This window comes from Taudactylus pleione, unplaced genomic scaffold (genome assembly GCF_031769625.1).
Source record: "Taudactylus pleione unplaced genomic scaffold, aTauple2 ptg000017l, whole genome shotgun sequence".
NCBI classification, from domain to species: Eukaryota; Metazoa; Chordata; class Amphibia; order Anura; family Myobatrachidae; genus Taudactylus; species Taudactylus pleione.
Genome location: NW_028284419.1, coordinates 38 through 288,395, shown reverse-complemented (window position 1 = coordinate 288,395; position 288,358 = coordinate 38). Strand labels below are relative to the sequence as shown.

The window sequence follows — 288,358 nt, the reverse complement described above, 5'->3', positions numbered from 1 at the left end:
TAGCTAGATAGAGCCACTTATAAAATCCAGCTCACGATCCAGAGACATTCCTATTAAAAAAGTATAAAAAATACATTTTAAAAAAAATTTAATATTCTGGACACCCCCAATAGTGGGGGTGGCAGTTGAACTACATAATTGTTACCCCCAAATAACAGGGGCCTTAATGGACTCTTGTTCATTTTGGGATAAAATGTTCACTTGTTGTAAATAAAGTTGAAATGGTTACACACATGTAACTTATTTTAGATGCATATAATTGCCTATGTATAGGAGGGGGAGAAATTGAATTCATTGACACAATGGCCTTTTCTTGATTTAATTAAAAAACATTATACTATTCCAGTTTTTATGTAAAAGACCGTTGTGTGAATGAAAACCAATAGCTTAAGGCCATATAGTACACAATTACAAAATTATTTTGGGGTACACTGGGTGGTAAATCACGTTTGCACAGCAACAGGCTTAAAAAACACATTATAACACATCTGTTTTTCCCCATATACATTGGTGGGCATTACAGGTAAACAACCACATTTGAATATTTGCACACAGTACATTTTTCCTGCGGACACTACAGGCCTATAGATATCATTGGTGGGCAGTAGGCATTGCTGGGGAAACATAGGTGGACAGTGGGCATTGCTGGGCAAACAGAGGTGTGCATTGTTGGGCAAACATAGGTGGGGAGTGTGTGCAGGGCCCAAAATAAACCTCCACTCTGCATATAGACATCATTGGTGAGCAGTGGGCTTTGCATGGGGAAACATAAGTGAGCAGTTGGCATTGCTGGGCAAACAGAGGTGGGCATTGCTGGGCAAACAGAGGGCAGTGTGTGCAGGGCCAAAAATAAACCCCCACTCTGCATACAGACATCATTGGTGGGCAGTGGGCATTGCTGGGGAAACATAGGTGGGCAGTGGGCATTGCTGGGCAAACAGAGGTGGGCATTGCTGGGCAAACAGAGGAGGGCAGTGTGTGCAGGGCTCAAAATAAACCCCCACTCTGCATATAGACATCATTGGTGGGCAGTGGGCATTCATTGGTGACCAGTGGGAATTGCAGGGCAGCAAATATACATACCTGCTGTTGAAACCCCACACAATCGTGTTTGCTGCTCCTCTACCTTCACGATGCCCCTGCTGCTCCTCTCCGCTCACGACGCCGCTGTTTGGAGTGGGAGTAGACAGGAAAATGTCACTCAAATGACACCACTCGGACGGTTGGATGCACGATGCATCGCATGTGCAAATACACGGCACGATCGGCATACGATCACAATAGATATGATGGGCTGCGCATCTGATCAAACAATACGTTTTATGAGCTGCGGGAGCGCACATCAGATCGGATTGTACCTTAAAAACTACACGATTTCCACGCGATTCATCATACGACGAGTCGCAAATCGGGTAATCGGTCCGAAATAGCACTAGTGTATGGTCTGCATAACAGTCCAGGTTTTAAGGATATCCATGTTTAACCACAGGTGACTCAATTAGTACTTGTTATTTAACCACTTGTGCTCAACCATGGATATCTCTAAAACCTGAACTGTTGGGGTGCCTTGAGGACCGTGTTTGGGAACCTCTGGTCTAGACACTTCTATTTGCTAAAATACACTTACTGGTTATTATTTATAAAAATTGCACAAATTAACCATTTGACACCAATTAACTGCCTCCAATTATTTTTTGGAAGTTCAGGATGATTTCCCCACTCTTACATTTACATCACATAGGTCGCACACTGCTGATTTAACGTGCAACACCCAACTTGCCTTTTCTAGTTGAATAGCAAGGGAATCGGGAGCGTGCTTCATGATATATATCTCACAAAAAATATATGGAAAATTCTCTATATGTATCAGGCCGGGACGAACTGTGATTACATTGCAGATGCTCACATCAGGACGGTAACCATTTACCAATATTTTGTTTTATTATTCATTTATGAGAATCATTTTTTAAATATATTGATATATTGTTCTTTTATCAGTGCCATTGTACTAACACTGAGGGCCTAATTCAGAGCTGCTCGCAAAAAGCGTGCGATCGCTCTGACTCAGGGCGTGTGCTTTTTTTTTGTTGCAGCCTCTTGGCCGCTCACATAGCTGTGGGTTACCATGATGATGGTTGCGATGGTCAAGACCATCGCGACCATCGGGCTTGCGACGAGACCCTTGCGGTAGGGTCTCGTTGCCGCAAGCCCCAGTGGACTTCCTGCACTATTACAGCAGGAAGTCCACCTACTGACATCACTAGTGATGTCAGTAGGGCCGCCCACAAACGGCATGCGTTCCTGCAGGAACGCCTCCGTTTGCTCAGCCACCCCACCGCCATGCCTACAAAATGGGGCGTGCTGTCAATCAACATCAATAGCCGCCCCTTTTGTGCGCACTGGGCCACCATCGACCCGCTTGCGAGCGCATAGCGCTTGCGAGCGGGTCTGAATCAGGCCCTATGTTCATTGTTCTTCAGATCAATTTTTATTATATTATATGTTTATTTTTACTTATTCAGACTTCATTTGACTCTATTATATAGTAGGTCCATTGGTGAGCTGCTGCTTGTTTGCACACTTACATCATTTGGTGCGCCCCTTATTGTGTTTTTCTTTCACATTCTGGAAGGACCACGATCTTTCTGTTCTTGACACAAAGATTAGTAAGGCCTGGTACTGTAATCTAATAGAGCATATCAGTAGCATTCTCTGTAACCCATCTGGATCCTTTGCCAGAGCCTTGCTCCCATGGGCAGATTACATTAATTTTTTACTTGTTTTTCTTTTAGAATGTTTTTTATACATGCTACTGCTTTCTGATCTTCATGCACTTTACGCCCACCTCTTCTAGACTGAACATTGGGTCAAGTGAGCTCATTCACCATAACCCCTACCCCCTGACTAGCCCACCCAGCAAGAATTATTTTTTTTTTATATACATATTTGTAGTTTAAATTATTATGCTGTCATTGTATTGGTGTTATGTCATGGCCCACATGTACCAATGTCTATTTGATATTGCACCTCAATAACATGGGAAAACAAACATAGGCATATATGAACAAACACCTAATATTCTAATTCTTCTCTCTGGAGCATTTGTATGCAGGGATGTAATGCAACACCCCCAGGATACATAACAAAATATTGGGGAGGGATTGGAAGGGATGGCAATCGGAAACTGATGGTTTGTGACATGGGTGTTTTCATTCCGTTGATGTTTTTTCAAGTAGATTCCGTGTGGATGGTGCCTAGTGATAACCAACGCCCAATTGATTCCGATGGCTGTTTTCCAGTGTTTAGTCACATCACTGTGCATACTGTGTCCATATCAGAACTCCTTTGCTCCTGCACAGACAATATCTATCTAGACCATTACATGTTTAACAAGCGATGGTTACATGCCATCAATAGGCATGCACTGATGGCCAGAGGTGTAGCATGAAGTCATAGTGCACGGAGCATGCTATTGCTAGGAGCCCCCATCCTCTGCTGAATTTTACTAAAGTGGTCATGTGCCATATCTGCCGAAACAGGAGCTCAAACCTACCAATTGTTCTCCAGCTGTCAGGACATGTCATGGATAAAATAAAGGCAGGGAGGAGATGTATGTCTATGCAGTCCAGTGCCAGCAGCAGCAACAGAGGGCACTTGCCCAGAAGTAATGACAGTCTCAGGCGGAAAGGCGGGCAAGAGGACTGGAGGCAGAAGGGGAGGTGGGTGAGGAGGCATGCTAGGAGATGGAAGAGGACCGGAGGTGGGCGAGGGCTAGAGGCAGGTGAGGAGGCAAGTGGGTAGACGGAAGTGGACTGGAGCGGGCAGGTAGGCAGGAGAGGACTGGAGTCAGTGAGGAGGTGTGCGGGTAGGCGAGAGAGGACTGGATGGAGACGGGCAAGGTGGCAGGGAGACAGGCAAGGAAGCGTGCTGGTAGGCAGGAGAGGACTGGAGCAGGCAACTAAGTGGAGAGTTGAGCTTGTGAATGTAAAGTGAAAAAAAAAAAGTAACTGAGTATTAATAATTATTGTAATTATAATAAACTGTTGGCAGCCCTACTTCCCTCTTACTTTCTCTCCCTCTCAATTCTCTTTTCTGTATTCCTCTCCCCCCCTTTTTTCTCCTTTTACTTAGGATGTCAGAGCTGCAGGGACCTCCCTTGCAGCTCACTGCCACTCAATTCCACCAGTAGGCTAACGCCAGTGATATATCTCTCTCCCCCACCCTGCTCGTGGCTGCAGCCTTCCCCGCCCAAAACAATGAACAGAGGTCCAGGCCGTGGGAGGGCCCAGGGCCATGCCTACCTGCCCCCCAGAGCAGTCTGCCTCTGCTGTCAGGATCTAGGGTGGGCGCTTAGGTGTGGCACTGTGCAGGAGCAGAGGAGGTGATCAGGCTGCCAGAACTAAGCAGAAAATATGAGATATGGTAAGAACTTGGTGTGGTAAGAACTTGGTAAGAACTGGCAAAGGTGTCACCGCTAGCTGTGACTCCAGATGCTTACCAGCATCCCCGGATCAGTACCGGCGTTCTGGTACCGGCGGGGTGTAGAGAAGACAGCATGGACGTCAGTAGTGACTGTCCATGCTGTACTTCCAGATGTGCAGCCACAGCTGCCGCGAAGAGAACTTCTCCTTAGCCCCCCTCTAAACAGGTGCTCCGACTCCGAGCCACCAACGAAACTGAGATGCCTTGGCTCGGGGGTGGGGTATAGGAGGGAGAGCCTAGTGCATCCTGGGAGGCTGAAAACTTAACTCTATGGTGCCCGATGCCTGACGTCATCACCTATACCCCAAGGTATCCTGTGGATACCCTATGGACCCTGATGTAGAAAGAAGTGTACCTGGAGCCAGCACCCGGGAGTCTGTATTTGATTAAACTGCCGGAGTTGGACTCCAGCCGCAGCAGCGCCCTCTGATCTGTCCGGCGCCCGCACTCCATTGGAACTGCCCTCCCTACGCCCCTGCCGATGGCAGCAATTTAATCTTGCTCTTGCAATGCCCATCTATAGGACTTGGTGATGCCTGTCCACTCCTCTTGTGGCTATTCTCTTGAATCTGATATGGGGCTCCATGGCAGATGCAGTAGTTCCGCACAAACTAGAAATAGGCTCATGCACAGGCGTAGACCCCAATGGACTCACCTCACCAATGTTCCTGGTTATAAATAATGTATATTCATTTTCCAGGCAGGTATGTGTGCCTTCAATGTCTGTGTCGTAATAACTCTACACTTCCCCACAACTCTCATGCCTAATAGTATTTATAGTAGGATACATTCAATATCCCGGCTTAGAATATCCACGCCGAAATCCGACACCTGTCAGAATCCCGGGTCCGGCATCCCAAAAGTAAGTAAGCAGGGTTGGGTGGAGGGTTAGGCACTAGGCGTTAGGGTTAGACACTATGGGGGGAGGGTTAGGGTGCGGGGGAAGTTAGGCACGGTTACAGCTAGAACCCCTTCCTTAGATGTACCCTGATGTCATCAGTTACTGTCCAGCGCCTTTCCCTACCATCCATGTGGGCATAGAGAGGGAATATAATCTTGTGGCGAGCTAAGTGAGCCCGCAAGGGGACAACTTTCTTCTTTTGGTGGACAGTATGGGCAGGAAACTGCACTTCAGCCCTCAATGACGTCACTTCCAGGTAGAAAATCTGAAGGAGAAATAACCATTTATCCACCGGAAGGAGAGGGTTAAGTAGGGAGAGGGTTAGGATACCTACCGACATGTGTCGGCATCCTAACCCGGCGTCGGTATTTTGACCGCCGTCATCCCGTACCCATCCCATCTACGTGTTCCCAATTACGCAGTGAAAACCACCTTGCCCGATGCCCATTGCCGCCTCATACACGCTGTGTGCGTGTAGTGTACACTGTACACAGACTCAATACTCTACACACAGGTAAAGAACGCGCATAAAATGTGTGACGTCACATTTCCGAGTTCGCCCCGCCCCTCACCGCGCGGCCGGGGGAGAGGGAGGGAGGTGACGCGACGCTCACGTGCGAACGAAAGCAGCCAATGGGCGGGTCGCGCGATGTGACGTGGGGAGGTGGAGCGTGCGCAACATGGCGGCTGAGTGATAGCGGCGGCGGAGGCAGCAGCGGCGGCAGGAGGAGAGAGACAGGTAGGCAGGAAGGAGAGGCCGGGCGGGCAGCACAGAGGGAAAGTCCTGGGGGCGTCACAGCATAGATGAGGGGCAGGAGAGCCACATCCGCTGGTACGTGGTCATGCGGGAGTCAGGTGGCAGAAGTGACAGATGGAGGCAGACGGGGGATCTCTCCGCTCTTCTGTCTCTCTGATCATGTGTCTGTGCCGCTCTGCTCCCACCCTGGTAGCACAGGGGGAAGAGCTTCTCGTTAGCACACAGGAACACTACACTAGTGTCACCACCACAACTCAGTAACATCATCTGTATAGCGTCACCACCACAATAACACTACAACAACTCCGTAATCACATCATCTGACGTCACTGCAACATTGTCTCCACCACAGCCTCATCTCCTACTGTCACTACCACAGTGACACATCAGTAGTAATATAACCTATAGTGTCACTCCAACATTGTCACCGTTACAGCGTCATCTTACTGTCACCACCGCAATAACACACTAACTCTGTAGTAATATAATCTCTAGTGTCACTACAACATTGTCACCGTTACAGCGTCATCTCTTACTGTTACCACCACAATAACACACTAACTAGTAATATAGGCACTCATTCAGAGGCGCTTGCTTCGTTCTGAATGAGGGCGGCTGCTTGTATGTTTAAGTGCGGCCTCCTGGTCGCTAGCTAAGCTGTGGGTTATCACCCACAGCTTTAGCGACCGACCAGGTTGATGGTCAAGACCATCGGGGCTTGCGACGAGACCCTAAGGTTGGGTCTCGGCAACCACAAGCCCCAGGGAGCTTCCTGCTCTGATCGAGCAGGAAGCTCTCCACTGACATCACTGCTGATGTCAGTGCGGCCGCCCACAAAACGGTAGGCGTTCCTTAAGTAACGCCTCAGTTTGTGAAACCACCCCCCCGCCATGCCTACAAAACAGGCCGAGCTGTCGATCAACATCGACAGCCGGCCCTTTTGTAGTGAGTTCCGGAGCGAGAGAGTTTCTCGCTCCGGGGCTTGCGCACACGCAGTGCGGCCGCAAGGCCTAACCATCGACCCGGTTGCGAGTGCTCAGCGCTTGCGACCGGGTCTGAATGAGGGCCATAATCTCTAGTGTCACTCCAACATTGTCACCGTTACAGCGTCATCTCTTTCTGTCACCACCACTATAACACACTAACTCAGTAGTAATATAATCTCTAGTGTCACTACAACATTGTCACCATTAAAGTAACACTGTAGCTCAGAAATAATTTATAGTGGCACTACAATATTATCACTAACTCCGTGATATCTCCTCTAGGGGCATGAGGTCTGGCATGCGCACGTCTACAGGGCATTTACTGTGGAGGTGCGGATCCCTCTTCCCATAGGAAGAAGCAGGACTCCGGGAATCAACACCACCTGAACTGAAGATGGGGTTGATTCCCGCAGACACTCTGAAAACGTCTAGTTTTCAGAGTTTGAATACTAGGCAACCCTTTTGAATCCTAATAATGAATGGGCCTGTTACTTACATGTGGAAACTACCGTTAGTGATTAGGCCCCCTAGTGTCACTACAGCATTGTTATTAATAAAATAATGCTACACCTAATTTTTTCATAGCCAACAACACTATAACTCAGTAATAGTGTCACTTCTAGTCAACAGAGTCAATATACTTAGTAATAACATCATTCTAAAGTTCCAATGATTTACTGCTACACAGTAACAGTACATTTCTGTGAAAGTATCACTTCTATTGTTACAATAGTATTGTCAGCAACATGTAAGTACTGTTTCTAGTAATAATCACTTGTAGTTTCACAGCAACATTTGGACCAGCAACATTACAGCTAAGTAATAGTATCACTTTTTAGGGTCAGATTGAATTGAGCACAATGGCAATTTCGTTCCGGAACACCACATCGCAGCTAGCAACATCACCAGTATTTCCTTGTGCACCATATAGGAGCAGATGAGAACTAGCGATATTCAGTGTACTGTATATGTGCGCAGTTGAATATCCCTCTGAATTGAATCATCCCAACAATGTCATCAACTCTGTAATGCTACGATTCAGTAATGTCACTTGTTTTATAATGTCACCAACACAATAACACTACTACTCGGATATAATATCACTTTTAGCATCGCTACAGCATTGTTTAGTGTTCACTCTAGGTACGGCGTTGGAAATAGAGAAACTGCACGCGCCCGAAAAGGGGCTGCAGCCACGAGAAACGGGGGTATGTCTTAAGACACCCCCTTTTGTTCTCTTGGGGGCCTGCCCAGCACTTACTCACTACACCGCAGTTTTCACCATCCACGGGACACTGCAGCCTGCGGTTTGGGATGGCACCCGCAGGCTGCTTTAGCAGAGTGCATTCTGCCCCTTTGAAATCAGGCAGGGTGCGGCGCCCCATTAAAACAGCCTAGCGGGAATGCTAATTGTTTCCTACACTTTATCGCTGTTTATCAATAATAGAATCTCTGGTGTCACTACAACATTGTCACCAACACAATACTTGCCTATTTTTAACACCTCCCCACTAGGGGCTCCAAGAGGGGAGGTATAAGTGGGAGGTGCTGGGGCCTGGCTTCACAAATTACACCACTGTGGCACCTTCCCTACTGTTTACTTCCACAATTTGCCACATTGGGCAGCATCATCAAGTCCCTGATTGACCACTTCACTATAGAAGTGGGTGGTATCCTGGGGGGTTATCTACTCAGCAATGGTGTCATTGCAACCAACTAAAAACACTACTTCAGAAATAGTGTCACAACATTCTAATACTAAAGATAAAACACAGGGGAACCTTGCGCAAAACCTTCAATTGGTACCAATATGATTAGGGTGGTGATTTATTCATAACCCCCACTTAAATCAATGGGTAGAATCTGAAAAAACGATAGTCAAATGTCAATGTCTTATGATAAGTTCATGCTTATGGATCCTCTTCTTAAATAAAAATGGTTTGCCCAAACGTCACAAATGTCATAGATAAGCTTTCTTCACATACACCGTCGTGTCCTCTTGTTCCTCAAAGATATAAAGGGAGACAAGGAAGGGCCACAATAGTGTAATACAGTTTTATTTCTGACAAAATTTGTTTAAAAACACTGAGGCTGCGTACCAGATTTCAAGGTGTAAACAAACACAAGGGATTTGTAACAACAGGGTACCTCCTGGGTTCAAGAATCCACCCCTTTCTAGCCTTGGTCTGGAACAGCTACTCCTCAGATCACCAACGCGTTTCAGCTGTCATAGAGCCTTTATCAAGGTGTGTCTGGGCTAAACCAAAAATTCGCTTTAAATTCCCCCCCAAATGATATGATTGGTCAACACAAATTTTCTTCATTTCAATGGGGATGTTCCTGTATTCTCATTATGTAAAGCGCTAACTACTTTTAATTTAATCCTGTAAACCCCACCTCTATTTTGTGGTAAATATCAGCCATATATAGAAGAAAATCGATGTGAATAGAAGTGGGTGGTATCCTGGGGGGTTTTCTACTCAGCAATGGTGTCACTGCAACATTGTAACCAACTCAAAACACTACTTCAGAAATAGTGTCACAACATTCTAATACTAAAACTCTGTATTAATATCACTTTTAATGTCACTACAACGTTGTCACCAGTGCAATAACACTACAACTCAGCAATTATATCCCTTCTAGAGGTCAATTCTATTAGGTGCAAGTTGGGTCCTGCTAGCAAACTCGCACGCAAATTACATTTGCAATCCATCTCACATTGCATTATTTAAAGAAATTTGGATTTTTATGTGTGCATCTCCAGAGCCGGTGAAAGTGTAGAGAAAAATCCCCTTGCTTGGGTTTAATTAGTATAATTTGGCCAATAAAGCCATGTCTGTTTTCAAGTGATTTTCTCTAAAAGCTCAGTAATAGTTGCCCAAACCACAGACTTATCGCACATTTCTGGTTGCCATCTCAGGAGGGTGCAAGCAGAAATGCTGACGCCAGCAAGTATCATGCCCGAACGGAGCACTATTGAATTGCTCTGTCGGGTGCCCATTAGTCAGAACAGTTCAGTCGTCCCCTTGGTGTCACTACAATATTGTCACCAACACAGTAACACGACTTCTTAGTAATAATATAATTTGTAGTATCACTACAACATTGTTCAACATTGTCAGTAACACTATAACATGCTCAGTGTATGTATGCTGGAATGTTATATCTGGGCATCTGTTTAGTGTCTATTGCTCATTAAATGCATCCTGATCTTTATATTCATACATTGTCTATCCTGCTATTACTTTGTGTACCCCTCTATCGGTAAATGGATCCTGCTGTCACTTTTGTGTGCCCCTTTATTGGTAAATGGATCTTGCTGTCACTTTTGTATGCCCCTCTATTGGTAAATGGATCTTGCTGTCACTTTTTTGTCTCTCTCTCTGTAATGGGATCCTGCTGTGTTAGGCCCTGATTCAGAGATGGACGCAATGGTTAGTTTTATGCAGATGGAGCGCCGTACTGCCCGCACACAGCGCTTGCATTGCAATCACTCATGCACAGAGGACCCACTCACAAAGTGACGGGTAGTTAGCATTTGGGGGTGGTTATAAAAATGCAGGCGTGTGTAACCATTTAAACACAGTTTCGTGAGCGTGCATAAATTAGTTACTGCGATCTCCTGTGCAGCATGCGCCCCCTCTGTGTCAGGAGAGCTGCAGTGTTTGCCGATGGTCAGACTTGACTTGCATGCTACGTGACTGCCCGATGTACTTTGATGGTACTGATGTTTACGCTGTTGTACGGATATGAGAAGGCAGCAGTGGGGTTACCTATGCTCGGCTGTGCTTTGAAAGGCATTAGCATATTTTAGCAACTGTGATCCATGAGAGTATGAAGTTGTGTTTGCATTACCGTCTGTTTCTAAATCAGGCCCTTAATTAAGCTGGCCACACATCTAAAGATTCTGTCCAACCAGCCAACTAGTTGATTGGTTGGAATGAAAACCTGGTAAGGTATGAAAGCAAATGACAATCAGCAATTTGCTCCCAAACGCCGTAAAATGGACAACAACTGTTGTTCGAACAAATTGTTTAGATTAAATATTTAACAGACTTGTCTGAGACCATTTTCATCTGGATTCTACCAGTCTCAGTACACAGATTCTTCTACTATTCCATTTTCTTCCTTTCTCTCAGAATAGTAATCTTGACTGTATTTATTTTTGTGTAATTGATCTTTTTTTCCATCTGCCGATGTCATTAAATGTTTCCTGTCAGCCCCCCCCCCCCCCCTTCCCTATATTCCTATACTCTACATATATTGAGAGGCAGGATTATGCTGTGCCATCTTTTTGTTTACTTATGTTTACACTTCAGTTTTGCATACATATAATACCATAAGGTACAGAACAGAGTGTAGTTTTACCATGGTAGATGTCAGACATAACATTAAAATGCAGATGTTGGCAAATACTGGATTTGAGATGGTGTACCAGTTTCTTCCTGATCTAGTGACAATAGATACTGAGCAAGATACCCCAGGATCTGTGGGACAAGTAAGCAATACATGGCATTAAGGCACTTCTTAGTTTTGTCTTGTTACCATGATTGTGTCTTAGCATGCCACGTTCCCAACTCTTTATAAATGTATTGTTCATGCTTAGGTCTTAATAATACAATACTATACTTGCATTTGAATACAATTCCCTGTGAGGTTTACACTCTGGATTTAATATGTTGGGGCCAATCATTCTTGTACCATCAGACTTTGTTACATCATTTAAGGTACCTTTGTGGGTGAATGTTGCCAGGACCATAGTGATGTGAAAATGACTCAGGGGAAGAAAAAGAAGAGAGTGAACCGCAGTGTTCTCCTCGCCAAAAAAATTATCATCAAAGACGGCGGCTCGGTAAGTTATATCCTGAATGAGCCTTACTCCAGCTATACAGCGATAGGGTCCATGCTGTGCTTAATTATTTTTGGTATACTGTATCCACTATAATACTTTGTTTTTCTTGCTTTCTCTTTTATTCTCATTTGTATGTTAAGTAAACTTTTTTTTTTGTTTGAACATCATAGTTTGAGTTAAATTAAGAGCTCTCCTTGTCTGATTTGGGCAATTTAATTCCCAGGCAGTACATGACTGCATATACAGTGAGCAGTTTAATTTCCTCCTGCATATAGCTTAGGCCTAGGCAGTGAAGACTGAGTCTACTTTCATTTCCTGTGTAATTTGTTGCACAGCTCACTGTTGTCATTGTTGCTTTGTGAACTGGCTATCTGAGGCATGTGTGAGTTGTGAACTGGCTGTCTGAGGCGGTATACGTTTAATATGCCGGGGGACGGCATCCCGGGCGTCGATATATCGATGCCGGAATCCCGACGCCCGGCATAATGCCGACGACAATATCCAGAAGAGGATTGGGATACCGACGTCTGCATCCTGAAGGTAAGAAGATGGGTAAGTATGATACTAAGCCCAGGGATGGGGGGGTTAGGTTTAGGCACCCCGGGGGGGAGATTATGGCTAGGCATTCCCTGGGAGGGTTAGGCACCATTGGTGGGAGGTTAGGGTTAGACACCCCCCGGGGAGGGTTAGGAGGGTGTGGGAAGGAGGGGTTAGGGTTAGGCACCACCAAGGAAGAGTAAGTCGGGGGAGGGTTTAGGGTACTTACCGCCCCTGTCGGCATCCTGGACGATCGGGCTTCCGGCGTTGGTATTTGAACCTGCGGTTATTCAGCCGCCGGGATATCATATCGATTCCTTCTGAGGCATGTGTGATTTGTGAACTGGCTGTCTGAGGCATGTGTGATTTGTGAACTGGCTGTCTGCGGCATGTGTGATTTGTGAACTGGCTGTCTGCGGCATGTGTGATTTGTGAACTGGCTGTCTGCGGCATGTGTGATTTGTGAACTGGCCGTCTGCGGCATGTGTGATTTGTGAACTGGCCGTCTGCGGCATGTGTGATTTGTGAACTGGCTGTCTGCGGCATGTGTGATTTGTGGCCCTTTTGGCAGGGAGAATTTTAAACATGTTTGTGTATCTAACATATTAATTTAAAGATATGGCACAATTGTCTTGTTTTCTACCTTTTGCCCTTTAACATTCCCTTATTATATATTTTTGTAGATTCTGTTTATTATTCAAGTCTCCAGTGCCTGTTAAATGCCATTTTTTTTTCTTGTTTAGTTTAACTCCATGATGAGTTGTTTCACCTTGGCAGTTTAATTTTAGAGGGTGAATGTAATAGCCTGTGACTGGTAGAACTCTGTGAGTTCTCTGCGAATCAGCCCAAAGTTTTAAAGGGGCAATCATTTAAAGTGCAAAACCAGGTTGGTTTTGTCTTTTAAATGATTGTTCCTTTAAAACATTGGGCAGACTCGCTGGGAACTCACACAAGTCGCAGGTTATTATATTTACCCCTAGGTTTTACACATTGGCAGTTGATACTCTGCTTAATTAAAACTAGTTTATTTTATGACTCCTTTGCCTCTAATATTCACTTTGTGTCTCTCAAGCCTCAGGGGTTTGGTTCTCCCAGCGTCTATCATGCAGTCATCGTGATCTTCCTTGAGTTCTTTGCTTGGGGCTTGCTTACTGCTCCAACCTTGGTGGTAAGTTCATGTGGGGATTATGCCTAAATTATTTCTGTAATTAACATGTGTTTAAGCACTACGCTGTTCAATTAAATCTATCTATCTAATAAAAGTACTGCTTTGGATACTTTATTACCAATATCCTAGTTTTGTGGACTAACAAATAATTGCTTTGACATATAAAAAAATATGACTTCATTTTGAGGAACGCATTATCTTTTAGTCTATGTGCAATAAATTATATGTTTTTAATGCATGTTTTTCTGATCTTGTGTGTTCTGGTTAAAATGCACACCCATTGTGCTTAATTGTTTGCACATATAATATATCTATTTTGATTTGCAGCAATCCAGATTTTCTTATTGGGGAGCAGCATATGTAAAATTTTGGTTGTTTTAGTATATTGTTTGATTTTGTAAGATTTGTTCATAACATATTATATTCAATCCAAAAGAGGTGCGTCTGGTAACAGAGTCACATGCAGTGACTCTCTAGTGTTTTATTTAATAAAAGTACCTGCATGCTGATTTTTTTTCTATCGTTATTTTGTTTATTTTGTAAAGATTTTTATTTGTCTATTTGGTCTTGTGATTTAAGTATGACTTTTTTTATTTTATTTTTTTCACTTGAGCTCACACTTACTATGTTCCTTTTCTTTGTGTGAAAATCTAGCCGGAATAATTCCATCAACTCAGAGAATTAATGGGGGCGGTTTAATAATTTTTTGGACAACGATAATTAATGGGTGACCGACAGGGCAAATCAATTGTTTTGGGTGTCTGTTAACTATCGTGCTTGTCGCACCCAAAAGCATAGGTTTTAGCTGTGTAAAGTGGCTGAACCTGTCTAAAGTACTGGTTGGGGTGCCCAAAACACGAACTTTACACACTTCTGCTCACTACCTCAGGAGGCTGCCAGCACAAATGTCGTCTCCCGCGACACTCGCACCCAATTTACGCAGCAATTGAATTGCGCCGTCGGGCGCCCTTTGCTCAGTAGTGCACAAAAAATACTTGACTTCCACCCAATGACCAATAAAATGAGGGTTTATGTTTAAATAGGAAAAAAAAAAAAGGGAGAGCTACAATAATATTTATACTTATGCCCACCAGGTGTCTTTATGTTCTATGAAAACCAATGCCACTGTGCCCCTGTCTGAACTCGCTGATAATAGATCATTTGCTTGGCTGTATTGTTAATACAACATAATCACAGTTTGGGAATGTTTATATGTTTATTTGTGACTGTTATAGTATTCATTTTTGCAAATTTGATCAATTTGTTTCAAGTGTAGTAGCTATAAAGTGGCTCTAGGACTATTATAGAACAATTAAGTAAGCAATTCAAATGTGATAAAGCTCAACAGAACAGACCACATAAAGTTATATTCTTGAAATAACTGCAGGAAGCATTTTTGAGGTTATGTAAGTGGTTTGATACACCCAATAAAACATCTGCAGCTAGTCATTTGCTTTTATTCCTTTTTTTTTTTTTTTTTTTTAAACAATCATTTTACTTGTTTTATAATAATTGAAAGGGAAGAGGGATATAGGAAACAGGACAAGGAGGATTACATAGCAATCCAAAAACTAAGTTAGCAAGTGCATCCAGAGTCACTCTAGTAAAGCACTTTCAGTAAGTTGCCAGCTAGGCATAAGGTGCATGACTAGAGGAACTATAGTGGTCCCATAAATTTAGGGTTACAGATGTCTGCCAGGTAAGTGAACATCATTATCTGAATTTGTAGTTTATTTTAATTCAGTGTGCGTTCTCACTTCATCCAAATGTGTGTGATGTTTTTTGTTGTTTTAGCTGAGGTACAAGTTGCTCACAATCTACATTATGAGTCACTGTCACCCTTTCCTGTACTGATACATGCGAAGAGTTGTATTCAGATCTGTTTCCTGAGCATTAAAATAACACATGCTGTCCCCATGTTTGTCGTGTCCCACGCAGGTTTTACATGAAACGTTCCCAAAGCACACATTTCTGATGAATGGCCTCATCCAAGGAGTAAAGGTGAGGTGTTTGCTCTTTGTTAAAATCTGAAACCTTTACACTGGACTGGTAGTATGGTATTTAGTGACGCTATCATTTTATTCGCACTTATTTTCAACATGGTCTTCTACATGAAAAAGACTGTGTGTGTTTATGTATGTATGTGTATGTATATATATATATATATATAATATATTTTACACAAAAATAATAGAACTGTGGCGCTTTATATCAATCCAAAAACCTAATGTACACAAATCCTCAGCATCAGAGGGGCAGCTCAGTTTGCAAATCCAAATAAAATAAAAGTCTAATATCTTAATAGAGAAAACAACCAATGTGACATCCAAAAATATAAATGTGTTTGGTGTGGTCCTGTACCTAAAATCAACATAATTAATGCTTATTTGAGCCAATCTTGGCAAAGCTTCTTCCTGTGATTTCTATCAACTCCAAAGCATAGGAATGTGTAAATTCACCATATAAAATGGAATCGGAGAAGATCATAGCGTACCATAAAATACAAAATAATTTATTGAGAGTTATAAAAAATGCACAAACAATATAAAACATGAAAGAAGCGTATCTGATATTGTTGATACAAATTGGCTCACAGGAAGTCCACTCTATTCCCAACACGTTTCATCGTAAGGCATTGGCAGTGTGCCTGCCCTGACTTCACCCGGGGTGTCATATATAACATATATATCTCTCTATATCTCTCTTTTGGATTGGGTACAGGAGATCAACAGTAAAAATGTCTCCATATACTATGTCGACCTCAGTGTGCCGGGATCCCGATATAGTGCAGTGCTAGTTAGAGCATTTAACCCATGTGGGCATACTGAGGTCGACATAGTATCTGGTGACATTTTAACTATTGACCTTGCGACTGCATACCACAGTGTTCATTCTAGGTCTGGCGCTGGACAAGGCACCGGACCTAGAAAGGGGCACTCCTATGGCCATGAGAAAAGGGTGCCCCTTTTAATTACTCTTGGGGGCCTGCCCGGCACTTATGGACATACTGGGCTGCCCCCAAGTTCTCCTGTGTTAGTGAATAGATCCCGGGAGCATGCTCCTGGTATCTATTAAACGGCGGTGACCGCTGCTCAGCTATTTTTCCCACCTGCGGGTGGGGATGGCACCCGGTAGGTTGTTTTAGCTTAAATGACCTAGCGGGAAGCTAATACCATATAGGACTACATCTGGAGATCCACAGTTCATCTTGGGTAGTAGTGTATAGATCACTGTTGGGCATCTGGTGGTTTTTGTGATGGTGACATTTCTAGTTCTAAAGCATATGTATACAGAACGTATATATCCTTGATCTCTTACTACAAGAGTCAGTAGAGCTCTAGAATCCACAGTCTCTACTTATTCTATTATCACTGCAATGCACTTTGTAACTGATTGTAGACAACACACCACAAACATTTGGAGACCTATAATCTTATTTTCTAATCTTAGCTGCTTTTTTTTCCCCCACTGTGACATATCAGCCTGAACAACACAATATTTCACACATTTCTTCAGGTGCATAGTTATTATTATGCCCCTGAAGAAGGGGGGGGGGGGGGAATGCACCCACAACATCATGTTGTTCTAACACGCCAAGGTGGAAATAAAATACATCTGGTAAGTGTATAAAATTATATTTCTGGCTGTCTTTATGGTGTCTTGCTGTCAATCATTTACAAAGTTATTTGTAGTTGCTCAATAGCAGGAGAACCATAGGTTGTATCTGCTATTTGTTGGCTGGTGTTTTTTCTTTTTTTGAGAAGCAATCTCTGCTAAGATGGACTAAGGTCAGTGTCACTGGATGCATCCTTCCCCCACAGCTCACCCCTGTTGCTGATGCTGCAGGGATTCCCTGCCTCCCCCCACTGACAGCTGTGACTGCATACATCCTTCCCTCACAGCTCACCCCTATTGAGCTTTCACTGGATGCATCCTTCCCTCAAATCTCACCCCCATTGCTTATGCTGTAGGGAGGCCCTGCCCCCCCCCCCCCCTTCAACTTACAGCTGTCACTGGACGCATCCTTCCTTCACATCTCACCCCTATTGCTTATGCTGCAGGGAGGCCCCACCCCCTGCCTCCCTCCACTGACAGTTGTCACTGGATGCATTCTTCCATCCCTCACAGCTCACCCCTATGTCTTATGCTGCAGGGAGGCCCCACCCCCTGCCTCCCTCCACTGACAGCTGTCACACTCTGCATCCTTCCCTCACAGCTCACCCCCATGTCATGCTGCAGGGAGGCCTCACCCCCTGCCTCCCTCCACTGGCAGCTGTCCCTGGATGCATCCATCCCACACAGCTCACCCCTATGCCCAATGATGCAGGGAGCCCCTGCCTCCCCCCACTGACAGCTGTCACTGGATGCATCCTTCCCACACAACTCACCCCTATGCCTGATGCTGCAGGGAGCCCCTGTCTCCTGCCTCCCCCCACTGATAGCTGTTACTGGATGCATCGTCCCACACAGCTCACCCCTATGCCGGATGCTGCAGGGAGGCCCCACCCCCTGCCTCCCCCCACTGACGGCTGTCACTGGATGCATCCTTCCCTCACAGCTCACCCCTATGTCTGATGCTGCAGGATGACACATTAACAAACAAAAACAAATCTGTTCTCTTTCAATATAGCCCACCAATGACTGTGCTTTCAAACCACCCATGACCAGTGGTTAGGGATGGGCACATAAAAGTATAATGAACTCACCAGATAATTAATTAAACAGTGGAGGGGATAGAATATAGAAAGCAAACTTTGCTGGTTTGTATAGCGATGGGAGTAGTTTTTACAGGACTGCTCCTATTTTTTTTTTTTTTTCTTTTATAGAATTCAGCTTATTTCTATAAAACATTGCCTGCTGTTGCTTTGTAAACTATACCTAAGCACAGTTCATTCTTATCAACAGCACATATTTTCCACTGGCAGTTCCAACAGCTGTACGTAACAGCATTTTACAGCATGCCCAGAATTCAGAGATGTGGAGGCAGAAATGTGGGTAGGGAGATGACATTATCACTAGTAAAGAACTATTCATGGAAAATATCCGTTTCACAGCTATACCTGGAAAGGGGAAGCATTAGTTAATGTATATCAGGAATAGTGTGCCTTTAGGAAATGTTGGTAAGGAGAGAGCTGAAAAATTCCAACTCACACTTAAAGCGCTTACTTCATAATGGGCAATTGTACTGTATATTAGTTTTATACTTCAGTCCACTGTTCTTCTGTTGATTCTTTTACACCAGCAAATCTTGTCGATGTTCCAGTAACCTTTCCTATGTAGTTTTCAGTGACAGATTTATACGTTCGTAGTTAATTATAAATGTGTTCATTTTGTCATGGGATTACAATACATCTTCAGTAAACTGGTTAAGTCAATATAAAATGAGGTCATGTTTGGTTTGTGCGTGAAGGGACCTGTCTCTGTATTTGCATGAGTAAAGTGTCTAAATGCAGTATAGCAGTTGTCATTGGCATTAATCTCATTAATGCTCCCTCTCCAGGGTTTGCTGTCCTTCCTAAGTGCACCTTTGATAGGGGCACTGTCAGATGTTTGGGGAAGAAAGTCTTTCTTGCTGTTAACAGTATTCTTCACTTGTGCGCCCATACCACTGATGAAGATCAGTCCATGGTATGTAACACTGCTTCATCTATTTTTTTCTGGCATACGGTACACATCAATCTATGTAACATTGTAACACATTGGTTCTTGTTTTTATAGGTGGTACTTTGCCGTTATATCTGTATCAGGTGTGTTTGCCGTCACCTTTTCTGTGGTATTTGCTTATGTGGCAGATATAACACAAGAGCATGAGAGGAGTATGGCGTATGGACTGGTAAGTGCATTACTGAGCCATCAACCGCTGCAAACGCAAAGGTTCTTGTATATGGAAACTATAGGCTAATATCTTATTCCATATTCTTTATCGGGTCCACTAAATCTTACAAGCTATAGGAATTGATGCCTTTTCTATGAATTTCAGTATATGTAACATAGATTTGCTATGCTAGCCCTCTGTATTAGCTAATTTATCATAAGAAGTGTACACTGTGAAAATTAGTGATTGAAGGGTGCTCTTTAATATTCTTCTTATTATTAATAAAATATTATTATTATAATCAAATGAAAGTTTTACGGTGACAGGTCCAGCTTAATTTTGGTGTAACCATGAGCTCAGAATAGCTGAGTCTTCATATTCTAAATAGGAAATTGGTTCACGTTCTTTTCAGGCAACATTTTGTAGCTGGCTTGTTCTGTGAATTTGTACAGTGCAATTCCCTTACGTTTTCAGTGACGTGTAATCACCTTTACATGGAGACGCCCGTTTTGTATATTTTTATGAAAAGCAACAAAGCAAATCCCTGTGTAAACATTTGCTATTTGCTCAGATTCTGTTTCCGTAGACAACTCCTAAGTCACATGAGGTTGTGAGTGAAATATGAACTGCTTAACTATATACATAAATATAGATCATCTTTGTTTGGTGAAGATTTTAGTTTTTATTTTCAACACATCAGTGGTTACCCACTACTCTATATAGCTGGTGAACAGAATAACAACTTTTCCCATATAGAATAAACTGGACATACTTGAGGGAATTGACACACATAGTACACCGAATACCGTATACTCAAAATGATAAACAGGATCTCACTGGTATATATGTTTCATCTGTTTGCATCCAACTTAGTCTAATTTGACAACATATGTGGGTGACTATCTCTCTACGTCACAGTAAAATGAGGCTGGTAGACCTTCTGTGTTGGCAACTAAAATGAAATTGGTTATTTTTAATTTTTTTTTGCTTTCTGTACCTATCTAATAAATTCCAGTAATTATTAAATGTATATATTTTTTTACTTTTTTCTTTGTCCTTTTTAAATATTCCTTTTTGCAGGTTTCTGCCACGTTTGCAGCTAGTCTGGTCACTAGTCCAGCCATTGGAGCTTACCTGAGTCATGTGTATGGTGACTCTCTTGTGGTGTTGCTGGCAACAGCCATTGCACTGCTTGACATCTGTTTCATCTTAGTGGCTGTTCCAGAATCTCTTCCAGAGAAAATGAGACCAGCATCTTGGGGTGCCCCAATTTCATGGGAACAGGCTGACCCATTTGCGGTAAGTGACATCAATTTACTTCTTTCTACCAGTTTTACTAATGCTGGGCATACACTATACAATTATCTGTCAGATATCTGTGCAATCTGGCTGGTTGGAATGAAAACCTGGTAATGTATGGGAGCAAATGACAGTCAATCATATGGTTTTAAACACTGGAAAATGTACAAAAAACAATTGTTCAAATTGGTTAAATTTGTGTGTTTTAACCAGTTTGTCTGAACGATCATTTTTGTCTGTGTTCCAGTGTTTGTGAGCAAATAGTCGATTGTCATTTGCTCCCATACATTACAAGGTTTTCATTCCAACCAGCCAGATTGGACAGATATCTGACAGATAATTGTATAATGTATGCCCAGCATGAGATGTGAGTGTGTGTGTCAGACCGGGGATAGGTAAATCAAATGTACAACAACTTTACCATACAGATGTCATTTGGACCAAAAAGATAAGGTGGCACTTGTCTAGTTAATATATTTATTATTAAAATATATAGTACGTAAATGTACCAATATATACAGTAAATGTTCACAATAACCTTATATAATATAACAACCTAAAATGGCATATTTTTAAAACATTGCTTCAGCAATAGGGCAATGACCCAGGCTATATTTCGTAAACATCAAGCACCTAAAAAAGAAAAATCACACATTCATATAAATTGTAGCGACTCTGAAAAATAGAAAAAAAAAAACCTCTTTAGGCTATTTAATGGTGCATACACACGGTCAGATTTTTCCTTCAGATCTGAACGATAACGATTTAAAAATCGTTCAGTCGTTCATATCTGAAGGAAAATCTGACATATCTGACATGCCTGAACGATGAACGATGCGCGTTCCCGTTTGTCAGATAACGATATCTGACATCTGATGTGTTTGCAGTCAGACTTGGATGATTCCATTCATTTTAATGCAGTCAAAAATCGTTCAAAACTTTGGTAAAATCGTTCAAATCGTTCATCTGACAAATCTGACCGTGTGTATGCTCCATAAGACTTCAACTCTGTGTGCAACTCGATCATCCACTTGAAACTTAGTAGAACAGAAAAAGTGAAATTTCCAAGCAATCATATAAATAATTGCAATCTGTAACTTGGATCTTTTCCTCTACAGTAGATTTCTGTAAAGAGCCACCGACCACATCCATAAAATAAGCACTTTGATATAAATTTGCACTGGTCACAGCGCATGCATAGAGGTTAGTGGCAGTATGAGAATTATCATGCAGTTTTTAGACAATCAGTCCGTAGCTTTAGCCGCAATGATGATAGTTAGCACAGTCCCGGCACATCTACTGTGGTTAGTAATAGGGAGAAGATTTAAGCAGTTTTAAAGCATCATTCTGCACCTCTATCCCACAAAAGTTATTCAGGTTCAAAGCACATGCACTGGTGTTAGTAGCAGTAGAGGGAGAGCGTTAGCCAATAAAACCCCACTTGTTTAGGGCTACCTGTTGTAATGCAGTCCACACCTCAATCCCTCATGTGTCCTCCATCTGCTGGCTGTTTCAATTCAGAAGCCGTTAAATTGCAATATAGATGCTCTCTAATTTACTGTTTGAGAGAGTTTTCACCAAAACCGCAATTTTTGGGGGGTGTTCCAGATCCCCAATTTATGGGGGCAGCTTTCTGTTGATTTGATATATTATAATTACATCTGCATTGTCCATCCAAGAGTTAGCGTTTGTCGTTGTTTTTTCTGTTTGTTCAGATCTCATTTGGTGCTTTTTTCTGTGCCTGTTTCACTATGAATTGTTGTAGTTTATGATTTTTTTTCTTATGGTGTTTAAAGACTGATCTTTGCTGAAATGAGTCTGCAGTCAGGGATGTAACTTATAATGTACTATTTCTAGTCTGTAACAATGCTATATGTGAGTTGACTTTTTATTCTTCACGCAAAAAAGATTTATCTAGTTATTTGGCTTTCTGAGTGATTTCATTGGCTATGTTGTCATGATTGTGTTTCTGTTGTTCAGCAGGCCATGCAGGGGAGGTTCTGTCCAGCCTAGTTCTCCTCTATAAGTGACACGCCTTGCTTTTTACAAAGTTGGGTCTGTTTTATAAAGGATTCATCCAGTCTTCTCCGGCCTGTATTGGTTGTTATGGATGTAAGATCCTTCCTGGCATCGATCTGTACCTGGTCGTCTCGCTTTTAAATAAGAGATCTTTCAGATGCAATCTATTGCCAGTCACATAAAGAACAAACATGAAATGTCATACAGTTTGTGCCCCTTGCTTGAAAATGGCAATATACTGGTAAATGTAAGTTTTTATTTTAGTTGACAACCAAACCAAATTACTATAAGCTATTGCATCCAGCCAATAAAAATCCAAAGTATATTATATACCTAGCTCCCATGAGCGTATTATATGAAGTAGACTGCTCTTCTATTGGTACCTGGATTATTTCTCGTTTTTTTTTCTTCCATTTTCTTTGTCCATACAGCAACTAATTTACCCTATATGGAGGAGGTTGCTGTGGAACTACACATCCCAGTATGCCAGTTTTAGCATGCCCTAATAAAACTGTGGCAGGGCATGCTGGGATGTGTAGTTCCACAGCAGCTGGAAGACCCTGGGGAATGCTCTGTGGTTGTAGAATGTTAAACATGTAAATAGTATTATGCAAAGTTCCCCTGTAGTGTTCTGTGGATGGCTACACATGTCCCTTGTAATATAATTTTAGCACGGATGATGAGATATAATATAATGCATGCTGGTAACGTGAAGAGCTAGCAGCAGCAGACAGTATATAAGCAGGTTCATAAGTGTAATCTATTAAACAATTATACTACTTTGTTCACAGTTTAAAAGGTTTAGATTTATTCAACTTAATTTGCATGCCTAATTTAACAAAGGTAAGCTGCTTCACACATATATATATATATCTATATCTATATCTCCCAATCCATCTGTGTGTCAAAATTAAACCAGCTCTGTTTACTAGTGTGACAACATAAAATTCTCCTTGTGTAGTTTGCTAGCTATGAGACATACAACATTGGGTTCCAGCCTCATTAAAGGAACTCTTATCATCTAAAGCAGGGATGGGGAACCCCGGGGCCGTATAAGGCCCATGGAGTTATTTGGTCTGGCCTTCGGAGCTTTTCCCTGCTAGCCTCATCTGGCTAGCAGGGTGCCTAGAATGGCACCCTGCAGCCAGAATCTATGCAGCAGTGAGTCCTGAGTGTCCTTAGGACGCTTCAGAGGGTCACACCGCTGCCCTTACAGCTCCCTGGAGCATTTACAGGATGCTCCGGGCATTGCTGTAATCACCAGCGATTGTGGCCCCGCCCTATGTGATGGCGCATGGAGGGAGCGTGGCCCGCTGATAAGATTATATGTATCAAAATGGCCCTCGGCAGAAAAAAAGATTCCCCACCCCTGATCTAAAGTGTAAGTGTTTTATGTGGAAACATAGCACACAAAATGGGCAGTTTCAATTAGTTGTGGGTTGTCATGATGTCTGTTCTCCCATAAACAGTTCCCAAAGCTACTCAATTAGAGACCCGTGAGCATCCCTGAGGTAGCTGTAGACACTTAATTCTACTTAGACCTCCAGTCGGCGCGGGCAAAAATGAGCTTTAACTGCTGCATGGGGGGTGCAGGCGGTTGATTGCAGGTCTCTAATTGAACTTTATCTGGGAGAACAAGCCGCGTGAGACAGCCCGTGGCTAACTGAATCTGCAGCAATTTGCTTACTAGCATATTTGCATAGATTGATACGTATGGTATAGCAAACAAAGAAAGTTGTATGTGGATAGGAGCCCTTGCCCCAAAGGCATCCCTATGGAATAATTAGAAATACCCAGAACTAATTTCTCTGTCAGAGTTTTTCTTATGAAGAGGGGGATGGGGATTACCCAGATAGGTGATCTATGTAAAACAGCTGAAGTCTTTCACACATTTACAGATGAAGTGCAGTTCTCCACGTAGCCATTTGAATAGGTATCCTCATGGCTGGCATTGTTTGGAAATAGGGAACCTGCACTCTTAAAATGCCCTTTATTTCAGGATACACTTTTACATTTAACAAGAAACAAAATGATGATAGTATTCCTTTAAAGTTTGGTTTTGCAAAAAAAAAAAAATCTCATTTAACTCTTAAAATGTCCACCAGTGTTTGGCTGTTTCATCCTGTGTGAAACTTGTTAGAGATCTCCACCAAAAACTGGAAAAACAAAATCTTCATTTCACTTTCCCTCGCCACACACTACAGCGACTTTCTTTCATGAAATCCTCCTCACGTGCATAGAATGGATGAGACTGGTAATTAAACCTATATAGCACACACACATTTCAGATGATACTCCTTCACATCAGTCCCTGCCCCAGTGCACCTTACACTCTATATTCCCTACCACATGCACACACACTTTGTTACTTTTTGTCAGAGTCCATTTAACCTACCACTATATTTTAGTAGTGTTCACAATAGCTTCTTGATCGGGGAGGGCACAGATCAGGAAAGAGTGCACGTCTCCATGCCCGCCTTTTCCATCACTCTAGGAGGCATGCAGAGCATTCATGGAGATGAGCTGCCCCCAAGCTCTCCCTGCACTGTGAACAGAGACTGGGGCGCCTCCATAAGGGCAGGATGCATTTTTATATCGGGCAGCGCTTGTACACAAAAGTGTGAAAGTCCGAAGATGCCCTGTGTGGCATGTGGCCGTAACTTACTTATACCGTGAGAAAACTCGCGACTAATGGGACTGACCTTTTAATCCCAAAAAGTGAACCTCACTGGACAATTCGTTAGCATGGTACATAGGTATGCTGGCCATGCACTTTGAAATATCAGTGACCTAATAGTGCCCACAAAATGATTATGGTGATTGATAAATATCTGGTCAAAACAAAAATTGGTAAATGGAGTGAAAAGATGACTTCTATGGCCCATGATTGCTGTAATCTTCCAACCACATTCACAGGCTCCAGATGAGTTCATATTGATAGAGCACTCACCAACATGTGTGGCCAAATTGGATTGAGATTATGTAATAGTCCCTGTTGTAATGTTGACTTAATAAAAATGCTTATTTGTTGTGACCAGTCCAACTGAGAGACCTGTTTATGTGGGGGGAATTCAGTTAGCCGCTGTAAAATCTTGGTTTGCCACGGCTTGACTTAACGTGCATACCACACGGTAATATCGCCTACTAAGCGTTTCCGCTTAACGCGCAATTCATTCGTGAAAGTCTTATCCTGGTGGTTGCGCAGTAATTCTCTATGATGATAATCAAGTTAACTGTGGGTAAAAATGGGGAAATCAGCCTGTACTACAAAAAAGTGCAAACTAATATTGGATAACAGTATTAGATGTCTATTAGTGACCAAAAGCAAAGTATATGGGCCTCTTAAAAGGTGTCAAATTACTTATTTTTGCATTTAAATGAAAAAAAAAGAAAAAATAAAAGAGAGAAAGCAAGTGTTTATCAGGAAAGTATGCTCTAGATGAATTTGGGGTGCAAACCTCTAAGTGCATGACTAACCATTAAAGAGGTGTCCCAGGGGTTCTGAACCAAGTTCAAACATTTTTACCTTGAAATAAAGATTTTCCCCAACTTTTCACCAGTTCAATGGCTACGAACAAAAAGCCGCATTTATGCAATTTAGTGCATGTTACTAATTGAATAGGGTAAAATCATGCCCGGTCGCGTTAATTCTTATATATCCAATTTAATCCACGTAAGCAGGTTAACACTCCTGATCAAATTCGGCCCCTTACGTGGCTAAAACATGAACTGCTTGTACTATAGAAAGTGGCTGATTCTGTACATCTCCGTCTCCTGTGTTTATTGTGATGTAGTATTGTAAATTGGCTGTTAGGAGATTGCATGGTCTCCTGCTCCATGTAACATCTTGCTGTGCTTGTGTCAGTTTTGCACTGGATTTGGTACATTCTGCTATAAGCATGTTGTAGCTGAGTATGCTGTATGAGCAGCTATTAGTAGTCATGCTTTCAATTCATTACCCATTACTTCTGCAGTGAATGGCAGAGAATATTTTGTTTTTCCATTTGCTCTCTGTTCTTGCTTTAATGAAAGTGTCTGAGCTTATTTCTGTGGATAACAATTGTGTTGTATGAGAATGTTTTGGGTTATTAGGATTTAATGTCTTTATTTTTTTTTCTCTCTCAGTCTCTGAAGAAGGTTGGCCAGGATTCTATTGTGTTGCTCATTTGTATCACCGTATTCCTCTCCTACCTCCCTGAGGCTGGACAGTATTCCAGCTTCTTTCTGTACCTCAGACAGGTGAGCAATACTGCGAGGGTAGGAGCCCTTGTTTAGCAAGAATATGACCAGGAAATAAAATCTATCCTTGACATACAGATGTGTCCTCATACACCTAGGGGGTATATTTACTAAAGTGAGAGTTTTTAGAAGTGGAGATGTTGCCCATAGCAACCAATCAGATTCTAGCTATTATCTTCTAGAAGGTGCTAGTTAAATGTGAAGTAGAATCTGATTGGTTGCTATGGGCAACATCTTCACTTCTAAAAACTCTTGATTTAGTAAATATACGCCTTAGCCTCAGTACGCCATGTGGTGTGAGACACCTGGTGCTAGTGAGCAGTCAGGTTCTGTGCGACTCAACTTGTCCCGAGCGTGTGTTTTGTAATTTTCGATCGAAAGTGCGTCTCAGTCACAGTTAAATGAAACAAACCGCTTCACAAGACAGCACTGATTAATTTGATATGTGACACTAGTGTATCTGAGTGTGACTGAGTCTGTTTACGAAGCACAACGGAACATGGCGTGGAAAAGCCGCTGCATAGCAGCACTTCGTATACAGAGTAAGGCTCCGTTGCGCACAGATATACAGTACAAGTGCTGCTCAAACTAATCCGAGCAGTCTTGTGACGCTGTTTGTCGCATCCAATTGCAACTCTGACGCGTTTTCAGGCAAAAACAGATGCAGAGCTGCACTGGACCTGGTGCCCCGAGATGGGCTGTTTGGAGCAACTGCAGCAATAGTGTATGAGGACCCATCTGTATAAATGGTTTCTTTCCATGTACTAACTCTTACACATGTCTCCTATATTCACAGATGTTAAATGTCTAATAACTTTCTTATTAATAGTGTCACTTATTTTTAATATTCATTAGTCCATAAACATCTTTGTGCTGTTTACTGATTCGTTATCTCTTAATTGCCAGATAATGAAATTTTCACCGGAAAGCGTGGCTGCCTTCATAGCAGTATTGGGCATCTTATCCATCATCGCACAGGTTAGTGTGTGTTTCCTGCTCACCTTTTCCAATTAAAGAGCAATCGGGAGCAATCCCTGTCCCCAATTGTAAATCAGTCACATCTGCCCATTCTGGCTGCGTGGTGCGTCATGTGTGTTTCATAATTGGGCGCAGGTATAGTCTTTCTACAATTGAAATGTGCTTAAGAGAAGATTTCTCTTTGATTTAAAGTATCTACATAAAGTTTTTTTATTATTATTATTTTTTATAACTTTTTTGTGTTAAGCACATTATGCCTAATAGTTCTATTTCTGCTCTGTGACCAACAATGTGTTTTTTCTCTGTACAGACCATTGTCTTGAGTCTACTCATGAGGTCTATTGGAAACAAGAACACAATTCTGCTGGGTCTGGGCTTCCAGATATTGCAGCTGGCTTGGTATGGCTTCGGATCAGAACCTTGGTAAGGAAGTTCTTTCATAGAATTGTATCTGTTGTCATTCTCATTGCATGCCTTCCCCGTTCTGCCCCCCTAAGAACACCTTTTCAGTACCATATGCTCCTATCGCTGGTATGCACACTTTTGATGGGGCACACCTTCTAACAAAAGTCCTGATCCACTAAAACCAATGGTTCCCATATTCTGTCCTCAGTATGCCACACAATTCACGTTTTCTCACTGACTCACTGAAAACATGAACTGTTTGGGGTCCTGAGGACAGAGTTTGAGATGCACTAGACAATGTCCTCAAATCAAGACAGTTTGGAGCTATGTTAATGGAATACATAAGATAATGTAATGCTGATATCTTAAAGCTTGTTCTAGCCTTACCACTGATCACTGGAAAAATCTTTCCATACACACCTATGATCTCATAATCTATGCTTATGTCAATAAAGCACATCCTGGAACTATAGATGCCACAAACTTGGTATTCTGCTTAAACTAAACCGGCTCCCTGTACAGTTCTCCAAATAGGGGATTTACTATGCGATTGTTTATCTTTATCAATGGACGTCCGTCGCATCGATGGGTACACACCTCGTTTAGTGTGTCATCCAGCTTTATGCCGGTGCTCTTCATAAGATTTGGGCACCTGGCCTTTATCATTATATTTTTACACCCACCAGAGGGCACGCGATAAAGGAGTGGCTGAGTTCCCAATGTTAGTTTTCTGGCTTTCCATGAAAACAAGGCATGCTTTTGTACAGGTTCTTTGCTGTTTCAGGATTTTGCATCATTGAGCAACTAGTAGTATCCTCGCCCTTACCCTAGCAATTGCAAAGTAACGACTTTCTTATTTGGTATGTGACCTACTAACTTATCCATCAGGTGTTCCTTCCCTCACATGCAGTCTGTAGCCTTCATGAGAGACATAAGGCTCTCTGTGCCCATTGTGCTGATGCAGAGATCAGGATGGTAACATGGAAGACCTATTCTGTGGCCCTGTTCACCTGGGGCAGGCATTTCATTCTGGTATTTTTTAGGCTGTCCTTTCTTTCCTAATCTGCAGCTCTTTGCTTCTACTTCCACTATCAACTAAACTGTGGACCCACCCTTTAAGCTGTTGCGTCACCTGTGTAAAGGGAAGTTATTTGTATTGGTTTCAAGTCTAAAGCTCCCTGATAATTACAAAACAATATAGATTTAGCTAATAGTTAATAAATTAGCATTAGGGCTCGTTCACACATGCTCTAGGACAATGGGTACAAATGCATGAATACTAAAGTTGTTTTTGATGTGTTCACTTTGCATGCACTGTTCATGTGTTGTGCTTTTCTCCATACAGTTTCCTGGACTAGTAGCACGCTTTGACGTATGACAAATTGGGCATGTTGCATTCTAGCTTTAACGTACAATAAACCTTTATAATACAATAGCGGACATGAGAAACAAGGAACCATTTGTTCTGTTTATCTTTTAATGCATGTTTTAGTGGCTAAAAAGTGTGATAGCAATGTATAGGTGTGTATGAGCCCTAAAGTGTGATTCCTGATTTTCGGTTGTATACATACATCCATCTCAGTAATAAGGAACATTTATATTCCAGTTTCTTTCCTTTAAATAAAACAAAATAAGTAATTTCTTGAAGTACTAAATGCAGTAGTAAGTAGCTTCACTTACTGAAGAAGAGGAAAGCAAGTCCGTGTTTACACAATAGTATTCAAAGCTCTGCATTGCAAAAGTAAACTATAACTAGTTAGCAGCCCGTCAAAATGATGGGACATTGTTGCAGCCACGAAAAGCGCTCAAATGGGTCACTTTTTAGTCATTTCTGTCCGCCAGCTCGGGAGGCTGCGAGTAGAAATGTCAGCGCCGGCGGCTGTGCATGCACAAACGGCGCAACAATTTAATTGCTCTGCCGGGCGCCAACTAGTGGCCACTGGTGCGCAACACGCTTGAATTCCCCCCATAGAGGTGAGAAGCAGCGTGAGAGAGAGAAATAAAATTGATTGTGATCATACATTCTCTGTTTCCATCTCTTGTAACTGACAGGATGATGTGGGCTGCTGGAGCTGTTGCTGCCATGTCCAGTATTACATTTCCTGCAGTCAGCGCCCTGGTTTCTCGGACTGCAGATGCTGACCAGCAAGGTGGGTGGAAAGAAATTGACTTGTTGCATACATTGGGCACGATTCTATTCTACGCGATGTGAATAGCACTGGTAGTGAGCTCCCGGGCTATTCAATACACCGCACTGCTAAGCCCGGTTAAGGATTTCTTCTCACACCCCTCCGGGGATGCGAGCAGAAATCCGACAATAGTCCAGGCGCGATGCTGTTTTCTGCCCTTATTGCCGGGAAAACAGCATCACGCCAGGAAGTTTAGTTGGAGAATACCCGTTCTTACGCTTTAACACTCTGTTTAAGGCGCGAGTACGATCCTTCCCTGACCTAACTTCGTGCAGCATTGAATAGCTCCGGGAGCGGATTCCCGACACTATTCACATCGCGTAGAATAGAATCGTGCCCATTATATTCGTAAGGCCAAGATAGTTATGTCTGACATCAGCAACTAGATATAGCAACTGCCATATATTATGAGGCTTGCCATTCTAAAATTCCCCAAATGAGTGAATGTAATGCAAATGTTCTATATAAAGGAATGCTCTCAACCAGTGAATGAGTCCTAAAGCAAATGCTCCTACCACCCAGTAAATATTAATACATGTAAACCAAAAAAATGGAAAGCCACATGTAAAATCTGTATCCTAAGGCAAGCATTAAAAGCTTAGAGGAAGCTTTGCCTCCTTCATCCTCACTCACTGTAGTTCATGCGTCTGGAATACTGGACAGCGCTGCAAGAACTGGCCAAGCAAATTCTTAACCTGATGTGTGCGGCTTTAACCCATGGCTTTGAGGGGAGTCTGACCAGCAAATTGCAAATGTGACTGAACAATTGCCTATCTACCACCAACTGGTAGACAGGCAATAGGTCGACACACAACATGTCAACATGGATGAAGATAGACATGTACAAAAGGTTTACATGGTCAAAAGGTCGACATTGGAATGATCAACACTTTTTTTTTTTTTTTTTTTACTAACCCAAATCAACACCCTAACCCTCCCCTTGGTGCCTAACTCTAACCCTAAAAAAAAAAGTGTCGACCAATGTCAAACTTTTGTACTTGACGCTCTTCATCAATGTCGACCTTTTTATTGTAGATCTATTGATTGGAACTCTCAGTAATAAGTAGGTGTGCCATTATCAATAGCCAGTACTGGTTATGCCTTTTTTTTCCCCCATTAACAAGTCGGCAAAGAACTGAAAAGCCAGTACTATTTATATTATTTCTGTTACACCAAATTAAAACACATTTGTGTGAATTTCAGCTGCTATATTTGTTACTTTTGAAATGCTTTGCTGTACTAGTCCTATCCCTAATTTTACTGCAAACATACTGTACAGCAGAATGTTGTGATTGTCCTGCTCCCAGCTCTGTTTATAGATTATAAATTCAGTGTGCAAAATAGATTGTTTTACTGCAAAAAGAGGACCATACGTGAATTGGACAGAATATTACTATTTATCCTGCAGTGTGTCTAGGTAATCTGACTTTCTTTCAATTAGATGACTTTCATTTAATCAGGCTTTTAAGGGAGGACGAAGCACAAAATTTCTATAAATTTCATATTTTGTTTTCTTTTTTTTTCCCCAGGGGTTGTGCAAGGAATGATCACAGGAATTCGGGGGCTGTGCAATGGGCTTGGACCTGCGCTGTATGGCTTTATATTTTACATCTTTCATGTGGAACTAGATGAAAACCCTATTGGAGAAACAGATCAGAGGGACAAGGTGGCAACATCACATTCACAACAGGTGCTTTAAAATATGGAGTGGAGCATTTTGTTAGGGAATTTAGCCATAATTTATAGCCATAAATTTTTCAAGTTTAGACTTAAATATCTGTTGTTAATATTTTGACACCTTACTGCTTTTAAGACATTCCAGTTCTTTGTATTAGTGCCAGAAGACATTACGTTTCTAACAGTCTGCTCATTGTATAATATGCTATTGGTTGTCACATTACTAAACAAGAGTAATGTAATGTATGAATGGCAGTTACCACTGTACTCTGTGTTTGTTGAGTTTAGTGTTCAGAGGCCTGTAGATTTCACTAGGTAGAGACTTGTATGTCTCTTGAACTACCTATGTAGTATTAGAATTTCCATTAACTATCCTTCTCCCTCTGCAGATTTCGATCATCCCTGGACCTCCCTTTCTGTTTGGAGCCTGCTCAGTGTTGCTGGCTCTGCTTGTAGCTTTGTTTATTCCAGAACACACAAATTTGAACGCTCGCAGCAGCAACTGGAAGAAGCACGGAGTCGGGCACAGCCATCCACACAGTCCCCCAGCACCAGGCGAGGGCAAGGAGCCTCTTCTGCAGGACACAAATGTATGACAGACGTTTTATTGGCTTCTGCTGCTCATGTAGTTGCATTCCAATCAGTAATAAGCTGAGGCACCTGCAGGACCAACTTCTTTCCTCTGAAATGGAAGGGCTGACCAAGAGTCCTCTCCACTGACAGGACCAACCTCTGGCCCTCTCCACCGAAGAGATGCCTGTCCTGTGGCCTCCATTCCAGCAGGGCAAATCTCCAGCCTTTTGTGTCTACAACCTGATTGTGTCTACCAGAATATGTATAAAGTGTAAAACACCTCTCGAGGGCCAGATTTCAGTCTCAACATCTGTGTGGACAGATGTATGTGGTTCAGGTGGAGTCGGAAATGCAGCAGGTTAAACACGCTGGCCTGGCACAAAGAAACATGCTCTGTAAGTTTGTTTGTGTTGCCTCCAGCTGATCTCCTATTTTATTTTTTACTTTTATTTTAACGAAAGCCAAAGTATTTGTACTTTTTATTTTGCTTTATTACATTTGCATGGCTTAGTTTCTTTTTGACACCACCCAGAACATTTTTTCTTCTTCAGTTCCTCCTTAAGGGTTTAGTTACTAGAGCAGATCTGACATGTTTACAATAGATACACCACACAAGGATTATGATAGCTGGTTATACCAGTCTGGGAGCACTATTCGTCCTGGCATGATTTTGCTTTCCTCACTTAAATGCAGTTAAACAACTAGCTTTTATTGTGTAAACCAGTAAGCCTTAATTGATGGGTTGCATGCTAAAGTGAACTTGACAACTGTACATTTTAGGAACAGGGAAAGAAAAACTCTCAAATGTATAGAACACGGTTGGAAACTACAATGTTACATCTTTGTTCAGCAAAGATTATTTTCTAGTCTTTGCTCAGCATACGCTATAAAACAGCTGGAACTTTCTCCATGTATTAAGTGATGACATCAATTAAATGAGTGCGATCAGACAAATGTTTTAGAAGGCTGCGCTTTTCCCAATTTGAACGGGCAGAATTGTGTTAACACTGTTCTAAATGGGCACTTGCAGTTTCAAGACTTAGGCAGCGAAACAGTGCGTTTTTGAAAGTGGAAGAATGCAGCCGCTCAGTCTCCTCTGACATGCTATTTTATACTGGTAATGGCTATCTGGGTAGTTACTGAATAATTCTGTTCTATACATCTGACTGCAAATTGTTTTTCAAGCAAGTTCACTTGTAAACGTTTCAAAAATTGTGGCACGACATGAACACCTCTTGGTTTGTACACTCAAGTGAAGACTAGACTGCTGGACAGGATCACTTTTATTTTGGTGTGGAGTCATTGCTCTCATGTTTTATAACCATTGTGAAAGATTCCAAGCCTTAGCGGTGGATGCATACTACCTGTAGGGTAATCTTCTGCAGTTGATCATGTTGAAAGAATTTCTAGTGTGCACAGCAGTATATATTTATACTGTATTACCACACCTCCACCCCTTTTATTTTATACTGCTGTGCCATCTGTGTGCTGCCAATAAGCGTTTTAAACTGGATTTAAAAAAAAAATCTATTTAATCTTTTTCCCTTTGCCCTCAAACCTTCTTGAAACCTAAACTGAAATGTTACCGAAACATTCAGCATTATATTCAGTACAAACCACTATGTTTAATTTCCAAGACTTGAATATACAGTTAACAAAGGGAATCCATTCACTTTGAGACTGTACATTTATTTGTGGCCTTTTTAAAGAAAAAAAAAAAAAAAAAAATCTTCAACCTCCTGAATGCCAGAAGCCAGCAGCTCAAATGATATGCTGGCACTTGATATGCTTAAAGAATAGACCCTTTCAGTCCTAGATTCTGATGATAAACTCCAGAAAAAGCTTTATAGGAAAAGACTGATGTGAATATATCTTCTAAAATTATATATAATTTGTGTATATTTTTGCTTGGTTATTTAAAGTGTTTCTTTGTACAAAGTGTTGTATAATTTAATAGGATCACTTTTTTTTTTTTTTTTTTTTTTGCTTGGTACTTTGAACATTTCTCATTGGTTAAGGTCTGAATGATGTACGTTTATGAATAAACCTAAATATTTTTATATTGAACCTTGGAAAAATATAATTAATTTTACAGGGAAAAAAATGGTATCCACATAAAGTGTGACTTTTTTTACTTGGTTCTATGGGTCTATTCTCTAAGTCAGGCCTAAACAAATATCAGTTGCCAGAGCGACTAAGATTTTAATCCTGGTGACTAGATTTTACAGATAAGTACTCTCCTGTTTCTATGCATAAGGCTAATTGTGTGTGAAAAAAATAATAAAATACACGCCAGGGATGGGCATATAGCAGAGTCTACTGGCCATTGCAGGAGTGGTCTATACCCATTTTAATATATATTTTGATCAGGGAAAATTGGCTTGCTCCTAAACTTTTAATCTGGTTCCCAGATTTTACAAAAAATTGTCGACCCCTGTTCCAAATTTCAAATGTTAAAATAAATGCTGCGCGTACATTGAATTACACAGATTTGCAGCGCTGTCTAAGCTTTATTCTGGTCTATCTTTACTTTATATTATCTTATTGATATCGGTTTCTGAATTTTGTTAGAGGGGGTTATTTGTAAAGATAATTTGCCCGGCAGCTGATGACACTAATTTAACTATTTTGTCTCTAACCAGCTGGTACACTTGTCACACTGATGATAAGCAGCATCAATTTTATTTGCAAGTTGATAAAGTGACAGCGCTGATTGACGTTTCTCTACACATTATAGCTTTCAAAATTGAATCTGTAACCAGCTGGAGTGCAATCCATGCTACTGCAAATCAGAAGTTTGTCTCATGAGGCACAGCATACACATGGCCGATGTGTAGTCAGCAGCTGTCTAATCACAGTAAAGCTAGGCATTTGACCTATGTTACATTACAAAGTTCATAGGGATTAAAGTGGATTTCTCTAATTGCTGCAGTCCTGTTTGAAAAGGAGTTATGGTAAAACTTACCTTTTTTAACTCCATCTATGAAGTCTATAGGGTCCACAGGGAGACATTGGGGTGTAGGTTGGACCTGGAGGACCGGACAACAAAACAGCAAAGCTTTTCAATCCCAGGATGCCTTGGTCCTTTCCTCTATACCCCACCCACAGCCTGAGGGCACTTCAGTTTTGTTAATATGCCCAAGGCAGGAGCAGGATAGGAGAGAAGGAAGACTGGTACACTGACGAATCACACTCACATAGAGAAGGAAATAAGTGACAGGAGAAGAAAACCCATAGAAGCTAGGAGCTGGACTTCGAAGAAAGAGAGTTAACCAAGGTAAATTTTACCATAACTCTCCTTTTCTTCTTCAGAGTCCATAGGGCTCCACAGGGAGAAATTGGAGATGTCCCAAAGCAGACTCCACACCTGAACTGATAGGATGCTTCCTTTGGGCGCAGGGTTCTCCTGAGAGGCAAATGTATCAAAGTCATAAAACCTAAGAAAGGTGTGGACAGAAGACCAGGTGGCTGCCTTGCATAGCTGTTCAGCTGAGGTGCCATGCCGGGCTGCCCACTAGGGACCCACAGAGCGAGTAGAATGGGTAGAGACTGTATTTGGCACAGGAAGGCCCATCTGCATGTAAGTCTGAGAGATAGTCACGCAAATCCATCTGGCAAGAGTCTGTTAGCTGGCCACCCTTTCTTGTGGAATCCATATAAGACAAAGAGGGTGTCCGATTTCCAGATAGAAGCAGTACAGTCCACGTAGATCTTTTAGAGCAGAGGTCTTCAAACTTGGCCCTCCAGATGCTGTGGAACTACACATCCCAGCATGCACTGCACATAGTTTTAGCATGCTGTTATATCAAAAAGGTAGCAGTGCATGCTGGGATGTGTAGTTCCACAGCAGCTGGAGGGCCAAGTTTGAAGACCCCTGTTTTAGAGCATGGACCACATCCAAAGAGACCTTACCTGCCGAGAGGTCTAGTGAATTACAGGCCAGAACCACAATTTCCTCAGGCAGATGCGAGACACCACCTTGGGAAAGAAGCCTGGGTATGTCCTGATGAAATATCAAAAAGGGGGAGCGACATGAAAGCGCCCCTAAATCCGATACGCTATGGGCAGATGCTATAGCCAGAAGAAGAGTCTTCGCTGTGAGCCATTTTATATCCACTGATTCCAGACGTTCGAATGGAGGTTCCTGAAGTGCTTGGCACCAATGACAAATCCCATGGAGCCACAGGAGGGACAAAGGGAGGTTGTATTCGTAGAACACCCTGCATGAAGGTGAGAACATCCGGTATAGGAGCAATTATGTAGAAACAAACAAACAAAAGATGGTCCCGCACCAACACTATACAGTTTTTCTTAGGTGTCTCTCAACTCCAGAGCGTAAATATTGAAATTATTTTTTATTACCCTAATACTTCATAAATATTTACGATAGGTCAAATGAAGGTGCTACCTGATAATCTTAAGATTAACATGATTTACAGACAAGAAAAAAGAAAAGATAAATGTCTAGTGCACATAGGGTTGTAATATATACTTCCATAATTTCTCTGGTTACATAATAAAATATAACTTATTGGCTTTATTTAAAAGGATTATTCTAGGTCCAAATATTGAGAAGAAAGGCGAAATATTTAAAATAAAGAAATAGAATAAGATGTGTGTAAATATATAAGAAAAAGTGATTTAAAATATCACCTGCCATCGGTCTATCACACGTGTGTTATCACGATACCTGGGATTTCAAAATGAATAAACTCTTTAGTAGATTAGGATATTTATTTGATATATTAAAATCTGGGAATGTGTATTGCCAATATGGGTTCGATGTTTCCAAAATTGTTAATACAGTCACATAATCCTAGGGTTTTGATCACAGATATAAATGTATCATAGTTGTATATTAATTGATTTATCAATTTTCTGTCGCACCAAGCAGCATAGATTACTATGTCCCTTGCGGTATTCTGACAGTATCAATTATCCTTTTACTGTGAGATAAGTGTAGCAATTATCGCATCAGTTGTTGGCATATAGCCACATGAGAACATAATATATCTGATATCACTTATTAACTAAAATCACCACAAAGATGCAAGGCTACAATTAATCTATTATACAGAAAACATGTTTTCGATCGAATGAGAACCCCCTTAATTGTACTAATATCACATACCCTCTCCTTCTTTATAATTTGAATCAATCAATTATAAGGAAATTTGTTAAATATACATGTAGTCTTTACCAGTCATAATTCATACTCTCTATTAATATTGTTCTCTAATAAATAATTATCTCTATAGTGCAATCTATATTAATTTAGAGTATTATGTGTATCATAAATGAAATACTATTATTAAAAGGCAAAAAATACTTTTTATTATATCACATATCCTATCTATATAAGATCATTATTATAATAAAATAGATAATCTAAATCGTGGATGAAGGAGGTGAACCGCGCTCACTAGTATGGTTGTAGGGGTGGAGTGGGGGGGGGGAGGATTGGGGAGGGGAAGAGGTAGGGGGAGAGATGTGCGTTTGTCGAGGGGAGGGGGGTGGTGGGTGTGGAAGTGCTGCGCCTATGGTAGGAGTATCTGTTCCTACCTGGGTTTTAGACTAGTAGAATGAGGGTAAGGCGCGCTCTTCTGAGGGAAGTGGGAGTGTGTGATGTGAGTGGGTATTGACGATATATGTAACAGAGAGACTAAGACGGTGGTGTTGGGTCAAAGGCTTTATTGAGGTAGACACAGTGCTGCTTGAAAACAATTGACCCAGGGGTATAGGGGGTAAAGAAGGATGGTTGCACGGGGGGGAAGGTGGGTGGACCCTTTTAGGGGGCTCCTTACCGTGCAGTTCTGGACCAGCACGTTGTCCCTAGTGAGCGCGGTTCACCTCCTTCATCCACTATCTTGCCAGTACCCTGAACTGCAGCACATGCCCCCACTACAACACCATATTAACACAAACCCAATTTTACCAATACTCACATGGGCATTTTCAACCTCAGAGAGACTAGATTAGATAGGGCCAACCACCTCCTTGCAGAATTAGAACACAGAGTCACTCTACAATCCAATAGCTCATCATTCTGCAAGACATACCTACAACTAGAGAAACTAACAACGAGAGAATCAAAAATCTGGTGGGACTCACACATCCTGCAGTGGTACCTTAAACACAATATCACACCAAAGGGTCTCATTATCCATAAAACAAACACTGACAACCCTGAATTCATGTCCAAATGGAACAAAACTCTACATGACTGCTCCGCACAACTCATACAACTTATCATAGACACACACACAAAAGAACTCCAAACTATAGAAACCCAACTAAATGAACTCGACACTGCCCTAGAACCATATAAACGGGAGGACGAATTCAGAAACCTAGTCACCCTCACGAGACAGAAGCTTCACAAAAGTGAGGAATTGATCATAGAAAAGAAGAAATCCAAAATCATCAGAGACAAATGCAAAAGCCCCAAACCACACAATAAACTCAAACACACAAACCCCCCCTCCAGACCGATCCACAGGTAGCGAACGAAAGAGGCCAGAAAAATCATTCCACGAAACTCACCCGCAAGATCACCGTGAGTCCACCTATCTACACAAAACTCAACCTCACTTACCAACATTACATGACAAAAATCCATAATTCCCATCCCACTGACACACACAAGACACCATTAGAGCCCACAGATCCAGACACAGACTCCGATACTGACATCTCCTTCAGCATACATGAAATAGAGGACCCATCCGACACGGAGAACTACGAAAACCTTGCCAGACATTCATTAGAACAAGGGTGGGTCAACACACACAGAGGATTCACAAACACCATCCCCCTAACAACAGACCGGCAACAGAACAACAAACCCCACACAGAACAGCCCTTAGACACCCCTAACAAACCCAACAACCAGGAAGACGAATGGGCACTCCATTTTTTAGAATTGGAGGCAGGCAGCCGCACCTGCCAAGCCACAACAAGAACCAAAACAACACGACCAAAAAGAAAATTAGACCAACAAGACGAGGGTGTAGAGGAGGACAGATGAACAAACCCACCCCCGTCCCACACAACACCGTCCCAGACACCAAAGGGATCTTCAACCTAAGCAGCCAGACACTAACAGATAGTGACAAAACTCTACTGAACAAAGGCTTAAAATTCGCCCCTCACAATAAACTCAACAAATTCGAAACTTATTTAGACCTCAACAGATTCATCCGTAAATTGACTCTAAATAAATTTTTCGCCAGCAACCCTCCCATACAGGACAATACGACAGACCAGTTCAAACACACCACACTCAGACCACCCTCAAAATTCTTCCCCAGCCACCTCAAGGGACACCTAATACACACCTTCGAACACCTAGTGATGGAAGATATTAACAAGATAAATAGCCCCACCAAACATCGGAACAACAATCTCACCAAATCAGAACTAGCCTCACTAAACAACCTCAAAAACAATCATGATCTCATTATTAAACCCGCAGATAAAGGAGGAGGAATAGTACTACTGGACAAAGCAGACTACATTACAGAGTCCCTCCGCATCCTCAAAGACCCCAACACCTACACAACCTTACTCACAGACCCCACACACAACTTCAACCAAGAGCTCGCTCGCATTCTAACCACAGGCATGAATTCAGGCATCCTCTCGAAACAGGAACATAACTATCTACACAACCCCCACCCAGTCATCCCTGTTTTCTACTATCTCCCCAAAATCCATAAGAACACAACCCACCCTCCCGGAAGACCCATCATCTCAGGCATCAAATCCATCTCTAATCTTTCTGAATACATTGACCACTTCCTGCAATCGTACGTCAAACAACAACGATCACACCTGAAAGACACCACAGACATCCTCAGGATACTAGAAAGGACTTCCTGGGGTGATGACCACTGGCTCGTCACCAGTGACGTCACCTCACTTTACACTATCATAGACCACAAACATTGACTGGACAGTACCGACACTACCTACAACAAGACAACTCCATGGACCCACTACAGACAGCATTCATCCTCCAAGGTATAGAATACAACCTCACACATAATTACTTTTGGTTTAACAATGACTTCTATCTACAACATACAGGGACCGCGATGGGGACCAGTTTCGCCCCCAGTTATGCTAACCTGTTCATGAGCCAGTGGGAGGACTCCCACATATGGACAGGTCATGACTGGCAGGCGAACTTGGTCCTCTGGAGGAGATACATAGATGACATCATCTGCATATGGAAAGGACCTGAATCCACATTGTTAAATTCAATTACATCAACCATAACAACAAAAATCTCAAATTCACCACAGACCACAGCAGAACCTCGGTAAACTTTCTAGACCTACAGATATTCATACACAATGGACAAATGCACACCAAGACCTTCCAGAAACCCGTCGATGTAAACAGCTACATCCTATCTAGCAGTGGTCATCACCCCAACTGGCTTAACAACATTCCCACAGGACAATTCAAAAGACTAAGGAGGAACTGTACCAGACTGACAGACTACTTATCACAGGGAGAGACACTCGAACAACAATTTGCAGAGAAAGCATATCACATACCCACACTACAGGACACATTGGAAAAAGTAGCAGAAGGAGCAAGATCACCACTCCTTGAATACAACAAACCCCATACCACAAAGACACAGGACCACCTAGCCTTTATCACGCAATACAACACCCACGCCACCGACATCAAGAAAATAATAAACAAACATTGGCACCTTCTACAGAAAGACGAAACATTATCAGATATATTACCACCCAAAGCCAAAGTCATTTACAGAAAGGCACCGAACATACACAACAAGTTAGTTGCAAACCACATTCCCCCACCAACACAGATACAGACCACACTAGACAAAGGAACGCTTAAAGGAGGCTTCTACCACTGCGGGACTTGCTCCAATTGCACAAACCTACACTACAGGAGCACAAAACCCACCACATCCTTCACTTCCGCACAGACGGGCACCACCTACAAAATACGTGAACACATCACATGTCACACAAACAATGTCATTTATCTCATACAGTGTCCCTGCCACAAGCAATACGTAGGGAGAACCACCAGACCACTGCACACCAGAATCAAAGAGCATCTCAGAAACATCGTTAATCAATCAGACAGCCATAACATACCATTACATTTCCTCGAACATCACCATAGCAACATCACAGGCCTACAATTCATAGGGATCAGACACATGCAAAAGAACTGGAGAGGGGGGGGACCATACGCGAATACTCAATAAGGAAATGGATCATTACACTGCAAACCCTAGCACCCAATGGTCTGAACATTGACAACGAGATTAAGTCCGTCATTAGCAAATAACCACCACCAACTAGCACACCCTCCAAGACCTACCCCCAACTAGCCCAGCCATCTGCCTGACCAAACCACACCACTCCGAACAACCCCCCGCTCACACCAATGTCACTCACACAGACCTTATATCATTCCCCCAATACACCTATCCGTCCACCACCCCTCTGCACCGATAGCAATTACTCCAGCTACTAACCAGACACACCACAAGCCCACTACACTTACACACCATCATCCATCTCACGCAACACACACAACTCCACCTAGACACAACAAACCACATACATTCACCAGCAGCACCACGGATCCATGCCTTCCCCCATACAGCCACATCCCACGCCGTCATCTGACCCCCCCGGCGTCATCATATTCCATTAGCCCAGTTTCCCCTCCACATCATCCCCACGACACCCACATCACCCACCACCCCTACAGACCCAGCCACCACGTAACCCACGCTGCCGTCTGACCCCCCGGCGTCAACATATTCCATCAGCCCAGTTCCCCCCCCCAACATCCCCATTACACCCACCACCCCTGTATACCCAGCCACCACCTAACACACGTCACAGAACAGGGATCATCCTTAGCTGCACCACCAACTCTGCTCACACACCCGATTGAGCGGGCTGACTCAACACCATCCTTACACATTACAGTTACCAACGATCTACAATCTGCCACTCGGTTCATCCCACACAGATCTGTACTAAGCCAATCCTGATCCGCCCACTCACCTGTCAGTTCACCCTTCAATCCCACACATTTGCTTTTCCACTTTCCAATCCGGCCATTCCCCCACATCAACTCCATTACTGATTGGCCACCTGCCACCGAGCCCCCCTACACGTCCATCACCCTCTGATCATGCCCAACACACACACACTCTGCCCTGATTGGCCATTCCTGGACACACCCATCCCTACACGACTATTAAACACGCTGCAGTCACTTGCCCCAGTAACCTCCATGATTAAGGCACACGCCGAAACGCGTTGGAGAATCACACCAGCCACCGTCAAGGATCCACGTCCTACACCCCACTCTGATCGTCAGAGATCCCCCCAGCCGAATGCAGTGATTGTGCATCACAAGGAGCCGTCAGCACCTCCGGCGAGTGGCACCCCCGCCTTGTGCACACACCACTTCCGGCGCCAGCCCCACTGAACACCCGGTGACCTCATCAACAGGAGCCACGAGGAGCTGCCAGACACCACACTTAAGCGGCATCCAACACCAGATACCCACCCCCGGTCGTCCCGCCGGTCCACGCGGCACGTGCACAAAGGCACAAGCGCGCATCCCGCACCCCGGAGCCACCAGCCCGTCGCAGTCCGCCCACCCAGCCCGGGAGCAGCCACCGCGCTGACACAGACACCTTCAGTCTGCCATCAGAAGCGCTACCACCGACAACAGCAGCACGTGGCACAGCCGCACCAGGAGCCACAGTACACAGAGAGCAGCCAGCTTACCCAGTGCTGCACACCACCAGAGACTGCCGATCACCATCCCCTTATCGCAACGCCTACCCAGGCACCTACCGGTAGGTAAGTTGTACACTGTGCGGGACGCCGCCACATTACTCTCCCCAGGCAGACTTCCACCACCACACTGCCGGGAGTTAAGACTGTTGACCAAAGGTCCAGCAGGGACAACGTGCTGGTCCAGAACTGCACGGTAAGGAACCCTCTAAAAGGGTCCACCCACCTTCCCCCCCGTGCAACCATCCTTCTTTACCCCCTATACCCCTGGGTCAATTGTTTTCAAGCAGCACTGTGTCTACCTCAATAAAGCCTTTGACCAAACCCCACCGTCTTAGTCTCTCTGTTACATATATCGTCAATACCCACTCACATCACACACTCCCACTTCCCTCAGAAGAGCGCGCCTTACCCTCATTGCACTAGATATTCTAAATCAGTAAAAAGAATAGCTATTAAAGTGGAAAAAGTGACTTTTTTCACTTTAGAATATCTATTTTATTATAATAATGATCTTATGTAGATAGGATATCTGACATAATAAAAAGTATTTTTTGCCTTTTAATAATATTTCAATTATGATACACAATACTCTAAATTAATATAGATTGCACTATAGAGATAATTATTTATTAGAGAACAATATTAATAGAGAGTATGAATTATGACTGGTAAAGACTACATGTATATTTAACAAATTTCCTTATAATTGATTGATTCAAATTATAAAGAAGGAGAGGGTATGTGATATTAGTACAAGTAAGGGGGTTCATTCGATCTAAAACATGTTTTCTGTATAATAGATTAATTGTAGCCTTGCATCTTTGCTGTACTCTAGCAAATCATTAATGATTGAAAACTATTAGAAATATCATAATAGAATATGTACAAAACTTAGATTTAAATATTAAAATTAAATGAATCCAACCGGGTAATTGATTAATTGACGGAGGGAGATATAATATATCCCGATTTCATGATCAGTAAGGGAATGTGTAACAATACAACAACGCTACATACTATATATGATACAAATAAACTATTGGTTCTGATAGGATATAGAATTAGCGGAGGGAGTAATTGTTTTTATTGTGAAATTCACTAATGACTAACGGACGTGCTGAACAGAGGACTTATCTATGGAGCCCATAGAAGAACCTATCAGAGAGCTGAACGGAGGGTAAAAATTCAAACCAACATATGATACGCCCTGAGAGGGGATAAAAACGGGGTAGGACGAGCAATCTGGTTGCACTGCCTGGACAAAGCTACTACCGGCAAAACGCGCGTTGGCAATACACGCTGCCGCCGGTCTACAGCACAATCTAATGCAAACACGTTATTAATATTTAAGTGTATACGATACTGGGCTGATGGGAATTGTGTATGTTACTACATATATGATAACAACCAGCGGCGATTACTGCTGAAATGTGACAGTACACATACAGTGTACTCACGCGGCTATACAACAGTGAGCTAATGATAAAAATATTTAGCCACCAACGTGTCCTGTGATAGAGAGAACTATTACTGTTATTAGAGCACCGTCAGAGACACAGTATCTTATATTGCCAGTTGTAATGGAGAACTAACAAGTGAGAGAAAGATATATCTAGAACATACTCGCTATACAGTCTGTCCTAGAACTGTTATATTTAGTTACCATTATAAAAACAATAGGCATTCGCTAAATGAGGAATATACACAGTCACATGTACAATCGTGAGCAGTGGTGATTTTAGTTAATAAGTGATATCAGATATATTCTGTTCTCATGTGGCTATATGCCAACAACTGATGCTTTAATTGCTACACTTATCTCACAGTAAAAGGATAATTGATACTGTCAGAATACCGCAAGGGACATAGTAATCTATGCTTCTTGGTGCGACAGAAAATTGATAAATCAATATACAACTATGATACATTTATATCTGTGATCAAAACCCTAGGATTATGTGACTGTATTAACAATTTTGGGAACATCGAACCCATATTGGCAATATACATTCCCAGATTTGAATATATCAAATAAATATCCTAATCTACTAAAGAGTTTATTCATTTTGAAGTCCCAGGTATCGTGATAACACACGTGTGCTAGACCGACGGCAGGTGATATTTTAAATCACTTTTTCTTAACTTACAATCAAAGTTATATTTTATTATGTAACCAGAGAAATTATTGAAGTATATATTACAACCCTATGTGCACCAGACATTTATCTTTTTCTTTTTTCTTGTCTGTAAATCAGGAGCAATTATGTGCTGAAGCCAGATAGACAAAGCAGAGGCCTGTGCTTTCATTAAAAAAAAAAGGCGGAGGCCTAGATCCAATCCAACTTGAAGAAATGCAAGAATTTTAGAAACCTGAAGGTCATTGTTTCTTGGTGTACTTCATTGGAAATGTGTGCCATATTCTGTGGGAAATCCTGGCTGAGCCTGGTTTATGTGCTATTAGCATGGTCTGGACCAGAGAGCTGGGAAAACCCTTAGCCATTAGGAGGGATGCCTCAAGAGCCAAGCCGTTAAAGACAGACGGGCTAGGTTCGGATGTTGACATGGACCCTGAGTCAACAGGTCTACTTGTAGAGGAAGCTGAAAGTCTATGGAGAGCTTTGAAGATCGGAGTACCAGTGACGTCTGGGCCAGGCCGAAGCGGTTAACATGACTGTGCCTCCTTCCTGTCTGAACTTTTGAAGCAGGGATATTAGAAGAGATATGCTAAGCAGAAGTTCCATTTCACCGACAATGCTTCTTTGAAGGCCGCGTCGGGCTCCATAAATTTAAAGTTTGTTGCATCTGGAGGCCATGAGATCCACCTCTGGAAGACTCCATTTGTCCACTAGAAGCTGAAAGACTTCTGGATATAGAGACTATTCTCCCAAATGCACGTCATGATGGCTGAGGAAATCCGCTTCCCAATTGAGAATCCCCAGGATGAACACTGCGGAGATGACTGGGAGATTGTGTTCGGCCCAGTTGAGAATGCGGGACACTTCTGTCATTGCTGACTGACTTAGAGTGCCCCCTTGGTGATTGAAGTAGGCCACAGCAGTGGCATTGTGAGACTGTACTTGTACTGGCCTGTTTTTCAGAATATTCAGAGCCAGAGTGAGAGCTCTGTAGATGGCTCAAAGTTCCAGGATTTTGATTGGCAACACTGCCTTGACTGGAGACCATCGGCCCTGGAAGGAGTGTTGGGTGGTTACTGCACCCCACCCTCGGAGGCTTGCGTCTGTGGTGAGAGCTCAGTCCGGGATCCAAAAGAGACGACCCAGGTTCAAATGGGAAGTCTGTAACCACCAGACTAGGGACAGGCAAACCTCTGGGGGAGGCTCATCATCTGGGATTTGAGCAGATGGGGTAGCCTGTTCCACCTAGGGAGAGTCCGGTGTTGAGGGGCCTGGCGTGAAACTGGGCGAACACCATGTCGAAGGTTGACCCCATTGATCTCAATGCCTGTATTGCAGAGTGAATCGACACTCTGCGCTTGTGAAGTAGTCTGTGCTGTAGTGTTGAAATCTTGTCCGCCGATGGGAAGATTCTCTGAACTCAAGAGTCCAGGAGAGCTCCCAAACGTACCATCCCTTTGAGAGGGTGTCAGAGAAGACTTTCTTTTTTTTTTTTTTTCCAGTTGATCAGCCATAAATTTGTAGAAAGGCAATGGTTACCTGCAGATAGCTGTGAGGGGTCTCTGGGGAGCTTGCCAACAGCAAGAGATCATCTAAGTACGGGAGCGGTCTGATCCCTTGATGACAGAGAGGCCGCCATAACTGCCCTGATCTTAGTAAAGATCTGGAGGGCTGTTGAAAGACCAAATGGCAGAGCCTGAAATTGGTAATGTTGCTGCAGTATAGCAGACTGGATATATTGTTGATGAGAAGGCGCTATAGGTACATGTAGGTAAGCGTCTTGAATGTCTAGGGATACCATAAAATCTCCAGGCTCCATAGCTAGGATAATAGAACGAAGGGTTTCCATACTAAACATGAGCACCCTGATAAACTTGGCCATAGACTTGAGGTTGAGGATAGGCTGATGAGACCCATTGGGCTTCTGAACTAAGAAAAGTGTAGAAGAATAGCCCTTGCCCCTTTGTGAGGAGGGGACCGGAATTATTACTTCTGATTTTAGCAAGGACTGAAAGGCTTTTTGGAGCAAGAAGGGCCTTGATTGAGTCCGATGGAGGTCCTGTGCAAAAGAACTGTTCTGTGTCACCTCTGGAAGAAGAGGGTGTATATGTGGAAGACAACTTCTCTTACACAGGCATCTGACTTGGTTTGATGCCAAACTTGGGCGAATTGAATAAGTCGGCCTCCCGCCCTGTCAGGCTGCAGGCTTGTCCTCAGACTTGGCAGTGGATGTCTAGCCTTTGATGATGTCTTTTGCGCTGGAAAGGACTGACCCTTGGCTTTGCCTTGAGGGCGAAAGAATTACGTTCGCGGCTTTGAATTATATGCAGAGGCAGGAATGCCATCTTGTTAGTCGCCAAAGTAGTCACAATTTTATCTAATTCTGTCTCTTGCATAAGGCAGATACTCTAGAGCCCGTTTTGATTCTGAATCTGCTTTCCAGCCAAAGAATACGGCTGGCCACTACCGAAGCGGCAGATATTCTGGAGGCCAGGAGAGCCATATACATAGCTGCTTCACCTATGTAGGAGGCTGCATCTCTAATGTGAGATACAGGGTTGCATAAAAATCAGATTTAAAAAAAAAAAAAAATTGTATTTATATGATTTAAATGAGATTTTTTGCATTTAAATAGGATTTTTTATTACATTTTTTTTTAAGTAAACTGTTTAATTTTAATGTTTACACCTTGTTTTAGTAATACATGAACAATTTTTGAAGTGAGAACCGTAACAAAATGAACAAAGTAATAGAATATATAAACACTAAACAGTTGCATCAAAAAGTACAATTAGGCTCTGAATTTCACTCAATCAGTTGTTTGAGTCAAACATGTACATGTCTTTGTTCACATCCTCACGGTTGTCCTCAACAGAAAAGGCTCTGTAGCATGCAAACAGCTTAGCTGCTTTTTCATTTCCCAATCTGTTGCCTGTTTTGGATTGTACAAAACTGTACCTTTAAAAAAATCCTTTCAATTCCTGTACTTGATGAAATTGCGGCGAACATCTGCTTCGGGAGATTTACTACAGAAGTGTCTACCTGACGTTGAGCTGCGTAGGACATTTACCAGGCTAGAGGAGATACTTGGCATAAAGTGCCCACTTCAAACATGTATGGTGCAAATGGTTTCATGTATGCACGAAAGTTGATGATGACCGGCATAATTTGACAATTATTGGCATAAGCAAACTCTATAGCAGTCTCAATTTCAACAGGACTAAGCTTTTTTTCCCCTGTACATAGGATCAAGTAGATTAGCCAGCAAGTGGGCATCTGTGAGTGCAATTTTAGCTCTTGCCTTTGGACACTACAGCAATGTAGTAAAGATGGCAATCTCTTCAAGATCATCTAACAGCTTCTTCCACACTTGTACGACCTCACTGATTGTGCAGTTGCGTCTTTGTGCTCAATCCAGGGCTACAGCTACATCATTTGATTTAAATCGTGCAACCTTGGTGAGATATGTAGAACTGCTGTTCCCTTGAAGCATCAGTGGGAAAAGTCTCTTCTAGGGCCTCTGCCCAACTCTCAATGGCTTTTGTCACCCAGGCTGTAGCCCTAGCAGGATGAGTAATAGCTCCAGTTCCAGTAAGAGAGTATATAAAATTATGACAAGCTTCTATACATCTATCTGTGGTCTCCTCCAAGGAGGTTGCAGTATGAATGGGCAAGGTGGCATTTTTAACCAGACGTTTTACATGAGAATTCACCATAGGGGAAACTTCCCATTTAGTACCTTCAGTAGTTGAAAGCGGGTCAAAGGAACTGAACCATTTTAGAATTTTAAACCTTTTACCGGGCATATTCCAAGCTTCACTCGTGATCAGAATGCTGGTCAGAGTGAGGAAACTTTGGTAAAACAACATTTTGTCGCTTAAAAAGTGTATGTTTTTTTCTTAGGAGTGGGTTCATCTTCTATTTGTAGAGTAGTTTTAACAGCTCTCACAAGAGCAGGTATATTTAGTTTAGAGGGCGGCTCCTCTTTTCAGACGGAGTCAGAGTGAGAGAGATCTGCGTCTTCTGCCTTCCCAGATGATATCTCGGAATCGGATAACTGTGTGGATTGGGAAGATATAATAGTACGTTTAGTAGGTAAAGGTTTATCTTTTTGCAACATTTGCTGAAAAACTGTAGAGGTATTAGCCAAACTCTGTACTAAGGTAGACAGTACATCTATCCATGGGGGGAGGCAAAAGATTTGCAAGGGGGTACCTGCTGTGGCCATCCCATAGGTGGAGCTACGATGGGGACTGCTACTTGATACACAAGTTTTGCCAGCATTTGTGAAAAATTTCAACAAAAATTAGTTCAGACATGCGCAAACTAAGTGCAAAGCTGCCTGTGTAACACAAATAGAGCCTTCACCACACTCAAAAAAATAAACTTGATTACAACAGAGAATAGTGTTCCACACTGGCTCCTAAACACGTGTTCCCCAAAGTTTTGTGCTATTATAGTGTCTTACGGGATGTAGTTAATAGACTGGCAGACGCAATGCCGCCAGTCTAAATTGCGACTGGATCTGCCTGATAGGGGTCGGCGTTTCAACGCCTAAGTCCCTTATCTTAATCCCATCGCCGGAGGACTGACCCCCGCCATCTCGATCGTCCGCTGACTGGTAAGTATAACCCTTAGCCCGGGGATGGGGGGGTGGGGTTAGGTTTAAGGACCCCTGGGGGGACTTAGGGTTAGACACCCCCCCAGGAAAGGTTAGGGTTAAGCAGCCCACCCTGGGAGGGTTAGGCTTAGGGTGCTGGGAGGGAGGGGTTAGGTGTAGGCACCCCTGGGGGGAGGATAGGGTTAGACACCCCTAAAGGAGGGTTAGGGTACTTATCAACGCCCGTTGGGATCTCTCACTGTCGGGATTTGAACCAGTGGCTGTTGCGCTACCGGTATTTCAATCCCATTCCGTTTCTTACACAAATTTTCACTTTGAATTTGTCACTGAGGTTTCTATCACCCCTTACTGCGTCCCCAATTTCAATCCTCAAGTGATTTTATCTCTCAAAAAAGGAACGAAAAAAACAATGTAATACTATCACAGATTAAATGAAATGTTTATTCAAGTATTGCGCTCACATTTAATAATAACAAGCTGGCATATAACACCATAGCCAAGGTATGTCTTTAGATGATGATTCCTCCTGAAGTTCTCTAATTTTTCTCCTAATTCCTGATAAGTAATTTAAATCTCGAATAGAATCTGAATAAGGAACACATAGTGCAATAATGTTTACAGACTAAAGAACATATTTATTTAAACATTGCACTCAATGTCGGGATCTGTGCTCTTCAGCATACTTGTGTCGGGAATTGAATGGCCACGCTCATGTCCGGCGGTCATTCCTACCACACCCTGTGTAACAATTAATACAGAGACCATCCTGAATGAAGTCCTCTGTGGCTAATCCCACAGAGCAGGACTTGCAAGATATCAGAGTAGCATCAGACTGCTTGTTATTCTTTCCTCTGCCAGGCATCATCACAAGAATACCCAGTATGATACAGTGCAATGAACACCTTGCAGTATATGTAATATGGCACAATGTAGTGTGCAACCGCGCTATATAGTATGTGATAGTCCTCACACTTAAATAGCAGATGTGAGATACAATGAACCCCCAATACAGTAGTATGTCAGGGTAAAGTAGAAAAAAAGAGACAGGTATAAACTGACAGTATAGAAAATAGAGATTTGCGCTAGCACAAGTCACATACAGACGCAGAAAAAAAACATTACATGTCTGCAATGGGCACTAAAATCAACTTCACAGACCACAGTGGCTGGATAGAATTAACGCTATATAACCTGGCGCGTGGGAGAGGTATACAGGCAGACTGGACCCAGCATTTCCTGGAGACCTGCTTGCCTAAAAGTGCAGCCGCGCATCTGAGGGGCCGGAGAAGCAGCTCATGGAACACCAAGACCGCGCAGTGGAATGGTGCCCTGAGCTGGGGGAGGGGCTGCAGGGAGAGCACCTTATCCCCTGGCCTTTATAATATGCCTCTGTGCCAGTATCTTTATGCCCTGGTGGTCCAGTGGGCGAGCCAGTGTCCACATCAGTGCCTCCAGTCTGTCCTGAGACTGGAGGCATGACTGCACTAATACACGCGTCCCCCCGAATGGAGTTCCACCCTACCTGTCCCCTGGGGTCCAGGGAGCCTGCTAGCTAGTCCCCCTCGGAGCCCCGCCGGGAGTACCTAGCACAGGCTTGGTGTCACAGTGTCGGGGAGGGGTGATGGGGCGGCAGCACAGATGTCCGGAGAACAGTCTGGTGCTGCTCACCCGTTTTGGTAAAAAATAAAAAAAGTTAATTAAATCATAATAGTAAAGCTTGTGCTTCTTAATGCAGCCCTCTGTTATAATGGTGGTTCAGCTCCTGCCAGACACCAACGAAATTGAAGTGCCCTCATGCTGTGGGCGGGGTATAAGGGGAAGGACCGGAGCATCCCGGGATTGAAAAGTTTTGCTGTTGGTGTCCGGTCCTCCAGGTCCCACCTATACCCCAATGTCTCCCTGTGGAGCCTTATGGACCCTGAAGAAAGAAGGAGCATTTTTAAATGCACTCTACCCCAGGACTAGACTCATGTTTGTTTCTAATTTGCTATAAGATCTGTCTTCTACCAGTATAAAGGTCAGGCACAAAACAGTTTAAACAAAAGTAGGCTGCACAAATATGAAAGGCAGACCAACAGAAACAATAGGGACACATGAAATATACAGAACTGCACAGGTCCTAATACAAGTGCATACAGATTGAGTTTCCCATGTCCAAAATGCTTGGGACCAGGGGTAATTTGGATATGGGAATATTCTGTATTTTGGAATATTTGCATACCATAATGTAATATCTTGGGAATAGGACCCAAATCTAAACACAGAATGCATTTATGTTTTATATATACCTTATACACATAGCCTGCAGGTAATTGTATAGAATATTTTTTATAATTTTGTGCCTTAAGATTGTGTACTTTGAACCATCAAAAAGCAAAGGTTTCACACTCTCTCATGCTATAAAAATTCTGTATTTCGGAATATTCAGATATAGGAGGCTCAACCTGTATCACGTAATCAGACTTGACCCAGATAATGCCAGCAATACAAATCACTGAGTGATTTGCTGTCTCTAGGTAGCTGGTGTTACATGACTGGCTGTTTTTCTTTACATTTTAACCACTTAACTGGCTAAAAAAAAAACAATTCTAAAAACTGCTCAGAGATGTCAGGTTTTTTTTTTTATGAGTGAATTAGGTGAAGAACATCTATTTCAACTTATCCAAATTGATATCATTAAAAAAATGTATTTATTTTCAGTATTTGAAATAAAGTTTTGTCAAACATCGGAACGCCACCATCTGAAACATAGCGACTTTCCGTTTCACAGTGGCTTCAGGTTTAATTTACTTTTTCCCAGCAGCTGCTAATCTCTGCAGCGGCCGGGTGGGGGGTCCTGTTGTGCTGACTGATCAGCTGTCATAGGCAGCACGGCAAACACTGGGGGACGGACAGGGCTGGATTAAGGTCTGTGGGGGCCCCTATCAATAACATTATTAAAGTGATATATTGGCAATGTTATAAAAGAGTTATGTGCCAGGTACACACTAAGCGATATGTTGTCTGATCAGGCGTATCGGAGCAACATATCAGGCACACCGGCCAGTGTGTACCCGCTGATGATGCGTGCTCCGATGCATGCATGTCCAATGGGTGACATTGTTAGCGAAGGGTCAAGCTGCAGAATGCAGCATAGCCCCTGCCGTCGCTGGCGGCATCGGCAAGTGTGTATGTCCCGTCGCTTACAAGGTGTGTGTATGTATATATATATATATATATATATCTCAATGCTTAAGAGGCGGCACTCAAACGACTTCATAAAGAATCCAAACGGAGCCTGTATTGTATCAACGTTTCAGAATTTGTATTTAAGTTCTTTCGTCAGGATCCAGACTAAAGATACAAGATACAATACAGGCTCCGTGTGGATTCTTTATGAAGTCGTCTGAGTGCCGCCTCTTAAGCATTGAGATTGATGTTGGTACCTATTTGGGTAAACGTCAAGGAGGGCACCGGATGCGGTTGTTGTTTGGACACAGACACATATGTATATCAGACATGGGCGGCAAGAAATTAACTACTCAGCACATGCTGACTGTACCAATTTTTATATATATATATATATATATAATATATATATATATAATATATATATATTATACACACAGTATAGGACTAAATAGTTCTCTCTTTATAATATATATATATATATAGAGAGAGAGAGAGATTGATTTATTTGAACTTGAAATTCCAGTTTATTAAATTTTAATCCAATTGTTGTGACAACTGGAATTTAAAGTTCAAATATGTCTATCTACACATATATATAATTATATATACATACAGCCTGATGACAGTATCGGTGGGGTACTGAAACATTGCTATGAATGTGTGACCTGTTGGAATAAAGTTTCTTTATCAAGTGCCACATCAGTTTGGTGAAATAAATATATATATATATACACACACATGCTGTACATATATACACATATATATATACACACACATACTGCACATATATATATATATATATATATATATATATATATATATATATATATATACATACACACATGCTGTACATATATATATATATATATATATATATATATTATATATACATATATGTATATATATATATATATATATATATATATACACACACATACTGTACATACATATATATATATATATATATATATATATATACACACACATGCTGTACATACACACACACATATATATATATATACACACACACTATGTACATATATATATATAAATATATATACACACACAGTATACACATACAGTGTATATGTATATATATATATATATATATATATATATATACATAGTGTGTGTGTGTATATATATATATATATATATATATATAGATATAGATATATAGCTATATATTATGCATGCATGCAACCAACAAACTTGACCTTGATTGCGGAGACAGCTCACAGCCACACCACGGAAGACCGCCGAGGAGCAGAGTAAACAGTCTGCTCACTCAGCCGACAGCCTCTCTCCTACAAGCCGCGGCCACTGCTCTGGCCTCTGCAGTCAAAGTCTCGCGAGACTGTACAACACTGAAGCTCCTTGGGAACAGCTTAGCAGCCGACGAGGAGAAAGGGTACGGAGAGCGCAGACAGCCCTGTGCTCTGTTGTTGTTTTTTTGCTGGATGTGGAGGCCCTCTATGTGTGGGGGCCCCAGGATGACCGCCCCTGTCGCCCCTCCTATAATCCGGCCCTGGGGAGGGAGCAGGCAAGAGAGCAGCAAGCTGCAGGAAGATTCCCACCGACACTGTTTATTTGACTGGTTGCATTATTGTGACCAGATCAGATAACGCACAGCCTGGTGTGGTTGGAAAAATATGACCATGCCAGGCAAGTGGTTTAACAATTTTCTGAACTTGTCTTTTTGTTTCATTTTTAATATTTTATTTGTGGTTCCCATAGATTACCTATTGCAATTGCATCAAATAGAACTTTTGCCCATTTTTTGGCGCCATAGAAACTTGGGCAAATAAGTTTTTAAGTGACAAGTTGTTTCTCTGTTTATTTCTTCTAGTTGTGGGCCCAAAGTCCAGTGTACATACAGTGCATCCAGAAAGTATTCACAACGCTTCACTTTTTCCACATTTTGTTATGTTACAGCCTTATTCCAAAATGGAATACATTCATTTTTGTCCTCAAAATTATACACACAATACACCATAATGACAACGTGTAAAAAGTTTTTTTTGCAATTTTTTAAAATGTAATAAAAAAACAACAACTAAGAAATCACATGTAGATAAGTATTCACAGCCTTTGCTCAATACTTTGTTGATGCACCTTTGGGAGCAATTACAGCCTCAAGTCTTTTTGAGTATGATGCCACAAGCTTGGCACACCTATCTTTAGGCAGTTTCGCCCATTCCTCTTTGCAGCACCTCTCAAGCTCCATCAGGTTGGATGGGAAGCGTCGGTGCACAGTCATTTTCAGATCTCTCCAGAGATGTTCAATCGGATTCAAGTCTGGGCTCTGGCTGGGCCACTCAAGGACATTTACAGAGTTGTCCTGAAGCCATTCCTTTGATATCTTGGCTGTGTGCTTAGGGTCGTTGTCCTGCTGAAAGATGTACCGTCACCCCAGTCTGAGGTCAAGAGCGCTCTGCAGCAGATTTTCATCCAGGATGTCTCTGTACATTGTTGCATTCATATTTCCCTCTATCCTGATTAGTCTCCCAGTTCCTGCCGCTGAAAAACATCCCCACAGCATGATGCTGTCACCACCATGTTTCACTGTAGGGCTGGCATTGGCCTGGTGATGAGCGGTGCCTGGTTTCATCAAAACATAATGCCTGGCATTCAAGCCAAAGAGTTTGCCTCATGAGACCAGAGAATTTTGTTTCTCATGGTCTGAGAGGCCTTCAGGTGCACTTTACTAAGGAGTGGCTTCCGTCTGGCCACTCTACCATACAGGCCTGATTGGTGGATTGCTGCAGAGATGGTTGTACTTCTGGAAAGTTCTCCTCTCTCCACAGAGGAATGCTGTAGCTCTGACAGAGTGACCATCGGGTTCTTGGTCACCTCCCTAACTAGGGCCCTTCTCCCCCGATTGCTCAGCTTAGACGGCCGGCCAACTCTAGGAAGAGTCCTGATGGTTCCGAACTTCCATTTACGGATGATGGAGGCCACTGTGCTCATTGGGACCTTCAAAGCAGATATTTTTCTGTACCCTCCCCCAGATTTGTGCCTTGAGACAATCCTGTCTCGGAGGTCTACAGCCAATTCCTTGGACTTCATGGTTTGTGCTCTGACATGCACTGTCAAGTGTGGGACTTTATATAGACAGGTGTATGCCTTTTAAAATCATGCCCAATCAACTGATTTTACCACAGGTGGACTCCAATTAAGATGTAGGAACATCTCAAGGATGATCAGTGGAAACAGGATGAACCTGACCTCAATTTTGAGCTTCATGGCAAAGGCTGTGAACACTTATGTACATGTGATTTCTTAGTGTTTTTTTGTTTTTGTTTTTGTTTTTAATTAAATTTGCAAAAATCTCAAAAAAACTTTTTACACGTTGTCATTATGGGGTACTGTGTGTAGAATTTTGAGGACAAAAATTAATTTATTCCATTTTGGAATAAGTCTGTAACATAACAAAATGTGGAAAAAGTGAAGTGTTTTGAATACTTTCCATATGCACTGTACATAACAAGTAGGGATCAGCAAAGTTGTACCTGTGATTAACCTTGAAGTGAGCGAATCCACCCTATATTAATTCATCCGTTTTGTACGATTGCTATGAATCAGAGTGTATAATAGATCATTTGGCAATGTTATCCTCTGAGTGGTGTGGTATGATATGTCGACAGTCATAATGTTGACGTTGAGACCATGTTGGGATTCATCATGTAGACCAGGCCTGGCCAATCTGTCCCAGCACACCCTCCCACCGATCACCTGGTAAAGCAGCCTGGGACTTGTAGTTTTACAACAACTGGAGAGCCACAGGTTAGCCAGGGCTGGTGTAGACCGTAATGAAATGTAGAATGTTGAGATATCGCCCAGCGGTGACTTACCTTGCTCCAGAGCTGTCATGTGACTGACTTTCAGGTCAGAGCTGTGATCCTCCGGCATTCCGGTGAGTATTTCTCCTGTCATCCCTACCTTTAGTGTAGACATTCGCAAACACGGTCCTCAAAGCACCCCAACAGATCAGGTTTTAGAGATATCCATGGTTGAACACAGATGGTTAAATCAAATTGACTGAGGTAGGTACTAATTAAGTCACCTGTGGTTAAGCAGGTTACTTAATTAAAACCTGGACTGTTTGGGTGCCTTGAGGACAGAGTTGGGGATCCTCTATTCTAGTGCCTAACCTCCATCTGGCAGCCTAACCCTAATTTTGACCTTTTCACTACATCTCCTTGATCAGAGGTAACAGGTGATTCTCTCTGGGACTTCTGCAAAGAATACCCTTTTCACTTCCCCTACAAATACCATCAAAGACCCATTGCTGGGGCAATACCCTTCCACATTATTTACAAAAAGAAAAAAACAAACTTTTGCTGATTTCAACATATATCATTCATCATATATTTACCATTTTTTGGGGGGCTGCATTTTCATGAGAGATACCGCACAGGATTCCTCAGATTTTTATTCCAAATCATTACTGAGTTGGTTGTCTTTTTCACTATTTAATAAATGTTCTCTTCACATAAGCCAGAGGTTTCCAAATGCAGTCCACAAAGTCCCCCCAACAGTTCAGGTTTTAGAGATATCCATGGTTGAGCACAGATGAATTAATTAGTACCTCAGTCAATTTGATTTAAACACCTGTGCTTGACCATTGGATATCTCTAAAACTTGAACTGTTGGGCTGCCTTGAGGACCGCGTTTCGGAACCTCTGACATAAGCACTAAATAAGCCGAACAGTGCTGACAAATGGAAAGCAACTGCCTTCAAACCAATTGCCAATTTGCATAATCATTTTGGCCTGGCATATTTTGCATTGTATATTGACACTTGTGTTCTTTGGAAATGCGATGAGGTATAATATCCATTCCTGCATTTTCTTACTGCTGGCAGGTCACATTTATGGAGCATACACACGGTCAGATTTGTCAGACTTGTCAGATTTGTCAGATGAACGACTGAACGATTGAACGATTTGAACGATTTTACCAAAGTTTTGAATGATTTGAACGATTTTTGACTGCATTAAAATGAATGGAATCGTCCAAGACTGACTGCAAACCCATCAGATGTCAGATATCGTTATCTGACAAACGGGAACGCGCATCGTTGATCGTCCATCGTTCAGGCATGTCAGATATGAACGATTTTCCTTCAGATATGAACGACTGAACGATTTTTAAATCGTTATCGTTCATATCTGAAGGAAAAATCTGATCGTGTGTATGCACCATTACTTTGCAACAAAGATGCTACTCCTCTTTCAGTAAGGGAACGATTCCATATTTTCATGATGCTAAAATTAGTACAGGACAGACCATTTATCTTCCAGCTAACAAATTCATAGATTGACCGTTTCATTTTTTTTTTTTTTAAATATACGTAGAAATGTAGCAGCAAGAGAACTACATTAGCTGTTCTAATGTGTAATAACAGTTTCAGAAACTGGCAGTACTTAATGTAATTATCAAATAATTAAGATAATAAACACAGGTAGGTAGTCTTTATAGTACTCTGACACTTAAAGTTAATAAATAAAGGTGTCCCTATATACATCAAGTAGACTGATAGTCCCTTATAATTAAGTACCAAACAATTTAAGTATGTGAGTAGTAAGTATGGGCAGGTGAATGGGGAAAATGTTGCTTTGCGTATATTACTATTGTCATTTTAGCACAGATTTTAACGTCTAGTCCACAGGTTCTCAAACTCGGTCCTCAGGACCCCAAACAGTGCATGTTTTCCAGGTCTCCACACTGAATCAAGTGAAATAATTAGCTCCACCTGTGGACCTTTTAAAATGTGTCAGTGAGTAATGATTACACCTGTGCACCTGCTGGGTGACCTGCAAAACGTGCACTGTGTGGGGTCCTGAGGACTGAGTTTGAGAACCACTGGTCTAGTCCATGTGTTTCAAGTTATTCTGATCCACACACTATAGGACAGTGGTCGAAGTGGATATTTTAAAGGGGGGTATGGAAATATCAGGGGGGCTTTACTTAGGCAAGCCTAAATCCTGAGACCCCTGGTATCTCCATAGCCCCACTCCTCCCATCATCTCACACCACGCCCCATGGCACACACTACACCAAGCTGCGCTCTGCTCCCTTCCCCACATTCCTCTGTGGCATTTTGAATTTAGTGCCAGCTGCGATCCAATGACAGCTTGCGGACCAGCAGCCAAATAGAGGTGGCCGCTCCTGATTGGCTCATGGCTGGAGCCAAATTTAAACAAGCAGCAGCCGCTTTTTGAATGGTGCTGGGACAGTGACAGCACCGGCTGGTGAAAATTGATAGTACAATTTTTTCGATTTCTGGTTCCTTTTTTAACTCTATTCGATATCCGTTGTATATCACATCCAATACCCATCTGTCCTGAATACAATGAATCGATTGGAGAACTGTATTAATGTTCCTCCTACTGCTATTACTGCCGAATTCTACCGAAAGTATTGTCTAGTAATTTCTGAAGAAACCTTCAATTGTACCAATGACCGGGTCTGTATGTCCTGGCCTTTCTATACTGCTGTCTTGATGATGTAATCGGGCATCTAATCCGCTTAATTTGAGGTAATCGATATGATTTCTACTGCAGGGTCCATAGGGTCCTGTGGAACCCTATGAACTTCGTAGAAATAGAGATAACAAAGGTAAGTTCTTACCATATCTCTTATTTTACCTCCCATCACTTTATGAATTAGTGAATCTAATTTATTTCCTAATAGAAAGGAACTTTCATAAGGTAGTGTAGCAATTTTTTTTTTTTTTGGAGAACATATAGACCCCACACAGCTAATATGGTCAGGAATTGAAGCCATGACCTCAGGGATGTGAGGTAGTAATGCTAACCACTGCACCAACTGTGGTCACTTTTTAATAAAAATGTTTAGTAAACCCTAGATCTATTTGCTACTATCGTTGTAGCCATAGAACTTGCTGCATACGTCACTGTATCCAAGGACGTTTCCCACAATATATAATCACTTTCTGCATTATCTCTAGGTTTATATTTTTGATATCCTTCAATATCTGTATGCAAATTCGCACTCATTGCCCCCAGAGACTGAGCCATAGGTATACCAGACTTCAGGAATACCACAGTGGAGATATGTACTTTTTTTTTTAAACTAATTTTCCATCCTTATCCATGGTATCTTTAACCGCGGTCCCATCCCACAATGGAATGGTAATTCTTGTCATTAACTCTGCAACTGCAGCATCCACTTAGGTAATGTGCACCAATTAAGCAAATCACCATCCTAAATACGATACATACTTTCAACACGATTAAAAATTACTTTGCCTTTTATTTAGATTCTGCCATTCTTTGGCCCGTATTCAATTTGAGGTGAAAAGTTTTGCCGATTACGTCATTTCGCCAGGCGGAAAAGTATCGCCATATTCAATTTGAAAGACTTTCTGCCTAGGCGGAAAGTCAATGCAATGTAATAGGTGAAAAAGTTTCGCCTATGAATAGCAGGCGGAAAAAAGTGCAGAATTGGGGTTTTGGGGTGCAACATTGCGGGAACCCCTGTGCAGCCTTCAGACAGTCCCCCAAAGGTAAACTGTGTCAAAAAAAACAAAAACACTTACAAACACCCCAAAAAATCACATTGAATTTGGGCGCAAAAAACAAAAATGTTGGGGGACAAAGTTAAAAACTAGCAAACTTGACTCTGGGGGAGTCCCCAAGTATGCCCCAAGTGTTTTTTTTCATTGCAGGGGCTTGCGGCAGGTGGATTTTTCACGATTTTTTCAACTTAACGTTAGCAACTTTAAAATATGCTGACCCCCATTTTCAAGTACCCCAAATTTGCTGGAAAAGTGATTTTCTGTAAAAAAATACTCCAGAATACTATTCTGCAAGACTTATACAAAAACACTATTTAGCAGCTATTGAATACGGGGATACGCGGGCACGCGCGCAATACTTTTCCACCTACAAAACACGCGATGTAGGTGGAAAGTCCAGGAGGCAGAAAAGTCTTGCGTGCCCGCTCAAATTGAATACGGCTTTGTCTTAATTGGAAACCTACACGGGTTAAGAATCAGGCTCTCCACTAACATCATCATTAGTGCACTGAATTACACAGCTCTTACACCCTTATAATTCATGGTTTATACAGTATATGTTTTCAACCAGTACAAAAAAATATTCTCACATCCTCATAAATCTCGCGAGACTCTATTCAGAAGAAACAACATCATGTTAGATCAAGATCTTTCAGACATACAGTATGTATAAACAGAAAGTCTTTTTTAGATACAAAAGATTTTTCATCCAGTCCATTAACACCTGAACTGGTTATAGGCTGCTGGACAATCATAGGTATAGGATTTGTCATTAACACCTGAACTGGTTATAGGCTGCTGGACAATCACAGGTATAGGATTTTTCTGATCACAATCCTCACAGAATACCATCGGTTTAAGAATGGTTATCACAGGCAGCACATAGACATCTTTTTAGCTTTCTTCTTAGGTCCAACAGTCTTCAAGGGCACACTAAACAATACCCTATCACGAACAGGATACTTAGCTGGCATAATCCATATAAATGCCCACTATACCTCGGCTGGACACTATTTGGTTGTGGGGAGGAGGTTCTGCGTCCATTTAATGGCACGCCTGCAACTCTCAATACCAGAAACCTCAAATCGGCTGTAAGACAGATATTATACCTGTCTCCGGTGTGCAGCACCATTATAGCCCTATGACCTAGGAGAGGTCAGGCGCACGCGCTGTGCAGCTCCGCACAGGCTTCTGATCCGGCGCTTCTTTGGTCATGACGCGCCTGTGCACAAACAATGTATGAGCCGCCAACCTCTGGAAACATATATAGGAATACCAGCGCTAGGATAAAGTAAATGTATAAAATTATATATATAAAATATGATGGATGGTTAAAGAATCAATGAATTTAATATTAAAATGAAATAAACATAAATACCATAAAAGACATATCTAGCACATTGCACAATTCAGCAGATCACAGCATGGTATATATGGATATTGAAAAATTATGAATAAAATTCTGTAAAATTACTGTAACAATCCACTTGGAGGCTTGTATAATAGTCAATGGTTGAATGTATGGCTCCTTCCACATAGTCCCAGATGGAAAATAATTAGCAGCAATGCAACTTACCAATGATGGCTGCATTATCTGTCAAGGCATCCTCTGGCATCCAGCAATAGCGATATGGAGGCTGGAGCACAATTCACAAGGGAACAACCGTAGCTGCAGATGATGAAGTACCAAGGGATGGTGGGAGTCCAAATAAACGTCCAGCAAATGAGAGATCCAAGTGGATAATACCATTACTTACTCTCATTATTTTCCCTTACTCAATATGGTACCTACCGCTCACATGACTTATTCTCCTCAATACTAGTGACAGTTCAGTATGATTCAGTGCTGTTCACGTGCTGCTCCATGTGACCAATTACAGGGCCAAACAGGATCTCCCCAGTGTACGGTAGAGACTCTAATGGAGGATGCACATGGTCAGATTTTCTGGAAGATATGAACGATAGCGATTGTAAAAATCGTTACATCGTTCATATCGTTGACATGTTTGGGATGCATCGACGAACGATGCGCGTGCCCGCATTTCAGATAACGATATCTGAATTCAACTGTTTTTGCAGTCAGATTTGGATGATATCATTCACTTAAATACTGTCAGAAATCGTTCATGAAATCGTTAATATCGTTCCCAGTTATTGATGATCTAGCAAATCTGACCGAGTGTATGCATCAAACAAGAAAAGAGAAGAGCCTTTCTTTTTTCTGTGTGTTATCGTGTGTTTGCATCATAAGGCCTTCTTAGCATCAGTATCCGCCTTCCATGAACGAAGCCAAAGACTACGGCAGATTGCCACTGAAGTAGCCGAGGCTTTGGAGGCGAGGAGACTAGTATCCAAAGCGCTTCTCCTAAATAGGAGGCCGCATCCTTGATGTTAGCTATATAGGACATCTGTTCTCGGGAGGCCTCTAAGGAGAATGATTCCTCTAGAGAAGTGGTTCTCAAACTCGGTCCTCAGGACCCCAAACAGTGCATGTTTTCCAGGTCTCGTCACAGAATCACAAGTTGAATAATTAGCTCCACCTGTGGATCTTTTAAAATGTGTCAGCCAGTAATGACCACACCTGTGCACCTGCCATGTGACCGGGAAAAAGTGACCTGTGTGGGGTCCTGAGGACAGAGTTTGAGAACCACTGCTCTAGAGCATCTGCCCAGCCTTCAATGTCCTTAGCCACCCAGGACATGGCCAATGCTGGATGAGCAATAGCCCCAATAAGAGAATACACAGATTTTAGGACAGCCTCAATCTTCCTATCCATTGGGTCCTTCAGTGAGGAAGCTGTAGAGATAGATAAATTGGGCTTTTATACAAATGTGAGACATGGGGATCTACTACAGGGGGAGCTTCCCATTTGGCAGTCAGCTGCCGGGATAGAATAAAAAGAGAACAGGCGCTTTTGGGGCTGAAACTTTTTAGCAGGAGTATTCCAAGCTGCTGTCATGTGTTCCGAAAGCTGATCTGAGTAAGGAAACTCTGCCAAAACCACCTTTTGTTTTTTAAATAGCAGGTGTTTTGGTTTAGGGGCAGGCTCATGTTATCTGGAGTACAGATTTCACCGCACTAAAGCCTATATATTGATTCTAGACTTGAGTTATTCCTCCCCTGAGGGAGACTCAGTATTAGAAAAATCAGCATCGTCTGCCTCTTCATATGGCAGTTCAGAATCTGAGAGTTGCGTAGACTGAAGAGAACACAGGACGCTTAGTAGTTTTACTAGGTAGGGGCTTCTCACCTTGCAACATATTTGGAAAGGCTGTAAAGGTAGCCGCCAGACTCTGTACTGAAGAAGAGAACATATCTACCAAAGGAAGGGGCATAGGAGTATCGAAGCCTGATAATTGGCTGAGGAAGGATCAGTTTCAAATTAAATTTGCACAACGCCATTTTGCGAATGGCAATGAGATGCCATTTTGTGACTGGCAATGAGATGCCATTTTGTGACTGGCTGCCCAGTGTCATTTTAGTGAATCTCCGCCCATTATAAGTACATACAGCTATGCTATTTAGCGTCGTGCGATTCTCACGCAATGGAAAGAAGTTAAAAGTCCTTACCATATAAATAGACAGTCACTAAAACATATAAAATGATTAACCCTGCAAAACACGTACCATGGTGTACTCCACAAACACGTAGTCGCACAACGCTAACTAGCATCTTTTCCCAAAACCCCAATACTTACACACTGCACACTTACATAGAAAGGTTCCCTAGCATTAAAGTGTAATATTCAAGGTTTATTCAGTATTATTAATGTTGTGAAATAAATGTAATTTGATATCTAAGGTTTAGTACATAGTAAGCAGTCCATGTTTGGTGTTGTACTGATCCACTGTGTCTTTGCAGATTTCTGGTACCATCGGTGAGAAGATCGTAACATGTGTCTGCAAACTATGGACTATAGAGAGTTAAACATTAAAATGTACTCTGTAATGTAATCAGCTTAGATTTATTATGCAGCGGGAAAAAGGACACAAAGGGCTGTTGGAGGCTGGATTGTGTCCATTCGAATTGACCTATGAACTATACTGTAACAGAAGAACTAGAAAGAAGGACCAATGGAATCATGCCAAACTGTTCTAGTGTATTGCCTATCTCTGTAAGAGTATATATGTGGGCTCTCTAAACCTGGATAGCAGTCTTCTTGCTTTGCTGTTGACGGAAGTTTCTATTTTGATGCCGGTATCTGGGTCTAGAGCGCGTATGTATGTAACAACTGTACCCTGGGTCTGTATGATTTATTTGCGCTAATTTTATTTAGATCACAGTGTGTAACCATCTGTTTTTTTATATTGAATAATAACTTTTTGTGCTTTGGAACCACACTCAAAGTCTGAAAGCATTTATTTCTTGTGCGACTCATAACGCTAATAGCGACAATTTTAGAAGGTATCGACAGGAAGGAATCGAGAGTTGGGGGCTCGCAGTGAAATCACACTACCAGTCACTTGGTAACACTCGGTGGGCGATCTCTCAGCAAAAGGGTGGAGGCGCCATAGCAGGAGAACGCCTTGTGCCTTTGAAAATCTGCTACCATTATTATTGTGGCTTAAGGAGCGCTGATTAGAATCCAGGGACAAGGGAGGAAAAAGTTTATTTTCCTTCATTGATAGATTTTTTTTATGTTAAAAAGAGGAAGTCGCACAATAGCGTAAAGGTAATAATACGTTTTGTGTAGTAGTCGAATTATTGTGTATGCGACTAGTCGCACAATAGCGTATACGTATTTCCTGTATTGCTGCCACGTGTTTTAAAAGCTGTTGAGAGTGCATGGTGATATTGATAGATAGCATTGTTGTAAATACCTTGATCAGTGTTGCCATAGTCTGGGAAATTGTGTATTTTTCTGCACAGGAAAAGGGTGTGTAACAGTGAATATTTGTTGGTACGGGTAACATGTTTCCTAGTTAAAGGATATAGGACCCTTAAGTGCTAGGCACCTGGTGTCGGCCTAGTGGCTCGGTAGTAGATACCGCAGTCTATACACATAAGCAGGTGTAGTTGTTGTCTTTGTTGTAGTTTCGGCTCTCAGTGTGATTACAGTATTCAGTGATCAGTTAGGGTTATTTGATCATTGTAATTGAACCGCACAGTTGTGGCTAAATTGTGATTGTGAACTGAGTAGAGGGTGGACGCAATCACAGAAAAGGGTAGGTGTTATTGGAATGCCTAAATGCTAGCAGTTGAAAGGTAGTCAAAAAGGGTTTAGGTGTGTGGGCGCATCCTGTTAATATCGTCCACAGGTAAAGTGAAAGTATCTTGACTTTCTTTCACCAGTCTAAATCTCTATTGAAAAGCTTAGGGTTATTTTCCCAGAATGGGAGCCAAGCAAACGGTAGAGATGTTAAATGATGTGCTGCTGTTGGAAGCGATGCTTGGGTCGGCACGGCATATTATGCATACTAAGTACGGTGCTTATGCAACTAGGTACTGTGATGTATGGTTTAAAATGACGATGAAGAGTGTTAGACCTTTCCCCAGAATTGGCAGCTTTGATAAGGAGGTATTGAACAATGTCTGAGATAGCATCTGTATGGTGCGCTCTCGAATGAAAAAGATAAAGTATAATGAGTGTTTAAAGTTGTGGCAGCATGAGGGGGATGCGTGGCCTAATGGTGTGCACGCGATGCAAATTAGCGTCGCGAGCATGTTACAGGAGAGTGCACATGCAGCGCTAAACTGAGGTGCGTGCGCGGTGTGAAATACTGCAAACGTGCAGCAAGGTAGCATTGCGGAAGGTATTGCCAGTGGTTCACGCGCACCACCACCGCCCTATGCAGATGGGGGTGCAGGTACAGTCATTGTAAAAACCCATAAAAATGTATCAAGTAACTTGTACCCTCTCTTGAGTAATCACAAAGAAAATGTTTATGATGCAGATGATGTACCTGTTGTTATGTCTGCCATTTCCCATGCTGTATACATGTTAGATGCTCCATCACAACAAGCACATGTGGTGGCCCCATCTTCATCAGTGATAGTACAGGAAGTGTTAATATCCACTGCACCCGTAGAGGAAGTTATTAACCACATACGTAGCAGTAATAGACTCAATCCCCAGCCAGGTAACAAGGTCAAAAGTAGCAGTGCGGCCGGTCTGCATTCCATCCAGACAATAACTGTTCCGAATGGGAATGCGGATGCGAACGGTGTAGTGCCCACAAGGGAGGTAGCAATGCATTGTCCTTGGACAAGAGCAGAGCTAAATTCCATAATGAATGATTTCCCTGATCCTAAAAAGGAATTAGCCAAATGCCAAAGATTTTTGAAAAGTTTGGGTAGTGCTCACGAGCCAACCAATAAAGATTGGCGAGTGGTGTTAAGGGCTTGTCTTCCACACAATACAGACGTGAAAAAGTTTATCACGGACTGCGTATTGGATGGAGATGGTCCCTTAACAGACGAGAGTAACCAAGGTAACATTACCCGCATAATAACTCAATTGGGTGTATATTTTCAAGTAGTAGTTAGCTGGAGTAAAATTTTCACCATAAAACAAAAAGAGAGTGAATCTGTAGAGGATTATTGTACCCGAGTTCTGCATGCTATCACCCGGTACACTGGGATAGAGGATATTATAGATAGCACTCATCACAGGGGAATGATCATCACGGTACTTATGGATGGTCTAAAAGACAAGCTAAAGACCCGAGTACAGACCTCACTACTTGGCTGGAGAGGAGTTACTGTAGACACACTCATAGAATCTGCTATTGAACATGATAAAAACATCCTCAAAAAGAGAGAGATCCAGAGCGAGAAGCTAATGGCTGTTAGTATTCAAGCTATAGAAGGAATGACTGTAACATCACAGCTACCAGACACACATGCACCTGCACAGCTACACGTCCTCACCAATCCTGCACCACCGCAAACACAACCCTACCCCACTTACCACACACAGCCACAAAACCCATACTATCCACAACCACCATATTACCATGGCCATGTTTATGCCAAAACCTCTTTTATTATTTGCAAAATGCTATTGCAAAATGTATTATATATAATGAGTAATGTTGGAGTTGTGCATCTGTAAATCTTTTTTGTATGTTTGCAACAATAGTCTCCACAGGTAGCACCTCCCATTACATATATTTTCAGGGTGTGCAGTCTAGGGCCCCCCTTTTCCACATATTATATTTAGTGTGTTCTTATGCACACTTGAAGGTATGAGACGCCTTCAATCTAGGCTAGCACCCCTTCCCACCTGTCCCTAATTGGTTTTAAGCAGGGATCTGGCATTTTGACTGCACTTTAACAAGAGGCACAATCTAGGTAAGTCCTAAAAATGTTTATACTGTAGTGCAGCTATGGGTTGATTTTTGGGGCGTGGGTCCCCTGGATTGCTTTGGTTGGGCTGCTTCAGGGCATCACATTATATACACATTTTTCTTTTCTTTCACTTTTAGCACTTCCATTGTTTGTTTAATATATATGTATCATTTTCACATCTTTATTTCTCACCTCCCTACATACATGCAGCAGCAGCTGCTCTTATCTATCCTACACCTTATTGGAGTAATGCCCTGGGGTGGCTCAGCTGGGCTGGTTTGGGGGTGTCCTGCGCTCTGGATTTCAACCCCAGTATATTAGGGACCTACCCTCAGAGGTTACCTGGGCGCGGTGGGTAGGCCCATAACCATGGCCATGATTATGCCAAAACCTCTTTTAATATTTGCAAAATGCTATTGCAAAATGTATTATATATAATGAGTAATGTTGGAGTTGTGCATCTGTAAATCTTTTTTGTATGTTTTCATCAGTGATAGTACAGGAAGTGTTAATATCCACTGCACCCGTAGAGGAAGTTGTTAACCACATACGTAGCAGTAATAGACTCAATCCCCAGCCAGGTAACAAGGTCAAAAGTAGCAGTGCGGCCGGTCTGCATTCCATCCGGACAATAACTGTTCCGAATGGGAATGCGGATGCGAACGGTGTAGTGCCCACAAGGGAGGTAGCAATGCATTGTCCTTGGACAAGAGCGGAACTAAATTCCATAATGAATGATTTCCCTGATCCTAAAAAGGAATTAGCCAAATGCCAAAGATTTTTGAAAAGTTTGGGTAGTGCTCACGAGCCAACCAATAAAGATTGGCGAGTGGTGTTAAGGGCTTGTCTTCCACACAATACAGACGTGAAAAAGTTTATCACGGACTGCGTATTGGATGGAGATGGTCCCTTAACAGACGAGAGTAACCAAGGTAACATTACCCGCATAACAACTCAATTGGGTGTATATTTTCAAGTAGTAGTTAGCTGGAGTAAAATTTTCACCATAAAACAAAAAGAGAGTGAATCTGTAGAGCAGGGGTTCCCAACCACGGTCCTCAAGGCACACTAACAGTCCAGGTTTTAGGGATAGCCATACTTGAGCACAAGCAACTTAATTAGTACCTCAGTTATTTTGATTAAACCATCTGTGCTTTAGCATGGATATCACCAAAACCAGGACTGTTAGTGTGCCTTGAGGACCGAGGTTGGGAATCACTGCTGTAGAGGATTATTGTACCCAAGTTCTGCATGCTATCACCCGGTACACTGGGATAGAGGATATTATAGATAGCACTCATCACAGGGGAATGATCATCACGGTACTTATGGATGGTCTAAAAGACAAGCTAAAGACCCGAGTACAGACCTCACTACCTGGCTGGAGAGGAGTTACTGTAGACACACTCATAGAATCTGCTATTGAACATGATAAAAACATCCTCAAAAAGAGAGAGATCCAGAGCGAGAAGCTAATGGCTGTTAGTATTCAAGCTCTAGAAGGAATGACTGTAACATCACAGCTACCAGACACACATGCACCTGCACAGCTACACGTCCTCACCAATCCTGCACCACCGCAAACACAACCCTACCCCACTTATCACACACAGCCACAAAACCCATACTATCCACAACCACCATATTACCCTCAAAATCCTTATCCACACCCACAACCGTTCCCTACCGCTCAACCCACACAGCAACCCTTTCACCCACCCCACTTATGAAGGTGCTTTAACTGCAACCAAGTGGGACATGTAAGTAGGAACTTTAAGGTGAAGAAGGTAGGACCCCCTAACCAGGGAGAACCTGGATATCCTCATAAGGGATATAAACAGAGTACAGGAAATTTCCAGCAGTCACCAGCTCCAATTGTGGCCTTAAATGCTGTATTGGAGCGTAAGAGTCAACGCTAGGGGTCAGGTCATACCTGTAGTCTACAGATAGTCAGGTTAATGGGAAGTACTAGGGAAGAGCTGGTAATGATGGTTGATGTAGCTGGTACTAATATCCTTTTCTTGTAGACACAGGGGCGACCAGATCAGTGATAAAATTTCCAGCTAATTTACAGGTGACCAGCGAGACAGTACCAGCAATGGGTGTAACGGGTAAAGTGCAACATTATCCTTTAACCAAATCCACAGAGGTCACTATCGGGCCATTGCATACCAGGCATTCTTTCCTCCTGGCAGCAGCGGCTCCTACTAACATACTGGGAAGGGATTTGTTATGTAAGATGGGATGTGTCATATATTGTACCCCTGATGTTATATTTCTATATATCCCAGAGAGAGTTGCGCACGAGGTGAGGGATATGTTGGACACTCCCCAAAGGATAATGTATCACTCTACTGGTTCAGGTAAAAATCCATCTCAGGTAGATCAAATGTTATCCCAATTTCAGATTCACTTTGGACCAAGGATGGACAGGACACTGGATTAATGGCAAATGTAGCTCCTGTAATGGTAAATCTAAAAAGCGGTAGGCAAGCTACAAAAATTCCCCAGTACCCATTAAAACAGGAGGTAGAATTAGGGGTTTATCCCATAATTGAGCGATTATTACAGCAGGGAATTTTAGTCTGTACAGCAAGTGTAGCCAACAGTCCCATCTTTCCTGTGAAAAAGAGTGTTGGGAGGGGTTATAGGCTGGTACAAGACCTTAGAGGGGTTAATAAGTTAGTAGAGAGCCAATTTCCCGTAGTGCCAAATCCAGCTGTCATTCTTATGCAGATCCCACCAAATGCAACCCATTTCACTGTCATTGACCTCTGTTCTGCTTTCTTCTCTGTACCTCTTCATCCTGACTGTCAGTACCTATTCGCTTTTACATACAGGGGTGTACAATACACATGGACACGATTGCCCCAGGGTTTCATAGACAGCCCCAGTATCTTCTCCCAGGCCTTAAACGACTGTTTACAATCTTTTCAACCTGCCAATGGATCTGTTCTAATACAATATGTGGACGATTTATTGTTATGTTCTGATTCATTTATGTCATGTTTAAATGATACTAAACTTTTATTGCTTCATCTCTCGGAAACAGGACACAAGGTTGCTAAGGACAAACTACAGCCATGCCAGTCCAGGGTTAAATACTTGGGACATTGCCTTACACAGGAGTTACAACATCTGACAAATGACAGGGGGCCTGATTCAGAGCCGGACGCTATTTGCGCTCGCTCGTTCAGAAAAAAGGGGTGGCTGTTCAAATGAACCGTTCGCTCTTTGCGGTCTGTTCACGCCTCTAGGTCTGAGCGAGCGAACAAAACTTGCGGTCGTTTTTTGGAAAACTTCGCCCCCTGGCCGCTCACATCCTACGTCATATCCGCTATTTATTAGATTAATCGAGTACATCGACCAGCGTATGAACTGCTCGCTATTCTTGTGGTTGGTTTTTCCTACTACAATCTTGCGAGCAGTTCTGACTAGAAAATAACCCAGTGACGTGGTCAATGACGCTGCTGTATTAATTATGCACACCCATAAAACGCCCGTTTTGACCTTTAAGCACGCCTGCGTTCTGATTTCCACTCCCCGTTTTCAAGCACCTTCCTGTTACCACCCACATACGCCTATTCCTGTCACTCAAAATAGCAGGCATTCGCTATTTAGCGAACAAACGATTTTCGGCCGCACTGACTGGTTCGCGCATGCGTATCACGATCCGTATGCATGCGCAGTTGGGCAAACATCGCTCGGAACGAACGAGCGGCCGCTTACGAGCGTCTCTCAATCAGGCCCAGAATCCAAGCCATACAGAACATGACACTTCCGCAGAATCAACAGCAAATTCGTACCTTCTTGGGAATGTGTGGATACTGCAGAATGTGGAACCCAGGTTTTTATATTTTGGCCTTGCCATTACAGGACTTAGGACCTCATTCAGAGTCGGTCGTTGCGGCCGCACGGTCGTAAGGGAAAAGGGGCCGGATATGCAAATGATGCACTCGCAAGTTGCGTCCTTAAGATTGGATCGTTAGCTGGCCGACTAAGGGGAGGATGTGGCCGTAAGACAAAAAATATGCCCCCTTCTCGTACGCATTACACGTCATCTCCGGCCATATAAGGATTAATCGAGACCATCGGTAACCATCGGAACTGGTCGTAGAGCTTAAGGTTGACCATATCCTCTCTTAAGCACTACGATCAGGTCAGTGTACAAACCACCCATGTCACGTGTGCCATGACACTACTTTGTTAATTATGCACTCCCATAAAACGCCGTTCGCATAATTAGACACGCCTCCACTCCCCCGTTTTCAAGCACCTTCCCCTGTTACCACCCACAAACGCCTCATTCTGTCACTCAAACTACCGACCTGGCTGTGTTCAAGGAGAGAGAAATCTCTGAACGTAGCAGTTAGTTTGCGCACGCGCATTGCAAACTTTACGCATGCGCAGTTTAGCGAACATCGGTGGCGTACGACCGTGCGGCCGCAACTACCGACTCTGAATGAGGTCCTTAGTCTCTTCCTCAAAGCCCGTTCGTGTCATACACACAGAGGAATCAGAGCAGGCTTTCCTTAATCTTAAGGATAGTCTGACAAGAGCACCTGCATTGGGAATACCTGATTATGAAACACCTTTTGATTTGTATTGTACGGAAGCTGATGGTTGTGCAGCAGGTGTCCTCACACAAAAACATGGTGATGCCAGTAGACTCGTAGCATACTATAGTGCACAATTGGACACTGTGGCAAGATCACTCCCAACGTGTTTAAGAAGTGTGGCAGCAACTGCTCTATTGGTCAGTAAGAGTGAGGATGTGGTACTAGGCCATGATATGCTTGTCTATACTCCCCATGCAGTATCTGCTTTGCTAAACTCTGCCCAAAGCAGACATGTCTCCTCAGCTAGATTTACAAAATGGGAACTAGCCTTAATTGCACCTGCAAACATCACCATCAAAAGGTGCAGTACGTTAAATCCAGCTACGTATTTACCATATGTGCAACATGATGTACAAAGTGTGGAGAGAGGTGAGTCGCTGGCGAAAGGTGAGTTCTGCAGGTATATTGATGCACATGATTGTATGGAATATCTGAATCAAACCTTTACTGCAAGACCTGACATACGGGATACACCTTTAGAAAATGTAGATGTGACATTTTACATGGATGGAAGTTGTCATAGACAAACTGACACTGGAGAGTTATGTACAGGTTATGCTGTGGTAAATGACGAGGTTGTTATAGAAGTTGAACCTTTAGGCCCACCACACTCGGCCCAAGTGGAGGAACTGGTGGCACTAAAGAGGGCGTGTGAATTAGCAGAAGGTAAATCTGCCAATATCTACACTGACTCTAGGTACGCCTTTGGGGTAGTACACGATTTTGGCGCTCTATGGCGTCTGAGAAAGTTTATGACAGCAGCAGGCACACCAATTGCACATTCCAGACATATAAAAGGATTATTGACAGCAATCCAATTGCCTAAGACAGTGGCGATAATTAAGTGTAAAGCCCATACATGTGAGGATGATCCGGTGTCACTGGGCAACAACAGGCCAGACGAAGCTGCAAAATAGGCAGCAGGGTTAAAAATTAATGTACCAAATGAACAAATGATGACTTTTCAAACGATTGACATGCTGAAATTAATTGAGATGCAAAATTTGTGTTCCATTCAGGAAAAGGCAGTCTGGAGGTCCAAGGGATGTGGGCAAGAGTCTTCTGGACTCTGGAGAGATGGACAAGGTAAGCCAGGGGCTCCCAAGGCATATTACCCAACCCTGGCTGAGGCAGCGCACGGTCTGACTCACCTGAAAGCAAGATATGTGCAAATTGGTGAGAGCATACTTGTGCGCACTGGGTTTTTCTTCTCAAGCGGAAAAGAAAGCAATGTCCTGTCTGACCTGCTTGAGGAGAAACATTGGGAAAACGATCCCTACGGAACCATCCCACATTCCTCCGACCGACGGATCTTTTCAGGTAATACAAATTGATTTAATCAAATTACAACCCTGCAGGAATCTCAAGTATGTATTAGTGTGCACTCATGTGTTTTTTAATTGGGTTGAGGCATACCCAGCTGCCACTAATACTACTGCGTTTACTGCCAAAAAAAATGTTCAGGAGTTTGTATGCAGATACGGTATCCCTAGAATTATTGAGAGTGATAGGGGTACTCATTTCACAGGTGATGCTTTCCAAAATATGTGTAAACTGATGGGTATTAATAGTAGACTTCACACCCCCTACCGTCCGCAAGCCAGTGCCAAGGTGGAGAGGATGAACGGGACTATTAAAAAACAAATTAAGTAAAATCATGTCGGAAACTGAACTGGGTTGGCCAGAAGCACTATCACTTGTCCTTCATAGTAACTCCTAGACCCCCTCTCAATCTGTCCCCCTTTGAAATACTGTCTGGCAGACAACCTCATTTGATTATAAGTCCGCAGGAAGATTTGAAAGGTAACAACGAGGTAACTATAAGGTATCTTATAACAATGAGTAAACAGTTAAAACAGCAACAGCAGAAACTGAAATTATTGTCACATGATATGCCTGAAACAAACTGTCATGATGTTGAACCTGGTGAGTTTGTTATGATCAGAAATTTCTTGCGTTCAGGTTGTTTGGCTGATCGGTGGGAAGATCCGTATCAGGTGTTGCTGACGAGTACAACTTCATTGAAGGTGGCGGGGAGATACTTGGGTCCATTCCACTCACTGTAAGGTCAACCAACCGGTGGAGAAACAAGGCGGAATCGAGGCAGATAACACAGACCTGTCAATTTTAAGTCTGTCCCGGGAAGGTTAAAGGTTACAGTAGGATACCTGCGCTAAAGAAATTTGTAGATCAGTGTTTACAGCAATGGATTGGTCTGCTGTGGTTGTCTGTGTTTTCTCACAGAGGGCCTGATTCAGAGCCGGACGCTCTGACCAGAGCGCTCGCTCTGAATCAGGGCCCTCCTACCTAAAGTGGGTGACCCCCCCAAAAGCTTATGCGAGCGGCCAAAAAGATGGTTGCGATGGTCAAGACCATCGCGACCATCGGGCTTGCGACGATTCCTTAAGTCCAAACCACCTCATTTTAAATTCCACCAGTACCAAGTAGATAAAACACTTTTATGTTTAAACATCACCAACTCCAATGAACCAGGGAGTTGGGAGGTGACCGGGAATAACCAGACGATGACCTTCTCACTAAGAGCTGATCGTGAGCCTATGAATTATGAACTGTTACGCACAATTAGGTCAGGTGGAAGACACTTCCGGTATAAATATACACTAAGTAACACCAAATAAATGATTGGTAGTGTACCAGAAGGGTATTGTGCCAAGATATTACGAGAAACTTGTATGAGTCAAATGGGAGAACCTGAAATAGGATCACTTGCTAGGGAAATATGTGGGTTACTGATGTTCACTATTCCTTATGTCCTCCCTGATGATATAAATTTTATATGTGGAAGGAAAGCATATAAGTAGCTCTCTCCGAGTTCCGAAGGTTTGTGTTACTTGGGAAGAGTAGTTCCAGAAGTTATGACCCTTACATATGGTGAAATGCTTGGTATTCATAAAAACACACCATCACCATATCTTCACACACAGTATGAACTCAGAGACAAAAGAAATATGATACCTGGTGACGTGCATAAAGCCACACGGTTAATTAGTGAGACAACTGTCTTTCAAGTTTTGGCAGCATTGGAACCCACCAGGATCGCTCGGGGTACACTAAATTTTTGCTATATCCAAGATCTTGCTAAATTAATAGATTATAATCACCGAGATGTATGATGACACATTCAGGTAGGGAGTTGCAAGCTTACAAGAAAGAACTCGTGCAACATAGATTAGTGTTAAATTATTTAACAGCTGTCACTGGAGGGTATTGTGTAACTTTGGCCACCCAATTTGGTGTAAAATGTTGCACTTACATTACAAACGATACAAGTGACCCCAAGGAGGTGATAGACCAGAAGATGGATGAAATTCTGCAGTTAAAATGGGAATTTCGGAAGAACCATAATGCTTCAGTGGCTGAAGTAGAAGAGAAGGTAGAGGAATGGGTTTCTTGGTTGAACCCAGTGAAATGGTTCTCAGGTCTAGGAGAGTGGGTCCAGGAAATGATTGCGAGCATAGGTAAACTCCTGATCCGAATACTGATTGTCATCACAGTAATTGGCTTATGTGTCGGGTGTGTTCCTAATGTGTTGAAATGTGGAAAATGTAAAGATAAGGTAAACCGGAAGAATGAAATCATGATGGTGGTCAGTAGTAACAATATGAATACTGAGGTAAATGTAGGACTGCATACAACCCTGAACTAGAAGGTACCATCAGATGATGTATAGATTTAGACATGCATGAAATGTATTATGAAATGTTATTTTTAAACATCTTAAATTATTTAAGTCCCTATTCCCCCTCAAGACTTCCTTTATAGGATTGGTGCATCCCCACATCTTTCCCATGATCTCCCAAGATCTGCGGTGTGCGTATAAGGGTAGTTTTAGGTCCCCACCTAGAGACATATTATCGATGGTTTAAGAACCACCTTGTGCCATCCCATAATATAACATTAAATAATATGTCATAATGTAAGCCTAAATTAATTTTAAAAATCAGAGTATGATAGCATGTCATTTGGTATCAAAGGGTTGACTGTCGAAGCCGGATAATTGGCTGAGACAGGATCGGTTTAAAATTAAATCTGCACAACTCCATTTTGCGAATGGCAATGAGACGCCATTTTGCGACTGGCCACCCAGTGCCATTTTAGTGAATCTCGCCCATTATAAGTACATACAGCGATGCTATTTAGCGTCGTGCGATTCTCACGCAATGGAAAGAAGTTAAAAGTCCTCACCATATAAATAGACAGTCACTAAAACATATAAAATGATTAACCCTGCAAAACATGTACCATGGTGTACTCCACAAACACTCTGGCACAACGCTAACTAGCATCTTTTCCCAAAACCCCAATACTTACACACTGCACACTTACATAGAAAGGTTCCCTAGCATTAAAGTGTAATATTCAAGGTTTATTCAGTATTATTAATGTTGTGAAATAAATTTAATTTGATATCTAATGTTTAGTAAGCAGACCGTGTTTGGTGTCATACTCATCCACTGTGTCTTTGCAGATTTCCGGTACCATCGGTGAGATCGCAACATGTGTCTGCAAACTATGGACTATAGAGAGTTAAACATTAAAATGTACTCTGTAATGTAACCAGCTTAGATTTATTATGCAGCGGGAAAAAGGACACAAAGGGCTGTTGGAGGGTGGATTGTGTCCATTCAAATTGACCTATGAACTATACTGTAACAGAAGAACCAGGAAGAACCAATGGAATCATGCCAAACTGTTCTGGTGTATTGCCTATCTCTGTAAGAGTATATATGTGGGCTATCTAAACCTGGATGCCAGTCTTCTTGCTTTGCAGTTGAAAGAAGTTTCTATTTTGATGCCGGTATCTGGGTCCAGAGCGCGTGCGTATGTAACAACTGTACCTTGGGTCTGGTATGATTTATTTGCGCTAATTATATTTAGATCACAGCGTGTAACCATCTGTTTTTTTTTATATTAAATAATATGATATATGGTAAGAACTTACCCTTGTTATCTCTATTTCTACGAAGTCCATAGGGTTCCACAGGATACCTTGGGGGTATAGGTGTGACGTCAGTCGCTGGGCACCATAGAGTTAAGCTTTTCAGCCTCCCAGGATGCACTAGGGTCCCCCTCCTATACCCCGCCCCCGAGCCAAGGCACCTCAATTAGTTATCAAGCCATAGGCCGAAGGAGAAGGAAGAGAGAGGAAAAAAGATCTGGACACATACAAGAATCACATTCTCACCAGAGGGAGACGGAAAACCGGTGACCAGAGCATAGCCCATTCTGCAGCACAGGTGCGACAGGGCGGGAGTCCTGTGGAACCCTATGGACTTCGTAGAAATAGAGATAACAAGGGTAAGTTCTTACCATATCTCATATTTTCTACTTCAGGGTCCATAGGGTATCCACAGGATACCTTGGGGATGTCCCAAAGCAGTATCCTTTAAGGGTGGGGACGCTCCTGTGCAGAAAGGAGAATCCGCTGCCCGAAGGAAGCATCCTGAGAGGCGAAGGTGTCAAACCTGTAATACCTCACGAAGGTATGGACAGAGGACCACGTAGCAGCCTTGCAGATCTGAACTGCCGAGGCACCACGTCGAGCTGCCCACGAAGGACCCACAGACCTAGTGGAATGAGCCTTCAGAGAAGGTGGGACCGGTAGGCCTTCATGAAGATAAGCTTCAGAAATAGCCATACGGATCCAGGCTGCCAAAGTTTGCTTTGAAGCAGGCCAACCCTTTTTACGGAAGCCATAGAGGACAAACAAAGCGTCCGACTTCCTAAACGAAGAAGTGCGGTCAACATAAGTCCTTAAGGCCCGCACAACATCCAAAGAGGCCTCACCCACGGAAAGACCCGGTGAGTTTAAGGCTGGAACAACTATTTCCTCGTTAACATGAAACTGGGAAACAACTTTGGGAAGAAACTCGGGCCGAGTGCGGAGCACTGCCCTGTTCCCATGAAAAACCAAGAAAGGGGGTCTACAAGAAAGAGCCCCTAACTCAGAAACACGTCTGGCCGAAGCAATGGCCAGAAGGAAAACAGTCTTAGCTGTTAGCCATTTAAGATCCACTGAGCCCAGTGGTTCAAACGGCGGTCCTTGGAGAGCCCTCAGGACCACAGCCAAATCCCAAGGCGCCACAGGTGGAACAAAGGGCGGCTGAATGCGGAGAACACCCTGCATAAAGGTGCGCACATCCGGGATTGTAGCAATCCTACGGTGAAACCAGACAGATAGGGCCGAAACCTGTACCTTCAAAGAAGCAAGGCGAAGCCCATGATCTAGTCCAACTTGCAGGAAGGCGAGAATCCGAGACAGACGAAACTCCCACGGTGCATAACCTCTCGGTCGACACCACTGGAAGAACGTATGCCACACGCGATGGTATATCCTCGCGGAAGACGGTTTCCGAGCTCGTAACATGGTACGCACCACAGAGCTGGAAAACCCCCGGGACCTCAGCATGGCCGTCTCAACAGCCACGCCGTCAAAGACAGCCGAGTCAGGTCCGGGTGAAGGCAAGGACCCTGAGACAGAAGGTCCGGTCGTAGCGGTAACCGCAGAGGACTGTCCACGGACAGACCCTGAAGGTCTGAGAACCAGTGCCGTCTGGGCCACGCGGGAGCTATCAACAGGAGCGTCCCTCCTTCCTGTTTGAATTTCCGGATTACCCGTGGAAGAAGGGAGACCGGAGGGAACAGGTATGCGAACCGGAACGTCCACCGGACGGACAGAGCATCCACCAGAGACGCCCCTTCGTCTCTTGTGCGAGACCCGTACACCGGCAACTTGTTGTTGTGCCGGGACGCCATGAGGTCGATTTCTGGAAGACCCCACCTGTCCACCAGTAGTTGAAAAACGTCCGGGTGCAGGGACCATTCCCCCGGATGAACGTCTTGGCGACTTAGAAAGTCCGCCTCCCAATTGAGCACTCCCGGGATGAAGACCGCTGATATGGCCGGAAGATTGCACTCCGCCCAAACCAGGATCCGAGAGACCTCTACGAGAGCCGCCCGACTGCGAGTTCCTCCTTGCCTGTTTATGTAGGCCACGGTGGTAGCGTTGTCCGACTGGACCTGCACCGGGCGACCCTGGAGAAACCGCTGTGCCTGCTGGAGAGCATTGAAGACCGCACGGAGTTCCAAGATATTTATTGGAAGCTCCGCTTCTGTCGGCGTCCACCTGCCCTGGAACAAGTGTGGACCCGAAACTGCTCCCCAGCCCCGAAGACTGGCGTCCGTTGTCAACAGGACCCAATTTGGAACCCAGAACGGACGTCCCTTGTTGAGGTGGATCGTCTGTAACCACCACGCAAGGGACAGGCGAACCTCCGGGGTGAGCACAATCGTCTGGGACTTCAGAGACTGAGGCAGCCCGTTCCACTTGGACAGGATCAGGTGCTGCAGAGGTCTGGAGTGAAACTGGGCGTATTCCACCATGTCGAACACCGACACCATGGAGCCCAGTAACCTCATCGCCGAGTGTAAGGACACCCGGCGGCTGTGCAGGCAACTGCGCACCCTTGACTGTAAAGCAGAGATCTTGTCCTCCGTCACGAAGATCCTTTGCTGTCCCGAGTCCAATAAGGCTCCAAGATGCAGAATCCTCCGAGACGGGATTAGAGTGGACTTCTGCCAGTCCAAATACGGCAACATGCGGACTCCCTGCAGCCGCAGAGAAGCCGCCATGACCGCCATCACCTTGGTGAAAACACGTGGTGCTGTTGCCAGGCCAAAAGGTAACGCCCGAAACTGGAAGTGGTCGCTGCGGATTGCAAACCTGAGGAACTGTTGATGGCGCAAAAGAATAGGGACATGCAGGTAAGCGTCCTGTATGTCCAATGACACCATGTAGTCCCCAGGTTCCAGCGCCAGAATGATGGACCGTAGGGTCTCCATCCGAAACTTCGGGACCCGCAAAGACCTGTTGAGCGCTTTGAGGTTGAGAATCGGACGATATGACCCATTGGGTTTCTGTACCAAAAATAGATTTGAATAGAAACCCTGGCCCCTCTGGGAGAATGGAACAGGCACTATAACTCCAGCCTGGAGCATAGTGTGCAATACCTTCCGCAGCTCCGTAGCCTTGTTCCGGTCTGATGGTAGACCCGTGGTGAAGAAGCGAGCCGGGGGTCTGTGCCGGAAGGAGAGGGCGTATCCGTGGGAAACCACCTCCAGAACCCAAGTGTCTGTCGTAGTGGTCGACCAACACTGAGCGAACTGTAGCAGGCGGCCTCCCACCCTGGGATCCCCCAAAGGGAGGCCCGGACCGTCAGGCCGCAGGCTTGTCATCTGGCTTGGGGGCCGGACGTCTGGTTCTCCATGCCTGCTTCCGGGGCTTGACCGATTTCTTAGGGCCAGCCTCTCAAGGAAACGACTGTGGTTTGGGCCTGCCCTGGGCCCTAGATGACCGAAAGGACGATGGTCCAGAACCAGAAGGAGCAGCGGCCGACGGGAGACAAGCAGATTTGGCTGCCGCCAGCGTGGCCACAATCTTATCCAGATCCGGACCGAAGAGAACTTCTCCGGTAAACGGCAACGCTTCCAGACCTTTCTTGGAATCTGCGTCCGCCTTCCAGGATCGCAGCCACAAGGTGCGACGAGCAGCTACCGCTGCTGAAGAAATTCTAGACACCAGAGTACTAATGTCTAGAGCCGCCTCGTTGATGTAGGTGGCCGAATCACGGAGATTGCCAATCAACTCTGCCTGTTCGGCCGGACAGTCGGATTCAAAAGAAGCCTCTAATGAATCCGCCCAGCGCTCCATCGCTCTGGCAACCCAGCAAATGGCCATAGCCGGCCGTGCTGCCCCCCCTGCAAGGGAATAAGCGGACTTCAGGCAGATTTCTACCTTGCGGTCCGTAGCATCCTTAAGGGAGGACATGGATGGCATCGGCAATGTGGCACTACGGACAAGACGGGTCACGTGAGAATCCACCTGTGGAGGGGATTCCCACTTAGCAAAATAATTATCCGCGAACGGATAAGCCACCGCCAGGCGTCTCTGCGGCTGGTATCGCTTGCCAGGCTGTTTCCACGCCTCCTCTAAATGGTCCACCAACTGACCCGAAAGAGGAAAGACTGTGGCATCGCCCTTCACATCTTTGAAAAAGGCATACTTAGATTTAGCCGCTGGGGGAACTTCGTCCTCAATCACCAAGGCTGTGCGGACCGCCCGAATAAGTCCAGGAATATATACTTTGGACTTAGCATCAGCGTCCTTAGTATGGAGAGGTTCCTGATCGTAAGGATCCAGAATCTCCCCATCATCAGACGTCCCTTCGTCATCCTCATAAGGAACGGACAGAGACGCCACCGGCCTTTTATGAGGCCGCATCACAGACTCCCCTTGCAACACATCCGACAAGTGCTGTACAGAACTCGTCAGGGAGTTAACCCACGCTGGCTCCTGAGAACCCGGGAGCGGGGAAATAGGGAGACTGTGGGGTACCACCAATTGTCGTGGGAACCCCTGCATGGGTGACGACACCACAGACTGCTGGGACAAACCCATCGGAGTAAACGCGGGCTGCGGAGCTAACTGGCCCACTAAAGCTGTTAACGCCTGAGCGAAACAAGCCCAGAGCGGCTCCTGTACCGGTGCTGTAACCGTAATAGGCCGCGCCATGGACAAACACTGCCGGCAAAGGCCCTCCGCGCTACCCTCCCCCTCCGCTAACGGTACTTTGCACGTGGTACACTGTAGCCGGAGGGGAAAATCACTTTCAGACATGATGGCACCACGTATGTGACCTCTCTCACCAATTAAGTATTAAATAGGCGAGAGACCACCCTGCAGCACTGCACCGCAAGGGCTTTAGCAGAAAGAACAGGGACAGTAATAAAGCTGACAGTTTAGAGAAGAAAAGTTACAGGCAGCGCTAGCACAGTCACATACAATGCAGAGAAATAACAATTCCTGCACTAACAGCGCTGATCACTCAACTACACAGACACAGGGCCTGGTAGGACACAGCGCTGCATACACAGACCTGAGCCACAGCGGAGGAGAGGTATGCGGGGGGACCCAGACCACGATGCTTCCGTCCAGCGCTTCCAGCAGCGTTCACCATGCGTTCTGGAGAAGATGGCCGCCGAGGAGCAGAGAGGAGGCTGGCCTGGGGGAGGAGCGCTGCCACAGGACCAGTCGGCAGCATGCAGAGAGGGCTGTGTGCAGCGGGGGAGGCGCCGGCTGTGAGACAGGGAAGGCGCGCTCCCCTGGCATACATTTAACCCCTGGGACACCGCAGCGCTACCGCTCTGCTGCGGTCCGCTGTCCCAGGGGGTAGTGGAAAGTGGAGGTTGGTCGCCTGGCTCCACGCTGCAGCCAGTCCCCAGGGAGCCCCCTGCCTGGGGACTTAGGACCATGTGACCAGCGGGGACCCACCGCGGGACCCCGTTGCTTACCTTTGTCCCCCTTGGATCCGGCCATGGTCCGGAACATCTGGGGTCACCGCTAGCTGTGACCCCAGATGCTCACCAGCATCCCCGGATCGGTACCGGCGTTCTGGTACCGGCGGGGGTGTAGGGAAGACAGCATGGACGTCAGGACTGACTGTCCATGCTGTACATCCAGATGTGCAGCCACAGCTGCACTGAAGAAAGCTTCAGGGGCTCTTCTAGCCCCCACTCCGACAGGTGCACCCGACGCCGGCCGGGCACCAAACTAAACTGAGGTGCCTTGGCTCGGGGGCGGGGTATAGGAGGGGGACCCTAGTGCATCCTGGGAGGCTGAAAAGCTTAACTCTATGGTGCCCAGCGACTGACGTCACACCTATACCCCCAAGGTATCCTGTGGATACCCTATGGACCCTGAAGTAGAAAATAACTTTTTGTGCTTTGGAACCACACTCAAAGTCTGAAAGCATTTTTTTCTTGTGCAACTCATAATGCTAATAGCGACAATTTTAGAAGGTATAGACAGGCAGGAGGTACCTGTTGTGGCAGCCCTGTAGGGGGAATTACTACCGGGACTGCCGGTGGCAGCGTGTTTGTTTCTGTCTGTAGTGCAGACTGCACTTCCTACGGGCTGCACTACAGTAACCATCGGCGGGGCATGGGGAATGGCTCTGCGGGCCACGGGTTGAAGACCCCTGCCCTAAGCTATTGGTAGAGAACATGCTGTATTTAGAGCTGTAGAATACCTTTGCAGAGCGGCCCAACATCATGAAGTGTAATTGCCATGCTGGTGTCTTTACAAATGCTGCTATATTTGCAGTGACTGTTTTCGCCTCACATTATTCAGAGTGTGATAAACAAGGTGTTCTTAACAGCCGCAGAGAACACAATGCTCTCAAAATATTTAAGAATCATATGTATATAAATTGTCTTAAACTACTATGAATGTGGCATTTCACTCGTTCTTATGGAGATCTGATGTTTGGTGATCACAGTAAGGTCCTAGTTTTCCTCAGGAAATGTGCATATAAAATAAATATTTGCTCTGGCGTATAGAACAGTTTCTATTGCTAAGGAAGCATATAAAATGCCAGTGACAGGTTTGGCTGGAACAGAAGGCAATGATTGTACTGGATTCATTAACTGCTCTGTTGCCTTGCTACAACCATTGACATTCAGTGCCAGAAACCTATGCTGATCACAGCATTACACAAACCCCACACAGGCCTGTTACAATGTAATCCCCCCCATCCCCCCTCCCCTTCCCTTGGAGAGAAAAGGACAAATGAGCTGTTGCCATGCCACATTTTACAAACATGCCCAAAACTGCAAAGAACATTTAACAGTGTTTTTAATATGTAATCATTATTTCCAGAATGTTATCTGAACAGTTCAACACTCTGATTATAAAACACACTGCAAAACAAAATACTTGTTATACAAAAACAAGAGGTAGTATATGCATTTAAATATTTCTTTGGAGTTAGTAAAACGTTATTTAGATTTAAGTTCATGATGTGCAAAATACAGTATTAACGAACGTCCGTTTCCAAACATGAATTAGGACACTGTACTGAAGAGCTTTTGTTCATGTCTGAGAACAAGTGGGCCAGCCTTTTCCTTAAGCCTCCCTTATTATACATTACATTCAGCTTCTCATGACTGTACATGAAAACAAAGCTCTCCCATCTGTCGTGGATTAATGTTTAAACATTGGAGGACACTAGGCATTGCATCTTGTATTCACGTTAGTCAAATATTCTGACATACACACACACACACACACACACACACACACGTAACTCAAGGTTTTTGAATTCACAAGAAAGATTGACAGCAAAACATGGCTGAAGCGGATATGGAAATGCTCCTGGTCCATACTTGAGTAGTCTTTGGCATATGAGGAATTATTATTATTCAACCACATAAAAAAAAAAAAAAAAAAAAACTCAGCAGCCACGAAACTTCAACCCAGTCTCTCATGACTGAGCCATGAAAGGACTTGCTCCACGCCTCTTCTATAAGACCTTCAGAAACGTTACCCAGTTTATCTTAACCAATCATGACGAAGACACTTGTCCTGGAAAGTAAGCAGACTGAATGAGAGGACGACCTGTCTTTGCTTGTGTTACTATACGCAAGGAGGCTTTCTGGGGCTCTGTAATTCAGAAAGATAAAAGTGGCTCACTAGATTACCCAGGTAAGACAAATAAATAAGACACCCACAGAATTAACAAACATTGTTGACCAGTATGAATTTCCTGTGACACTGTCAGTCTCAGGTTATCTGAGGGAATCATACATTGGGTACACATTAGAACCGTACACTACATGATATAATGAACGACGGAATGATAGCTCAGTCTTTCATTAAACTGCATAGCCGCACATACGATATGTTTGATTGATCGTGCTGCACGGTCAGACAGTCTCGTATGGCGTCCTCGGGAGAGTGCAATTGTGCATACACATTAAATGATGTGCACGATTTGTCATGCTGATATCGTGTGTGTACCCGGGCCTTCCAGTTGTAATTAACCAAAGTTTGCGTACAAAGAAAGTTAAATAGAACTTTTTGATACATTGAGTAAACAACATTAAGCACATTGTTGAAACACTTCAAAAAAAGAAAACAAATAACCCAAGAAAAGATACATGTGGAGTCTCCCATATACAAATATTAATAATATGGATTTTTTTTAGCGCAACTGAGATAGTGACACTTTTGCTTTTTTATTGTTCAATGTACACAAACTTTGTTTAATACACAAAATTATTATAAATAGGCTATGTGTATAAGGCAGTGGTCTCCAACCTGTAGCTTGCAGTTTTAATTTTGGTAGCTCACCTAGCTGCAGTACTGCCAAGTCAACTAGGAGGAAATTACCTCTGATGTGAGCGCCCCGCGGCGTCGACACCATGGGTGGAGCCACAGGGAAGCACATCAGGTGATTTCCGCAGCCTCTACAGCAATCACCTGATGTGCTTCCCTGTGGTTCCACCCACAGCATCTACGCTATGGCAAGGCAAGTGCCAGAAAATCACACAGCAGCCCTGAATTTATCTTTTGCTCCTCTACTACATGTACCTCCTTGGAGCCAGTAATTAACAGTGAAAGGTGCCTGTGCTTACATTTTATTTACAAACTACAACAATAACGCTGTAATAATTAAATGCATTGTTGTTTTCTATTAAACATTTTTTTTCAATTTTCATTAAATGACCTTCAATTATTCGGTTAGTAGCCAATTTTTTTTTCTGCAATTTTAGTAGCTCTTCAGGAGGTTTAATTTTACTAAAGTAGCTCACACCTCAGTTAAGGTGGGCGACCACTGGTATAAGGTATATATAAAACATAAATGCATGCTGTGTTTAGACTTGGGTCCCATTCCCAAGATACCTCATTATGGTATGGATATATTCCAAAATATGGAAACATCCGGTATCCAAAATACTTCTAGTCTCAAGCATTCTGGATATAGAAGACCCGACCTGTAGTCATGTATTTTTATTCAGCTTAAAACCACAAGTTAGGTTGGTTCCCCTGTATTGTTCAGGTAATCCAGCACAAGATGTGTTACTGCCAGGAGAGCCCGGGGGGGGGGGGGGGGGGGGTGTGTGTGTGTGTGTGTGTGTGTGTGTGTGTGTGTGTGTGTGTGTGTGTGTGTGTGTGTGTGTGTGTGTGTGTGTCTTCCCTTCAGCTGCTCCAGTTTCCTTCCACAGTCCAAAAAATGAGGTCGATATATGAAAGTGTGCATAAGTGTCTGTGTACAGGATAATGATAAAGATGACTTATTGTTTTGTCCTGAATTTCCATGTAACATCTGTGATTATTGTATTCTCCTTTAAGGAGTAGACTTTATATTCAACTCTAGTTGTATGGAGAGCAGCTCAGGTGATGGGGGCAACACTTGCACCCTTAAGTTATTGATGAAAACTGATTAAAGCTGTAGCAGCAACAAGTTGATTTTCAGTATACAGATGTTGTGTTTTACATATATGGGTATATTATTGAATAGTCTATTACAGTTGTGCATTTATAGGTGATACCATATAGTGAACATGAAAAAAAAACCATAAGTGATAGTTCAAAGGTGGGTTGGATTTAAAAGAAAAACAAAAAGCACAAATAGTGCAACATGGTTATCCAACCTCTATAGGTTTCCCCAAACATGGAACCAGCAGTGTGTGTGTCCAAGTCTAGGAAATGACCCAGCCTAACAATAAAAGTAATATACAAATTGCTGCTGACAGACATTATATTGTGACTGACAATGACGCACTGGTTTATGACCAAAGACCTAAGGTATCCTACCTGGGGCAGTGTTCTGGCTAACGCCTTGTAGAGGCTGGCCTCCCTCTCGCTTTTTTAGATACTTATGATCCAAGCCTACTTGCTCTCCACTGAAAGAACACAAAATCCATTTATTAGGCTCCTCAGTGTCTTGGAAACAGCGCAAGCAAAAAACAAAGCTGTTTTGTATTTCTGAATGCAGCCTCGGAGAGTAATCTCCTCCGGCAGGATCTCAGCAGGTTAGCTTCCATAAAATATAAGCAGAGAAGGAAGCAAGAAGGCCGCATCACAGGGACTGTGAGGAAGTACTTACTTCTCTTTATTTGCATTTTGAGATGAACCTTGCGGGAGACTTGCTTTAGTTAGTGGATTATTGTACTGAACCTTAAAGAGAGGAGATTAATTTAATGGACAGCTGCTAAAATGTAAAACTATGCGCACACACACACAAAAAGCAGGTCTCAAATGCATGTACAGTCACAACCCTTTCTCCATACAGTTTCCTTACCCGTGGACCTGTGCGTATTACCTCCAGAGAGGACGCAGCAGGTGCAATATAAGGTATAACTGGATACGAGGAGGGGAGTGGGTAGTTTATTCGAGAGCTGTGGAACGGTATCCTGTTTTCTGGCTGTAAAAGAAATAAAGAAAGATGTGGAATGACTGTATATAAAATACATTATTAGACTTAGTAATGGAAGTACACAGTATATGTGACTTAATCGTTCAACAAATTACTTACCATTTGGCTGGATGATACATTTGTTCTGAAGGGGGCACTGGCTGGATTGGAACTCACAGACTGGTTCTCATTAAGTTGCTTATTTAACCAGGAAATAACTGAATAAAGGTAATATGGAAAATTACTTAGGTTTACCTACAAAACAGATGTCACAACAAATTGACTTCAGTATCTACGCCCAACTGGGCCATCTAATCTTTAACAGTCATGTGTGAGACTAAGGGGCCTATATATATCTCAAGCGGTTTTTGTTTTTATTTTACTTAAAATAATGTAGAACTGCAGTTTCTGCATAATTTTATGTATTGTTCTTAAGTATTAATGGCACAATGCAGGAGATTTCACTGGCAGAGTGCTAATTAGCACTTCAGATCGCAGTCCCCATTATTATGAATGGGGACTGCGATCTGACCCAGATTTACTTTACTCCAAAAAGCAAAGCTATTTGGAGTTTAGCCCCAGTAGTTTACACCATCTTCAGATGTAAACTACTGTAGGCCTATGGGGGCTCCAATAGCAGAAGAGATCTTTCGATCTCTCTGGCAGCCCCGGCCCACCACGGAAGCTGACGCTGTGCGCATGCGCAGTGTCAGCTTCCCCCGGAGAAGTCTTTCACTTCTGTGAATGACTTCTACAATTTGCCAGGGCTATAACTCGCAGGGACAGCGGATTATGCAACCGCTGAGCGTGGGAGTTCCCCTTTGTACCTAGCGGAAATATTGTCATTAAAAATTAAAATATCCCTGACGATATGGATAGATGAAGTCAAAATAAAAATAAATACATCAATGTGTTTACAGTCAAACACTGGCATTTTTCTTGCACAGTGGTGCTTCCTGTCACTGGTGCATTCCATGATTGTCTTGTGGTTTAAGCCATCGTACATTTACACCAAACCCTTGTGTGCACTGGCAGCAGTATGGCAAATGCAGAGGAAACAGGATGTACCACGAGGGCACATAAAGCTCATTGGACACAATTGAAGGGCAGATCTGCAGATATAAGAACTAAGAAAAACCCTTATATAATTATTTGTTTTCACCATTCTCATTTGTTTTAAGCAGCTCCTTGCTCTCCTCCAACTTCCCTTCTGTTTGTTGAAGTTGCCGATGCAGTTTTTCTACCTGAAATAAAGAAAAAGATTTTTTTTTTTTTTATGTTATTTCAGAATTTAAAACCTCTCTATATACATTCAATGATTTTATCAAGGACATACATTCATTGGTCAATGTTCCACACACTCGTTTTCCCAATTTACATAGAACTACACCAGCATGTTTACAACAGATAAGGTTTTGCCTAATTCAATGTTAAAACCAGATATAACGTTGTAAATCTCTCATCCCTATTAAAAAGAAGAGTTATGGTATAACATACCTTTGTTAATGCTTTCTTCGAGGTCCAAAGGGTCCACAGGAATTACCTTGGGGGTATGTGGTTGATGTGATCCAGGCACCAAACAGTTACAAGCTTTAGCTCCCAGGATGCACTGGGTCCTCCTCCATATATACCCCACCCCTGGCTACATACAATTTATTAGTTTGTTACCAAGCCCAAGGCAGGAGAAGGCTAGAGGAGAAGGAAGGACAATTGTACATCAGAAACACTCTCTCTAAGAAGAGACAATCATTGAAATACAAAAGAAAAAAAAAAAAAAAAAGATTACCCAATAACACCAGGTGTGTAAGGGTGGGTGCCCTGTGGACCTCGAAGAAAAAGTTAACAAAAGGTATGTGTATACCACAACTCTTATTTTCTTCTTCAGTTCCATAGGGTCCACAGGAATTACCTTGGGGATGTCCCAAAGCAGTTCCCTTAAGGGTGGGGATGCTCCTGTAAGGCAGAAAGGAGAATCCAACGCCCAAAGGAAGCATCCTGAGAGGCAAAAGTATCAAATGCGTAAACTTTGACAAAAGTGTGGATGGAAGACCACGTGGCTGCCTTGCAGAATTGTTCAGCTGAGGCACCACGACGGAACGCCCACAATGGTCCCTCAGATCGAGTAGAATGTGCTGTCACTGTGTTTGGAACAAAGAGATCATGTATACCCTGACGACTTAGGAAGTCTGCTTCCCAGTTGAGGACTCCTGGTATGAATACTGCAGAGATTGCTGGAAGATGACATCTGTCCAGACCAGAATTTTTGTCACTTACGCCATGGCAACCAGACTTTGTGTGCCTCCCTGATGATTGAAGTAGGCTACTGCGGTCGCGTTGTCGGACTGTATCTAGAAAGGCCTGCCCTTCAGTATATCCTGTGCCTGAACGAGTTCTCTGAATACTGCACAAAGTCCCAGGATGTTTATGGATAGGTGACCCTTCCTTGGTCGTCTATCTTCCCTGAAAGGTGTTCCGACCCGTCACTGCGCCCCATCCGCGAAGGCTGGCATCCGTAGTGAGGAGCACCCAATCTGGAATCCAGAAGAGATGACCCCTGTTCAGACAAAACGTCTGCAACTACCATGAGAGGGGAAGCCGAACCTCTGGAGAAAGACTGCTCATTTGTGACTTTATTAACTGGTACTCTCCGCTCCATCGGGAGAGGATCAGCTGTTGCAGTGGTCTGGAGTGGAACTGAGCATATTGCACCATGTCGAAGGTGGACACAATGGACCCCAAAACCTGCATCGCTGAGTGGATAGACACCGTCAGATTGCGGAGAAATCCGTGAACCCGTAATTGAAGGGCCCCAATCTGGTCTCCTGGCAGAAATATCCTTTGTGCCAGGGAATCCAGGAGTGCACCATATGTTATATTGGAGAAAGTGATGATTTTTTCCAATTTATGATCCAGCCGTATCTGTGTAGGCAGGAAATAGTCAGTTTGAGATGATGCTGTAATACCTCTGGAAACTGTGCAAATATCAGGAGGTCTGACTCCCTGACGCCTGAGGAAGGCCGTCAGTACGGCCATTATCTTGGTAAAGACCCACGGAGCTGTTGACAAACCAAAAGGCAGCACCTGAAATTGGAAAATGTTGCTACAGAACCGCAAACCGCAGAAACTTTTGCTTGGAAGGTGTAATTGGCATATGCAGAAACGCATCCTGGATGTCCAAGGACACCATAAAATCTCCCAGTTCCATTGCCAGAACAATTGACCGAAGAGCTTCCATACAGAACTTGGGCAGCCGGATAAATCTGTTGAGACCTTTCAAATTCATAATAGGCCGGTGGGACCCATTGGGCTTCTGGATCAAAAAGAGATTGGAATAATAACTGTGACCGGACGCCTTTCGCCTAGGCCGGCCCTGGTCACGTGGGCGTGTAACGGATGCTGCCACCACCAAACTACCATCGGCGTTTGGAACCGCTTTTTACGTACAATCAGGCTCCTGCCTAGGCACCTGGAACCGCTTCTGCTGCGTATGCGTTTGACTAACTGCGGACACACCTCCTGTTTGGTGTCGGCTATATCCTCCTGATCCCTCGCAATGGACCAGGTCTGCACGGTAGCTTGGCAGAGGGCTTGAACTTGGAGACACGGAGCTCTTACCCAGAACAGCAGGAGAACGCAATAGCGTTTTGCGCAATTCTGTTGGTCGCAGGATTGAGATACAGTTGAATTCAGGCAAGATGTTTATTGCTCAAAGTCTTAAAGAAGACCCTCCCTTCCGCCTGAAGGGGAATATCACACAGAAATCAAACAGCAATTCTTCACAAAGGATTTCCAAAGATGTACCACATACAGGAATCTTAGCAGCTCTTCTCCTCAAAGAAGTTACAGGGTTGTACCACACAGCAGAGGCTCACAGGCCCTTTATATATAGTCAGAAAACACACTACAGCATGGTGACATCCTCCCACAGTTGGTCTTGTAACCATCTATCCCAAAAGTAATTACAACTCACATTCCACAGGAACTGGTTATTTACTCTCATCCTTTGATACATTTATCACACAGTGACAAAATATCTATGTAGTAGAATAACCAGCAATAGTATTCGCTTTGGTCTTCCTGCAATAATCATGAAAAACAAACATTTTTTCCTCAGAAGTGCACACACACAGGAGGTAGTCTCAGGCCATGTCACAGGAAGTTATGGCCATTTGACTGTCTTCACACCTTCATACAGAAAGCTTCCAGCCAGAGTTCACTGACCATAACAGGTCTTTCTTTTCATCAGACCTCCTGATAAGGGAATGGCAATTAGCATCTAGTTTCCTACAACAGAGGCTGCTAATGTCATATACAAAAGTGCATTTAAAACCAGTTTACATTTAAAATCATACATTTTAAAAACATGTCCTTGCTCAGTGCTGCACATACCATCTTGAATACGTTTTTATGTTTAAACACTCGGCACCTAGCACCGGTAATACATTTAAACATGGCGCCAAGCGCCTTTTGTCTCTTTAAATATGATGCCGCAACACAGGGGGTTAACCCTTCCAGCGCCGTGGCAACATTTTAAACATGTGGTCAGCTTCCGGCCACAATAACCCTTTTTCTTTGTTGATGCAACAGAATACCCCTGAATCCAGCAGGGAACGAATGGTCTGTTGGAGTGCTAAGGCCTTTGCAGACTCCGAGGGAGGAGTTGTGCAAAAAAATCCTTTGTGGGGGACTTTTCCAGAAAGTAAGGGCGTACCCTCGAGAGACCACTGCCTGGACCGAGGCATCTGTTGTGGTGTGATGGCAGGTATCCGAAAACTGAAGACGGCCTCCCACCCTGGGATTCCCCAGGGGGAGGCCCGCCCCATCAGGCCGAGGGTTTAACATCTGACTTCAAAGCCGGACGTCTAATTGCCCAAGATCTCTTAGTTTGCAGCCTCTTACGAGAAATGGGTTGTCTAAAGGAAGACTAACCTTTCGCTTTTCTTTGTTGGCGAAAGGCTCGAAATGACGACTGCATAGGTCTAGGGGTAGTCATTGAAGGAAGACCAGCCACTTTGGAAGCTGCCAGAGTAGCTACAATCTTATCCAATTCTGTGCCAAATAGAATACCGCCAGTAAACGGCAGGAATTCCAAAGCCTTTCTGGACCCTGCATCTGCTTTCCAGTCCCTTGACCATAGAGCTCTGTGAGCAATAACGGAGGCAGCTGATGCCTTAGAATCCAGAATACCAGCGTTTAATGCCGCCTCTCCCAGATAGGAGGGCTGCCTCCTTGATATAGGATATAAACGTCAGCTGCTCTCTGGAAGAGTATTTTCCAGTGCCCCTGTCCATTCTTCAATGGCCTTAGATACCCAGGCCGTGGCCATGGCCAGGCGGGCAACAGCTCCTGACAGAGAAAAAAAACGCCTTGAGACAGGCTTCAAGTTTTCTATCTGTGGAATCCTTAAGGGAGGATGCAGATGGTATGGGCAATGTGGCGCTCTTAACCAGATGTGCCACATGAGCATTCATAGTCGGCGGAACTTCCCATCTAGCACATTTGTCAGGTGGGAGGGGGTATAAAGCTGCAACCTTCTTTGTAACATGGAATCATCTATCAGGAGAACTCCATGCTTCCCCCATAAGTTCGAGAGTTGCTCAGATTTAGGAAACTCAGCCTTAACAACCCTCTGGTGCTTGAACACCGGAGCCTTCCAAGGTTCTGGCTCTTCACTATCTGTGTTTGAAATAGTTTTGACCGCCCTAATCAAGGAGGGAATATTCACTATTGCCATGATGGTTGTCCTCTCCTGAGAGAAGCCCTGTACCTCTTCAAATTCATCTAAAGTTGCATCAGAATCTGCAGCCTGGACAGACTGTTAGGAAGCAGTAGACCGCCTTCTGGTTTTAGGAACGACCAGCCTGGGGACGGAGCAATAGTATGGCTTGAGTGGGCATAAACATCCATCCAGGAAGGGTGCATAGGAGGCATAAACATAGTAGGTTGTAGCTGCTGAGGGTACCCCGTAGTAGGGGTCAGCATTGGTGTAGATAAACGGTTCACAACCTGCACCATAATCTGAGAAAAAGGAAGCCCAAGCAGGTTCCTGCCCTGGAGCAGGTAGGCTGGACTGATGTGGTGGCGCCTTATAGCAGCTACCACACAATCCATCCTGTATGAACTCCTGAGGGGACAAGCCAGCCTGACAGGCCATACATGAAACCAGCACAGGGGCTTTAGCCTCATGTTTCTCCTTATCTTTTGACATAATATCATACAATGTTATGCCAAACAATACAATGTGACAGTGTTCCCCCCCAAAACTACCCCCACACCTGTAGCAGAGGGTTATGAGGAGAAATAGCAGTAATAGTTATTGCTGACAGTTATTCAGAAAAAAAGGCAGTATAACTTACAGAAGTCACATACAATACAATGATATATCTGTATATATGCAATAAGCTCTTGGTCAACTACAAAAAGCACAAAAGCTTAGTAGGATATTGAGTTCTGTATAACCTGGTCACCTAAGGAGAGGTATAACAAGAGATATGGTAAGAACTTACCTTTGTTATCTCTGTTTCTACGAAGTCCATAGGGTCCACAGGGTTGACCTTGGGGTATAGCTGGATCTGGATCCACGGGCACCACGCAGTTAAAGCTTTGCTGCTCCCAGGATGCACTTGGGTCCGTCCTCCTCTATACCCCGCCCCCGGCCACAGGCACCTCAGTTGGTAAGCAGCTAAGGCCGGAGGAGGAGACTAAACAGAGAGAAGGAAGACTGGAACACACAAGAAACCATACTCACAGAAATGGGAGACGGAAAACCGGTGACCAGCCACACAGCCCATATGAAGCCAGGTGCGTCAGGGCGGGCGCCCTGTGGACCCTATGGACTTCGTAGAAACAGAGATAACAAAGGTAAGTTCTTACCATATCTCTTGTTTTCTACATCAGGGTCCATAGGGAGTCCACAGGGTTGACCTTGGGGATGTCCCAAAGCAGTTCAACTAAGGGCGGGGACGCTCCTGTGCTGAAAGGAGTACCCAGCGCCCAAAGGATGCATCCTGAGAGGCGAAGGTGTCAAACGCATAGAACCTCAAAAACGTTTGAATGGAAGACCAAGTGGCCGCCTTACACAGCTGAACAGCGGAGGCGCCACGTCTAGCAGCCCAAGAGGGACCCACAGAACGAGTGGAATGAGCCTTAACAGAGGCTGGCACAGGTAAACCCTCCTGTGCATAAGCCTCGGAAATAACAGAACGAAGCCAACGGGCTAACGTTTGCTTGTTGGCAGGCCAACCCCTCTTGTGAAAACCGAAGAGGACAAACAATGAATCCGACTTCCTAACCGGAGCAGTCCGGTCCACATAGATTCTAAGTGCCCGGACTACATCTAAGGAAGCCTCACCAGCTGAAAGATCAGGTGACTGAAAAGCTGGCACAACGAGTTCCTGATTAATGTGGAACTTTGAGACCACTTTGGGCAAAAACTCAGGACGAGTGCGGAGCACCGCTCTGTCCTGATGAAAAATCAGAAAAGGGGGGCGACAGGAAAGCGCCCCCAACTCTGACACCCTCCTGGCAGAAGCAATTGCTAGGAGAAAAACGGTCTTGAACGTCAGCCACTTGAGGTCCACCACCTCAGGAGGCTCAAAAGGAGGACCCTGCAAGACCCGTAGCACCACCGCCAAGTCCCAAGGAGCCACAGGAGGCACGAAGGGAGGCTGTATCCTGAGAACACCCTGGAAAAAGGTGTGAACATCCGGTAGTGTAGCAATCCGTCGCTGAAACCACATGGACAAAGCAGACACATGAACCTTCAGAGAGGCCAGGCGTAAGCCGAGGTCCAAACCTGATTGGAGGAACTCCAAGATTCTGGAAACCCGGAACACCTGAGGATCATAGTTTCTGGATTCACACCACTGAAAGTAAGTGCGCCACACCCTGTGGTAAATCCGTGCGGAGGCAGGCTTGCGTGCCCTAAGCATGGTACCAATGACCGAACTGGAGAAACCCCTAGACCTCAAGACGGCTGTCTCAAGAGCCACGCCGTCAAAGACAGCCGACCCAGATCCGGGTAAAGGCAGGGCCCTTGAGACAACAGGTCCCGACGCTGAGGAAGAAGGTACGGAGCGTCGATGGAGAGACACCTCAGATCGGAGTACCAAGGACGTCTGGGCCACGCCAGAGCAACCAGCACGAGCATGCCGCCGTCCTGCTTGAATTTCCGCAGAACCCGAGGAAGTAAGGATATCGAAGGAAACAGATACGCCAGGTGAAACGTCCATTTCACCGACAGCGCGTCTACCAGACTGGCGCCTGCGTCTCTTGTCCTTGACCCGTAAACGGGCAACTTGTGATTGTGACGGGAGGCCATCAAGTCCAGCTCCGGCAGCCCCCACCTGTCCACGAGTAGCTGAAACACCTCTGGGTGAAGCGACCATTCCCCGGGATGCACGTCGTGACGGCTGAGGAAGTCCGCCTCCCAATTGAGGACTGCGGGAATGAAGACTGCCGAGATCGCTGGAATGTGACACTCCGCCCAAGCAAGGATGCGAGACACCTCCGACATCGCTGCCCGACTTCGAGTTCCTCCTTGGTGGTTGATATACGCCACCGTGGTGGCGTTGTCGGACTGCACCTGAACCGCCTTTCCGTGAAGAGCGGGACCGGACGACTGCAGGGCCCGATAAACCGCCCGCAGTTCCAGAATGTTGATGGGAAGAAGAGCTTCTTCCGCAGACCAACGACCCTGAAGTGACAACGAGCCGGTCACTGCCCCCCAACCCCGAAGACTGGCATCCGTCGTGAGCAGGACCCAGTCCGGGATCCAAAAGGGGCGCCCCTCGACCAGATGAGATGTCTGAAGCCACCAAGCCAAAGACTGCCGAACCTCCGGGGACAACACCAGCAACTGAGAGCGGATCCGGTGAGGTAATCCGTTCCATTCCGATAGAATCAGCCCCTGCAGGGGCCGGGAATGGAACTGGGCAAATTCCACCATGTCGAATGTTGACACCATGGAGCCCAAAACCCTCATAGCCGAATGGACCGACAGGCGGCAACTGCTCAGGCAACTGTGTATTCTCAGCTGCAGGGAGGAGACCTTCTCCGGGGTCAGGAAGATCCTTTGCTGACGAGAATCCAGCAGGGCTCCCAAATGAACCATCCGCTGAGATGGAATCAGGGAGGACTTTTTCCAATTTATCAGCCACCCGTGCGCTTGTAGGCAAGCGACCGTCAAGTGGAGATGATGAAGCAGTACCTCCGGGGAACTCGCCAGCAACAGGAGGTCGTCCAGATACGGTAGTAGCCGTACATTCTGGTTCCAAAGATGTGCGGCCATGACCGCCATAATCTTCGTGAACACCCTCGGTGCCGTGGAGAGACCAAAGGGTAGCTCCCGGAACTGGTAATGGTGTTGAAGGATAGCGAACCTCAGATACCGCTGGTGCGAAGGTGCTATCGGAACATGGAGGTAGGCGTCCTGGATATCCAGGGACACCATGTAATCCCCCGGTTCCATCGCCAGAATGATGGAACGTAACGTTTCCAACCTGAACTTGGGAACTCTGAGGAATTTGTTCAGAGACTTCAAGTTGAGGATAGGGCGATGAGAACCATTGGGTTTCTGCACCAGAAACAGAGAAGAATAGTACCCCGTCCCTCGTTGTAATTGAGGAACGGGAACAATGACCCCTGCTGTCAGCAAGGACTCTATAGCTTCCTGAATCTGTAAAGACTTGATCGTATCCTGAGAAGGACTCGTGCAGAAAAACTGGTGGGGCGGTCTGTGCCGAAAAGACAGGGCGTACCCCTGGGAGACCACTTCTCGAACCCAGGCATCCGTGGTGGTATTGTGCCAGCACTGGGCAAATAGAAGAAGTCGGCCTCCCACTCTGGGGTCCCCCAGAGGGAAGCCCGTCCCATCAGGCAGAAGGTTTATCTTCCTGCTTGGAAGAAGGGCGCCTGGCACTCCAGGGCTGCTTCTTGGGCTTAGAAGCGGCCTTGGTCGTCGACTGCCTCGGGAAGGACTGACCTTTGGCCTTGCCCTGAACCCGAAAGGACCGAAAAGCAGAGCTCCGTACCTTGGTAGGAGCAGAAGCCAAAGGGAGGAAGGCTGATCAATGCTCTCTGGATCTCCGGAGCATCTTCCGGAAAGGTATCCTCTAAAGCATTGGCCCAGCTCTCGATGGCCTTAGCCACCCAAGAGATGGCCATGGACGGACGGGCCACCGCCCCCGAGAGAGTAGATAGACTTCAAACAAGTCTCCACCTTCCTGTCCGTGGGATCTTTCAAAGAGGAGATCGACGGCAAAGGCAGCGTAGAGCTTTTAATTAAGCGGGTAACGTGGGAATCCACCGCTGGAGGAGTTTCCCACTTCCTGCAATGAGCCTCCGGAAACGGATAGTTCGAAGCCAACCGCTTCTGCGGTTGGAACCTCTTGCTGGGCAACTGCCAGGCCCCTGCCATATGATCCGTCAATTGATCGGACAGGGGAAAAACCGTCGAAGCTACCTTGGCTTTTTTAAAATTAGGGTATTTTGACCTGGGGGCGGGCACATCCTCCTCAATGTGAAGGATGGCCCGCACCGCCCTAACCAATGCCGGCACATTAATGGAAGACTTAGCCTCCATCTCCTGGGCCCCGGCATCCGAGTCAGAGTCCTCATGGATCTCCCAGTCATCCGAAGACACGTCCGTGTCCGTGAACTGAGCCGCCAGTGAAGCTGGAACGGAACGCTTGGACGCCCGTGGGGGCAAATCACTGTGCAACATATTTTGAAAAGCCGATGACGAAGCCGCCAGACTCTGAACAGAGCTGGAGAGGACGTCCACCCAAGGCGGGGGCACTGCCTGAGGATACCCCTGAAAAGGTACCATCGACTGCTGCGGCACCGTGGGGGATTGCACGTATACCGGCAAACCCGCATAAGGACCCACAGTCTGAGACCCGGGAGGAGACTGCATCAGACGAGTCACACCCGGGGAACGGGGGATGGTAGGCTGGGCAACGCCCTAGAAGGGGCCGCAGTCGGGACCGCAAGTCGGTCCGTGATTGACGCCAGCACTTGCGTAAACATCGCCCACGGAGGGTCCTGCGCCACCGGGGGATTAGAGGGTCCAGGTACCAACTGGCACCGCCCGCACAGACCGTCCTGAGACAAATCTGCCCCATCAACCCCTGCCGAACAACGTCGGCAGGAAAACAACACAGGAGCCTCGGAGCGCTCATTCCCCTCATCAGACATGACACAAACTTTTTTTGCAATAAAAGTGTCTCACCGAAACGAGGTAAGGCGTATAACACCCACGCACTCCCAAGTATGCAACCCAAACAGCCCACAATATGGTACTGAGGAGCACACCGCAGTATGTGACGGACCTCACAAATACGTAGATTTATATAAGTGAGGTACCCAGAAAGAACACCCCTCCCCCACGCACCTGCGGGCAGTAGAAGGAAAGGGATAGGTAAAAAGCTGACAGTAAGTAGAAAATAAGCACAGACAGCAGCACTAGCAAAAGTCACATACCATGCAGAGAAGTTATACTCACTGCACCTTCCGCTACAATCAACCTCCCAGATTCAGTGTCTGGGAGGGCTATAGCGCTGCGAACACCGTCCTGAACAGGGGAGAGGTACGCAGGGGGACTGGTCCACTGTAAGCCTGCCTGGGAGCTCTGCGATGCTGCCTGAGGAAGATGGCCGCCGGAGAGCTCTGAGGAGGAGTGGCCAGAAGATAACAGCCCAGCGACGCCAGCACACATGAGAGAAGGCGCGCTGGGCTGAGGGGAGGAGCGCTAGTACTAAACCCCCGGGGAAGCCGGTTCCCCGCCGGTACTTACACCCCGGGGGCCGGCGGTCACGCGGGGTATTCCTGAAGAGGGGGAGCCTGCCGCCGCTACTAGCGCCGCCGGTCTGTCCCCAGAGACCGGCGGCATGAAGACTGCATTATCCCCGCGTGCAGCGCTGACAGCGCTGCACGCGGCTTACCTGGCCCCTTCAGTCCGGCAGCAGTCAGTGGGAGCTCCCGGAGCCACGCTAGTACTGACTCCGGGGTCCCGCTGCGATCCCCGGATCAGTACCGGCGTCGCAGCGCCAGCGGGGCAGTTGGAGCGGCAGCGTAGACGTCCAGATGGACAGTCTGATGCTGCCGCTCTGAAGACAGTAAAAATAAAATAATAAAATCTTCGTTTTTTTAAAAAAAAATAAAGCTTAGGGGCTGCTTATGCAGCCCCACTGCGCAGGGTGACCCGACTCCGGCCGGGCACCAACTAAAACTGAGGTGCCTGTGGCCGGGGGCGGGGTATAGAGGAGGACGGACCCAAGTGCATCCTGGGAGCAGCAAAGCTTTAACTGCGTGGTGCCCGTGGATCCAGATCCAGCTATACCCCCAAGGTCAACCCTGTGGACCCCCTATGGACCCTGAAGTAGAAACAGGGAGACTGACCAAACCTCCTGAAATTCGCAGCTACAGAGAGCACCTGAAAGTGGTCTCTGGGCGTCTCATAACAGGGAGGCAGGGAGTAGCAACCCAGACGTGGGAAACTTGGGCGTGGGCTGGGGTAGGGGCCGCCAAGGCTGTATTGATCCACCAAGCGCACTGGCTTCTTACGCTGTCCCTGGCGCCAGAATTTTATGCCCCGGTTGTCTAGTGGGAGAAGCAGTCATCCCTGGTTCCCCACAACAGCGGCCTCCGGCAGGTCTCCACTGCCGGAGGTACGGACTGCCACGTGGTTCCACGCAAGCGGGGAACCACCTTACCTGCATCCCCGATGTCTCCGGCTGCAGTCCCTGCGTCTATGAAACTCTGCTGGCAACCGGCGAAATCACCAGTACCCTCACTGGTGTTGCGGCGCCCGCGGGAGTAGATGGAGCAGCAACACGGGCGTCTATCCGGACGCCTAAGCTGCTTACTCATGTATAAATAAAAAAAAAAAAACTTGCTTGGAACTGCCGAAGCAGTCACCTGTTACAAGGTGCACTGATCATGCGCACCAAACAAAAAAACTAAGTGCCTGTAGCCAGGGACGGGGTATATATGGAGGAGGACCCAGTGCATCCTGGGAGCTAAAGCTTGTAACTGTTTGGTGCCTGGATCACTCCAAGCACATACCCCAAGGTAATTCCTGTGGACCCTATGGAACCCGAAGAAGAAAAGTCACTATAAAATGTTTAACTACTAAAGTATCTTCTAAATCTCCTATAAGCTTTCCTACTGAGTATTCATCAATTCTACAATCCATGTCACAGATCTACCAGTTTCCATCTTCCCTATTAACTATGATCTACCTTATGGTGAAAGACTAGAGTGTACGACACTTTACCTCTTCCTCTTTCAATCTCAGGCTCTGCTGAACATCCTTCATCTTCCTTTGCTCTTCCTGAACCAAAAGTGTATTCTCAGATAGCAGTTTCTCCTGTTGCACAGTCACTGCATTCTTCAGCTTTAACTTGCTCATCAAAGTCTTCAAATCTCCTTGAAGCTTCTTTATTATATCATTGGCCTTCATAACAGGACAACATAGCAAAACATGATACCGTTACATATGGGCAAACTGATTCAGCGCAGCAGATAGCCAGCAATTCATTCAGTGAAAGGTGCAGATAACAGACACCATTCGATTAATTTCTAAAATTCAGTAAAAGCTACTCAGATAGCCTTGAGCAGCTATTCACATACATCTCTGTGGACCTTCATGGAGCCACTACAATCCTGTGTGCTTATTCCTTTGATTACCAACTTTGGTTCTCACCTTCAAGAGTTCGGCAGATAAGGATTTTATTGTTGCCTCCAGCTTCCCGATCTGCACCTGCTTCTTCTCAGCACTGGCTTCTAACCTGGACTGTTACAAAAAAAAATAAAAAATACAGAAACAAACATACATAAAATTATAAAAAGCCATTTGGCTGCAGGGGTGACATACCTGTACAAATGATAAAGTAACGAACCTACCTTCTGCTCCTGGGTGGCTGTGAGAATCTCATTGCTCCGCAGCACTAAGTGATCCTTGTCTTTGAGCTCTTGCTCGAGAACGGCTAGCCGTGTATGCAGACGGTTTATCTCCTTCTCCTTATCATGGCACTCTGCATCTAGTGCCGTGTTCTCTCTGCCAAAGGATGCCAACTTTTGCTGTGATCTCTGTACCTCCTGGAAAACAGGACAAGCCCAGCGATATCAGTCTGCGTTGTGGTCATTAAACTCTTATTCATATGACCAGTCTCAAATGGAAACCAGCTAAAGGAGGACTAAATTATATGCATGATAACTGCAAGTCATAGGTTAGCCTAAAGTATGTAGGGACTGGGTGAACCATTTCATCCTCTAGCCCTTGGTATTAACCTATGATGGGGAGGAGACTAACGGCATTCTTCATGCAGCTCTGGTGAAATTTGTCCCAGCCGATTGGTAGCCAGGCATTTCCCTAGCATGAATCAGAGATCTAACAATAAGCCTCAGACCCTATCTGGTATTAAGATATGTTATTTTTATCTGTGCACATTATTAGCGAAAGCACCAGGAGAGAATTTACGGGGAAATAAAAAAGAAAGTGTCGGGAACAGCACTCAGCACCTCTTCCAGGCCTTGGTACTTTGCTCGGAGCTCTCTGATGGTGGATTCAGCTTTATATCTCCTTTCAAGAAGATCTTTGTTGGATTGTTCAAGCTCATTGAGTCTGTCCTGCATCTGCTGTGTATTCTTCTGAAGGGAGTTCTCCAAATCCTTTCTATGTTGCTCATACTGTTGTAGTAGCTGAGCAGATGCCTGAAAGGAAATTGCATATGTAAGTAAAAGCAAACTATAGATCTACAATAATAAATTGTAAAGTTACTAATTGGTCCGTGGGCCGATAAGATTACTACACATTCCAAAAGCATGAAACATATAAAATACAAGTTTTGTGCAGCCATTACTTAGAATCACTTCTCTAGTGAGTGGTCTACACCAGGCAGCTCTCCAGCTGTTACCATAAAATAGATGATACTACAAAGCAAAGGAAAGAGAGGTACTTCGCACAGACTTGTCCCTGGGTACTATCAATCACCTGTTCACTAGTTTTTAAGAGTACACAGGTGAGAAGCAGATGCAGAGGGATGGTCACTGGACCCGGTATAAAAATCCTCTTTATTCTACCACTACTGTGATACAGTCATTCAATAATATGAGATATGGTAAGAACTTACCCTTGTTATCTCTATTTCTACGAAGTCCATAGGGTTCCACAGGATACCTTGGGGTATAGGTGTGACGTCAGTCGCAGGGCACCAAAGAGTTAAGCTTTCAGCCTCCCAGGATGCACTAGGTCCCCCTCCTATACCCCGCCCCCGGGCCAAGGCACCTCAGTTAGTTACCAAGCCATAGGCCGGAGGAGGAGAAGGAAGAGAGAGAACAAAGATCTGGACACATACAAGAATCACATTCTTACCAGAGGGAGACGGAAAACCGGTGACCAGAGCAAAGCCCATCTGCAGCACAGGTGCGACAGGGCGGGAGTCCTGTGGAACCCTATGGACTTCGTAGAAATAGAGATAACAAGGGTAAGTTCTTACCATATCTCATATTTTCTACTTCAGGGTCCATAGGGTATCCACAGGATACCTTGGGGATGTCCCAAAGCAGTATCCTTTAAGGGTGGGGACGCTCCTGTGCAGAAAGGAGAATCCGCCGCCCGAAGGAAGCATCCTGAGAGGCGAAGGTGTCAAACCTGTAATACCTCACGAAGGTATGGACAGAAGACCACGTAGCAGCCTTGCAGATCTGAACTGCCGAGGCACCACGTCAAGCTGCCCACGAAGGACCCACAGACCTAGTGGAATGAGCCTTCAGAGAAGGAGGGACCGGTAGGCCTTCATGAAGATAAGCTTCAGAAATAGCCATACGGATCCAGGCTGCCAAAGTTTGCTTTGAAGCAGGCCAACCCTTTTTACAGAAGCCATAGAGGACAACAAAGCGTCCGACTTCCTAAACAAAGAAGTGCGGTCCACATAAGTCCTTAAGGCCCGCACAACATCCAAAGAGGCCTCACCCACGGAAAGACCCGGTGAGTTAAAGGCCGGAACAACTATTTCCTCGTTAACCTGAAACTGGGAAACAACTTTGGGGAGAAACTCGGGCCGAGTGCGGAGCACTGCCCTGTTCCCATGAAAAACCAAGAAAGGGGGTCTACAAGAAAGAGCCCCTAACTCAGAAACACGTCTGGCTGAAGCAACGGCCAGAAGGAAAACAGTCTTAGCTGTTAGCCATTTAATATCCACTGAGCCCAGTGGTTCAAACGGCGGTCCTTGGAGAGTCCTCAGGACCACAGCCAAATCCCAAGGCGCCACAGGTGGAACAAAGGGCGGCTGAATACGGAGAACACCTTGCATAAAGGTGCGCACATCCGGGATTGTAGCAATCCTACGGTGAAACCAGACAGATAGGGCCGAAACCTGTACCTTCAAAGAAGCAAGGCGAAGCCCATGATCTAGTCCCGCTTGCAGGAAGGCGAGAATCCGAGACAGACGAAACTCCCGCGGTGCATAACCTCTCGGTCGACACCACTGGAAGAACGTATGCCACACGCGATGGTATATCCTCGCGGAAGACGGTTTCCGAGCTCGTAACATGGTACACACCACAGAGCTGGCAAACCCCCAGGACCTCAGCATGGCCGTCTCAACAGCCACGCCGCCAAAGACAGCCGAGTCAGGTCCGGGTGAAGACAAGGACCCTGAGACAGAAGGTCCGGTCGTAGCGGCAACCACAGAGGACTGTCCACGGACAGACCCTGAAGGTCTGAGAACCAGTGCCGTCTGGGCCACGCGGGAGCTATCAACAGGAGCGTCCCTCCTTCCTGTTTGAATTTCCGGATTACCCGTGGAAGAAGGGAGACCGGAGGGAACAGGTATGCGAACCTGAACGTCCACCGGACGGACAGAGCATCCACCAGAGACGCCCCTTCGTCTCTTGTGCGAGACCCGTACACCGGCAACTTGTTGTTGTGCCGGGACGCCATGAGGTCGATTTCTGGAAGACCCCACCTGTCCACCAGTAGTTGAAAAACGTCCGGGTGCAGGGACCATTCCCCTGGATGAACGTCCTGGCGACTTAGAAAGTCCGCCTCCCAATTTAGCACTCCCGGGATGAAGACCGCTGATATGGCCGGAAGATTGCGCTCCGCCCAAACCAGGATCCGAGAGACCTCTACGAGAGCCGCCCGACTGCGAGTTCCTCCTTGCCTGTTTATGTAGGCCACGGTGGTAGCATTGTCCGACTGGACCTGCACCGGGTGACCCTGGAGAAACCGCTGTGCCTGCAGGAGAGCATTGAAGACCGCACGGAGTTCCAAGATATTTATTGGAAGCTCCGCTTCTGTCGGTGTCCACCTGCCCTGGAACAAGTGTGGACCCGAAACTGCTCCCCAGCCCCGAAGACTGGCGTCCGTTGTCAACAGGACCCAATTTGGAACCCAGAACGGACGTCCCTTGTTGAGGTGGGTCATCTTTAACCACCACGCAAGGGACAGGCGAACCTCCGGGGTGAGCACAATCGTCTGGAACTTCAGAGACTGAGGCAGCCCGTTCCACTTGGACAGGATCAGGTGCTGCAGAGGTCTAGAGTGAAACTGGGCGTATTCCACCATGTCGAACACCGACACCATGGAGCCCAGTAACCTCATCGCCGAGTGTAAGGACACCCGGCGGCTGTGCAGACAACTGCGCACCCTTGACTGTAAAGCAGAGATCTTGTCCTCCGTCACGAAGATCCTTTGCTGTCCCGAGTCCAATAAGGCTCCAAGATGCAGAATCCTCCGAGACGGGATTAGAGTGGACTTCTGCCAGTTAATTAGCCAGCCGTGCCGTTGCAGCAGTGCAATGGTCAGGTCCAAGTGGTGTAACAGGAGCTCTGGAGATCCTGCCACCAATAACAGGTCGTCCAAGTACGGCAACATGCGGACTCCTTGCAGCCGCAGAGAAGCCGCCATGACCGCCATAGCGTCCTGTATGTCCAATGACACCATGTAGTCCCCAGGTTCCAGCGCCAGAATGATGGACCGTAGGGTCTCCATCCGAAACTTCGGGACCCGCAAAGACTTGTTGAGTGCTTTGAGGTTGAGAATCGGACGATATGACCCATTGGGTTTCTGTACCAAAAATAGATTTGAATAGAAACCCTGGCCCCTCTGGGAGAATGGAACAGGCACTATAACTCCAGCCTGGAGCATAGTGTGCAATACCTTCCGCAGCTCCGTAGCCTTGTTCCGGTCTGATGGTAGACCCGTGGTGAAGAATCGAGCCGGGGGTCTGTGCCGGAAGGAGAGGGCGTACCCGTGAGAGACCACCTCCAGAACCCAAGTGTCTGTCGTAGTGAACGACCAACACCGGGAGAACTGCAGCAGGCGGCCTCCCACCCTGGGATCCCCCAAGGGGAGACCCGGACCGTCAGGCCGCAGGCTTGTCATCTGGCTTGGGGGCCGGACGTCTGGTACTCCATGCCTGTTTCCGGGGCTTGACCGATTTCTTAGGGCCAGCCTGTCGAGGGAACGACTGTGGTTTGGGCCTGCCCTGGGCCCTAGATGACCGAAAGGACGATGGTCCAGAACCAGAAGGAGCAGCGGCCGACGGGAGACAAGCAGATTTGGCTGCCGCCAGCGTGGCCACAATCTTATCCAGATCCGGACCGAAGAGAACTTCTCCGGTAAACGGCAACGCTTCCAGACCTTTCTTGGATCTGCGTCCGCCTTCCAGGATCGCAGCCACAAGGTGCGACGAGCAGCTACCGCTGCTGAAGAAATTCTAGACACCAGAGTACTAATGTCTAGAGCCGCCTCGTTGATGTAGGTGGCCGAATCACGGAGATTGCCAATCAACTCCGCTTGTTCGGCCGGACAGTCGGATTCAAAAGAAGCCTCTAATGAATCCGCCCAGCGCTCCATCGCTCTGGCAACCCAGCAAATGGCCATAGCCGGCCGTGCTGCCCCCCCTGCAAGGGAATAAGCGGACTTCAGGCAGATTTCTACCTTGCGGTCCGTAGCATCCTTAAGGGAGGACATGGATGGCATCGGCAATGTGGCACTACGGACAAGACGGGTCACGTGAGAATCCACCTGTGGAGGGGATTCACACTTAGCAAAATAATTATCCGCGAACGGATAAGCCACCGCCAGGCGTCTCTGCGGCTGGTATCTTTTGCCAGGTTGTTTCCACGCCTCCTCTAAATGGTCCACCAACTGACCCGAAAGAGGAAAGACTGTGGCATCGCCCTTCACATCTTTGAAAAAGGCATACTTAGATTTAGCCGCTGGGGGAACTTCGTCCTCAATCACCAAGGCTGTGCGGACCGCCCGAATAAGTCCAGGAATATATACTTTGGACTTAGCATCAGCGTCCTTAGTATGGAAAGGTTCCTGATCGTAAGGATCCAGAATCTCCCCATCATCAGACGTCCCTTCGTCATCCTCATAAGGAGCGGACAGAGACGCCACCGGCCTTTTATGAGGCCGCATCACAGACTCCCCTTGCAATACATCCGACAAGTGCTGTAAAGAACTCGTCAGGGAGTTAACCCACGCTGGCTCCTGAGAACCCGGGAGCGGGGAAATAGGGAGACTGTGGGGTACCACCAATTGTCGTGGGAACCCCTGCATGGGTGACGACACCACAGACTGCTGGGACAAACCCATCGGAGTAAACGCGGGCTGCGGAGCTAACTGGCCCACTAAAGCTGTTAACGCCTGAGCGAAACAAGCCCAGGGCGGCTCCTGTACCGGTGCTGTAACCGTAATAGGCCGCGCCATGGACAACACTGCCGGCAAAGGCCCTCCGCGCTACCCTCCCCCTCCGCTAACGGTACTTTGCACGTGGTACACTGTAGCCGGAGGGGAAAATTACTTTCAGACATGATGGCACCACGTATGTGACCTCTCTCACCAATTAAGTATTAAATAGGCGAGAGACCACCCTGCAGCACCGCACCGCAAGGGCTTTAGCAGAAAGAACAGGGACAGTAATAAAGCTGACAGTTTAGTGAAGAATAGTTACAGGCAGCGCTAGCACAGTCACATACAATGCAGAGAAATAACAATTCCTGCACTAACAGCGCTGATCACTCAACTACACAGACACAGGGCCTGGTAGGACACAGCGCTGCATACACAGACCTGAGCCACAGCGGAGGAGAGGTATGCGGGGGGACCCAGACCACGATGCTTCCTTCCAGACTTCCAGCAGCGTTCACCATGCGTTGCAGAGAAGATGGCCGCCGAGGAGCAGAGAGAAGCTGGCCTGGGGGAGGAGCGCTGACACAGGACCAGTCAGCACAGTGCAGAGAGGGCTGTGTGCAGCGGGGGAGGCGCCGGCTGTGAGACAGGGAAGGCGCGCTCCCCTGGCATGCATTTAACCCCTGGGACGCCGCAGCGCTACCGCTCTGCTGCAGTCCGCTGTCCCAGGGGGTAGTGGAAGCGCAGGTTGGTCGCCTGGCTCCACGCTGCAGCCAGTCCCCAGGGAGCCCCCTGCCTAGGGACTTAGGACCATGTGATCAGCGGGGACCCACCGCGGGACCCCGCTGCTTACCTCTGTCCCCCTTGAATCCGGCCATGGTCCGGAGCATCTGGGGTCACCGCTAGCTGTGACCCCAGACGCCCACCAGCATCCCCGGATCAGTACCGGCGTTCTGGTACCGGCGGGGTGTAGGGAAGACAGCATGGACGTCAGGACTGACTGTCCATGCTGTTCATCCAGATGTGCAGCTACAGCTGCATGAAGAAAAAGCTTCAGGGGCTCTTCTAGCCCCCACTCCAACAGGTGCACCCGACTCCGGCCGGGCACCAAACTAAACTGAGGTGCCTTGGCCCGGGGGCGGGGTATAGGAGGGGGACCTAGTGCATCCTGGGAGGCTGAAAGCTTAACTCTTTGGTGCCCTGCGACTGACGTCACACCTATACCCCAAGGTATCCTGTGGATACCCTATGGACCCTGAAGTAGAAAATACCTTAAGGAAAATTGTAGACACCAGAATACTAGTCAGTGGCAATCTAACACATCACATGGTATTACCAATGAATGTTTTTTGTATATAAAGTTGAATGATCTGATTATGTATATGCATATGATTGTTATGTTTTCTACATATAAGTGGAACGATCTGATTATGTATATGGACATGAAATTAACAACTTATAGCTTTTTACATTTAAGATGAACAATTCTGGTTACGTATATGTATTTTAAATAAGATAACTAATTATAGAAGTGATATGCGGTGACTCACCGTCTCTTATGAGATTGATGTTTTCTAACATGCACATTCAGCTGTATTGATTGATGTTATTATTAGTTTTGTGAGATTTATGTCCCTATTATACATAATGGAGATGATTGTTTGGTATGCTGTCATAATTTAATTTATAGACATATTGAAACACACCACAATCTCTGGAAGAACTTACTTACATACACGGTCGTTTATTTGTACCAGGAGTGGACAATTTTAAGAGATATAAACTGAACACAATTATGACCATTTAGCAGTCAAAATAAAAAGGTATATTAATAGGTTCTTAAACTGCCTGTAATATTTTCGCCCCTTTCCCAACATTTATACATTTATTAAGACTCTCCCAATTCCAGGGATTTACATGTGAAAATGAACGCATAAAGCTACCACGGCTACACATTCTACTGAGAAGGGAAGAGCCTGATAACCAAAGTATTTGTTTTTTTAAATTCTCATATAGGATTCACTGTAAAGAATGAGCATCAGAGAGATATATTTTAAATAAATAAGGATAAAAGCTATGTTTTATCATACACAATAAATTTAAATAAGAGTGCCCCAGAAAGAGAGTATGTTTTCTCTCTCCTCATACATAAAATAGATCTTTGGATACAAGTTTTCTGTTATGCCGCATACACACTGGCCGATATTGTGAACGATTGAACGATAACAATATCGTTATCGTGCAATCGTTTACATTATCGGCAAGTGTGTATGCAAGATATCGTTAACGATGCACACTCCTGCAGCTCGTTAACAATATATTTTATCGCCTTAACATGCAGGCCGACCCGACGATATCGTCAGGTTGTGCATGTTCAGGGATGCTGCCGGTGACGTCACTGAATGATATCGTTAACGACATTGAGCCCGGCAAACACTTAACAATATCGCTCATGGAGCGAAACGTTAAGTATGTATGCACCTTTAGAATGAGAAAGTCACGTGTAATTTCCGACATCTTACCTGCTGAGCCTTCTCTTTTTCACTTGTAACCTCTGTCGTGTGCTGGCTTGTTAGGGCTGTAATCTTGTAAGAAGTGTCACTTTTTAACTTCTCCAACTCAAGACTTTTCTCAGACAGAGCCTGAAGGTGACAAAGAGATGCTTGCACATGATAAAACTATTAATGCTATAATATCAGTGTAGACTGTCTGTGGTTGTCAGCAACCCAACATTGGACTGTTGTATGACATGTTTCTATGGTGACTGAACTATAAACCAACCCGCAAGGCATCCTGGTCTGGCTGTGTCCCAGGTCCACTCCAGCTTGCGGCTATGTACTGTACTAGCTCACCGCTGTCGGCTTGGTTTTTTGGACTGTTACTGGCTCCAGTTCTCTGCTGACTGGGTTTCAGGAGCTCACCAGTAGGCCTACTGGCTGCAGCAGTGCCAACAACGCTTTCCAGCATCCTGTAACTGCCACGCACACAGCCTTTAAACATTTTGGAAGTGATACCCCCAGGGTGCCAACCCTGCCACAGACTACGGCTCCAGGAGGCACATCGCTGGGCTTACCTCATATTGTAAGTCCTATGGATCAAAAAAGAACAAACTTCCTTACACTAGTCTTTCTAGGAGACAGAAAAAAAAGACAAGGGGAAGAGGAGGAGTTGGGGGAGGTCCCTTTAAAAAAATTCCTGTTTAAACCTAGGAGGAGGGATCACTAACCCAAGATTACGGCTGCCACGGAGGAACGAAGAAGACATTAAATAATTTATTCAAACCCAGGGTATCGATTCACAAGGAACCAGTCATCACTGAGGAATAAACCTACAAAGACTCAAAGGTGCCAAACAAGCATATATTCCATTGCTGTGACAAATATCTAATGTGTACATAGGATGATTCTATATTGCCAGTTAATAACAATACACTGTAAAAAGTATAATTGGTCAACAGTCATCTAGCATCTAATTCGACTTACACAACTAAACATCGGTGTTGTCTGTTAACATTAAAGGATATGCCGACGTCAGTTTTCCTCACCTGCTGTGCACACATTAGCTGCCGACTCAGATCTTCTTCTGTTTTTTTCAATGTCTGCTGCAGCCCCATTTTTTCCTCCTGCACAATAAGAAACAAATACATTGTTACACATATCTAATCCAAAGTAAGGTAACAAATGATCTCTACACACTGCATAGAGAGACTGCTACCTTAATACTTCTTAGACATGTGGCCAGGTAAGTCTTTATTTCCATGTCGTTTGCTGGTAGGAGTCGCAGAGAGAGGTGCGTGAGGTGCTTAAATGGATTAGTCTCAACTACATCTAACTGGGCAGGCGAGCTACCCAACTGAGCATTGGAAGACAACTGTAGAAGGAATCTGTAGACAAAGATCAGTAGAAGTCAATTTATAGCCCGCGTTTTAATCACCAACAAATAGTAAAACACGTTAAACAATATTCATCAAGCTTACAAGAGTAACTCCAGCTATAACTTTCCCAATAACCCTTCTCTAAACCATGGTGATTGTTCAATCACATCTACTGGCAACTAATCACGGCCTTTGGTCAATCAAATGTCAGCATGGGAGAAGAGACTGTTGCAGACAGAAGCATGTGCACCCATCTCCTGATCCGTGCAGGTCCCAAGCATGGAACCTCTGCGCTTCTATGTGGATGGTGGGGTTATTGGAAAAATGTAGCTCTAAAATAGGGATGTGCAGGCTCGGATAGGTTTGAGTTTGCACGTTGAGTTCGGATGTTTCCCTCCAAAAAAACGGAACTCAGAAAGAGGCTAAACGTCATCTTACATAGACGAACATCATCATTCCTGGACAAAAGTCCAGGAATGATGATGTTCGTCCATGTAAGATGACGTTTAGCCTCTTTCTGAGTTCCGTTTTTTTGGAGGGAAACATCCGAACTCAACGTGCAAACTCAAACCTATCCGAGCCTGCACATCCCTACTCTAAAGTTAATTCACCTCTAGTAACCATCTAGGGAAACTAAAACTTATTGCATGCATGTACAAAGGCCAAATTATATATACAAGTAATTATTTACATGCCAATACTGGAATCGGTATGTAATGCCAGAGGTCGGGATGCCTCCTGTCAAAATACCGACAGCGGCATCCCAATGGTTGGTATCCCGACAGGGGGCGGGTAAGTATGCTTCCCCTAACCCTCCCTTCTTGTAGCCTATCCCTAACCCTCCCCACCCCCTAACCCTCCCTGTTAGTTCCTAAACCTATCCTTCCTCCCTAACAACTTCCCCCCCTCCAGTGGTGCCTAAGCCTACCCTCCCCCCCATACCTAACCCCGCTACCTAAACCTAACACTCCCCCGTAGCTAATGTTAAGGGCGCCCTGGATTTACCTTGTTCAGGCTAGCGTCCTTCTCGATTCTGGCGTCGGGATTAAGATAGGCGTCGGGATTTTGACGCCTATCTTAAATCCCATGTCGGACTTTCAGTGTCAGGATTCAGAACGGCTGCATGCTATCCGCCGGTCTGATAACTACATCCCGATAATAACAAGTGATCAGAATGTGCTAACCATGCAGTACTTTAGGATGGAAGCTGCATGTACCCAGATTTGTGATATATCTATCAATACCCTAGAAAATGCACCATGAAAAACATATACTAAAATCTCTCTTATCCTTCCAAGTGGGCGATTCAATTCAGCGGGAATTCCCGGAGGTATTCAATTTAGCGCATGCTTAGTCCGACTAAAGTGCCGGCCGCGAGAATGCTCGTTCTTGTGACTAAACAACCAGGATAATTCGCGAGAACCGGCATTCTCCGTCCTTAACTGCTTCCCGTCGGAGTAAACATTGCAGTGAGTTGAAAAGCTCCGGGAGCTCCCTTCTGGTGCTATTCAATGCCTGCTGAATTGAATCGCCCCCTTAATGTTCACACAATAAATGTAAAAAAAAAAAGCAAAAAAAAAAAAAATTGATTTCTTCCTCAGAATGCCTATAAAAACTTACATTTTTTTTTAAACAATTTAAAAACCTAGTCTAGAGCAAATCCTCACCTAGGCACGTCTTTGTTTTCTTCATTGATGCACTGATAAAGCAGATCAATAAACTTCTGGGGAAATGCAGAGAAATCCACTAAGAGGCCCTGCTGTAGTTTCAGGCTCTGGAAATCCTCTTCAGATATCACAAGGTTGTAGAGGAAAAAAAGATCAGTGTCATCGGTCATACGAACCACCAGGTCCTGCACAGAAGGGAGTAATTCTTTTATACAAGACCAAATACAATACAAGTTGAAAAAATATAATTAAGCATCTAGTTACATTTGCATCCATCCCTGGCATACACATTTGTATAAATTGTTATTTAAAAAAGCAAACAGTAACTAGGAAATTACATTCGACACAAGAAAAGTTGTACTCTACAGTTGTGCAGATACACAGAATAAGAACAGATGAGTGATGCATACTGTACACCAGACAGTGACAGGTTTCACTTCATCAGATCTAAAACATTATATATATATATATATATATATATATATATATATATATATATATATATATATATATATATATCTTCAGTGTTCTCCATCCAGTCTTCATGTGTGTCTGTGTAAAGCAACTGCATGTGCATATATTTGACAGGTGACTAAGCTTGTTGACCATCTTAAAAAAAAAACATCCATGGTAAACACGTTTGAACAAAGTCTCACATCACCACCGAGACCCCCTAACTGCCTGCTACAAGGACCGCATATCCCGATAGACACAAGTATGGACAGACAGTAGCAGAGAGTGTTTGCCACATGGGTTGGAGGACAAAGCAGAGTCAAGTAATGTCAGTGTAATGAACAAGTACTGCCCATCTTTCCAGAATAAGGGAGCGATCAGCCATACTCAGATGACCAGATAATAAAGTCACATACATATACACACCTTCTTATGGACAGGCATTGAAGATGTGCGCAGCTCAATGCAGATTCGGACAGTCTGTCGTCTGGAACAGATTAGGACATGGAAACATTTTATAGCAGAGAAAAAAAGCAAAGAAATCACATCAAAATGTAAGGTGCAGAAAAAGTTTAGGTAGGAAAAAATCAGCAAGGAGAAAGCAATTATATTACGTATTTCAATAGCAATAATTGATCTATTAGTGTGGGATGCTTTCTGTGTATACACTTTTCATAGGTCATAAAATAAAAAATCTATAATGATATCTTGGAATGCATCCTTTACCAGACATGGCAAAAATGTTACATATCTTCCAATAAGTGGCTGCTGTTGGACTTGTATTATGATCCAAAGACATGCTGGTATGTAAACTGGCTTCTTACTAAGATACCCCTACTGTGTGGCTGTATGACTGTTCCACTGTGTGCCAGGGGTGCTGTGTGACTGGGGCGCTGTATGACTGTTCCACTGTGTGCCAGGGGTGCTGTGTGACTGGGGCGCTGTATGACTGTTCCACTGTGTGCCAGGGGTGCTGTGTGACTGGGGCGCTGTATGGGTGGGACAGTAGCTGATGTGTAGGTTATCTGATTATTGCAGAGTTGTTGAACATGTTGGCACTGATTGAATGAAGAAACAGGAAACATACTGATGGCATTTCACTCCAGGGCACCAGTTATGGGCAGATTACCTGTCCTTGCAGTCTTGGTTCCGAAGCAGAACCTTTATCTCCTGGCTCAGTAGCTCCTGAACCCGAGACATCCTGCAGGCCTGCCCTGTCCTTAGGGCCTGTTCGATGGGAAGACAGATCAGTCGCTGAGCACGTACTGTATACTATGTCCCCTTCCGCTGTCACCCGTATACGGGCTGCCTGCGACTCTCCCTCTGCCCCTCTGCCCCTCTGTCCTCACTTAGCCCAGGCTGCCTAATACCCCCCTCTCCATGCAGCCGCCCCCACCAGTACCAGCCTCTGTGTTGTCGTGTCGCGGTATAATTTCCAAATCAACCGCCTGCTGCGTCCAGTGCGGCGTGACGTCACGGCGCCACAGACCCAGCGCCGCCATGTTGAGTGTGGTAGAGTTGTTTTCCGAGTACGTAAGTGCGCTGTATACGCTGTCGCTCCCTGCTCGGACATCTTTGTTACGGGCAGAATAGAGGGAAAGCTGACTGAACTGAAGGAGATTCTCCTTAGGAGAAGTGAACGTTCAACGTAGTAAAAGAAAGAAGCACAGTGGCTATTAGGCTATGGTCAGATGCACTAAATCAGGAACTGATGGAGTTTCAAGAGTTCCAGTTAAATTCTATAGCAGAAGAGAAGCGAGATCCTCCATGTACAGACCCCAACCCACCTGGAGGTCCTATGCCGGGAAGGTGCAGTCACTTCGTGCAGAGAAAGAGACGATACTGTAAGATGATCGTATCAGAGGGGAAGAAGTTCTGCGGGGAGCATGCAGGGAATGTGCAGGTAATGTATGAATGAGTAGACATGGCAGCATGATGTGTGAGCTGGCATGCATAGGGCACTGGTGGGAGAGATAGGAGAGTACTAGCACTAAGATGTACATGGAGGAGACACAGGGCTTGATACAGAGATGGATGCTAATGCGATCGCAGCTGTGAAAATATGCTAATGTGTGCAAAGATCACCGGAGCATATGCTGCCTTCTTACCTGCGTGCGACGACGCATACCTGCGTAAATATCGGTAACACGATTTACATCAAGAGGCCGTCTTGCCCTTGCAGTAGATCTGACCAGCCGCAGACTCCGCAGCTCTCCTTGCACACAGGGCTCTGATGCTGCGTATGCAATCGCAGTGGCTAATTTATGCACACACATATAACAGCGGTCTAACGTACAGACATGCCTGCGTTTTTCTGACCACCCCCCTGTTACCACCCCCAAATAGACTTTGCGATGGATTCTTATGTGCGTCCGTAATCCCAATGCGATTGCAGGAGAGGAGAGAAGGGTAGTGACATGTAGGGTACAGGAGAGGAGAGAAGGGTAGTGACATATGTAGGGTACAGGAGAGGAGAGAAGGGTAGTGACATATGTAGGGTACAGGAGAGGATAGAAGGGTAGTGACATGTATGGTACAGGAGAGGAGAGAAGGGTAGTGACATATGTAGGGTACAGGAGAGGAGAGAAGGGTAGTGACATATGCAGGGTACAGGAGAGGAGAGAAGTGTAGTGACATATGTAGGGTACAGGAGAGGAGAGAAGGGTAGTGACATATGTAGGGTACAGGAGAGGAGAGAAGGGTAGTGACATATGTAGGGTACAGGAGAGAAGGGTAGTGACATATGTAGGGTACAGGAGAGAAGGGTAGTGACATGTAGGGTACAGGAGAGGAGAGAAGGGTAGTGACATATGTAGGGTGCAGGAGAGGAGAGAAGGGTAATGACATATGTAGAGTGCAGGAGAGATTAGGATAGTGCCATATGTAGGGTACAGGAGAGGAGATTAGGGTAGTGACATATGTAGGGTACAGGAGAGGAGAGAAGGGTAGTAACATATGTAGGGTGTAGGATGGAGGTAGAGAAGAAAGTTGGCATACCAGTAGGCTCAGACCTAGCACCTCTTCTCTAGGTACACCAATTATCTTGGAAAAAGAATAAGCTTTTTCGGATTTTAGTGTCATCTGCAAGCAGATGTTAACAAAATTCATCCTCTCCAGATCTTCTACCAGCTGTGTTGGCCCATGTTACTGACTGTCTTTCTGCCATTTCATCTTGAATGTCCTCTTGCCACTTCAAACTCAATCTTTTAATATTAAAACTAATTATATTCTTGCCAGCATCAGAAGCTACCTACCTGACATCTTTATTTCTGTTTACAACACAAAATGAAACCCTACCACTCAAGCTAGGCATTATCCTTGATTCAGAGTTAGAATGTATGGGTGTGTATGCATCTTAACATTGCGACAACTCATCCCCGGGAATTGAATATGGAGCTTTATCTCTCATAAGGACTATTGCAATTGAAAGTGTTCCCCTAACCAGACTTTCACTCCAACAATCTATTTTGAAAGGGGTGACTGGACTGATTTTGCTCACAGAAACATTCTTCTACTGCTTTTCCATTCTGTGGGTCCCTACATTGGTTGTTGGTATTTTACCGAATTCAATATAAAATACTTTTACTAACACTAATCTTTCAACAAAACTACACCAACATGCATCTCTTCACTTGTCCTAAAATCTCTCCCAACTCAATCTCTCTGTTTTGTGAAAGATCTGCTTCCCTCATTCATAATATTGGGGTCCCCCTCTCCAGGGTACCCCAGGCCATATTGGGGGGTCCCCAGGGAACCCTGGCCTGGGCTGACTAGCTTGGGGTGATAAATGCTTTGGCTGGGGAAGCCGGTGAAAGTGTCCCACGGCTGCAGCATTACACCCCCGCTAGAAAGAGTCTGGTATTGATTGTGGATAATATGGGGGAGCCCTACTAATTTTTCCCCCATATTTCCACAACCAGGACTGGCTCACTGAGCCTGGTGTCGGTTGATGAAAGTATGGGGGAACCCTACGTCTCCATCCTCCCCCCCTCATATTATCACAACCAGGACCGGCTCTGAAAAGCTGTGTTTTAATACAGACACATGCACGGATCTCGGGGATCTGTGCATGTTTCTGTGTAACGCGCATCTGCTCAGGCTATACTCGATAGTCTGATGCAGGTCTATAATTTTGTGAGTTTTAGGTCAGTAATAGTGTGCGAGTTAAAAATTTGCACTCTATTATATTAGCCGAGTTGTGTCCTCACAATGGCAAAACATCTGGATGCAAGTTGTGAGGGTGTGAGAAACATGCAAGTTTGCTTGTTACCACACCCTTTTACATAGGGTGAGTTCTAAAAATTTGTGAGTATAGCTCTATACTCGCATATTTTCAAAACTCGGACCCTATTACATTTAGCCCTGCAGATTTCTGTCTAGTTATTACCTGCCTAGAAGAAAAAGGTGCAAGCAGAAATAAGTGTTAACTGCTGCCACAAACTTGCTTACGGGGTGATCATGGGTCTCTAATTGAATAGCTCCAGGCACTTAACCTGAGAGAAGCAACAGCGACACAACCCTCAGCTAATTGAATTTGCCCCAAACAATGAAAGCCACAGTCAAAATAATGAGTAATATATGGAACCGAATCCAGGACCTCAGGTAGTAACCACTGGAGCAGAAACTATCAATGGCAGGGAGACTAATCCCTCCTTGCTTTTTAAACTTTAGGACCCAATGAAAACATACCTTCACAGAAGTGTTCAGGTGAACAATAGACCATGTGGTCATGTGACCACTGCAGTATATAAACTAGGGTCCCAGTTGCTATTTGACAGGCTTCCAAGATGTGGGAGTGGATGGTGGCAGCTCCCTTCTCATGTGCCACTGTGTTCTAACACCATCATGTTCGTTCCGAGAGTAAACAACTTAGAAACAGATCTTCATCTTGAGGAATGCTTCCTTCATCCGGAAATTTTTCTTAGGCTAGTAGAATGGTTGGTTCCATCAGATGCCGATAACGTCTCAGTTGTACAACAAGGTGCAAAGGCTCTTTGCTAGAACCTGGGATGTGATGAAGCTGTTTCTGGTAGATGCAAGTGGCTTGATACAGTTGTGGACAGCAACTGGGAGTGTTGGACAGAAATCAGGTACACCTGTTCCCGCATTGCATGCAAATAAATAAATGCATCTATTTGTCTGTATGTAGAGTAGAACTCCTCTTTGCAGTGCACCCACTTCCTATCCATACAATTGGTTTGCTACTTTTCATCATCTGTGCATACTTGCATCAGCCTATATTTGGTGCAGATGATTCCTTTAGAAACAGGCATATTTACACTTCTGTCATCTACTACTTGGCTATATATTTACACTTCTGTACAACTCTGCATAGCCTGTAGTTGCATCTCCATGCTCTCTGAATGTTGCCTAAGTGAAAACACCTCATTACAGCCCAGTTTCACCTCTTCAGTAATAATTTAAAATGTGCTTTCATATGCTTGATTCTGTAGCATTTGCAGCATAAGCAGGCATACGTTAAACTCTTCATCAACCTCCATGTCAGTGTCTTGGAGCTTTTGTTTAGTTCCTTTCAGTGGAGATGCTCCCGAGGGTGCTGAAGAAAGTAAAAACAGGAGGCGCTTCAGTCATCTTGGTTGCTTCGGATTGGCCATGCATGGTTCATGGACACTCTTTCTAGTCGTGGGCACATCTTGGCGGCCTCTGCCAAAGCCAGACATTTTAAGCCTCTGCCCCCTCCGTTTACAACATCTGAGCCATGATCCATAGACCGAAGGATTTGTCTGAGAATGTGATTTAGATCATACTTAAGGCCAGGATCCATTTTTAGCCGGAAAGTACCAAAAAGACATACATCTCTTGGTGTGGAAGCCAGGGGTTTCCTGCACTGTCTTTTAGATTGTCTAGGCTGCTACAGGAATAAAATAATTGGACAAGACCCCTCTGCGCTTTTAAATGAAATAAAAAATAACCCTTATCTTAATGTTGCAATGTCTTGATCTGTACAGACCAAACTACTTTGCAAATATATTTAGCAAAAATACAAACACAAGTGCAGACAATTCAGAACTAGGGATGTGCAGGCTCGGATTGGTTAGAATTTTTCCGCCAAGTTTGGATTTTTCCCGCCAAAAACGGGTCTCTGAAAGACTTTTGTCCAGGAATGAATACCTGATTTTCATTCATACATGGATTTTGCAACTTGGATCGTGTTTATTAAAAATATTATTTTATTTGGAACTCCTTTCCCTTTTATTGTAACAGAAGTTACAACATTTCTTATCTTTGAAAGTTCCAATTTTAATTAAAGAGATACACATGGTTGTGAAACTGAGCTGATCATATGCTTGATCTGTCTGGTTGAGCTTATTTCCCCTTCATGCTAGAGACCTGGAAGCGACGTGAGTGAGGGCGGAAGTGCAGTTCCATGCCCATTAAGGCTAACTAACGAAAAAAGTTGTCCCCTCGTGGGCTTGCTGCGCACGCCACACTTCAGGCTCGCCACAAGGTTATATTCCCCCTCTATGCCCACTTGGATGGTAGGGAATGACATTGGACAGTAACTGATGATGTCCGGGTCCTCTCCATGAAGGGGATTTAGGCATTACCGTAATGAGACACTGGTTCTGAATTGTCTGCACTAGATCTCTTGTGTTTGTATCTTTACATGCTTTTGATCACTGGAACACACACCTCATTTTGTTGCAAAATATCTTTGCGAAGAAGTTTGGTCTGTACAGATCAAGACATTGCAACATTAAGATAAGTGTTATTTTTTTATTTCTTTTAAAAGTGCAGAGGGGTGTTGTCCAATTGTTTTATTCATGTATGTTTTTCTTGGTGAGGATAACACCAGGGGGATATACACCCCTTTATAGCGGCTTTTAAGCGCAAAATTGTCAGATACCAACCTTATGCTTTGTTATTCAGGCTGCTACAGGGTCTGGATGGAGGGGGTTGATGTTTTATTCCCTGGGGGGTTAAGTTTCAGCTCTTTCAGTTGTTTTCAAAGAAAGCTGGCCTCATTAACCTACATCCATATGTTTTTACATGGTGTACTGTGTAGCCTTCTATAGCTCAGTGGGATTTAAATCTGGTGTTGAATTAGTTGCAGCAGCCACTCTTTGGGCATTTAGATTCAGTGGAGTTAAAGTTCCTCCATAGGAAGAATGTTTGTTTTCCTATTCGCTATTTGCTCAGCTAGCAAAGTTTCAGAACTGGGAATTCGGTCGACATTTCTCATTTTCCTTGAGGATCGGGCTGATCTTCAGACCAAGGATTCTTTTCAGCCAAAAGTGGTTGGTTTGATGGTTGTGAAATACATTGTTCCACTCAATCCTTTCTGTTGCTTCTTTTTTAAACCTAACCAAAGTTCTCCCAGCAAACATTGGGTATGGGGGTGGAACTATAGACAACATAGGCAAATGCAGGGGGGGTTTCCGTCTGCCTGGAAACCCCCCTCCCCAGCACACAACATGACCACAATAGAAATAGTAATATAATAGAATGTTACTAGTGCTGCATGTTCTTCTCAGTATCACAAATGAAATGATTAGCACCACCTGTGGATCTTTTAAAATGTGTCAGCTAGTAATAAATATACCTGTGCACCAACTAGGACATGTGGAAAACATGCACTGTTAGGGGTGCACTGATATAGACCATCAATAGGGTTAATTATTAATACTGTATAATAATACACTATCTAGTACATAAGACCGATATATACATATATGTCCAGGCAGTGCTAGGTTCTTCTGCCGCTCCCCCAGACTCCCAGGCTTGCTCCAATGCTCTGGAATGATGCCCACATCTGAAGAAAAACATTCTGCTTAGACAGGATGGACCTACTGCCGCATCTACAATATACTTTGTATGTAACATATTAAACCTGGATAAGTACTAATTCTGCCCTCTTCATGGACTGGCCACACTCGCTCTAAAATCAAGCATTTGGAAACCCCCCTCTAGAAATCCTGCGTTTGCCACTGGACAATAATTTAGAATTTTAAGTGGTGTCTGCACCCCTCCTGCACCCACTGTACCACAAAGTGTTCCAAGTGTTTCCCAATGTACTTAAAGTAAAGGATTTAATGTAAGCACAAAAAATTATATTACCTTACTTAAGGATCAGTTATCTCTATTTAAAGTTCTATTATAAATCTGAATGAAGAGAGCGAAGCTCAGGTAAATTAATTGTTGTCTCTGCTCTCTAACCAAAATCTCCAGCAGTTTTACCAATTCCATTACGACAGAGAAATAAAATACAGTATACTTAAAAGATGGACTGAAAACTATGACTGAAGTGTATTTTTTTTTCCCTAGGAGGAGAGCGGCAGAAATCGGATCCCTTGTCCTCTAGACCCGAAACAGTGAGTTTCCATGATGTGATCCTGTCTATTTACTGTAATCTGCAAACATTTCCCAGCATAAATCCACATATAGCTGTACACTGTATGTCTTTCTATATTCCCTTCAGCACAGTGTATGAGGACCAGCTCCAAAAACACCTAAGGAAGTGCAATTCAAGAGAAAAACCTAAGCCAGTACGTAAATAAGAGTGTTTATTACACCTATGCACATTAGTCTTTAAAAGAAGGGCTGTCCACTTTTGGGCAACTTTTTTAATTTACTCACCAACCCAAAAACCGTCCCTGACAGCTAAAGTCAAAAGCCATTTTGTCTGTCAGCACTTTGTACTACAGAAGACTGTTTATAGTCACACATAGAGCTCCTTTATAAGGTTATGGACAACATGCTATGCAATCCTTTTCAATCCAGTCTTCGCTTCAGGTAATGGGGAGGGTTACCTGGTTTCCTATTTTCTATATATAGTGGAAGGTATCATTAAAAAGAGAATTCACAAAAGTGGATACTATAAAATAATTATGTAAGAAATAATAAACTCCATACTGTGTTTCAGCTGACAGAGGCAACCGTCCCGCCCCACTGCGTCCCCTTTCCTTTAAAGAGAAGATCCATTCTGCACATGCGCAGAACGGATCTCCTCTGACTTCCCAGCCCCCAAGCTGTGATACAGCGAATCATGGCTGCCAACATCACTGCCGGAATCGCACCCCAGGATGCCATGCGCACTCATGCGCAAGGGGCAAAAGTTTTCTATTTGCCTGATCTCTGCAAAAGAAAGTAATATGATGCTGGAGAGGAGAGGGGTAACCTATATTTAAAAAAACAGGCATTTTACATGGTGATAGTTGGGTGATAAAACAGTGTCTCTTTTACTACTAAGGGGATGTGGGTGGTTGTTCTTAGGATCTATGTCCACTGGCGGGGTCTATTTCTAATGGGGTGGGGGGGTGGGAGGCAAGTTTAGGAAAACAAACTAGGATGTGTAGCTCCCGGAGGGGTGCATGGCGAGGAGAGCAGTGGCACAGGTGTGATAATATTTATTAGGACAATCCATATTATGTCAGACGTAATATCCGTTTGTCAGTACTATGATGCATACCTGAGGAATTAAGCACAGAGGAAGTAGGGATTTTGTAAGCACAGTGTACAAACAACTAAAAAGTATATTATGGACATTGTTATTCTATTACATCACTAAGAACCAAAAAAAAGGGATGTTACCAAAGATAAGGATATATTAGCAGTTTCTACAAGTATTTTCTCATCCATGTATTATATGAACTTAAATTAGAAAGAGTCACTGTGGACATAGGCACAGCTTTCTCTCTGTGGTTTTAGTGTGTTGAATCCTGTATATTGCAAGTGAGACGTAATCTAGAAAATGAAAGATTGTAAAAAGTAGACCCATTTGCCAGTAGTTCAGACAAAAGCAATAGCAGGTATTAACCAGTGATGTGCGGTCAGGTGAGGCAGAGCCTTTCCTGTCATACTTAGGCATACTCCACAGTTTTTACTATAAAAATTATAAAATAAATTTGAAGAAAATATTATAAATATCTTCTTTGTATTATTCTAATAATTTTTATAGTACAAACTCTGGAGAAAAAGTGTATGGCAGGTGAGGCACTGCCTCCCCTGTCTACCTTTCCACACATCTTTGACCAAAACTCACTAAATTTCCAGCACTATATACTGCTGCACTTTTGTGTAATGCCCACATAAGCCCTCAGGTTTATATAACAGTATGTGTATGTAAATATGGCTCTGATACTAGCCAGTGCCTCCTCAGCCATTTACCTCACCGCACGTCACTGGTATTAACACGTTATTAGCAAAATGGATCAAACCTAAAGAGTTGAGAAGTTGCAGATAGCAACTAATCAGCTTTAACTAGCATTTATCAAGTACATGCTATAAAATGATAGGTAGAAGCTGATTGGTTGCTATGGGTAACTATGATTTGATACATTTCCCCCTATATATGTGCAGCGTAAAAGATCCTATTATGAGACTCCACTCTAAAACTGCCATAACTTAAATGTTCTCCTAGTAGACTGTATTACTGCACTCCAGGGTCGCACTGACATACACTGAGTGTCCTCCTGTATAAGGCTGCACTAGTGGGAGGATTACAGAGGCAATATGCTATTGTGCAGAGGTTGGGGAGATACAGCAGAAGCAATCAGATGTTTCCAGGCAGAGGTCTGATGCACATAGAAAAGTTAGTGAGCAATTGTGTTTGGTTTTTCAGGTCTTTTATGTGCAAAACATCAATTCTGGAGCTGTGGATATAGATACCTACAAGGGACAGGTACAGTATGACATGGAAAATGACACAGTAAATATACATTACACTACAAAAAACATACTTTGATAGCACATGCTATGTTTTTCCTAATGCAGTCATCAAAGCAAATCTTTTGAAATTCATTAGCAGACCTCCGCTATAATATACAGTGTATGTGTATGTGTGTACAGCCATGGCCAAAAGTTTTGAGGATAACAGAAGTATTGGTTTTCACAAAGTTTGCTGCTTCAGTGTTGTTAGACCTGTTTGTCAGATGTTACTATGGTACCGAAGTAAAAGTACAAGCATGTCATAAGTGTCAAAGGCTTTTATTGACAATTACATTAAGTTTATGCAAAGATTCAATATTTGCAGTGTTGACCCTTCTTTTTCAAGACCTCTGCAATTCGCCCTGGCATGCTGTCTATCAACTTCTGGGCCTCATACTGACTGATGGTGTCATGCCAACAGTAAAGCGTCCTGAGACCATTCATGTGTGGGGTTGCATCTCAGCCAAGGGAGTGGGCTCACTCACAATTTTGCTTAAGAACACAGCCATGAATAAAGAATGGAAACAAAACATCCTCCAAGAGAAACTTCTCCCAACCAAGAACATTTTGGTGATGAACAATGCCTTTTCCAGCATGATGGAGCACCTTGCCATAAAGCAAAAGTGATTACTAAGTGGCTCGGGGAACAAACCATCAAAATTTTGGGTCCATGGCCAGGAAACTCCCCAGATCTTAATCCCATTGAGAACTTGTGGTCAATCCTCAAGAGGTGGGTGGACAAACAAAAACCCACAAAGTCTGACAAACTCCAAGCATTGATTAGGCAAGAATAGATGGCCATCAGTCAGTATGAGGCCCAGAAGTTGATTGACAGCATGCCAGGGGGAATTGCAGAGGTCTTGAAAAAGAAGGGTCAACACTGCAAATATTGACTCTTTGCATAAACTTAATTTAATTGTCAATAAAAGCCTTTGACATTTAGGAAATGCTTGTAATTTTACTTCAGTATACCACAGTAACATCTCACAAAAAGGTCTAAAAACACTGAAGCAGCAAACTTTGTGAAAACCAATACTTGTGTCATCCTCAAAACTTTTGGCCATGGCTGTAATATGGTACGGCAGAAAGGCACTCAACGTTCTTGTAATCAGAGAAATAAAAACAGGAGGCACCAGTATTTTTTTGGTATATAGTAGATTCTGAAGTAGCTGTCGAATGGATTTTAATTTTTACAGCAATTTATACTAATTTTAAAGGCATTGAGCATAGATCACATTACATATGTATGGTACTTTCAGGTGTGCCTTAGTTCCCTGTCCAGAGAAGAGCTGCAGAAGCTGACAGACACATTGGTGCAGGTCACTAGTGGTAAGTGAACAGTTACTGTTCAGTGACTTTGATTTAAAATTGTTGTTATTGATGCATTCATTTCAAATGTACACTTCTGTTTCCTTAGTCCTACAGAATAATAATTGATACAGGGGGTCATTCAGACCCGCTAGCGAGCGCAGGACGCTCTCAAGCGGGGCGATGTTGCCCCACTGCGCATGCGCACGACGGAGGGAGCTCCGTCCTGCGCATGCGCGAGACCCGGATAGCGACGGGCTCTCCGTCGCTCTGGGTCTCGCACCAAAGGGGGCGTGCTGTCGATGTTGATTGACAGCACGCCCCCTTTGGTGGGCGTGCCGGGGCGTGGCTGCCAGATGGGAACGCCTACCTTCTGAAGCCGGCCCCACTGACATCACTAGTGATGTCAGTGGGAGTGATTTTGGCTCTGATAGAGCCAAAATCACTCCAGGGCTTGCGGCAGCGAGACCCTACCGCAGGGTCTCCGTCGCAAGCCCGATGACCTTGACCATCGCGACCTTCATCATGGACACTCACATAAGCTGTGGGTGGTCACCCACAGCTATGCGAGCGTCCAGGAGGACGCTCCATTTTCATGGAGGAGGGCCCTGATTCAGAGCGAGCGCTCTGGTCAGAGCATTCGGCTCTGAATCAGGCCCACAGTCCTGATGCTTTATCATGCACACTAGGAACGTGATCCTTTCCTGGCTCAAAACATTATAGATTTTTACCATTAATTCTCTAGTGCCGTAACTTTTGTCTTGTAGTAACTGCTGCATGTGGGTTAGTGGAGTCCAAGTCCCACCCCCTTCCCATCACTCTCTGTGCTTGTTTCCTCTCATTCATACTATCAGCTACATATTCTGTTAATTAAGTAGGTGGGTGGGTGATTTGAGGTTGCATTTATAAAGTACATACTATAAAATGATAGGTAGAAGTGAATTGGTTGCTATGGGCAACTTCTCTACTTACCATGTAGTTTGCACATCACACCCCAGTTACGGCGTTCTTATGTTGGCTACATGGACTGAGGGCTTTTCAGTGGCTTGTAGAAGTATCTGTGGGCAGTGTGTGTACACAGAGGTGCATCTAAATTCAAATGCATCTCTCGTACCAAGGACAGGGCTGGTCCTAGCGGGTGCTGATGATGATGATGCCTATGTAACCAAGTGTATGGATACGGTGTGGTCACAAAGATAACTAGAACAATTAGTTCTATGCATGCAATGTGATGCAATTGCAGCCAGCTCTGAATTGCCCCTCTATGTACAAATATCATTTACTTGTGTAATCTCTATGCAGGCCTAGAACCCCCACTGCCAGACAAGCGATTGCTGCATCCAGCATTACAAGAAGCTTTGAATGAGCCAGCGAATGGAGACACTGCCTCCAAGCACCTCAAGCAGCAGGTATAGCATTCGTCTTCTCCTGTAGGAGGCATATTTTTTAATAAATAAAACAGAACTTTGTCTTATAGAACATGGTAAAACTACTTATAATTAATAATGTATTTTGTTCTTACTACAGGTTGAGTCTCCCATATCCAAAATGCTTGGGACCAGGGGTATTTTGGATATCGGATTATTCCGTATTTTGGAATAATTGCATACCATAATGAAATATCTTGGGAATGGGACCCAAATCTAAACACAGAATGCATTTATGCTTCATATACACCTTATACACACAGCCTGCAGGTCATTTTATACAATATTTTTAATAATTTTGAGCATCAAAAAAAGTTTGTGTACATATATGAAATTTATTTGTTTCATATACACCTTATACACACAGCCAGAAGGTTATTTTATACTGTATTTTAATAATTTTGTGCTTTAAAAAAAGTTTGTGTACATTGAACCATCAGAAAGCAAAGGTTTCACTTTCTCAGTCATGCTAAAAATATTCCGTATTTCGGAATATTCCGTATTTCGGAATATTTGGATATGGGAGACTCAACCTGTAGTATAACATTGACTTGTTTCCCCAAGGGTACATTTCCATGTTGTCCTACTGTTCCGTGTGCAGAGTTTTGTTGAAGAGCCTTCTGATGTCTAAGCTTTGATAACATAGGGGGGATTCAATTAGCCAACATAAGCTATTTTTCCGCAAAAAAAAAAAGTTTATCATGCGAGTTTGTAGTTATCGTGCAATCCTATTAGCCGCTACTTTTTCATACCATTTGCCGCAGAAACTTTGCACCAAATCCTTAATGGGGGAAAAGTTGTGCAAAACCCCTATTTTTGCCTCAAAATGTTGGGACTTGGATCAGAGCCACTGGGACACCCTCCATAATGACTAATTAGGCAATAATCATTTTTTTAATAAGCTTCATTTGGCCAATAATGATATGTCATGTTTGGGGTGAAAAAATGCAGGAAAATTGGTTAATTGATGTGGGACAGGAATATGGGGGTAGTGTATGAGTGGGACAGGACTATGGGGGTGCTGTATGAGTGGGACAGGACTATGGGGGTGCTGTATGAGTGGGACAGGAATATGGGGGTGCTGTATGAGTGGGACAGGAATATGGGGGTGCTGTATGAGTGGGACAGGAATATGGGGGCGCTGTATGAGTGGGACAGGAATATGGGGGCGCTGTATGAGTGGGACAGGAATATGGGGTGCTGTATGAGTGGGACAGGAATATGGGGGTTCTGTATGAATGGGATAGGAATATGAGGGTGCTGTATGAGTGGGACAGGAATATGAGGGTGCTGTATGAGTGGGACAGGAATATGAGGGTGCTGTATGAGTGGGACAGGAATATGAGGGTGCTGTATGAGTGGGACAGGAATATGGGGGTGCTGTATGAGTGGGACAGGAATATGGGGGTGCTGTATGAGTGGGACAGGAATATGGGGGCGCTGTATGAGTGGGACAGGAATATGGGGGTGCTGTATGAGTGGGACAGGAATATGGGGGTGCTGTATGAGTGGGACAGGAATATGGGGGTGCTGTATGAGTGGGACAGGAATATGGGGGCGCTGTATGAGTGGGACAGGAATATGGGGGTGCTGTATGAGTGGGACAGGAATATGGGGGTGCTGTATGAGTGGGACAGGTGTTTTTAAGATTGCAGGTGGGTTTTAGAGGTGTATTTTTGAAGGTTCTCTTAAAGTGTCTTTAAATGACACAAATATATAATTATATGCATTTTAATGCACCCCCAATTTAAGCAGAACATTTATTTTGCCAAAAAAAACAATCTTTCTATCATTATTTCACTGTTTTAGAGACATGCATATAACAGCCATTTGACACATTTAAGAACCCCAAATATTTTTATTATAGCCACTAATACACTTTTATATTGTTATCCCATATCATTTGGCTTTTTTGGGGGTACAGGCAGATTTCCCCATTTTTACACGAAAACTTATCATGCGAATGGCGCTTCACAACTTTTGTAATCGGATTGTGTGAAAAACGCGGATGCACATAGCCGTGCTAATCGGTAAAAACCTGCGAAGGGGGCGATAACTTAAAGTGCATTAAGTTATCGCATTATGGCGGCTAATTGAATTCTATTGTTCCAATATGACAAAAAGTATATTTTGGTGAAACAATCTTGCAATTTACTGTTAGGATGTCGCACATAAAACACCCAATTCTCCCTTGGCGAGCTTTAGCTCTAATCTAATGTAGTTCACCTCTCTATTAAATCTGCCAGCTTGTCCAGCATCGATCACCCCACACACAGGAAAACAGCGCCTTTATAAACCCTAAGCTTCACCCTAGCTCTATGCTAATTGGATGGTGTTAAACCCATGTCTTCCTCTCCCCAAGTCTGACAGCTCCCTCTTGTCCTGTATAGAGCTGACAAGTCCAGGTGGTCTGTATGACCTGTGTGAGTGAGAGCAGAAGAGTCACCCCATACTTCCTTTTACAACCCAGATAAAGTAAAAATGTTATTTGGAGCATGTTTTCCTCTTGTCCTATTAATTTTGGTCCATCTGAAGATTAAACGATGACAAAATAAGTATTGTGTGTTATGGGTGGAGAAAAAATGTAGGGTGTCCTGGGAATTCCCAAACACAAGAGAACCCCACACTAACCATATATATTAGGACTAAGTGTGTGGTAATGGTTAAACATGGCATGACATGCTATGGGTCAGCATCAAGTATAGTAGGGAGTTATATGGTTAGTTAGATTGAGTGTTCTCTTATCCACAGGGCTCTATTTTGGGTCACTTGGAGAGATTGGGTCTGCTGGGCGATTCTCACTGTTACGTTGAGTTTGGAGCAGGACGAGGGAAGCTGTCCCACTGGGTGAACATTGCTACTGAAGATGCTGACTGTGTCCACTTCTTTCTGGTGGAAAGAGCCACCACAAGATTTAAGGTGGGAGGCTGTACGCTGACTTCCCAAGAAAACACACTGTGTTAATGGCAGTGAGTATTTCTGCGTTCACCAAACCCTAAGATGCTTTACTACATATGAGCGATATGCACTATACATTATGTTTCCGCCAAATTTCTGTTTCATACTAATGTGCTAAAATTATTTAATATAGGCCCCATTTTCTCATATCCGTAACTTGTGTTTACACTGTAATTCTAACAAAGAGGTAATAGATCTCATTCACATGAAAGTACTTGATAGAATGGCCAACTTCTTTCATTTTAGAGTAGGGTACTTTTCCACTGTGTTGTATTGTAATGTATTTGTACATTCTACCCATCTATCTTTGGGGTCTGTGTACTAAGCCTCGGAGAGAGATAAAGTTGACGGAGATAAAGTACAAACCAATGAGCTCCTAACTGTCACTTTACAGGCTGTCTGCTGTATTCAATTTGCGGCGAAAACGGATGTTTCTTTCACCATTGTCAAAAATACCCATTTTTCGCGAAAAAACTGCAACATTTTCGCAAACAAAACAGGCAAAAATGGCATAGGCGAAAAAAAACTGGAGAAAAGTTTTCTCCATTCCAGACCAGGAGAAAAAAAAAAGCAAAATCCTTATTTTTGGCTATAAATGTGGGGATTTCTTTCAGAACCCTTTGGACACCCCCCTAATGATAAATTACCGGAAACAAAATCGTAAGTTGTGTACTTTGGCGAAAAAGGACCGCGCAAATTTTGGGCGGAAAAAAATAAATCGTTGATAAAAAGCTAATTTTTTCCCAGAAAATTTCTGTTCCATGTAAATTGGGGGTACGTTAAAATGGATGCAAGTGTATTTTCATGTCGTATAACACAATTTTAAAAACCGTTAAAAAAATGCCTGCTGCGACTGCGTGCAATGTTTATAACACTTCGCACATCCATACCGCCCCCCGAAAAGACCCAATACATTAAAAGCATTTTCAACTATTTTATTTTTTCCCAAAATTTGCACACCCGTTTTTCACCAAAGTACACAACTTATAAAAAAAAGTTTCCAGTAATTTATCATTAGAGGGGTGTCCAAAGGGTACTGAAAGAAATCCCCACATTTTTAGCCAAAAATAGGGATTTTGCTTTTTTTTTTTTTTTTTTCCTGGTCTGGGATGGGGAAAACTTTTCTCCAGTTATTTTTTTTCGCCTGTTTTGGATGAAAATTTCACCTTTTTTTGTCGAAAACTGGCGTTTTCGCCAATGGTGAAAAAAAACAAACATACGTTTTCGCCGCTAATTGAATATGGCCCTGTGTTTGAAAAATTACAGGAGCTGATTGGTTGGTTGGTACTTTATCTTCATCAACTTTATCTCTCTCCAAGGCTTAGTACATAGACCCCCTTATCTGTAAAGCTAAAAATAAGCATACATTATTCAATAACCCAGAAATATGTTTGCATTTTTTCTATTTTAGGAATATGTATTCAACACCATTATCCCAATACTTGCTGAAATTCATACTAAAAGTATTGATTTCAATGGAAAGTTGTCGTCTTGTGTGAGTTTTTCCCTGTCATCCTATGTCTGTGAATGACAGATAATCTGTTTTTGGCAACAGGTGGATGGGAAGCAGAAGAAATCAAACTTTGAGAGGCTCCATATTGACATCCAGCACCTGTGTTTAGGTCAGTGGGGTGACTAGTAGGGGAGTAGGGCAAATGATAGAGCATAAAACAAGTACGGTGTCTTCTTTTCAGATCGCGTCCCCAGTCTTGTGCAGAAGCAGCTTCCAGTCGTTGGAATTGGAAAACACCTCTGTGGTGCAGGAACAGGTCAGTGATCTCTACAATGAATCAAGCGTTTTTCTTCATTGAATTTCTCTCTGTAATTGGAATGAGTTGTTATAGCAATGTATTATATGTTCTTCTTTACAAATTTATAAATAGTGATTAGCTAATCGAGCAATTGTTTCTGTGGAAGCCAGTGATACACCAGTGCAGGAGAGAGTTGGATAAATGAGAAGGACCAGCAATATTGTACCTCAACTCTCAGACATATACACCCAAACACACACACAATCACTGTAAATAGCTTATACAGATGTGTCCTCATACATCTAGCTTCAATACGCCACACAGCGCGACTTGCCTGGTCTGCGAAGTCCCGTGCTACTCTGCTAGCGTCGGGCGTCTTTTTTGTTGATAACGTATCTAAGTTGCTATGTGACTAGGGCGCACCAGCAGACTGTGCTGATTAATGTGATATGTGACTCTTGTATATCTGTTTACATCTGAGTCTGTATATGAAGCACAAGGGAACTTGGAATGAAAAAAGCTGTGACCGCTACATTATAGCACTTTGTATATATATTCAGGGACTCAGTCACACACAGATATACAAGGGTCATATATTAAATTAATCGGCACAGTCTGCTGGTTCGCCCTAGTCACATCACATGCGACTTAGACACATTTTTGCAAAAAAGATGCCCGGCGCTAGCAGAGCTAAGAGGGGCGACTGCAGCAAAGATGTATAAGGACACATCTGTATGTGGCCACAGTAAGGGCCATATTAGTTATATTGTCTACACATCTTCTCTATTGGAAGAAATGCTGCATCTCCTTAGGGGACAGTAATCACTTATTTAAATTTTTAATGCATACATTTGTAACATTATTTCAGTTATCTGCATTTAAATTCAGTAAAACCACAGAAAACATTGTACGTTACTGGCCCAACTGTTAAATATTGTAATGTAGAATATATCAATAACAGGAGGGAAAATGCTAAACATCCAAATCTAGTGAGAGCAGCTGAAATGACACATAGCAAAGAACATTAGCGTGTGCCAACCTACATGCAGATAGGGGTATATTTACTAAAGTGAGGGTTTTTAGAAGTGGAGTTGTTGCCCATAGTAACCAATAAGATTCTAGCTATTATCTGCTAAAAGGTACTAGATAAATGATAAGTTAAATCTGATGGTTGCTATGGGCAATATCACCACTTCTAAAAACTCGCACTTTAGTAAATATACCCCTTGTACTCTAGTTGCATCAGATAGCTACAACATTTATTTATTTTTTTTATATGCGTTTTAAACTTCAACTTTATACCAATTTCTTTGCTACAAAAATACTAATACTAAGTACTATGGGGCAGATTTATTAAGTCTTGGAGAAAAATAAGGCTGGTTGTTGGAAGTTGGTCATAAACACCATCAGCTTCTGTCATTTTTGTAGCACGGCCTGTTAAATGATAGTTAGAAGCTAGTTGGTTGATACTTTATCCCTCTCCGAGATTTGCTGAATCTCCCCCTGAGTACAGTATAAATAAATTATGACTCATAATTCAGGATAAAGTATACAATCTGCGTAAAAAGCAGAGGTTGATACGAGTGAGCTGCGCCATGCCTCACACAACGCATGGTTATGCTTAATCTGTCATTTTATACCAATTCCTTTGCGACAAAAATACTAATCCTAAGGAGCTAGTACAATATAAGCACATTTATATGCAACTAAGACGCAAAAATTCAGGAAAAACCACGCAGTCATGGAATCACTACCCCTGGCGGAGCGTCTGAGTCGCACCAGACATCTCGCATCATATGGCGCAAACAGGATGGGTGTTTTGAGGACACAACTGTAGTTTTAAGGTATACAATGTCAAACATTAAGTTCTGCCTTGGTATAAAATAAATAGGCACATGCTCTTGCTGCAAGCGGCCCTTTCATACTACATACCGTAAACGTTTATTTCAGGTTTAACAGTCTTGTAATGTGTGGCCATTGCTGGCACTTGAGAACTAGAATTTATTCTAAAACTAAAAATGACAAACTCAGAGTAGACATATTATAGTGTTACGTTAAGCTTAGCTGTACATCATGTACATCATGCATTATGCTATTAACTATGAAAGGTACGTGAATTTTTTATTTTCCATTATATACTCTATTTTCTCTGCACATCAGCCGTTCTCTTTAAATTTGCAGACTTGGCACTTCGCTGTCTTGTACAGAATGACTCTAATCCAGCAGGAGAACCTCAGTCTAAACGCCCCAGAGCAGAACCAACAAACAACAAGGAAACTGAACCAGCTAAAAGGTTCCATGTAGAAGGGATCATCATTGCTCTTTGTTGTCACCACCGTTGTGATTGGCACCACTATGTGGGCAGAGATTTCTTCCAGATGCTAGGACTTGGGCAGAAGGAGTTTGGTTTATTCCAGCGCATGTCCAGCTGGGCTACCTGTGGTACCAGGAGACCAAGCCAAGTAGACATCTCTGGTGACAAAAAAGAGCCTGATGATGAAGAAGAGCATGACCTTGACCAGAAGAGCACGGACTGTAATCTAGAGGCTGTCCAAGGGTGAGGAATGTCTTGGTTGTTCGAGAGTCTTTATATTGTAGTGTAGAATACAATTTCCATACGTGACGTGCAGGCCTCTCTTTATTCACATTGTAAAGGTAATTGTCTCTTTATCTTCCAGGCTGCTTCTTACCGTTGAGGAGCGAGAGAACTTAGGACGTCTCTGCAAGCTGCTGATCGACTATGGACGTGTAGACTATTTGAGAAAGATGGGGTATAAAGCAACCCTAGAGTATTACACAGATCCTGAGGTGTCATTAGAGAATGTTTTGTTGGCAGCAGTACCTCAGTTACATAGCACAAAATCCTAACTTTTCTACAGGGATACCATCTTATTTCAGACATCCGTTACCGTGCTGTGCAACAAACGTCTACACATGTCATAAGGTTGACTATGGCAGACATTTCTGGCTCTGGTGAAGGTTTCTCATGCAACCAGCCTTTGGAAGCCATGTTTTTTTTCTCCACTGCCTGAGTGAAGTCCATTGTAGGAGATAGAGTCAGATTCATACAGCTGTGGGAGGAAAGATATAATAGAAAGTTATTAGACGATCTGTGGCTGTTCTTCTCAATAGAGATGTTTCCATCCAACCACTCAACAGATTTGTCATTGTTCTTCATATTCTTAATTAAGGCAGCACCTCTGTACCTGAAATATAACACAATTATTGCATGATGCAGAAAATCAGACTCATATTCCATTCTGGCGGCTGCTCGCAGCTCATTGAATCAGCCCCACAGACTGTACAGTAGGGACATGCATCTTCTCCATATATACTCTCTATATAACATATTAGTTATGTCAGTGTGTTAATGCATTTGCCTGGAGCTCATGTATACTATTATGACTACAGATGTTTTATTATTATTAATGTTGTTTTTTATTTTAAAGAATACCTCGGAGGCATAACCTGACAGAGTGGTGCGAGTGCAGTATATAGATATATGAATAACACGGTGCCATTATTATGACTGTACCTGAGTTACTGGACTTTAGGGTCTCCTGGATGTAGGCATGCATGAACTGTAGCCCAAACAGCTCTCTCTCCTCCTCCTCTTCTCCATCACTTGGGGGCAGTGTAACCTCAAGCTCCAATGGGTTATCCCTGAAGTTTACGAACCTGGCAGAAGAGAGGGTTTTACTTTAAAAAACATTACTATGTGTGGGTCTTTCTTTCATTTCTTTGAGTCTGATTCACTCTGAAATACATACATGAAAATACATGTTATATTATGATCAATTTAAATAACTCAGAAATGGACGCACTAGCAAGGTGTTTCTGGCTGAAATCCTGAGGTAAATCCCCTCAGGGAAGTGTCTTCACTAATTGCCTATCTTTTTGTTGATGGATAAGGAAATTTTAAATAAAAAACTTTGATGTAAACAGGAATTTGTATTCGGTAAACTTGTGGAGTGAACATTCACCTTAGTATGGCAGCACACTGAGAGCAACTTTAGAATGATTTTCAGCATTTATTGCTGGTCTAACAAGGAAAGATCAATATATAATAAAACTCTCCCCTACATACTAAACAATTTTTTTATAGTTGTTTCCACAGTTTAAAAGCAGGACAGAAAATCTTCTTGTGATTACATATTCTTGTGTTATTACCGTAGATTTTGCAAGCTCTGCAGACAAGGTGGGATTTGTCTCATCCGGTTATTGCTCAGGACCAATGTGTTGAGATTCTGTAGGCAGCTGATAGAGTCTGGGAGCTGGGAGATCTCATTGCGCTGCAGCCACAAGGTGTGTAGTGTTTGCATACTAGATAGAGACAATCACAGTGAGTAGTCCTGTCACATGTAATGGTATAGAAGCAGATGATTGGACACACTCACGTGTCTATGTTTTGAGGCAGCTCCTTCAATCTATTGCTACCCATGTCCAGCCATTCCAGGGCAGGGAGCTCCAAAATTGCCTTCGGGATGGTTAAGAACTGATTCATACTGAGGTCCACATGGGAGAGCTGCGTCAATTTACTCAGCTGTGGTAGAGACAAGATGAATGTAGGATCTACTGTAGTCATAGCTTTGTCATCTGATAATGTTAAAGGGAATCTACTAATAATGTTTTTTTTTTTTGCTAAACCATAAATGAGATGATTAATCTTTAATATCAGCTGTAGTTTAACATACACAATATTAAAGTAGGTTGTTCATCTACCTGAGCTGGGAGCTCTGATATGTCATTGTTCACAGCAAGTTCCAACCTTTCCAGGCTCTCGCAGCCACTCAGTTCCTCGGGGATCTTTGTAATCCGGTTATAGCTGAGCAGAAGTTCACGCAGCTTATTGAGCCTCCCTGGAAGTGTTAAAATAAATAGTGATTTACTGTAGTACCAGAACAGATTACAGGTAAAGGTGACTTCAATTAAATCCTTCGGACCTGCTTCCTAGTTGTCTCACTATAGATCACCAGATGGGTAATAAAATAGTTACTAGTCATACAATAAGGGCATGTTATAGCACCTCATGAGGTATTCAGAGTTCAGGAAGCTACAGCTATCCTAGCAGCAAAATCGGAGAAAAAATTGTGGGGTTCCTCAAACAATATAGCCTTAGGACTTGTCTTGTTTTTTTCTAAGGATCAAAAATTCTGCATGGAATGAAGATGACGCTCCTCTTGTGAAAATAGGCTAGGAACAATTGGGAAAACGAGAGAACGTCAGGAAGAGTTTTTATATAAAAAAATATATATATATTCAAAGGTGTGTCCCAATGGGCTCTTGGTAACAGGGCATGCTGATACTTGTAGTTGTCCAAGTGTCATCATGTCCTAGCAGCCATTAAATGTGATGGGTTCCCTTACTATAGTGCCACCAGCCCTGGCTGGTAAAGCGTAGTGCTGGCAGTGGCATTTTCGGATGACTCCATGCTTTTTCTTTACTCAAACTTTTTGCCACTAGTAATACTAGTGCTGGCTGTACTTTGAATGGGGGGCATGAAGAGTTTTTTTTTTTAAATTAAAAAAAATAATTTTATATATATATAGTACTGCTGCGAGTAATCACAAATACAACACGCACCACAAAAGGAAATGCATTTTGCCATCTATGCAAAGTTGGTTGCATCTCTGCATAGGTAGCAAAGTGGGGCGGAGGTATGGGACACCTTTTTCATTTAGTGACTATACAAAGCTTGCATCTAGCTCTGCCTGAGTCCCTGTATGTGTCATCTGCTATTAGCATAATTTAAAACATTATCATCCGTATATAATTTTTACCTACACTTGGCCACCCTTGTCAACCTCTCAAGGGATATGGGGAAGAAAGTCATTATGCAAAAATCTATATGCGCATTTTTGATGCGCAATACGAGAATTAGGGGTCTATTTATCAAGCAGTGAAAAGTGTGGAGAAGTGAACTACTGGAGAAGTTGCCCGTAGCAACCAATCAGCTTTGAAGTAGCATTTAGCAAGTCCAGTCTATAAAATAATAGGTAGGAGCTGTTTTTTTAGCTATGGGCAACTTCTCCACTGGTTCACTTCTCCATGCTTTTCACTGCTTGATAAATAGACCCCTTAATCTTTAATTGCATACATCATATTAAAGTTTACAGTATAATGACGTTTTTCTTTTAGCTTACCATATGGTTATTAATGCCTTGAGTTGTAAATCTCCCAATCAGTTGATTGTGCAGTGATGTTTGCAATTATATAAAATTGTCAGTCAATTATCACTCACTGATATATAAACCATGCTATAGGTTAGTAGTGCTTGTGAGAAGAGTCCATGTAAGAACCTCTGTATGTACACAAATCCATATATACAAAAGCGTAACACGGAACTAGGAAATGGCATTAATAGTACATACAGTCAGGTCCATAAATATTGGGACATTGACAGAATTTTCAGATTTTGGCCTCTATTCACCACCACAATGGTTTTGAAATGAAACAAACAAGATGTGCTTTAACTGCAGACTTTCAGATTTAATTTGAGGGTAATTACATCCAAATCGGGTGAACGGTGTAGGAATTACAACAGTTTCAATATGTGCCTCCCACTTTTAAAGGGACCAAAAGTAATGGGACTATCAACTCAAAAGCTATTTCATGGACAGGTGTGGGCTATTCCCTTGTTATTTCATTATCAATTAAGCAGGTAAAAGGTTTGGAGTTGATTCTAGGTGTGACATTTGCATTTGGAATCAGTTGCTGTCAACTCTCAATATGAGATCCAAAGAGCTGTCACTATCAGTGAAGCAAGCCATCATTAGGCTGAAAAATCAAAACAAACCCATCAGAGAGATAGCAAAAACATTAGGTGTGGCCAAATCAACTGTTTGGAACATTCTTAAAAAGAAAGAACGCACCAGAGAGCTCAGCAACACCAAAAGACCCGGAAGACCACGGAAAACAACTGTGGTGGAAGACAAAAGAATTATTTCCCTGGTGAAGAAAAACCCCTTCACAACAGTTGGCCAAATCAAGAACACTCTCCAGGAGGTAGCTGTATATGTGTCAAAGTCAACAATTAAGAGAAGACTTCACAAGAGTGAATATAGAGGGTTCACCACAAGATGCAAACCATTGGTGAGCCACAAAAACAGGAAGACCAGATTAGAGTTTGCTAAACAACATCTAAAAAAGCCATTACAGTTCTGGAACAACATCCTATGGACAGATGAGACAAAGATCAACTTGTACCAGAGTGATGGGAAGAGAAGGAAAGGAACTGCTCATGATCCAAAACATACCACCTCATCAGTGAAGCATGGTGGTGGTAGTGTCATGGCGTGGGTATGTATGGCTGCCAATGGAACTGGTTCCCTTGTATTTATTGATGATGTGACTGCTGACAAAAGCAGCAGAATGAATTCTGAAGTGTTTCGGGCAATATTATATGCTCATATTCAGTCAAATGCTTCAGAACTCATTGGACAGAGCTTCACAGGCAGATGGACAATGACCCGAAGCATACTGCCAAAGCAACCAGAGTTTTTTAAGGCTAAAAAGTGGAATGTTATGCAATGGCCAAGTCAATCCCCTGACCTGAATCCGATCGAGCATGCATTTCACTTGATGAAGACAAAACTGAAGGGAAAATGCCCCAAGAACAAGCAGGAACTGAAGACATTTGCAGTAGAGGCCTGGCAGAGCATCACCAGGGATGAAACCCAGCGTCTGGTGATGCGTTCCAGACTTCAGGCTGTAATAGCCTGCAAAGGATTTGCAACAAAGTATTAAAAAGTGAAAGTTAGATTAAGGATTGTTTAGTTTGTCCCATTACTTTTGGCCCCTTAAAAAGTGGGAGGCACATATAGAAACCGTTGTAATTCCTACACCGTTCACCTGATTTTGATGTAATTACCCTCAAATTAAATCTGAAAGTCCGCAGTTAAATCACATCTTGTTTGTTTCATTTCAAAGCCATTGTGGTGGTGAATAGAGGCCAAAATATGAAAATTCTGTCAATGTCCCAATATTTATGGACCTGACTGTACAAGAAAAGTATTGTTTTTTAACTCACCGATCTCCCGAGGAATTTTAGTAATACCATTTCGTGTTAAGTCCAGGACCAAAAGGTTGTTAAAGTTTGCTATGAATGTGGGTATTGTGGTCAGGCCTGTGCGGTGCAGTTGCCACTCTTGAAGTTGCGGTAACTTCACCAAGCATGCCGGCAGTGTCTGCAGCAAAAGATCCATAGACAAGAGTTATTCTTCAGAGTGAAAGTAATAGAGTATATGGTCAGTCTGAGTAGGGTATGGGCAAAATAACAGGTTGCTAAAATTCCCCCTCTAAAACATTGGTCCTGCTACATAAAAGGGTGTGAGTTCTAGTTTTCTTGTTAGTGAAAGAAAAAACATTATTGAAAGGAAGAAAGTTTTAAAACAAAGGAGTTGAAGTGCAGAAAATATTCCTGATTAATTACTGCGCCTTTGATACGGTGGAGTATCAGCCTCTTAATTGTAAGTACTGCATTGCTAAATTTTATTAAAGGCCATACACACAGAACGATAAAAGTGAACGATATGAACGATATATATCGTTCATATCGTCCAGTGTGTATGCCCTGAACAATCGATGATGCGCGCTCTCGTGGGTCGTTAAAAATATCCGTAGTCGGCTGTACATGCAGCCAAATTTGGTGATATCGTTAACGATGCCATGCTGCCGAATGCAGCATGGCCCCGCTCCCCCTCCCCCCCGCCGTTATTCGTCGTGGTCGACATCGGCAAGTGTGCAGACACTTACCGCCGGACCTGCCGCTGCCAATATTGGCTTATACACACATCGTCTAGTGTGTATGAGCCTTTAGTAAAAAATATCAACAGCAACTTAATAAAGATTTACAGGTAGCATCAGAAAATGAGAAGCCCATTTAAAAGACCTATGGGACAGCCTTCAAAATAAAATAAAAGATCATTTGTTTTTGGTCGCTAAACAAAAGTGATGGTAAATGTATAATGTTAGTGACAGATTACATCTAGCACAGTATTCTTATGAAATATCCTGCAGCGTTTAGTCATCTAAGCTGCGAAATAAAGTAACCCGTCTGTCATAGTGACTAAGGGGGATTATTTACTAAGGAACGAGTTCTAAACCCAGCGCCTCCAATCATGTTTATGCCCAAAATTTAAAAGGGCAGTAATTTAACTAGCTAAACACGGCTAGTACAAGCATGGTCCTTTTACATTTTGAACATAGGCGCGATTTAGAACCCGACCCTTAGTGAATAAACCCCTATGTGGTCTCTGTGACAGGCCCAGATTTGTGGTTCTGGGAGCAGAATTGCAAAAGTAAACTGTCGTCAGTGCTGTACTAGTCTTAGAGGGCTTTAAAATGTGAGATAGGTGTTGCGCTCTGTGTGTGTTACACATATGATGACACGCCTACTGGCAATCCTGGCATTTGCTGAAAGAACTGGTATACTTGAGTGGCGGCTCCAGAGCTCGGGCTGCAGCGCAGTCCAAAATTCAAATAGGAGAGAAACAACAACTGACACTGAGACCCAGCCAGAGATGTTTGGCAGGGTTTGGAGGGGCAGTTGGTGTGGCTCCTGTATTTGAATTTTGGACTGCGCTGCAGCCACCATTGCTTGAGAGCATTAGGGCCTGATTCAGAGCTGCGCGCAGTACCAATGTTCACATAGTTGAGCGATTTTTTGCAACTGCACATGCGCAAAAATTTCTGAAAACTCCTACGGTGCATGTATTACACAAGGCGCTGCTGCGATCGAGACGCACTGTATAAAAATGTGGAAACGTGCTGGGCGTTCCTGGGCGCAGTGACTGGGAGGTGGCTAGTAGTGGATGCAAAATGGTCCATTCAGTGGGCGTATTATGGGAGTGTTGCAGGAGTGTCAGTGCAAGTGGGTACTTTGCTAGATGCACAGCCATAGGAGGCCAGAAAAAGAAACTGCATCTGCCATAGGGTTGGTGACAAGGGGGGTCATTCAGACCCGCTCGCGAGCGCAGGACGCTCGCAAGCGGGTCGATGTTCCCCCACTACGCATGCGCACGACGAAGGGAGCTCCGTCGTGCGCATACGCGAGACCCGGCGAGCGACGGGCTCACCATCGCTCCGGGTCTCGCACCAAAGGGGGCGTGCTGTTGATGTTGATTGACAGCACACCCCCTTTGGTGGGCATGCCGGGGGCGTGCCTGCCAGACGGAGGCGTTCCCATGGGAACGCCTACCGTCTGAAGCCGGCCCCACTGACATCACTAGTGATGTCAGTGGAAGTGATTTTGGCTCTGATAGAGCCAAAATCACTCCAGGGCTTGCGGCAGCGAGACCCTACCGCAGGGTCTCCGTCGCAAGCCCGATGGTCGTGATGGTCTTGACCATCGCGACCATCATCATGGACGCTCGCATATGCTGTGGGTGGTCACCCACAGCTATGCGAGCGGCCAGGAGGCTGCTCCATTTTCATGGAGGAGGGCACTGATTCAGAGCGAGCGCTCTGGTCAGAGCGTTCGGCTCTGAATCAGGCCCAAGGTTCGATGGTGGCATCTAAGGACACACTAATCGTTATTAGTGCTTGTACAAACGCTGAAAGTGGGTGTCTCCGTCCGTGCTGTACATTCGGCTGCATGGATGTATACAAGGGAAAGGGTTTGTAGAGTCATTTGCATATAGTTGCATATGGGAGACCACCAATAGACGCCGCTTCGTGCGCTTCTGCATCAGACTTAAAATAAGGCCCTTAGTGATTTGTTCTCCCAACGTTTTGTTAAATCGTCAGCTCAACGTCCTACATTCGTTTTTAATCAAACAATCACTGATCACAGCTGGTGTATGCTTTAAACTCGGCCTGGAGTAATGTACTTAGGGGCTGATTCACTACTGTACGCACGCAGTTCAACTGCGATAGTATGCTAATCCATTGCGATCGCTATTCCCTCACAGCGTAACATAAGGACGCCCACTTAACTTACCACACATCCGTAAAGTTTAGCAAGACTGCAAAACCATCAGTACAATCGAGAACCATCACAGCCTCACCCACACTTGTACAAGCCCTGACCTTACTCAGAAATTGCTAACTTTCACGCACGCAATCAGGCCTCAGACTGCGTAGGCCATCGCAGTGGCTAATTTACGCACGCCACTGCAACGGCGTTGAAACGTGTTGGAACGCCTGCATTTGCAAGACCACCCCCCCATCACAACCCACAAATGACACTTCCTGTCAATCACTCTGTGATGAGTCTGCATAGTAACTGCGATCGCAGTCCCGATCGCAATAGCTAGTTTGCGCACTACAATGCATACGCATGCGCAGGATGCAACAAATGTCCGATTGCGCGTGTATTCTCAGTTACATACAGTAGGGAATCCACCCCTTAGTCAGTGGTAATGCCAATAAACGGACAAATGTAAGAGATGCTCTGGAAATTATTAGGTGATGTCATTAGCCCAAGCAAAATGTTTTATACTTTGCCACATGGATGAATATGGGCATGTCTGCTTTTTATGCCAGAGCTGAGTCCATCCCAGTGAGTGACTGGTGGCTTTGGTGCTCCTAAAGGGACAAACGGCTCTACATTAAAAAAAAAATAAAAAAAAATTGTATTGATCCATTTACGATAGTCTGCTTTTGGTTGGCAATGTGTTACTGATATTGTTGTACTGTTCATCATGAAGTGCAATCACTGCTCAGTGACAAAGTAAGAACAAAATAATTTCATCATTTGATTTGAGAAGAATAAACATTTTGAGAACATCATGTACCACAGTGACGGGCAACAGGCTTCTGTGACCCTCAGCTGCCTGCTGCCAGTCTGACTTATTTTCTGCTTTGTTATGTGGTGATGTAGTGTTCATTCTAGCACCCTGCACCTGTCACAACTTCTGCAGTTCCTCTTTCCTGTCTGGGGTGTCGTCCTCTGCTCAGGTGCTTCTAGCACACCCAGCTGATGCAACAAACTGCTCAGATACACACCAGTGTAAGCTAGAAGCACCAGAGCAGAGAGCGACACCCCAGGGAGGAAAGAGGAACTGCAATAGGTGCAGGGTGCTAGAATGAACACTAGTGATGTCTAAGCAGAGTGTGGAGAAAATTGCAGGGAATGTGGTAGAGTTTTGAAGTGCATGTGAAGGTCTGAGTACATTAGGGTGCATTTATGTAGCATGTTGGGGTCTGAAGGCATGTGGGTATATTTAACATGTTGGGATATGAAGGCATGTGGGTGTATTTATGTAGCATGTTGGGATCTAAAGGCATGTGGGTGCATTTATGTAGCATGTTGGGGTCTGAAGGCATGTGGGTGCATTTAGCATGGTGGGAGCTGAAGGCATGAGGGTGCATTTATGTAGCATGTTGGGGTCTGAAGGCATGTGGGTGCATTTATGTAGCATGTTGGGGTCTGGAGGCATAAGGGTGCCTTTATGTAGCATGTTGGGGTCTAAAGGCATGTGGTGCTATCTTGAAGTAAATTATGAACCTGTAGGGGCATTTTGGGATGAGTTATGTAGCAACTGTAGGAGGTAGGTTACCTTCCACTCCTCCTTTTCAATCCTTAGGATCAATCTTCCATCCTCATTGTAAACCTTCTCTCTCAGCTTGGATAACTGGATGCGGCTTTCCCAGAGATGAGAGATTCTGTGACAACAGAGTGTTATCACATATGAGCACATGTTTTCTGAGACAGGAGAGCACAAATATACAATGGATCACACATATAGCCATAGGTATGTTACATTTGTAATACCAATGTTCTCTAAAATCAGAATAATGTCACAACTCAAAGGACACAGGCCCTGATTCAGAGCCGCTCGCTCTGAATCAGGGCCCTCCTCCATTAAAATGGAGTGTCCTCCTGGACGCTCGTATAGCTGTGGGTGACCACCCACAGCATATACGAGCGTCCAAAAAGATGGTCGCGATGGTCTTGACCATCGCGACCATCGGACTTGCGACGGAAACCCTGCGGTAGGGTTTCCCAGCCACAAGCCCTGGAGTGATTTTGGCTCTATCAGAGCCAAAATCACTCACACTGACATCACTAGTGATGTCAGTGGGGCCGGCTTCAGACGGTAGGCGTTCCCATGGGAGCGCCTCCGTCTGGCCGGCACGCCCACCAAAGGGGGCGTGCTGTCAGTCACCATCGACAGCACGCCCCCTTTGGTGCGAGACCCGGAGCGACAGCTTGGCTGTCGCAGTCCGGGTCTCGCGCATGCGCACGACGGAGCTCCCTCCGTCGTGCGCATGCGCAGTGGGGACCATCGACCCACTTGCGAGCGTACTGCCGCTTACGAGTGGGTCTGAATGACCCCCACAATTAGGTGCCTACATTTGCTGATACTACTTTTTTTTTCCAGCACATTTACTGGCAGCGTTGACAAATCACTGAAGATCTCAATGAGTACATTCAGATTGGAGAAATGCCACACTCCTCAGCACTATACACTATGTAGACAAAAGTGATTGGACACTGTCAGCAAATAGATCAACAAGATTTTATTGACGTCAGTACTTTGTAGGTCCACCACGTGTCATGATTACTGCAGACACCCTACTTGGCAAACTGTCCACAAGTTCCTGGACAACAGCAGGCGGTATGTTTTGCCATTCCGGCTTATGTACAGTGACCAACTATGACATTGAAGAAGGTTGAGTCGGCCTAGAATGCACCCGTTGCTCCAATTGTCCCAGAGGTTCTCAATGGGGTTAAGATCTGGACTCTGAGCTGACCAGTCCATCCGGGTTACCGAATTTTCTGTATACCAGTCCAGCGTCTCCCTGGAAACATGACAGGTAGAATTGTCATCCTTATAAAAACATTCATTGTTTTCATAGAACTGCAAATGCAGGGGCCTCCCTACGAAGTGTTCTTGTCAAAAACGCCATATTAGTGGGCATTTGGAACTTGTGTGCAATGGTATGCATATTGCTTGTGCGGGGGTGTCCAATCACTTTTGTCTACATAGTGTACACAGTACGTGGACTGATAAATAGGTTTCTACATGGGGAAGCTTCACAGGAGGCATCCAGTGAAGGCTACCTACCACCTATGATGTCTGGTGACAGTCATTACAAGGAGGGGGACTTTAATAAATAGGCAGAAGCCCTAATCAAAGCCCTTACCAAAGACATATAAACCCTATACCTTCCGAAAACAAGAGTTTTCGCATGACATAGGGCTCATACACATGTCTTTCATACTGAGGCACCAAATAGCCCCTCTTTGTGTTATGTTTTTGGATTGTGACACTTGTACATCTCTGCGACTGAGCCTGAAACTGTGTAAATAGAGATCCAATGTGAGCAGCCGCAGCTTTTCTCAAGCTCTGTTCTGTTTCATCTGTGAGTAGTTTGTACATGTGTAAAACCAATTCCTGTGCGGTTAAAGTCGCAGCCTAACATCTCTGATAAACTGTGTGACTTTTTGCTGCATCTGAGATGAAACTAAAGCCGTGTACACACTAAACGATATGTTATCCTATCCCGCGGATTGGGCTGACATATCTGCATGTCGTCTTGTGTGTATCCACTACGCGCACATCTGCTGGCCAACATCGGGGTCATTCCGTTGTCCGTGCATGAGCACCGGCAAGGCCAATGGTGCCAGTGAACAACTTATCGGACACATCTGTATGTCTGATAAATACACAAAGGGACAAATGTAATAGGGTGAGAGTTTAGAAATTGTGAGAGTGAACCCTCACACATTTTAAACTCAGTCAATGTAATAGCGTCGGAGAACATGCAAACTCTCATGTTTTTCAGACTCAAAAAACTCACGATTTAAGCTCTCATCCAGATGTTTCCTATTTTGAAAAAAACAACTGGATCCATGTAACAGTGTGAGAATTTACTGCTAAACTCTCACATTTTCTAAACGCTCACCCTATTACATTTAGCCCTAAGTTACATTTTAGCTTGTTAATATTTTCTACACTTAATTCTTCATGAACTAATTAATGTGTTTGAATACAAATGACATCTGCCTACTAGATTTCAGGCTGCTTGTTGATATTTCTATACTGTATGAAGCAACATATAACTTGAGGCAGCTATGATATACATTTCCCATATTTTCATAGGTATACATGTATACATTTGTCCTAATTTACTTGTTTTTTTTATGTTAGGCCTACCTAGTTCATTATGTTAGCACCAGTCTAGTAAATGTGTAAATATATTGCATATCCATGCATTCCAGTTGTTTCAATATTTTTTATATTTCCATGTAACAGACTGCCACCCTTGATAGTCACGTCACACACACACTGTACTGTATGTATAATTGTATATACTATATTTTTTAATAATTGACGGCAACAAATATTTAAATTCTTTCATTTAAAGGGATTTCTGTTTGCATGAGAAAATAAACATAGATAGTTGGTAACTATCGCCCATTAATGGGCATTCTTAGTGCTAGTGATTGTTTACTGTGCTCCTTAGGTATCTAGGAAGTAAATGAATACTGCGCTGGTGTGTCCCTGTCAGAAACAATAATCAATTGCATCAATAATAGAGACCACCGTGAGTAAATCCCCTGAACGGGGGCTCCATCCACTAATCCTAAATGGGTTCAATCAATCTGAGCAGGTGTCATTGGATTTGTCCAACTGTCCTTTCTCCTCCTATTACACTTGCGGGCTATGACTGTTCTAAATATATGTTTTTAAACATTTGAATACTATATATTGTTTACCTATAATTTCTTTCCTTATGACGGCTATCAATTCGTGATTAACATTCATTTGTACATGGCACATTGGTATCTAAAGCCTCCATCGGATACCATTGTAGTTTATATATCTATCATTCCATAAGATAATACTGTGTCATTATTAATAGCCATTTATTACACAATTAGGTATTTTGAGGTTTAGCCTCATTGTTATCGTCTAGTGTTTTTATGTGTGTATTTGTATTTATGACAATTTTTATTAAATATATGTGATATTTATTATGATGCAATTGATTATTGTTTCTGACAGGGACACACCAGCGCAGTATTCATTTACTTCCTTGTGTTTTTTGAGGCTGGCATACCTCTTCACACTGCTGCAGGGTGCCTCGCCTTAGGTATCTGCTGATCATTGCTCTCCAGAAAGACTTGCAATGTACCTATGCTGGCTTTGCTTCCCGGCTGCTCTCTTTGGCTGTTTCTTAGATGGACTGCATGCATTATGTACCAGACTTTGCTCAGTTCTAGATCACGCTTCTGCATGACCCTTGGCTAATACTTATACACATAGTGTACCAGACCTCTCCTATGGCTGTGGCTACTAGTACTGACCATGTTTCTGCGTGAGCCTTTTGTGATTGCATTGCCTGCATTATATATCAGATCCATGGAACTGTTCTTGTCCACACTTTAAGCCTGACCGTTGGCTAATGCCTCTATTGCCTATATGTGCACCGTAACTCTACATTATGCTCATTGTCTGTTCCTTACTATACTACCTGGCTGTGTTTCCTGCACCATTATTATGAACATTAAAACACCCTTGCACCTCTATTGTCCGGGTTGCTTCCTTTATCCCGCAATACCAGCTCCTAGCTCCTGCCATTATGGTTCTCCTCTGAACCAACTTGGTAGCATTTCTACCCTAATCACAATACAGGACTGACTCAGCCTTGCTACTGAACTTTCCAGGTACGTGCAGTCAGGGTAGCCTCCTCTGTCATACGTCTGAGATTTGATATAAAAATGATTAGAATAATACAAAGAAGATATTTATAGCTTATAAACATCTTCTTTGTTTTTTTATAATCATTTTGATAGTTACGACTCAACAGCTTTGTGGAGTTCCCTGGTATTGCAGGCAGACGAGAGATGAGGCAGCAACAGCTCAGCCTTCCCTTTTGTAGTCAGACACTGCTTGCAGAGCTGGGGGCGGGGCCACACCACGGGCAGTAAGCTGCACAACAAAAGAGCTAATAGAGGCATGCCTCTGAGTATGGGAGCGTGCCTTGAGCTTGAGCACTGATGCACACCTTGGATGTGTCATGTGACCAGCAAGAGAAAACACAGTGATACATGTAGGAGAATCAATGGACACTGAAGCTTAGTGTAGTGAGGAGAGTGTTACAGTTCGTAGGGGGTGAGACAGGCTCCCAGCACTCAGACCCATCTCCATGTGTGCCTCCTCAGCCATTGACCTCACCGCATGTCACTGGAACTTTCAGTATGATCCATCATGTGAGATGTTTTCCCTAATATACCGGTGAGTTCACACAGATATGCCCATGTATATTTCATTGTAACTACATTTCTCTTCAGAACTTTTTCTTGGATTACAATATACTTAGAGGTGAAGTAATAAGGGTATATTTGGTAGAACAGTCCCAAGTAGATTTTGGGACCGGAGGTCCCTCCAAGGATCTTAGTCCACAATGTATTTATATTCCCAAAATCGAGAGGCAGAGATGGGCTGACCAAGTCCTATTCTCCTGATCCCGGCGGCATTGGTTATATAAACCAATACCGCCGGGAACAATAAGTTAGCTGCAGTGGGCTGATGTCTGTGATAAACACATTTGAAAGAATCTCTATATGTATATTGCTTTTATTTATGGATAACTATTTGTGGCAAAAGCATATTATTGCAGAAAAATCACTTTTATATTGTGCTTGTTTTTTTTTTAATATGTTTTTTATGTTCAATATTCATGTGTATTTATATGCTTTATTAAACTGTCAATAATAAACAGAATAATTATGTATTGTCTATTAGCGCTACCATCAACCATTTTTGCTCTGTCTTTTTTAGTGAGCTGCAGTCTCCACTTTGTAAACTGCTCTCTAGACAATATTTTAAATCCCAGTGCAAAGACCAGCGCACCCGTTTCTTTTGGGTTGGGTACGGGATGCCACTTCTCGGGATCCAGGGGTCAGAATCCTGATGCCGGCATCCCAACAGAGTTAGGATACTAACCCTCTCCCTACCCTAACCCTCCGTCCCCGGTGCCTGAACCTAACCTCCTCCCCAGTGCTTAAAACTAACCTCCCCCTAGTACTGAACCCTAACACTAACCCTCCCCATAACCCCGCTACTTACATTCTGGATGTCAGCGGTCGAGATGCAGGTGTCGGGATTTTGACAGGTGTTGGGATTCTGGCGCCAGCATTCTGAGTGCCGGAATCCTCGCTGTCGGGATTATAACCGCATCCCGTTTCTGTTCATTTTAACCATGAATAATGCATATGATTAACTCTACCAAGAACTGCTTATACTATCTGCAACCATTAACAGAAAAGTGTATATGGACTACCTGGGAAAATAATGGAAGACATGGCATAGATTTTGTAAAAACTTAAATACAGCTGTTATGCTTCGTAGTTTTCTCTCGGCACTAGTTCCATTATAACTGGTATATGAGCCAACATTACAGTTTGTTAATGTAGTAAAATAATTTTTAACACAGAAGGTATTCCCATGCTCTCTTCTACAAACATTGCATTATTTCATAAAATATATAATAGACATTGACAACAGATTCTGAGATGCAGATGCAACATTATGCTAATGCCACTGCAAAGCCCAAAGGCCTGAAAAGCTCACTGCCAGTGCCCGTGTCTTGGCGCTTCTTTAGATACCACCATCGGTAGCACCATCGAAACTTGCACCAAACCCATGGCAGGTGCAGTTTCTCTGTCAGAGTATGTCCTATGTGAGTGGTTGAGCTTCTGTGTACACAACCGCTTTTAAGCGACACGCACCGCGACACTCCCATAAGATGCTACATTTCCATGCGTAGCTATAGCCACCTCCCTGTTACCTCCCAGTCCCGTCCGGGAGTGCTGCATTGCCTACAAATATGTACTGCTACTCTGTACGTACAAAATCAGGACCTATGCACAGGCAAATAAACATCGGCCATCTGCTTGACCATCGGAATAGCATCTGATTCGGAGTCAGGTCCTAAATCTCAATAAAAAGATTGTTTGTCAAGATATGCAAATTTCCATTGTATATTTCCCTTTGGTTACCTATCCATGTGGTGTACATTACTGATCACTAAGTATATAATAAGGGTGAAGCGGAGTCAGGTTACTCACTCTCCCAAAGCCGCCTTTCCTCTGCGTAGTTTCTGGGTCCTCAACTCTTCCTCTTGTCTCTGGATTCTGCCCTCCCATAGGGCTCTGATACCAGAGATAGACCCCAAGCAGAACACAGCTGTCATGTTTCCATTTCGGGCCTCAAAATCATTGGCACATCTGTGGAAGACATTGGTATTTAATATACATTATATAACATAATTGTTTTTTTTTTGCTAATTGCTTAGTCTTTGGCATAAAGATGAATTGCTTCCCCTTACCAAGTTAAAATAAAAAAGGTGTACTGTTCGTGGGTAGACCATAGTCAAACAAAAATACTCTTGCAATAGTTGAAGTCTTTCAGCACTCCCATCCTCTGTGTTCAATATGCACTATGATGTGCCAAAATATGGGAGAGAGAGGTTCTGATTGCAGTCCTCAGCCTACCTACTGCATGGCTTGGACAATTCTTACAGTTGTGTGTGTAAAGGAAGGATGTCATCTTATTTTCAAAGTGCACCTTGCTGTGCTAATTTCTATACAGAGAGGAAAAACTCAACTGGAATGTTGTTAGGACTCTGGGCCTCATTCAGACACGCTCGCTAGATGCGTTCACTCGCTCGATGCGTATGCAAATTTCGGAAGGCGATCACATGGCAAGGCCTTAGCATGCCCACTATGTCTTGGCGTGCAATTGCATTGTGTATGCAGATGCCAACCAGTCTTAAGACGCCCACTTGCGCATGTCATCTCCAGGAAGTGTATGCAAACATTGGTACATCGGGTACCATCGAATGCGATTGCAGCGCTTGTGGTTGACCATACCCTACCGCAAGCACCAGGGGCATCTTAAGAGAGGAGGGGGCCCATGTGCGCTCCTCATGCGGGGCCCCCTCCTCTCTCCCCGGTGGCCGGCAGCTGCTTGACGCGGCTAGCCAGCCACCGGAGCCTTAGTAGACTCCGGGCACTAGAGTGTGCCCGGAGTCTACTGCGAACACGCAGAACAATGGAAAATGACCGTGGCGGCCATTTTCTGGTGTTCTGAGCAGTGCAGACACCCGACGTGGGACCACGGACAGGTAAGTCTAAAATAATATGGGTGCGAGCACTTTAGTGTAAAATCCAGCCAGGAGACGTGTACTATGACGCTGCCTCTTTAATTATGCATGCCTCTGAAATGGCGTTGAGAAACGCCTGCGTTTTTACCTCCACTCCCCCGTTTTTAATAGCCACCCCCTGTCATCACCCACAAACGGCTTCTCCTGTCACTCACTCTGCTGGGCAGGCTATGCGCTCGAGCGAACGCATCCAGATCTCTCGCAGTTGTTCGTGCACTGTGATGCATCCGCATGCGCACAATGCAAATCATTGCCAGCTACGAGCAAACGCATCTTAGCGAGCGGGTCTGAATCAGGTCCTCTTCTGTCTAGCTTGTGTAGTACTCGTGTTCCCCAGTTGCTGCTTAGAATCAGCTCCTTCTGTGGTGGACTAATGCTCTGTAAGGAGATAAGCTGGGTATTATTATTATTATCAGTTATTAATATAGCGCACACATATTCTGCCCGCTTTACAGAGAATATTTTACCACTCACATCTGTCCCTGCCCCAGTGGAGCTTACAGTCTATATTCCCTACCAGATGCTCACACACATACAGAAAAAGATATATGCGATCAGAGCTCGCAAAGTAGGTGAGAAGGTAGAAATGAAAAGATGCCACTAGCAGCTGCCTCAGGGAGTGTCCCGACTCCCTCAGGAATATCAAACCAAAGTAGATTAAAGTAGTTAATCTTAGAGGAAGCGCTCTGTGGTATCTAACTATATCTAAAATATATGTCAGTCCCACTGAATGTGTACAATAAGGGGAAGTGGGGAATATTAATGCTGCCAAATAGGCTTATAGGTTCTAAAGTATTGTTCTGTTTCTATGTATATCCACCAGGGGAAAATAGTTCAGGTAATGGTGGGCATACACGGCAAGATAAAATGTCTGTCAGACCGACAGACATTTTATCTGGCCGGCTGCCAGCCGCAGATGTCCGCGGCATACACTGTGAGAGAAATCTCACAGTGTATAGCCCGACATCTGCGATCCGCCCCCGGGGGAGGAGACACTTCCCTGTTCCTTCCGTAGGAAGGAACACAGGAAATGTCTGTCTGTCGGCCGCGCTGGGCATACACTGCCCGATGCGGCCGACAGTTACCGGGTGAATATCGCATCGGACGGGCATGCTGGACAATCCAGCATGCCCGACCGAGCAATATTTAACCCTCGGTCGCCCCCCCCCACGCTACAATTATCGCGGCGATCCGCCGATATTGGGCGGATCGTCCCGATAATTGCAGCGTGTATGGCCAGCATAAGCAATAACTTGAGGCTGAATCTTGTAATTATTACTCTAATGTATCAAAAGACCAATAATAAACATTGTTTATATCAGTAAACAGTTCAGGTGAGCAAAAACTTGAGGCTGAGTCTTGATCAGTAGTGTTAAAACCACAATTTCTGCATTAAAGTTAATGGATAATCGCCAATAGATACAGTATATTAATCCCAACGGAGTGGGGGAATAGATCCCATGTAACCACGTATCAGCTTGGCAAAAACTTGTGGCAACCAGCTATCTAATAGCTGGTTGCAAACTACAAAGAGCACAGTCACATCTATTCCGCATTGGAAATAGCACATAAAAAATGGCTGCCGCCATTAGTAGAGACACTTTCTAGTTTGCAACCAGTTATTAGATAGTGCACGTGATGGGCGTTTTAGATTACGACATACGGAGATCCCCGTTCCCGCAATGACCTGCCGATGGAGAGCTTAGTCTCCATGACATCCAGCCACAACAACTTAGCCGCACTGAATCTCCGACGGAAGGCTCCGTCTCCATTACAGCGCACCATAATAAACTATTGCGCATGCGCTACAGACGGCAACCCGGAAGTGCGGCTGTTTTGTCGCGCGAAGGGGGGTTATTTAAAGATATTTTAGGAGCTAGTCACCACCATTTGCCCTTGATAAAGTCCCCTATAGGGATGAAACGCGATGGGTCTTAACACTTATTTGCACAGACTTGATCCCCGATATTTGTCTATTTTTTTTTTTTTTTATTTGTATTTGTTTTGTCATACCATATTATACCACAACATTCTATTGTGGAATAAATAAATTGGTACATTAATCATCAGAGTCTCATTGAGAAATCCTCACAATATTCTCCCGACACTGGGCCCTGTGCCCAGACCCACACAGCAGAGAGGACGTAAGGAGGAACTGGACCAGCAGTTTTTACATCTAGGGTAAGTGTGTTTCCTACTTACCTAAACACTGCTAAATCATGTCTATAAGTTCTCCTGATACTGCGTTCCCTGTTTCTGAGGTCACGAGGAGCTGAGACGGAGGTAATTATTCCATCCCTCATGAAGGAAAGATTGCAGTATAACTAAACAACACTCTGCCAAAAGTTTTTGCCGAGCTGATACGTGGTTACATGGGATCTATCCCCCCACTCCGTTGGGATAAATATACTTTATCTTTTGGTGATTATCCATTAACTTTACTGCAGAAATTGTGTTTTTTTTTAACACTACTGATCAAGACTTGCCCACCTGAACTGTTTACTGATATAAACAATGTTTATTATTGGTCTATTGATACATTAGAGTAATAATTACAAGATCCAGCCTCAAGTTATTGCTTACCTGAACTATTTTCCCCTGGTGGATATACATAGAAACAGAACAATACTTTAGAACCTATAAGCTTATTTGGCAGCATTAATATTCCCCACTTTCCCTTAATGTACACATTCAGTGGGACTGACATATATTTTAGATATAGTTAGATACCACAGAGCGCTTCCTCTAAGATTAACTACTTTAATTAATCTACTTTGGTTTCACACACATACACACTAGGGTCAATTTTGTGGGGAGCCAATTAACCAACCAGTATATTTTTGGAGTGTGGGAGGAAACCGGAGTACCCGGAGGAAACCCACGCAAGCAAAGGGAGAATATACAAACTCCACACAGTTAGGGCAAATAGACGATGTGTGTGCCCAGCAACGCATGATGCGACCAAACGATATATCGGGCAGTCCGTACACACTACACGATCTGGTGTACGACCAGGTGTATGACGATATGTCGTTCCCCCACCGCTTCCACAAGCATGGCGTCCGTCCTCGAATCTTCAGATTGGCCTGCATTGCAGGCCAATCTGAAGATGCAACAAAAGGCGCGCAATAGAGTGTACACATTGGACGATTTGACGCTCCGATTCATCCGAAATTGGCAAATCGTCCAATACATCGTCTGATGTGTACCCAGCTTTAATCTGCCTGATCAGCTGCACATATGATGCAGGTACTTATTGCACCTGTTTGAGACAGTGGGCCTGATTCAAAGCTGCTCGCAAAAAGCAAGCGCTCGCTCTGAATCAGGGCGTGTGCTTTTGTTTTGTTGCGGCCTCTTGGCCACTCGCATAGCTGTGGGTTACCACCCACGGCTTATGCGAGCGGCCATGATGATGGTCGCGATGGTCTAAGGCTTGCGACGAGACCCTTGCGGTAGGGTCTCATTGCCGCAAGCCCCAGTGGACTTCCTGCACTATTAGAGCAGGAAGTCCACCTACTGACATCACTAGTGATGTCAGTAGGGCCACCGCAAACAGCAGGCGTTCGCATGGGAATGCCTCCGTTTGTGAAGCCACCCCACCGCCACGCCTAAAAAATGGGGCGAGCTGTCGATCAACATCGACAGCCACCCCTTTTGTAGTGAGTCCCAGAGCGAGTGCTTTTTGCGCACTGGGCCTCCATTGACACGCTTGCGAGCGCATAGCGCTTGCGAGCGGGTCTAAATCAGGCCCAGTGTTTTACTGGTTATTGGGCCTGATTCAGACCCACTCGCGAGCGGCTGTCCGCTCGCAAGTGGGTCGATGTTCTGGACTGAGCATGCGCACGACGGAGGGAGCTCCGTCGTACGCATGCGCCAGACGCGACGAGCGAAGGAAAGTCCTTCGCTCGTTGTGTCTGATCAAAGGGGGCGTGCTGTCGATGTTGATTGACAGCACGCCCCCTTTGGTAGGCGTGCCGGGGGCGTGCCTCCCTGACAGGGGCGTTCCCACGGGAACGCCTCCCGTCAAAAGCCGGCCCACTGACATCACTAGTGATGTCAGTGGGAGTGATTTTGGCTCTGATAGAGCCAAAATCACTCCGGAGCTTGCGGTTGAAAATCTCAACCGCAGGCTCCGGCTCGCAGTTGCGATGGTCACGACCATCGCGGCCATCAAAATGCACGCTCGTATAGCCTGTGGGTGGTGACCCACAGCTATACGAGCGTCCAGGAGGACGCTCCATTTTCATGGAGACCGGCCCTCATTCAGAGCGTGCGCTCTGCTCAGAGCGTACGGCTCTGAATGAGGGCCATTGTTCTTATCTGCCTGTGTTCTGCCATGTCTGTGATCTGCTTCTGTAATTCCTGGAATTACCCGTCTCCAGCTTGCTCGTGATACTCGTTGTAATTTGGGAGTTCGATCACCTGCCTGCCACTGCTAATGTTAGAACTAGTGAAGCAGTACTACACAGGCTAGACAGAACAGATTTCTAACATATGTGCTGGTCAAGGTGGGAAAAGGATTGATAAATTGTTCACAAGGGGACCATTTATTAACCTGATCAGCAAAAGGCCGATTTATAATAGCAAGAAAAAACATTTTCCTGGTTAAAAATTGTGTTTTTGCTGGAAATAGGGCCTCCCCCCTTGTACCAAGACCCCCCCCCCTCACCCCCACAACCACTGTCACTGATATTTATTTCAAGTTTAATTATCTATCATTGACTGGCATTGTATGAAAATAATACAGTTAATTTAGAAATACACTGTAATATATATTATTACTGTCAGTTACTCAGCACACCACAGCATTCCTTGCTTACTGTGGGCTGGCACTGACAGGGCAGCTCTTCTCCTCCTTTTCGCACCAGGGAGGAGTTATATCTTGTTCCTCAGCAACAGTAGAGGAAGGGGAAGGCACCCGGCCGGCACCCCCTTCCCCAACTTCATCTCTGCTACTCACGCGGCGAGTCGCCAGCACGGCTGTCAGAAGTAGAATACTAATGAGACTCGATAGCGATAGTATATTACTGCTGTCAGCTGTGCCAGCAACTTGCGGCGATTAAGGAATCTGCAGCCAGGCAGTCATGGACTCACAGTGACTCCATTGCATGTTTGCCGACATTCTGGCTGCCCCTTCCTGGAGAGAGCAGACAGATCAGCATAGCAGGGGGCGTGGTCGTCATAGAGGTCATGGCCTGACAGCTTACCCAGCATTTGGGGGCAGAGCGGGGGCATGGCCACGCGATCGTGTAATCCCGAAATTACCGGCATTGTGAAGCAGGAGGCGCAATTCAATGTGAATTGCGTTATCGGCCACCCTGCTGCAGAGGTTTCTCTTGTAAACGCGGGGGTGGCCGGAGGGGTCCCCGGCTGACGGGAGGCTTGCCTGCCTTTCTGGGGGGCTGAGAGCGGCACCTGATTTTTGGGAGGCTCTCCGCCGAATAGGGAGGGTAGGCAAGTATGCTCCATGGCCATCCAGCTGAAGTCCTCTACATCACCACGGTGCTGTGCTCCAGCTATGCTGCTGGAAGTTTCGCCCCTGCTTCAAACATACAAGAGAGGTAACAACCAATCAGCTCCTAATTGTCATTTGTCAAACACAGGGGTATATGTGCTAAACTAAGCCTTGAAGAAAGATAAACTGGATGGACACAAACACAATAGTACCAACTAATAAGCTCCTAACTGCCATGTCACAGGCTGTGTTTACAAAATGACAGGAGCTGATTTGTTGATACTTTATCTCTATCCACTTTATCTCTCTCCAAGGCTTAGTGTGATACCCCTAAAGTGTTTATGACCCAAGATCATATATGTACACAGTAAATAAATGATATAAGATGCATTGCCCTTTAAGGTCAAGTTAATTAATGTATTTACATAGTAAGGAAGTTGGAAAGCTGCCAATATATAAATAGTTAAATAATACCTCATATATATACACTGAATTAAAATATAACAAATGCATGTTATTTTAATGTTCTGCTAGTGGATGTATGAAAAATGATAAACGGGAGCTACTCGTTTTATCTATGTGTTAATCCCCCCTCCCCGGGGAACAGTGGAGCAGGCCCAGTGGCGTAACTTCATCCCAGGTGCCCGGAGGCAAGATAAATGTTGGTGCCCCCCCCAAACTAAAATGTACCACCCCCCAGCACCTATGCCAGCCCCAGCTGCCGCCGCCCCCCTTATGCAGTTCCTTTTATATAATGCCCCCAGTAGTGGTCCGCCTATGTAGTGCTCCCCAGTAATGGTCCCCCTATGCAGTAGTGAGCCCCCGGTAGTTGCCCCCAGTAGTGAGCCCCGGTAGTTGCCCCCAGTAGTGAGGCCCCTGTAGTTGCCCCCAGTAGTTGCCCCAGCAGTGAGGCCCCTGTAGTTACCCCCAGTAGTGAGCACCCTGTAGTTGTCCCCAGTAGTGAGGCCCCCTGTAGTTGCCCCCAGTAGTGAGGCCCCTGTAGTTGCCCCCAGTAGTGAGGCCCCTGTAGTTGCCCCATTAGTAAGCACCCTGTAGTTGCCTCCAGTAGTGAGCCCCTGTAGTTGCCCCCAGTAGTGAGTCCCCTGTAGTTACCCCCAGTAGTGAGGCCTCTGTAGTTACCCCCAGTAGTGAGGCCCCAGTAGTTGCCCCAGTAGTAGGCCCCTGTAGTTGCCCCCAGTAGTAGGACCCTGTAGTTGCCCCCAGTAGTAGGACCCTGTAGTTGCCCCCAGTAGTGATGGCCCCCACTGTGCGCGCACACACCAAAAAAATAAACACTTACCTTTATCCCCGCTCCAGTGCTGCTGCCGTCCATCCCTGGTGACTGCTCCTCGGCACTATGGGAGTGACGTCATTACGTCACTCCCATAGTGCACTGCGGGACCCGGAAGACGGAGCTCACTCCTGAGCTCCGTCCCTGGCGTCCGCTCCTCGGCACTATGGGAGTGACGTTATGACATCACTCCCATAGTACACTGCTACCGCCAGGAGGATAGGAGCCGGGCGCCCACTGGTAACACACTCAGCGGGCGCCCGGCAAATGGAAGGTGCAGGGGTGCGACCGCGCCCCTTGCACCCTCCGTAGTTACACCAATGGAAGTGGAGCGCCGATCAGCGGCGCTCCTTCTCCATTTAGCTCCCGTGGACAATGGAGCCAGGTGCCCCCTTCAGGGCTGACGCCCGGCGGCAAATGACTCCATTGTCTCCGGGAGTTCCGCCACTGAGCGGGCCCCTGTACAGGAAAAGTTCAACTAAGGGGCACGTGGACAGCTACAGGACATTCCAGCCGCTACAGAACTATATAAGTGGCCTGTAAATAGAGCGGCGTGTGCGGTCAGCGGGAAAGAGCCCCGCACGCGACTACTAGTATATAAGAGACACCCGCATGGACTGCCGGGTAGTCAGTGCCTGAGGTAAGCCAGTGTGAGAAGCAAACGCTGCGCTTACCGGAGAGGAGGGGGCCGTGTGGTGTGAGCTGAACTCACCAGACAAGCTGTGGAGTCTCCCTGCAGTCGGCAGGGGAGAGACGGAGCTGCAGACAACTGCAGGAGCCAGGAGAGTCCAGCCGGAGGAGGTCGCGGCAGTCGGGCGCCGCCTCTAAGCCTGCCTGCACAGTGAGTGACAGCCATGGAGCTGAGTGGCTGCTGCGGGGTCAGTGATAGAAGGATGCGGCCTCAGTAGTGGAACCGCCCAGCTTCCTCCCCCATTTACAGTGACTGACAGCCAGGGGCTGGAAAGGAGGAGGGAGAGCTATCCCTGTTGTGGAGTGAAGCAAACGGAACAGGTCTGTGAGATATTTACATATTGGCACTTCTACACTATCTGAACTGCTTAGTATATGCACCATAGTGAAGTGCCAGCTAAACTTTAGTTAGACCTTGCCCTGTTCTCTCAGGAGAGAGTTAGATTCAAAAGATACTTATTTCTTGTGACACTTAAGCAGGCTATACTCTAAACCTTGCAGTATCAGCTATTATAACCTGAACTATAGACTCCCACTCAGTGGAAGGCAGTGCTCCCTGCAGTGACAGCTCTTTTACCTCAGAATAACCTAAGTACAGTGGAAGGCAGTGCTCCCTGCAGTGACAGCCCTTTTACCTCAGAATAACCTAAGTACAGTGGAAGGCAGTGCTCTCTGCAGTGACAGCCCTTTTACCTCAGAATAACCTAAGTACAGTGGAAGGCAGTGCTCCCTGCAGTGACAGCCCTTTTACCTCAGAATAACCTAAGTACAGTGGAAGGCAGTGCTCCCTGCAGTGACAGCCCTTTTACTTCAGAATAGCCTAAGTACAGTGGAAGGCAGTGCTTCCTGCAGTAACAGCTCTTTTACCTCAGAATAACCTAAGTACAGTGGAAGGCAGTGCTCCCTGCAGTGACAGCCCTTTTACTTCAGAATAACCTAAGTACAGCGGAAGGCAGTGCTCTCTGCAGTGACAGCCCTTTTACCTCAGAATAACCTAAGTACAGCGGAAGGTAGTGCTCCCTGCAGTGACAGCCCTTTTACCTCAGAATAACCTAAGTACAGTGGAAGGCAGTGCTCCCTGCAGTAACAGCTCTTTTACCTCAGAATAACCTAAGTACAGTGGAAGGCAGTGCTCCCTGCAGTGACAGCCCTTTTACGCAGAATAACCTAAGTACAGTGGAAGGCAGTGCTCCCTGCAGTGACAGACCTTTTACTTCAGAATAACCTAAGTACAGTGGAAGGTAGTGGTCCCTGCAGTGACAGCCCTTTTACCTCAGAATAACCTAAGTACAGTGGAAGGCAGTGCTCCCTGCAGTAACAGCTCTTTTACCTCAGAATAACCTAAGTACAGTGGAAGGCAGTGCTCCCTGCAGTGACAGCCCTTTTACCTCAGAATAACCTAAGTACAGCGGAAGGCAGTGCTCCCTGCAGTGACAGCCCTTTTACCTCAGAATAACCTAAGTACAGCGGAAGGCAGTGCTTCCTGCAGTGACAGCCCTTTTACCTCAGAATAACCTAAGTACAGCGGAAGGCAGTGCTCCCTGCAGTGATAGGTTATTCTGAGGTAAAAGGGCTGTCACTGCAGGAAGCACTGCCTTCCGCTGTACTTAGGTTATTCTGAGGTAAAAGGGCTAAGTACAGCGGAAGGCAGTGCTTCCTGCAGTGACAGCCCTTTTACCTCAGAATAACCTAAGTACAGTGGAAGGCAGTGCTCTCTGCAGTGACAGCCCTTTTACCTCAGAATAACCTAAGTACAGCGGAAGGCAGTGCTTCCTGCAGTGACAGCCCTTTTACCTCAGAATAACCTAAGTACAGTGGAAGGCAGTGCTCCCTGCAGTAACAGCTCTTTTACCTCAGAATAACCTAAGTACAGTGGAAGGCAGTGCTCCCTGCAGTGACAGCCCTTTTACCTCAGAATAACCTAAGTGCTGTCGAAGCTGGATAATTGGCTGAGACAAGACCAGCTTAAAATTAGATCGTAAAGACGCCATCTTGCGACTGGCCGCAAGACGCCATTTTAGAAAATGAGATCGCAAGACGCCATTTTTCGAATGGCCGCCCAAGCGCCATTTTAGGTAAACTCACACTTAAGTACATATGGCAATATTAGTATTAGCATCATGCGATTTCATCTTTCACCATTTCTCATACACACATAAATACGCACAATTGCGCTGTTAACTAGTCGCATATTAGCGAATGCATAAGATCCTGTATGAATACGCTGTTTGTTAGCTTCATGCGCACGCATCTGCCCCAAGTTAACTAGCATCTTTATATCAAACCCCAAATACTTACACAGTACATATTCACATAAAAGGTCTCATAAGCTTTTAAGTATAAGATTCAAGTTTGTTCATTTATTATAATTGCTGTGAAATAAAGGTTATTTGGTAGCTAAGGTTTAATACATGATAAGTAAGTCATGTTTGATATTATACTGATCTGCACTCTTTCAACAGCATTCTGGTATCATCAGTGTGAAGATCGCAACATGCATTCTCAACTTATGGACCGCAGAGACTTAAAGCACCGAAATGTACATTATATGACCAACTGTTAGGATGTGCATGAGGCAGGAAACCAGAGACAACCAGTTGTTAGAGGCTGGACTGTGTCTATTTGAATCAACCTGTTAAATGCTCTGCAACAGATGCATCCTCCTGGGAAACAATGGCATCAGCGACAAGCCCCTCTATTGTGTTGTCTGTTTCGTTAGAGTATAAACGTGTGTGTTGTGACCCAAGTCTGAGTCTTCTTGCTGAATGCTGATAGACGGGGGTTTCTTGCTGATGCCTACATCTGGTCCAGAGCGCTGCGTATGTATAACTGTACTTGGGTCTGTATAATTCTTTGCGCTAAATTGTACTTAGATCATAGCGTGTAACTGACTGTACTTTTACTTGAAATATCACTTTGTGCTTTGGAACCACAGCTTCAAGGTCTGGAGTCTTTATTTACTATATGACTGCGTACGCAAAATAGCGTCATCCTTAGAGGTTTATAGGCAGGATATTAGAAGGTATAGGCAGGATATTAGAAGGTATAGGCAGGAGTGTATAGAGGTTCTAATTCAATATCCTTAGTACAGTGGAAGGCAGTGCTCCCTGCAGTGACAGCCCTTTTACCTCAGAATAAACTAAGGCCCTCATTCAGAGCCGTACGCTCTGAGCAGAGCGCACGCTCTGCATGAGGGCCGGGCTCCATTTTCATGGAGCGTCCTCCTGGACGCTCGTATAGCTGTGGGTCACCACCCACAGGCTATACGAGCGTGCATTTTGATGGCCGCGATGGTCGTGACCATCGCGACCATCGAAATTGCGAGCCGGAGCCTGCGGTTGAGGTTTTCAACCGCAAGCTCCGGAGTGATTTTGGCTCTATCAGAGCCAAAATCACTCCCACTGACATCACTAGTGATGTCAGTGGGCCGGCTTCTGACGGGAGGCGTTCCCGTGGGAACGCCCCCGTCAGGGAGGCACGCCCCCGGCACGCCCACCAAAGGGGGCGTGCTGTCAATCAACATTGACAGCACGCCCCCTTTGATCGGACACAACGAGCGAAGGAAAGTCCTTCGCTCGTCGTGTCTGGCGCATGCGCACGACGGAGCTCCCTCCGTCGTGCGCATGCTCAGTGCAGACCATCGACCCACTTGCGAGCGGACAGCCGCTCGCGAGTGGGTCTGAATCAGGCCCTAAGTTCAGTAGAATTGCCAATTTTTAGCTAAACAGCTCCCTCTTCTAAAAAGGGCATACCGTTTGCAGTACTAATTTGGCAGCTGAGAGGAATTGTGAAGGGCGGAGTGAGTAAAAAGAACCACCATATCATCCACCAGGATACAGAGAGAGTAGTCAGGAGTGATTGCTGCAATTACTCTTCAGTGACTTTCATCAATTGACCCCCAGCTGTTTCTGAAAGGGAAAGTGTTATACTACAAATACGGTAGCCAGACAGCTATCTAATTGTTCTTACCTAAAAAGCTGTGCAGGACTTTGTATTGCACCAGGACTACTTAATCCCTGTCTTTAACGAACTATTCACCAACTCGGGCAACGTTGATCTAACACTAGGGACCAATTATCTCTTGCATGCAGAGAGGGGACTAGAGACTAGTGTATTACCTTATTCGGGTGCAGCTGAAAATAGTTGGTAATGTTGCTAGGGTTAAACCATTGCACAGGAATGTGATATTGTATGCCCATCTGTGTTTAATCCATTGCTCCCATAGGTGGGTCGAGTATCCTGCATTCCTGATTAATAAAATAACTCGGACCAGAGTGTATTTCATTCTCAAAAAAAGTGTCCATTATATTGTTTTTAAAATGTATTAATGTATTTTATTGTATCTTACTGTTGCTATCAACTGTTCCATTGTATTCAATTGCCTTGTTTGAAGATTTGAGAATAAATTTACTTTGATACTTAAAAGTAAGTCAATATCTTGAGAATCAGAGCTTTACTGCAATCGAACAGAACTGCCAAACAAATTGGTAAGCAAATTGACTGAAATAAACCTCATCACACTACGCAACTTCAGTCCTAACCTCTTAAGTGTATATTACATTAGTACAATAGGGTAGATGTATTATAGTGGCACGGATCGTGCCACTGTAACTCTTCCTGCTTTGACACTTTACCGAGACTAAGCTGGAAGCGGTACCAACGAGATGTGTTATCATCTTGTCTGCTGGAGTGGGGGATTGAAAACTCAGTCGATCCCTGCCAAACCTTACAGTGCATCAGCCTAGTGCTGATGGCACTATCTCACCTCCCGGCCGGCTCCATTGGGCATGTGCAAGACTTCACAAGCATCGCAAAATCTCCCGTGCACAGCCCAGAGCCCAGCAGCCGCCGCAATCAGAGACAGTGCTGTGCATGCAGCAACAACAGCTGCAGCTGTCAAATTCGATTGCTACAGCTGTCGGAACAGTGACACTGACCGTTCATACAATAACTTACACATTGGCGCACTATCTTGTAGATAGGAGCTCCGAAAATGACAGCAGCATATAGGGCCCTGGTCATTTTAAACATATCTCCACATTAATACATGGGGGAGAAGCTGTATCTGTGCACTTATACCACTAAGGCCTGTATTCAATTTCAGGCGAAAACCCATTATCGGCAATAATTTATTGCCGATGATGTAATTTTCGCCTATTGTAATTATCTCCATATTCAATTACAAAGACTTTTCGCCGGTGCGAAAGTCTTTGTAAAAAAAACGCGGAAAAGTTTTTTCCAGCCTTTAGCTGGTGAAAAAAAGTGCAGAATTTTGGTTTAGGGGTGCACGCTTTAAAGAAATAGCATGCACCCCTGGGAATGTCCCCTAAAAATGATCTGTGTCAAAAATGGCAAAAAACAAAAAATCGGGACACCTAAAAAATTAAGTTTAATTTTGGGGTGAAAAAAAAAAGGGGGACAAACTTCTAAAGTACTGGAATTAATTCCAGAGGGGTTCCCAAGTATGCGGCAGGTGTTTTCTTAATTGCAGGTAGTAGTGGCAGGTGCATTTTTAAAGATTTCTTAAAAATAGTGTTAGGGACTTAAAAATATGCCTGCACCCATTTTCATGTACCTGAAATGTGATGGCCATAGTTATTTTCCCCTCCAAAAAATTCTAAATGCTCTTCTTCATCACCTCCTTCAAGCCGCATTTATGCACCTGCCGCGGCTATTTAAAAAACCCGACTTCTTTCAGCAGGCAAAAACGGGGTTACCCATTGTGATCCCCCATGTCAGGACATCTTTAGGGGGGCCAAGGATGTTTTCCCGAAAATTCCCATGTTTTTTTGCCGCTTCCTGTTTCGCCAGGTCCTGTTTTCTCATCCTTTGAAATTGAATACTGGGATAAGCAGGCACGCACGCGATACTTTTCCGCCTGGAAAACAGGCAAAGGAGGCGAAAAGTCCAGCAGGCGAAAAGTCTTGGCTTTTCACCACAAATTGAATACAGGCCTAAACCCTATAACACCAAATAATACAACTCCCCCTATAGTCTGTAAAATGGCAATTTGTTACTGATTAGTTGATACTTTTTCTCTCTCCAAGGCTTAGTTATTCTACCCCACAATCTGAAATAATAACATTATGCTGAGATTCTCGATTGACATGGGGGAAAATATATCATTATACCCAATACATTTTCTTCTGTATTTAGCAAATACTCACTTCTCTTTATAAAATGCAATGACAGCTGTTAGTGTATTTGGATGCTATAAGCCGGGATACCTATTTCTAGTAGATGGAAAAGCCGGGGACTGTTTTAAATATATTGGAATGTTTTATGTATAGAGCCACTTGTTGTATTTTGTTTATTTCAATAATGATAATAGATTACAGGACATAAATTTATCCTGTATCCCAGATATGTATGCACAGCGGGTAAAATAAGTATTGAACACATCAACATTTTTCTCAGTAAATATATTTGTAATGGGGCTATTGTAATGAAATTTTCACCAAATATCAGCAACAACCCATGCAATCCACATATTCAAAGAAATCAAACCATAGATGTCCAAAAATTAAGTTATGTGTAATAATGTGAAATGATACAGGAAAAGTATTGAACACATGCAGAAAGAGAGGTGCATAAAGGCATGGAAAGCCAAGACACCAGTTGAAATCTATCAGTAATTAGAATGCAATCCTGCCCCTTGTCAGTGCAAATTAATATAAACTGGTTCAGAACCAACTGATGGCCTATAAAAGGATGTCTCATTAGCAAGGTTCCATACAAAAAACATCTCATGATGGGTAGAAGCAAAGAGATCTTTCTAGACCTTTGCAACCTTATTGTTGCAAAACATACTAATGGTATTGGTTACAGAAGGATTTCTAAATTTCTTAATGTTCCTGTGAGCACTGTTGGGGCCATAAACCGGAAGTGGAAAGATCTTAATTTCATCATAAACCGGCCACGACCAGGTGGTCCTGACAAGATTTCTGACAGAGGAGTGAAAAGAATTATCAGAAGAGTTGTCCAAGAGCCTAGGACCACTTGTGGAGAGCTACAGAAAGACCTGACATTAGCAGGTACAATTGTTTCAAATAAAACAATAAGTAATGCCCTCAACTGGCATGGCCTGTATGCACGCTCACCACGCAAGACTCCATTGCTGAAGAAAAAGCATGTTGAAGCTTGGAAAGTTTGCTACACAACATTTGGACAAGCCTGTAAAATACTGGGAGAATATAGTCTAGTCAGATGAGACCAAAATCGAACTTTTTGGATGCCATAATACACACCATGTTTGGAGGAGAAATGGCCCTGTACATCATCCCAAAAACACCAACAGTGAACTTTGGAGGTGGTAACATCATGGTGTGGGGCTGTTTCTCAGCACATGGTACTGGCATACTTCATATAATTGACGGAAGGATGAATGGAAAAATGTACCGAGATAAAAATCTACTGCCATCTACCAGGATGCTGAAGATGAAACGAGGGTAGACATTTCAGACAATGATCCCAAACACACAGCCAAGGAAACTCTCAACTGGTGTCAGAGAAAAAAAATAAAGCTGCTAGAATGGCCCAGCCTATCACCTGACTTGAATCCAATTGAAAATCTATGGAAAGAACTAATGATCAGTGGGCCTTATTCAGAGCCGGACGCTATGACAGAGCGCTCGCTCTGAATCAGGGCCGGCCCTCTGGTTTTTCAGAACGGCCTCATGGCCGCTTGCATAGCTGTAGGTGACCGCCCACAGCTATAGCGAGCGGCCATGATGATGGTTGCGATGGTCAAGACCATCGCGACCATCGGGCTTGCGATGAGACCCTTGTGGTAGGGTCTCGTTGCCGCAAGCCCAAGAGTGCTTTCGGCTCTAACAGAGCCGAAAGCACTCCCACTGACATCACTTGTGATGTCAGTGGGGCCGGTCCCAGATGGTAGGTGTTCCCATGGGAACGCCTCAGTCTGGGCAGCCATGCCCCCGGTCTACCCACCAAAGGGGGCGTGCTGTCACTCAACATCGACAGCACGCCCCCTTTGGTACGAGACCTGGAGCGACGGTTTGCCCATCTCTATCCGGGTATTGCGCATGCACACTGGGCCACCATCGACCCGCTTGCGAGCGCATAGATTTCAGTAAGCGTGTTCAATACTTTTTCCCTGTGTCATTTCACTTTATAACATATAATTTATGGACATCTATGGTTTGATTTCTTTGCATGTGTGGATTGCATGGATTGTTGCTGACATTTGGTGAACGTTTCATTACAACAGCCCAGTGGTTCACAAACTTTTTTGAATCACGGCCCCCTAGAGTATCAGCATTGTTTTCACGGGACCCCTAAGCCAAATGTTTGTTATTGCAAAATTCAGAAAAGAAATCTGGTAAAATAGTAAAGTGAAGTAAACTGTGCTTACCAGTCATCCTTAGGTTCAGTTATGTGGTAGAGGAGTGGGCAGGTTTGCACTTCTGTTTGTTCACATATTTACATTACATTGACCATAAATAATTTGATTTGGTGCTGGACCACCAACTTGAGGCACCCCAGGGTGCCACGGCTCTCTCTCTCTCTCCTCCCCTCCCCCTCCATAGGAGGCTAGAGTGAAAGAGTGAAGCCTGTGCAGTTTGCAGCAGCAAGGGAAATTTGGGACTCTGGGTTTTCACAGTTGCACAGGCCCAGCTGCAGCTCAACACTGAGAGACAGGAAGGGTTTAAAACTCTCATACACCCAGTGCATTGGGCGCTGACGCCGGCTAGTGGCCAGTTTAGTAGGCCAAAGTTTTGTAAGTGCCAGGCATGATGAGATTAGCTGTGCTAGAAGAGCATGGCAGATTGTGGCTGCAGGCCATTGCATCAGCCTGACCATTAAGCACTGGGAGTGCTTGGACGTTTACCTTCATTTGTTTATTTATGTTATGTGCTTGTTTGTCCAGGCCTAAGCCTATGTATGCTAAAGTGCAGTGTCTACGGTCATTAACGACACTGCCTTGCAGAGTACCTGCCTGTTGTGATCCCTTATTTCTACACCCCGTGTTACATTTGGTGGCCCATACGGGGAACTGCACTGCTGTGTCGCAGCACAAATGCCAGATGCCTCCAGAGTGGCAAAGGAATTGATAAGGCAAAATGTTTGGTATACATGAGTACGGTTGGTGAACCTGAAGAAACGCAGTTATATTAAGGACACTGTGTAACTTGTGTGTGTACTGAGAGAAAAAAAAAAGTTACTTTCCTTTTTTTTCTACTGAGGTGCTTAAGATATGTCAAATGCTATTAGTACATTCTTCATGCGTTGATTGCATGCTGTGTAATTAAAGTTCACCTGCTGTTTGAACAGAGCCAGGCTCACATATTGAGTTCTATTTAACCACTGCATTGCTGGGAAAAAGAGAAAAAAAATCCTAGTGATACTTTTTCTGTGTTAAACTTAGATAACTGTTGCATTGCTGAAAGAAAGAGATATATTTATTTTTGCAAAATAATGGCTTCTTATTTAAAAGCACTTGTGTATAGACCTCTATCAGATAAAATCGAGGAAGTTTTTCACACTATAGATATTTGAGAGGGTGGAACAGCGTTCAAAGTGGCCAGCAGATACTTGGGCTGATAGGGGGCAAGTCTATCTCACTGGTAAGGATCAGAAAGCCTATGCGGATCTGTCCCCTACTGATGAAAAAAGTACGATAGTACGAAAAAAGAATATAAAATTAATTTTATACTGACATGTGCATCTACACACATTATGTATTTAATTACATGTCCATGTGGTTTGGCGTATGTGGGCAAGTCTATCCGCACAGCGAGAGAAAGGATGGCTCTCCACAGATCAGCCATAAGAGCTGCACTCAAAAGAAATCAATCGGACCAACCAGTGGCAAGACACTTTTCGGAGAAAGGACATAAATTAAGTGATCTCAAGCACCAGTTGATTGACTATGTCCCAAAAAACTTGAGAGGGGGGGATCGTGACTGAAAGTTGCTACAAAAGGAGGTACAGTGGATTTTTAATTTAAATACCATTAGTCCAGGAGGACTGAATGAGAAGATGCAATGGAGTGTTTTTAAATAATTGATACCTGTACAATTAGCGTTTTTTGCATAGGCACTTTTCTCTATAACTTTTTTCACATTTTTAACATTTGGTCTTAGCATATTTTTTTTCATTCTTTTTATTTTTCACACAGTATCCACATTATTGGTATCTTCCTATACCTATCATGACACACTTAATTTAGATTAGTTTTTGTATTTCACATACAGTACATCCAGTCATACACTCTTATTCATGTGCACATTATAGTCACAACCCTACACATATATTTTTTTAACACACATTTTTTACACACACAAATACTTGTTTTTTGACAACTTGTTCTAAAAAAATGTTATTGAAAATAATTTATGCCATTGATCATCTTCTATTGTGATCCTATACATCTCCGGTGCTTTTTCCGTGTCTTCTCCTGATCGCAGTTTTATAGATTTTATCTATTTCCTAAATTGGATCTAATGCTTTTCTTGGGTTGCCACTGTCCTGTCTATAGGTTCATTATGAGGCGTTATGTTGACTCTGTTCATGTGCAGTATGTGATATGTAGTACACATTCATCTTATCAGGTGGAGGTTCTTGTATGAAACACTCTTTTTTTCCTTCAAGGCTGCCGTCTAGCGTCTGGCGTTTCCATGGACACAGAGCTCAGATGGCGCCTTGACGTCACTAATCGGGGACACAGTGGTGAGCGGTATCACCAGCACACAGGGTGCGTTCCACAGATGGCGGGTTAATTTTCTCTATTTAAGGTTAGTAAATTCATTGTTTGTTTACCTTGACAAAGGGACACCATGGTCCCGAAATGTTGGTGTCACATTATGAACATGTTTGTTTAAACATGTTTAAATACACGATTTTTAAGTTTTTCAATCCAGTCTCTGAGTGCTGCCGCTTGTATGTATAGCTAGAGTATATATATATATATATATATATATATATATATACACACACAGTTAGGTGCATAAATATTGGGACATTGACAGAATTTTCATATTTTGGCCTCTATTCACCACCACAATGGCTTTGAAATGAAACAAACAATATGTGATTTAACTGCAGACTTTCAGATTTAATTTGAGGGTAATTACATCCAAATCAGGTGAATGGTGTAGGAATTACAATGGCTTCTATATGTGCCTCCCACTTTTTAAGGGGCCAAAAGTAATGGGACAAACTAAACAATCCTAAATCTAAACTTTCACTTTTTAATACTTTGTTGCAAATCCTTTGCAGGCAATTTCAGCCTGAAGTCTGGAACGCATAGACATCACAAGACGCTGGGTTTCATCCCTGGTGATGCTCTGCCAGGCCTCTACTGCAAATGTCTTCAGTTCCTGCTTGTTCTTGGGGCATTTTCCCTTCAGTTTTGTCTTCATCAAGTGAAATGCATGCTCAATCGGATTCAGGTCAGGGGATTGACTTGGCCATTGCATAACATTCCACTTTTTAGCCTTAAAAACTCTTTGGTTGCTTTTGCAGTATGCTTCGGGTCATTGTCCATCTGCACTGTGAAGCGCCGTCCAATGAGTTCTGAAGCATTTGACTGAATATGAGCATATAATATTGCCCAAAACACTTCAGAATTCATTCTGCTGCTTTGTCAGCAGTCACATCATCAATAAATACAAGGGAACAAGTTCCATTGGCAGCCATACATGCCCACGCCATGACACTACCACCACCATGCTTCAATGATGAGGTGGTATGTTTTGGATCATGAGCAGTTCCTTTCCTTCTCCATACTCTTCTCTTCCCATCACTCTGGTACAAGTTGATCTTTGTCTCATCTGTCCATAGGATGTTGTTCCAGAACTGTAATGGCTTTTTTAGATGTTGTTTGGCAAACTCTAATCTGGTCTTCCTGTTTTTGTGGCTCACCAATGGTTTGCATCTTGTGGTGAACCCTCTATATTCACTCTTGTGAAGTCTTCTCTTGATTGTTGACTTTGACACATATACACCTACCTCCTGGAGAGTGTTCTTGATTTGGCCAACTGTTGTGAAGGGGTTTTTCTTCACTAGGGAAATAATTCTTTTGTCTTCCACCACAGTTGTTTTCCGTGGTCTTCCGGGTCTTTTGGTGTTGCTGAGCTCTCCGATGGGTTCTTTCTTTTTAAGAATGTTCCAAACAGTTGATTTGGCCACACCTAATGTCTTTGCTATCTCTCTGATGTGTTTATTTTGATTTACCAGCCTAATGTTGGCTTACTTCACTGATAGTGACAGCTCTTTGGATCTCATATTGAGAGTCGACAGCAACTGATTCCAAATGCAAATGTCTCACCTAGAATCAACTCCAGACCTTTTACCTGCTTAATTGATAATGAAATAACGAGGGAATAGCCCACACATGTCCATGAAATAGCTTTTGAGTTGATAGTCCCATTACTTTTGGCCCCTTAAAAAGTGGGAGACACATATTGAAACCGTTGTAATTCCTACACCGTTCACCCGATTTGGATGTAATTACCCTCAAATTAAATCTGAAAGTCTGCAGTTAAAGCACATCTTGTTTGTTTCATTTCAAAACCATTGTGGTGGTGAATAGAGGCCAAATTCTGTCAATGTCCCAATATTTATGGACCTGACTGTATATATATATATATATATATATATAGCGACAAAAGCACTTGTAAGATTATACACGGTAGACATATTTGTACCAGGTTTCTGACTTGTATGTATTAAAAACCCCAGGAAAATGTCTGTTATTGCAAAACAGAGTTCGTAATGTTTGGGCTTTAGTAAAAGCTGTATAAGGAGTTCCTGGGGTTATGGATGGAGAGTGAGGCCAGGCTACATCCATTAGGCCCATTTTGGGTCTTCAGGTCTTCAACCTGAGAACAGGCTACTTATCACTTGCACCTGTAAGAGGCTGATAAAAGTGTGTTAGGGGTTTTACTCAGTGTCTCACTATCTGGTGAAAGACAGGAGGCCTGTTAAGAGACATTGTGATTTATGTTTGTATGGGTCATAAGCCTAGTTCACGCATGCGCATTAGCACTGCCGAATCAGACTCTGCAGTGAAGGGGATAGCAGAGACAGTTGATTTTCGGATCAGCTGTTTCCACACACTGGCTCACTCATGTCTTCTCTTTGTCTCCCCCCTCCCTTTATACTGTAAGATTCATGAGCAAGGCCTTCCCCATACCTGTTCTCCTAACCTAATTCTCTTGCACACCACGTACACTCCATGCCTCCTCTTTGGGCTCTTTGGACTCCACGCCTCCATTATTTTTGTTTCTTCAGATGACCTAGACCCGTTATCTGTGCCCACGCTAATAGGTACAGGTTTCAGCTTACAATAAATATTTGCATTGCGCCCCTTGCATCAGTGGCTGTGTTGAGATTTGTAGTGCTATTTGTTACTTGTCTACTGTATTGTACTGTTTTGCGCTGTACTGTCTTATAGTTTTGCCCTCTGTACGGTGCTGCAGACCACTTGTGGCACCCTTTAAATAAAGTTTATTATTAATAATAATAATAATTATAATAGCTTTGGATGTATTGCGCTACTAAGCTATCAATGGAGTTTGTACGGGCCAAGCTACTGCAGTTTTAAAAATACTTTTCTGTTGAGACCAATGCTGAGAAATCCATTCTTCTATCAAAGGGCGTAATACCCAAAAAGCCAGCCCAAGAACAGGTGCTTCAGATGTCGCAAGATGGGATATAAGACAAGTGAGCCAACTGGTACTTCATCATTCAAGCATGAGAAAGACATTAATCTAACCAAGAGTTACCGCAAGGATTACTGGTATAAAGACTCAAGAGTCATGAGGCTTTTCAGCTGTAATTACAGTTCGTTCAAGTTACAAAAGTCCTATAAATTTCAAGGGAATAGGAGATACAAGCCTAAATGCCATGAAAGTTAGGACAATTACTCTGCGCTTGAGGATCAAGGGCGAAACAGTTGTCACATACATAGAAGATGTACTATTTGTGCCAGATCTAGGAACCAGTCGGATTGCCATCAGTGTACTGGAGAAGAAACAATACATGGTCCAATTCACAGAGGGACAGTGTGTTGTGTAAAATAAAAGAGGAACTTTAAATTGCAACAGCAACCCAGTGCCAACAACTGTACATCCTAGTCACTGAGGGGTGTTGTGCAATGGTGGCTTCAGATTTCAAACAGTCTATGAAGCTATGACATAGGAGACTGGGTCACCTTTGGTGACAATGTACAGAAACCTCTAGATGGCATGGTGACAGGGATGTCAGTGAACAACCTGGATAGATCAGAATGTGAAAGTAGCATGAAGGGTAAGCAAACACATTGCTCTTTACCACAGTCAGTGGCTAGAGCAAAGGCACCATTATAACTAGTACACACTGACATGTGTGGACCAATAGTAGTGGAGTCAGTGAACGGTAACTGCTACTTCATGATGTTCATAGATGATGCTACAGGATGATGCATGTAGACTGTACTTTCTGAAAGCTAAAGTGATGTAACCAGTAAAATCGCAGAATACAGGAATCTAGCAGAAACTCAGACAGGCCTATAAATAAAAGTGTTGAGGTCTCACAACAGTGAAGAATATGAGAACAGAGATCTAGCTATCTTTTTGAAGAGGAATGGCATTTAACACCAACTAACTTGCCTACACACCTGAGCAACATGGCAAACAGAACAATAGTTGAAAGAGCACAGACTAAGCTAAGTAATGCAGGTCTGGATAAGATATTCTGGGCAGAATGAGCCCTAACTGCAGTATATCTCAAGACTCGAGCACCTACAGTGGCAGTTAAATCTAAAACACCATTGGAGGTGTGGCCCAGTAAAAAGTCAAGTGTCAATCATTTCCGTGTCTTTGGGTGTAAAACATATGCCCATATCCCTAAAGAAAGAGACACAAGTTGAATTTGAAGTCCATCTCATGTATCATGCTTGGATATTGTCAAGAAAACAAGGATACAGATTGTGGGACATTGACAGTCAAACGCTTATAAAGTCAAGAGACAGATTGTTTCATGAAACAGCTTCAACCAAAGACAAGCTAGATACTATAATACAACAAAAACTTGTGATGCCAGACATGCCAACAACTGGAAGTGTGCCAGAAATTGAAACAAAAAATGACCAATCACAGAGCAGGAGCTCTCTGAGGAGCAACAAAGGTAAAACTCCTAGAAGATACAGTGAAGAATTTGCTATCTTTGTCTGCTGCTAATCTCAATCTATACAATAACCAAAGTCAAGCAGCAACTGGGACAAATGGAAATCACCAATTGATTCAGAGCTTTCAGCTTTAAACAACAATGACACATGGACTATTGTGGACAGTCTGAAGAACTGCATAACAGTAAAAAAAATAAGTTGATTTTCTGCAAAAAGCTAAACAAAGTCTTGCTCACTACAAAGTCCCACTTTTTGCCAAGGGTTTCACCTAGAAATTAAGCTTTGACCAAGGGGACGTCACACATGCAGACAGTCATGTTAGCCAATATGCAGTCATTCCTGGAAGGGAGCATATGACTGCTGTAAAACTTATTCATATACCCCTTTCAGATAGAAATTTCCCTCAAACTCGGCTTCACCGGGTCATTTTGTTGGTCCCAGTTGCCGTGTGCCGGGTCATTTGCTGGTTGCTGAGTCATTTTGCCATTCCCAGCCTGACCCCTCTTTCAGACAGAGAAGCAAATTACCACAATCTAAGTCCCGGGAATTTTGACCCGGGTTTACCCTTTCACACAGATAAAGGACCCATGTTATTCAGCGAATTACTGGGTAGAAATCCTTGACCCGGTAATTTGCTTTACTGTGGGAAAGGAGTAGAAGATATCTTAAGGGTACAAGCTCCTTAAAAGTTAATTTTCAAAAGATTGAAATTTGGAGATGCAGGCCTTCTGTGATGCCGATTGGGGATCAGATGAGGACAATAGGCATTCCTACAATGGATACCTGTTTGCATTGTCAAGCACACTTGTCAGCTGGTCTAGCAGGAAACAGCCTATTGTTGCCTTCTCTATCACTGAAGCTGAGTACATGGCAGTCACAGAAGCAGCCAAAGAAGCGTTGTGGCTGAAGGAGACTTTGTATGAACTGGGTATTCGTAGGCCAAATGACATTGTCAGCATTGCATGTGACAACAAATGTGCAAATGACTTATCTTCCAGCACCAAACACTTTGTATGGTTGGTCTAAGCAAATTGCCATAAGACACCATTTCATAAGAGAGCTGGTAGATAGCATTTTAGTAAGAGTGAACTATGTGACTAGTGAGGAAAACCTTGCTGATAAGTGAACAAAGGGTCTAACATCACGTGCTAAATGCATTACAGGTTGAGTTTCCCATATCCAAATATTCCGAAATACGGAATATTCCGAAATACGGAATTTTTTTGGCATGACTGAGATATTGAAACCTTTGATTTTTGATGGTTCAATGTACACAAACTTTGTCTAAGGCACAAATTATTAAAAATATTGTATAAAATTACCGTCAGGCTGTGTGTATAGGGTGCATATGAAACATAACTGAATTTTATGTATGTACACAAACTTTGTTTGAGCCACAAAATTATTGAAAATATTGTATAAAATTACCTGCAGGCTGTGTGTATAAGGGGTATATAACACATAAATGCATTCTGTGCTAAGAATAGGGTCCCATTCCCAATATATTAGATTATGATATGCAAATATTCCAAAATAAGGAATATTCCGTTATCCAAAATACCCCTGGTCCCAAGCATTTTGGATATGGGAGACTCAACCTGTACTATGAAAATGTGGACTGGAATATTGATGTGTCATGTTATGTTTATTTGTGTATCCTCCAGTGTTTTTTAGTTACAAGAAAGCATTTGAAATTAGAATGTCTCATATTGTCATGTAACCAGAGACAGCCTTGAGCGAGGAGGGTGATGAGGATCGCTCTGTGCTCACTCCATGGGCTCGATTCAATAGACAGCGATGTAAATAGCACCGGGAGATAGCTCCCGGAGCTATTCAATTGTGCGCGGTGTTTAGTTGGAGAATGTCCGTTCTCATGACTAAACACCCTGTTTAAGGCGCGAGAACGGGCATTCCCCGACCTAATTTCCCGCTAAGGGCAAAAAACAGCGCCGGGACTTTTGTCGGTTTTCTGCTCGCATCCCCGGAGTGGTGTGAGAAGAAATCGTTAGTGGGAGTTAGCAGCGAGGTGTTTTGAATAGCTCCGGGAGCTGATACCCGGAGCTATTCACATCGTGCAGAATAGAATCGAGCCCCATGTTGTTACTGTTGCTGCCGGCAGGGTCCCCATATGTGACCTCCTACCTAATGCGCATGTGCTGCTTTACTGCGCATCTTCCTCCCTGTCCTCCATAGGACATGCCCCTGATTGTTTCTTGAGAGAGACTGTGGCTTCACACAAAACAGTGCCTGTACGTACCACTGTGTCACCACCGCTGGGTGCTACGTACATTCCCATGCCACCAGTAAGTGTATGTGCAGGCGTGTGCTCCATGTACTGCACACCACCTGTGTTAACCTGCTCCTAGCTGGACATGTTATACTATATGACACCACTAAGTGGCTCGGGGAACAAAACATCAAAATGTTGGGTCCATGGCCAGGAAACTCCCCAGACCTTAATCCCATTGAGAACTTGTGGTCAATCCTAAAGAGGCACGTGGACAAACAAAAACCCACAAATTCTGACAAACTCCAAGCATTGATTAGGTAAGAAGGGTCAACACTGCAAATATTGACTCTTTGCATAAACTTAATGTAATTGTTAATAAAAGTCTTTGAAACTTATGAAAAGCTTCTAATTTTACTTCAGTATACCATAGTAACATCTGACAAAAAGGTCTAAAAACACTGAAGTAGCAAACATTGTGAAAACCAATACATGTGTCATTCTCAAAACTTTTGGCCATGGCTGTATATATAACAGCTACATAATGGGGGTAAGGTGCAATCAGGGAGACTGCTGGACCCTTCAGGGAGTCAGGGAGATTGCTGCTATATCAGGGAGTCTCCCTGACAATGAGGGAGAGTTGGCAAGTATGCTATATTGTAATCTGGCCAACTGATCATTACCTCACATATTTGGAAAAAATCATTAGAATGGTCCTTGGCCACAATCAATTTATCATGGTATATGTATTAAAAAATATGGACTATGGATATATGCTACCAGGAGTGCTCGGTCTTTCTTACGGGTTGGGTATGAGATCCCAGTAGTTGGGATTCTGACGGTTGGAATACCGACAGCGGCATCCTGACAATCAAAATCCCAACAGGATTAGGTAAGTATCCTAACCCTGACGGGATTCCGTCACCAGTATTCTGACAGCTGACATCCCAACTGCCAACTACATCCCTTTCTTACTAAGTACTGGCAACAGGCTGAATGTGAACATACAATTTACTTGAGGCTGTTATGTCATTTGAGAACTAATAATATACACGTGCTGCAATATTAGAGCCAATATTGACCAACTGGTGCAATTTTGTTACATGCATAGGCTGAAATCAACTGTGATCCCCAATAATATTCTTGACACTGAAAGGATTATTATTATCAGGCATGGTGAGATAATGATCGCTGTTACCCTGAGTTTCACCAGTGTAAGAGTTCTGCAATATCTCTGCTCTTGATCGGTTTGGGACTATTATCTCTTCTTGGTATGTTTTGTATATTTACATCATGCTGCTTACATTCCTTATCACCGCAACATACACAAGGCATTCATCACCTGCACTGTGTATACTACAAGCTATATCTTACTTGTGCTAATACAAGGCCTTTGTGTACAATGTAATTCAGACTTAAAATAGTTTGATGCCATTATCTCCATTTAATTTGAACCTTTAAGTTAGGGGTGGGCAATAAGCGGAACTCCAGCTGTTGTAGAACTACACATCACAGCATGCCCTTCTACAGTTTTGTTATTTGGCCATGCTAAAACTGTTGCAAGGTATGTTGTGATTTGTAGTTCAGCAGCAGCTGGAGGGCCGCTTATTGCCCACCCCTGCTTTAAGTCATCTGCACATTTACGTATTTTCATGTTGCAACTTACCCAGATTTGCATAATGACTGTATCCTGCTCAGTGTGATGCCTCAGGATCCATGTGAATAGTGATCAATGTGCTGCTCAATAGATCACAAGACTTGAGACTTTTTCAGCAAAGCATCATCATGACAGGCTCTGGTGGTGCATCCAGTGTAATATAACAGATTGTCTACATTTTCATTTATATGCCCTTTATAGAAAAACAGAATCAACAGAAGTCTCTGCTGCAGTCGTGTGCTCAGTCCTTGGATGAAGGAATGTCACCCGTCATGGGAATGTGACACGTGACCAGCTGAAAATAACCATCACGGCACTAGGCCTGATACTGTGACAGGTGGGATGTCACATCTATACAGTACAGTGACCTCATACATCCCAATATCTTCAGATACAGTGGTTTATAAGTGATCATTTTCTATTTACATTATTGAGGTATAGGAAATGCCGCAGGTAATATCATTTTCAAGATGATGGTTATTATTATTATCTAAGCCAATCCAATTTAACCAGAAACAAGATACTCGAATTTGAGAGAACCACCAGTCTGGAGGCTTCACCTCAGTTTCTGTGCACATTCAGATGATGGGGCACTTTCTTTAGTTGCTCAAAAATTCCTGTGTGACCAATGTCAGGGCATGTGTCAGAGAAATAAAGATGTAATATACCAAACATGCATATGAAGAACACTACTTATATGTTAGAGATTCTATACCCCAAACTCAAATGCACTTAGAATATGTAGAACCACTAGGCTTCTTTTCTAGGACTTAGCTGAGCAGGGGTTGGTTGTGTATATTGGTCTCAAGGATATTCCCTTTGCTGCATATCAGTCTCTGGGGTGCGCTCTGTATTTTATATATGTCTCAGTGTATTGTTTATTGGTTTCTGTGATGCTGTCTGTATTGTATATCAGCAACATTAATGCCCCCCCAGTGTTGGATATAATTCTTTGGAATGCTGTCTGTATTGTATGTCGGTTTCCTGGATGTTCCCTGTATTGTATGTCAGTAACTATAATGAACCCTGTGTTGTAGATATCAGTGTCTGGGATGCTCTCTCTATTGCACATTAGTTCCTGGATTGCTCCTTATTGCTTTTTGGACCGAGGTTTAAAAAGTAGGCAAGTATCCATTAAAGTAGATAAGAAGAGTACATGATATGGAAACTTCTATTTACATTATGTCCTGAATGTTACAAAATAAATAATATGAAAAGCAAATTGTATTTTAGGATTAGTGGATAAAAGAAGGAAGAGAGAGAGATATGAAAAAGAAAACTGACAAATCTGTGTAGTTTTCATATAAGGACATAATTAACAATCATCTTGTCCTAATCAAGTTCTAAAATGTGATTAATCTAATCTCATCGCATAAAAAAAAACTCGACAGATTTTACTTTATTTTTTATTCAACATAAAATAAGCCAGCATGAAGAGGCTGTGTGTGAGACAGAACAGATTCATTAGCCATAGCACCATATTTAGCAGCAATAACTTCAACTCATACAGAAAATGATTATATTATCAGTCCTTACAACGGGTTGGGTACCGGTGCGTTTAGAATCCCGACTGGTTACCTGTAGGTAAGTACTCTAATCTACCCCTAAACCTAACCCTAATACTTTCCATCGGGATGTCAGTGGTCAGGATTCTGACTGCTGTAGGGATTCCGGCACTGGCATCCTGACCGTCAGGATGCTAACTACATCCCCTTACAATACTACCACAACATCTCAATGAGATGATGTCTGGACTTTTACTTGGCCATTCCAAAACCCTGACTATTTTGCAGCCATTCACTTTTGAATTTACTGTACTTAGGATCATTTCTCTGTTGCATGACACAATCCAGCAAGCCTTAGTTGTCAGGCAGAGGGTGCTACATTTTCCTGTTGAATACTGTAATATAAGAAGGAGTTTATGGCGAACTCAATGACAGTTGGTGAGGTGCACAGGTCATGTGGCTGCAAAGCAACCCATCCACCACCATGTGTGACAGTTGGGATGAGGTTCTTGTGGTGATATATTCTGCATGTTTCTCACCAAACACAGTTTTGTGCAATAAGACCAAACAATCCTACTTCTTTTCCTGCTCAAAAGACATTGTTCCAGTATCCTTGTGTTTCATGCAGATGCAACTTTGCTAATCTAAGCAGTACTGATTTCCAATTGGATTTTTTTGGGAGGAGATTTCCATGCCAGAGAAAATAGTATAACATGACTCTTTAGAGATTTTCTTCTTTTTTTTTTTAATATAGGTTTGATGAATACTATGATGTAATAATATAGGTTGTCAGGAGTTTGCATAATCATTATACTGCTTTTTCATCCCCTACACAATCTAACAGACACTTAAATACAAGTAGTGCACTAGAATTATCAACATCTTAATAATTATTAAATCAGAAAAAAGATATGGACTACACTTGCTAAAACACCTTGTGTTGGGAGCAAAGCAAAAAAAAAAAAAAAGCACGTAAATTTGCTCCTTGGCAGGGATGGATAGAGGCTTCTCTGGGGGCCCCTACCTGGGTTGGACAGTGCTGGCAGAGAACCAGGTAAATCCCCGGTGGGCCCCCCCTGCTTGGGAGCTTCGCCCTTTACCATTGCGGGCAGAGTCAGGCTAGTCCCTACAGGACTGCCATAGAAGGTCTTATATAACGGTGGTGCTATCCCCCTCTCCATTTGGTTGATGCTAGATCCGAGTGGGTAGAAGGACCTATGATGTCAGGGGTAGGGGCAAGGCCAGTGAGCTTGAAGTTTTACTATCCACGTGGACATAGAATGGGAATAGTAACCTGTGGTGAGAAATGCGAGCCACGTGCCCAAAGTGTGGCAAGTGAAGCGAGCCTGTGAGGGTACACTTTGGGTCCCAATCTAAACCTTCCTCCTCCGGCTAATGTTGCAGGTCACATGGCTGTGACCTCAGAGGTCCCTAAGCCCAGTTCACTTCAGACCTAACCCTCTGCATTTACTGCATCTGCTGCCTGTATCACTGAGGGGAATCATTATGAAATACCAACAGACGGGATCCAGGCGGTCAGAATCCCGATGCCTCGATCTTGACAGGGTTAACATATCGACACTTGGTGGTCGGTATGCTAAGCCTCTCCTTCTCCCTACCTTAACCTCCCCCCTAGTGCCTAACCCCTAAACCTAAAAGCTGTCAGGATGCCGGTGCCGGGATTCTGGCCGGCGTTGATATTCTGGCGCCCGTAAGGTAAGCATCGGCATCCAGACTGACGGGATGCCGAACACATACCCACTGGGGAGCTTCCTGATCTGGTGCACGAACTCGCCCGCAGTGTCTGCTAGGCTATGAATGGCTGAGTAACACATTACATACAGTTACTTAGCCAATCAGTGTGTTGAGTGTATTAGACAAGCATTACCTATGAATTTGTAAATATCAAAATGTGATATTTATCATAATCTAGCTGTAATCAACAAAGGTTTTACACAAAGGGCTGAAAAAGTATTCTCCAATACAGTACATTACTTTATGTAGTAATTGAAGCTTTCCATGTGGAATGAATTCACTCACCTGCACTGCTCCGGAGAAGCTACGGAGAAGATGCTGCAATGCCAGAGTACAAGCTACAAGATAGGTGACTCAGCCAGTAACACTCTACCTTTATCAGCCCCTTTGGCTCTACATTTTTGTGGAACTACAAAACACAGCATGTCCTAGTGGAGGGCAAGCTGGAATTTGTAGTTCCAAAATAGCTAGAGAGCCATAGGTGTACTGGTATACAGCCATCCATAGTATACACTTAAAGTGTATACTGTGGATAGCTGTAGACCAGTACAGAGTTTTAATGTACACGTTACTTAAAACCACTTTACAAGATCGGCCACTATGGTGTGCTTTCCCCCCAGCCATCCTCTTGGCCCATGTGTGATACTCTACTAACTCAGGGTACCATTAACCTGGTTGCCGGCAGCTATGGTAGCTATATTGATGGAGGCCCGCATGGTACTAGACTACATTTCCCAGAAGGCACGGGAAAGAGAGGCCAGTACATGAGACAAAAAGCTGAGAAGCGCCCAAAAGCAACAGTTAAGTGTACAGAGAGGAACAGTGAGGACATGATTATAGGCCTGAAACTAAGTAACTGGGTGTGGGAATGGATGGGGAGGAGCAACCGGTGAATGAGCTTGAGAGCCGGGCCCCTGCCATTGCATTTTATCTGGTTAGCCTATAAACCCCAGTCTGACAATGACCCCTACCAATAAAATTGTCAATATGATATGCTGTCATTGTTATTAAAAGTATAATGTGTAAATTAGGGATGTGCAGGCTCGGTTCACAACCAACACCACAAATGTGTTAATATGAACTGGTGGCACTGCATTGTGTTTTTATGTCACACAGATACCCCAGTTCACATGTCACATTGCCCCTATAGTGACAATATGGCTATGTGGGAGGGCCCCTGGTTGGTCGCTCTGTTCGCCCTGTTGTTAATCCAGTTCTGTACCTTGGTAAAACCATGTTGGGGTAGGTTTAAAATGTGCAAAGAGATTTAGATTTGTGAGGGGTGTGCTCAAACAATCTATATTGCAGTGTAAAAAAAGTGGTTCAGTATTTGTTAGCTACATGCAAATGCAGAGAGTATTTACCCCACATGCAAAAATAATAAAAAGTACGTTCACGGCTTGCATTGCAACATGGTTTGTTCCAAATACAAAAGTTACTTGTTTTTTTTGCTTTGCTCTCAGCTCAGAATCAGCCTTTATATGCACATGCCTGGCAGTTGTGTCACTCATAGTACCCAGCATATACAATACACAGTGCAAAGAGAGATTGATTCTGAAACAGATATTCTGCATATGTGTCAGAGTTTGGGCTCCATACGCTCCGGCTACAGCAGCATATGGTCCCCTGTGATACTGGGCCTAGCACTACATAGCAGACAAGCTTGTACCTCTCATAACCAAGCTCTCTAACTGCCACCTTAACTAACTCTGCAAGCTCCAATGCTCTCCTCTGGCTCTCTCTTGCATCGTAACCACAGTCCTGCAGCTCTCCATCTAAGACAGACTTGATGACCCTTGATGCTTCTTCTGCTGAAAAAGGTCGACAAGGCTGTGGATGTAGGTCCTGATCTGGATCAATAGGTTTGCATTCCACAGTATCATGTCTTGAATAACAAATAGCTTTAGAATTATCCTGGGTAGCAGCCTTCCTTCTGCCTCCTGGCTCTTGGACACGCTGGGAGCTGGTTAACATGGGTGTCACTGCCAAGGATGTCATGGTCTCAGTTTCACTCTTCTTCTGAAGTTGTTTTGGCTTAGGACAAATCCACCTTCTAAACTCTGTTTCTTGTGTGGCCTTCATCTCTCAGCTGAAGGTTAAAAGTTAAGATAACACACAATTAACTAAACGAGAGCACTGAAATAGTTTTCATTGAGTGCACATAATAGCTAAGCTGCCCACACATGCAGCAACCTAGGACAACTGCTGAAGAAACAGATCAGAGCATTGTGGTCAGTGTCACATAGGTTGTAATCTGGATGATCAGGAATCACACTAAACAAACAAGTCTCTGGCTGAGAATCTCTGCCTGGCCCCAAATGCACTGTACAATTGAACAGTGGCACTGTATGTAATGCCGGCTGTCAGGATGCCTCCTGTCACAATACAGACAGCGGCATCCCGATGGTTGGAATTTCGACAGGGGGTGGGTAATGATACTTACCCTCCCCTCTTCTTCCCCTAACCATCCCTTCTTGTAGCCTAACCCTAACCCCTCCCACCCCCTAACCCTCCCATTAGTGCCTAAACCTAAACCACCCCAACCTTCGTGCCTAACCCTAACCCCTCCCAGTGGTGCCCAACCCTTCCCCCCTAGTGGTGCCTAACCTGCCCCCCAAAAAAAACCTAACGCTAATCTATGTGACCTAAACCTAACCCTCTCCCACCCTTCCCCCGCGGCTAACACTAAGGACGCCCTGGACTTACCTCGTTCGGGCAGCTGTCCTTTTGTGTTTTCCGGCGTCTGGATTAAGATAGGCGTCGGTATTTCAACGCCTATCTTGAGTCCCTTGTCGGGCTTCAGCCGTCTGCTAACTACATCCCGCATAAAACACCTCTGTGTTTGTATTTCTTCAATATATTTTGCCGGTCAGAACATTTCAGTTGTTTTGATCATTATTTTCATTACATACAGAGAGGAGGGCGGAGGTGATATTGGTCCCCTCCAGTATAAGTTGTAGTATTAGCAGTAATAGCAATCACATTTCTTGGGACAAAATGAATTTCTAACCCAGTGCAGAACTGCATGTAAATGGTGACTCCAGTCTTTACTATTGGTTCTAATTTTCCATTCTGTGAAGCTTGTTCCTGTTGGTGCCAATGATGTGTAATTGGTGGTTACCAATTATATTGGTAATGGTAAAATCATAAAGAAACTCAGCGATATACAGATATTGCTGAATATGCTGTAATAAACTTGGCACTTTCCAGTGACTGACTAATGAATTCTGAGAGAACAACTATACCCTCGCTGCCCTAAACTGTAATAGTACACTATTAACGCTTCCTTGTTTCTGTCTTAGAAGATGGACAGATAAAAACATTAATTGGGGAGTCAGAAAGAGAAGTATGTAGAGGTCTCTGAAAGAACGACACTCCAGTAGATTTAAGTGGTTATGTGATCCTATAGCTTCTACTCTATGCTTAAATAACCATTATGGTGTTTTCATCACACCAAGATTGGAATAGAATGGACTTTACACAAAAAAAATAGACAACAATAATCTCAATGTGGGCGTGATTCAGAGTTGTACGCTATACATCTCACTGCGTGTGCGTCATGGTCCATTACTGTAGTCACTGGCAGCAAGTATTTATTTGCAGTGTGATTGACAGTCAGGGAGTGTCGGCTCAAAATGCCGACGTTTTGAGACCTTTTCGGGGGCGTGTCACATCCTGCATCTGCGATCCTGCAGTAAACATGGCTCTGGCGTCTCATTTCCCATAGCCATACAGTTACTCAGGACTGCTAACATCGAATGATCTGCGGAAAATACTGCATTGTATGCAGATGCTTGAATTTGCAAAGATGCCGGTGGGCATCTCAATACACATACCGGCAGCTGCAACATTCAGATATGTTCGCACAGCAGCAGCAGCAGCGTATAAGATCACAGCTTCAGTGACAGTAACGTACAACTCTGAATCAGGCCCTCTAGTCAGATGTTTTGAAATTTACTCTGTCATTAGGGATTCCCAAAAGAGCAGCTTCTCTCATCTCCTATACCTTCTAGATAATCTACAGATGAACGGTGCTGTTATGTAAGAACTCACAGCAGTGACTGAGGCAGAGGCTCATACCATAGGTCACAGGCAGGGTCCTCTCTCTGTACCCTAGATTTCCACATCAGTATTTGCTTTGTCTAGCTCGAATGCCCCTGTTTTATCTATGCACTGTGGCACCATTCAAATAATCAAACATACTATTATATGTTCCTGAGGTAACTGTGCTTTGGAAAGATATCCATTTATCATAAAATCAGCAGTCAAATGTCTCAATTTAATTTAATAGTAATGTGTATATCTTTGTGTGTTTTCTGTATAATTTGGAATATATCATTTCCTATATCCTCCAATACAAAAATCCTAATCTCTGCACAGCATTCAACCTGAGGGCCTGATTCAGAGCCGCTCGTAAGCGGCCGCTCGTTCGCTCCGACCGATGTTTGCTCAACTGCGCATGCGTACAGATCATAATACGCATGCGCGAACCAGTCAGTGCAGCCGAAAATCGTTTGTTCGCTAAATAGCGAATGCCTGCTAATATGAGTGACAGGATGAGGCGTATGTGGGTGGTAACAGGGGAAGGTGCTTGAAAACGGGGAGTGGAGATCAGAATGCAGGCATGCTTAAAGGTCAAAACGGGCGTTTTATGGGTGTGCATAATTAATACAGCAGCGTCACTGACACTGTCACGTGACTGACACTGGGTTATTTTATAGCCAGAACTGCTCGCAAATTTGTGGTAGCAAAAACCAACCACAAGAATAGCGAGCAGTTCATACGCTGGTCGATGTACTCGATTAATCTAATAAATAGCGGACATGACGTAGGATGCGAGCGGCCAGGGGCGTATTTTTCAAATAAAAGACCGCAAGTTTGGTTCGCTCGTTCAGACATAGAGGCGTGAACAGACCGCAAAGAGCGAACGGTTCATTTGAATACAAACAAAAATCCGGAGAATACCACTCTGCGCTCACCCAAGATATAGAATTTACTTATCTTCAATATGAAGTCCTGATCTTGGGACCTCAAATCCTTTTTATAATGGACACTTTATATGATAGGTGTGGGATGTATGTTCCAATGTTGATGAATATGTGGGAACATAAAACATAGAAAACAATCTAGTGCAGACGTATAAGAATTCACTTGAGTACACAATAATTCACATATAGGGGTGTATATGATCTACCCCAAATTAATACATATATAGTCCATTCAGGTATATGCTCTCCATATGTCCATATTAAAATGGAAAAAAAGGCACATTTAAAAACCAAAGAGACAAAATTTCCAAAAAAATAAAAGTGTTTTAATTGGATATATCCAAATGAAGGAGTTCCAAATAACTTTAAAAATACAACAATGCTTCACAGCTGAAATATCCACAAAAGGTGAAGATGGCTTCCTACCAGAATACAGTGGTTTTTTGTGCGTATAAGAGTGATCTCACTGCCCGCAGTAATGCACCCAAATCTTCGATGGAAATGGCACCGTCCTCCTCTGGTCTGGTCAGGATAGCTGTTCAACACCAATACCGCCAACGCGTTTCGATCAGTACTCTGATCTTCCTCAAGGCTTGGATGTTTGCCACTCTTCCCATGGGTATTTATACCCAGTGGGATAAAATGCACCTAATTGCTGGGAGGAGCCATCCTCACTTACAAAATACACATGTTTACAAATATTGCATAAAAAAACTCTCTAACATAAAAAATATCTTCCTGAACAAATGACCATGCCATTGTTTCTTTAATAACATAAAAAACATAGATTTTATAGTCTTTATTTGTAAATAAAGTTATATACATAAATTTCCGGCTATTACTTCCGGTTCGGCCAATAAATATGTCCCCACAAAACTTAACCATAATGGTTCCTCCTGCCATTAATCTGATCCTATACCTCCGTGTAGCCTGCGTTGCCCCAAGGGCATCACCATCCGGTCCCGCATCTGCATCCGGTTCGGACACAAAATGCGTCCCCGCGATGCTTCTACACCAGAGTTCCCCCCTGGCACTGCCTCAATGGGGGACTTCGGCTGCACATCCGTAACGTGACGGACATCATCTTCCGGTCCCGCATCTGGGCGGGCCGAGAAAGATGTCCCCGCGATGTTTCCATACCAGGGTTCCCCTTCCATAGATTTATTAATAGGGGACAAAAAATAGTGTTGTGCATTGAACTCTAACCCGGATGTTATTCCGGTACTATTCCCGTTACATGCACTTCACAGTTACCTACCCAATTATTTTAAAAACCTTAGATGAACAATACAACAATTATTGCTTTTTGAAATGACCAGATATCTCTCTTTCTTAAAATTTGGCAAATCGATATGTTGACATTTGGCCTATATAAAAGAATCTTCAGTGGCCATTTTAGATCCTGGCATATCTGTTTTTTTCACCAAATATTCAATTTGACAACCTATGTGTTGAATAATTAAATGTTATTCACAAAATTAACCATATTTGACATATTTAGTGATATACAGTTAAACAAATAAAAAACATCATTTTTTTTTTTTTTTTTTAAAACAGACATCATTTTTTTGGTGATCCGTTATTTTTCAAAGTTATCCTTGGTGTTCTCCATATGTTAGCCCTTTAAGATAGAGGAAAAATATCATATAAGAATTACATATTCAAAAACCAGAAACATTATTACTCCAAAAACCACTTCACTTCAAAATCCTTATTTAACCCATATGGCATCAAGGTTTTAAATGAGTATATGTGTTCCATCTCAGTTTTGGCTAAAACTTTCGCAACGTTATTGCATCTCCAACTCCCTTTTACTAATTTACATGCCCCAAAGGCTGTAATTTCTTTCCGATCTCCCTGATGGTATTCCTTAAAATGTAAGGAGAGTGCATGGGTTTCCAACCCATTTTTTATATTACGTAAGTGTTCCCCGAACCTTATTTTGAGGTTCCTGGAGGTTCTCCCCACATAATATTTCTCACAACTACATTTTATGAAATAAATAACATTTTTTGAGGCACAAGTTATAAATTCCCTTATTTTTTTGGTGTGGCCATTTATTGTTATTTCTTCACATTTATTCATCCCCATAGTGTTTTTACACATACAACACGTGCCACACCTAAAAAAACCTTTCGACAAAATAGTGGTGCCCGTTTTCTGTGGAGACAATGCACTCTTAACTAAATTATCTTTTATGTTTTTAGCCTTTCTGTATATGAATTTGGGTTTATCAGAGATAACATTTTTTAAAAGAGGGTCCTCTACTAAAATGGGCCAATGTGTTTTGAAGATTTTTTCTACCTGTTTGAACTGGGTGGTATAACCCGAGATAAATGCTATGGACAAGTCTCTCTTTAATGTATCACCTTTGTCTCCCTTACCCTCTATATTTGCCTTTGGAACTAATAGGAACTTTCTATCTATCTCCCCACATTTTTTTCTAGCTTTCTCCAAATTTTCAGGTATATAACCACTATTTCTGAATTTATTGATCAACTCTTCCGCCTGATTTTTATAAACTTGATCATCCGTGCAATCTTTGTAGTTGGCTTTCTGGAATGGAATCTAACCAATTACTATGGTGACAACTTGAAGTATGGATATATGATCCTGAGTCTGTAGGTTTAACAAAATTACGAGTTTTTAATATACCATCCTCAACATAAATGTTGAGATCCAGGAAATTCACACCAATCTTGCTACTATCAAATGTCAACACTATATTATAACTATTATTATTAAGATGACTGCAAAAAGAGGTTAAGGATTCTGCATCACCCTTCCATATAAAAAGGATGTCATCTATGTATCGTGACCAGGATACCAGGCTCGCCCCAAACTGATGGTTCTGCCAAACATATTCCGACTCCCACATTCCCATGAACATATTGGCATAGCTTGGGGCGAACCTGGTACCCATTGCAGTCCCCATTTTTTGTAACATTTTAAAAAATGTTATCTCTGATAAACCCAAATTCATATACAGAAAGGCTAAAAACATAAAAGATAATTTAGTTAAGAGTGCATTGTCTCCACAGAAAACGGGCACCACTATTTTGTCGAAAGGTTTTTTTAGGTGTGGCACGTGTTGTATGTGTAAAAACACTATGGGGATGAATAAATGTGAAGAAATAACAATAAATGGCCACACCAAAAAAATAAGGGAATTTATAACTTGTGCCTCAAAAAATGTTATTTATTTCATAAAATGTAGTTGTGAGAAATATTATGTGGGGAGAACCTCCAGGAACCTCAAAATAAGGTTCGGGGAACACTTACGTAATATAAAAAATGGGTTGGAAACCCATGCACTCTCCTTACATTTTAAGGAATACCATCAGGGAGATCGGAAAGAAATTACAGCCTTTGGGGCATGTAAATTAGTAAAAGGGAGTTGGAGATGCAATAACGTTGCGAAAGTTTTAGCCAAAACTGAGATGGAACACATATACTCATTTAAAACCTTGATGCCATATGGGTTAAATAAGGATTTTGAAGTGAAGTGGTTTTTGGAGTAATAATGTTTCTGGTTTTTGAATATGTAATTCTTATGATATTTTTCCTCTATCTTAAAGGGCTAACATATGGAGAACACCAAGGATAACTTTGAAAAATAACGGATCACCAAAAAAATGATGTCTGTTTTAAAAAAAAAAAAAAAAAAAAAAAAAATGATGTTTTTTATTTGTTTAACTGTATATCACTAAATATGTCAAATATGGTTAATTTTGTGAATAACATTTAATTATTCAACACATAGGTTGTCAAATTGAATATTTGGTGAAAAAAACAGATATGCCAGGATCTAAAATGGCCACTGAAGATTCTTTTATATAGGCCAAATGTCAACATATCGATTTGCCAAATTTTAAGAAAGAGAGATATCTGGTCATTTCAAAAAGCAATAATTGTTGTATTGTTCATCTAAGGTTTTTAAAATAATTGGGTAGGTAACTGTGAAGTGCATGTAACGGGAATAGTACCGGAATAACATCCGGGTTAGAGTTCAATGCACAACACTATTTTTTGTCCCCTATTAATAAATCTATGGAAGGGGAACCCTGGTATGGAAACATCGCGGGGACATCTTTCTCGGCCCGCCCAGATGCGGGACCGGAAGATGATGTCCGTCACGTTACGGATGTGCAGCCGAAGTCCCCCATTGAGGCAGTGCCAGGGGGGAACTCTGGTGTAGAAGCATCGCGGGGACGCATTTTGTGTCCGAACCGGATGCAGATGCGGGACCGGATGGTGATGCCCTTGGGGCAACGCAGGCTACACGGTGGTATAGGATCAGATTAATGGCAGGAGGAACCATTATGGTTAAGTTTTGTGGGGACATATTTATTGGCCGAACCGGAAGTAATAGCCGGAAATTTATGTATATAACTTTATTTACAAATAAAGACTATAAAATCTATGTTTTTTATGTTATTAAAGAAACGATGGCATGGTCATTTGTTCAGGAAGATATTTTTTATGTTAGAGAGTTTTTTTATGCAATATTTGTAAACATGTGTATTTTGTAAGTGAGGATGGCTCCTCCCAGCAATTAGGTGCATTTTATCCCACTGGGTATAAATACCCATGGGAAGAGTGGCAAACATCCAAGCCTTGAGGAAGATCAGAGTACTGATTGAAACGCGTTGGCGGTATTGGTGTTGAACAGCTATCCTGACCAGACCAGAGGAGGACGGTGCCATTTCCATCGAAGATTTGGGTGCATTACTGCGGGCAGTGAGATCACTCTTATACGCACAAAAAACCACTGTATTCTGGTAGGAAGCCATCTTCACCTTTTGTGGATATTTCAGCTGTGAAGCATTGTTGTATTTTTAAAGTTATTTGGAACTCCTTCATTTGGATATATCCAATTAAAACACTTTTATTTTTTTGGAAATTTTGTCTCTTTGGTTTTTAAATGTGCCTTTTTTTCCATTTTAATATGGACATATGGAGAGCATATACCTGAATGGACTATATATGTATTAATTTGGGGTAGATCATATACACCCCTATATGTGAATTATTGTGTACTCAAGTGAATTCTTATACGTCTGCACTAGATTGTTTTCTATGTTTTATGTTCCCACATATTCATCAACATTGGAACATACATCCCACACCTATCATATAAAGTGTCCATTATAAAAAGGATTTGAGGTCCCAAGATCAGGACTTCATATTGAAGATAAGTAAATTCTATATCTTGGGTGAGCGCAGAGTGGTATTCTCCGGATTTTTGTTTGTGTTAATGTAATTTTGGTGAGGATAACACCAAGGAGATTTACCCTTTAGCAGCCTTTGTAGCGCAATTGTTGGCAGATATCACCCTCTAGGTTCATTTGAATAGTCACCCCTATTTTCTGGACGAGCGAGCGCTAATTGCGTCCGGCTCTGAATCAGGCCCTGAATTAGTAAGTGTTGGACATTATTAGAAGTCCTCTATAGTTCTGCCATCACTGTCTACACAATTCTCATAACCTTGTGTAAACTATACACCCTCTCCAATTCCATAGGTCTTGTATAAGTTACTTTTCCTTCCTTTTATATACAGTTCCCAAAGTCCTATAAACTACTATCTCACAAATATTCATCAAAGTCCTGTACCATTCTACACTTCATTTTATTTAGTTTATTAAAACCATATAAAAATCCTATATTTCCCCTTTATACATTTTATCAAGCCCTATAGTTCTCTACACCCCAATGTATACTTTTCAGAAAACATTTGAGTATGTATATGTTACTATTTTAAAACATATTCTTTTATTTATACCCTAACTGTACCTACAGGTTACTCTTTACTGTAACCCTAAACTATATTCACATTAAATAGCCTGATATTCCTCTTGAATATAGTGAGATAGACCATAGCCGACACATACTGAATGCTTGGGTTGACAAATCCTAGTCTGGGTCTGAATCTCCTAATATGTGTGATATACCAGTATGTGTCCATACATGTACTACCTGGCATATATAAGTAAATTACATTGTTAATGGGCCTTTAAACACAAAAAGTTTATTCAATAACCTGTGACTGACAAATGTCTATACACTCCCTGAGTGGCTATATAATCAGTGGCATTGTATGCTTGTTATCTACTGTACTCTAATCAAGGAGATTATTATCGGTGTTCTCCATAATATACACATTACACATACAATAATTTGCTCAGTAACATTACAGGGATTAATACCTCTTTCTGGCTCCACATACCAGTGGTACAAGATACTGTAGTCTTCTCTTCCAGGACACAAAGGTTTCTTCTTTGGATACTGTAAAGTTACTTCCTGGTTATTTTGCACTTTGTTTGGAAGGTATTTCAGTCACTTTTTCTGTAGCATTTTGGAATTTGACTCTTTGAAACGCTGCCATGTAACACTCAGTGACTCCCAGTCTCCCTGCACTTCTTTGTTGTCAGGGTCACTTGTTCTCTTCAGTCTGCATGTCTTTCTCAGTTCTCTATATAAACTGTCAGCATCCGTTTTCTTGCTTTGTCAATCCGTTGTCTCTCCCTGTATCCTTCAGTCGCTTAGTGCTGTGTTATGTTGATTCCAGACTGTTCCTTTAGCAAGAAATAAATAAACCTGCCCACTCCCATAATTGCATGTTATCCCAGCACTGTGATGTTGCCATGAAACACAGAGCCCTCCTCCCCTGCTCTCACCCCCTTCCCATTTTATGTGGAACCCTTTATTAACTTTCCCAGATTAATAGGCTGGAGGGCTCTTTACAGGCAGCCTTTGAGCCACTTATCACAAAGAGCCAGGTCCTGAGATAGGTGCACATGTTCACTTTCCATCATCCCATCTCCCTGGTAATACAGTAATAGTGTGGACTACTTAGGTCCTGGAACATACAGTTCCTCATTTGCTAGCTGGTTTCCAAGATATTTCCTGCAGCAGGACATTGTATGACTGGTACCATTTGGTTTACATCAGTAATACTTTTATATGGTCAGTTTACGCAGACACTGGAATTAACTAGTTGTGAGAACAGACAGCCTAAGAACCCATTTAGAGATCATAGTCACCAGAACAGCTAAAGATGGCCTGCCTCAGCTGTCATAGTGATCAATCAGCAGTGCAAAGGGGTAACAAAGTAAAGTTACTTTTCTATAGGGTCCATAAACTAGTATTACATATTTGGCACTTTTAGAGCTTTCTTCAGGTTTGATGACAGTATGTTATAATTTTAGACCATAGAGAGCTGCCCTGTCTTAAATACCCATTGCCCCCTGAAGTTTCAATCCAGCTCTGTCCATACTGCAAATAAGAGAAGAAGCTGGGTAGGTGAAGAGATAGAATGCTGGTTCTCGGGGCCAGGGAAATTGGCAGTTTCATTGTTGAAAATGCACTGACTTCTGAGGACGGGGTCTCTCCCCCACCATATACCATATAGGGCTGCTTCCAGAAATTTTCCCAGGCTAGTTTTCCATCACAATTTCCCCGTTTATATTTATATACGAGAGTTGTCCAAAAAGTAATGCCTAAATGCTCATAACTCTGAAATAATATTAAACATTTATTTGAAACTTTGTCAGTTTGTAGTTTAATATGCCTGCTAGCTATATATGTATTTTTGTTTAGGTAGTCCAAGAAATACCATGGAATCCAAGATAAAAGAAAAAGAGCCATCATTGAATTTCTGGAAAAAGAAGGCTGCAGTGCTACAGAAATCCACAGAAGACTGAAAAAAAGTGTATGGTGAGCGTACAAATGACTATAGCAATGTCAGAAGGTGGATGAGCATTTTCAATTGGGAGAATCGTCCGTATTCGACAAACCTCGTGATGGCAGACCATCAACTGCAGTGACAGCAGAGAACCATGATTCAGAAAGATCCTCGTGTGACCATCAGAGATATCAGTGATGAACTTGCATGTAGCCATGGCACTGTAGAAACATTAATCAATGATTTCGGATATCATAAAGTGTGTGCTAAATGGGTCCCAAAGCAATTAACCAGGGATCATAAGGCCCAGAGGGTGGAAATGTTCAATGACCTTTTGACCAACTTTGAAGCCAACCCTGAGCCGTTTTTGGAAAATGTCATTACAGGAGATGAGACCTGAGTATTCATTTATGACCCAGAAACAAAGGCCCAATCAAAGCAATGGAAACCCCCAAGTTCACCTAGGCCAAAAAAGTTTAAATCACAACAATCCGTAAACAAAGTCATGGCCACATTCTTCTGGGATTGCCAAGGTGTTATTCTCATTGATTACTTGGAACCAAACCAATCAATCAACAGTGATCAAAACATTATTACACTTAAGAAGCTGAAAGAAGCAATCCGCAAAAAAAGGTCAACAATTCCACTGTCAAATGTCATCTTACACCACAACAATGCCAGACCTCACACTTCGATGGCAACATCTGCGGCCATTGACAAAATGGGGTGGGCAATAATGCCACATCCACCATACAGTCCTGATTTGGCCCCTTCTGACTTTCATCTGTTTGGCCCTCTCAAATACTGTCTCCAGGGTCAACATTTTGAAGACATAGACGTTGTTAAAATCGCCATACGTTCCTGGGTCAAACACCAACCACCGGAATTTTTCCAAAGTGGATTCACAGCTTGGGTTGAGAGGTGGAGAAAATGTTTGAGGGCAGATGGTGAATTTTTCGAGTAGAGTCATTCTGTTACTAAGACTTCAAAATATTTTACTGCAAATTTTCAAATCTGTATCTATAATAAAATTTGAGTTGTGAGCATTTAGGCATTACTTTTTGAACAACCCTCGTACATACAAAGATAATTTCAGAAAGGAGTAGGTCATCTTAGAACGTTGCTGCCGACTCTACTTCTTGAATAAATCTTAAATCCTGAGTGTATTATTTAGCGGTGTATGAATATAGAATATATTTATTAATTATTACGCACACATTTTGCACCAAGAATCCTATTTCTCTGTATATCTGCATTTATTAAAATGTCAGGGAGCCTACAGGCTGTTTGCTTAAGCACCCACTTTTAAAGCATTTAAAGCAAATGTGACTTCTAAAGACACAGACAAGACAGCAATGGACATTACTCTACTATAGGGGGTCTTAATCTATGGGTCTTCATCCAAATGTAGAGGCAGAGGTGTAGCCAGGGGAGGTAGATGGAGCAATTGATCCCCTAATATAAACCATGGTCACCTTGTCGCTATCTCAATTAATTGACATTGAGCACTTTCAGTGTGGAGGACAACAGCTTCCGGCTTACCTGGGTCCTGGACAGGGGTGTAGGTGGAGCAATTTATCCCCTAATATAAACCATGGACACCTTGTCGCTATCTCAATGAACTGACATGGAGCACTTTCAGTGCGGAGGACAACAGCTTCCGGCTTACCTGGGTCCTGGACAGTAGTGCTTCTCATTGTGACCTCAGAAGCTGCTCCTGTCTACACTAATCTTTGAAAGCTGGGGTATCCTGCCATTAGCTGTCATCCTGCTCATAACTACTAGAATCTAAGCCCCACAATCTCTGACTGGCTCCCCAGTGGACTTTGCCCACATCACACTACGCAGTGTTGCTGTAGATGTATGGTTACATGTAATAGTCTTTTGCCATTCAGTAGCATTTATTGCTATATAGTTGGTGCGTATTTTGATCGTTTGCTTCCCCGCACTTTAAAACCTGGCTACTCCACTGTGTAGAAGGTCTACTACTACCAACTATTATACTATTTATGTGTTTATATTATTATTTTGTTTAAGTCTCCAATTTCCTATTTATTATATGTATAACGATAATGCATGGGGCACAGTAAGCAGCAAAACCACTAGAGACTGCTGGAAAACAGAGACGGTGAAGTGTCTCTGTGGAATGCTGTGATTACAGGACGCCTTACATTATTCCACGACTTATACTGATTAATGTATGCAGTATGTAACACGTGCATGAACTCATCGCTTCTTATGTAAATTCCATATAAACTCTAGCTAATTATTTCTCGTTGGCAATACTTGTAACTGTCGCATACACAATTTATAGAACAACAAATCAACAGAATATAATTGAATTCCAAGGACAAGCAGACACATCCTCAGACAGTACCATGGAAACAGATCCACATGATCACCAGTAGAACCAGAGTTAAAGAACACATCCAGAAAACTAAAGAAGTTGCTAAATTACAAAACAAGGAAAAAAATTAGAAAGTTAGTGATATGGAGAATTAAATTATAGACCCCGGAACATGGATTTGACAACTTAATATATTTATGAAATAAATTAACTGGGACTGAATTAAATGAAGGGGTTTAAAGCAAACGTTTAAGGTTTACTTAATTCAGTGCAGATAACTGAACTGGAAAGGAAGTGGTAAGGACCAGACTAGTGCATTTTGCTCCAGGGAAAACGGGTCTAGATGTAAGATATGTGCAACTGAGGTTTACATGTGATCTTTTCTTCTGTAATATCGATTGCCATGTCCTTAGATACCACTATGGAAGCTTACACAATGCTATTCTAATAGCAAAGAAATAGATCCCAAACGTACACAATATTACAGAGTCCTGTTACAGCACAATGCTATTCTAATAGCAAAGAAATAGATCCCAAACGTACACATTACAGAGTCCTGTTACAGCACAATGCTACTCTAATAGCAAAGAAATAGATCCCAAACGTACACAATATTACAGAGTCCTGTTACAGCACAATGCTACTCTAATAGCAAAGAAATAGATCCCAAACGTACACATTACAGAGTCCTGTTACAGCACAATGCTACTCTAATAGCAAAGAAATAGATCCCAAACGTACACAATATTACAGAGTCCTGTTACAGCACAATGCTACTCTAATAGCAAAGAAATAGATCCCAAACGTACACATTACAGAGTCCTGTTACAGCACAATGCTACTCTAATAGCAAAGAAAAAGATCCCAAATGTACACAATATTACAGAGTCCTGTTACAGCACAATGCTACTCTAATAGCAAAGAAAAAGATCCCAAACGTACACAATATTACAGAGTCCTGTTACAGCACAATGCTACTCTAATAGCAAAGAAAAAGATCCCAAACGTACACAATATTACAGAGTCCTGTTACAGCACAATGCTACTCTAATAGCAAAGAAAAAGATCCCAAACGTACACAATATTACAGAGTCCTGTTACAGCACAATGCTACTCTAATAGCAAAGAAAAAGATCCCAAATGTACACAATATTACAGAGTCCTGTTACAGCACAATGCTACTCTAATAGCAAAGAAAAAGATCCCAAACGTACACATTACAGAGTCCTGTTACAGCACAATGCTACTCTAATAGCAAAGAAAAAGATCCCAAACGTACACATTATTAGAGTCCTGTTACAGCACAATGCTACTCTAATAGCAAAGAAATAGATCCCAAACGTACACATTACAGAGTCCTGTTACAGCACAATGCTACTCTAATAGCAAAGAAAAAGATCCCAAATGTACACAATATTACAGAGTCCTGTTACAGCACAATGCTACTCTAATAGCAAAGAAAAAGATCCCAAATGTACACAATATTACAGAGTCCTGTTACAGCACAATGCTACTCTAATAACAAAGAAAAAGATCCCAAACGTACACAATATTACAGAGTCCTGTTACAGCACAATGCTACTCTAATAACAAAGAAAAAGATCCCAAACGTACACAATATTACAGAGTCCTGTTACAGCACAATGCTACTCTAATAGCAAAGAAAAAGATCCCAAACGTACACAATATTACAGAGTCCTGTTACAGCACAATGCTACTCTAATAGCAAAGAAAAAGATCCCAAACATACACAATATTACAGAGTCCTGTTACAGCACAATGCTACTCTAATAGCAAAGAAATAGATCCCAAACGTACACAATATTACAGAGTCCTGTTACAGCACAATGCTACTCTAATAGCAAAGAAAAAGATCCCAAACGTACACATTACAGAGTCCTGTTACAGCACAATGCTACTCTAATAGCAAAGAAAAAGATCCCAAACGTACACAATATTACAGAGTCCTGTTACAGCACAATGCTACTCTAATAGCAAAGAAAAAGATCCCAAATGTACACAATATTACAGAGTCCTGTTACAGCACAATGCTACTCTAATAGCAAAGAAAAAGATCCCAAACGTACACATTACAGAGTCCTGTTACAGCACAATGCTACTCTAATAGCAAAGAAAAAGATCCCAAACGTACACATTATTAGAGTCCTGTTACAGCACAATGCTACTCTAATAGCAAAGAAATAGATCCCAAACGTACACATTACAGAGTCCTGTTACAGCACAATGCTACTCTAATAGCAAAGAAAAAGATCCCAAATGTACACAATATTACAGAGTCCTGTTACAGCACAATGCTACTCTAATAGCAAAGAAAAAGATCCCAAACGTACACAATATTACAGAGTCCTGTTACAGCACAATGCTACTCTAATAGCAAAGAAAAAGATCCCAAACGTACACAATATTACAGAGTCCTGTTACAGCACAATGCTACTCTAATAGCAAAGAAAAAGATCCCAAACGTACACAATATTACAGAGTCCTGTTACAGCACAATGCTACTCTAATAGCAAAGAAAAAGATCCCAAACGTACACAATATTACAGAGTCCTGTTACAGCACAATGCTACTCTAATAGCAAAGAAAAAGATCCCAAACATACACAATATTACAGAGTCCTGTTACAGCACAATGCTACTCTAATAGCAAAGAAATAGATCCCAAACGTACACAATATTACAGAGTCCTGTTACAGCACAATGCTACTCTAATAGCAAAGAAAAAGATCCCAAACGTACACATTACAGAGTCCTGTTACAGCACAATGCTACTCTAATAGCAAAGAAAAAGATCCCAAACGTACACAATATTACAGAGTCCTGTTACAGCACAGTGCTACTCTAATAGCAAAGAAATAGATCCCAAACGTACACAATATTACAGAGTCCTGTTACAGCACAATGCTACTCTAATAGGAAAGGAAAAAATTCCAAACAGTATTGTAGCAATCCCAATTTTATTTCTATGCAACAGCAGCACCGAGAAGTATGTGTACATGGAGTGCGAATCTGTACATATAATAATTTACATTCTCCAATTTATAACAAACAAAGTACTAATAAGCACATTCATTCTATGTTTGGATTGATCTAAATGTAGTGTAACAGTCTGGGATGAAGTCTCCTTTTAATTACCTATAATCCCAATACAGATAAACATTATTCTGATTGTAACATACAGCAACACTATGTATCGTATTCCCTCTCCCTGGGGAAGATGTTCTAAGATGTGGAGAGAGATATAAAGTGGAGAGAGAGAGATATAAAGTGGAGAGAGAGAGAGATATAAAGTGGAGATAGAGAAAGAGATAAAGTGGAGAGAGAGAGAGAGAGATAAAGTGGAGAGAGAGAGAGAGATAAAGTGGAGAGAGATATAAAGTGGAGAGAGATAAAGTGGAGAGAGAGAGATAAAGTGGAGAGAGATATAAAGTGGAGAGAGAGAGAGATATAAAGTGGAGAGAGAGAGAGATATAAAGTGGAGAGAGAGAGAGATATAAAGTGGAGAGAGAGAGCGAGATAAAGTGGAGAGAGAGAGCGAGATAAAGTGGAGAGAGAGACAGAGAGATAAAGTGGAGAGAGAGACAGAGAGATAAAGTGGAGAGACAGAGAGATAAAGTGGAGAGACAGACAAAGAGACAAAGTGGAGAGAGAGAGAGAGAGATGAAGTAGAGAGATGTACTAAGCCTTGGAGAGAGAGATAAAATTGTGAGAAATTGGAGAGTAATAAACCACCAGCCACTCAGCTCTTGTCATGTAAAAGGATGTGTTTGAAAAATGACAGTTAGGAGCTGATTGCTTGGTACTTTATCTCCATCCACTTTCTCTCTCTCCAAGGCTTAGTACATAGACCCCAAAGTACCAACCAATCAGCTTCTGATATTTTCTAGGCAGTGTTTGAAAAAGTACAGTTAGAAGCGTAATGGTTGGTATTTTATCTCTCTCGCAGGCTTATTACATATTCCCCATCGCTCCCCATCAGTTTTCTCAAATAATCACACATGAAATGCAGAAATTGGCTCAAAGTCTTTGTAGATAAAATGTTTCCTCCGGGGAAAGCCTGACATCACATCACACACATGGACAAACGGATTTCCATCTTGGAAGACATCACAAAGCGTCTGTTCTTGGTCTCAGCAGCTTACTCTGCATCGTACAGTTGATCTTTCTTATTTTGCCAGGGCCCCGGATGTCCATTTAAGTCCTTTTGCTGCTGAATGGACCAGCAAAGCTCTGTAGAGTACTTGCACACATTAGTTGTAGCACTTCCGCACTTATATTTGTAGAGTTATAAGTACTACAGAGTCATATATTTACCTTTGCACTGTCTGGCTGACTTTATATTGTTCTGTCTCATACACATTTGTCCATAGGACAGGGAGAAGGCCGTTAGGCTGAGGCGTCTCCCACTGAGGAGGAAAGTAGATTGACGTTTTTTATATTGTTTTGTATACCTGGTCTCTGTTGGTGAAGGGGATAAAAAGGGAAAATGTGCCCGCTTCTCACTTTATATCCTTTTCATTTCAGTTCTAGAAGCATGGAGGATGGATTCTCCAGGTAGGATTTCCATAGGTTAGAGAACCGGCACATGGTTGCTCCGTCAATAATCCTGTGGTCTGCGGACCAGCTGATATTGATAATATGGGCTTTCACAACCTGTCCCCTAGAGTCAAACCTTGGAACCACCTACGTATTAGGAGAGATTAGTTAGTCTGTGAATATAATGTTCAATGATAAATTTACTAACGATTGGCAACAGCAATACAAACATGGTGTCCTTTAGGAATAATCTATATGATATTTGTCATTATGATTAAGAAGTGAGACTAAAATCTCAGGAGGGAAGAGAAAATCAGGCAAGAAAGGTATAAGGGCGTCAATGTAAATCAGAGTTCAGTAATTAGGTAGCTAACATGCAATTTGAATTAATTACACAGTATTCAAAAGAATGAATCTACCAGTCAGCTGTACAGAACTTCTGAAGCTATTTTGCAGCCTTACTACATACCCAGCAAGACAATCCAACACGAAACAAGAACAGGTGTGTGTCCTTTCATGACACTGTCTGACCAAGAGAGTATGATTAATGTACGGTCTCTCCAGGAGCTATGCTGGCTCCCTGATGGCTTAAGGAGATCGAATTGCAGGGGAGGTACAAGGTCTAGAAGAAACTGGCCAAGAAGAAAGCACAGTGTATGCTGGAAACCTGACTTCATCTCCACGTTGAGCTCACAGACTGACACTATAGGTTATATGTACTAAGCCTTGGAGAAATAAAGTACCAACCCATCAGCTCCTAACTGCCATTTTTCAACCAAATCCTGTAAAGTCACAGGAGCTGATAGGTTGATACCTTATCTCTCCAAGGCTTAGTACATCACCCCCTGTGTTATATGCGCTCCCCCGGCCAAAAAGGAACATGGGAAAACGAGCACTTAAAAGTGAAACTTCCCTGAGAACTTTGTTTTTCACTAGCACACAGAGGTGTAACATAGGACCCATATGATTCAAATAGAGCTATTGATAGTGATAGATATGGTGCATATACACATAATCTGACGGCCACAAGAATTCTTGTGTATATATTTCAGCACATGTTTATAAGGGATATAGACTTTCCAACAGTGAGGGGATAATGGATGTTAGATTAGCCAAGGAAAGCACTGCAGGACGTCCTCTTTATTAAAATAAAGTAACTGAACAACAGTGCGTAAATCAGGATTACATTATACTTGTAATGGCCAGCCTGTATGACTAGCTAATTTAATATATAATATAATGTAGGTCGGGTTCCTCAGTGGTACTTGTTTGCCCGGGGAATCTCAAATAGAAAGATTATTTATTTATTTACAGTTTCTTATATAGCGCAACAAATTCCGTCGCACTTTACAATTTGAATTAACATTATACTGGGTTGTAAAAGACATACATACATACATAAAAGACATACATAAGGGTAAGAGAGCCCTGCTCGGAAGCTTACAATCTATAGGGAAATAGGTGTTGATACACAAGGATAGGTGCTACATATTGCAAATTGGTCCAGCCCGATTGCAGATGTTCTTGGTGGGCTGTATAATCCAATCACACTGGAAAGTTGGCCTAGGGTTAGGAGGATGTTAAATTGAAGACTGAGAAGATGTGATAGGTGTTTACTATAAGAAGAGAGTTAGATAGGGAGCTATAAAAGGTTAGGTGGGTGGTCCTGGAATCTGATAAGCTTGTCTGAAGAGGTGAGTTTTCAGAGAACGCTTGAATGTTTGGAAACTAGTGGACAGTCTTATTGTGCGTGGGAGGGCCTTCCACAGGGTGGGTGCAGCCCGAAAAAAGTTCTGTAACCGTGCATGGGAAGTAATGTGTGGGGATGAGAGACGCAGATCTTGTGCAGAGCGGAGATATCGGGTTGGAAGATATTTTGAGATAAGTGAAGAGATATATGTTGGTGTGGTTTGGTTAATAGCGTTATGTGTGAGTGTAAGTATTTTAAATTGAATATGGTAGAAGACCGGCAGCCAATGGAGGGACTGACAAAGTGGATCAACAGACACTGAACGTTTGGTGAGGAAGATCAATCTCGCAGCTGCCTTCAACATGGATTGTAGTGGGGAGATCCTGTTTTGGGGAAGACCAATAAGGAGACAATTGCAATAGTCAATGCGGGAAATTATGAGTGCGTGTATTAGAGTTTTGCAGTGTCCTGCATAAGATATGGTCGAAGTTTGGCTACGTTTTTTAGATGTATATAACAGGATTAAGAGACAGATTGAATGTGGGGAACAAAAGACAGTTCAGAGTCAAGGATGACACCTAGGCAGCGAGCTTGTGAGGTGGGGTTGATTGTCGAGTTGTCAACAGTATGACATTCAGTGACACGGACCAGCATAGATGGTGACAAATCTGGGGAGGATAGGTAGATTTGAGTATCATCCGCATACAGATGATATTGAAAACCAAAAGAGCCGATTAGTTTTCCAAGAGAGGTGGTATCTATTGAGAAAAGCAGAGGACCTAATACTGAACCTTGTGGTACTCCAACTGATAGAGGTAAGGAAGTGGAGGTAGAATCAGAAAAGTGAACAGTGAAAGAGCGATTAGATAGGTAGGATGAGAACCAATAAAGGGCTGTGTCTTGAAGGCCTAGGGATTGTAGTGTTTGTATGAGAAGAGAGTGGTCAACAGTGTCAAAGGCAGCAGAGAGATCTAGAAGAATTAGAAGTGAATAATGGCCTTTAGCCTTGACAGTGACCAGATCATTTACTACCTTAGTCAGTGCTGTCTCAGTGGAGTGTTGGGAATGAAAGCCTGACTGAAGTGGATCCAATAAGTTGTGGGTGTTAAGAAAGTGTGTGAGGCGAGTGTAAGCAAGTCTCTCCAGTAGCTTGGAAGGGCAAGGTAGCTGGGAGATAGGACGGTAATTTGAGAGAGAGTTAGGGTCAGAATTTTGATTTTTCAAAATGGGAGTGATCACTGCATGCTTGAACAGTGATGGAAAGATACCAGTAGAGAAAGAGAGATTACAGATTTTAGTTAAGTGTGGAATGAGCACAGGAGATAGAGCTTTACTGATTTGTGAAGGTATAGGATCAAGAGGAGAGGTAGTAGAGTAGGAGGATGAGAAGAGTGTAGCTACTTCATCTTCATTAGTGGGGTAAAATGATGAGAATGTGCCACTGCGTTCAGGTAGGGAATTGAACAAGACCCTGGCTGAGGAAGTGCATACCATTTAATTTCGGATATTATCAATCTTGTTCTTGAAATAGGAGGCCAGATATTGTGCACTGATAGTAGCAGGTGGGTTGGATGACGGAGGGGTAAGAAGTGATTTAAATGTATTAAATAAGTCGCTTGGGGTTAGAGGCTTGGGCAGAGATAACAGATTGGAAATATGTCTGTTTGGCATTATCCAGTGCATTACGATAAGAGTGGTAGATCGTCTTATATGTGAGGAAGTCACTTGGAGTATGAGACTTTTGCCACTGACGTTCCACTTTACGTGAGAGTTTTTGTAGGTGTCTTGTGAATTTGGAATGCCACAGTTGACGTCTAAGTATACGCGGAATGTGATGGGTAGCTGGAGCTACTATATCAAGGGCTAGTTCTAGGGTCTGGTTCAGGTGTGATACAGCAGTCTCAGGAGAAGTGAAATTAGAAATAGGCAAGAGTGATTGTTGCAGAGAGATGGATAGTTGTTCAAAATTAATAGCATTAATATCTCTGCGGGTTTGAGGAGGTTTGGTTGATTTGCTTGGCATTGAAGTTGAAGTAATGGAGGAGAGTGTGCAGGTGATAAAGTTATGATCTGAGAGAGGGAAAGGAGAATTAGTGAAATCAGAGACTGAGCATAGTCTGGTAAATACAAGATCAAGTCAGTGGCCATCTTGATCAGTAGAGGAGTCAGTCCATTGGGAGAGGCCAAGAGAGGATGTTAAAGAGAGAAGTTTGGAGGCATGAGGGGATTGTGGACTGCCAATGGGGATTATTATGTTTTGTTTATATTAACTGAAAATAAGAGTTTACTCGGTTAGTAAAGAACAAGATGTGTACATATAAGGGGACGCAGAGGTTTACCTGACATCAATTTACTACATTAGATTTTACATTGTTGCACCAGCTTTTAAGTAACAAATGCCTCCAAATATCTGTAAATGTGCATCATGTACCCACTGATGTCTATAAATGTACAGAACATATTTGCTATGTCAGACTCCAATTGACCACATGCTCATTACTCCTGCTTTTCCAATTTACTTAGCTCCTCCTCCGGATTTGCTCTGCTTAGCTATGTCTATCACTGTCTTATCCTGACATAGGCAGAACAGCTGTACTCCGGCATGCATCCCTCCCTCGCCTCTCATTCTTTTCCCATCCCCTTATCTTATGCCTTGATATATTTTATCTTTTGCTTCTATCACCTTAATGTATTTTGATTACTCTAACAGGCAGACTGTTATTGTACATACGTATATATACATATATGTTCTTTTCTCCTTACCTAGACTACAACTTTTTAAATTAAAATGTCATTATACTATCATGTCTTATTGCCTTCTTACAGTGAGGTGCATAAATATTGGGACATTGACAGAATTTTCATATTTTGGCCTCTAATCACCCCCACAATGGCTTTGAAATGAAACAAACAAGATGTGCTTTAACTTTCAGATTTAATTTGAGGGTAATTACATCCAAATCAGGTGAACGGTGTAGGAATTACAACGGTTCCTATATGTGCCTCCCACTTTTTAAGGGGCCAAAAGTAATGGGACAAACTAAACAATCCTAAATCTAACTTTCACTTTTTAATACTTTGTTGCAAATCCTTTGCAGGCAATTACAGCCTGAAGTCTGGAACGCATAGACATCACCAGACGCTGGGTTTCATCCCTGGTGATGCTCTGCCAGGCCTCTACTGCAAATGTCTTCAGTTCCTGCTTGTTCTTAGGGCATTTTCCCTTCATATTTGTCTTCATCAAGTGAAATGCATGCTCAATCGGATTCAGGTCAGGAGATTGACTTGGCCATTGCATAATATTCCACTTTTTAGCCTTAAAAAACTCTTTGGTTGCTTTTGCAGTATGCTTCGGGTCATTGTCCATCTGCACTGTGAAGCGCCGTCCAATGAGTTCTGAAGCATTTGACTGATTATGAGCATATAATATTGCCCGAAACACTGCTTTTGTCAGCAGTCACATCATCAATAAATACAAGGGAACCTGTTCCATTGGCAGCCATACATGCCCACGCCATGACACTACCACTGATGAGGTGGTATGTTTTGGATCATGAGCAGTTCCTTTCCTTCTCCATACTCTTCTCTTCCCATCACTCTGGTACAAGATGATCTTTGTCTCATCTGTCCATAGGATGTTGTTCCAGAACTGTAAAGGCTTTTTTAGATGTTATTTGGCAAACTCTAATCTGGCCTTCCCGTTTTTGTGGCTCACCAATGGTTTACGGGCCTGATTCAGACCCACTCGCGAGCGGCTGTCCGCTCGCAAGTGGGTCGATGTTCTGGACTGAGCATGCGCACGACGGAGGGAGCTCCGTCGTGCGCATGCGCCAGATGCGACGAGCGAAGGAAAGTCCTTCGCTCGTTGTGTCCGATCAAAGGGGGCGTGCTGTCAATGTTGATTGACAGCACGCCCCCTTTGGTAGGCGTGCCGGGGGCGTGCCTCCCTGACGGGGGCGTTCCCACGGGAACGCCTCCCGTCAAAAGCCGTCCCACTGACATCACTGACATCTGATAGAGCCAAAATCACTCCGGAGCTTGCGGTTGAAAACCTCATCCGCAGGCTCCGGCTCGCAATTTCGATGGTCGCGATGGTCTCGATCATCGCGGCCATCAAAATGCACGCTCGTATAGCTGTGGGTGGTGACCCACAGCTATACGAGCGTCCAGAAGGACGCTCCATTTTCATGGAGGCCGGCCCTCATTCAGAGCGTGCGCTCTGCTCAGAGCGTACGGCTCTGAATGAGGGCCTACATCTTGTCATCCACCACAGTAGTTTTCCGTGGTCTTCCGAGTCTTTTGGTGTTGCTGAGCTCTCCGGTGCGTTCTTTCTTCTTAAGAATGTTCCAAACAGTTGATTTGGCCACACCTAATGTTTTTGCTTTCTCTCTGATGGGATTATATTGATTTTTCAGCCTAATGATGGTTTGCTTCACTGATAGTGACAGCTCTTTGGATCTCATATTGAGAGTCGACAGCAACTGATTCCAAATGCAAATGTCACATCTAGGATCAACTCCAGACCTTTTACCTGCTTAATTGATAATGAAATAACGAGGGAATAGCCCACACCTGTCCATGAAATAGCTTTTGAGTTGATAGTCCCATTACTTTTGGCCCCTTAAAAAGTGGGAGGCACATATAGAAACCGTTGTAATTCCTACACCGTTAACTTGATTTGGATGTAATTATCCTCAAATAAAATCTGAAAGTCTGCAGTTAAAGCACATCTTGTTTGTTTCATTTCAAAGCCATTGTGGTGGTGAATAGAGGCCAAAATATGAAAATTCTGTCAATGTCCCAATATTTATCTACCTGACTGTATGTATGATCTTTCTATTGCATATTGACAAGGAGATTAATGTTGTGCTTTAGTTTAAGACTTTTCTCTTTTTATACATTTTGCTCTTGTTTGTGTGTAATTTCTATTTTCTCTTTCTTTGTTACTTTCACAATAAAAAGATGTTTGATAACATATTTGGTATAAATTTACAGTCAGTATTACAGTGAGATATGTGATCCTTTTAATCTGTATTAAGAGAGCATTTAGGAAGCAGATATGTGTCAATAACAATTGACTGACCTGTAGTTTTCCAATAGCTCCGATTGCCACTTCTGGAGGCAGAATAACAGGTTTTGCATATGTACCTCCGATCTAGGAAGGTAACATAAGAAGTCAATGCACCCTGCAGACATATCACATGGATTACATTTTTCGTTATGTGAAGTATGTACTGCGATTATCTTACCGAACCAATGTTGGAAAGGGTAAATGTGCCCCCGGTAAGATCTGTGGCCCCCAGCTGCCCTGTGGCTCCCAAACTTTGCAAGCGGTTCAGCTCAGCAGCAATCTCAAATATACTACGGACTTGTATATTCTTCACATTAGGGACGATCAGACCCTGGTGTGTGTCCATAGCAATCCCAATGTTGTGAGCTGCCTAAAAAATAAGCAAAAGTTTGTAAATCAAGGGTCACATGTAGGTTTACAATTTTCAGGAATCGCTTTTAAAAAAAGTGTCTGTAAAATGCATCTCACTTTCCCTTTCATATCTTCTACAGAAGATCCCTCAGAGTTTTGCAGTCATAGCGTTTTCACTCACCTTATAGGTGATATTTCTACAGTTTTCATCCAGTGAGGCGTTAAGAATTGGAAACTGCAGAAGACCCAGACTGGCTGCCTGCGGAGAAGAAGAATGACAATAAATATCTAAGGTACAAGGTGAGAGTCATGTAACTGGCCAAACAAGCTGCCGTTTTTCATCAGATGCAGTCATCATAACAGCGAATCTGACAATAGTCGCACTGTCTATGTGTAAGCAGCGACCAAAAGAAAAAGATTAAATTTAAGGAGATCAAATCTTCAAGATCAAAATATTCTAAACAGTTAGAAACAATCTATGGAGCTAATAAAAACAATAATTGTGTGTCTTTATTCTCCTAGTACAGTGCTCCTTAAAATGATGGACTCTTTATCAATACCGAATAATGGCAATAATTATACACAAATGACTACTACATTAATGGTACTCAGATGTTGACCTGCAAAAATATTTGTAAATGTTTTTCTATTTTCTAATTTAAATTTAAAAAAAAAAAGTGTATAATGAAATTTTAATGCACAATGTGATGTTCCCAAAAACAGAAAGACAATGGATTATTCATAGAACAAAATATATACAGTGCATCCGGAAAGTATTCACATTGTTATGTTACAGTCTTATTCCAAAATGGAATAAATTCATTTTTGTCCTCAAAATTCTACACACAATACACAATAATGACAACGTGTAAAAAGATTTTTTTGAGATTTTTGCTAATTTAATTAAAAAAAAACAACTAAGAAATCACATGTACATAAGTATTCACAGCCTTTGATCAATACTTTGTTGCTGCACCTTTGGCAGCAATTACAGCCTCAAGTCTTTTTGAATATGATGGCACACCTATCTTTGGGCCCATTCCTCATTGCAGCACCTCTCAAGCTCCATCAGCTTGGATGGGAAGCGTCGGTGCACAGCCATTTTCAGATCTCTCCAGAGATGTTCCATCGGATTCAAGTCTGGGCTCTGGCTGGGCCACTCAAGGACATTCACAGAGTTGTTCTGAAGCCACTCCTTTGATATCCTGGCTGTGTGCTTAGGGTCGTTGTCCTGCTGAAAGATGAACCGTCGCCCCAGTCTGAGGTCAAGAGCGCTCTGGAGCAGGTTTTCATCCAGGATGTCTCTGTACATTGCTGCATTCATCTTTCCCTCTATCTTGTCCCAGCATCATATAAAACAAATGGTGCATCGGCAAGCAGTGTCACACTATACAGCTTACTTGGGCAATACTATAATGGAATTTATGTGAACACTTCCACTGCACATTAGCAGAGACATTGTTGCACATTCTCAGAAAAGTATTCATAATATATAATTCTCTCTCTTTGCAACAAATTTGGAACTTTGTATCAACAATTCCATACTAGAGGATTTACTTTTGGATTATTCATTTATGCTATTGGGACTTTCAGCATTTTTTAAAAAATTTTCTCCCTCCTTAGGAAGGGTTGTCATTTTACAATTGTGTTTGCTATGACTATAAGCTTAAGCTCATATGTCTTAAATGTTTTATATGATGCTGGGGCCCATGCATTAATGTCAGTATTACATCTTTACTATAAACATATATGTGTATATTGAATACCCTATTGTGATTGATATAGCGCACATATATATATATAGGCAGCAGTGGCAGCTGCCTATTTTGTTATTATTTGCGGAGGGCACCCATTAATAGATGAGAGGAGGAGTGCTAAGCTTTCGTTGCATGTTTTATATATATAACAAGAGATATGGTAAGAACTTACCTTTGTTATCTCTGTTTCTACGAAGTCCATAGGGTCCACAGGGTTGACCTTGGGGTATAGGTTGGGAACCAAATCCGGGCACCACGCAGTTAAAGCTTTTAGCTCCCAGGATGCACTTGGGTCCACTCTCCCTATAACCCCACCCCCAAGCCAGAGGCACCTCAGTTTGTAAGTAGCCAAAGGCCGGAGGAGGAGAGAAAAAGAGAGAGAAAACTGGAACACTCGATAACCATACTCACAGAAATGGGAGACGGAAAACCGGTGACCAGCCACACAGCCCATTTGAAGCCAGGTGCGTCAGGGCGGGCGCCCTGTGGACCCTATGGACTTCGTAGAAACAGAGATCACAAAGGTAATTTTACCATATCTCTTGTTTTCTACATCAGGGTGCATAGGGCGTCCACAGGGTTGACCTTGGGGATGTCCCAAAGCAGTTCAACCAAGGTAGGGGACGCTCCTGTGCTGAGAGGAGAATCCTCCGCCAAAAAGGAAGCATCCTGTGAGGCAAAGGAAACCAATGCCTAGAACCTTAAAAAGGTGTGGACAGAAGACCACGTGGCCACCTAGCAAGGCAAAACAGCCAAGGCACCACAGCGAGCCACCCACGAGGGTTACATGGCCCGAGAAAAAACAAGCATCAACAGAAAGGCCTACCCATGGGTAGGCCCCTGGAGAAAACATACAAGGCCGTCCAGCCAACATTTGGCCATAGGCCTGCCATCCTTTCCTGTTAAAACCAGAAATCTCAGACCACCAATAAGGAGTCCGATTTCCGTCAGGAACTTGAATGGATCACATAAATCCACAGAGGCCGGACCACAGTCAATGAGGCCACACCAGCCGAGAGGACTGGGGACTGAATGGCCGCACCATAAGTTCCAGAATAATATGGAACCTAAAAATCACTAAGAAGAAACACAGGGTGAGAGCAACTCACACCCTGACAAGATGCCCTCCAGAAGAGGGAGCCACATGAGAACGCTCCCAATTCCGACACTCACCTGGTTGATATAAACTCCCTGAGAGAAAGAGAGAAAGCCAAAGCAATAGACCATGTAATGGCTATCACAACCAGCGGTTCCATTAACTTTCCCCGGAGTTAACGAAGAACCACTACTAACTCCCAAGGAGTCCCTAGGGAGGACAAATGGAGGCATAATCCAGAAAACACTCCAAAGGATGAACTGGATACCAGAGCGGAGCAATTCCATATCTTAATCATACTGACAGTGTAGAGATCCGCACTGTCAGGAAGGCCAGGCCGAGGGTGAAACCCAAGCCAGCCGGAAGGAATGCCAGAATATCTGGAAATCCTGGACACCAGAGGATCGTATCGACAGGTATAATACCATAAGAATTATGGCTGCCACAGTTTGTGGTAGGTCCCAGCAAAAGCTGATCCATGTGCTCTAATCATTCCAACGATGACCAAGCCAGGGAAGCCGTAAGACCACTGTAGGGACGCAGTCAAAGACAAACGACCCAGGTCCAAGGCAAACCCCAGGACCCTGAGACAACAGATCTGGGCAGTGAAGCATCAGGAATGGAGTATCGATGGAGAGACTCCGAAAAACCAAGTACCCCTGACATCTGGGGCAATCAGGAGCCACCAGCAGGAAAGCATCTCCGTCTCGATTGAAACACTTCCCTCGAGGAAGAATGGAGACCGGAGAACACAGGTACGCAAATTGGAAGAACCACTTCACCGACAAAGAGTCACTGAAGGTTGCTTCAAAATCCCCAGAGTTGGACTGTAACACCATAGTGTGATAGAGTCAGAAGGCCATGAGGGTCACCTCAGGAGGGCCCCCCCCTGCTCACCAGGAGATGAAACCTCTCTTGGGGAAGAGACTAGTCCCCGGGATGCACGTCATGACGGCTGAGGACTCCCGCTTCCCAATGGAGAGCACCTGAAATGAACACTGTCGAGATGGTCAGGAGGAGACCCTCAGACAATGTCCGAATGTATGACATACCTGACATTGCCACCCAACGAACAGTATTGCTAAAAAGGAAGCCACTGTTCTGACCCTGTCGGACTGAACTTTTTCAGGTTCACCGGGAAACAAGGGCTATGCCAGAGTGAAGGCCCAAGACAGGCTAAAGTTCCAACAAGTTAATTGACAGGGTGGAATCGACAGACATCCAACTGCACTGAAATGGATGCGAACCAGACACTGTCCTTAGCAAAGAATACCCTGGACGAGATGGCCATAGTCACCCGAAAAGGGACCGACTTGCCTCCGGGGAGAGCATCATCGTTTGAACAGTGATCAGACAGAAAAAACTTGTTCCATCTGGAGATCAGCCAATTATGGAAAGGCCTGGAATGGAACTAAGCCCATTCCACCCTTCCAAAGGCAGACACTGAATAGTGGACCATGCATCCCAGAGTGTAAAGACATATGTCGACTGCGCAGACATCCATGTACTCCTAATGGAAGAGTGGAGATGCCGTCTTACGCCAGAAGAATTCTCAGATTCTGAGAATCCAGCAGGGCTCCTAGGTGAAGAATACCCAGAGAGGGATGCAGGGAGAACTTTTTCCCCATTGATTAAACGTCTGCACCCTGAAAAAGCCACAGTCAACCTGACCCGGCTGTAAAGTACATCTGTGATCCTGCTAAGAGCAGGAGGCCATCCAGGTACATGAGCATTGGGATATACTGAACAGAAGAACTGTCAGAAAATCCAAAACGCTGGTAAACCCCTGTGGGGCTGAGAACAGTCCCAACAGGCAGAGCCCGAAAAATCGTAAGTGCTGTGATACAGCAAACCTCAGTCCATGCTGAGGCAAGGTCTCTGTAAGTACCCGTAGGCACGCGTCCTGTATATCCAGTGATACCATAAAGTCCCCAGGTTCCAAACAATATCAGATATGGTAAGAACTTACCCTTGTTATCTCTATTTCTACGAAGTCCATAGGGTTCCACAGGATACCTTGGGGGTATAGGTGTGACGTCAGTCGCTGGGCACCATAGAGTTAAGCTTTTCAGCCTCCCAGGATGCACTAGGGTTCCCCTCCTATACCCCGCCCCCGAGCCAAGGCACCTCAGTTAGTTATCAAGCCATAGGCCGGAGGAGGAGAAGGAAGAGAGAGAAAAAAGATCTGGACACATACAAGAATCACATTCTCACCAGAGGGAGACGGAAAACCGGTGACCAGAGCAAAGCCCATCTGCAGCACAGGTGCGACAGGGCGGGAGTCCTGTGGAACCCTATGGACTTCGTAGAAATAGAGATAACAAGGGTAAGTTCTTACCATATCTCATATTTTCTACTTCAGGGTCCATAGGGTATCCACAGGATACCTTGGGGATGTCCCAAAGCAGTATCCTTTAAGGGCGGGGACGCTCCTGTGCAGAAAGGAGAATCCGCCGCCCGAAGGAAGCATCCTGAGAGGCGAAGGTGTCAAACCTGTAATACCTCACGAAGGTATGGACAGAGGACCACGTAGCAGCCTTGCAGATCTGAACTGCCGAGGCACCACGTCGAGCTGCCCACGAAGGACCCACAGACCTAGTGGAATGAGCCTTCAGAGAAGGAGGGACCGGTAGGCCTTCATGAAGATAAGCTTCAGAAATAGCCATACGGATCCAGGCTGCCAAAGTTTGCTTTGAAGCAGGCCAACCCTTTTTACGGAAGCCATAGAGGACAAACAAAGCGTCCGACTTCCTAAACGAAGAAGTGCGGTCAACATAAGTCCTTAAGGCCCGCACAACATCCAAAGAGGCCTCACCCACGGAAAGACCCGGTGAGTTAAAGGCCGGAACAACTATTTCCTCGTTAACATGAAACTGGGAAACAACTTTGGGAAGAAACTCGGGCCGAGTGCGGAGCACTGCCCTGTTCCCATGAAAAACCAAGAAAGAGCCCCTAACTCAGAAACACGTCTGGCCGAAGCAATGGCCAGAAGGAAAACAGTCTTAGCTGTTAGCCATTTAAGATCCACTGAGCCCAGTGGTTCAAACGGCAGTCCTTGGAGAGCCCTCAGGACCACAGCCAAATCCCAAGGCGCCACAGGTGGAACAAAGGGCGGCTGAATGCGGAGAACACCCTGCATAAAGGTGCGCACATCCGGGATTGTAGCAATCCTACGGTGAAACCAGACAGATAGGGCCGAAACCTGTACCTTCAAAGAAGCAAGGCGAAGCCCATGATCTAGTCCCGCTTGCAGGAAGGCGAGAATCCGAGACAGACGAAACTCCCGCGGTGCATAACCTCTCGGTCGACACCACTGGAAGAACGTATGCCACACGCGATGGTATATCCTCGCGGAAGACTGTTTCCGAGCTCGTAACATGGTACGCACCACAGAGCTGGAAAACCCCCGGGACCTCAGCATGGCCGTCTCAACAGCCACGCCGTCAAAGACAGCCGAGTCAGGTCCGGGTGAAGGCAAGGACCCTGAGACAGAAGGTCCGGTCGTAGCGGCAACCGCAGAGGACTGTCCACGGACAGACCCCGAAGGTCTGAGAACCAGTGTCGTCTGGGCTACGCGGGAGCTATCAACAGGAGCGTCCCTCCTTCCTGTTTGAATTTCCGGATTACCCGTGGAAGAAGGGAGACCGGAGGGAACAGGTATGCGAACCGGAACGTCCACCGGACGGACAGAGCATCCACCAGAGACGCCCCTTCGTCTCTTGTGCGAGACCCGTACACCGGCAACTTGTTGTTGTGCCGGGACGCCATGAGGTCGATTTCTGGAAGACCCCACCTGTCCACCAGTAGTTGAAAAACGTCCGGGTGCAGGGACCATTCTTTATGTAGGCCACGGTGGTAGCGTTGTCCGACTGGACCTGCACCGGGCGACCCTGGAGAAACCGCTGTGCCTGCTGGAGAGCATTGAAGACCGCACGGAGTTCCAAGATATTTATTGGAAGCTCCGCTTTTGTCGGCGTCCACCTGCCCTGGAACAAGTGTGGACCCGAAACTGCTCCCCAGCCCCGAAGACTGGCGTCCGTTGTCAACAGGACCCAATTTGGAACCCAGAACGGACGTCCCTTGTTGAGGTGGGTCGTCTGTAACCACCACGCAAGGGACAGGCGAACCTCCGGGGTGAACACAATCGTCTGGGACTTCAGAGACTGAGGCAGCCCGTTCCACTTGGACAGGATCAGGTGCTGCAGAGGTCTGGAGTGAAACTGGGCGTATTCCACCATGTCGAACACCGACACCATGGAGCCCAGTAACCTCATCGCCGAGTGTAAGGACACCCGGCGGCTGTGCAGGCAACTGCGCACCCTTGACTGTAAAGCAGAGATCTTGTCCTCCGTCACGAAGATCCTTTGCTGTCCCGAGTCCAATAAGGCTCCAAGATGCAGAATCCTCCGAGACGGGATTAGAGTGGACTTCTGCCAGTTGATTAGCCAGCCGTGCCGTTGCAGCAGTGCAATGGTCAGGTCCAAGTGGCGTAACAGGAGCTCTGGAGATCCTGCCACCAATAACAGGTCGTCCAAATACGGCAACATGCGGACTCCCTGCAGCCGCAGAGAAGCCGCCATGACCGCCATCACCTTGGTGAAAACACGTGGTGCTGTTGCCAGGCCAAAAGGTAACGCCCGAAACTGGAAGTGGTCGCTGCGGATTGCAAACCTGAGGAACTGTTGATGGCGCAAAAGAATAGGGACATGCAGGTAAGCGTCCTGTATGTCGAATGACACCATGTAGTCCCCAGGTTCCAGCGCCAGAATGATGGACCGTAGGGTCTCCATCCGAAACTTCGGGACCCGCAAAGACTTGTTGAGTGCTTTGAGGTTGAGAATCGGACGATATGACCCATTGGGTTTCTGTACCAAAAATAGATTTGAATAGAAACCCTGGCCCCTCTGGGAGAATGGAACAGGCACTATAACTCCAGCCTGGAGCATAGTGTGCAATACCTTCCGCAGCTCCGTAGCCTTGTTCCGGTCTGATGGTAGACCCGTGGTGAAGAAGCGAGCCGGGGGTCTGTGCCGGAAGGAGAGGGCGTATCCGTGGGAAACCACCTCCAGAACCCAAGTGTCTGTCGTAGTGGTTGACCAAAACTGGGCGAACTGTAGCAGGCGGCCTCCCACCCTGGGATCCCCCAAAGGGAGGCCCGGACTGGAGATGCCAGCGTGGCCACAATCTTATCCAGATCCGGACCCAAGAGAACTTCTCCAGTAAACGGCAACGCTTCCAGACCTTTCTTGGAATCTGCGTCCGCCTTCCAGGATCGCAGCCACAAGGTGCGACGAGCAGCTACCGCTGCTGAAGAAATTCTAGACACCAGAGTACTAATGTCTAGAGCCGCCTCGTTGATGTAGGTGGCCGAATCACGGAGATTGCCAATCAACTCCGCCTGTTCGGCCGGACAGTCGGATTCAAAAGAAGCCTCTAATGAATCCGCCCAGCGCTCCATCGCTCTGGCAACCCAGCAAATGGCCATAGCCGGCCGTGCTGCCCCCCCTGCAAGGGAATAAGCGGACTTCAGGCAGATTTCTACCTTGCGGTCCGTAGCATCCTTAAGGGAGGACATGGATGGCATCGGCAATGTGGCACTACGGACAAGACGGGTCACGTGAGAATCCACCTGTGGAGGGGATTCCCACTTAGCAAAATAATTATCCGCGAACGGATAAGCCACCGCCAGGCGTCTCTGCGGCTGGTATCTTTTGCCAGGTTGTTTCCACGCCTCCTCTAAATGGTCCACCAACTGACCCGAAAGAGGAAAGACTGTGGCATCGCCCTTAACATCTATGAAAAAGGCATACTTAGATTTAGCCGCTGGGGGAACTTCGTCCTCAATCACCAAGGCTGTGCGGACCGCCCGAATAAGTCCAGGAATATATACTTTGGACTTAGCATCAGCGTCCTTAGTATGAAGAGGTTCCTGATCGTAAGGATCCAGAATCTCCCCATCATCAGACGTCCCTTCATCATCCTCATAAGGAGCGGACAGAGACGCCACCGGCCTTTTATGAGGCCGCATCACAGACTCCCCTTGCAACACATCCGACAAGTGCTGTACAGAACTCGTCAGGGAGTTAACCCACGCTGGCTCCTGAGAACCCGGGAGCGGGGAAATAGGGAGACTGTGGGGTACCACCAATTGTCGTGGGAACCCCTGCATGGGTGACGACACCACAGACTGCTGGGACAAACCCATCGGAGTAAACGCGGGCTGCGGAGCTAACTGGCCCACTAAAGCTGTTAACGCCTGAGCGAAACAAGCCCAGGGCGGCTCCTGTACCGGTGCTGTAACCGTAATAGGCCGCGCCATGGACAAACACTGCCGGCAAAGGCCCTCCGCGCTACCCTCCCCCTCCGCTAACGGTACTTTGCACATGGTACACTGTAGCCGGAGGGGAAAATCACTTTCAGACATGATGGCACCACGTATGTGACCTCTCTCACCAATTAAGTATTAAATAGGCGAGAGACCACCCTGCAGCACCGCACCGCAAGGGCTTTAGCAGAAAGAACAGGGACAGTAATAAAGCTGACAGTTTAGAGAAGAAAAGTTACAGGCAGCGCTAGCACAGTCACATACAAAGCAGAGAAATAACAATTCCTGCACTAACAGCGCTGATCACTCAACTACACAGACACAGGGCCTGGTAGGACACAGCGCTGCATACACAGACCTGAGCCACAGCGGAGGAGAGGTATGCGGGGGGACCCAGACCACGATGCTTCCGTCCAGCGCTTCCAGCAGCGTTCACCATGCGTTCTGGAGAAGATGACCGCCGAGGAGCAGAGAGGAGGCTGGCCTGGGGGAGGAGCGCTGCCACAGGACCAGTCGGCAGCATGCAGAGAGGGCTGTGTGCAGCGGGGGAGGCGCTGGCTGTGAGACAGGGAAGGCGCGCTCCCCTGGCATGCATTTAACCCCTGGGACGCCGCAGAGCTGCCGCTCTGCTGCGGTCCGCTGTCCCAGGGGGTAGTGGAAAGCGCAGGTTGGTCGCCTGGCTCCACGCTGCAGCCAGTCCCCAGGGAGCCCCCTGCCTGGGGACTTAGGACCATGTGACCAGCGGGGACCCACCGCGGGACCCCGCTGCTTACCTTTGTCCCCCTTGGATCCGGCCATGGTCCGGAACATCTGGGGTCACCGCTAGCTGTGACCCCAGATGCTCACCAGCATCCCCGGATCGGTACCGGCGTTCTGGTACCGGCGGGAGTGTAGGGAAGACAGCATGGACGTCAGGACTGACTGTCCATGCTGTACATCCAGATGTGCAGCCACAGCTGCACTGAAGAAAGCTTCAGGGGCTCTTCTAGCCCCCACTCCGACAGGTGCACCCGACGCCGGCCGGGCACCAAACTAAACTGAGGTGCCTTGGCTCGGGGGCGGGGTATAGGAGGGGGACCCTAGTGCATCCTGGGAGGCTGAAAAGCTTAACTCTATGGTGCCCAGCGACTGACGTCACACCTATACCCCCAAGGTATCCTGTGGATACCCTATGGACCCTGAAGTAAAAATAGTATGATGGAGCATAGGGCTTGCCTCCTGAGCCCAGGTAGCTTTAAGAACTGGTTCAGGGAATTGAGACAGAGAATAGGCCAAAGAGGACCATTCAGCCACCGCACCATAAAGAAAGCAGAACAACCAGTCCCTCGCTGAGAAAGTGGGGATGGCCCAATTAGCTCCGCTTACCGCAACAACTGTATAGCTTTCTGGATTTGTAAGGCCCTTTTCGGGTCCGAATAAGGACCTGCGTACCATCACATGAAAATAGGCCGCCTGAGCAAAGAGAGGGCGTACCCTCCTACCCACGGAGCCGCGGCAACTAGACACTAGTACCGGGCGAACTGAGAAAATCGCCATCTCCCAGTGGTAGGCCTGTCTCGTCAGGCTGACGATATATCCGTAGGTTCAGAAGCAGGATCGGCTGGCAGTCCAGGCCTGCTCGGTACTGGATATGTCGGCCCCTGTAAAGGCCGACAGCCTATGAAGAAACAGACCTTTAGGCTGACCACGAGGACAAAAAGACTTAATAGACTTAGTCTGAGGCCCTGTAGTGGGCATAGCTGAAGGCGGGAAATTTGTACTGCCACTGTCAAGGTCAGGACCCAACAAGATCTACCCTATAGATGGTATCTGCACCTCTGCATTCCCAGAGCGCAGCCATAGGGTATTACGGAGGATACCGTCGCAGCCGGAACTCTGAAAGTTAGGAGACTGGTATCCAATATAGGCATGTCCACCTATGACAACTGCATATATTACGTGAGCCACCAAATACATTTGAACCCCAGACGTGTTGGAGGGGAAATAACATTACAAATGCATCAGCTCAGTATGCAATAGTATTAACCAACCATGCTATAGCCATGGTAGGATGGGTAACAACTGATTTCAGGCAGAGTTACCACCTACGGATCAGAAGAATCTGACCATGCAGGAATGGGATGCGTAGTAACGTCTGTAATCCGACGAGTAACACGCCCATCCACCCCAGGAGGGGCTCGTGATGACCCTCAGGGAATTTGGGACAGGAGGCCAAACACCGTTGTAATACCTCATATCTGGCAACAGCCAGAGTCCCGCCATGCGATCCACTCGCTAGTCAGCAACAGGGAACCAGAAGGCACGTAATACTGAGGGTGTATGATACAGCACAGATGGTGTAATGGTTAGCGTTACTGCCTCACAGCACTGAGGTCGTTGGTTCGATACCCACTACGGCCCTAACTGTGTGGAGTTTGTATATTCTCCCTGTGCTTGCGTGGGTTTCCTCCGGGTACTCCGGTTTCCTCCCACACTCCAAAAAATATACTAGTTAGGTTAATTGGCTCCTAACAAAATAACCCCTTAGTGTGTATGTGTGTGATAGGGAATATAGAGTGTAAGCTCCACTGGGGCAGGGACTGATGTGAATGGCCAAATATTCTCTGTAAAGCGCTGCGGGAAATGTGTGCGCTATATAAATAACTGGTAATAATAATAATAATACAGGTGCAGGTCAACATTCACTCTAACCAGAATGGACCTGCCACCAGCCCTAAAGCAGGGATAATAATAGGCTTCCCCCCGTGTAAGAGGGAAAGAGCCCAAAACAGTATCCAGTTCACGGCAGAGCCAACTGGGAAGTAACCACAGGGCGTCAACCACGCCAATTTGCGTTTCGTAGAAAAACGACATCCACCCAGGGTGGCTGTTGTGGTAATCCCTGCAAGGGGCATGACAGACTATTGTGACACCAGGGAGAATTCATATACTCGAAAAACCACTGCAGGGAAGAGTGCAAAAACTGCGAGATACCCTGAGATGAAAAAGGGCAGTATGGTAAAGTAACCCCAAGTGAGGTACAACAATGGGGCCCGCCCGGCGATCCGCAATTAAGAGGATCCTGAGAAAACAAACCGCCCAAGGGGGTCGTGAAAGGGGCCAGCACCCGATGACGCCACATACAGAACCCTTTAAGAGTTAAATCCTCCGCACTAACACCTGCAGCACATGGCTTGCAGGATAGTAAAAATGGGTGCAGTATAACGCTCTATCTCCTGGTCAGACCTATCCGACCAAGCCTTGCGATCAAGCAGCGCTATGCTGGTCCTGACTGATACTAAAAATCAGCTGCAGGGACCCATTTTCAGCGTATGCAACACACAGTTCCACTCAAAATATGGCAACGTGCAGTACGCAACAGTATGTGACAAACCTCACAAATATTAACAAGTATATAAATGTGATGTCTCAGAACCACCCCAAGTACAGCTGTATTAGGGCAGATAAGGAAAAGGGATAGATATACACTGACAGGTGAGATAATAAAGTACAGTCAGCACTAGCATAAGTCACATACAATGCAGATATACACATATATACATAAACATGTCATATAATATACTGCACTATTACACTGCATGCAACTTACCCAGATTCAGTGTCTGGGAAGGCTACAGCGCTGTGTACACTGACCTGATGGTGAGGTACGCAGGGGGACTGGACCAACTGCCATCTCCGGAGATTTCTGCTGCACCACAAAGAAATGGTCGCTGGAGACCTCAGAAGAAGCGTGGCCTGCGGAGGAAGCAGCTCAGCGACGCCAGGCTATAGATACTGAAAGGCGCGCTGAGGGGAGGAGCCGCTGTAACAGGGACGGCTGCCTCCCCTGGCCGGCTATTAACCCCCGGGACGCCGGCTCCCTGCGCCGATCGTTAAGTCCCTGGTGGTCTAGTGGACACACGGGGTATGGGGGGCCCGCCGCCACTGCCGGCGCCTCCGGTCTGTACCCAGAGACCGGAGGCAAAGGACTGCATTTCAAACGCGCGGATCACCGCAAGCGGTGACCCGCGCCTTACCTGCTCCCCGTGGATCCGGCAGCAGTCCTGGGCGCCCGCAGAGTCCGGCTAGTACAGATTCTGGGGTCCCGCTGAGATCCCCAGATCTGTACTGGTGTCTCAGCGCCAGCGGGGTGACGGAGCGACAGCTTAGACGTCCTATGGACAGTCTGACACTGCCGCTCTGAAGAATCCAAAGTAAAAATAAAAAACTTTGTCCTTTAGAAAAAATAAAGCTTAGGGGCTGCTAATCAGCTCCCCACTGCACTAAACGGTGACCCGACTCTGGCCGGGCACCAACTTAAACTGAGGTGACTCTGGCTTGGGGGTGGGGTTATAGGGAGAGTGGACCCAAGTGCATCCTGGGAGCTAAAAGCTTTAACTGCGTGGTGCCCGGATTTGGTTCCCAACCTATACCCCAAGGTCAACCCTGTGGACCCCCTATGGACCCTGAAGTAGAAATATATATATATATATATATATATATATATTTTTTTTTTTTTTTTTTTTTTTTCTTGGTCACTATTTTTTGTTGAAGAACTACAGAGCTCTTTCTGGAACAGCTGCTGAATCGCTCCCAATATATCAAGTTCAGCTCTATTTTTGATAATTAGCACCGACTGGTTTTATCTACATGTACAGGTCTGGACTAAAACCATAGCAACCAATCAGTAATTGTTTTTTTTTTACCTGAATTGTGCAAGTTATACAATGAAAGCTTTTGTCTGATTGGTTGCCATGGGCTTCACGCAGATGTAAACCTTTGAGGAATGCCAGGAAATAACTCTTGGGGTGATGGTTTTATTGCTCTCTTTCCAAACAAAAAAAAAAGTTGCTATGTTACTCTCCACACGTTTTGTAAACCGTAAAACAAAGTCATTCTAGCCCAATGGACAAAAGACAATAAAAAACAAAGCACTGGCACAGATCTCTCTAAAAATATAAATATGTAAAAAGAAGGATGGAGAATGCACAAGGTAAGTAATATTTAACCCTGCGTCAGGCGCACCTCTGGGACTCCCAGGTTCAGGTGCAGTGCACCTGACAGGCGCCTGTTATAAAATCATCATTAGCACCTAATTAGTTCAATTCTAACACTCTTAAAGTGATCAGTGACCTTCATTAGGATGTACAAAGAGAGAATATATGGAAATCTGATTCAAAAACCACATTTATTGACCTTAAAGCAAGTAAAACAAAACATACTAAATTTTAAGAGGCGCAGCGTGCCTAAGAGGCCACCCTGGACAAACCTACGTATTTCCGCAAAATACCCACAACCTTTGTAATTTTCATTCATAAAATTTTGAGAAAATAAAAAGAAATACGTACCTTCAAAAGTTGGACGAGTTCGGGCAAAATAACCCTGAGAGGCCAGGAAGGTCACTACTGCACTCCACACAGGCGGCGGGAAAACTCACTAGGGGGGTTTCAAACAGCACCTAGAGATAGGAAGGTACTAGGAGGGGCAGGCCCCTGTGCCCCCTTGCGGTGGACAGGTGAGCGAGAACAGCTTTGTGGCGCCTGTCTTCCTCCACTCAATTATAAACTTTTGTCATTGCACAGACACATTTGCTTCCACTGTACTTTTACTTGCTTCTCAGCTTATCTCCTGCACTCTCTCTCACATTCATACTTTATGCCTACATCTAGATTTCCTCCCCAAACTCAACCCAGCCACATCATGACCATGTTTTCTTCCACTTCCCCTTCCACTCAGTGTCTACCTAATCCTCTGCTTTGCCCCCTTCTTCCACCTTCATCATTTCCCCCTTGTCTCCTCCACTTCCTCCTTCCTTTATCTCCCCTCCTCTGTCTGCCTTCCTCCCTCTCCTCTCCCATTACTCCACATTTGTTCTCTTCTATCCCACCTGGGTCCTACTACCCCACGGCTAATCCTTCCTCCTAGCCTCCTCTCCATGCCTCGCCACCCCACCTCCATCCACATCTCATTACTTCCCTCTCTGCGTTCTGCTCTTATTGATTGATCTTTGTTTTTCAAAACACTTCTTACTGGATCGGCTCTGTACATTGTAAATTTTGCCTTCATACAACAGAAAATTTTGTTTGCATTGCCTTTTCCCATTGCATCACATCTATCCACTTTAATCATTCTTTTAATAAATAATTCCTTCACCCACTACTCACATTCCTCTCTTTATATTTTACTTTTGGAGCTACACTCATACATTAGCAGCACTGTTCTTTTACCTGTATTTTTGAACATTTAACAACTTTTACCCACACTGTCTCTACATCACACAGCCTCCACTCCAGTTTTCATCTCACTTATTACCTCGTCCACAGCATGAACACCCTTTCTTCAAACATCCCCCATATTCAGTGTCCACATAATCTTCTACTTTATCCATCCCTATCCTCCCCCTCTTGTCACCTCCTTTTTTCTCTCATCAATCTGCTTTCCAACCCTCTGCTTCTTTCCCCCGCCTTTCCTGTTCCTCCACTCTCAACCACCTTCCTCCCTCCATGGCCTTACTACCCCACCACTAAGCCCCATTCCCTCCTGATTCTGCCTGTCATCTCCAGGGCTGCCAAGAGAAATTCTGGGCCCGGATACAGCAACATCCTGTGGGACTACAGCATGTTGGGCATGGCTGCACCCATTTGTGGGTGGGTCTAGCATGTGAGATGCACTCACAGGAGCATGGCATTGCACCCAGCAGCTGGGACTAAAGTATTCACTACTCTATTAGGATGGCATAAGCTGCATTTTTAGCAGGATGTATTTAGATGCTAAAATGTAACACACAAAAATGAAAGTGCTACAACTTTATTCTGTACATCTCTCAATAACACAAACAAAATCTATTTTCTGTCATAGAGATAGATGAAGGACTTAATTTTGACATAACATCAGGTCATCTTAAACACACATTCCGCAGCACATATCCTAACCCACTGCTCCATGATCCTTCCTTCCTATCTACCCCATCTGTGTCGCCGCTGTCTGTCTGCCTCTCCCCTTTAGAATGTTAGCTCTCACGAGCAGGGCCCTCGTCCCTCACATGCTTCTCCTCTCCCTACTTATAGTATAATTTACTCCTAACTCCCCAATTGGCACCTAACATTTGGTTGCTGAGGCCCTGCTGCTTGTGTTATGTAGCTATGTTTATAAACCTTGTCCTGCATTTTTTTTGTATTACTATTAACTGTTTTTCTTGTGTGCTCATTTATGTACTGTGTAAGGCACTGTGGAACCTTTGTGGCGCCATATAAAAGTTAATAATATTTAAACTCCCTCCCTGCCCACCACCTTCTGGTTGCCAGCACTGGTGCCCACGCAATCTCTCCACTACATTCATCTCGGTCACCCAAATTAATCTCACGTTCTCGTTACAGCAACCCTGATAATCTCATTCACATCTCTCCCATAAACACTGTCCCTCTATCTTGTGCCCTCTGGAATGCCAGATCAGTCTGTACTTGTTCCCACCCATGACCTTTTCATTTCCAAAAACTTACATCTCCTAGCAATTACTGAAACCTGAATTTCACCCTCTGATACCACTTCCCCTGCAGCTCTCTCCTCTGGGGGCCTCATCTTCTCTCACACCACTCGGCCTGGGGGTCACCATGGTGTTGGTTGTCCTTCTATCCCCAGGTTACTCCTACCAACTCCGACCCTCTGAACCATCCCTTACATTCTCTACATTTGGGATTCAGGCTATACGTCTCTTCCAACCAGTACCCCTGCGAGTAGCTGTCATTTACCGTCCCCCTGGCCCTCCCTCTAAGTTCCTTGACAACTTTGCTTCCTGGCTTCCTCACTTTCTCTCCTCTGCCTCCAAACTCCTTACCCTCACATCTTCATTTGGTCTCTCCCAATGGACCTCCTCACCCTAGCATGTGAGTGGGCATTCGCTTGATCTAGTCTTCACTCACCGTTATATTTCTAATTATTCCAACTCCCCATCTCCCCTCTCTGACCATCACCTTCTCTCTTTTAACCTATCCCTCTCTCCTTCCTCTCCTCTACCTCCTAAGGCCACCATCTCTAAGCGTAACATTGATGCCATCAACGCCGTTTCTTTTTCTTGCCTGCTTGACTCCCTTCTCTCCCCTATACTCTCTCTCTCCTGCCCTGAACAAGCTGCTTCCCTATACAATGCCTCCCTTACTTCTGCTCTGGACTCTGGGCCTGATTCAGAGCCGGACGCTCTGACCAGAGCGCTCGCTCTGAATCAGGGCCCTCCTACATGAAAATGGAGCGTCCTCCTGGAAGCTCGCATAGCTGTGGGTGACCACCCACAGCTTATGCGAGCATCCATGATGATGGTCGCGATGGTCAAGACCATCGCGACCATCGTGTTTGCGACGGAGACCCTGCGGTAGGGTCTCGCTGCCGCAAGCCCTGGAGTGATTATGGCTCTATCAAAGCCAAAATCACTCCCACTGATGTCACTAGTGATGTCAGTGGGGCCGGCTTCAGACGGTAGGCGTTCCCATGGGAACGCCTCCGTCTGGCAGCCACACCCACCAAAGGGGGCATGCTGTCAATCAACATCGACAGCAAGCCCCTTTTGGTGCGAGACCCGGAGCGAAGGCTACCCCGTCGCTAGCCGGGTCTCGCGCATGCGCACGACGGAGCTCCCTCTGTCGTGCGCATGCGCAGTGGGGTAACATCGACCCGCTTGCGAGCGTCCTGCGCTAGCGAGTGGGTCTGAATGACCCCCTCTGTTTGCTCCGGCAATCACTACTCACCCTCGCAGATCCACACCACAACCCTGGCATTCCAAATGCACCAGAAATCTGCAGAAGTGTTCAAGAACCACCGAGCGACAGTGGAGAAGATCACACTCTAAGGCAGATTTTCTACACTTCAAATTTATGCTCTCATCCTACAGTGCTGCCCTTTCCCTCTCTAAACAGTCCTATTTCAAGAACCTCATCTCCTCCCAGTCCTCAAAGCCCCAGCGTCTCTTCACCACCTTCAACTCTCTCCTCTGTCCACCCCCTCCTCGCCTCCCCACTCACTGCCCTTGACTTTGCTACCTACTTTACATCTAAAATTGATTCCATATGTCAGGACATCAGTCCCCCAAGCTCTACACCTCCTCCTTTCCCGGATCACCCATCCCCATCCATTTTACAGACTCTGACATCATTCTCCCCTGTATCTGGAGAAGTCGTCATGGCCCTCATCTGGTCCTCCCCCCTTTCACATCCCCCCTTGACCCTATTCCCTTCACATCTCCTCCACTACCTCTCTCATTGTGCCTGTTCCCATCTTGCCCACCTCCTCAATGTCTCCCTCTCATCTGGCATTGTCCCTTCTGCATTCAAACATGCCCTTGTCTCCCCCATTCTTAAAAAACCCACCCTTGATCCTAACCCTCTCTCCCAACTACCGTCCCATCTCTCTCCTCCCTTTTGCCTCCAAGCTCCTTGAGCGTATTGTCTACAACCGCCTTACCAGCTTTCTTTCCTCCCACTCCCTCCTTGACCTTTTTCAGTCTGGCTTCAGTTCTCTCCACTCCACTGAAACTGCCCTCACAAAAGTCAGCAATGACCTTCTTGCTGCCAAATCCTAGGGCCACTACTCTCTTTTCGCTCTCCTTGACCTCTCTGCTGCCTTCGACACTGTGGACCACCCTCTCCTGCTGCAAATCCTTCACTCCCTTGGTCCAAGTGACACTGCCCTCTCCTGGCTTTCCTCCTACCTTTCTGACCAGTCCTTCTGTCTCCTCTCATGACTCCTCTTCACCGCCTCTTACAGTAGGTGTTCCCCAAGGTTCTGTTATTGAACCTCTACTATTCTCCCTCTATATGTCCTCTCTAGGTGAACTCATCAGCTCTTTTGACCTTCATTATCATCTCTATGCTGATGATACTCAGATCTACCTTTCCTCCCATGACCTCTACCCATCTCTCCTCATTCTTATCTCCAACTGTCTCTCTGCTATCTCTTCCTGGATGTCCCAGCAATTTCTTAAACTTAATATGTCTAAGGGCGGAATTCAATTGATTACGCGGTCCGGTTCTCCCGTCTAAAGTGACAGGAGATCGCGGCCGCCATTCAATTGCTGCCGTTCTTCGCCGTGATCGCGCCCATAGAGGTCAGGTTTAGCCGCGTAAAGCAGCTAAACCCGACCAAAATGCTGGACGCGATCGCGAAAAGTGATGTTTGGGCGCCCAAACATGTCACTTTTCGTACATTTCAGCTCTCATCCCCCAGGGGCTGCGAGCTGAAATGTAGCGCTTGGCAGCTGATCGCGCCCGACAGGAGCAAGAATAGAATAGCTCCGTCGGGCGTGATAGGGGATAAAAACAATTGAATTCCGCCCTATGACTGAGCTGAACATTTTCCCACCCTCCAACATAACCTCACTTCCCACTATTTCTTTAATAATTGATGGCACAACTATCTGCTTTAGCCCAAAAGTGCGCTGTCTTGGAGTTATCCTTGACTGCTCACTCTCCTTCAAACCACATATCCAGAGCCTCTCACAGTACTGTCATTTCCATCTCAAAAATATTTCCAAGATTAGACCCTTTCTCACCCAGGATGCTACTAAAACCCTCATACACTCACTGGTCATCTCCAGATTGGATTACTGTAACCTCCTCCAATCTGGTCTCCCCAACTCCCATCAGTCTGTCCTCAATGCTGCTGCTCAACTTATCTTCCTATCCAAATGCTCTACATCTGCCTCCCCTCTCCTACAAGCCCTGCACTGGCTCCCCTTCTCTTTTAGAACCCAATTCAAGGTTCTCACACTCGCTTACAAAGCCCTCACCCATTCCTCTCCCATTTACATCTCTGACCTCATCTCTCTCCACTCTCCTGTCTGCCCTCTTCGCTCAACAAATGCACTCCACCTCTCATGCCAACTGATTACTTCCTCCCACTCCCGCCTCCAAGATTTTGCCCGTGCTGCTCCCAAGCTTTGGAACTCTTTTCCTCTTCCCATCAGACTCTCCACCTCTTTACAATCCTTCAAACAGGCTCTCAAGACCCACTACTTCATCAAAGCCTTCCAGCTCCCATTCTAACTTGCTACTACATGATCCTTCCTCCCCGTCTGAGCATCTGTGTCACACATGTTTGTCTGCCCTTTAGAATGTAAGCTCTTACGAGCAGTATTATTGATAGCAGCTCTACCCTGTTGTGCTTCTCCTTACTTTACTTTCATCTACTTCTTACCCCCCACCAGGGCACCAACACTTGGTTGCTTACGCCTTGTTGCATATCTAGGTGTTATGGTCACTAATGTAGCAATGTTTATTATCCATGTCCTTGTCCTATATTGTTTTGTACTGTAAGTTGCTTGTCAAATTATTTATGTACTTTGTAAGGCACTGCGGAACACTTGTGGCACCATATAAATAAAAATAATAATAATTATAATATCCAGAGCCAAAATGGGGTCAAAATTAAAAACAGAATTCGTTTTTTTTAATCTTTTTATTTTAGCGATACTATTTTAGACACCGCTTCATTTTTTGCAAGCAATGTATTACACTGATTTGTTATGACTATCAGAGAGCCCTGTGACTGTGTTGTGAGACTTACCTTCAGGAAGAAAGGCATAAATGACAGACGGACCCCTTTAGATTCAGCAATAGGCTTTAGCTCCTCTCTGAGTTGAGCAAGCCTGGTCATATCCACCTCGTCACAGTAACCAAAGTGGGGAATTAGTAATGCTGCTGACATAGTCTTCACCATGGCTTTGTGGAACCCTTAAAAAATAAATGGCAAAATACAAAAGAAAACACAATCTTTCAGATGGAATATGATAAATTACAATTGAAAATTTGTGAATAATACCGCTTTTCCACCAAAGTCCAGGTCTGACCCAGGATTTGGGGCACGATTCCAAACCAGGCCATTCCCGGACCAGTGACACACACACACACACACACACACACACACACACACACACACACACACACACACACACACACACACACACACACACACACACACTTACTTCATGTGCTGGAAAAGGGACCCGGATTACCCGTTTACTCTTCAGCTCACCCAGGTCCTACTGGTGTAAAACCCTGATAGGTACCCGGGAAGGATCCCCGGGTAACTGGACCCGGGTGGAGCGGTTTCCACTGACAAAAATCCCGGGTTGTTGCGTGTCCAAAATGAAATAACTCAGGATTTTCAAGTCATTGGGAAAGGAGGGGGTATATAGATATATGATTTTAACAGTAAAGTTTCACAAGTGTCTCAGGAATGTTTTTTGTTAGTTTGTACCAGCAATACTGTTTGCCCTTGGCTCCGTCATTACATTATTCTTAAAATAAAGGATATTGCCAACGCTAAGTGATAAAATGTTTTATTGATTTATGGTTGAACACTAAATAACAACATCTACCTGTAACAGCTTCTCTGCTTTACTAAGACAGAATCATTCTCTGGGGTCAAGCAAAATATAAATGCTTTCTACCTTCAATTATTATATTTAGTATAATCAGTGTATAAAATGGTCTATTTGTAGTATACAATCAGGGCCTGATTCAGCAAGGAACGCATGGGTGCAGACGCATGCACCTGTCCGCTGCGAGAATATGCTAATCAATGCATACGCACGATGACCGCAGCACAAGATGCAGACGCCCAGCTCCAGACTATGCCGCCCATCTCCCTTTACTCACAGCCTGATCATCACGAAAGACAGCGTAAATATCGGTAACATCGAGACCCATCTAACCCATTAGCATAATAGTGGTTGACCTGACCTGTCACTGGATTTTGGCTGCTTCTTGTGTACAGCTTACGGTGTTGCTGCATATGCCAGCGCACTGCCTTAATTATGCACGCCCCTATAACAGCGTTATAACGCCTGCGTTCGCCTGACCACCCCCCGTCACCACCAACAAACGGCACTACCTGTCAATCAATATCGGAGGGGTCTGCGTACACACTGCGTGTAGTCTGCGTACTCTAATGCACTGACTAGTTTGTACACATGCAGTGCGATGCATGCGCAGTGCAAAAACATCGGTCAAGTGTGTGCGTTCTCTCCTGTGCGATCCTTGCTGAATGAGGCCCTCAGTGCTTCGTGCAAAGTTAGGAATAAATTTAGTGTATTATGTGCAAAGAAGTGCGCACAGAAAAAATAGGTATTTTCGCAACATCTGCTTTTTGGTCAACATCTTCATTGTGCACTTTTACCTGCCTTATATTAGGTGTAAAACATACTGTATGCTTCCAAACCAGCGGATTTTCACTTACTTCCAGCTCTGCATGGGACTCATCTGCGTGAACAGGTCCTCATTGAATTTTGCCTACAACGCCTTATTACAACCCAGTTCCGCCTCTTCAGTCGCAAATGTAGATGCATTGTTTCCTGACTCCAGTCCTCAGGGACCGCTAACAGTACATGTTTTACAGATCTCAAGTGAAATAATTAGAACCATCTGTAGATCTTTTAAGATGTGTCAGCCAGTAATGACTACACCCGTGCACTAACTAGTCGGCTGGTTGGAACGAAGATCTTATAATGTATGGGAGCAAATGATAATCGGCCATTTGCTCCCAAATGCCAGTAAATGGACAAATACAGTCGTTCAGACAAATTGGTGAAATCAAACTGATTTAACCAACTTGTCCGAATGAGCATTTTCGTTCATTTTCTGGTATTTTTTTTATAAGCAAATGGCTGATTGTCAATTGCTCCCATACATTACCATACTTTTATTCCAACCAGCCAACTAGTTGGCTGGTTGGAAGATAATCTTTAGGTGTATGGCCAGTTTAAGAGGTCCCTGAGGACCGGAGTTATAATACACTATATAAGAGCTTACTGCATAAAGTGTGCCCCTCTCTTTTTTCTCCTAGGCCTCATTTGTTTTGCAGGCCCCTTTCCTTAGGGCACTTTGTTCTCAAACTCGGTCCTCAGGACAATAAACAATGCATGTTTTCCAGGTCTCCTCACAGAATCACAAGTCAAATAATTAACACCACCTGTGGATTTTTTTAAATGTGTCAGTGAGTAGTGAGTAGACCTGTGCACCTGCTAGGTTACCTGGAAAATGTGAACTGTGTGGGGTCCTGAGGACAGAGATTGAGAACCACCACTGCCTTAGGGAATTCAGCCCCATGCTGAACGGTTAGAGCAGGTGGGTATTATTGGCAGGGGAATACCACACGGTGGTTTTAATTGCTATAGTGTCCACCACACATCTAATCATCATCAACATAGCTCTACACAAACTAATGAATTTACCCCAATACGCAGAGCCACACATACAGAAGCATATACATCTTTCTGGAGTGACATATGTTACCTTTACCCACAACTCTGCATAAATCTCTATACTTTAAAATCTATGGTGCCAATCCAATTAGGTGCAAGCTGGGCCCTGCGAGCCATTCTCACGGCAAAATCACACCACGAATTTCAGTTGCAATCCAATTCACGTTTGTGCGCACCCCGAGCATGTGAAAAGGTAGGGAAATCTTTATTTTTAAAGGTAAAAATTTTGAGACACAGGGAAGAACCTATAGGCCCCCATACATCAGCAATTGATTGCAGCAATCGTGCAATTTTCAATCGATTGTGTAGAAAAATCTTTCCCTTTTTCAATCGATTGTGGCAATTCTGCAATCTGCCAGCCACACCATTATGAACAGTACACTGGCGTGTAGGGCGCCATGCTCCATGCAGGGAGCAGCACATAAATCTCCACCCACCCACCTTGCCTACAGTGGAGTTAGGGGAGAGGGTGGGGAAAGGGAGGGGAGAGAGGGGAAGCTTACAGTACATGATGTAATCAAGTCTGTCCATCCCTGCCCCTCCCTATGAATAATTATGCACTCTGAGGGGTTTAAATAGCATAATTTGGCCAATAAAGACATGTCAGTTCTCAGGTGATTTTCTCTTAATAAAAGGTTAAACGATGCGGGACAGGTGTGTGGAGGGTTAAACAATGCGGGACAGGTGTGTGGAGGGGTAAACGATGCGGGACAGGTGTGTGGAGGGGTAAACGATGCGGGACAGGTGTGTAGAGGGGTAAACGATGCGGAACAGGTGTGTGGAGGGGTAAACGATGCGGGACAGGTATGTAGAGGGGTAAACAATGCGGGACAGGTGTGTGGAGGGGTAAACGATGCGGGACAGGTATGTAGAGGGGTAAACAATGCGGGACAGGTGTGTGGAGGGGTAAACGATGCGGGACAGGTATGTAGAGGGGTAAACAATGCGGGACAGGTGTGTGGAGGGGTAAACAATGCGGGACAGGTGTGTGGAGGGGTAAACAATGCGGGACAGGTGTGTGGAGGGGTAAACAATGCGGGACAGGTGTGTGGAGGGGTAAACAATGCGGGACAGGTGTGTGGAGGGGTAAACCATGCGGGACAGGTGTGTGGAGGGGTAAACCATGCGGGACAGGTGTGTGGAGGGGTAAACCATGCGGGACAGGTGTGTGGAGGGGTAAACCATGCGGGACAGGTGTGTGGAGGGGTAAACCATGCGGGACAGGTGTGTGGAGGGGTAAACCATGCGGGACAGGTGTGTGGAGGGGTAAACCATGCGGGACAGGTGTGTGGAGGGGTAAACCATGCGGGACAGGTGTGTGGAGGGGTAAACCATGCGGGACAGGTGTGTGGAGGGGTAAACCATGCGGGACAGGTGTGTGGAGGGGTAAACCATGCGGGACAGGTGTGTGGAGGGGTAAACCATGCGGGACAGGTGTGTGGAGGGGTAAACCATGCGGGACAGGTGTGTGGAGGGGTAAACCATGCGGGACAGGTGTGTGGAGGGGTAAACCATGCGGGACAGGTGTGTGGAGGGGTAAACCATGCGGGACAGGTGTGTGGGAGGTGTAAATGATGCGGTACAGGTGTGTGGGAGGTGTAAATGATGCGGGACAGGTATGTGGAGGTGTAAATGATGTAGAACAGGTATGTGGAGGTTTAAATGATGTAGAACAGGTATGTGGAGGTGTAAATAATGTGGGACAAGTATGTGGAACAGAGGTGTGGAGGTGTAAATTATGCGGGATAGGTATGTGGAGGTGTAAATGATGTAGAACAGGTATCTCAGTTGCCAATTTTTGGGGGCCCAGGATGGTTTCTTTTTCATGCTCTTCTCCCAGTTTGCTTTTTCTACAAACTTTGCGCAACCTTATCATGAGTAGCGCGTATTGGCATTTCTAATTGGAACTCGCACCTAATTGGATTGAGTCCTATGTTCTGTTATGCATACCGGCATTGCTATTCAGGAGGCCTGGTGCCTTATAACCTGTGTTAAGGGCTTGCTAGGAATAGCAGTGTGTAGAAGAGGGAAAAGATGTTGGTTCAAAACGGTTCCAAGCTGTTCCACAGACTGCTGAAAGATCTACTGGGGGTGGGGGCACAACGGGGGCGCTACTACTGGGGGCATCATTACTGGGGGGGCTACTACTGGGGGCACTTAATCGGGAGGGGGAACCTCTACTGAGAACTACTACTGGGGGCATTATAAAAGGGGCCTACTACTAGGGGCACTGCACTGGAGGGACCACTACTGGGGGCAGTAATAGGAAGGACCACTAAAGGGGGCATTGGATAGGGGGGGGTCACTACTGGAGCTGCATAAGGGGGACCACTACTGGGGGCACTGCATGGGGGGGGGGGGGGACTACTGCTGGGGGCACTATATAAGGGGCTTACTGCTAGGGGCACTGCACTGGGGGGATCACTACAGGGGGCACTAGATAGGGGGGATCACTACTGGGTGCCTGCATAAGGGGGACCCACGGCGCCCAGGGCACGCACCCCGCTCGCCCTGCCCTAGTTACGCCACTGAAACATAGTACTAAACTTTACTGCCATGGTGTCATGGAACGGATTCTGGCCAAGGGTCTGTGTGGATTTTCTATGTTCTCACTATGCTTGTGTTGGTTTCCTATGGCTCCATTCTACTCTCCAGAGAACAACTGGAAGGTTAAATGGAAATATAGATTGTAATCTCCACTGCAGGCAGTGAATGAATAAATGTGCTCAGTAAATGCTACATAATATGTAGGCACTATACATATAGATAAAAGTAACCAAATAAAGTGATTTGCATGGCTGCATCCAAATTTCACATAAAACAAGAAATTATATAAATTATATAATTTTCTGTTTCGATACGATAATCTACTGATATATGTCAATCACTGTGGCATAATCTACTGAACCACCAAACGTCAATCATTGCAGCAAACACTATCTAAGGACTACAAAGGTCCCAATCCAGTCCCTGTCTCCACTATCGGCATTCAAAAACATACAAACACTGCCTATACAATCAATCCTCCTGCAACTGTTACTGCATTGCATGGGCGAACACATTCCTGAGGTCTGCTGGTGTAGGTCATCACCACCCAAGCTGCTACAGTCTCCTCCACTTTTGTCATTCTGCAAGCAGTGGATGCATTGATTCTTTCCCTATAGACTGGTAATCCTCTAACCACTGATTAGCTTTAACTTCTGCTCTATAATTTGTCTCCTACCTATACATCGCTATAACCTTTCTACACTGTTACTTTAGTCTTGCCTCTGCACTGTTTTAATTGCAATTGTCTTACCTCCTGTCTTCACAACCCACTCCCCCTCACCTCCACTCAGAGGGGTAAATTTACTACGAATCGAGTCTGGTCGAGTTTTCTTTTTTAAACTCGATTATCATCGCCGAAACTCGGGTGATTTGAAGCTCCTGAAACTCGCAAATTTACTAAGAAGTGTGTTTAGCTGAGAGAGAGGTGGCCGATGGTGAAGCAGATTGAGATTTCTCCCACGAGTAACAAGTTTGGAAGGAGATTACTCACCCGAGTATCTATCTAAGGTGTGTGCGTTATGTCTTTATTTAACTATTTATTTTACAGTGGAGGTACGGGTGCCAGCCGCCTGCTGGCACTTGTAATTCCACAAGTGTCAAAGGGCAGCCATGCTGGCACCTGTAGTTCCACTGTAAAATACAATAGTTTACTTTGATTTTACACCTAACTACCCCCGTACCCACAGCCCAGGGGTGCGGGGAAGAGCCCTGGGCTTCAGACCAAGCCTAGGGTTCGGGAGAGGGTGGAGCACTTCTTGTGGCTTGGCCTGACCGGCTTGGGGTCAGAATGCTTTGGCCCTGGAGACCCGGTAATAGGGTCTCCGGGCTCTGGAATTATACACCGGTCGGTTTGGGGCTGGTGCTGGTTTTAATTATAGGGGGACCCCCTTTGCATTTTTTTCCCCCTTATAATTAAAACCAGGACTGGTCCTGCAGCCTGGTGCTGGTTCCTAAATTACGGTGGAACCCGACTCGTTTTGTTGTCCGTAATTTTTGGAACCAGGACTGGCTGACAAGTCCGGGGCTGGTTATGCTTTTGGGGTAGGGGGACCCTACGTCATTTAAAAAAAAATTAACCCTTTTTTTTCTATTTACAGGCAGAAACAAACATGGATCACACTGCTCTGTGTAGGTTTCTGCCAAACTCAGGTGAATTGATTTCACACATTTTTACAGGAGTGTTGTCCGTTCTCATGAGAGTTTAGAAACTCTCATCTTGGTAAATTCCCGAATCCTATCTTCACTAGTGAAAAGGTTCTCGAGTTTAGCCGAAGAGAGTTGCTAACTCTCCAGTATTTTCCCGTAGCAAAGGAGATCTCTCTCCCGAGTTTTACATTAGTAAATTTGCAAGTGGAAAAAAATGCCCAAACTCTTCAGAGATTGCTAACTCGACCAGACTCGATTCTTAGTAAATTTACCCCAGAATCTCATTTATCCCGCCTTCCTTTTTTTTTTCTACTAAATTTGTCTCACTAATATCCTATAATCTTGGACTGTCCAGCTTCTCGGCATTACCTATATCCCTTCTCCATATCCACAGTATTTATGACATACAGTATCTTACTACGAATCCTCCCTGTTCCACACCTTCCTCTATGCGCTCCCTCTTACCCCTCTCTCCTAACCAACTTTGGGCCTGATTCAGAGCCGTTCGCTATTTGTGGTCGTTCGTTCAAAAACAAGGGGTGGCTATTCAAATGATCCGTTCGCAAATTGCAGTCTGTTCCCACCTCTAAGTCTGAACGAGCGAGCAAAACATACGCTCGTTTTTTTGATAAAAACGCCCCCTGGCCGCACGCACCATACGTCATGTCCGCTATTTATTAGATTAATCGAGTACATCGTACAGCGTATGAACTGCTCGCTATTCTTGTGGTTGGTGTTTTCAACCGCTATTTTGCGAGCAGTTCTGAGTTAAAAAAAACCAAGTGACGTGGTCAATGACGCTGCTGTATTAATTATGCACTCCCTTAAAACGCCCGTTTTGACCTTTAAGCACGCCTGCGTTCGGATCTCCACTCCCCGTTTTCAAGCACCTTCCCCTGTTACCACCCACATATGCCTCATTCTGTCACTCAAAATAGCAGGCCCTCGCTATATTGCGTACCAACGATTTTCGGCCGCACTGACTGGTTCGCGCATGCGTACTAAAAACCGTACGCATGCGCAGATGTGCGAACATCGCTCGGAAACGAGCGTACTGCCGCTAGCGAGTGGCTCTGAATGAGGGCCTTTGTGTCTTACTCTTCCTACAACTTATCGCTCTTTAGTATCTCAGTCCTACCCCTTCTAATTTATTTGCCTGCTTTCAACTTCAAATACTCTAGACCAAGCACACACATAAGTCGGTGCGTAACCAAACTACAGTCATTCTACCCCAGCACCTGTTCTCATTCCACTCCTGACTGCCTGCGATGCTCACGCTTCTGAATTCAACACAAAACTTCCCAACATCTTGTTCCTCGCCCTACCAACCTCCCTTTCTCCTGTGCACTCTGGAATAAGAGATTTGTCTGCAAAAAAACTCATATCCATTCACTACCTCTTCCCCATCCATTCGCTCCCTCGCCACTGCACCACTCTGCAAATCCTTTCACTGGTTTCACAATGCCTTCAGAACTAAATTAAAGTTGAGCTGTTCATCCTCACATACTAAGTCCTCACAAATGCATTGACTTTATACTTTTGATCTCATCATGAATACATCCCAAGTGGCTCTGATCTATGCCTTTCCTCCCCTCTAATAACCACATCTCACTCCTGCCTCCAAAACTTCTCCCGTGCTTCTCTCCACTTAAGGAACTTCCTACCTCATGCCTGAGCAGACTCTGCCACAATCTCCAAACCAACCTCTTAATTTTAGCCTTTTCCACCCCCTCCCAGACCACTACTTACCCACTCAATTTATTTGTTGCATCTGCCACATCTCTGCTTGTCCCCCTTCCTCTCTTAAGAACAGTGGTTCTCAACTCCAGTATCCTCAACAGCTCATGTTTTCAAGATTTAAGTCTCTGGAACCAAGTTGGATAATTACTGTCCCTGCAATATAAATTAACTCACCTGTGCATGAATAAAGAAATCCACAAATCATGACCTGTTGGAGGTATGCGCGGATTGGAGTTGAGAACTACTGCACTAAACTGTAGGCTCTCACAAGCAGGGACCTCCCTACCCCATGTCTAATATATCTATATTCTTTGTCTACCTTCAATGTTTAACTTTTATTTGTGTGAGCGTTACCCTGATAATTAACTTGTACTTACGGAATCTATGCTATTTTTATTCTCATTTGTAGGAATTGAACCTGTATTCATACTTTTGTTTTGTTGTTACATTTAATTAGTATTCATGTGATTTGTACTCTAAAGCTGGGTACACACTGGTCGATATATATTGGCCAATAAATTGATTGGCCAATATATCTGCTGGCTGTCGGCCAGTGTGTACAGACGATATGTCTGTGAACCGTGTCATTTATAGACATATCGCATTGGCTGTGCTGCACAGCCGATGGACAGATATGTCTGCAGACATATCTGTCCATCGGCAAGTGTGTACGAGCAGTCTGCAGACCGCCCGTACACACATAGCGGCAGCCACGGGGAGGTTAAATGATGGCCATTCAGTGTCTATCAACAACCATCATCTAAAGATATATCTGCAGATCACTTTATCCGCAAATATATCTTTCAGGTGTGTACCCACTTGACTGGAGCAGCAGAATTTGTAGCGTATTAAAAATAAATGTTAATGATGAGAATAATTAAGGTGATAAATACTAACTAGATCCTTGTGAATAACTTATTTTTTGTTAAAGATGGCTTTAACTGTGTTTTCAGTGAACAGTGTTTATATTCCATATATCCCACTTTAGAGATCCGGTCTATAGATAGACAGTAAAAAAGTTGGTAAGTTCTAGATGGACACCAGATGTTAGATAGTCAATGTTGACAGGGACAAAAGGTCGACATATAAGAAGGTTGACATGTACGAATTGTCAACAGGGTCAAAGGTCAACACAAAAATGGTCGACATATGCTTTTTTTTAATTTATGGTTAGGTTCAGGATTAAGGTTAAGCACTTACCGGAGGGTTAGGCTCACGAGCCGAAATGCGTTGGAGACCGCACTAATACAGACCCCATCTCCTCCCTCAACCTTGGGCACGTCCACACCGGTATCCTGAACCGGCGCTGTGACCCCCTAACCAGCGCACATCACCGCTCACGAAGAACCACCCAACCTGTAGCTACTGCTCCATCAACACCCATTGCGACACAGGGCACTCACCGGTCCAGGCAGCTGTGAGCAACCTCAACGATCGGCAGCCTGTCCTGGACTGGATCGAGCACACCCCAGTTTACCACATCCAGCCACAAACCCCAATGCGCTCAGCATAGACGGAGAGTGCAGGCACTCACAGAGAGGAAGGGCACCCACCACCGCAGGCCAGCCGACAGCACCATCAGCTAACGGCACCCTCATCTGGGCCTGGGTGGATGGATACTTCCACCTTACCACACAGTCGTCGCCACCAAGCGGTTGCTCATAGAACTCCACAGGCTCGTGGGGTTCACCAACGCACCGGTGAGGCCCGCCCCCCCACTGAGAAACATACTGCACCACCCGAGTTCCAACAGAACCAGCAGTCCACGCCAGGAGGAGGGAAGTCTTACCTCATTAAGAAACACTTCGGCCGCATCAGTATACCTCACAAGCACCTATCGGTAAGTAAGAACTTTTCTACACCACCGTGCAGGACGCCACCAAACACTAGAACTTATTACCAACTTTACTGGCACCATACATATCCAGACTGCTCACAAGACTGTCCACCAAAGGTCCAGCAGGGAAGAGGTGAAAGGGTCAACCCCACCTTCCCATGCTGAGCTAGTCAAGTACACTGCCCGTAATCCAATACAGCCCCTCCTCTTCCACTTCCCACCGACCTCACATCCCCTCTCCCCTGGACCACTCTGAAGCAGCATTGTGCCTACTCAATAAACTGTTTGGCCCCCCAATTTTGTTGTCTGTCTTTTATTCAACATAACGTGGTTCAGTACACGAATCACAACACCTTGCCCTACACCAGCAGGAAGAGCGCACCCGACCCCCATAACCCCCATAATCATATCTAGTTCCAAACAGGACCATTGACTCCTGCAGATGGTGCAGAACTCCTCTGTCCACCCCGCCCCCACATTTACACACACAAACACATCTTTCACTCTCCATCCCCATCATCTCCTACCCTCTCCCTCCATCCGCTCCAACATCTCCCCCCTCCCCAACACCCCCCCTTTCCCCCACATCACCACATTTTGGATGAGCGCTGTTCACCACATTATCTTCTTAGGGTTAGGAACTTACCCCGACGGTTAGGGTTAGGCACCAGGAGGGAGGGTTAGGGTGATGATTAGGGTTAGAAAACAAAAAAGAAAATGTCAACCATTTTTTGTGTCGACCTTATTTCATGTCAACCTTTAGCGTGTCGACCTTTTGTCCCTATCAAACTATTGACTTTCTAACATCTGGTGTCTATCTAGACACGGTCAACCTTTTTACTGTCTATCCACACTCCAACTGTAACCTTGGTGGATACTCTTCAAGCCCTACACGATCGTGCAGGAAGCATTTATTGAAGGAGTATAGTGTGCTTGCAGGCTCCATGTTACCTTTTAAGGGCTCTGTGACATCCTTCCCTGAGAATTCGATGGGTTTGGTAATGGAAACCGGAATGCTGGAAGTTACTTCTTTCTTAAATGGTTTAGAAATCTCTGCTTTTGGAGGAGGTGTTATGATTTCCATTTGAGGAGAAGGTGGCAATATGGCACCCGTTTGCTTGGCCAAAAAGCTAAGAATGTCTTCTTTTAGTATACGTCCATCCCGTCCACTGCCCACTACTTCACTAAGTTTTATCTGAAGAAATCAGAATAGAAAAACATAAAAGATTATAACAAAACTCTTTAAGTACACCCGTCAATAATATATATATCATTTTATCTAGAGGCCGTACCCGACACTTATACCAGAAGAGTTTACTTATTTGATAATTACAATTTATCACCAATGTTATGCTAATACCTTGGAAATTTGTATAAAGATGACAGGGAGAATAGGACTTTATTGGGACAGTCTTAATTGTATAGGATGCTTTTGTGTCTGAAGATACATTTTACTTTGGACAATGTTAGCCCAACAATGTGCAAAATACACCCCATTAAAGCGTGAAGGATGAGACCCGATCTCTGTCAGCTCAGCAGACAGGAAATTAAAATCCTTTTATGGAGTAAATATTGCTGCTCCTCCAGAAACGCCACCATCTTCCTCCACAAGCCTATGTTCTATAGAGGGAATTTAGGTGCACTTGTGTAACCGGAGGCGAGAGGGAACACAATAGAGAGTTAGCACTGGGCAATTTTTAGCTTTTTGAAAATAAAGCCCACAATTAGCAGCATTCTACTAGCATTAAATAGCGCCTACTGTTTTACTTGAGGAAGATTATTAAAAAAAATTGTAAAAAAATAATATAATAAAGAAAACTAAAAGAAGTTAACAAAAGTAAATATGGTTTTGGACTCAGCCGCTTAAACGCGTACATTGGAAGCCCTACTCTGATGTAGATTCTAGACCTAGCATGGGGCTGGTACAAGCCCTAATGCTTCAGATGGTTGCGACTACAGGCACTCAAGGTGGGCATCACACCCCTTGTGCATTCAGATGCATGGTTGTACACCAGTAGAAGGGTTTATCCTAGCCTCAGCATAAAGTTGCAGACACAAAAGACTCTAAAGGCCCCCATACACGGCACGATATGCGTGCCGATCCGACGGATCGGCACGATATAGGTACTATATCGTGCCATGTATGGGCACGATATCGTACCTGATATCGTGCTACGTGGTCGTACGTCGCATCCCCAGGTCTTCCTGCAAAACCATCTGACCTGGGATGCGATGTACGATCCTATTCAGATGATGAAGGGTCAAGCCGGCATATCATGCAGTCTGCGGGGACCGCACGATTACCGGCGGTGACAGCACGATCCGTATGCTGACTGATCGGCAGTCGCCCTACACGGACCATGTATGGCCACCTTAAGGCAGTCGCAGCTATGTCAAAATCAGAATTTGGCCCTATACGGTTTTACAATATAATTTATTTTTTTTTTAAAAGGAGAAGATATCTATACACTCCAACAAGTAGTATTATCCCAAATTACCAGAGAATGAAGAGTTAAGCCTTATTTACTAGGAATCACAGATGGAAATATGTAAGCTGCAGACAGAAAGTAAAATCTACCATCACATAAATCAACATAATATAACCTCCTGTGTCTATACTAATCAGTACATTTAATTTAGTTTGTATAGCCCAGACATTATGTGGCAGAGTCACTAAGCAATGAGGCTCCGACTGGTTATCCGGGCAGGAAACCCTTGCTTGATTTTCCTCGAGTCCTAATGATGTGCGAGCAAAATGCAAGAGATTTTATCCTCCTGTAATTACCCAATATGTGTGCAGCTGATCCTCATGCTTAATTTACTCTGCACCTAAATGTATATTACCATTCATGTGTATCAGGGAATGTAGGATACAAAGTAAGGAGACTTACATTGTTCTCCATAGCAAGGCGTCTCACGGCTGGCGTGGCTAGTGTCTTGTGTCCCTTTATTTCTTGGTGTGTATGCTCTTGAGACACTGCAGGTGTTTCTACAACATCCTCCTCAGAGGCCACATCTAGAGAGCGTAAAATGATTAGCAATTACAAAGATGTAACAGGGAATACAAGCTCTGCAACTGGTTGATTTTTTTCCATGAGCTTACTCTCCAGACAATAAAGTCACTGTATAAAATGTATGAGCTGGTGAAGTTTAAAATAAAAAATGCCAAGTTTGGTATTATGAGGTTTGTTCAAGCAGTAAAACGGAACATACGTGTAACATGTTTTGATAGGTACCCGGTCAATATCCCAGGAAAGGGAATGCTGGCGCTTAGAATACCGGTGCCGGAACCTCGACACTTGTCAGAATCCCAGTGCCGGCATCCCAAAGGTAAGTAGCGGGGTTGGGGTTAGGAACTAGAGGGAGGGTTAGGCATAGGGAGCAGGGAGGTTAGGATTAGGCACGGGGGGAGGGTTAGGCTTAGGGTGCGGGGTGGGGGAGGTTAGGATTAGGCACTGGGGGGAGGTTAGGTTTAGGCACCGGAGAGGGAGGGTTAGGAGTAGGGTTAGCATACCTACCATCTGGATACTGACCGCGGTAATCCCGAGTGCCTTCATCCCGTACCAAACCCGTTTTGATACATCTATCAAATTCATTAATCACAATCAATGTGTACTTGCACAAAGCATACTTGGTATCATTGCTAAATCTTCCCAAAATATTTTGCACAGACAAACATAGTGTAATGATTATTGAGGAAAAGTGCAATATTTTAAATTCTTTCAATTATATGGTTTAAACAAATGTGGTAAAGGCAAAATTACATTGTGTGAGCAGCTTCACTGTCATTCTATTACTATTACTGCCCATGTATAGTTGTTTAGACTATTTAATAGCATACCTCGTACAGAACATACTACAATTGCAATGTGTGTCATGGGTCATGTGTATTTTTGTGTACATATTACATGCATTCTAAGTATGAAGGCTGTTATGCAACGTCCTATTTTGGACACTACATAATGGTGAATGTATCCCGGATGAAGCAAAACTCTACAATGGATATTCCTTGAGGTCCAAGTCAATCAGCAGCCTGACTCACAGGACCTCCTTGTAAACACTTGGAGCAAGCTCACTTACCTTTCAAAGCATCTGTGTCAATATCCACCAATGGCTTCCCAACTAGCGCCGTGTCCTCGACATTGTAATACAGCTTCCTGATTACCCCATCATAGCGGCTGGTGATGGTGACCGAGGCTTTGTCACTTTGTACCTCACAGATACTATCAAACTGGGAGACTGTGTCACCTTCTTTCACATACCTGAGTACAGACATTATATGGTGTGATATAGAAACATCTCACAGAAGCAAATGCACTGATAAAGAAATACACTGCACCTATATCAAAGGTTTGTGATTTTTGCATCTTTTGATTGATTTAACAAAGTTCTTTTATAGCACTCATATCACAATAGTTATGTATACATAGACACTAGTCAGTTTCAACAGATTATATCTATGTATGCTTCATTGTGCCAGAATATGATTAGTGTATTGGAGAGGGGGACAGGTAGGATAAACAGGGGAGGGACGGTTATCCTGATGTTCTCAGAAACTGCCATAGATAGAGCCCCCCCCCCCCCCCCCAGATAGATCTGGGTACTGGGGCAATAGCCAATTTCTGTGACCTCTTTTCTCCTTGCAATTTAAAACCCTAATACTGCACAAACTGACATGTCCTCGTTCACATAATAGGTGGAACAAGATATGCAGCCATTTAAGTCAGCTGCAAGCCATGCTCGCTTTTTAAGCCCTGACTAATGTTTTTCATATAATCTGTGCAAAGCTCAATATAATTTATCTTTCACTACTTATTCAATTTAAAGAAAAACAAATGATATAATAATATTGAACACATCAGTTTAGTGGTCATATAATGCACCTACCAGTCTTTCACTATGACCTCTGTGATTCCTTCTCCGATGTCTGACAACTTGAATTGTACAATCTGACCATTTAAAGCTGGAAATATAGACAGAGAATATTGGTTGCAGTGTGGATACAATTAAACCCATCTGGTAGGCAAATGTAAAGGACGTGGGATTACAGTGGATTGCAGATAAATATTTGCATTTTAAACAGGGGATCCATTAAGAAGGAAGCCTGCCACAGAGTAAAGAGCAGTAGGACCCAAGCCTAATGGAGAGTGACAAATACACAGTGTGTTAATGGTAATACTAATGAAGTAAGTTGGAGTATATATGATACAGCAACACTGCGCCCATTAGCGGAGAACAAAGTTATTAATTTGATGTAGATAAAGACTGTAGCTCTTTATTACTTCAACACCAACAACGACATGTATATGAAGGATAATAGGGCAGCACAGACGGTGTAATGATAGCATTGCTGCTTCACAGTACACTACAGTCCTAACTGTGTTGAGTTTGTATATTCTCCCTGTGCTTGCGTGGGTTTCCTCCAGGTGCTCCGGTTTCCTCCCACACTCCAAACATATACTGGTAGTTTAATTAGCTCCCAACAAAATTAACCCTCATGTGTAAGTATGTGCATGTACATGTGGTAGAGAATATAGATTGTGAGCTCCACTGGGGCAGGGACTGATGTGAATGGACAAATATTCTCTGTAAAGTGCTATATAAATAACTGGTAATAAATAATAGAATACCATGAACAATGTATACACTGGATAATATTAAACAAAGTTAAGCCCTCACACTATAACCACATCAGATTTAACAGTAAGGTCATTGTCATGAGGGGATCGGGTACTTGTGGAAATGAACCCAGGGTGGATCCAGGAGAGGTTATGAGGGCAGACGTCTGCAACTGAAAGGACGGTGGTCTGAGAGGGGTGTTGCTCATGGGTGACCCACTGGCGAGGAAATTATTCTGACGGAGGTGTATACTCAAATGGACTGTGGGTACACACAACAGGCAACTGGATAGTCAGGGAGGATCACCGTCTGTCAGATTTGTTGAAGCAAGGCTCCCTCTGGGGGTGGTAGCAGGGAGTAGCGCTGCCGATTCACAGGGTGTCTTAAGAGGCTGGAACCTGGAGCAATGGATATGTGAGACTACAGCAGGATCAGAAAAATAGCAAGGAGCTCAGAGAACTAACACCCAGCTAGGCTGGGAATAACATTGCACTGGCAATGGAGGACTACAATACAGCCCTTAAATACTTGGAGGAAGTGAAAACGGTTGCCAGGGCTCCCAAGAATGCTCAGAGTGGATTGGCCGAAAAGAGTCACCTGACCTCATCCAAGATGACGGCGCCCATGTTGCGCTGCCAGAGTGTGCTATACTCACACTAGCAACCAGGACACTATGCCTCCAGACCCCTGTGGCATACAGCGCAGCTCTCCATATGCCCACACCCCCAACAGAGGGACCCCGCCAGAGCGTCCGTACAGGTAAGTTACACTGACCCCGACCCCTCTGTCGAAATCAAATAATTGGTTATGATCATCGTGCAAATTATTATCTGATGATTTGGTCGTGGATGGTCTGTTGAAGAGCGAGTTAGACGATGCTCTGCTTCAGCTCAGTCTGATTGCAGCACAAATGTGTATTTGTGTCTGTAACAAATTAATTAAAATGTACACAGAGACTAGTATGCCAAAAGGAAGTGGTCTAAATGTAAAGTTACGAATTACTGTCATGGACCTGCAAGTCATTGGCAGTTGTGTGCCTATTGTTCGGTGCTGTTTTGGTTCATAGGAACTGACATCTACATCCTAATTAAGTGAAGAATAGCCTGTCCCAGGCTACGAGACTATGTGACACCAGCAAGCAGCTGTGGGTCTCTCTCCCCCCCTGTTTAGAAATAAACTTCCATTTACACCTTAGAATTGGTCCAGGCAATGCTTGGATGTTAAAATATGTTAGAAATGGATAATATATATATATTAATCCATCACAAATACCCGAAATTACATAACACACACATAGACTTACATGCATACATACTTTAAATAAAACATATAAATATACAAGATGCACAGTTGCGATGTTTATCAAAGCACAAAACACATAAACGCACAACACATTTTAGCGAAACTACGCAATATTCTCACACTTACACATACCAAAACTTATAAAAAGGTTCCTACACATTAAAAAGTTAATATTAGAGGTTTTATACGTTATCAAGTCTATTGTGAAATACATATATTTGGTATCTAAGGTTTAGTACATGATAAGCAGACCATGTTTGGTGCCATTCTAAACCACTGTTTATTTGCAGATTTTCGGTTCTATCGGCAAGGAGATCGCAGCAGGCATTCGCAAGATATGAATTTGAGGTTAGAATGTATCTCTGTATGTAGTGTTTCTTTATTAGTTCTCCGAAGGGAAACCTACACAAAGAAGCAGTTGGAAAGCTGATGACACCATATGAACTAACCAATGAACAGAGTGACCTGAAGCCAGAACCAATAAGCATCTGTTATTCTGTGCCTTTGTTGTCTCTGAAACCTGTACCGAATATAGGCTTGTGAGCTGAGGCAGTAGGCAGTCATTTCCTCCATATCCTTGGGTGACGGTGACCGCAGAATTCAGGATTGAAATACTGCATACTGGGCCAGTGCGCATGCGTAAGTATGTTTTTTTTTTGTACCTTGTTAATGTATAATCTTTTGTGCTAATTATATTTAGATTACAGCGTGTAACTAAAAGCTTTTTATGTGAATAATAACTTTTGTGCTTTGGAACCACACTTAAAGTCTGGAAAGCGATTATTTCATATGCGTACGCTACGCTAAACAGTGACATTTTGGGTATAAAGGTTATTAGGAATTGATACCTCACTGCCCTGGTCGTGACAGTCATACTGTGAGCATCTGTTTTTAGTATTCAAGTTAATCTGTCTGTTGTCGTCTCCATGAGTCATATCTTTTAGTTCAGATAATGAGCCTTCCAAAATATTTCTTCTTATGCAGTTGGATCTCACTATAGGCAAAGTTATATAAAATTGTGGGCAACACGATGCATTGTGGGGCACATGGGTGCATGTAACAAAATAAAATAAAAATGTATGTGATGGCTGATATTGCAACTATTTTAGATTGATCACATAAAATACACATGCAGAAACTTAATTCTATCAGATTCACGCTCAAGTATGTATGTTTTACATATCTGTAAAACAATGTCAATGTTTCATGTATGGCCCTTTTAAATGACTGACCTGGCCATCGTAATACACTAATAATGTGACTGAACTGAATTATGCGTTTTTAAAAATGGAATAGCTTGTTCTTACCAGAGGCACTTCTGAAATATCGGAGCTGAAAAGGCTGCAGGGTCACAGAGTGAGGCTGTTGGATGCATGATGTTACTAGTAAAAACCGGTTGCGTGAGGTCAGCTGTCTAAAACTAGTCTGAAAAAAAAACAAATTAGAGAATACAGATGTCAAAACACAGCAACACTACAGATTATAGCCAAATGCATACTGACCACACACACACACACACACACACACACACACACACACACACACACACACACACACACACACACACAACGTAACAGTCTCTTTATAGCAAAGTAGGATTCATATCAAGGGTCGGACTCTGAATATGCTATTGATATTAAATAATATTTTCTTTTCTAATAAAGCCTACCATGTTAGGCAGAGCTGTACATTAATGGGCTCATGATGCAAACAGATGGCATAAACAGAAGGTACTGCCCAATGGAATTTACAGTCTGAGAGGTGTGGGGAACACCAGTTATTGTACATAAGGCAGAAAATTACAATTGTAGATGTTGGTTGACACCTTATCCATGTTATGGAGGCAGTGTGCTAGTCCCTGGCTTAGGCAGACACCTGTCATGTACACAGTGACAGAGAAAGGAACAGCCCAAGTCACTGAGTAACAGGCATGTATAAAGCAACATAACCTGCAGCTGATCTTACCAGACGACCTAATGATCGGCTGCAGCTCCTCAGTGCTCTCACAGCCGCCATCTTACCCGGAAGAGGTCGCACTACCAATCATTCCAGTGAGGTTCTGCTAGTGGCCAATCAGGGGCCAGCAACAGGAACAATGTGTCAGTCCAAGGAGAAGGGGGAGGGAGGGGGGTGTGCGAGGTTGGCAGCCAATCACCGCCGGAATAATTCACTGCTTGGGCTTCAATGTAATGGATGGAGTGTAACACAATGGGGCGCAGCCTGATATAACACACATCCTTGTGATTAGAATCTGAAACGCATGTTTATACTTTTTGACACTGGTGATGTTCCATAGCTAGGAAGTACCGTGCGTTCCATATATGTGTGTGCGTTCCAGCTGCACTGACCACTAGGAGGAAGTTTGTGAACTAATGAGGCCGGCAGCAGCAGCTTTATTCATCAGTGGTGGTGGCTCACTACAGGGCACTACAGGAGTGGGTGCCTGCTGCTAAACTGCGAGTGCATGCTCATATTCACAGCCAGGCTCAGCTTACCACGAGGTATGATGCTATTAGTATGTGCGGTTTATTTATATCTCCGGATTTGTCTGTGGGTCTTTTGCATCATGCTATGGCCACATACTGTATATGGGCCATGATTAGCTTCACCAACATAAAGGCAGCAGTACAGGGTTATTTTTATGATTCGTTAGCATTACTGTGGTGTTTATTTTTAACTTTAGGGCACACTATATTTATACGTTTTATTGTATAGATCAGATATTGTGTTTATAGAGATAATACCTTTTGTATGTTTTCAATACTGTATTTTCATTGTTCTTTAGCTTAGACAAATTATCTTAGTATATTTTTTGTCATATATGTGTGTGTGTGTGTGTGTGTTTTTTTTTTTTTACACTATAAATGTTTCCCCGATGTGCACTCTGCAGTGCAGACGTCTATTCAGTTTATCACAGGCCCCACAGCTGTACTTACAGTGCTATGCATACTGTTCCGGAAGCACTTGTGTTATCACATTTGCTGAGCTCCTACAATCGGGACTACATTGTGTCAATATTCAAAATACCGACATGGTCATTATGTTGGCATTGTGAATCTTGACAGTCACAATGTTGACAGCACATGTTAAGGCGTAAATACTGTATAAACTGTTTGCCGACTGCCTGCATGATGACCATGTCGACCTAGGGCCGGTTTCAATTAGCCAGCAATTTAGCATGTGAGGAAAAGGGTGGTAGCCTCAGGTTTTTACTCCTGAGACTATTCAATGACAACCCCTCTTTCTTGTGAGGTAAAATTGTGGCTAACACACGTTAACCCATAGACATATAAATCCTGCAATAAGGACACTTAGTGTTCCTGCTAGGCTATTTTAGCGGAGTGCTGCACCCTGCCAGATTTTAAAGGGGCGAATAGTGCCCTGTCCTTTTAGCAGTGCCCCACTAAAACAGGCTGACCTGTGCCTTCCCCACCCACAGACCGCAGTGTCCAGTGGGTGGGAAAAATTGTGGTGACTGATCTCTGCCGGGTGAATAGATGCCGTGCGTATGAGCATAGCATCTACTCACCATGAGGGGAGAGCTTGGGGGAAGCCCAGCACCTCCGTAAGTGCTGGGCATGCCCCCAAGTGTGACAAATTGGGGGCATGTCACAAGGACACCCCACCTCCCCAGTCAGCCTCGCCCCCTTCTCAGGAGCGCTGCGGCTTCAGAATGCACAGAGATTCACGCACTGCACTCTCAGCTCCCTGCCCTGCCCGCAGTCTAGCGGGAACACTTCTTCCCGCTGATTTCTGTTTGAGCCTCCCCCAGAAATCCGCGTTAATTGAATAGCCCCGACTGAACAATTAGCCTGCAGTTAATTACAATGGCTAATTGAATCCGGCCCATAAAGGCCATGCCGACAGACTGTTTTGGACATTCTGAATTACACTTGCTGCGGCTTGTAGTTCTACAATAAATGGACCGGATGGAGGGTTAGAGGAATACTCTTTGGGAATATAAATATCAACAAGGGTAAGTATTTAAATAGTTTTCTTATTAAAAAGTTGAAGGGACTGTCATGAGAGAGGCATTTTGGCAGAGACAATTGGGGGAAGGTGGACCCAAACAGTATCTTGCATGGGACCCCAATCTGTCTTCGATACCTATTGATGTCTGTTAATAGGACGTTGATAATGGGTAGAGCCACCACTTACTCTAGAAACCTATTATGGGAACAAATTGCAGCAACTGCACACGTGGCTTGACTTTTTAACCAATAAATAGAGCTGGGTATACATGTGAGAGCCTGAGACTGCATTGTGTGATCAGATTATGTTTGTTGCAAATCAATCCCTGCAGAGTGACATCTCCTTTTTATGGTTTGCAGATACCACACCTGAAGCACAAGTGAGAAAGCCATAAAAATGGCAGAAGAAGAGGGACCCATAGATCTTGATGGTAGCATCATGGAGGGGGTGAATGACCAACCAATATTTATGTTACTGTCACTTTACTGTTTTATGCAAGAGTGGGGGCAAAGTGTGCAACCATTTTTGGTGGCTTAAATTAAGTTGGCAGGTTGTGGGGCAGTATTTGATGGGTAACATGGAACTAAATAATGTTAGTTTATCGGTGAATGATTTGATTGTTATTCTGTATGTATCTATTTGGTTTTGAGCAAAAACATAAATAAGTTTACATGGAAACGTAAAAACATTGTTTTGATACATGTGGATAGAATAGTGAGCTGATTTCGAATACAAGACAGTATTTTTTAACTTTTATTTATATAATGGACACACACTCTCGCACTCTCAAGTTTAGTTTTCATCGGGAGCCAATACATTACCATCATGGGTTTTTTTTTTTTTTGTTTTTATTTTAACTGTCGGAAGAAACCGGGGCTTCCTAAGAGGAAGCACAGGGAGAACATACAAACTCTACACAGTGTGCTGCGTGGCAGAAAATTTAACCACTGTGCCAGGAACAACTGGTTTCTTTTGATATTCATTATTTATTTAACATCATTGTGTTGCATATAGGGTGGCCAGATCCTGCGAATCTGCACTGCTCTGAGCTGTCTACTGGGGCTAAGGGTGCGTGTGCTGAAGATCCGAGCAGGCCGAAGTACACCAGGGCTGAGGTAATTGTATTCTTTACTATATAACATATTGTAGGTGTTAGGCTCATGATGATTTTGATCTTTCTATTTATCTAGTATTTTTAATTTATTGCTTCTGTATACTATACATATAAAAGTAAAAAAACTGTTGAGAAAAGAACTATTTAATAAAAACTACCATAGGCTGGGGAGGCCACCCTACTCCAAATGTGCATCACTGCCCATGATCACCATCATATTTTGTAATATTTGCAGTAGCAGTCCGCTATAGAGATCATATTTTTTTTTTTATTCTTTTTTTTTTTTTTTTTTTTTAGAGATCACTGAAACCCGATTGCCCTGGTAGAATGCTATACAGGCCCACGTGCTGTACTGTGCAATAAATAACAAGAACATTTCCCCTAGTTAAGTTCATTAGAATACGTTGAAGGTATCGAAACATAGGGAATAAAATAAAAAATAAGTGTATAATGTTAAAATTTTAATTTGATTAGTATTAATTAAAAAGAATAGCAAGAAAAAAAACTATATACATTTTTGTGAAAAAAAATCAGAACGTGAGATCTGCCCAGTAGCTACGCTACTATATAAATATACAAGTAGACTTCTGGAAGTTATAAGGCAGGAAGTGAGATATTGTAGATATCATGCTATAAAATGCTCTTTGTAAAAATGTATACCTAATTATGGGAAGAATTTACCATCTTCCAGCATTATGTGTGATTACACTAGTATCATTCCCTCTTTATTGCTATTGGCAGTTATGACACATATGATGTTATACTAATATACTCATCATAGAGGCCACATCTATAGTTTAACACACTAATCTGACTAAATTATATAGACATGCATGTGTAGACTCTAGATGAGGCCAGCAAATGTTTAATTCCTCGTGTAATTAGCTACACATTTTACAAATAGCATTTTATGACATCTCCAATATTTTTTGCATATGTTTGTGAAAGAGATTAGTATCTCTCTTTTATATAAGTTTATTTTAGGTTTGTGGCCCTTTAGCAGGCTGTTCTTACTTCAGGATGGCATCACAAGGTTTACCAGTATTCCACAGTGGAATGTGTAGTAGAACCCATTAAAGCAGATCATACACATGAGAAATGTATTGCCCTGGCTGGAAATGTTTACCCATTGACACCTTGTCTTCAGGCCACAACACCTCTCAGGACTGGAGACTGTTCGGGATCTGTGTGGTGGGCAGTTGGAAAAGGCTGAGATAGGGTCCACTGAGATAAACTTTACACCTAGGAAGATAAAGGGAGGAGCACTGATAGCTGATACAAAGACTGCTGGGTTAGTATGTACTTGGAAATGTTACTTACAAACACTGCATACCTAAAACCTGTTTATTGTATTGAATTGATCTTATTTTCTATGCTTTAATTGGACACTATACTATGTTCTGCCAGATGGACTCTAAGAAATGTAATTCCTAATTCTGAATGCTGCCTGCCTCTCTAAATATCCTCCATTTACTGTACCCCACCTCACATCGCTGCTTGTCTCTGCAGGAGTGTGTGCTTGCTGCTGCAGGTTTCCCTTCCATGTGTTCTCTTTGCTGAAACCCCATCTGAGCTAGTCTTCAAAGGAGGCACAAATGCAGAGATGGCCCCACAGATTGACTACACGGCAATGGTATGTAATATCTAATTATTTCACTATCTCAGGGAAACTCCTAAAGTCTGATCATTGTCCGGTTGTGTGAATTTGTTTTTATATATAGCTATCTAGACCAGTGGTTCCCTAGAGGCTCTCATACAATTTATGTATATCCAAACTTTAACATCAGAATTAAAATTACTAAATGTCTGAGGCACTGATTTAATTCACCTGTATTCCAGTACATAGTTACTTAAACTTGCATTGTTAGATAGTCTTGAGGACCATTGAGAAGAAACACTGCTCTAGCCTATTAATGCTACATTAGTGATCATCTGATCTTCCCCTTAATAGGATTTAATAAAACCAGCACTAATCCATTCACCCCATTATTAGCCTGACACTGTACTACACTGACACTACAGTTGCTCTTATACTGTACAAGGGGATACTTCTATTATGGCTACCATCCTAGAGCAATTCACAGTACAAATATTATAGCTCCAAAGATACTTAGAACCTATGCCCCATAATCAGAAGTACTAGGGAGAGTAGCAGGAAACTTGCCATGAAATGACTCTCCGCTGAAATATATATTCCCAGATTTTAAGCATCATCTTTTAGTCAGTGCCCAGATTTGAAGTACATTATTGTGAGCTGTTTACTGTCCCGTACTGGAAAAGCAGGCACATTTACAAGAGATATCAGGATTTGGGACCTGTCTTTACAGTGTAAATAAAGATATAAACAACATCCCACATTTTGCCTTTCTCTCTCTTTTCTTATTGTGTTGACTTAGGGTCTTATTCAGCTGAACGCAGTTTCCTGATGGTCGGGAATCTGCGCAGGTGCCGGACCCGGACTGTGCATGTGCAGTACGGGTCTTGCGTGTTCGCATGCAGTCTGGCAGCAGACTAGCAGCGATTGACAGTTTGCTGCCGTTCGTGGACAGAAGGGGGCGGCGACGGCTCCTGTTTTACGAAACGAAGGCGTGCCGCTGCCTTTGGTGGGGAGGCAAGAGGCCAGGACCTCCATCAGCTAACATAATTGCAAGGACGGAATTGCAAAGCTGCTTGCGTGCAGTTTTGCATTTCTGTCCACTGCTGAATCCGGCCCTTAGAGTGCTGTATATAATTCTAACAGGACATAATTGAAGGCTTGTATGAATCTTTACTACTAAACAATAAACAACCTGTAACAAACACATCTGCAGTCCTCATTTCCGAAGGCATTTCATATGTCAGAAACAGGAGCTAATTTAGGATTTGGAGAACTTATTTTACACTGTCCTGGAGACTTACATATTTATAAGGGACGGAGCATCTAATTCTATATTAATCTTTAATACCTATCAATACTTAAAGCTTCTTTTTTCTGTGGTGTTTTTCCCCCACCCCCTCAGGTCTTCAAGCCAATTGCAGAACGTTTCTCCTTTAAGTTGGATTGTGACATCAGGAGAAGGTGACCAGCAATGCAGACTAGCTTTGTGCTGCTTAGACACACTAATATGTCTGTTACATGTCAATAATCATCTATAATTGATCTAAAAGTCCTGCATCAATTGCAGTGCTCTAGAAGTATCTGGGGCCGTACAGTAGCTGCAAATGCAGTGATATAGTTTATTAACTCCTTTAGGCAAAATGTTTGTAAAAGTCACACGTGTTGGAGCCACAGTGCATGTTGAAATTTTTAAACATACAGATATGTCCTTCCTCATCTACCCTCCCTGCGAGTCACGTTACACAGGGCACGTGAGAGCCGCTAGCTCTTGTGCGACTCGGCTGCGTTGTGCATCTTTTCTGCCACAAATGGGGCATATTCAATTAGCTGTGATAAGCTGTTATCATCGAAAAAGTTTTGCCGGTGATTTCATTTTGCCAAGCACAAAAACTTATCCCCGTATTCAATTCCAAAGACTTTTCGCCAGTGCAGAGAGTCAATGCATTGGAATAGGCGAAAAAGATTTGCCTATGAAACTGGCGGAAAAAAGTGCAGAATTGGGGTTTTAGGGTGCAAACTTGCGGGAACCCCCCTGCTCCCTTGGGACAGTCCCCCAAAGCTAAACTATGTCAAAAATACTTAAGAACACCCCAAAAAATGACTTTGAAAAAGGGGTTGAAAGGAAACAAAGTTGGGGCACAAACTTAAAAAGTAGCGGAATAGACTCCTGGGGGGTCCCCAAGTATGCCCCAGGTGTTTTTGGGATTGCAGGTGCTTGCGGCAGGTGGATTTTTTTACGTTTTTTAAAACTTCCCATTAGCAAATTCAAAATATGCTACCCCCCATTTTCATGTACCCCAAATTTGCTGGAACTAGTTATTTTGAAGAAAAAATATTGCTTAATGCCATTCTTCACCACTTATGCAAAGACGGTAATGGCAAGCAATTGAGAAAACGTAAGAACCCAGATTAGCTTTATTAGGGGTACTAGTACATCCCAATAGTTATTCCCTACGTTAGTGCAGCTTTTCGGGGGGTACAAGCTGTTTTCCCCAATTTGACAGTACTTTTCGCTTGCTCCGAATTCGCCGGGTGCCGTTTTCGCTGATTTCTAATTGAATACGGGGATAAGCGGGACGCGCATGATACTTTTCTGCATGGAAAACCAGCGATGACGGCGAAAACCTCGCCAGGCGAAAAGTTTTCACACCTAATAGGGGCATATTCAATGTGTCTTATTCGCAATGCGATGCGTATAAGACGCACAAGCAGATTTTGCTGATGAAAGTGATATGCAGCTTGTGTATGTTGTGTAAAATCATCAAAGCAGAACGTGGTGTGGCAAACAGCCACTGACACTGTAATGCAGCATTTCCTATACAGCTGCAGTCACACACAGAACATGCTGCATATCATTTTAATCAGCAAAGTCTGTTTGTGCATCTTATTCGCATCACGCATTTGCGTTAAGACTCGCAAAAAGACGCTCGGCATGAGTAATCTCACACTGGACTAGTCTCGACTAGAAGGGCTGTTTAAGGCGACTGCAGCAACAACAACAACGGTGAACACATCTGTAATGGAGATGAGGTAATTACAGTGATTACAGTTCTGTATATGTCCCTCACCCGTCAATATAATTTATATTTATTTTTTATTTGTACTATGTGTGAGTAGGAGGAAATTCCAATCATCTCACTAGGTATTTCCATCAGGTTAACAGGCCTTGGCTTTTATTTGGGAAAGCTGAATCTGATATCCCATGCACGTCCTAACCATTAGACCCATGCTGACATGGATAGAATTGTAGTTGCTATTATTGTTTTGAGTGCTGGACAAATACAGTTTAGGTAAATTTTATGGTATTTCTGTGAATATTTAGTAGTAACCATGGAAATTAATATATTTTTGGTATTTATTTCTTTGTTTCTTTCTAGCTTAAATGATAAAAATCTATTTCAATATAGTACCAGAGGAAACCCCTATACGTCATCCAAAAATGTCTAAAGTTTTGTTTAGGTACAATGAGAAATTAACATGAATTCACCATAAAACTGCAGGGTAAAACCATGTTCTTAAAAGTGTAAATTGCATCCAAACTTGTATTTTTTTATATTGTTTTTGGTCAAGTCTGAGTAAATTGAGGATAGTATGGGGGGGGTTATGTGGTAAATATAAATGGTTGTTTGCAGTGGGCAGGTAACTAGTATGTTGACCAGTGCGCCGTGGCAGAAATTGGGAAATAACCTAATAAATCTGAGTGGGTGGTTGGTGTTTTATTATTAGTAGGTTGGCTTTGTTAAACATCAATGTAGATTCTGTTTGTCACAGGGAAATTATCTCTTGTAATTTTCTATGTTCCTAGACGAAATGAAAAAAGGGATACAAGTGTAGAATGAGCCATTTTATCTCTTTGTGGAGAAAATACTCTGGATGGCAGTACTTATATTGCTATCGGGGGGGAGCGAGTTTGCAAATGGCGATAAACTCGCACACTTTGCCTTATAATTCGCACACTGTACCTTCATGCGCGCACCCAAGAAACGCACAATTCAATTAGAAATGCCAATTCGCACTACTCGCAGTGAGAGTGTGCAAATATTGTCCATGATGCGCACAAGAAAAACAGCATGAAAAAGTGGGGAGTGGATCCCAAAAAAAGTGAAACCTATGGGGGCAATTCAAGTTAACGCAAATTGAATAGTGCAGGAGCGCTATTCAATTCAGTGCGCTGTGTGGTTGGAGAATGCCGGTTCTCGCGCCTTAACAAGGGTGTTAAGATACGGTAACCAACATTCTCTGACCAAAGTGCCGGGCGTGCAGCTAATAGCGCCGCGCTATGGAGAAAAACAGCTGCGCGGCCGGCATTTTGGTCGGATTTCTCCTCGCATCCCCAGGGGGGTGCGAGAAGAAATCCTTAGCGCGCCCAAACAGCGCGGTGAATTGAATAGCTGCGGGAGCTCCCTCCCGCGGCTATTCAACATCGTATTGAATTGAGCTCCTCCCTTTGTTAGCAGAATCACGTAGAAGACTGTTATTGGCCATAAGGAAGGTACTGTATGCTTTTAAAAGGTGTCAAATTGCCTTTTTTTGTGCATTTCTTTTTAAAAAAGTAAAATGTAAAAAGCTGTAGAATTTAACTACAAAGTAATTAAATGGAAAATGCAAAAAAAAAAAGTAGAAAAGAAGATTCTTTTGGAGTAATTTGAGGCAACTAAAAAATTTAAATGATTAAAAAGTAATTATTTTTCGTAGAAATAAATTCTTTCATTACATTTGGGGTGCATTATTTAGCTAATCTTATTTTGGAGGAATTTGAGGCCATTTATTTTTTTCACCTCCAAAAATTACATGTAATTTTTGGCCCAATTATGCTATTTGAAAAATGCCTAATTAGTAATTAGGGGGGTGTCCAAGGGGTTCTGAAGCAAGTCCCAACATTTTTACCTTGAAATAAAGATTTTCTCTACCTTTTTCACCTGTTCAGGGGGTGCGAACAAAAACAGGAAGTTTCTCTGAAAATGAAATGCGAGTTTGGAGGTGAATTGCAAATGTAATTCGCAATACGAATTTGCCATGTATTTGCCCTCGTGGGACCAAACTCTCACCTAATTGATCCCCCCCCCCCTGCCCTTAGTCTCGATACACACTGTAGACTTTTTAGCATACTATGCAATAAATTGCTAAGAAAAACTTGTAATGATCTATTTCTCAGCATGTATTTTCTTTCAAGAATATTACGTGTTTGAAATGCATAACAAGAGCAAGGTCACTACATATACAAAAGGTGACATTACCTTTTATTTCTACGTAAACACATTTATTTTTCATTTTCTTACCTAGGGGTTACTACCCTCGAGGTGGAGGGGAGATACTAGTCCGAGTTTCCCCAGTCAAGTATTTAACACCTATAAACCTGATTGATCGGGGTTCAGTCACAAAGATCTATGGCCGAGCTTTTGTGGCTGGAGTTCTTCCATATAAGGTCAGTATGGGCATCCTGCATTTTATATATGAAACTGTGTACAGACTTTTGGCCAGGGAGATGCGCAGTTGCCAGCTTTGCCATACAGAATACAAACTCACGGATGACAGTAATGCTGTGTCAGAAATCCTATTTATTAAAAACACATATCCAATGTCATTAAACCATAAACACATACAGTGGAATGTTGGCAGCTGATCATCAATAGTTCTAAATCACAATGCGCTGCAATAATGTACTAGGATCACAATATCTAAAAACAATCTGTTGTACAGTATATTCCATATTCTACAGACAAACTGAATGCTGGTTTTTAGTACAATAGGAAAACTTTCTGTATCTATATAAAGGCAAATCGCAACAGAGGCAGTTATATGATATACTTCTACACAGCAAAACTATTAATATGTATGGACGTGATCCACAGATCGCTCAAATAAATCAGTCCATTATAATTCTGCTGCGGCCTATATTGCAAACAGTATATCAGACTGTATCCTAGGAGCTTGATACATACTGTAGTATCCTTTAGGCTGTCGTGGAGAAAATTATACTATAAATACAGTCCTGTATCAAGACCATTCTTGCAAATAATTCTCAAGTATCATAAAGTTGTAATAATGCACAATCTCTCAAAAAACTCCAATGTAGGGCAATAGGGTTGGAACGGGATGCCGACAGCGGGATGCCAAAAGTCACAATCCCAAATCCTGAACATAAGTAGCCTAACCCTCCACCTAATTCCCAACACTCCCCCTAACCCTATCACTCACCGTCAGGATGCCGGTACATCCCTGGCAATGTACTGCAATCGTGAAGCACACGCTAGTAATCCAGCTCTCCTTGGTATTCAAAACATTCCAAGGATAGGACACTATTTGGCACTATGAGTGTATGAGCTGCTCCCTCTGCATCTGGCACAGTTGGAAATCCTGGTCAATACAGGTTACGCAAAGAAGCCTAGCTTTCTGCAGCAGACAATTACTGTGAATGTTGAAAATTGTTCACTGTCTCAAAGTCTTAACGCATTTCATTGATCAGCAAATTTATTGAGAGGGGCATAGTGAAATCCAAAATATCCTCTATATCAAGCCACCTAATCGGTTATCTATCACCACAGCTCAACTTTCGGGTTTAAGGCAGGGGGATTTCTGGTACCAGAATCACCAGTACGTAGGAGAAAATTTCAATTAACAAGGAGTAGATCATTGGAGAGCCTCCTTTTAATGTTTAGTAGATCCTCTACTAGAGACCTGCTTTTAAAGCTGCATTTCGTCAGCCTCCTTTTACAATAACCAACAATATTGTGATGACCTCCTATGGATGTAGTTGGGATCCAGTCGGTCGGGATGCCGACTATCACAATCCCGATACCAGAATCATGACAGCAGTCGGGATCCTGGCTCCACAATACCGACCACCTTCATCCCAACGGTAAGTATTAGGCTTGGGGTTAGGGTAGGGGTTAGAGTTAGGTACTAAGGGGAGGGTTAGGCCCTGGGGAGAGAGGCTAGGGGGGTTAAGGTTAGTTAGGGTTAGGCAGCAGGAAAGGTGGGTTAGGGGGAGGGTTAGGGTAGGGGTACTTACCTGTAGCCATCAAAATTCTGACTTTTGAGATGCCGCTGTTGGTATTGTGACCGCCGGGATCTAATACCCAACCCCTCTATGGAATTACATGTGTTCATATGCTTGAAGCCCATAAATACTTTTCCATAACAAAATATTTAACGTTTATATTTCATGCAAAAGCCATTGGTAATTGATTGCCCGGTGATGCTATGATTATTAACTTATCTCGATTACAAGCAGAAAAAAAAGCCCATAAAAAATATACCCTACACAATGGACAGTGGGCCTGATTCAGCTTTTGGAATAGTGTGAGATATAGCAAGTAACTGATTATCTAGGTTAAACCATGCTGCACTGCAGGTATTTCAGATGTAAAATGTGCAGAGAGATATAGATTTGGAAGGAGTGTGTTCACATGTAAATCGCAGTGTAAGAATAAAGTTGTGCAGTATTTGTGGGCTACATGCAAAAGCAGTCAGTATTTACCACCAATGCAAAATAAAATGTATGTATTTGCACCCCTTGCATTGCAACATGGTTTGTCCAGGTTCACAGTTACTTGCTATATCTTACTCTATTCCCAAAGCAGAATAAGGCCTAGTGTCTGTACATCACAGATCACCCTTTCACTGCCACCATATACATTTTCTGTCAAATCTGTTATACACTTGGGGCTGGATTCAGAGTTACACACAAGTCTGTTTTGCAGGCGGATCTCACAATATTTAACAACTGCGTCAGAGCCGGGTGCATGCATCTATGATTGATTCAGAGCCGTATATATCTCAGTCACACTAGATGGGCGTAACAGGGCGATAACTGAATTCACACGTAGGCTACATTGAGTGAGGGTGTGTCATGGGCGTATAGGTTATGCAGAGATGTGCATACACAGAGATCCATCTGATTTGTGAGTGATCTACTGCCCCAAATATAGGCTGGCACAAGTCCACACTGAAAGTAATGATGGCTACTTCCATAAGTAAGTTTGAAAGGGGCAGTGCAGCCGCATACATACATGCAATTCTGAATACAGGTATATATACTTTATTTTGGTGACCACAATGCGGCACACTTCTGCGCAACTCTGAATTTGGCCCTTAGACTCTATGGGGGGAGGGGGGTAGAGATATAGGAGAGAGAGAGAGAAAGTACCAACCAATCAGCTTCTTGCCGCCATTTTACAGACTGTATTTGATAAATGACAGAAGCTGATTGGTTGGTACATTTCCCCCTATGCCAGTTGCAATCTATATCGCATGGCAATTGTTCTAAGCTGCCGTTAAGAATTTTGGTGAGCCAGGAAAAACCTTTTGTCAAATGCCCGTAGCGATTGGGTGTTCTCCTGTACTACTTGTATATGGGTCTTGCTCTGCCACAGCTTGCCCTTTGGTAAAACGTGTATGTACATGCTTTAACTAGACCTTCATGTTTGTGCATGATAAAAGATTGGCTTTGCCCCCTACAATGTATGGGACTGATTGCATGTTTGGCAGATTTAGTGCTTCACTTTCTCTGTAAAATATTGGCAATGGAGTATTCAAGGGAAAACTGTTTATCAAGCAGCACATTAATTGTCTTATTCCTTTGCCAGATGGTGAAGGACATGATTTCAGCTGCGGTACGTTGCATACGACGAGAACTGAGGGAGCTATATGTGAATATCCAAGGTGTACAAGAGCCGGCAGACAAAGCCGTGGGAAATGGGAGTGGGATTATGTAAGTTGTTTCCGAGCATGTGTGCGGACAGTGAGCCAGTGTGCTGTAATAGTATGGTAACATAGAACAGCACTACTAGAATATTTAGCCGCACACTCATTTTCTGGCTAGAATGGATTGCTGCTGGAGAATACGATGATGAGTAAACCTATCTGCATTAATTAATGGTATGTCTCCAATTTCCTTCTTGTTTTCTAGTATTATTGCAGAGACTTCCACTGGTTGTATGTTTGCAGGGTCATCACTGGGAAAAAGAGGTAAATTCACCATCCAGATATTTTATTTTCCAAAGTTGTTTTAGTAAGATGTTCGCATAATGCAGGTGAAATCATTTGCCACCCAACCAAGGGGTATATTTCAAAGTGTGGGTTTTTAGAAGTGGAGTTGTTGCCCATAGGAACCAATCAGATTTTATCTAGTATCTTCTAGAAGGTGCTAGATAAATGATAAGTAGAATCTGATTGGTTGCTATGGGCAACAACTCCACTTCTAAAAAACCGCACTTAAGTAAATATACCCCCAAGTCTGCAGTGCATTGTTTTGGTATAAATGGTTCCGGTTTATCCAGGTCTAGCAGATAACACTCCTGAACACACAAAAGGGTTTAAAGCATTATAATAGTGTACATGGTGTCACAACTACCCTAAGCAATATAATAGAGTTTACATGGTGCCTCATTCAGACCCGCTCGCAAGCGGGTCGATGGTGGGGCACTGCGCACACGCCGCGCAAGCCCCGCAGCGAGTGAGAAATTCACACGCTCCGGGGCTCGCTACAAACGGGGCAGCTGTCGATGTTGATTGGCAGCTTGTCCCGTTTTGTAGTTCCTGAAGGAACGCCTGCTGTTTGTGGGTGGCCCTACTGACATCACTCGTGATGTCAGTATTGAGCTTCCTGCTGTATTAGAGCAGGAAGCTCACTGGGGCTTGCGACAGACGAGACCCTACAAAAGGGTCTCGTTGCAAGCCCGATGGTCGTGACCATCACCTGGCCGCTAGCAAAAGCTGTGGGTGGTCACCCACAGCTTACCGAGTGGCCAGGAGGCCGGCTACAAAAAAAGCGGCTGCCCTCATTCAGAGCGAGTGCTCGCTTTTTGCGAGCAGCTCTGAATGAGGTCCATGGTGTCACAACTGCCCTGTTAATAAACTCCTGTGGGGTTTCTTACTTGATCAGCCTATATTAGACTCCTGCATTTCTGAGAGTCCACCTATCACTTGTCACCCAGTGACAGAGCTGTAACACTGCTCACTATGCAGCTTTAGTCAAGTCTCAAATAACCATTTAAATAAAAATTCACATACAAAGCAATGCCTTTTATTTGACATAAACAATATGTTGCATCGGCAAAGCCTGCGCTATCAAGGAAAAGGAGGACCCATTAAAATACTACTTCTTTTTTTTTTTATTTTTCTTTAAATCACCCATGTCCTGCCTTATTGCTTTTTCTAGAGCTCCTTTACTATCCACAAAACATGCATCCACTTGCACATCAATGGGTGCAAAGATAGTAGATATTGAACCAGAAAAAGCGCTAATAGTGACATAAAATTTGCAAAGGATCACCAAAGTGTGTAACACATCTAGTGGGGACACAGGATAAATCACCTAAAAGGAAGTCCATATACTAATCCTTCAGTCTGGAGGATACAGAAACCATATATGGCTAGTGTAGACACACAGGATATGTGACGGACAACCTCTTCATTCCTCCTTTTAAATCCCAATGTTGGATTTCTGTATAAGAAATGCCTTCCAGCTCCTGATCACTCAATGCAGTAGGTCAGCCAGGGCATAGGAGGGCACATAGAAGATAGAACAATAATAGTGCAGATTCCTTTAAAATGTCCCAATTTTAATCACAGATAACACTTACAAGATAAAAAAAACAATGAAAGCATGTATAAATCTCCTCTGGTCAGAATCAGCAAATAGGTCCCAGCAGATGTCGGCACCAAGTCCCAGGTGAAATGAAGGATAGTGGTACCTGGTTCCGGATACCAGGCTCCAACTAGGGGGATGACAACACTGACACAGCCGACACTGAAGACACTGGGAGTCCAAGCAGTAGTGAGCCACGCTTAACGCGTTTCAGACCTGTAGTCCTTCGTCAGAAGCGTGTATGGCTCAAATCAGTCCCTCCTTAAATAACCCATTGATACTCCCACCTGTTCCCATTTGCAATCAACAGCGCTCGCTGACTGCAGATCCAGCAATATTTCCGGGTGCGTCAACCGGAAGTCACGTGTTTGCGTTCCAGCGGGGTCCGATCATGTGACATATACGCAACAGTATATGGAAGCAGGATAAATAGATTAAATAATATAATTTCTTTCCTCCAAACGGGAGTCCAAAAATGAATGTCCACATATAGTCATTAATTCAAGCCCCAAAAAAGAAATAGTTAAAAAGAAACAATTAAAAATATATAAATGTCATAGCAGCAGTCATGAATATGCATACAGACAATATCTGATTGGTGCAAATCCCATGCAAGAAAGGTGCAGAAAGAGAAAATTTATAAGAAAAAATATTAATATCATAAATACTGAGACCAATAAAATTATTAAAATCAGTAAACCAAACAACCCTCTACTTAGGTAAGAAAACATTTCAACTCGAATTCACCATTTAACCCCTTGGGAACAAGGGTCCTCAATTGGTGTATCCATCTCATCTCATTTTGAGAGAGACGTTTTTCAATATCACGTGTTCTCCACTTAGGGAGGATTTGTTGGATACCTATAAACCTTTTAATAAATTTTTCTTACCCTTCATGACATTTTTTAAAATGTGAGGAGACTGTGTGTGTATTTCCGGGCCCTTACGAATATTATAAATATGTTCCGCTAATCTTACTTTTAGGTTGCGGCTTGTCTTACCGACATAAATGAGCCCACATATACATTCAAGAATGTAGATCACATTCCTGGATGAACAAGTTATAAATTCCCTAATTGGGTATTTAATTCCTTTCACCTCGAAATCTACTATTTTACGATTAGTAGATTTCACGGTTTTGCACATCAAACAATCCCCACACCGATAAAACCCCTTCGATCTTACACTTTGTCGGATTTCAAGATCTTACCTGCTTTTCACCAATTGATTTTTAAGTGCTGGTGCCCTTCTATAAATAAATAAAGGTCTTTCAGGTAAAACTTTCCCTATAATGGAATCCTGTTTTAGTAGTTTCCAGTTACTCCTAAATACTTTCTCAATCTCTTTGAAGGAGGTATTATACTGAGTGATAAATGCCCATTGAGTATTATCATTGGGTGCCTTCTTAGTTTTAATTTAAGCAACTCAGTCCGCTCTGATTAACCCTTTCTTTGGCTTTTTGTACCACATGGTTAGAATAACCCTTCGCATGGAGTCTGTCCACTACTTCATTAATCTGTTGTTCACAGATATCCTTTTCTGTGCAGTTTCTCTTTATCCGTACAAACTGGCTAAATGGGATCCCATCCAGGCAGTTTGCATGGTGATGACTCTCCCTGTCTATGAAACTATTTGCATCAGTTTCTTTCCTATAGGTTTTAGTATTTACCTGTCCATCTTTAATATAAATGCTGAGATCTAGGAAGGACACTTCTTCTTTATTACAGTTGAAGGTTAATTTGATAGAGCAGGTGTTAATATTTAATGCAGTACAAAAATTTAAGAGGTCGTCTTCACTTCCCCTCCAAATAAAAAATATATCCTCTATGAAGCGCTGCCAGGACACTAGGTTCGCCACTAGACCGCCACCTTGCCAAATGTGGCGGTCTTCCCAGTATGCCATAAATAAATTGGAATAGCTGGGGGCGAACCTAGTGCCCATGGCAGTGCCCACCCGCTGTAAATAAAATGACCCATCAAAGTAAAAATAATTATTAAGTAAGATAAATTGAATACTTTGAAGAATAAATGTTTTAAGTGAATCCTCAGTTACACTTAAATCAAGAAAGTCTGAAACTGCTTCTATACCCTTTTCTAGTTGGATTATTGTATACAGCGTACTGACATCTGCTGTACATAACACATCACCCTCATGCCAGTTGTATTCTAAAATCTTCCGTAGGACGTCTCCTGTATCTTTAAGATACGCTTTAGTGGTTTGCACAATCAGTTGGAGATGGAAATCAATCATAGCTAAAAGATTGCTAGTCAAGCTATTACACCCCGATATAATGGGGCGACCTGGAGGGTGGAGGGGGTCCTTATGGATTTTTGGGGAGAATATATAGCGTAGGAATAGATGGATTCTTTATATTAAGAAATTCACACTCCCTTTTGGAGATAACCCCCTTTGTGAGCGCCTGAGTGGTTAGTTCAGATAAAGCCTGACTAATCTTTACCGTTGGATCACTTTTTTCAATTTCTTGTAAATATATCCATCATTTAATTGTTTATAAATCTCATCCATGTATTCCTTCTTCTGCATAAGGACCACACCTCCACGCTTATCAGCAGGTTTGATTATTATTTCCGTATGATGATATAGAATTAATTGACGAGGATTTAAGTTCTGTTTTTAAGAAATTAGAAACAGTAATGATCAAGGAAAATAAAATTTGGTGGGAGGTGGTGACGCTTGAACATTACCAAGCTGCGGAAATAATTTCCAAAGGTTTACAAGTTATTAAACCTGCCACTTTTGAATCATCAGATATGATTTTTAGAAAAGAGTGGGATTTAATTCTGAAAACCTGTTCATTTTCCTTGATCAATTTAATTAATAATATTATTATGTGGGCTCATTTACGTCGGTAAGACAAGCCGCAACCTAAAAGTAAGATTAGCGGAACATATTTATAATATTCGTAAGGGCCTGGAAACACACACAGTCTCCTCACATTTTAAAAAATGTCATGAAGGGTAAGAAAAATTTATTAAAAGGTTTATAGGTATCAAACAAATCCTCCCTAAGTGGAGAAAACGTGATATTGAAAAACGACTCTCTCAAAATGAGATGAGATGGATACACCAATTGAGGACCCTTGTTCCCAAGGGGTTAAATGGTGAATTCGAGTTGAAATGTTTTCTTACCTAAGTAGAGGGTTGTTTGGTTTACTGATTTTAATAATTTTATTGGTTTCAGTATTTGATATTAATATTTTTTCTTATAAATTTTCTTTCTGCACCTTTCTTGCATGGGATTTGCACCAATCAGATATTGTCTGTATGCATATTCATGACTGCTGCTATGACACTTATATATTTTTAATTGTTTCTTTTTAACTATTTATTTTTTTCTTTTTTGGGGCTTGAATTAATGACTATATGTGGGCATTCATTTTTGGACTCCCGTTTGGAGGAAAGAAATTATATTATTTAATCTACTTATCCTACTTCCATATACTGTTGCGTATATCTCACATGATCAGACCCCGCTGGAACGCAAACACGTGACTTCCGGGTACGCGTGGAACGCAAACACGTGACTTCCGGTTGACGCACACGGAAATATTGCTGAATCTACAGTCAGCGAGCGCTGTTGATTGCAAATGGGAACAGGTGGGAGTATCAATGGGGTATTTAAGGAGGGACTGATTTGAGCCATACACGCTTCTGACGAAGGACTACAGGTCTGAAACGCGTTAAGCGTGGCTCACTACTGCTTGGACTCCCAGTGTCTTCAGTGTCAGCTGTGTCAGTGTTGTCATCCCCCTAGTTGGAACCTGGTATCCGGAACCAGGTACCACTATCCTTCATTTCACCTGGGACTTGGTGCTGACATCTGCTGGGACCTATTTGCTGATTCTGACCAGAGGAGATTTATACATGCTTTCATTGGTTTTTTTATCTTGTAAGTGTTATCTGTGATTAAAATTGGGACATTTTAAAGGAATCTGCACTATTATTGTTCTATCTTCTATGTGCCCTCCTATGCCCTGGCTGACCTACTGCATTGAGTGATCAGGAGCTGGAAGGCATTTCTTATACAGAAATCCAACATTGGGATTTAAAAGGAGGAATGAAGAGGTTGTCCGTCACATATCCTGTGTGTCTACACTAGCCATATATGGTTTCTGTATCCTCCAGACTGAAGGATTAGTATATGGACTTCCTTTTAGGTGATTTATCCTGTGTCCCCACTAGATGTGTTACACACTTTGGTGATCCTTTGCAAATTTTATGTCACTCTACTAGCGCTTTTTCTGGTTCAATACCTACTATCTTTGTATTCATTTTAAAGTATCTGGGTGTGTACTTTGCTTGTACTAGAATATAGCTGCTTTTGAGTCTTATTGCGCACTCTTTCAAGCTATACCCTTTGTTTTACATCAATGGGTGATAAAAATGTGCGAGCACATGAACAGTGAAAGCAATTGCTTCATTAAATAGTCCTACCTAGTATCACTTTAGGGCTGCCACCATAATAACTTATTTTACATTATCCTCCGAAAATGCTGCTTATGTCTCAAGTCTTGAAAGTAAAGAGACCTATGTTCATTTCTTGTCACATTTGTAGGTTGTTTCTTTTGCTTACATTGCATTGATAGAATTACCCCTGTAGCTGCACTGTCCTACATAACTGTGCACCTGGTTGATGCAAAAGGCATGAGTTTTTTTGTTGAAAGTATAGGACAACATTTGGTTACTGGCTTCTCCAAAGAAGTGTTAAAATGAGGTGGCTTTGAGTTATCTAAGTGAGGAACAGGCAGCCAACGTTCGAAATGCTGACCGCCAAAATCACGACAATGAAAGGCGTCTGAATATCGACGCCTAGCATTATCCCCGCGCCGAAATCCCGACGCCTGGCATACCCGAACATAGGTAAGCTCTTAGCCGCGGGGGCGGGGGAAGGGTTAGCTTTAGGGACTCCCGGGGGGGAATTGGGGTTAGGCACCCTCCCGGGAGGGTTAGACTTAGGCTAGGGGAAGGGGGGTTAGGGTTAGGCACCACTGACGGCGGGTTAGGCACCCCCCCCTCTCCTGGAGGATTGGGGTGCAGGGAGGGGGGTTTTGGTTTATGCACCCCTGGGGGGAGGTTAGGGTTAGGCACCACTAAAGGAGGGTAAGGGTACTTACTTACCCTAATCGGGATCTTCATCTGCCGGTCTTCCGGCGTCAGGATTTCCTTCGCCGGGCTTAGATCCGGTGGTGTTGCATAACGATTCCCTCCAAATATCCACCCACTAATCCTAATATATATGTTATCCAGAAACATAAAATCGAGTTTTTGTATTAGGTAATGCGTCTTGTACTGCACTCTATTTCAGACATGCTGAGAAGTTGTTGACATGCCCCTCCTGTGAATGTCTATTCATTTAAACAAGACCAGGAGCAGTAAAAAAAACAAAAGTAGTGTTTTACGATTGGTCAGAATAGGCCGAACTCCAAAAGTATATAGACATCCTCCTTGGACGTCAACTCTTCAAAATGCATAATAATATTTTCCGTCAGTCTGAAATAATAATCACAATTTACAAAAGGAAAGCACAGATGCATATGCAGGTCAGCTCGCACAACTACACGGTTTATCTAACTCTATTATTGTGCTGTCCACGTGTTTTATTTCATAGGAGTATCTGCAGATCGCGTCGGGGCAGAGGCTGCGGAGATCCTTCTCCGGAACCTGCGTCATGGAGGTTGTGTTGACGAATACCTTCAGGACCAGGTATGTGTAAGAGATTTAGAAGTGTAAAAACTACACATACTCACAAATATACATAAATTCTTAAATGGCACAAACATATACTATAGTATTAAAGATGCTCTGTTCCAAAGGTATTGGATCTCATTGTGAAGAAATGAGTCAACCATTGGGTAGCACTGTTACTATCTGTGATCCATTTATACTGGTGGTTGGGCACCAACTTGCTTGGTTAGTGGAGCCACTCATGTCCCCTAAGTGTGGGTGCTTCCTGTATAGTGACATTTGTGAGGAAAACTGGAAAAACACAGTAATGTTAGTAAATCCTGTATACAGCACCACTGTTGATGGATGTTTTGGAATGTATTGTTCAGCAGAAAATTATCCTACTAGTGACTATTTCTGGCAAATCAATATGATTTACAAGCAAGAATATCTTCTACACTGATACATTGCTATATCTGGCATTATAGTTTATCTATATAATAGAAAGTGTGCCTGTCTGTCTGTCCTTTTATGCACGGCCAGAAGTTTTGTACCTAGCTCTAACAAATTTGGCATGGTGGTGTAGTTTTACCAGGATTAGGTTTTTGCCTAGGTTTGAACCTTGTCAGGGCCACACACTGTCACACAATCCCATAAAACAGGGACACACTCTGAAATTACACAGGTTCTAGGGTTGAGATCCTAGCTTCATACACACACTGTCTCACTCTCATCTCTTCCAAACTGCTATATCACTTTCCCAATGCCTCATACAGAGTAAGTCAGCCCTCTGTGTTTGCATGATAAACTTATTGAAATGAAGTGTGCATTATTAGCATTTCACTCGCTGTCTCATCTGAAAGCAGCCTCTCCGGGGGTCTTAACAGTTTGCCTGGCGGGCACAATCTATGATCCTGGCACATTTTTGCATACAGAGACTACAAACAGCAGGGGAGACTGATGGCAGCCACAAAGTGCCACTGCGGGCGGGCCCCCTTCTGTCTGGGAATGGGAATCCCTGCTTTTCCTCCCTGATGGCAGCCCTTCTAGACACGGTCTTCAATGTTGGTCTGCAGAGTGATTTCAGGGGTTGATTCAGTGACAGGGCTCATGTAACGCATTTACAGTATGGGTCTGCAGTCCGGCAGCAGACTGTCAGTGATTGACAGTCTGCAGCCATTTTTGGATGGGGAGGGGGTGGTGTCCCTGCCTTTAGGAGGGGGGGGGGGGGGGGGGGAAGAGGAGAGACCAGGATCTCCTTTGGCTGACCGAGATTTCCTGGCCTCTTTTACTCATCTCGAGCAGCCGGCTTGTGTGACCCCATGGTTACTCAGTCAGCCGTAGGGATCGCAGATGATCCAATGCTACGTCCTTGGACTCAGCTTGGATCAGTAATTAATGCAGGGGGGCTGATGCCTCCTGCTGCCGTATCATATTACAGCTGTCACAGCTGGATCACCCCTTTGTTCTACAGTGATTTCTGAATTTCAAGTGATTATTTCTGTTTTGTAAGTCAGTCTGCTCCTGATGTACCGCATTTCAAATGATATGAGATTACGCCTGCCTGCACTGTCATTTACTACTAATCAGCATAGTTATCCAGGTTATAGGCGAGCACAATGTATAAAAATGAAGACCGCAGGTGTATTTCTGGGTCCAGTCTTCAACCAGGCAACGCCGGGTATCCCAGCTAGAGTATTCCATATGGTATAGTCCTAGCTTGGAACAAAATGTTCTGCCTTGTTGTCTAACTTATAATATGTGTTGTAAATGATCTGCTGCTCTATTCTGATTAGATTTATTTATATTTTGATATTTTCCATTTGCAGTTGATTATTTTTATGGCTCTGGCAGATGGGGTCTCCCAGCTGAGGACGGGACCTGTGACCCTGCACACACAGACTGCCATACATTTCACAGAGCAGCTCACCAAGGTAAAAATAGTTTGTCAGATCGTCTTGTTCAAGTTATAACTGCAAGAAAGAAGTTTGTTTACCACACAGCTGTTCATAAATATAGATGCAATAAAAGAAGAGAGTCATCAGCACTTTCCTAACTACGCAGTACTGTGGGTTTTTTTTATTTATTTTATTTTACTTTTTTTCATTTGTCAGTTGACCATTAATAAAAGTGCCTTGCCAACAAATGGTGTGTATAAATATTAATGTGAAACTGGACTTTACTTTTTTTAATGTATATAATTACTGTTTCTTCTTCAGGGTCCATAGGGATCGACAGGGATACCATGGGGATAATGTGGTTGGAGTGATCCAGGCACCAAACAGTTAAGCTTTCAGCTCCCAGGATGCCCCAGGTCTTCCTCCAATAAACCCCGCCCCTGGCCACAGGCATTCAGTTTTGAGTTGGTGCGGCAGGATTCAAACTCACCTTTTTAACAGGGGGACTCAGGCAGTCCCAAGCTTTACTTTTATGTTTTATTTTATATCTATGTTCTAGAGTTAGCAGTACTGAGTGTAATAAAACGCCTGCACTGCGACTCCGTCTACCTCTTCCGGGCCGCAACACCAGCCTCTGGAGATTTCGGCGGGTCACGGCAGAACTCGCTAGCAGTGACGCCGGGGCCCGGACTGCAACAGGACGCACGGAGATGTCAGGTAAGGCGATTACTTTCTTATGGGAATCGCGCGTGGCCGTAATTGCTACCGCCGCTGGAGTCGCACCGGAAGACACTGCAGTGAGGGCCCGGGGCCGTCCGCTCCCTTACTAGACAATAACGGGGCCTTATTGTCTGATACCAGCGATCGGCATCAGACGTTTCTGCTGCCATGAGGCCAGCGTACCAGGCCGAATGACGCAGCTTAGGGGGACGTAGGTTCTCTCCCTGCAGCTCCGCCCCCCGACCTAGACGCAGATCCATCAAAGCTTTTCCCGCGTCTGGGTCGCTCTTCCTACCCTCCTCGTGCATATGAGACACTCAGAGCCCACTATCAGTGCTCTGCTGAAGTGGTTTGGTCTCTGAAGGTTTTGGGTCAGTCTCCCTGTATACCTTTCCCCTGGGTCAGGTATATAGTGCTCTATATCCTACCAAGATTTGAGTAGTTGATTCAGGGCCCATTGCGACTAAATTACATATGCATTGTATGTGACTTTTTGCTAGCTGCTGTGTTGATACTGCCTTTTAGTTCTGACTGTGAGAACTATCACTGTTTTTTTTCTCCTCACCCCTCTTTTACAGGTGGGTGGGTTTTGTTCTTTGTACTTCACATTTATTAGTTATTTGTGAAGGCTATCACTTTACATTGCATTGTTACCTTTATAATTGATATGTCAAAAGGTAAAGGGAAACAGGAGGTTGAGGCCCCTGTGCTGGTTTCATGTAAATCCTGTTAGCAGGCTTGTCCTCTCATGACTTTATACAGGATGTTTTGTGTGCTGTCTGTTATAAAGAACCATCTCACCAGTCCAGTCTACCAGTCCCTGTACAGGAGCCATCTTGGGTGTTCTCCTTGTCTCAGGTGATGACTCAGTTAGTGGATCATTTGGTTACTCCAAAGTTGCCCCCTTCAATAGGATACCCACAACAGTAACCAGTATAGCATGCTATATTAGCCCATCCTATACATCCTTACCGGATGGATGTTTATGCCCATTCAATTCAGAGTATGGCTCAGTCGGCTTTTGTGGTAGTCACTAAGGCGCATAAGCGGACTTTATCCTTTTATCAGTCTGCTCGGCATGTAGATTCAGACGCATGATCATAGGAATCAGATGATGCGTCAGGTTCTTCTCCAGTGTCTGTCTCTGGAGAGGAGGACCATCTTTCTACAGTGGATGTCCCTTCTTTCGTGAGGTTGGTCAAATCAATCCTAAATATACAGGATGATGAGCCGGCTCCTAGACCCCATAACTGGTAAAAGCAGCTCGCTGAACTTTATGGAAGATGCATGGAGTTACCCGGATATACGGTTCCATGTTACAAAAAGAATAGCATCTTTGTATCCTTTCCCACCTACTGAATGTACGAAGTGGGAAATCCCTCTTACTATGGATGCTCATGTGACACATTTAGGGCCTGATTCAGACCCGCTTGCGGTCGATGGTGGGCCATTGCGCACGCGCGGTGTGCGCGAGCCCCGGAGCGAGTGGGAAATCGCTCGCTCCGGGGCTCGCTACAAGACGGGGCGGCTGTCGATGTTGTTCAACCGCTTGCCCCGTTTTGTAGGCGGGGAGTGGGGGTGGCTGCACAAACTGAGGCTTCCTGAAGGAACGCCTGCCGTTTGTGGGCGGTCCTACTGACATCACTATTAGAGCAGGAAGTCCACTCGGGCTTGCGAGACCTGAGACCCTACCACACGGTCTCCTCGCAAGCCCAATGGTCACGGTAATCGCGACCATCACCAGGCCGCACGCACACGCTGTGGGTGGTCGCCCACAGCTGTGCAAGCGGCCTGGAGGCTGGTCCAAAAAATAAATAGGGATGACCTGATTCAGAGCGAAACAGGCCCTTAGTCAGGAGTGCTATGTTGCTTATTCCTTTTTCATCCTCTCTTAAAGATTTTACAGATAGAAAAATGGAAACATGTCTTGAAACAGTATTGTCTGGAGCTGTTACTCGACCAGCTATGGCCAGGGCTTGGGTATCCAAAACTGTTGAAGAATGGACAGGGGCAATGGAAGATACTCTACCAAATGTTACCAGAGAACAGTTGACCTAAATCTCCCACATACGGGAATCGCCCTCCTATTTGTGAGAAGCTGCTGTAGATGCTGGGTTCCTAGCTTCTAAAGCATCGGCAGCCTTGGTTGTGGCTCATAGATCCCTTTTGGTTAAGGTCCTGGAAAGCCAATACGGGTTCAAAGAAGGCTCTGGAATCCTTACCTTTTTATGGAAACATACTATTTGGAGCAGAATTAGATAAGATGATGGCAACTCTGCCTAGACCTGTACCTGCAGATTTTGAAGCTGCCAGTCTTCATTTCGGTCCTTACGTCCTCAGGAATGAGCAAAAGGACCATTTTCCTCCAGACCATCTAGTTCTTGCAGGACCATCAAGCAGCAAACAGAGAGGTCCTGGCCGGCCAGACGTCCAGCTTCTAAGCCGGATGACAAACCCTCTGCCAGATGGGGATGGGGAACCCAGGGTGGTAGGCTGACTTCTTCAATTTGTGGACTACTGGCATCTAGGGTCTGAAAAATGGTCTCTCAAGAGTATGCTCTCACTTTCTGGCGGCATCCTCCCCAGAAATTTTTTTTTTTGTACAACTCCAAAATTGGAGCCTATCAAGGCCTTGGCCCTACAGGAGGCCATTTACTCCCTACTGCAGGTAGAGGTGATAATCCTGGTTCCTGTGGTTCAACAAGGAAAGGGTTATTATTCCAATCTATTTTTGGTTCAGAGACCAAATGGGTCTCATCACCCTATTCTAAATCTGAAAACCCTCAACAAGTTTAACCCAAGTTCCGTATGCAGACTCAGATCAATTGTTTTGGAGACGGAACCTGGGGATTTTTATGGTTTCCCTGAACATTCAGGATGCGTACCTGTATGTGCCTATTACGCCAGCCCACCAACATTTTCTACAGTTTGCTGTCCTGCAACATTACAAATTTCAGGCACTGCCTTTTGGTCTATCTACAGCCCCTCAGGTCTTCACCAAAATAATGGCAGTGAAGACGGCCTACCTCAGGCGTCAAGGAATCCGAATACTGCCATACCTGGACGACCTTCTGATATTGGCACAATCTTCGGCTGTTCTACAACACCAGTGGTGTCAACCTCGAGCCATCCAGCTGCAGTGGAACTACACATCCCAGCATGCCCTGCCACAGTTTTAGCATACCCTAAGAGCAAAACTGTGGCAGTGCATGCTGGAATGTGTAGTTCCACTACAGCTGGATGGCCCGAGTTTGACACCACTGTACAACATCATCTCCAGCTGACCATTTCCTTTTTACAGACGCAAGACTGGATAATCAGTTGGAGGAAATCTTCTTTGTCTGCAATACAGCGGATTGTACATCTGGGGACACTTCTGGATTCTCAGGCACAAAGGGTGTTTTCTGCCAGAGGACAAGATTGCGGCCCTATCATTGTGAGTATGCAAATTGCTACGCAATCGAAGAGTATGCATTCTATCAGCGAGGCAGGTCTTGGGGTCACTGGTATCCACCTTCAACATGGTGGAATATGCTCCATTCAGCAATGGATTATCTCCAGTTGGAACGTACAGTATCATCTAATGCGGTCCCAGAGCGTCCTTCTCACTCCGGAGGTTCAGCTCCTTCTCTTGTGATGGCTACAAAAAGATCATCTGGACAAGAGTCGCCCATTCTGGATTCCAAATTGGGTGCTCCTCACTACGGACGCCAGTCTTTGCGGAGGGTGCGGTGACAGGTCGTCGCACCTTTCAGGGAAGATGGACAAATCAAGGAAAATCATCTGCCCATAAACATTCTGCAGCCTCTAGCAGTATACAAAGCACTTATCAGGGCACAGGGCCTGCTCCTGGGCAGGCCGATCCTGATCCAGTTTCACAATGCGACCACAGTAGCCTATCTCAATCATCAAGGAGGCACGCAAAGTTATGCAGCCATGAGGGAAGTGACAAACGTTCTGATCTTGGGCAGAACGTCATCTTCCGGCTATCTCTGCAATATTATTCACGGAAGTCCTCAACAGGAAAGCGGACTTCCTAAGTCGTCAGGACATACACGCCGGAGAGTGTGCTATCCACCCAGGGTTATTTCAACTCCTGGTGAAGAAGTGGGACCTATCAGACGTAGGCATCATGGCCTCTCGTCACAATAACAAGGTCACCAGGTACGAGTCCAGAACCAAAGACCCCTCAGCCGCATTTGTGGATGCACTGGCGTATCTCTTTCCTCTGATTTCCCTCCTCCCAAGGGTCCTCAGGAAATTCAAGCAGGAAGGCGGAACATTGATACTAGTAGCTCCTGCTTGGCCCAGACACCATTGGTTCACCAACATACGGAATCTATCCATAGACACTCAGTTTCCTCTTCCTCTAGGGCCGGATCTGTTAACGTAGGGTCCCTGCCTGCATCCGAACTTACCCCATCTGTCTTTGACGGCATGGCTCTTGAGTCTTCCATCTTAAGAGCCAAAGGTTTCTCCAGCTCTGTGATTCAAACGATGCTTAGGGCACGAAGGCCTTCCTCTGCCCTCATCTATTACAGAGTTTGGTATTCTTTTGGGCAATGGTTTTTCCACAGAAAGTATGACCCTAAGGTCTTGGTGTTTTCCAGGTACTTGCTTTTCTCCAGGCTGGGTTAGACCTCAGTCTCCGCCTGGCCACCGTGAGAGTATAGGTTTCTGCGTTGTCAGTTTGGTTCCAGCGAAGAATTGTTTAGTTGCCGGATGTTAGAATTTTTTTACAGGGTGTTCACTGGTGGCACTGTGGGATTTGTCCTTGGTTCTCAAGGGGCTGCAAGTTCCCCCATTTGAACCTCTGGACTCAGTATATTTTAAATTGTTGACAGTGAAGACCCTTTTTCTCCTCACTTTCTCTTCTGCACGCAGAGTCTCTGATTGGGCAGCGCTCTCTTGTCGCTCCCTTTTTTTGAAACAAAATTTTCACCAGGATAGAGCTGTTCTCCGTACACGGGTGGGTTACCTTCCTAAGGTAGTATCCCGTTTTCATGTGAATGAAGAGATTGTGGTTCCAGCTTTTCAGTCTTCAGACCTTTTCTGTAGGTGAAGCCTCCCTGGATGTGGTTTGTGCTCTCTGTATCTATGGAGATCGTACAAACCCTTTTAGAAAATCAGACTCTCTTTTTTTTGTGTTTATATGGTTTTCACAAACGAGGCAGGCCAGCTAACAAACAAACTCTGGCTCGATGGCTTTACATGACTTTCTCTCAAGCTTACGCGCTGGCTGATCTCCCGGTTCCAAACATGGCGACAGCACATTCTGGCTGGTCTGTGGGACCATCGTGGGTGTTCAGTCATGGTGCCTCTGCTTAACAATTGTGCAAGGCAGCCACGTGGTCTTCTGTCAACACTTTTTTGTTAGGTACTACGCCTTTGATACCTTTGCCTCTCAGGATGTTTGCTTTGGGTGATGAGTTCTACTTTCTGCTCAGGAGTGTCCCCACCCTTAGGGGAACTGCTTTAGGACATCCCCATGGTATCCTTATGGATCCTGAAGAAAAAACTAAGGAGTTATGGTAGACTTACCTTTTGTTAACACTTTTTTTTTTTTTTTCTTCGAGGTCCACAGGGCACCCACCCTGATGCACCTGGCTGCATTGGGTAATTTTTTTTTCTGTCACAGATTCCCTCCTTTATTTGTGAGTGTTTCTGGTGTACGATTGTTCTTCCTTCCTCTTTTTTTTCCTTCTCCTGCCTTGGGCTTGTTTACAAAACCTGAATCCCTGTGGGTGGGGTATATGTGGAGGAAGACCTGGGGCATCCTGGAAGCTGAAAGCTTAACTGTTTGGTGCCTGGATCACTCCAACCACATTATCCCTGTGGACCCTATGGACCTTGAAGAAAAAGAGTTAACAAAAGTAAGTCTACCAAAACTCTTATTTTTGTTGTGGTCTGCTTCTCAAGACTCTTTATCTGCAAGTGAAATGAAGCTGATTAATGATGACTCCAGTAATTACTCTATACTATGAGCAATAATGAATTGTAAGAATTTTTAATTTTTTTTTTCTTTCCCAACAGGCCAAGTTTACAGTGAAGAAATGTGAAGAGCCGGACACAGATAGCTATATTATAGAGTGTCATGGAATTGGCCTTCAGAATAAGAATGTTTGATGATGTGACCATACAAAAGGAGAGAGAGGCTAATGTGTAAAATCTCTCAAGTCCTGCATGGCATGCAGTGCACAAAGCATGGCACAAGGGGGCAGCATATAGAAATAATTTGCCTTTTTTACTACTTCATATCCTGATTCTGTATGAAAGATAATCAGACATTTGAGGTGCATTAAATTAAGTTTAAGTTAATATTTTATTGCTGCGCAAGTGATGTGACAATGACATGTCCCTGCCAACACTCCAAATAAAATTGGGGTAAAACAAATAATGGGACGTTGAGAGCTTGGTTTACTTATTTTATATGTACACCCTGACCTACTTGCACTGCAGACCTCTGCCTGTGTTTTTTTTTTTTTTTTTTTAAATCGTTTATTAGATTTATAGGACTGAACATCAAAAACAGTATGGCATCTCAACAGATATAACATCTAGAGATAAACAGCCACATAAAAATAATAATTGTACATATTTAGATGCATAATAAACATCATAATAAAGGTTCCTCAGTAGTATAAAAATTGAAAAGAACAGCCTCCTAAGTTTCAATAGAGCTGCTGAAAAATAACTAATAGAATAAAAGAAGAGGTAAAGTAGAAAAGTAGGGTAATCCTGAAAAGGGAAAAGATGGGGAAGGGAAAGAAGAAGTATAAGTGAGCCGGGGGACATAATAATAAAAGAATTTAAATGAAAAATAAAAACATAAAGAAACAGGAGCATGATTATGGATCACAGTTCACGTGAGACCAGGAAGTGACGTACCAAGGGCACTCTCTGCCTGTTTTTTTTTTTTTTTCTACACCAGTGTTACCTTTTTGTAGTGTGTCTCTGTCCATTACACATACAAGTTTCCTCTATGAACATCAAATAAAATGTATAAAGGGAATGGGTATGTAATGCCGGCTGTCGGGATGCCTCCTGTCACAATACCAATAGTGGTATCCGGATGGTTTTTATCCCGACGGGTTGGGTAAGTGTACTTAGCCCTTCCCCTTCCTAAACCAAAGTCTCCCCCCCCCCCCCCCCCCCCCCCATTTGTGCCTAACTCTCCCCGCTTAGTGCCTAAACCTAACACCCCCTCCAGTGGTGTCTGGCCCTAACCCCCCTGAAAAAAAAAAACCTAACACCCCGCTAACTGGATTCCGGGGTCGAGAATAAGATAGATGTCGGTATTTAGACGCCTATCTTAAATCCATTGTCGGGATAGAGACTGGGGGCCTTCTTAACTACATCCCGTATATAGTATGCAAGTTGCTTTATAGCACCAACCTATAAAGGTTGACATACATGATCCTGCCGCCTGATATGAGAGCCTGGTAGCAGAATACATGGATAATTTGGCTAAGTATGTAAATGGACAGATTAGAAAAAAAATGCTCCTACCCACATAGATGTCCTAGTTACAGAGGCTCCTGTAGAGTGGCCATGTCACTTCTGGCATGACTGAGGAGGCAGTGATCACCTGTGGTTGTTATTGTGCATTGCACTTATTATCAGACCACAATCTACTGTATATTGCCCTGATATAGCAGAGTCTGCAGTGTGTCAGAGCTAAAGTTATTTAATAAGGATTTAGTCAGGGTTGTGCAAAATGTGTTTTCTGTGCATATCAGACTTTCAATCCATAAGCCCGTTAAATAAAACTTACAGTGAGTCTTCAGGAGCCTATCATGGTGGGGATGTAGTCAGCATCCTGGCGTGCAGGATTCCGACGGTCTGAATACCGGCGCTGAAATTCCGACAGGTCGGGATCCGGCACGAGTATCCCTACTGCCACCATCCTGAAGTTAGGTATCAGGATGTTAGGAGGAGGTTAGGATTATGCACCGGGGAGGGAGTGTTAGGATTAGGGTGCGGGGAGGTTAGGTTTAGGCACTATGTGGCAGGGGGAAGTTAGGTTTAGGCATCGGGGAGGGGGGGGGGGGGGTTTAGGTTTAGGCACTTGGAGAGGAGGTTAGGGTTAGGCATCGGGGAGGATTATGATGGGGGGGGGAGGGTGTGCGCAGAAGGGGGGGTTAGGTTTAGGCACTAGGAGAGGAGGTTAGGGTTAGGCATCGGGGAGGATTATGATGGGGGGGGAGGGTGTGCGTAGAAGGGGGGGGTTAGGTTTAGGCACTAGGAGAGGAGGTTAGGTTTAGGCACTGGGGGGGGAGGGTGCAGGGAGGGGGAGGTTAGGTTTAGGCACTAGGGGGGGAGGGTGCAGGGGGGTGGAGGTTAGGTTTAGGCACTAGAAGAGGAGGTTGGGGTTATGCATCGGGGAGGGAGGGTTAGGGTAGGGGTTACAAAAATACACTGTTCATTTGGCTGTCGGGATGCTGCTGTCGGTATTATGACCAGCGGCATCCCGACAGCCGGGATTTCATACTCGACCCAATAATAATAGGATGGCTGACGGTAGGATAATAGTTTGTCACAAGAACAGATTACAGTGTCAAAATTTTAACCTATTATTATAGAATAAGCAGACTGGCTTTTTAGATATCGAAAATACAAGTAGGTTAATTTCTTTTTTTTTGTGGAGATTATTTGAACCTCATAACGTTGGGTAATACATGCACTGCATGAGAGTGCGTTGTATACAATGGCCCTGGTTCAGAGATGGACGCTAAAGCCGGCACTGCTGTATCTGTGTACACAGCGGCTGTGCTACAAAAAGCAAATGTCGCAGCCGCCTTGATTTGTATTTAGACGCCCGCTGACTGCTTCGCAAATCCAATAGTCTTTGTACAAAGATGCTGCATCGGTCACAGATCAGTGATGATCGCTTCTCTGAGCAACCTTATGGTACACCAGAGCCATATTATCTGCGGACGGGAACGCAATCACATTCTGCGACCCGCCTCAAAAACAGTCACGACACATGTTTTCATGGACATCCCCTGTTACCTCCCCCAAACGCTCTGTGTCTGTCAATCACACTGTGGGCAAATCCTCGCTGTGTCTCGTGACAGTAATGAATCTTGGCGCAGTGCGACTCAGACACACGTGCAGATTACCGATAATTGCTCAACTGTGTAACAATCGGTATTGCGTCCATCTCTGAATCAGGACCATAGTCTAAATTGGAACCTTGTCAAACGCTGTCAATTACACTGTAACAAGAGCATGTTTTGATAAGCGTGTTACAAAGTTCAGGGGGGAAATTACTTTTTGACATGGGAGATATAGGTTTTGGGTAGTTTTTTTTTTTTCCAGTAATTTAAATTATCATTTAAAAACTGTATTTTGAGTTTACTCAGGTTGTCTTTGTCTTATGTTGAATTTTGTATGAAGATCTAACTAACTAAATTTGACAAATCTAAAAGAATAGAAGAAATTAGGAAGATGGCAAAGACTTTGTCATGTCACTGTATACTGCAGAGCTAGGGAGGGTGCTTACATAACTGAAAGGACTATTGGGCTGTTGGCATCCGGTCAGAATATTGACCATTCACAATGTTGATATCTGACATGTCAACTTTCTCAGAATGCCTACACTTGGGTTTAGTCGCTTCCTGGAGGGTTAGGGTTAGACACTAGGGGGAGATTAGGGTTAGGCTGCAGGGAGGGGGGTGGGGGGGTTAGTGTTAGTCACTAATGAGAGGGGTAGGGATTAGGGATAGGGGAAAGTACTCACTGGAATGCTGCTTGTCAGTTGTCTCTGCGGGAACTGTCCTCCTAAAACCGGCGGGACGTGGAAAACACCACAGTCACTAGGACCAGGTAAGCGACCGTTGGGCCACCAGGGACATCATGTTGATATCTCATCTGTGTAGTAGACATGCTGCATATCCACATTCTCATGCCTACTTTATTTCAATTAACTCCACTAAATGTAGACTTAATCTATTCTGTGTATTTTTTTCTGCTTATTATCACCTTAGCTAGGGTTATCAGACATATTTATGTGGTAGCAGAGCTCAAGTCCAATACACTACCAAATAGGCAGGCATTTTGGTGCATAGGCAATAGTGCAGAGTATTACGGATACCGCCCCTCACTTTCACCCAAAAATCATCCAACATGGCACACTCCCATAACAAGCACCAGAATATCAACCCACAGCATCACACGAGTTGCATGAAATACCCATATTGCACTGCCTGCGTAAAATGGCCCCCGACACCACCTCCCCTCAATAGGTAAAGCCATTCATCATAAGAGAGTGTCTCCAGATCCATCAGCATTTATTCTTGAGTGATAATAGCTTTTTAGGAAGCATCAATGAATTGACTCAGGTGGTCCCAATTCTGGTGAGTAGGGTAAGGACAGGTAACATACATATAACCAGCATATAGTCTCTAAGCTGGGAACCAAGAGGGTGTCTTAATTGTAAATAACGATAAACGGCAGTATTTGGGACATTAGAATACAATTTAAGTTTGTCAAATGTTTGTCCCTCCAAATACACCTGGCTTGAGCTGCAGACACTAAATTTAAGTCAAGAGCTTTAGGGCCTGATTCCGACCCACTCGCAAGCGGCTGTCCGCTCGCAAGTGGGTCGATGGTGTGCACTGCGCATGCGCACGACGGAGGGAGCTCCGTTGTGCGCATGCGCCAGACGCGACGAGGGAAGGACTTTCCTTCGCTCGTTATGTCTGATCAAAGGGGGCGTGCTGTCGATGTTGATTGACAGCACGCCCCCTTTGGTGGGCATGCTGGGGGCGTGCCTCCCAGACGGGGGCGTTCCCAAGGGAACGCCTACCGTCAGAAGCCGGCCCACTGACATCACTAGTGATGTCAGTGGGAGTGATTTTGGCTCTGATAGAGCCAAAATCACTCCGGGCCTTGCGGTTGAGAAACTCAACCGCAGGCTCCGGCTCGCAGTGGCGATGGTCCAGACCATCGCGGCCATCAACCTGCACGCTCGTATAGGCTGTGGGTGGTGACCCACAGCTATACGAGCGTCCAGGAGGACGCTCCATAATTATGGAGGACGGCCTTCATTCAGAGCGTGCGCTCTGCTCAGAGCGTCTGGCTCTGAATGAGGGCCTTAGTCCTCAAATGTGCCCAGTTTAGAGCGTTCCACATAATCCCAAAATTGAAGATCCTGGTCGCAACCCATACCCCCCAAAAGGCAATGGGCCTTAGTCCAAATCACAATAGCCAGTTGCAAGAGGGGTGCAAAACGGCTCTTGAACACTTAGCCACCAGGAGATACTGTAGTGGAGTCCACGAAGACTTGAGTTGCACTTTATTACTGTCCAGAAAATGACAGCATGTCAATGTCAGAGAATTCCCTGGGGGTCTCATCTTACACCTAAATCTTCCTTGGCAAAACCATGGTACACTGCAGGTGGGGCAGAATTAAGGGGGTTCATTTACTAAGGATTGTGTTAATGTGAGTTTGCAGTCTCGGACGAGCTTAGCTTTTTTTTTTTTTTTTATAAACTTGGAGATTTACTAAGACCAAACACTGGAGTAACTTCACAATTCGAACTGGTGAAAAGGAAAATAGATTTCATAGATTACATCATCGAAACAACTTGCATGCACTTTCCATACAATATGCAAATTTACTAAAAATCATGTTTATAAACATGGAGCAAAATACACTTTTCAAATAGATGACCCTGTGAGCAGAGTGTTTGCAGAAGCCTGTAATAATCTGTGCAGCCTGTGTAATCTGTGCAGTGCTTCTCTGTGTGTAAATGTACAGAGAGTTATAAATCTTGGAAAAACAATTGCGTGGGGTCCCCCCCCCAAAGTATAACCAGCACTGTATGGGTCCCTTGCATTTTAAGAAACAGCACGAGCTCAACAAGCAGGGAGGTTATGCCACAGCCAGGAGAGACACTTCGCGGGGTCACGCCGGCCAAAGCATTAGCCCCTCAACTAGTCAGCTCAGGCCAGGGGTTCCTTAGGAAGTGGGGACCCCCTAAATAAAGGGGTCCTCCCGAGTATACCCCAGGCCTGGGCTGAAGCCCTCACCCCTGGGTGGTGGGTGCAGGGCTGGTGGGTGTCAAGATTTGATTTTTAAGTAATATTGTCCTTTACAGTATGGCTACAGGTCCAAGCAAATATGCCCTGCTTCCTGGTGCTTGGAGAACCACTAATGCCAGCAAGCCTGGACATTAAGGGCCCGCTGGTGCCCATAGTCCACCTGTAAGGAAATATTAAAATAAGCACAATATACACACACACACACACACATATGCAGGCGCACATGCATCACACGCACACACAGAAAGAAAACCAAAAACATTTTCTTGGGTTTGTGGGTCTCAGTGTGTTCAATTATATTCTATATATGTTACAGGTAAAAGCTGCAAAATATCCAAATGTGTCATACAGTCAGGTTATTTAGTTAACCCCTGAGGGAAATTATTATTAAATAAAGAGTTTGTTTCTTTCACATTAGTTTATTCTTTTTAATCATCCTAAGGGCTTTTTTTTTTAGTATTACATCTTATGCAGTATGTTTAATAAACACAGGTGCATCAGTCAGTTTTCTTTCTTAGTTCTGCAACACTATAGTACAGTGGTTCCAAAAATGGGTGCCGTGGTACCTTGAGGGTGACGCAGGACTCTTGCAGAAGTGCCACAAATTATTTATAGTCCATGTGATAGGCAAAACCAGTGCTGGTGGCTGGCAGTCATAAAGTATTTGGACAAACAGAAGCGCAGCCCTGTCCACCACCACATAACTGAACCCGAGGATGACAGGTAAGAACAATTTCCTTAATTTTATCATTTTTGGGAACCACTGTTCTACTACATTTCTTATACAGTATCCATGATCACTTTTACTTGAGGGTTCTATGTAAAGTATGCTGTGGATAAAAGTCAGTATCTCTTATTTAAATAGCATCACCTCAATTGTTTTTCTGTGCGGGCTCTCGTAAGCAGGGTCGGTGCTACCATTAGGCAGCCGGAAACGAGTCCACTCATAAAAGAAAACAGAAGGCGCCTCTTTCAGTCCCGGGCTGGACTACTGATGAGCAGGGCCAATGCTGCTAAGGTGGCAAGCCTCCTACAGCCCTACACTGTCATACAGAAAAAAATGAAGTGTTGTCTTAAGCTGGCCACACACTAGACCAACTTACATCCAACCAGCCAACTTGTTGATTGGTTGGAATGAAAATCTGGTAATGTATGGGAGTAAATGATGATCAGCAATTTGCTCCTAAATGCCAGAAAACAGATGAAAATGGTCGTTCAGAAAAGTTTGTTAAATGTTTTATCTAAATAATTTGTTCAAACGACAGTTTTTGTCCATTTTCCGGCATTTGGAAGCAAATTGCTGATTGTCATTTGCTTTCATTCCTTACCAGATTTTCATTCCAACCAATCAACTAGTTGGCTATAAGTTGGTCTAGTGTGTGGCCAACTTTAGAGATGGTGCACTCAATTAAACAATTTTATTCCGTAGATAAAAATTTACTTTTATTAGGTATCCTATATAAAAAAAAAAAAAAAAACAAGACAGTCCATTAAGGACAGTTTAGTACAAGGAAAATAGTTCACGACTGGTGATACTTTCTATACAGTTTTAACATATTTAGCTGGCCTTATCCTAAACTGTCCTTCATGGACTGTCTTGTTTTTTTTTATATAGCATACCTAATGAAAGTAAATGATATAATTGAGTGCTCCATCACTAAGACAGCACTTTTTTCTGTATGATTACTTTCTGTTGTACCTTGGCAGCACCCCCGATAAAGATATCTACTGTATAGGACAATAACATACAGGGTTTTTACAAAAGAACTTACACATATGAAAACATAATATGTGCAGGTGTATATCTGTATTTCTACACTGTCAGCTGTCAGTGCGGTAGAGTCAGCAGCAGTGGTGGCCGCCCCTTCCATCTTCTCCAGTCCTCTCCTTCCCCCAGGAACCAGCCTGTCACTCACATAAGAAGCTCTGCCCTCCTAGACAATCAGAGGGCTACTGCTGCTGAATGGAGCCTGGTGAGGTATGTTATGACTTTTTTTGGGAGGTAAAAGGATTAGTTGGTGGGTGAGTGTGTGTGTAGTAGGTGGGGGCTTTGTGTGTGCTTTGTGTGTGCATTTATGAGTGCAGACAAGGTTACAGTGTGTGTGGGAAGGGGGGTCATTGAGTTCTGGCAGGATGAGTGTGTGTGGGTGGGTTAATGAGTGCTGGCAGAATGAGTGTGTGGGTTTTTTAGTGAGTGCTGGCAGGATGTGTGTGTGAGGGTAATGAGTGCACATATGGTGTGTGTGTGGGGAGGTTGGTTTTATTGAGTGCTGACTGTATGAGTGTGTGTGTGTTTGTGTGGGGGGGGGGTAATGAGCGCTGGCATTGTGAGTGTGTGGGTTAATGAGCACAGGCAATGTGTGTATGTGAGGTTTACAGGGAAACCAGGGAAAGGCTGGGAGACCTGAGCACAGGTGGGTTGGAAGTAACTGATCCGAAATGTATATCAATTCATATGGAATAATGCTATAGTTATCCACAATTGCAGAGGAAATTACTATTATAAATAAACAATAGTCACTCATGTGGAGGTGCTCCCCTGTGATTACATGTGTTTAAGTTAAGAAGATAAAGGAAGAAAAGGAACTGTCATCTTGCTGGGGGCACTCTTAGACAAAATATTAAAATATAACTTTTATTATGTATGTTAAAATGATCTTCACAACAAACAACGTACAACAACAACAAGCAAACAACGTACAACACATAACATAATATCAAACGATGATACAGCGAAAATATAAATAATAAATAGTATGGTATTACTGAGTGTTAATACTCAGCAGTATAGACAGCAGTCATGTTCAAGTAAATAGGCAACTCTGTATATAATTAGTAAAAAGAAAATATATAGTACCTGGTAATTGCTTAAATAGAGTTACCTAGTATAGTCTTCTAATAGACCAATATGTAGTCTCTTTAGCACTCACTACTTATCTCAAACATATAACTACATATACATTTATATACATTTTTTTAAAATATAGTGATAGCATCCAATAATGGTACAATATGTATTGCTGTCCATTAATACCAATATAATAAATTAGTACAAATAAATGGTTCTGCTGAACACACTGTGGTATAAGCATAGTAGTACAGGTAATTGGTATGTCTGCTAAACAATATCAGCCTATAGCCACAAAAACAATTTACCGTATATACTCGAGTATAAGTCGATCCGAATATAAGCCGAGGTACCTACTTTTACCCCAAAAAACTGGGAAAATTTATTGACTCGGGTATAAGCCTAGTGTGGGAAATGGCAGCAGCTGGTAGTGCCCCCAGTAGTAATCCCTCCTGGTAGTGCTCCCAGTGGTAATCCTCCCTTTCAGTGTCCCCTGTAGTAATCCCCCCCTGGTAGTGCCCCCTGTAGTAATCCCCCCCTTGTAGTTCCCCCTGTAGTAATTGCCCCCTGGTAGTGCCCCCTGTAGTAATCCCACCCTTGTAGTTCCCCCTGTAGTAATTGCCCCCAGTAGTAATCTCCCCCTTGTAGTTCTCCCTGTAGTAATTGCCCCCTGGTAGTGCCCCCTGTAGTAATTGCCCCCTGTAGTAATCGCCCCCTGTAGTAATCGCCCCCCCAGTAGAGAGAAAAGTAGTAAGAATTAAAAAAAAAAATCACTTACCTGAAACTCCCGCTCCTGGTCCCGCCGCTGTCCGCTCCTCCGGCCGCTTTGTATGGGAGAGATGTCGTCATGACGACGTCTCTCCCATTACCCACTGCGGGAGCCGGAAGATGGCTCCCGCAGTGGGAGCAGCAGCAGCCGCTGAGAGTCTGACAGACTCTCAGCGGCTGCTGTTTACACCAAACACGCAGCTGCCGGCTCCGGCGGCTGTGTGTTTGGCAGTGTGTAGCGCTGACCGAACTCCGTCCGGTCAGCGCTACACTTGACTCGAGTATAAGCCGAGGGGGTACTTTTTCAGCACAAAAAATGTGCTGAAAAACTCGGCTTATACTCGAGTATATTCGGTATATACCAATTAGAGCGCATCAATAGAT

General features: G+C 44.0%; 7 protein-coding genes across 13 annotated transcripts; 3 read left to right on the top strand and 4 right to left on the bottom strand.

The window, feature by feature from the left end:
- Positions 1-5,978: 5,978 nt before the first annotated feature.
- Positions 5,979-35,370, top strand: SLC71A1 (solute carrier family 71 member 1). Of its 3 annotated transcripts, none has more exons than XM_088481982.1 (13): positions 5,979-6,122; positions 11,857-11,981; positions 13,591-13,686; positions 15,625-15,687; positions 19,187-19,314; positions 19,405-19,519; positions 20,582-20,800; positions 26,945-27,058; positions 27,965-28,036; positions 28,347-28,459; positions 30,494-30,591; positions 32,160-32,320; positions 32,697-35,370. In XM_088481982.1, exons 1-13 carry the CDS (start codon positions 6,017-6,019, stop codon positions 32,901-32,903), a joined length of 1,617 nt encoding a protein of 538 aa, XP_088338108.1. In that variant the 5' UTR covers positions 5,979-6,016; the 3' UTR covers positions 32,904-35,370. The 3 variants fall into 3 exon arrangements, with proteins under 3 accessions (XP_088338108.1, XP_088338111.1, XP_088338109.1); XM_088481985.1 differs by having other exon boundaries at positions 6,053-6,122; positions 11,837-11,981; XM_088481983.1 differs by lacking the exon at positions 5,979-6,122 and adding an exon at positions 6,143-6,215.
- A 49,409-nt stretch (positions 35,371-84,779) lies between these two features.
- SASS6 (SAS-6 centriolar assembly protein) lies at positions 84,780-115,455 on the bottom strand. 2 transcript variants are annotated; one of them, XM_088481981.1, is made up of 16 exons: positions 115,133-115,455; positions 114,430-114,490; positions 113,551-113,735; positions 111,724-111,892; positions 111,554-111,631; positions 110,532-110,651; positions 102,885-103,076; positions 102,267-102,461; positions 102,067-102,156; positions 101,638-101,817; positions 89,524-89,605; positions 88,482-88,579; positions 88,248-88,370; positions 88,053-88,123; positions 87,761-87,849; positions 84,780-85,525 (listed from the first exon to the last, which is right to left on the bottom strand). In XM_088481981.1, exons 1-16 carry the CDS (start codon positions 115,201-115,203, stop codon positions 85,506-85,508), a joined length of 1,824 nt encoding a protein of 607 aa, XP_088338107.1. In that variant the 5' UTR covers positions 115,204-115,455; the 3' UTR covers positions 84,780-85,505. The 2 variants fall into 2 exon arrangements, with proteins under 2 accessions (XP_088338107.1, XP_088338106.1); XM_088481980.1 differs by having other exon boundaries at positions 84,780-85,603; positions 115,133-115,454.
- A 127-nt stretch (positions 115,456-115,582) lies between these two features.
- On the top strand, positions 115,583-136,063 carry TRMT13 (tRNA methyltransferase 13). The gene is made up of 11 exons (XM_088481975.1): positions 115,583-115,906; positions 122,290-122,336; positions 122,444-122,510; positions 124,586-124,645; positions 125,931-126,000; positions 127,282-127,388; positions 130,158-130,325; positions 131,920-131,986; positions 132,059-132,133; positions 134,297-134,672; positions 134,794-136,063. The coding sequence occupies exons 1-11, from the start codon at positions 115,715-115,717 to the stop codon at positions 134,981-134,983; spliced, it is 1,419 nt and encodes a 472-aa protein (XP_088338101.1). The 5' UTR covers positions 115,583-115,714; the 3' UTR covers positions 134,984-136,063.
- LRRC39 (leucine rich repeat containing 39) lies at positions 132,806-178,942 on the bottom strand. 4 transcript variants are annotated; one of them, XM_088481977.1, is made up of 9 exons: positions 178,699-178,942; positions 151,140-151,298; positions 144,616-144,721; positions 140,145-140,301; positions 136,838-136,974; positions 136,513-136,658; positions 136,286-136,438; positions 135,651-135,793; positions 132,806-135,321 (listed from the first exon to the last, which is right to left on the bottom strand). In XM_088481977.1, exons 2-9 carry the CDS (start codon positions 151,262-151,264, stop codon positions 135,302-135,304), a joined length of 987 nt encoding a protein of 328 aa, XP_088338103.1. In that variant the 5' UTR covers positions 151,265-151,298; positions 178,699-178,942; the 3' UTR covers positions 132,806-135,301. The 4 variants fall into 4 exon arrangements, with proteins under 4 accessions (XP_088338103.1, XP_088338104.1, XP_088338105.1 ...); XM_088481978.1 differs by having other exon boundaries at positions 132,809-135,186; XM_088481976.1 differs by lacking the exon at positions 132,806-135,321 and having other exon boundaries at positions 135,510-135,793.
- A 3,473-nt stretch (positions 178,943-182,415) lies between these two features.
- On the bottom strand, positions 182,416-193,468 carry LOC148540733 (dynein light chain Tctex-type 5-A-like). The gene is made up of 2 exons (XM_088481469.1): positions 193,144-193,468; positions 182,416-184,038 (listed from the first exon to the last, which is right to left on the bottom strand). The coding sequence occupies exon 2, from the start codon at positions 184,029-184,031 to the stop codon at positions 183,453-183,455; it is 579 nt and encodes a 192-aa protein (XP_088337595.1). The 5' UTR covers positions 184,032-184,038; positions 193,144-193,468; the 3' UTR covers positions 182,416-183,452.
- A 6,460-nt stretch (positions 193,469-199,928) lies between these two features.
- Positions 199,929-248,855, bottom strand: DBT (dihydrolipoamide branched chain transacylase E2). The gene is made up of 11 exons (XM_088481973.1): positions 248,699-248,855; positions 248,041-248,158; positions 244,700-244,775; positions 243,893-244,074; positions 242,704-242,828; positions 240,764-241,007; positions 229,344-229,510; positions 208,818-208,895; positions 208,464-208,655; positions 208,298-208,369; positions 199,929-201,671 (listed from the first exon to the last, which is right to left on the bottom strand). The coding sequence occupies exons 1-11, from the start codon at positions 248,747-248,749 to the stop codon at positions 201,504-201,506; spliced, it is 1,473 nt and encodes a 490-aa protein (XP_088338099.1). The 5' UTR covers positions 248,750-248,855; the 3' UTR covers positions 199,929-201,503.
- Positions 248,856-249,061: 206 nt separating this feature from the next.
- On the top strand, positions 249,062-278,704 carry RTCA (RNA 3'-terminal phosphate cyclase). The gene is made up of 12 exons (XM_088481458.1): positions 249,062-249,234; positions 251,065-251,152; positions 251,720-251,820; positions 252,967-253,110; positions 253,329-253,452; positions 254,819-254,877; positions 258,700-258,841; positions 262,005-262,129; positions 262,328-262,386; positions 269,637-269,731; positions 271,522-271,626; positions 278,344-278,704. The coding sequence occupies exons 2-12, from the start codon at positions 251,102-251,104 to the stop codon at positions 278,434-278,436; spliced, it is 1,098 nt and encodes a 365-aa protein (XP_088337584.1). The 5' UTR covers positions 249,062-249,234; positions 251,065-251,101; the 3' UTR covers positions 278,437-278,704.
- Positions 278,705-288,358: the final 9,654 nt, after the last annotated feature.

What these genes read in the sequence shown, in the direction of transcription:
- LOC148540733 (XM_088481469.1), bottom strand. Translation starts at nt 184,031, where the DNA reads ATGAAGGCCACACAAGAAACAGAGTTTAGAAGGTGGATTTGTCCTAAG.
- SASS6 (XM_088481980.1), bottom strand. Translation starts at nt 115,203, where the DNA reads ATGTCTCGGGTTCAGGAGCTACTGAGCCAGGAGATAAAGGTTCTGCTT. An exon ending in CAGCCACCCAGGAGCAGAAG is followed by an intron (nt 102,157 to 102,266) that starts GTAGGTTCGTTA and finishes TTTTTGTAACAG; the next exon opens with TCCAGGTTAGAAGCCAGTGC. An exon ending in GCTTAAAACAAATGAGAATG is followed by an intron (nt 88,580 to 89,523) that starts GTGAAAACAAAT and finishes ACCTTTATTCAG; the next exon opens with TTATTTCCTGGTTAAATAAG.
- RTCA (XM_088481458.1), top strand. Translation starts at nt 251,102, where the DNA reads ATGGCAGAAGAAGAGGGACCCATAGATCTTGATGGTAGCATCATGGAG. An exon ending in ATGGTAGCATCATGGAGGGG is followed by an intron (nt 251,153 to 251,719) that starts GTGAATGACCAA and finishes TGTTGCATATAG; the next exon opens with GGTGGCCAGATCCTGCGAAT. An exon ending in AGATTGACTACACGGCAATG is followed by an intron (nt 253,453 to 254,818) that starts GTATGTAATATC and finishes CCACCCCCTCAG; the next exon opens with GTCTTCAAGCCAATTGCAGA.
- LRRC39 (XM_088481976.1), bottom strand. Translation starts at nt 151,264, where the DNA reads ATGACAGCTGTGTTCTGCTTGGGGTCTATCTCTGGTATCAGAGCCCTA. An exon ending in TAAAATTCCTCGGGAGATCG is followed by an intron (nt 136,975 to 140,144) that starts GTGAGTTAAAAA and finishes TAACACTTCCAG; the next exon opens with GGAGGCTCAATAAGCTGCGT. An exon ending in CAGAGCTTGCAAAATCTACG is followed by an intron (nt 135,794 to 136,285) that starts GTAATAACACAA and finishes CTCTTCTGCCAG; the next exon opens with GTTCGTAAACTTCAGGGATA.
- SLC71A1 (XM_088481982.1), top strand. Translation starts at nt 6,017, where the DNA reads ATGGGCGGGTCGCGCGATGTGACGTGGGGAGGTGGAGCGTGCGCAACA. An exon ending in TCATCAAAGACGGCGGCTCG is followed by an intron (nt 11,982 to 13,590) that starts GTAAGTTATATC and finishes GTGTCTCTCAAG; the next exon opens with CCTCAGGGGTTTGGTTCTCC. An exon ending in TTACTGCTCCAACCTTGGTG is followed by an intron (nt 13,687 to 15,624) that starts GTAAGTTCATGT and finishes TGTCCCACGCAG; the next exon opens with GTTTTACATGAAACGTTCCC.
- DBT (XM_088481973.1), bottom strand. Translation starts at nt 248,749, where the DNA reads ATGGCGGCTGTGAGAGCACTGAGGAGCTGCAGCCGATCATTAGGTCGT. An exon ending in GTAGAAATATCACCTATAAG is followed by an intron (nt 208,656 to 208,817) that starts GTGAGTGAAAAC and finishes CTTATTTTTTAG; the next exon opens with GCAGCTCACAACATTGGGAT. An exon ending in CCCTTTCCAACATTGGTTCG is followed by an intron (nt 208,370 to 208,463) that starts GTAAGATAATCG and finishes TTACCTTCCTAG; the next exon opens with ATCGGAGGTACATATGCAAA.
- TRMT13 (XM_088481975.1), top strand. Translation starts at nt 115,715, where the DNA reads ATGGAGTTTCAAGAGTTCCAGTTAAATTCTATAGCAGAAGAGAAGCGA. An exon ending in TGTCCTCTAGACCCGAAACA is followed by an intron (nt 122,337 to 122,443) that starts GTGAGTTTCCAT and finishes TATTCCCTTCAG; the next exon opens with CACAGTGTATGAGGACCAGC. An exon ending in CATCCAGCACCTGTGTTTAG is followed by an intron (nt 131,987 to 132,058) that starts GTCAGTGGGGTG and finishes TCTTCTTTTCAG; the next exon opens with ATCGCGTCCCCAGTCTTGTG.